At 44.8% G+C, this 288,358-nt stretch overlaps 3 protein-coding genes, 1 long non-coding RNA gene and 1 other non-coding gene across 17 annotated transcripts; 2 read left to right on the forward strand and 3 right to left on the reverse strand.

Annotated features, from left to right (window-relative positions):
• Positions 1-299: 299 nt before the first annotated feature.
• On the reverse strand, positions 300-73,468 carry ZDHHC20 (zinc finger DHHC-type palmitoyltransferase 20). Of its 5 annotated transcripts, XR_010837172.1 has the most exons (14): positions 73,214-73,468; positions 46,953-46,979; positions 42,879-42,982; positions 36,965-37,085; positions 28,012-28,081; positions 26,670-26,702; positions 25,927-26,047; positions 16,333-16,465; positions 12,842-12,968; positions 8,411-8,500; positions 7,368-7,412; positions 6,903-7,018; positions 5,449-5,526; positions 307-3,777 (listed from the first exon to the last, which is right to left on the reverse strand). XR_010837172.1 is itself a non-coding variant. In XM_059041484.2 (13 exons), the coding sequence occupies exons 1-12, from the start codon at positions 73,329-73,331 to the stop codon at positions 5,489-5,491; spliced, it is 1,098 nt and encodes a 365-aa protein (XP_058897467.1). In that variant the 5' UTR covers positions 73,332-73,468; the 3' UTR covers positions 300-3,777; positions 5,449-5,488. The 5 variants fall into 5 exon arrangements, 3 of the variants coding, with proteins under 3 accessions (XP_058897467.1, XP_058897468.1, XP_066872527.1); XR_010837173.1 differs by lacking the exon at positions 5,449-5,526 and having other exon boundaries at positions 300-3,777; XM_059041484.2 differs by lacking the exon at positions 7,368-7,412 and having other exon boundaries at positions 300-3,777.
• Positions 73,469-82,479: 9,011 nt separating this feature from the next.
• Positions 82,480-163,164, reverse strand: MICU2 (mitochondrial calcium uptake 2). Its single transcript, XM_059041481.2, has 12 exons — positions 162,868-163,164; positions 135,780-135,924; positions 115,899-115,930; positions 115,720-115,795; positions 108,451-108,498; positions 107,410-107,492; positions 96,018-96,083; positions 93,352-93,449; positions 88,027-88,198; positions 85,324-85,432; positions 84,723-84,880; positions 82,480-83,128 (listed from the first exon to the last, which is right to left on the reverse strand). The coding sequence occupies exons 1-12, from the start codon at positions 163,072-163,074 to the stop codon at positions 83,024-83,026; spliced, it is 1,299 nt and encodes a 432-aa protein (XP_058897464.1). The 5' UTR covers positions 163,075-163,164; the 3' UTR covers positions 82,480-83,023.
• A 40,777-nt stretch (positions 163,165-203,941) lies between these two features.
• LOC131743086 (uncharacterized) lies at positions 203,942-210,352 on the reverse strand. The gene is made up of 3 exons (XR_009331686.2): positions 210,068-210,352; positions 207,661-207,912; positions 203,942-204,050 (listed from the first exon to the last, which is right to left on the reverse strand). It is a non-coding gene; the product is annotated as an uncharacterized lncRNA (long non-coding RNA).
• Positions 210,353-210,589: 237 nt separating this feature from the next.
• On the forward strand, positions 210,590-237,697 carry FGF9 (fibroblast growth factor 9). Of its 9 annotated transcripts, XR_010837178.1 has the most exons (7): positions 213,293-213,498; positions 213,805-214,068; positions 214,757-214,875; positions 215,032-216,413; positions 217,277-217,383; positions 217,938-217,993; positions 219,573-219,661. XR_010837178.1 is itself a non-coding variant. In XM_059041498.2 (3 exons), the coding sequence occupies exons 1-3, from the start codon at positions 211,312-211,314 to the stop codon at positions 236,772-236,774; spliced, it is 627 nt and encodes a 208-aa protein (XP_058897481.1). In that variant the 5' UTR covers positions 210,590-211,311; the 3' UTR covers positions 236,775-237,697. The 9 variants fall into 9 exon arrangements, 1 of the variants encoding a protein (XP_058897481.1); XR_010837175.1 differs by having other exon boundaries at positions 214,757-216,413; XR_010837176.1 differs by lacking the exon at positions 214,757-214,875.
• A 9,283-nt stretch (positions 237,698-246,980) lies between these two features.
• On the forward strand, positions 246,981-247,052 carry TRNAK-UUU (transfer RNA lysine (anticodon UUU)). Its single transcript has one exon. It is a non-coding gene; the product is annotated as a tRNA-Lys (tRNA).
• Positions 247,053-288,358: the final 41,306 nt, after the last annotated feature.

Genomic DNA, 288,358 nt, shown 5'->3' on the forward strand with positions numbered 1-288,358 from the left:
GGAAGATCCCACGTGCCGCGGAGCGGCTGGGCCTGTGGGCCGTGGCCGCTGAGCCTGCGCGTCCGGAGCCTGTGCTCCGCAACGGGAGAGGCCGCAGCGGTGAGAGGCCCGCGTACCGCAAAAAACAAAACAAAAACCTTTTTGATAAAGCCGCGTGTGCTCTGGCGTAGGTAGACCACAGTGTCGCCTCACTCAGGTAGCCCCCGCGGTTGCCCGAAGGGTCAGCCCCATCGCCTTCCCAGGGCAACACTACCACACCCGCCAGGTGACCAAAGCAACAGTCATCCCCGAACACCGACAGCTGTTCAAATACAGGAGTTTATTTATTTGTTAATAATGATTATGATGATTTTTTGGAAAAACAAGTTTTAAAATGTTCAGCCTTAATGTTAATGAAGGTTAGGCCACCCAAAAGACAAAGCAAAGATAACATTAAGTCATGGTCCAGGGTTACACTTATGAAAAACAAATACAAGATTTACGAGACATGATATGTAAAAACAACCAAAGTAAACGATTTCAAATTTGTTTATATAAAAACATATTAAAGATCACTTTAAAATAGTGTCCACCTTTTCTGTAAATGGGCATAGACTAAGCTGCAATCATGTACAAATGTGATAAACTCAACAGCTTTCTGAAGCTTTTAATACAATTCCTTTATATGCAACTCAACAAAGTAATATAAAGTGAAGTCGTTAGAAAAATAGGGACCTTGCTGAATCTATCTTGCATTTTTAATTTAAGTTGGAAAATATAGTTCAGATCATAAACACATGAATTTCAGATTTACATATTAGCTGTATCTTCCAGAATATGAGATACGGTCTTTATTTTGGCTGAAATGCAAAAATACGGTTAATTTCTCTAACAGATTAGTTAAAAATACTTTCCATTGATAGCAGTGCTAGTCCTAGAACAAAATGTAAGCAAAACATTTGTAAGTCACTTGTCTTTTCAGTGCCCCAAATATGCAGATCCTAACACTAAGCCCTTAAGATGCATCTGCTTTAAAGATGACTGAAGGGAAATCTCCCGTGACTGAGAATCTGAAAATCCTACAAACAGTGAAAATCTGCTATTAATAGACATAAATTCAAGTAAACATTGCATATTTGATTTAAGTTAAATTAACTTATGACACATTGGATCATAACCACTAAATACGTAAAAGGATTCTCAAAAATCACCCATATGCAAAGATGAAACTATACTACGTAAGCGGTGCCAGTCCAGTGACCACTAAGCTGTAGCTGCTCTTTGGTTTGGCGCAGTGACAGTGGTCAGACGCCTCAGGTACCGAGTATTCAAGTAAGTCTGTACCCACGTAAAACCACGCTTCCTGTCTGATTTGTTTTTAATGGCAATGGCAAGACCTGAAATTCAGCTTTATTTTCCTTAAATATTATCACAATTGTTCACGCGTTCGAAGGAACAGAGGTGGTACTAATAAATTTTGACAGGGCTTCATTTTGACCATTTCTCTGCAAAGGGTGGCAGCACTAATCAGTCCCAGAGAAATACCAAAGAGGCAGCCTCTCCCTGATGCCCATACCCCCATCCACTTGTAGGCCCTTGCCGAAGTCATTAATGTGTACAAGTAAACGAAGCCGAGTATTTAGAACGCGGCAAATGTTGGCCATAAATTAATTAAACCAAAGGTAACTAAATTAAAAGGCTTTAGCTGAAGATTTCTGAAAAGGTGTTTACTAATGCTATTAAGATGCTGTTAACAGATACTGAAAGAAATGAAAAAGAAACACCACAAAAGCACCCGAATAGGTTAAAGGGAAAATTAAGTTTCCTCAGTTGTTAATCAGGTGCATGCAAATCCTCTGACCCGAATGTAAAAATTCCCACAAGAAGTACCAGGACATTTCTAAAAGCAGTCACTTCCGTTTAAACATTTACTACGTCCTTGTAATACTCAAACTGCCAAACTGAAGTGATGTTTCTGGTTGGTAAATCGATATCCCTTAACTCTCATAAGTTTTCTAGAATCAAGATTATTAAGACTACAGTGTTGAAATAAAGGTAGAAACTGTATTACAGTATTCCAAACTATTTTCAAAGCTAACTCATTCCTCTAGTTCAAAGGGGAAAAAATTACTTCCTTTTAACATCTAATATTAATATAGCCCATGGAATTAGACAAATCCTATAAATTATAAACCTGGAATAGTAGGCTATAAAATTTATGCTACATTAGGAGATTACAGAGCTATCCCTAGAATATTGTTTGGCGTTCAGAAGGAACTCCAAAAATATCTGTTGGACGAATGTTAAGTAAGGTATTGTGCAAAATTAGAAATTGAAGAATGTTAAAGGTCGTCCAGTCGAAATCGTTCGTAACACCCCTCTCCCCAACCCCATTTTATAGACAAGGAAACTATAACATGTTTTTACAGACGCTGGTTAAAACTCATCTCCACCCACTACTGGAAGCAGTCAGTCATTTTAGCTTGTGTGTGGCCGACTAAGCAGAGTATAAAGGAGGAGTAACATCTGTATATTGTTCCTCCGCTATAGGACACTATTTTTCTTTAGAATTAATGCAACGATCCCTGTCACTTAGATTGGATTTCAAAAGGAAAAGGGGGATAAATGTCTAGGCAGAAAGGGGTTGCTGTTAGGAAGTCAGACTTAAAATCCTGCATATAAGAGTGGAATCCACCTCTCAGAGAATGGAAATTTTGAATGACTACTCAAGTGAGAATTTCTTTCTTGAGAGCAGCGTTATGCTAAACAGTTTTACCCTAGTTCAAGCTGTATTTTATGTTGCTGTTTAAGCTATTATAGGATTACTGTAAAAAGTTGCAAAGCAAATTTCAGTCATTACCTAAATTGAAATTTGAAAGTCAACTCAGCAGCAGGCAGCACTCTGAAAACATACTTTAACAGCTTTCTGTAGCTTGTCTTTCGCTTTACTTTTCTCCTAGCCACTTCTACCCAATCCTACTGTGTCCAATATTTCTATAGCACACGTAACCTTTGTTTCCCTACCTGTATAAATACCCATGAAAGTTCAACAAATGAGTATACTGAAAGCAGAGAGAAACAAAAAATTTCTTATACTGCCAAATTTTCTTTGAACCTTGGGCACAACACTGCACATGGTTTAATTAATGCTTAGAACTAAGCCTTCAATGAATTATACAAATATGCTCCATGTTTTAAGTGATTAGGCATCTAAATCCTTCTGAGTGTTATTTTATAGCCAACAATAAAAAAAATCTTCAGTAAAAATGTTGAAAAGTATAAAACAGTAACTATAAGTTAGCAAACACCAAGTTGTTTTTAAAGCAATTATTTTCTTTTTCTTACACAGTACAAGCACTTTCAGCCACCATACTGACCTAGATGTACTTCACTTAAGACGAGTTTTTACCTTGTGTTTCTGGAGTGAAAACTTATATGGATACTAAGAAACAACTCTAATAATGTAACTTAGGTATCAAAAGAATACATATGCCATGTTAACATGTGACCTGACAGCTCATATTATAGCATATCATAATACGTTATTATGAGTAAATGTTATTTCCAAAGTAAAATTAAGTCACTTTTGTAGCTGTCAGTCAGTGTTGAACAAGTGGGTTCATTTAAGATTAAGGCATCTTCCAGCTCTGGAGTAGTGCTTCTGTGGATCCAACAATCTGTACAAAGGTTTCCTTTTTTAAAAAATATATCTTCATTTATACTTCAATTATTTAATTCCATTGATCATCTTCTTGCATATAAAACTGAAAATATTCAGTCCGTAATGTTTTTATAAACCTATAAAACCAGAAACAATTGAATTATTGATTAAAACTTGATTTTATATTTCTGAAAATAAGATGTATTAAATAGTTCTTTGGGCTAAGGTATAAAGCTGCTAATACAACACAAAAGGAAAGAAATACTTTAATATTGCTAATATTCTAGTAGTAATAGAGGTTTTTAGATGCTGTAAATAGGGGACAGATCACAGCCTTTCCCTGAAGCCATTAAGTGAGCACGTGAATAGAGGCAGATCCTTACACTTTTCCCGTAGTGTTAACTTGGGCACAATCTGAGGAGACTTCGATCAGATGTTTATGGGAATTTCAGTGAGGATTCTCAAGCGCCACGAGCATCAGCCATTATTCCGCCTACACGGAGAAGACGCCGGGAGCCCGGAGCCCGGAGCCCGGAGCCCGGAGCCGGGAGGCCTGTCTGAGGGCCAGCTCTGGGCGGGGCCGCCAATGACACGGGATCACCGCCTGCGGCTCCTGCTGCCCTCTGCCGGCCCGGAGCCCCACCGGGGGCTGTTTCTGACGCTCTCCGAGTCTTAGGCTCTGGCTGTGACTTGGACATGGCCTCCAGGTCCTCGTAAGGAACTGAATGCTAATGACAAACAGCAAGCAAGGAAGCAGATGTCCCCCAGATGAGACTACAGAGGAGAACAGAGCAACTGAGGTAACAGAGGTGTGTTGTCTTAAGCTGCTAAGTGTGTGATAATTTGTTAGGTAGCAATAGGTAACCAAGAAACACTACACGTAGGTTTTCAAAACTAAGAGCTGTGCGTGATGCTGCTGAGCCAGCGGGCTTAGCTTGTGACTGGAACGTGTACAGCCGTCGTCCCTGTTTTTAAGCAGCAGGAGAGTTCACTACATCCCTGCGGGTCCGTGTCAGTGTTAGCACTGCCCTCACTGCGCCTACTGGTCCATCGGGAAGGGCTTCTATTCCTACTTCAATCAACCTCCTCTGGCTACTGCCTCTGCGCGCACACATAAGGCATCACTGACCCATGTACTTGGCTACAGTAAACTGCTCTTCTGCTATATCTTTTGTTTTGTTTTTTTTTTTTTTGGTTTTTTTTGTGCTACGCGGGCCTCTCACTGCAGCGGCCTCCCCCGCTGCGGAGCGCAGGCACCGGACGCGCAGGCTCAGCGGCCATGGCCCACGGGCCCAGCCGCTCCGCGGCATGTGGGATCCTCCCGGACCGGGGCACGAACCCGCGCCCCCCGCATCGGCAGGCGGACCCCCAACCACCGCGCCACCAGGGAAGCCCCTGCTATATCTTTTACCAAGTAAATAACATCAGTGAACCTCTTAAGTCTTTTTTCAGTCTTTAATCTTAGTCACTCTTCTCTGGGTCAAATTTCTTCAGTAGTGGGCAAAAGTCACCTTTTTTCCTAAAACTAATTAATGTACCGTTCAGTGAAAGGGTTAGTTGTCCATATACCAATACTAACAATTTTTATTAGTTTCCTCATTAATCTACCAACAAATATCCAGTAAGATCATGGTAGGAGTGGGAACATAAAACGGGAGTTAGGCAGATGTTCCCTTCCAACCTCTCCTGAACTACCTGATTTTGCTGATATAATGGAAAGAGTAAAAAAGACTGAATTGCAAATTGTTTTGAGATTATGACATGCAAATAAACTAATTTTTGGAGAAATTACCTTTCTACTGTCTTACCGTGCTCTTATTCAACTGGTTAGCTATGAACGAGCGGCACTCAATTTTCTATGGCCACTGTTACCTGGTTCTTTGTCCCTGTAAGCACATAATTGTATATGACAGGACAAAAAAAGAAATATTAAGTTTCTGGCTAAATGGTAAAATCGATGATTACAGTAAAAGCAAGTATTATGTAAGCACTAAATAGGCTTCTGGTGCCAACCATTTGCCTTCCGTTAGAACCCAGAAGGAGGGAAAGCAGTGCTAAAATCTGAAAGTCTGATTTTATGCTTATCTTTGTAAAAATGTGCATTGGCCCTAACGTGTTCAGGAGCAATGATTTAAAGTCCACAAATGGAGTTTTCCCTTGATTTTATACTGAGGGTCTAATGACCTGAATGAAGGTCTCTTTAAAAAAAATTATTTTATTTAATTTATTTATTTATGGCTGTGTTGGGTCTTCGTTGTGGTGCACGGGCTTCTCACTGCAGTGGCCTCTCTTGTTGCAGAGCACGGGCCCCAGGCGCATGGGCTTCAGTAGTTGTGGCACGCGGGCTCAGTAGTTGTGGCTCGCGGGCTCCAGAGCACAGGCCCAGCAGCTGCAGCACATGGGCTCAGTTGCTCCGTGGCACGTGGGATCCTCCCGGACCAGGGCTCGAACCTGTGTCCCCTGCATTGGCAGGCAGATTCCTAAGCCCTGGGCTACCAGGGAAGTCCCCTGAATGAAGGTCTTAATGAAACTAATTTAAGAGAACTTAAATGCTGCTGAAAGCCAAAATGACAATAACAACAGATTAGAAATTGTGACAGCAAAGCTTTCAAGTTTTAGGGTATTTCCTAGAGTTAGTACCAAACCATTTTCCTACAGTGCAAGAAGAATGTTATTACTAGTATTATTAAGAACTACAGATATGTTTTAAGCTATAATGCTAGTGAGTGGCCAGACCGTATTATAAACCGAGGCCTGATTCAAAAGCCCACTTCTATCTCATCAACTGTTGTATAATGTACCACAATTCATGAAATGATTAAGAGTCATCATGGTTCAAATACATGCAGTGCACTCATTTTATACTAAGACAAGACAGCCAAAGAGTACAAGGCATTTCAAAATTATTTTCAAATAAGCAAAAGCTATGACCCCAAAGAATAACCTTGTTTAAGCATTATCCAGAATATTATGCTAAAAGAATTTTCTACATCTGAGGTGACAAAATACATGGCTGGGTAACAACAAGGAAAAACAAAATTATGAACAGAAAAAAACACAGCAGCAGCCACTACGCTTCCTCACTCAACCTTCGCCTCCGTGAAAGCTACCGGTAAACACTAACGGCCCACGTATAAGACATTTTATTAAAAAGTTTCAAATATTTTACAATAGCACATAATGTATATTAATTTTTCCCCATTTATTAAACCTGGTGATTTTCATTTTAACCAAAGCAATCTTTTCAGATGACGAGCATTACCTGATCTGACAACACCTTCTTCAGATCCATTCTCTAGCCACTGAGATTCACTGTCCAGCAAGCGGTTTTTTGATTCACTAAGCGGTTTGATAGGAAAGGGTGGATTTGAGCCAACACTGAAAGAGGAGCAAATAATTTAGTAAATAGTCTAACGCTCAATTAATGATACTTAATTAATAAGCAGAAAATTAGTATTCCTTCTCCTAAATAAGTGAGGGCAACTCATGAGATCTCAGCACTCTGAAAAAACTCCATCTTCAAGAGAAAACGTGCCCCCAACCCCCCGCATTAAGTGGCTCTCTAGACCCAAGAATTTGTACTCAGCACTGCCAATGAAAACAATGAGATAAAAGAAAAACAGCTTCAGAGGCCAATCTGAAACATTTTTAACATGTTAATCAAGAGCCATAAGGTAGCACAAGGACAGGTGAGGATCTATGTCTGTGGCCAGGACAAAAAGATTACCTGTCATTTCCCAAGTTTTCTGCTTTCTACCTCTGCAGTTTAGATCTAAGGGGAAAAAATGATTTAGTGATTTAGCGTAGACTTAGTTTTCTAGCTAAGAGATTCAGGGAGGGAGGGAATGGAGGAAAAAAAGGAGGAGGAAAAGGGAACTTGTATTGCTGGGGACCCACTATGGGCAGACGCTGTGCTGGGTGCTTTCTACGCACCATCGCAATCTTCACAATAACCCCCGAAGGGAGTACAAATCGTCCTCTCATAGAGCCGGCAGGTGAGGCTCAGACGGTTTAAGTAACTTCTTCGAGCTCTGAGGTCCTAGGTTCTAAGGCCTATGTTCTTCCAAAATTAATCCGCTAGCTTGGAATTTATAATCGCTCCTCCCCCACAACTTATTTCTGTAGTAAGTTTCAAGTGTTTCACTTTGACAGAAGCATCTCTATCTCCTTTAACATTTCATTTAAAATGAACTATTTCTCTGAATTTATGAATCAGTGTGCTCGCCATACAAACTCTGAGAAAATATCCTCTAAGATGAAGAAGAAAAATTTTGTATGTGTATTTTTGAATCCTCATTATTTTCACGCTGCAGTTAAAATCTGTTTATCAAAATAAAATGGTGAATAGTACAATGACTATCTTCTGTGAAAATATAACTGATGTAAACCAACATAATCAAATCTTGAAAGAGTCGTTTCTAGGAAGACGCAGTGCAGGTAGGGTAGCCGTGCTTCCTACCCTGCCAGACGCGTCCAGTGACATGAGACTGTCCTGCTTCAACTACTAACAGCAAGCGTTCACTTTCTTACTCTCAAAAGTGTTCTGGTTTGAATGATAAAAAATATGGTTATCCTGAGCATATCAGCTATATCCATATTATTTTAACCCTCAGTTGAAAAAAACGAATAGAATTTCTCTTTATCTATAGTGGCTTGCTACATTACTACTGTATTTATCTATGTATAACAGACAGACACACACACACACACACAGACACACACAGTTTGCTCTATAATGAATTCTGAAAAACTTAATGACAAGAGGCACACCTTCTGGTATTTTCACTGTGGTTTGAAACAGAAGCTTGTTCTGGATCCGTCCCCACAAGACGAGTCGGAAAACTGCAGCCATCACCCTGACTGCATAATGAAAAAGATCAGTAATAATTTAATCATGTTCAGTTAAATCAAAGTGGTCAAATGTAACACCTATTTTCCAGAGGCATGGTATAAAATTATCACAACTTGTCATTTCAGAGAATGATTTCTAAGATTTCTAATTCAGAGGCTTATTAGACTCCACTGAGGAAATAAGTGTTTTTCTTTTATTATTTACATATAGTTAAAAACAGTATCTTCCATGACTATTAAAATGAACATGTCTATTAAAGTTATGATAAACATACATATTCAAATATTTGGGTAACTGACCTGCTTATCACAATCATTTAAGATATCATAAACGCTCAAACTAAAATTCAAGATAGAAGTTCCACATATTTATTTGTTCAACAACATTTATTAAACAAAAATATACTGGATGTTCCGAGTACCATTTGAAGGGCTAGGGATACACCACTGAACAAAAGAAAAGAAAATCTCTGCCTTCAAGAAGTTCACAACTTTAAAAAAAGTACAGCTATGCCTTCTGCATTCTAAAAACATCAAAACTGTGTACCGCAGGGAATTCCACTTCAGCCAAGACGGATTAACCGGTACATTTGACCTCCTGTTGCACAGTATATACAACAACTCTTTTCAAAGCAGGCAGCACAGAACTGTGGCGTCTGAAAGAAGAGAAACCAACCACGGAGTTGCAGCTTCTGCCAGACCCTGAGCACCAACAGGGGCATGTGCAGAGCAAGGTGGTCTCACTGAATTGAGGGGACAGAGACGGGAGTTTCGAGAAGACGAGGAGGCTTGCTTCTGTCGGACAGAGCTGAGGAAGAGGGATACGTGCAGAGAAAGGGCTACAGAAATCTGCACAGGGTTTTCCTTGAGTCTTCTGATGAATACTAAGCCACACATGGGAATCTGGGGAAAGAACAACTGGGGAGTGTAAGCTGAACAATTCGGAGCCTGCACAGCCCTGAAAGCCATTTGCATTCGACCTGCCAGAGTAGAGAGACCTCACTGAACATGTGGGTATGGCAGAGACGGCCGGCAGGCTCTCACCTTTGCTGTAGGACTAAACTTGCCCTAGAGGAAATGCTACTTTACACCCAACCAAACAAAGGTTGAAACAAGTGCCAGGAGGACTAAGCTGAAACAGAAGTCTGCCAAAACAAAATTCAACACTCTTTAAAGGGAGACAAAATTTAAACACTCAGAATTCAAAATGTCCACCATCCAATCAAAAATTACTAGCATAAAAAGCAGGAAAATGTGATCACAACTGAGAGAAAAAAAGTCAATAGAAAATATTTAGAAATGACCATGAACACTTGAAACAAAGACGATAAAACAGTGATTATAAATATGTCCATGAATTAACTGGAAAAAGTGGATATAAAGAAAAAAGAAATGTAACATATAAAAAAAGAACCCAATTGAACTTCTGGAGTTGAAAAATATAGTATCTGAAATAAGAAATTCACTGGATGAGCTTAACAGTAGACATTACAGAAGAAAAGATAAGTGAACTCACAGATGTAACAACAGAAAGGATCCAATTTGAAGCAAAGAGAGAAAAAAGATGGAGAGGGAGGAGGGAGGGACCACAGCAATGACCGTGGGTCTCGACACATATTTAAGAGAAGCTGAAAAGCTAGTGGGGGAAGGGCACAGGAAGAGGGAGGCAGGCAGAAAAAACAATTGAAAATTGTTTCAAAATTATTCAGATTGGACTTCCCCGGTGGCACAGTGGTTAAGAATCCTCCTACCAATGCAGGGGACACAGGTTCGAGCCCTGGTCCAGGAAGAGCCCACATGCCGCGGAGCAACTAAGCCTGTGCGCCACAACTACTGAGCCTGCGCTCTGGAGCCCGCGAGCCACAACTACTGACCCCCAAGTGCCACAACTACTGAGCCCGCGTGCCACAACTACTGCAGCCCGTGTGCCTACAGCCTGTGCTCCGCAACCAAGAGAAGCCACTAAATGAGAAGCCCCCGCACCACAACGAAGAGTAGCCCCTGCTCGCTGCAACTAGAGAAAGCCTGCGCACAGCAACGAAGACCCAACGCAGGCAATAAATAAATGAATAAATAATTCAGATTTGATGAAAACTACAAATTCATAGATCCAAGAAGCCTAACGAATTCCAAAGAGGATAAACACAAGGCAAACATACTAAGGAACATCATCATCAGACTACTTAAAACCAGTGATAAAGATAAAATCTTAAAAGTAGCCACAGGGGAAAAAAGACATAGTAATCTACAAGCATACCTCATTTTATTGTGTTTCATTTTACTTTGCTTTGCAGATACTGTGATTTTTATAAATTAAAGGTTTGAGGCAACCCTACATTGAGCAAGTCTATCGGTGCCATTTTTCCAACGGCATTTGCTCACTTTGCATCTCTGTGTCACATTTTGCCAATTCTCACAATATTTCAAACCCTCCACCAGCAAAAAGATTACGACTTGCTGAAGGCTCAGATAATGATTAGCAGTTTTTAGCAATAAAGTATTTTTAAATCTAGGTATGTACATTTTTTTTTTTTAGACATAATGCTATTGAACACTTCACAGTCTATGATTATAGACTGTTATATGCACTGGGAAACCAAAAAATTCATATGACTCACTTTACTATGATATTTGCTTTATTGCGGTGGTCTGGAACCAAACCTGCAATAATCTCCGAGGTGTGCCTGTACAAACAGTGGAATAAAGATAAGAGAGAGGCTGATTTATTGACACAAACAACACAAGCCAGATGATAATGGAACAACATCTTCAAAGAAGGGGAAAAAAAAACAAAGACAAAAAACCCAACTGCCGGGCTTCCCTGGTGGCTGGCGCAGTGGTTGAGAATCTGCCTGCTAATGCAGGGGACACGGGTTCGAGCCCTAGTCTGGGAGGATCCCACATGCCGCGGAGCGGCTGGGCCCGTGAACCATGGCCGCTGAGCCTGCGCGTCCGGAGCCTGTGCTCCGCCATGGGAGAGGCCACGACAGTGAGAGGCCCGCGCACTGCGATGAAGCATGGCCCCCGCTCGCCGCAACTAGAGAAAGCCCTCGCACAGAGACGAAGACCCAACACAGCCAAAATAAATAAATTAATTAATAAACTCCTACCCCCCAACATGTTAAAAAAAAAAAAAACCCAACTGCCAACATTGAAATTTGTTTAGATAAAATAACCTTAAAAAATAAGAGTCTATGTTCCAACCAGTCGGAGTGGAAACACCTGAATATAAGAGACAACAGATAAAGCGCACAGAAGAGACTGGCGCACCTGAAGATGAAAGTCAGGAAAAAGACTGAACACAGAGTGAGCAGACAGACACCAGTGAGCCGTGGCGGAGCCTCTCGAGGAGCCACAGACATGTAGCTGGGGTCCCTGCAGGGACAAGGGGAGGGAGGTGACAGAAGAAGTACTTGAAGAGACAGTGGTTAAAAGTAGTTTCCAAATCTGATGAAAGTTTAAAATACAGATCCAAGAAGCTCAACAATCCTAAGCACGAGAATCATGAAGAAAACGACACCAGGCGTGTCATAATCAAATTGCAAGAAACTAGTGATAAACAAAATCTTAAAAGCAGCCAGAGAAAAATGTCATATTACACAAATAGTAATATACATAATATCCACAAACTTCTCATCAGAAAAAAATGCAAGCAGCATCTACAATTCTATACCAAACAAAATGTCTTTCAAAAATGAAGGCAATTGGGAATTCCCTGGCCGTCCAGCGGTTGGGACTCTGAACTTTCACTGCTGGGACTTGGGTTCAAACTCTGGTCAGGGAACTAAGATCCCATGTGGTGTGGCCAAAAAAAAAAAAAAAAAAATGCAAATATGTCATATTCAGACACAATAACAAGCAATACAGTTCCTTGTTAAGGGATAAAAGGAAAAACCCCCCACAACACTTACAAATATGGTACTTGAATTTCAAATACTTTTTAGATGGCCTAGGATGGCTGAGAATTTGGGAGAAAAGGAAATTATGAATCATCTTGAGCATATATTCTCATTTAAATTTAAATGCCAGTAAAAACTGCATTATGTGTTGGGTCCTCTTTGATTTAAGACACAACAGAATACCTAACCTGTACTGGAAATCACTGAAGATACGGCTCATCAAACAAAGATATGAATCATCTTTTTCTCTCATTCAAATATATGCCCAAACTCTCCTTCACCCTTATAAAAAACATGAAAAATAAAATGCTTCATGTAATCAAGATATTCTGAGTTTTCATTCTTAAGGCTCATAATGTCATAATATACTATATTCTCTGAATCATTTAATCAGAGAGACAGAGACTATCACAGGTTCCATAATTTCTGAGACGTGCATTTTATAAACTACCTTGAAAATATTGGAAGTAGCCAATATTTCTTTTCATCGCCAAAGACTTGTCTCCAATTTTTACTGCATCCAAGCGAGAAACCGTTTCCATCAGGTCCATATGAAAATGTGGGTGCACGGAATGATTCTGTTACAGATATATATTACAAAAAAGAAGAGTTAACCTATTCGAAAATTATAGGAGGGAAGGAAAGTACCAATTTTTTTTTTTTAAACTTTTTTGGGAAAAAATATAACCTCTTGAATATTTCATCACCCTTATAAAATGAAAATGTCAAAATAATTATGTGATATTAAGGAAAATCGACTGAAGAATGTTCAATACACCTTAGCCTTTTTTTTTTTTAAAAGATATTCTATCTCTTGCAACTTCACTCATTCATTATTTATCAACTTCCTATTACGTGCCTTATGGCAAAGCACCAGGTTTTGGGATCCCAAGGTAAAGTAATTAAATTCTGACCAAAGAACCCACAGTCTAACAAAAGTCTATCAGAATGACAGTGTGATAGAGATATATGCGAGTGTTGGGGGTGGTGGCCAAGGAAGGTGAAATATGCAGGAGGTGACGCCTGAGCTCGGTCCTGAGCTATGAATAAGTGAGGAAGCTGAGGGCGGCCAGAGACTAGGATCTCTGTTTAAAGACAGAATGCATTTCAGAATGTTTTAAAGCTATGGATAAGAAGGAGCCAGGGAGAGACGGATTGGGAAAGGTTGATGATACAGAAAAGTGAAGTAAAAACTGATGGAAGAAAGTTCTAGAAGAAATGGGATGGCCTTTAGAAAAGTTCTAAAGATTAACCACAGATACCAGAAAAGACATCGTGTCTGCAGAAGGTAGAGAGTGACAGTGATGGGTTTGAAAGTTGAAATGTTTGTGTGCCGTTATAAAGGTGAGACGATAAGAATTTACTTGTGACACCTTCTAATTTTTCTATGTAGCGTTCACAAAATAGGTAAGGAAATTAAGGAGAATGATGAAAGTCCGGAACACCTATCGTGGGTAATAAGGTGGCAAAGCTGATCAGAAACACGTGACATTACTGCCAAATAATGCTGAGGGCCTCGGTGAGGTCTGAGACGTTGAATCTGTAGTTGTGACCAGCTCTGTGGGAGTGAGACAGCCTTCAGCAGCCCCACTGCCCTGGGAGAAGAACGCATCACTGGAGTAACCTGGGTCAGGGACGGGCAAGAGCGTTAAGGAGAAGAGGCGCCTAGGGGCATGTGTAATGCGAGGGCGCTGCTGGGAGCCTGGGGGCATTTATTACAGGAGCTAGAATGGAAAAGGCTGAGAAACGAAACCAGAAGGGCAAGAAACGTGGGCGAAAAGCGGTGGAGTGTGGAGGACTCAGTAAGCTAAAAAGCGCACACGCTGGACCACGGCAAGGGAAGGCTGAACGGAGAAAGGCTGTGGTCAGAGAATGGAAACCTCAAGGTGAAAACGGGAGGCCTCTTCAGTTTCAAGTGATGAAAGGTCCAGTGTTTGGGTACAGGAATGACTGGCTATCAGGATCAAAGAGACCAACCGGCCGGCCTGGGGTGACAGCGGCAGTTTGAATGTATTAATAGAAACTCTGTAACAACATGAGAAATGATTCAAGGTAGGGAGGCGACAGCTAGGAGGAAGGTACAAGCGACGCCCCAAAGGACACCGGGCAGCAGCCGTGGAGAGCTGGGTAACGCCAGGGCGTGCGGGGAGTGGTGTGTTAGGGGAAGGTCGTTCAAAGTGTGCGTTTAAACATCTGAACAGGCTGTAAAGTCAATTCAGTGCTTTGAAACCAGCATTTCCTTTTAAAGAAGGAGAACAGAAAATATTAGAGTACACTGGACATAGTGGACATCAATGAAGCTTTATGAAGAGTCTGCTTATTCTAATTACATAATTTCATAAATGTGTGTGCATGCACTAGGTAGTGGTATAAAATGATGCATTTCTTCCTGTAGTCACTGGTAAAAACGTTTGAAAAATGATTGTTTTTAAGAGAACAATGTGTTTCCCAGGAAGCACTCACCTCTCAGACACGTACAGGGTTTGGGCGGGAAACAAGTGAAGCGGGGTGGGAACCGTGCCAACTAAATGCTCGTGGCCACCGGAAGCAGTCAGCCACTACTGAGCTCCTACTGAATGACGCCAGGTGGGAAAAGAGGGCCACCAGAGTCATGAGTTTTGAAAAGAAGAAATCTCCTTTTCTGTGTGAAGTCTCTGTGTGCAGCTGCTTGGGAGGTCTGAAGAGCTAGGCTTTGCATGTGGACTGCCTTCTGTGACCTCGGGTTAAAGGTGAAGAGATGACAGGATATTCTGTGACGATGATAAATTAATTGACATAACGAAGCTTATTCACATGGAAAAGGGATGAAGGCATGGGAACTGGAGGAGAGCGCAACAGCAGAGTGAGCTGGGAAAGGCGGGCCACCAAACCCTTGCTCTGGAAGCCCGTCATATTTTACAGGACTCCATAAGACACGAGATTAAAGTGATCCAAATATAAAAGTACCTAAGAGTCTCCCTACAATGTCTGCATCTTTCTATGTTAAAATGTGTCCAACTCTCCTTTAGACAGCAGGGAGTGTTTAACTTTCTTTTGAAACACTGTGACAGATCCCTATTTTGTTAGGCAATACCTCAATATTCCAGTTACGGCTGGTTTTGCTGCTTACATGCCGAAGGTTTAGTCTGAGCAATGCCACACCACTGTTGTTTAAGAAGTGTGTGTCCAATTATTGGAATACCTTACTGAATTCTTCCCCAATATTTTCATTTTAAAAAAATGAGCAGGGCTTCCCTGGTGGCGCAGTGGTTGAGAGTCCGCCTGCCGATGCAGGGGATGCGGGTTCGTGCCCCGGTCCGGGAGGATCCCACGTGCCGCGGAGCTGCTGGGCCCGTGAGCCGTGGCCGCTGCGCCTGCGCGTCCGGAGCCTGTGCTCCGCCACGGGAGAGGCCACGGCAGTGAGAGGCCCGTGTACCGCAAAAAAAAAAAAAAAAAAAAAAAAAAAAAAAATATATATATATATATATATAGTCAGTTCTCTACTTTTATATACAACACACCACTGAAAAAATATATAAAAGTCAATCGTACTTCCTCAACCTTCTCAAAATTATGAACCTTTATATTTATTAAACAGCCATTGTTCCTATCCAGTCCAAGTTAATAATTTTTTTTTTTTTTTTTTTTTTTTTTTTTTGCGGTACACGGGCCTCTCACCGTTGCGGCCCCTCCCGTTGCGGAGCACAGGCTCCGGACGCGCAGGCTCAGTGGCCATGGCTCACGGGCTTAGTTGCTCCGCAGCACGTGGGATCCTCCCGGACCGGGGCACAAACCCGCGTCCCCTGCATCGGCAGGCGGACCCTCAACCACTGCGCCACCAGGGAAGCCCTAAGATAATTTTAATACAGAATTATTTTATCTTTATCATCTTTTGTCCTTCTCTAGATTTCATGTTCATTTGTGGCCATTTTCCTAAATAATGCTTTATTTTAACGTACTTACCTATGGTGGTTCTGTTTTTTCCAACTAGCCAGCAGTGGTAGCTGAGAAGTGACAATACGCTGATGAAGAACATTGTCGACACAAAGAATAGAAAAAGTATGTGGAATTTTGCACGTGTATCTGAGAGTTCATTCTGAGGAAAGGAAAAAGACGACTTACTTTTCAGAATAGTCAACCTCCAAAATATGCTCTTACAAATTTGGTTCTTCCCGAAGATTGTTGAATTCGCCAAAAATTGCCAGATATGAGAAGTAATAAAATAAATTAGATAATATATCCAAAAGCAGAGAATTGGTATTATCAGAGGGGCTTGCTTACATAACATGTCAGAAGGAGTCACTTAAAAAACCGCTCTTAAATTTTAGCGATAGTTTCAGTAATAAAATAAAAAGATGGACACTTTTACCCAACGTTTTTCTTTTGTACTTTATACATATATTCAAGCTTTCCCCAACATCCAGGATACACGAGGGTTTTCTCCATCTACGCCGCTATTTGCTTGTTTTCATTATATAGCCAGAAACTAATTGTGATACACCTATTTTTGGACTCCCCGAGTCTCTGCCTCTGGAACACCACTGCACACAGCCGTCCCTTCAGCTGCCTCCATTCCTACCTCGTTAACTCTTGCTCCTTTCCTACAGAGCCTGCTTTGCTAATTACCGATTTGGGTATGTCAATTTGCCACAAGGCATTAGTGAACAAAAACAGCTTCTGTTACCCATTCTAATGGCTAGATTCATTTCAACAGAAGCGAAGTGTTAACCCAGAAGAAGCCAGTCTCTAGCAAGAGGATAAGAAGGAAGCCTTTAAGCATTCGCTGTCCGACAAAGCCGCACAGCCAGCCACAGCCTCACGGAGCAAGAGCTGCTCCTGCTTGATTTCAACACTGTTTACAGGCTAAGAGGAAGGTTTTTAGCATCAGGTGATTCTGACGTATATCTTCTCCTCTTCCTTCCCGAGTAACCGCAGTACCATTTAAACACAGCAAGCGATTCTTCTATCTCCCCATCTTGTGAAACAAATGAGTACTATACACACTCACTATCAATGTCACAAAAAAGATGGCGAGAATGTCACGGCAATGATGTTTTTTACCTTTGGACAACTCTCTAGATTTCCTGCGGCAAAGCTTGTACAAACAGAGACAACGCATTAAGAAACCACTTTTTATACAAACTTATCCTGCGCGCTACTGTCGTAAACCTTTCGCGTTTGGAAGGACCACTAAGACGTGGCTCTCCAAAGGTCATCAACGACGTTTTCTCAAAAGCCACAACAGACAAGAACATTCCGCCCTCCAAGCACGTTTAGGGTACACTTTACACCTTTCCACGAAGTTTTTAAGACAGAGATGTGTATCTAGGAAAGCATAAAATTGATTTTTTTAGCAAACAGCTTTTTAAAAACTTCTGATGAGTAGCTTCTAAAAACCAGGTCTCATAATTTCTCACCTGCCTCACTGCTACTGCAGCGGCCTTCCCAGGGGCGCCATCTCCTCCCCTCCAGTCTACTTCCCACACAGCAGCCAGAGGGACCTTCCTAAGGCCGACGGCGTCACGCCCGCTCCCCATCCCACGGCCCTGGCAACGCCCGCAAAGACCCCGCATCCCCGGCCGCCTCCTGGACCCGTTACCCCTGCTCATCTGCTCCAGCCTTGCCGGCTGCCTGGCATGGCACCCCTGCTTCTGGGCCTTGACTCTAAAGGCTGGATGTCTCCTCTGTTGGAAACACTCTTCTCTCAGGTACCCACTAAGTCCCGTCAAGTCTTCGCTCAGCTTTACCTTCTTACTGAGGCCTACTACGATCACTCTTAAAAAAAATTCAGGGCTTCCCTGGTGGCGCAGTGGTTGAGAGTCCGCCTGCCGATGCGGGGGACGCGGGTTCGTGCCCCGGTCTGGGAGGATCCCACGTGCCGCGGAGCGGCTGGGCCCGTGAGCCACGGCCACTGAGCCTGCGCGTCCGGAGCCTGTGCTCCGCAACAGGAGAGGCCACGGCGGTGAGAGGCCCGCGTACCGCAAAAAAAAAAAAAAAAAAAATTCAGATGTAATTGACATATAACGTTAGTTTAGTTTCAGGAGTTCAACATGATGATTGCATATATGTCTACATGGCAAAATGATCACTACAATACGTCTAGTTAACATCCATCACCACACGGAGTCACAAAAACTTTTCTCTTGTGGGGAGATCTCTCAAGACGTAGCTCTTAGACACTTTCACACATACTTATTAGCCAGAGTCACCATGTCGTACAACACAGCCCCGGCTTATTCTGCCACCTTCTCCCACTTCGCCCATCCCCCAGCCCACCTCTGACAGCCACCAAAATGTTCTTTGTATCTATGGGTTTTTTTTTTTAATTCCACGTGAAGGTTAGATAATACGGTATTTGTCTTTCTCTGTCTGACTTTATTCCCTTCTTATAATGCCCTCAAGGTCCATGTGAGTTGTCAAAAATGGCAAGATTTCCTTTTTGTTCCACGGCAGAATTTACACCATCTATGCAACGGTATAAATTCCGTTACATATTTAGGCCACAATTTCTTCATCCACCAATGTCAACTTAAGAGTGTTTTCATGTCTTGGCTGTTATAAGCAATGCTGCAATGAACCCAGGGGTGCAGATATCTTTTTGAGTTAGTGTTTTCCTTTCCTTTGGATATAGTCCCAGCAGTGGGATTTCTGGATTGTATAATAGTTCTAATTTTAATATTTTGAGGACTCTCCGCACCGTTCTCCAAAATGGCCGCGCTAATTTACTCTCCCACCAAGAGCACACAAGGGCTCCCTTTTCTCCACGTCCTTGCCAAAAACTTGTTATTTCTTGAAAGTCTTTTTGATAACAGCCACTCTGACAGGTGTGAGGTGGTATCTCGCTGTGGTTTTGGTTCGCGTTTCCGTGACGATGAGTGACGCCGAGCATCTTTTCATGTGCCTGTTGGCCGTCTGCATGTCTTCATTGCAAAAATGCCTATTCAGATCTTCTGACCATTTTTTAATCTGATTGATTGGTTTTTGCCATTAAGTTCTATGCGTTCTCTATGTATTTTAAATATTACTCCTTAGCAGATACATAATTTGCAAATATTTTCTCCCACGCAGTAGGCTGCCTTTCCATTTTGCCAATGATTTCCTTTTCTGTGCAGAAGCTTCTAGTGTGACATGGTCCCACTCGTTTAGTTTTACTTTTGTGGCTTTTTTTTTTTGTGGTATGCGGGCCTCCCACTGTTGCGGCCTCTCCCGTTGCGGAGCACAGGCTCCAGACGCGCAGACCCAGCGGCCACGGCTCACGGGCCCAGCCGCTCCGCGGCACGTGGGATCCTCCCGGACCGGGGCACGAACCCGCGTCCCCTGCGTCGGCAGGCGGACTCTCCACCACTGCACCACCAGGGAAGCCCTTACTTTTGTGGCTTTTGCATTTGATGTCAAATCCGAAAAATCATTGCCAAGGCTGATGTCAAGGAGCTTACCACCTGTATTTTCTTCTAGGAGATTTATGATGTCAGGTCTCATGTTCAAGTCTTTAATCCATTTGGAATTGGCTTTTGCCTGTGATGTAGGATTGAGGTTCAGGTTCATTCTTTTGCATGTGGCTGCCCAGGTTTCATTTACTGAGGAGACTGTCCTGTCCCCATTGTATCTTCTTGGCTCCTTGTCATAAATTAACTGACGGTACGTGCATGGGTTGATTTCTGTGCTCTCTTATTCTGTTCCACTGACCTATGTGTCTGTTTTTATGCCAATAACATACTGTCCTGATTACTACAGACGTGTAATATAATTTGAAATCAGGAAGAGAGATGCCTATAGCTTTGTTCTTGTTCTTCAAGATTGTTTTGGTTATTGGCTCTTTTGTGGTTCTATACACATTTTAGGATTGTTCTATTTCTGTGAAAAATGGCATTGGAATTTTGATGCGGATTGCACTGACTCTGTAGATTGCTCTGGGTAGTATAGATATTTTAAACAATATGAATCCTTCCCATCCATAATCACAGATTATTTGTCCATTTATTTGTGTCTTCTTCATTTGCTGTCATCAATGTCTCATACTTCCCAGTGTAGAGATCTTTTATATCCTTGTTTAGAGTTATTCCTAGGTATTTTATTCTTTTTGATGCAATTGTAAATAGGACTGTTTTCTTAACTTCCCTTTCTGACACTTTGTTATTAGTGTATAGAGATGCAACAGATTTTTGTATATTGACTTTGTAACCTGCAACTTCACTGAATTTATTAGTTCTAACAGTTTTTTTGTAGACTCTATGATTTTCTAATATGTCACTTGAAAATAGAGACAGTTTTACTTCTTCCTTTCCTATCTGGATGCATTTTATTTCTTTTACTTGCCTAACTGTCCTGCCTGGCTAAGACTTTCGATACTATGTTGAATAAAAGTGGCGAGAATGGGCTACCTTGTCTTGTTCCTGATATTACAGGAAAAGCTTTCAGCTTTTCACCACTGAGTATGATGTTAGCTGTAAGCTTGTCAATATATGGCCTTTATAAGCTGAGGTGCGTTCCCTCTATACCCATTTTGTTGACAGTTTTTATCCTAAATGGATGCTGAATTTTGACAAACGCTTTGTCTGCATCTATTGAGATGATCATATAATTTTTATCCTTCATTCTGTTAATGTGGTGTATCACGTTGACCGATATGCAGATGTTGAACCATCCTCGCATCCCTGGAATAAATCCCACTTTATCATAGTGTATGGTCCTTTTAATGTCCTTTTAATGTATTGTTGAATTTGGTTTGCTAACATTTTGTTGAGGATTTTTAAGTCTACGTTCATCAGGGATACTGGCCTGTAATTTTCTTGTGGTGACCTTGTCTAGTTTTACTATTGGGGTAACACTGACCTCATAAAATGAGTCTGGAAGTGTTCCCTCTTCCATTTTTGGGAAGTCTAAGAAGGATAGGTGTTAACTCTTCACCTGTGAAGCCACCTAGTCTGGGACTTTTGTTTGCTGGGAGATTTTTGATTACTTATTCAATCTCCTTACTATTAATCAGTCTGTTCAGATTTTCTATTTCTTTATGATTCAGTCTTGGTAGGTTGTATGTTTCTAGGATTTTATCCATTTTTTCTAGGTTATCCAATTACTTGGCATATAATTTTGTTCATAGAAATCTCTTTGATCCTTAGTATTTATCAGTTGTAATGTCTCTCTTTATTTATTTATTTATTTTGCGGTACGCAGGCCTCTCACTGTCGTGGCCTCTCCCGTTGCGGAGCACAGGCTCCGGACGCGCGAACTCAGCAGCCATAGCTCACATGCCTAGCCGCTCCGTGGCATGTGTGATCTTCCCGGATCGGGGCACAAACCCGTGTCCCCTGCATCAGCAGCCGGACTCTCAACCACTGCGCCACCTTGGAAGCCCCTTTTAAAAAATTATTTTTGCCTGTGTTGGATCTTCGTTGCTGTGCACGGGCTTTCTCCAGGTTCTCTAGCTGCACCACCAGGGAAGCGCTAAGAGCTGGTTTCTTGTAAAGATAAACAGAATAGACAAGGCCTTTCCCTTGTCTCACCAAGAAAAAACAGAGGACTCAAAATCAGAAATGAAAGAGGAGGACTTCCCTGGTGGCACAGTGGTTAAGAATCTGCCTGCCAACGCAGGGGACATGGGTTCGATCCCTGGTCCGTGAAGACCCAACCTACCGTGGAGCAATTAAGCCCGTGCACTGCAACTACTGAGCCTACGCTCTAGAGCCCAGGAGCCACAACTACTGAGCCCATGTGCCACAACTACTGAAGCCCGCACACCTAGAGTCCGTGCTCCACACGAGAAGCCACTGCAATGAGAAGCCTGCGCACCACAAGGAGGAGTAGCCCCCGCTCGCCACAACTAGAGAAAGTCCACGCACAGCAACGAAGACCCAACGCAGCCAAAAATAAACAAAACAAAAAACCAAAAAACAGCTCTTAGTTTCACTCATCTTTTTTTTTTAAAAAAAATACTTCATCAAGTAGTTGTAATTTTTCAAAATTAATTAATTTATTTATTTTTGGCTGTGTTGGGTCTTCATTTCTGTGCGAGGGCTTTCTCTAGTTGCGGCGAGCGGGGGCCACTCTTCATCGCAGTGCGTAGGCCTCTCACTGTCACGGCCTCTCTTGTTGCAGAGCACAGGCTCCAAATGCACAGGCTCAGTAGTTGTGGTTCACGGGCCCAGCCGCTCTGCAGCATGTGGGATCTTCCCAGACCAGGGCTTGAACCCATGTCCCCTGCACTGGCAGGCAGATTCTCAACCACTGCGCCACCAGGGAAGCCCCCGCATAAATATTCTCATCTCAGATATCCACTAACTTCCTTCAAGTCTGGCTCAAATTTAATCTTACAGAGGTCTGCCATGATCTCTCTCTTTAGTGCTATAACCTGCGCCCGTCACACCTCCCTCCCCACACTTGCTAAATCCCTTACTCTGCTCTACTTGTTCTTCACAGCATCTACTTTCCAATATACAGTATAATTTACTTATTTATTATGTTTATTATTTGTTTCCCCTTTCTCAAAAGTACATTCTACAAAGACAGACCTCTTTGTCTTCTGTATATTGATATATCCCAAGTGCCTAGAACGTATGTTCCTGGCACATAGTAATTGTTGAAGAATGGAGAAAAAAGTAGACTTAAGTTTATTAGTCTTTCCTTACTCATGATGAATCTCAAAAAGTTTTCTTTTAAATTTATTTTTTATTATTTTTGGCTATGTCGGGTCTCTGTTGCTGCACGCAGGCTTTGTCTAGTTGCGGCGAGCAGGGGCTACTCTTTGTTGTGGTGCGCAGGCTTCTCAATGCAGTGACTTCTCTTATTGCGGAGCATGGGCTCTAGGCGCATGGGCTTCAGCAGTTGTGGCGCTCAAGCTTCAGTAGTTGTGGCTTGGGGGCTCTAGAGCACAGGCTCAGTAGTTGTGGCACACAGGCTTAGCTGCTCCGCAGCATGTGGGATCTTCCTGGACCAGGGCTTGAACCCGTGTCCCCTGCATTGGCAGGCGGATTCTTAACCAATGCGCCCCCAGGGAAGCCCTCAAAAAGTTTTAAAATATTTATTTTTTAATTAATAAATCATGACATGCAAACATAAGTTTCTGATAAAGAAATGGGAAATTCTACAATTTGGACTTCATTCATGTGGCACAGATTCATGTTCATTTATTATTATTTATTTATTTATTTATTTATTTATTTTGCGGTACGCAGGCCTCTCACTGTTGTGGCCTCTCCCGTTGCGGAGCACAGGCTCCGGACGCGCAGGCCCAGTGGCCATGGCTCACGGGCCCAGCCGCTCCGCGGCACGTGGGATCTTCCCGGACCGGGGCATGAACCCGTGTCCCCTGCATCGGCAGGCGGATTCTCAACCACTGAGCCACCAGGGAAGCCCCATTTATTATTTTTAAAAATTTCTGGCTGGGCTGAACAGCTTGCAGGATCTTAGTTCCCAAGCCAGGGATGGAACCCGGGGCCACAGCAGTGAAAGCAGCCGTCCTAACCACTGGACCGCCAGGGAGTTCCCTCGTCTTCATTTAAATAGGGCCACTGAGTATGGTGAAGTAGGTTGTAAACTGAACAACGCTGCCCAACTAGGGGAACAACAGAGGCTACAATTCATCAGGCTGACGCCACACAAAACTGAGGTGCTCGTTTCCAATATGCACAAAGGGACTGCAAGTGCTAGCACACCCTGGTTTTAAATACCCAAACTTTAAAAGTCTAATGATGTTTCAATGAAAATCCTTCTAAAATGTATTTGACGTTTCCTGGAAAATTAATTGTTTGATGACTCAAGTATCTGGATGTTGGAAGAGAAAGATCTAAGTTAAAATTTTGGCTTCCTATACTATTAAGTATGTGACCTTGTTAGTTACCTAACTTTTCCAACCTCAGTTTCCAACTCTGAAAACTGGAATAATAATAGCTCCTTCTGCATTCATCATATTTTCTTCCTTTCTGTATTCTTGATGCTCTGGCATCTGGAGCCTTGCTGACTGGGGAGACAGTGCCTCTCCCAGGGCCATCCAATTCTTACAGAGATAGCAAGGAATGTACCTCTCATATACAAACGAATCAGTCCAGAGCCCATACTCCAAAACACCTTCTTTCTCTGGCTCTCACACGCGAGGGGGAAATACCACCGTGCCCTAATCACACCAGACAACCAGGGACAGACAGCCTGTATCCTCGGAGGCCACTGAAATTATTCACACGAGCTATAACCCTAAGTGCATTCACCCTGCCTCACCGTGCTTTCCCACGGGCCCGGTGCCTTCTGCTTCCTGAGCAACTCTGGTGCTTCCCCGTGTGGCCCTGCGTGGGGTGGCATGAACCGTCCCTTGGAACTGTGAGTAACACACTATCTTTTCAATGGTTATCATCTCCTGATCTGTCAGCTTCACCATACGTGAAGAATAATAAAACCTACATTTTAAAATACCTTCATAGGGACTTCCCTGGTGGCGCAGTGGTTACAAATCCGCCTGCCAATGCAGGGGACACGGATTCGAGCTCTGGTCCGGGAAGATCCCACATGCCGCGGAGCAACTAAGCCCGTGAGCCACAACTACACGCCTAGAGCCCATGCTGTGCAACAAAGAGAAGCCACCGCAATGAGAAGCCCGCGCACCGCAACGAAGACCCAACGCGGCCAAAAGTAAATAAATAAAATAAAATAAAATACCTTCACAGGGTTTTTAGGAAGGAAGATTAAATACAAAAGTACCTTTAACCACAATAACCTCCACCTTCAAAATCAAAGATTTAAATGGAGGGAGGAAAAAAAACCACAATAAAAATGCCAGAAGAGGGCTTCCCTGGTGGCGCAGTGGTTGAGAATCTGCCTGCCGATGCAGGGGACACGGGTTCGTGCCCGGGTCTGGGAAGATCCCACATGCCGCGGAGCGGCTGGGCCCGTGAGCCATGGCCGCTGAGCCTGAGCGTCCGGAGCCTGTGCTCCACAACGGGAGAGGCCACAACGGTGAGGCCCGCATACCACAAAAAAAAAAAAAAAAAAAAAAAAAAAAGCCAGAAGAAAAGCTGGGTAAATATCTGTATAAATTTACAGTGAACAGAATAAAGCCAGAAACCATAAGTTAAAAGTACTGCTTTAAAAATATAAATTTTTGATTTAGTAAAAACAAAAGCTAACAGGTTTACAAGACGTCGATCAAAATTGTGGAAAAACATTTGCAACTCACAACAGAAAAAGCATTACTATCTCCAGAGGCAGGAAACAGATTAGTGGTTACCCGGGGCTGGGGATTTCCCTTTTATTTATTTATTTATTACTGTAAAACTGCAGTAAGTCTCATCATCTGAAATAAAAGTAATTACTTCCCTAAAACTGATAGTATGGTTGGAAACAGTCTGGTTTACTAAAAGAAGCTCACTATATCCTGATTAATATTCATTTATTTACAAACATGTGTATATGAAGGTAAATTTTAACCCCATCTGTCTTCTGAGCCATTATAAACCCTAACCAGTAAAATTAAGTATGTCTACTTATAATAAAGAATGAAGGAATTATTTATGAAATAGCATCTTAAAAAGTCCTAAATATATGTTTTAAGATAGAAAAAAGACGACTTACCGTCCAAAATTTTATAAAGTACTGTAAAACTGTTGTAGCCACAAAAAGGCAATATAATAGAGAGTACAATAAAAATAGCAGGAAGAATTTGTAATTAGAAAATCCCACACAGTTATTCACCCTAGAAGAATAAAGAAAATCACACTGTAAAAATAAGACAAACTCAAAGAAACAAAAACTAGAATGGTGTTTGCCAGGGGCTGAGGGGAGGGGAGTGGGGAGTGTTTAATGGGTACAGAGTTTCAGCTTTGCAAGATGAAAAAGTTCTGGACACTGGTTACAAAACAATGTGAACATACTAAACACTGCTGAACTGTACACTTAAAAATGGCTAAGATGGCAAATTTAATGTTTTTTTACCATAATAATAATAGTACAGGTGAAAAAACTGAAAATCACTATAACTAGAAAATGGGTCACTTGGGAAGTAGGGAGCAGTGTCTTAATTATGGATGTGTTTTTTAAGTAAATTCTGTAAGGAATTTGGAATTTCAATGTTAATTCTTAGTAGACAATTATTGAGGTTAACAACATCAGAATATATTTTTAAAGGAAAACATGTAGCAGAAACAATATATTTTTAAAGGAAAACATGTAGCAGAAACATAAAACTAGGTCAATCTTGATATCTATGAGTAATTAAATTGACCTTCAAAATTTAGGAATGCTGAGGTAAATCACTCCAAACACTCCCCTCCCACCTCTCCACCCCCAATGCCATTTCCTCTGTGTCTTATACGTACCAAGGACAGTGATGGTCCATCTTAAGAATACACCTAAGAAACAAATGAACATAAGAAAATCCATGTAGAAAAATTTCCCTGATTCTCATTCCTGATCTTTTTTTTTTTTTTTTTTACTTAAAATTTTCCCTTTAGCAATACATGTTAGAAAAACCGACCGAGTAGACATTAGGTTAGAGACAATTTCTGTTATTTCCACAAATACTTTCGTAGGTAAGAAGTAATGATTTTTCACACTGAGAATTCAGCTGAGCATAGCCAGCTGACTTGGACCACATCAAATAACATTTTAATATACAGATATGGTGCATATAGCATTTGGTACTACGTTAGCTAGATCTAGTTTACAAAGTCAGCTGAGGAAAGTAAAATGAAAGTTATTTTAAACATGTACAAGTGATAAAACTTTAGAAGCAAATATTGTTAAAATATTAACAGTGATGGGCTTGTAGGTGGTTTTTTTCCCACAGATTTTATATAAAATTTATAGAAGTACCACTGTACTTCTATAATCAGGAAAATAAAAACCCAAATTCGCCTCTCCACCAGTATACATAATGTATATTTGCATAAAGTTAGACAATGGATCATTTCAAGTAATACAACAAATAAGTAAACTGATACCCAAAAGGTTAAATGACTTGTCTCACTCAAGTTCAGGGACTCACTGGGATTCCCAGACTAGGGGTCTTTCTTTCAACACACCACCTTCTCACAAGAGCATAAGGGATAAAATCTTCGAAATTTTTGGGGGAACAACTTCAGAGGTGGTAACTGAAAGTAATAATGGGACTTTTCTGGTGGTCCAGTGGTTAAGACTCCATGCTCCCAATGCAGGGAACCAGGGTTCAATCCCTAGTCAGGGAACTAGATCTCGAATGCCCCAACTAAAGATCCTGCGTGCTGCAACTAAGAACCGGTGCAGCCAGATAAATACATAAATAAATATTAAAAAAGGAAAGTAGTATTTTTGTGGTTTGTTAGGCTTTAATACCAACATTAATAATAAAAACAAGAAAAGTGTCATGATGGTCTTTTTAACCCAGGAATTAAAGTTATCTTTCTCAAGGTGGGGGTATTACTTACGTGGTCATCAATCTTACATTAAGCATATGCACAGGAAGTACACATACTTAAAGAAAATTCTAACAACTGGTATAGGAACTGTTATCAAAGATTACTTCAAAGTATATTCCAGCTTATATACATATTTATGTTAGCTCTGCATACAGAGCAAATAATGGGAGAGGATGCAGTGTTTCTGCTAAGCTCCTTTACTTCCTGTTCTCCCCTCTCCAGTTCCAGTACTGGGGTGAAGCGGAAGCCAAAGAGAAACACTTACACGTCACACGCTGAGCAGTGATGCGCACGGTCAGGCTTAATCAGCTGACATCTTTCGCAATATCTGACGGCTACATTTAAGAATTAAAAGGAAGTTGTTGAAGAATGTATGTTTAGAGTTGAGTTAATCTGACCATAAAATTTGCTTTCATTTCTTACAAACAACTCTAGGAAACTGACAACTAATAATTTTAAAATAATACCAAGGTTCACTGGAGAGCTTATGAAATCCAAATGTCAAGAGGCAGAAGGGAACCTCAGAAATGTGGCTGCCCCGGCAATGTTCCAATGAATAAGGAGATCCAAGGAAATAAGGAACTGGTATAAAGTCAAACATGTAGTTTAGTGGCAAAACTCAGATCCACTAAGACCCAAATCAAGTATTTTCTCCAACTGTACCCTGATGTCTGTAGCAAAATATCAAAACAAACGTTCTCAATTATCTCCCACCCCATCCCAGATAAAGAGCAAAATTGCAAACACACTATTGCGAAAGAACTCTAAACTTCTTCCCACGGAATTCTAATATATACAGTCTGTGTCTTCATTCATTCAAAACGTAATGTGAGCGCCTACTAGGGGCCAGATGACCGCTCTCGGCGTAAGTGCCCGCCTTCACGGAGCTTACGGGCTAGTGGAAAAGGCGGGGAGTAATAACAAGGCCAGGTAAGGAAGTAGGTAGTATGTTAGTGACGGGTGCTGACAGGAAAAAGAAAGCAGGCAAGGGGAGGGGAGTGTTGTGATTTTAGCGCCATCTGAGAAAACTGAAACGGAAAGAAGGGAGCTGGCCAGTCACACAGATCTGTGGGAGAAGAGGAACCTGAGGAGAGGGAAGAGGCCTCGCTCGGCTGGGACGGTGCCCAGGGTGCGGACAGAGAGGGCCCGGTGCGCCTGGAGCAGAGAGGAAAGGAGGAGGACACAAGGCAGGGTCGGAGAAGCTGGAGCGGGTAAGGCTTGCTCTCCCAGCTCGGCTCAAGTGCTCACAGAGAAAAAGCCAGCTGGAGGGGCCTTCCGGGCAGTCCGGTGGTTAGGACCGCACGCTCCCAGCGCAGGGGTGCGGGTTCAAGCCCGGGTCGGGGCACGAGGACCCCGCGTGCCGCAAAGCACAGACGAAAACGAAAAGCCAACTGAGCGAAGAACTCCACCGGGGTCTGCAGAACATTCGGAACCTGAGGTTCTGGTTTTTGAAATCTAAGTAAGTGACAAAATAGTTCTTTGAGATTCGTGAGGGAAATGTCCCAAGACTTCACAAATCAATAATTCTTTAAAACCATTATTTTGGATGAATAGAGAATAATAAAATTACAGCGATATGCTAGCCTTTTTCCATATCATGGCCTCCAAAGCAAACAAATGCCTCTCGGCAACAATACAAATTACTACGGGTCTTTGACTAGAGCTGAAACTTTCACAGATTTGGAGCATGTGACTAGCAAATACTCTACGGGATCTACTCTAAGTGCGGTGCACTTCTTTTGGGGGCATCCGCCTGGTCTACAGGCCTCTCTCTTTCCGGGAAATGACTTCAGACCCCTCTTCTACCTGGGCTGTGTGAACCCCCCCCACCTCCCCCTTCTGGTCCACGCATCAGGGCTGAGGGGCAGTGAGCTGTATGTCACGGGGTGGAACTGAGTCACACGCGATGGCCACGCTTCGCCATGTGGATGGGATAAGAAAGGGAAAATCACTTTAAGGGCAACAGTGCAGAAAGTGAGCAGATGCCAGGGAGAAGCGGGGACAGCTGCAGGAGCCCCTCCGGCCCTCACTTCTCAGCTCCAGTTCCTTCCTGCGGTCCCGCCCTCAGGGCACAGGAAATAACCGCCACTTTCTTACACCACCCCATATGTTACAGTAGTTTCCTTTGTGGGGAAGGGGGAGTTAAAAAGCGTAAGCTGTTGTCTGTTACTTGTGATCATTAGGGCTAACGAACATAGTAACAGCACAGAAAACAGGTTCAAATAAAAATTTAAATTAAACATACCCTCTAAAAAGTAGATGGACCAGGTCATGTGTTAGTGTTTTTGAAAAAGATTTTGGCCGTATCTATAAAAGCGTAAGGCACGCACACTCTCTGCCCGGGATCTCTGCTGCTAGAAAATTTCTTCTATAGACACGCTCTCACCACAACATGGTTTCAATAACAAGACACTAGGAATAACGAATTATGAAGATAGTTAAGCATTTTATGATACACTACGTAGACTTTAACAAGAATTCTCCATACAAAATAGACACGTGGGCTTCCCTGGTGGTGAAGTGGTTGAGAGTCCATGCCTCGGTCCGGGAAGATCCCACGTGCCGCGGAGCGGCTGGGCCCGTGAGCCATGGCCGCTGAGCCTGTGCATCTGAAGCCTGTGCTCCGCAACGGGAGAGGCCACAGCGGTGAGAGGCCCGCGTACCGCAAAAACAACAACAACAACAAAAATAGACGTGTAACCTAAACTGGAAAAGTGCAAACATATGAAGTGGAAAAAAGCAAATTGAGGAATAGTTTAATATGCAGCATGTTTCATATCTCTGAGAGGGAGAAGAATATATGTATTTTTCTCTTTACACATCCCAATACAATGCCTCCACCTTCAGACTTGAATTAACATATATGAGAGACACAAAGCGTTATTTTGAAGCAGTGTTAGAAGTTACACCTGCTAGAAGGCAGCTACCCAGGAAACCAAATCTGTACCGGTTAATACCTATCCACTCTCATTGTTAAAATGTTACTTGATAGTATGTAAGTTCTGCAATATTCCGTTATACATAGAAAATTTCTGCAAGGATATGCAAGAAGGGTGGCAACCTCTGGGAAGTAGTGCCAGGGTGAGGGGCCGACACTTATCATCTGGTAACCTTAAAAATATTTTTAAAATCATGTTCCTGTATTACTTTTATAATTTAAACCAAACTTCAAGATGAAGGGGATTTATACAAACATCCACTTATTAAATGAATACGCTATACCTTACTGAGGGCCTTCTGCAGTACCTTGGCTAGACTGGACACTAGGGAAGTGAAACCATACAAGGTAGAAAAAGCAGAGCAGGCATAAAGGACCTTAGAGGTCTCCTAACTCAACCTCTCTTTTTTTTAGGTTAGAAACAACCCAAAGCCTAAAGAGAAAAAAAGGAGTTTCCCCAAGATTATCTCCCCCCCCCTCTCTAAATGAGTGGTCAGATTGGGATCAGAAGCCCAGTGTCTTTCCTTCTCCGCTACATTTCCTCCACTCAAAACTCTGCCATTGCTCTGACATGAGATGAAACTAAACAGACTTTCCAAGAAGCCTTTTTAAGGGTCTTGATGAGTGAGTGGATAGAAGAGCTGAAGAAAAAGCAGCAGTCAAAGAAGACTGCGGTTTCTAGGAGGGGGGGCCAGAAGAATGAGCTGCCAATGACCGAAACAAGCTTGATGGTGGCGGGAGGAGGAAGCGGGTGAGTATGGGAGGGGGCTGAGGTTGTTTTTCTTTCTTTCATGCATTCATTCAGCAAATATTCAGGCTCTACCCTGTGACAAACACTGCTTCATGCTGAGACTATAAAGTTGACCAAGACAGACTTCCCTCCTGCCCCCACGGTGTTAGGTCTTGCTGGACTTGAACTGGGACAACAGGTCACTCAGGTACAGCTATCCTTCGGAAGGTGGAGATATGAGAACGGAGCTCTAGTGGGCCCGCACGCCAAGGGCAGTGCCGAAACCCCGACAAGGGTCTCCAAGGGCCCTGGGGGAGGGCAAGGCGGCCTCGTTCCTCTGAAGGCGCAGCTGCAGTCCACCCCTCTGCCTGACAACGAGAAAGGGTTTGGCAGCAAGTGCATGCTCGTGTGACCACATCCCTCAATCTGCTAGTTCACAGTCAGAAAAGATAACTCAGTCTGAAAACTATTAACGAAAACAAATCGTTTGAGACACAGTGAACCAACGATCACAATATCGTGGTGTCGGAATTCCATGGTTAAAAACAGCTGAAGGAACAGTACAAGAATTGGGACGAGGCAGCCTTGTGAAGTGGGGTTAAAAAAATGTAGGAGGGGCTTCCCTGGGGGCGCAGCGGTCGAGAGTCCGCCTGCCGATGCGGGGGACGCGGGTTCGTGCCCCGGTCTGGGAGGATCCCACGTGCCGCGGAGCGGCTGGGCCCGTGAGCCGTGGCCGCTGCGCCTGCGCGTCCGGAGCCTGTGCTCCGCAACGGGAGGGGCCACAGCAGTGAGAGGCCCTCGTACCGCAAAAAAAAAAAAAAAGTAGGAGAAAGAATAAACATTCAAAGATGCAAAAACAACTAGAATGGAAAAGCACAAAGAAGAAAGTTTTTCCAGCAGTTAGAATGAAAAGCCACCGAACTTGGTTAGGAAGAATGAAAGCCAGCTGCCTGGAATCTGCTGAGAAGGAAAAGAGGCCCAGGGTACAGACGACCTATGAGGGGACCCACAGTCAAAGGGAAGAGAAAATAGAATGGTAGTTGGAACACGTTAGAACCAAATTTTTGTTGTTGTTTTTAAAGAGGAGATACACTTTGAAGTATACCTGAAAGCAGAGGGAAGAAATGGGTTGGAAATTATTAAGTGAAGAAGCAAGATTTTTAGGAGCAAACGGTGGGAGAGGGAAGAAAAAGGTCAGCAAATCTTTATGCAAGTTTAATAAAGGACAAGAATGCAGAGCCCAAGAAGGAAGCGAGGTCCTGAGGGACAGCCAAGTGCGTGCAGGTGCAGGGCAGCCCCCCCCCGCCCCGAGTCTGGAAGCAGCTGGGACTCTACCGCCATGTTTCATACTCGGTCTCTCCTACTTACTAGCTTGTGACCTTGGGTCAGTAACTTGCTTTCTGAAAGCCTCAGTTTCCTCTTTTGTAAATGCAAATAATATCAAGCGCAAAGGACGATTGTGCAGATCAAAAAAATCTGGAACATATCAAATTCCCAGTAAAGCAGTTATTATCGTTACAATAATATTGTTTTTGATAAAACATAAAGTGAGACTCTAGGATGGGAAAAATTAGTGAAGGGGAGAAAACTAGGGAGATCTTTCAAGTGTATACGCAGCCATGACCAAGAACACCCAGGAACAGATTCATCCCACAAACGCCTCCTGGGGGCCTGCGGGGCGACGCACTGGCGGTGTTAGGACCGTGGACGGAGATCCCAGTGCCAGAGCCTCAGGACAGAGTCAAGGAGTGAGGAGCACGGACAAGCTGAAGACACTGACCTGCGCTCTACAAGGTGGGGGTGTGGGAAGTTCAGAGAAGATTTAAAAATCTCTTCTTGTTTAAGTGAACAGAAACGGTTGAAGAGAGTTGGACAGTGAATTAAAACTTTAAAGTAGATTTAGGGAGGAGAAAATCATCCTTCTAGGAAGAGAAAAAGACATAAAAATAAAAGGTGGGAAAGGACAGAGTTTTAGCGGAGTTGACACAGGGAAATGGAGCAGGAGAAAAAAGCTGAAGAGAAACACTGGCTGTATCCAGACGGTGGAGGGCAGGGGTCTAGAAGGACTCATTGTGTTTCCTTAATGGATGAGATGTCCACGTGGTTCAAAAAAGCACAAAAAGGAGCTCAGTGACAGTCCCCGTGCCCCTCGAGGCAGGCAGCTCCGTCACCTCCACTCATCTCTGGTCTACGGAAGATCCACTTCCTCACACGTGGTTCTGTAATTTCATTTTTTAAAGAACGCATGATATTATTTCTACAATAAGAAAAAAAGAAGAAAACCCCCTAATGTTCTTTGGGATTCTGAGCAGTAGAAATGCCGTATAAACTGGCGCTCAAGGGCAGGGACTCTGTCTGCAGTCAGAAGATAAGGCGTCAATCCCGCACCTTGCCTCTCGGGCACTCCAGGGCCCTCGCTGTGTCTCACTTCTTTGTCTCTAATGTGGGGATAAGTGCTGCACTGTCTCAGAGGGGTGTAAATAATCACCAGAAAGTGCTCAGCAAAATTCTGGTGCACTATTCAACAGATGAAGGGTATTTTTCAGAGTAGTGGAAAGCCATTAAAATTAATGAAAGGTAATAAAGCTTTAAGGGCAAAGACTTTATATTAGCAGCTTTTAACTCTTTAGGGCATAGGTACTGCTCTGAAAAATCAAAAGAATAGGCTACTTCAAAAAGTACTCAAAATTTCGGGCTTCCCCGGTGGCGCAGTGGTTGAGAGTCCGCCTGCCGATGCAGGGGACGCGGGTTCGTGCCCCAGTCTGGGAGGATCCCACGTGCCGCGGAGCGGCTGGGCCCATGAGCCGTGGCCGCTGGGCCTGCGTGTCCGGAGCCTGTGCTCCGCAACGGGAGAGGCCTGCATACCGCAGGGGAAAAAAAAAAAAAAGTACCGAAAATTTTGCGTTTAATCTCACGGTTTCATTAATTCTCTGAAATCTTGGGACTTTGGGTTAAAAACACCTAGGGAATTTCCTGGTGGTCCAGTGGTTAGGACTCCGCACTTCCACTGCAGGGCACACGGGTTCGATCGACTGTCAGGGAATTAAGATCCTGCATGCCCTGCAGCGTGGCCAAAAAAAAAAATCTCATCTACATAACTGCAGCTACTAACAACTGTTGTACACTAGACATTTTATAATTGAATATAAAAAGGGATTATTTTAAATTGGCTCTTGGACTTCCCTGGTGGCACAGAGGTTAAGAATCTGCCTGCCATTGCAGGGGACACGGGTTCGAGCCCTGGTCCAGGAAGATCCCACGTGCCGTGGGGCAACTAAGCCCGTGAGCCACAGCTACTGAGCCCACTCGCCGCAACTACTGAAGCCCACGTGCTGCAACTACTGAAGCCCGTCTGCCTAGAGCCCGTGCTCCTCAACAAGAGAAGCCACCGCAATGAGAAGCGCGTGCACCGCAACAAAGAGTAGCCCCTGCTCACCACAACTAGAGAAAGCCCGTGGGCAGCAACGAAGACCCAAAGCAGCCAAAAATAAATAAACGTTAAAAATAAATTAAAAATAAATAAATAAGCTCTCATTTACTGAAAATTTATTATTGTACACTGAGATCTATACTAAGTGCTTGTCTCATTTATGTATACTTCCAGAGATTTAGAGACTATTATTCTCATTTTAAAATGAAGAAACCAGGGCTTAGGAAGTTTAAGTGACTCTCATTGCACTAGCGATGGAAAAGCTGGGGTTTGATCTGAAGTCCATGTTTTCATTCTATACGGTAATATATTGGTTATGCAAAGGGATAGTATAGGCATACCTCATTTTATTGTGCTTCACAGATACTGCATTTTGTTGTTGTTGTTTTTTACAAACTGAAGGTCTGTGGCAACCCTGCATTGAGCAAATCTACTGGTGCCATTTTCCCAGCACCATTTGCTCACTTTGTGTCTCTGTGTCACATTTTGGTAATTCTCAAAATATTTCAAGCTTCATTATTATTTTATTTGTTATGGTGATCTGTGATCAGTGATCTTTGATATTACTGCCGTGATTTGCTGAAGGCTCAGATGATGGTGAGCGTTTTTTAGCAATAAGCTATTTTTAAATTAAGGTATGTATGTGTTTTTCTGACATAATGCTACTGCACACTCAATAGGCTACAGTACAGTGTAAACACAGCGGTTACACGCACCAGGAAACCAAAAAGTTCACGTGACTTGCTTTATTGTGATATTCCCCTTATTGCACTGGTCTGGAACCGAACCTACAATATCTCCCAGGTGTGCCTATATGAAATGCATGAAAAATGTAAATGTCAGTCAAATATCCCCTCCTAAAATCTTGCACAAATTTTAAATTTTCTTAAGTCAGAATCTATACATAATTATACAAAGGGAGAGCTCCTTTTATTTCCCCTCAGAGTTGAGAAGCGTAGGGGTTCTACAGGCAGAGCACCTTCTCACATGCTACCTGTATGACCTTCAACAGTTATTTAACCTGTCTCCGTTGCCTCGTCTGTAAAATGGAGAGAGCAGTGTCTCCCTCACAGGCTGGTGTGACGTTTAAATGAGTCTGTATGTGTAAAGAACTTAGGTCGGGGTAACTGTTAGCTATCACCATTATCTGGTATTTGCATGAATTAGTGAGATGTATACTACATAATTTAAAACAATTTCCTGTACTTTAATGGCCAGTCTGGCCGCTCACAGCTCCATCCCTATCAGTAAGGCTCTGCCCCTGAGAAAAGGAAGCTGCCGCAGTCACAAACGTCAAGGGGGCCAGTGGAACACACACAGCTTCAGAACCAGACAAACGTGACTTCAAATTCTGGCTCTCTGACACTAGCTTTATAACCTTGAACAAGCTTCTTTCCCTTGATGTCTTTTATTTCACCCCATTCTAAGTTAGCACATTCTTGATTTTTTAAAAAATTACTCAGTGATGACACAAAATATTCAAATTCAAACCAGGATTTCCAAATGATGGTTTACTAAAAATTATAAATGAAATTTTTAGCCATGAAGATTGAGCTGGGAAAAAAAAAAGAAATGCAGAAAAAAACAGATCCACATTAAAGTGAGCCCCTTAAAAAAATCTATATCAGGGGACTTCCCTGGTGGCGCAGTGTTTAAGAATCCACCTGCCAATGCAGGGGACATGGGTTCGAGCCCTGGTCCGGGAAGATCCCACATGCCGCGGAGCAGCTGAGCCCATGAGGCACAGCTACTGAGCCCACCTGCCACAGCTACTGAGCCCACGCTCCACAAGAGAAGCCACCGCAATGAGAAACCCGTGCACCACAATGAAGAGTAGCCCCCCGCTCGCTGCAACTAGAGAAAGCCCGCGTGCAGCAATGAAGACCCAACGCAGGCATAAATAGATAAATTCATTTAAAAAATCTATATCAACATATGTACATACCTATTATCTGAAATACCATGTAAGATACACAACACATGAAAATCCTGTTCCCACAGATGTGATCTGTGGCCACCACAATATCCACCGAAGTCAAATCATGCAAATATATCTTGGCAAAAATGACCATATTTTAAAAATTCTTTGGGAAGAAAAGCTTAAGATTTGGTTTTCTTACTCTTTGAAGCTGATGTGGTATAGATAGGTAAGTCCCTTGCTGCTCTTCTCAAAATTTCTTGCTGTCTTTCTTGGCCGAACTCCTTTTCATAGCGTTCCTTCTCAGAAGCAGACAAGCAGAACTGTCAAGGGAGGAATAACTGTGAATTCTTCGTGATCCCGGGATTATTAACTACCAGGCTCAGAAAAACAAAGCTTTATCCAGGACAGAAAACACAAAAATAGTTCCTTCTATGAAGGCGCAACTTGGCTTCGAATTTGTTTAGGAAGCTAAATCAAGCACGTTTTAGCAAAACCACATACCTCTGACAGCCTGAGAAATATATGCCCTCCGCACTGATGATGGCAAAGAACGTGAACTAAATACTTCTTGCATTTTTGTTTTTTACCGAGAAGATTAACTTTCCCCATCACAAAGGGCTTAATACATATTTTCTGTTAGTAAAAATTCTGGTGTTTGAAAAGTTAGTGTCGAGAGATTTGAAAGGATGTCCGAAGAGTCACTTGCTTTGCGTAACAGGCTAAATCACAGGCATGGGGCCCTACTATTCTCTGGCCAAATTTCTCAAATGAGGACAAGTCCTTCTTTGACTACTTTGTTTTTGCTTTTAAAAAGCTCATCAATCAGGGTGCTTTCTCCAGAATTATTAAGGATGGCCAAGGTAAGCACCATCTCCTTTTCTCAAGGAGAGATTCCTTTGTAGAGTGGTTTCCAGTTTCCACTTCTGAAGTTTTACTTCCCGTGTGTGGGCAGCCTCCAGCCTATTTCTTTAAATAGCATTTTCCTACAAAGGACTTGTTCAGTTGCTCTTCCTTTCATGTCATCCCAGCATCTCAAGGACCTCAGTGTTATGCCTCTATTTTATGTAACCACGAGGGTTTTTTTCAGTTTCTATTGGTCTTTATTTCACAGATTTTTTTTTAAAAAATAAAGAAATGGCCCAGAATGCTCTTGATCATAGTTCACACTGTAACAATACTGTTCCTCAATTTTTGTTTACTTACAGGGTTTTGCTTGAAGAGGTCTAAGGAGTCATGACTAAAACTTTATCTTTTAAAATGTGAGTATTTTGGTCTAGCTGCGAACTCAAGTACCAAGCCTTCCACACTCTCAATGCCTCACTGTCAATAACGGCACTGCCTTCCTGACGCAGCCTCTTCTGTTACCGACGGGGCGACAGTGCGGCAGAGGCAGGGTTAAGAGCTCTGGGGTGAGGAAACCGTGATCCCGAGCCGCTCAGGGAATTTTCTAAGGCTGCAGAATTACTGGCAGAGCTGATATAAAAACACAAGTCTCTTGAGTTCTTTGCTAGTATGTTTCCCTCTGTGTTGCTAATGTGAGATACGTGTTCTTTCTTTTCACAGACTTGTTACTTGTTTCTCTAACCTGACCAAAACACGATGGCTTAAGAAGCAGAAGAGTCCACTTAGATGACCACAACTAAATCGTGACGGCGCACAAGAAATCCCCAATTTACTTATAAAGGACAAGAAGTAACAGGGACATATAAACAGGACAGAAAAAAATCAGAAAAAAATTACACACAATCTTCAAGTTGAGACTCTGGAGGTCACTTATCTAAACTTCCAGGCAGGCTGGAATCTTCAGACATTTCTGAGATCCACCCCCTCGAATACTGTCAGGTACAAAAATACTTTCCTACTTTGTAAGACGGCCCATTCTCTTTTAAGAGAACTGTAACTTGCTAGAAAGTTCTTCCCTGACATGATGCATCTCTGAAACATTCAAAACAGAGAATAAAAATCATATGGTATAACGTTAAATATATATTTGGAAAAAAGATGCTCTAATCAAATTTTACAGTTTCCTTGTAAAATCTGAACAGAACTGTCCTGGGCTGAACTGTTTCTAGCCAGGCCTCGAAATCATTACTTTTCCGTAAGAACTATGGTTATAAATTATGAAAAGCTTACACCAAATGAAAATCTCAAGATACACCAGATTTTAGATGAGGAATGGAACAAAACAAAACTTAAAATGAACTAGATTTTTGAAATTATTCCTATTTTTCATTAAATACTACTGAACAGAATTCAAACTATGAAATGCCATTATCTTAAATTTAGTGTTCAAATGGTTCAATTTAAGTATCTGTTACACACCAATTAAGAGCTTGGCACTGTCCCAGGTACCAGGGATCCAAAGATGAATAAAAATACAGCCTTTGCCTTCAAAAACACATTCCTATAGTTCAGGAATGTAAACAAAGAATTACAAATCAGCAATTCTTTGCAAGGCGTGATCAAAGCTCCCTCGGGAGGGGTGAGGGCTGTCCATGAAAGTTTCTTGGAAGAAGTGGTACCTAAACGGGGTTTAGAAAGATAAACAGGAATCGTCCAGGAAGACAAAGCAGGAAAGAAAATTTTGGCAAAAGAAGCGCCATATGGAAAACACAATGAGGTGAAAATAGTATATTCAGGGCAACACACGACTTGAATACAGAGTTCCAGGAAGAAGCAATGGACATGAAGTAAGACCTCAGCTCGTGAAGGGTCTGTGTACCAGGCAAATGACCAGCCAGCCCACTGGCAACCTCTGCAGGAATGCCAGAGAAGCGAGGGAACCCTATTTTCTTTTTAGAAAGATGACACTTAGTGATGGAAGATGCCTACCAGCTTTTCTTATGCTGCTTCCTCCTTACCATTCATTCACTCAAGTATTTAGCAATCTATTATATACTAAGTCTGATTCTAGGCAATGAAGATACAGCAGTAAATAACCAAGAGTCTTCCTTCAGAAAGCTTACCCTTTAGTGGAAGAGATAACTTATAACGGTCTCAGCTTTAATACCACTTCTTCAGAGGTCTCTCTGATCACGCTCTCTAAAATAGCTTTTTTCCTAATAGCTTTTACAGTTATGCTCTGCCACATCATCACGTTCTTCTTCTAAATGCATCACAATTTATAACATTTTATGTTTGTCTTGTTCTTTTTATTTCCAGAGCCCACCACAATCTGACAAAGAGCAGATGCTCAGTAAATACTTGCTGCCTGAAAGAATGAAAAAAAATGCCTACCTTTATAACTTAACTTCCCTAAAAATGTAAACTTTTTGCTTTTTAGACCCAACCAATCCCCCTAGATCCAAGCCCGAAGTGTTGCTCAAGCCTCTACATTTAGAGTCCTTTTAATGCGGTCACGAACACCTATCTCACAACTATGCAATTTCTTATCAAGAGCGACTCAGGCAGCCCAGAGTAAGCTTATTCAGAAAGATAATCTTACATTCCTGTTCCTGGCTGTCACTGCAGCCTAGCTTAGCTGGCCTTTCATGATGGAATAATCAATCCATTCAATACTTACTGATGCCCACTATGTGCCGGCTAGTGGGAGAGGGATATAGTGGAGAACAAGATGGCAAAGATCCCCGCCCTTAAACAACCGACAATTTAATAAGGTGATGCACACAGGTGAGCAGGCAATTACAATACTAGATGACAAGGTCCACGCCAGGGAAGGTAGATCGAGCCATAGCAGGAGCGCTGGACACAGGCTGTCAGTTACACTTACAGATATACTTACAGGAATAGGGGGGCATGAAGGATGGAGTGGACGTAAAGGCTTAATTAAGCACTGGGCTAAATGCTAAATGGGTACAACATTGCAAATACAACAACCGAAAAAGAAAAAAATAAGTTAGATGGCACTTATGTGCTAGGCATTCTTTTAAGCACTTTCCCTGTAGCATTAATTATATGTTATTAAAAATACCATCAATCACATGTACGTATGATTAATTTACTTAACCCACACAACAATCCAATAAGGTGCATACGACTACCATCCTCACTTTACAGAGGACGTACCTGAGGTACAGACAGCTAAGGAGTGTGTCCAACGTCACGTGGCTAGAAACGCAGAGGGATGAGGCAGAGGGGGCTGGAGCTGGGGGCGGAGCTCTGAACCCCTGTCCTGTCCTGTTTCTCAAAAGTATTGCCAATTGTTTCTCATTATATTTTTTATTTCCAGTAATAAAAACTATTTACTTTCACACATGCTATGTTTCCAACAGCCATCACTACTAGTAATTGATTAGATAAAATCAGGTCCTTTTCAACTTAAGAGATTAAGATATGGATGGCGGGCTTCCCTGGTGGCGCAGTGGTTGAGAGTCCGCCTGCCGATGCAGGGGACGCGGGTTCGTGCCCCGGTCCGGGAGGATCCCACGTGCCGCGGAGCGGCTGGGCCCGTGAGCCGTGGCCGCTGAGCCTGCGCGTCCGGAGCCTGTGCTCCGCAACGGGAGGGGCCGCAGCGGTGAGAGGCCCGCGTACCGCAAAAAAAAAAAAAAAAAAAAAAAGATATGGATGGCAATTTGTAATATAACTTTAAGGGCTGACTAATTATTAGCAAATGTTTGAAGAATACAGTTGAAGAAACAGTAAGCTTGATGAGTGGTTTACATTATCCCTTGAAACAAAAGCCCCCGGTAGAAGCAATGGGCAGTGGGAGTCTGGCGTCAGCCACTACTGCTGAATGTCCGTGCAGCACGCACAGTTCTCCTCCTCGGCAGCTGCCCCTAAGGACTGTGTGTGTACGCACATGTGCTGGAATGTTGACGGCAGCCCTATGTGTAGCAGCCTGAGACTGCAAGCTGCCCAGCGGCCCACGCCCGCCCGCAGCAGGCCAGATGAGTAAACTGTGTTATATGACACAGCAGAGGAGGGAGCCACAGCTGTACACAACAACATGCACAAACCGCACACGCAGAGAACGTCAATGAAAGAAGCCAGACACACAAGCACACGTCCTGTAGGACTCCGTCCACGTGAAGTGCAGACCAGGCGAAGCCAGCTGATGCCCCTGGGTGGGCAGGGGTCGGGGGAGCAGGTCAGCGGTGCCCCGTGAGCGGTGCCCGGAGGGAGTGTGAGGGGCTCGCGGGAAACCAGCCATGTTCTGCTTCTGGAACTGGGCGCTGGTTACTCACGCGTCCAGTTCATGAAAACGCGTCAAGTGCTCATTTATGGCGTGTAGAGTTTTCTGCGGATATGTGCTATAAAAAGTTAAATGGAAGTTGATATCTTTAAACCTACGTCTATAATTTTTAATGGATTTTTGATGAATCTAGTACAAAGGGAAACCATTAAGTTATTCCCATCATCTAATATTTGAGCACTGACCATGTGACAGGTCCTACGTCAACAGCTTTACGTGAATGAAGCTCGCTTAATCCTCACAAACACCCTACAGAGATGGGCGTGGCTGTCAGCGCCACTTTCCAGATAGGAAACTAAGCCTTGGATCCATTAAATAATGCGTGGGAGCAGAAAATATCAAACTCAGGCAGTCCTAACTCTAGAGAATATATTCTTATCTATCTAGCTGTTCTCAACTTTAGGTGACGAGAATTCAGTCGGCTATATCAAGGCAAAAGAGACATAGTGGTCTTCAGCTTGACGCCACATAAATGTGTACTCATATTATTTCCAAGTGGAGCCTCCAAGTAGAAAAAACACTAGCCACACTAGGTGTAACAAGCCACAGCACAGACAACTTGTTTCCCACAATCAAAACACTTCATTTAGTTGCAGCTTATTTGTTCAGGCCTGAGAAAAAATAAATGTTGAGAGTTTCTGAAAATAAACTCTAACTCAATTCTGCCCCTTAAGATTATGCACTCCAGTGACATAAAGTACATCTTTAAGAAAACACAGCACGGCAGAAGAGTATCAGCACAGCTAAACCTCAGCGCCATCATCCATCCTTCGCCACGCTGGTCAGCGGGCTGTATCTGCGGGATGCGCTGGTGACTCACACTCACAACGCAGCTACCGAGCAATTTATGAATGAAAACAGCACAAATGCATTATGTAATCAAGTTTTAACAAAGGTAACACAGGGAAAATAATTCCATCAGTAGTGAAAGCATTTGGTAATTTACCAACATTAAATTTACCTCTTTGGAGGGGGAAGCGGGAGATGTGAAAATTGTCATCCAATAGGACCATACAAACATAACAATGAACAGATGGAAAGCCACAAGGTAAACAACGGCCTTTCCTGGTAAATAAAAACAAATAACATTTCATTGAATCCAGGCGAAAACAGGAAAAAGCATTATATATTAAAACACAATACTTAGGGTCAGGAGGCTTGGTCCAATAAAAAATTTAATTAAAATGTACTAAAAACATCAAATATATACACTCCTTTATCTGCATGACATTAACATTACAGATAATGAAAAACATTCTATTCCTGCATTTAAGGGTTACTGGCCTGGTTTATAAGTAAAGACTGTATTTTTGAGATGAGATTTGATTTCATTAATTTGCTGAAGACTTAAGCTGAAATCTTATGAGCACCTCCTTCAAAAGCACCTCCTAAAAGTTAGATTTTAAATGACTTAAAAACTATTATTTAATGTTCACTATTAACATTAAATCCAAGGAACTATGTACTGAAAATGAACAACTCAATTCCTGGACTGTCAGGAAAGGTATCCTAATTTTCATGGTCGTTTTCAACACGGGGTAATGAAAAAATTGTAGCCCCTGTGAATTTCTGCCATAGCTGTTTCCTAACTGGATTAGTTTAACATTCCAACATCTTTATCTCCAAACATTAACTCACTGATATAACCAAAAACTTTTTCTTGTGTTCTGTGGTTTTTCTATCTGTAAGAAGGGGGACTGGTTTCCATCAAGAAGCCAGAACTATTTACCAAGTGCTTAAATTCTTTTTCAGTTTGGAATGCAGCACCACAAACTCACAGAAGAAAACAAAGCACAGATGAGCATAAAAGTGTGAGATGCTACTCATTTTTAAAGTTTGGATCAAATATTACTTTTTCCAAAAGCCTCCTCCATTACTTTCAGAATTTATTATCCCTTCGTACTATTCTCCCCAAATAATTTACTCAGACTGCAGTTAAAGCACATAATGTGTTTGCTTTAAGTTAGCTGCTTAATATTGATAAGTTAATAAGTGCAGAACACTTAGGACGGTGTCTGACACATAGTAAGTCCTCAATAAATACTGGCTATTATTATCACTGCTGTCCAAGTATAGCAGTTCCTTCTCAAAAACTGGTTCTTTTTGTGCATTCCCCATTTCAGTGTTGGCCAAGGACAGAGACTGATAAAAGTTTTCACTGGTCTGCAGTTAAATGAGAAACACTAAGAACAACGTAGTGAAGTTTTTATAAAGCTAACGTGTACTCAATCTGAAGTACTGTCCTTCCTTTGGTCTGAGGTTACTTTCCCTTACGTTTTTGGTTTTTAAAAAATGTCTTCACATAAAATAATGATACAGAGTTGGCAACTCGCTGGACCGCAGCATTTGCTTCTGCAGGTATCCCGCTCCGTGCCTGGCCTAACAGAACAGAACCCCGAGACGCACAGATGACTGACTGACGCAGGAAGCCGGGGCTCGACGACCCTCAACGCGTGGCTGGCCGATGGGCACCGAGTGCGCGTACTTGAACTTCTAGCCCCTAAAATCTCTCTCAGAGGAAACTTCTCAGTCTTTCCACTGCTGGCGCAGCAGTTCTTAAATGGCTGCTCATGTCATCGGGGTCACTGCACCAGCCAGTGGGCGCCCTCGCCTTGCAGTCTCTAGCTTCCAATCCATCTCAGTGGCCAGCGTAAAATATGTGGCTCCCCGTTTCTTATCCCCATTGGCTATGAAATTCCTGGGAAACAGCTCCATCTACGCGACTAACGAATGCATTCTAAAACTCTGGAACTTCTTAGTAACCGTATTTATTTTAACTATAGCTACTCAAATCAGCCCTTCTACCTACTGGAAGTCTCCTATAAGACATACAACGTTACCTTATTTCTAGCCCTCACAATGGTCTCGTAGGTATTCTTTCAGTTTACAAATGTGAAATTGAAGGCTCAGAGAATTTAGTATTTTGCCCAGTGTTACTTACTTACTAAATGATAAAGCCAGAATTCAAACCCATATATGCTTGATAAAAAAACCAAGCTCTTTCTCACGGTGTCATATCTAAACTAATTTTCTTCCACTTTTTAAATTATTATCTTAGTGGTCACATCCTACTTCAGAGATAACATCTGGTGCCAAGATGAAGCGCTAACCACAACTTCCTTCTATTCTCAAATATGCTTTTCACTTTCGCAAAAACTGACTGTCATCCTCACTGAAAATTGTGGTTTCGCAAAATCTGCATTCTCTATCATTCCAGCTCCCTCCAGGCTAAACCCCATGGCCTAACCAATGGATTCAATAGCATCCCCTCATTTGTTTCTCCTTTGGGAAAACAGGCTGGAGGCTCAGTCTCCTGTTACACCAACACTGAAGCCATTTATCAAGTCTGCAATTTTATCTTCACCTAGCTCATTTCACTTATTTATATTATTGCCTTGCCTCCATATTCAATCAAGTTTGTCAATTCTCATCTACGTATTATTGCATAGCTTGGTTACTTTAACTTCAAACTTCTTAATCACTGAGTTACTTACAACTAAGGCTAGAATACAGAACAATATACTTTAACAGTTTTTAAACATTTAATATTTTTTAGAATATTTCTGCTCTCCGTAAGAACAAAAACACATGGTTTTTGCCTTAAAAAATCTTAACCTTCAGTTAAAGAAAGAAAAGATAAAATAAATCTCTTAGTATATTGCCTGGAATATAGTAAGCACTTAATAGATGTTAGTTATCAAATTATAATATAAATAACAGGAAATATTGTTTTTAAATAAGTTCAAATTAGTGTGATTACTAATAATCCCATATATATGCTATAAACTATTGGTTAGAAGTAATACTTAAAGTAAAAGCTTAACTCATCAAATTAAATCAAAGTTCAAAGAAAAACTGAACCTATAAATCAAAAAGTCTGACTCAAAAATCACCTGTAACTGAATTAGGAAACAAACAAATAAGCAAACAAAAAACTTTACTGAAAGACCCTCTGAAAGACATGGGGAAAACAGCCCCAAGAAATAATGATCCAAGTTAAAAGTTCTTTTATAAGAACTTCAGAAATTCTCTGCTTTCTGTGTCTGCGCTTTCAACACAAAGGAAACAGTTTTGATTTTAAGCAAGAAAAAGAAGCCTACCAAGATTGAGTCTATATTTATTCTGTTACTGAGAAATTAGATCCAAAGTCAACTTGAGATTTGCATGCTTAATGCCTTCTATTTTCAACAATAAGAATATTTATTAATAATTTCTAGGGACTTCCCTTGAGGTCCAGTGGATAGGACTCAGCGCTTCCTCGGCAGGGGGCACGGGTTCGACCCCTGGTCAGGGAACTAAGATCCTGCAAACTACGAAGCCTGGCCAAAAAAACCACCACCACAAAAAAAAAGTTTCTAACTATTCAAATGTTTTAGAAATCCTCTGGATTTTCATATCTCAAATCAAATTTTATTTTTGAAATTTGATCTCAAAGGACTTAAAATTTTCCTTTATCTCAATAAAATTTTGAGTAATGATTTTTCTCTCTAGACACTGTCTCTTTGACTAGTCATTAAAACTTTAATTCCATTTCAAAATGAACTAGTAATACAATTTACAAATTCAGAGTCTGGTTACTTAATTAAATGACTATGAGTAGCAAAGTACTATTTTAAACAAATGCATAAACAAGAGAACCACCAATAAAATTTAGACATCATGAAACAACACCTCCTCCTCAAACTTAGCTAGAACTGATATTAAAAATCTTTGAACCACTACTATAAAGAGTTCTGAAGAATATACAAGGCAAAAATATGTATATAAATAAATACATCAAAGAAGCTTGGGTACTAGATGCCTTACAAAATAACAGCAACTTCAATTTACAAAAATAACACAAATGAGAATATAATGAATGTATAAAAATAAATCTAATAACACATCTTTTAATCACTTAAGCTTTAAGAATATATATCTTCTTTCTGGAAACCAAAACACACACAGTCATCACTAAATAACAAGTATATGGGTTGTAATTAAGATAACTTAAGTAGTCTACTTAACTTGAGAGTAAAAGTTAAAAGTGCCTTACCGTTTTCTCCATTTCCAGAAAGTGTAACTAGAATAGAAGAAAACACAGTGAATATATTTTAAACACTTGTATATAAACTTTATTTCAGGTTGACTATTGACCGTAATATCATTTTCATAAACATAAAATTTAGTTGTAAAAGGTAAACAATAATGCAAATTCAGAATTGCACACTCAAAAACCATGGAAACACTAAAATTCAAATTCTTCTTCACCATAAACTTTGCAATCACATTAAAATTTTTCTTCAGACCCTTGTTAATTTTCAGTGTATCAATATGGTTATAGTTATGTTTTCTCTAGCTCTCTTCTTAATGCCACCTACAGAACGAGAACTCTCCTCTACGGCACTTAATTAAGTAGTCTGTGATGTAACTTACCAAACTTTTTGTAAAAGCTACACACAAAACACATTGTTATTTTTCTACAGAAAAAAAAAAAAAAAGAGGAACTTATCGTGTAATTTTTAGAGCACTTTTCTTCCTAGTTTGAAACCCTGGGAACTGCTCCTTATTGCTGCGCTCTGGATACTCCAATGGCCTCTGGGCCCTGTTGGTTCAACTACCTAAGTCTCTTCACATCCGCCTCCCCCTCCCATTTCTCCCATTGCCTTGTTTTAGGACCTTCTCAAACGCGACAGCTTAAAGCAGCTCTACCCGCAGTTTACCACATCCTCACCACCAGCAAATGGGAAGTCGGAATACCCTTCAACACCCACCAGCCGCGGACAGAAAAGAGCCCACGATCTCCACAGCAGCAAACACTGTAGGCCCTCTGTGACCCACCATCTGTCCACCTCTCCAGGCTCTTGTCATTTGCCCACACTCACCGTCTAATCATCCGGAAAAACACCTATAGTTTCCTAAATACATCAGGCTGTTTCACACACGGTTACTTCCCCTATTCATCCTTCAAGACCCGGGGTATACAACCCCTCCCTGACAAAGCCTCCCTAAGTCCCACTCTAGGCACAGCGGGTCATTCCTTTATTTCAACGCTGCTCAGCCCTCCATCTCTACCACACCACCTCATTTTTGGCAATTACTTGTTGACACGTCTGTCTCACCCGGCTGGACTGCATTAGTGTGGCATCGTGTCCTAGAACAATAACAACCCTATCAGTTACCATTAGTTCCCTCTTACAGACAAATAAACTAAGACTCAAAATAATTAAAGGATGTCCCTGAGGTCACAGAGCAAGTACATGCAGTGTAGATAAGATCTGAACTCAAGGGCTTCCCTGGTGGCGCAGTGGTTAAGAATCCGCCTGCCAATGCAGGGGACATGGGTTCAAGCCCTGGTCTGGGAGGATCCCACATGCCGCGAAGCAACTAAGCCCGTGAGCCACAACTATTGAGCCCTTGCATCACAACTACTGAAGCCCATGCTCCGCAACAAGGGAAGCCACCACAATGAGAAGCCTGCGCACTGCAATGAAGAGTAGCCCCCGCTCGCTGCAACTAGAGAGAGCCCGCGTGCAGCAATGAAGAGCCAACACAGCCAAAAATAAATAAATAAAATTACTTAAAAAAAAAATCTGGGGCTTCCCTGGTGGCGCAGTGGTTGAGAGTCCGCCTGCCGATGCAGGGGACACCGGTTCGTGCCCCGGTCTGGGAAGATCCCACATGCCGCAAAGCGGCTGGGCCCGTGAGCCATGGCCACTGAGCCTGCGCGTCCGGAGCCTGTGCTCCGCAACAGGAGAGGCCACAACGGTGAGAGGCCCTCGTACCAAAAAAAAAAAAATCTGAACTCAGGTCTACTTGGACTTGTATTCTTTCCTTTCCTGGAGTGTGTTTCATTTTATTCAGTATTTTAGTTCCAAAGCCTGGCATACAGCAACAATGCTTAAGAAATGTTTATTAATTCAATATCCATTTTTGACTAAAATCTCTTGATAAAATAGGAGTATCTGGATACTTCCTTAATAAACTAAAATATATCTATCTCAATCCCCAAACCAACATAATTTAATGAGAAAACACAATAGAAGTATTCCCACTAAAGTCAGGAACATAACAAGCAGGTTCATGATCATTACTTTTTTTTTTTTAAACATTGTTTCAGAGAGGCATAGCATTTTTTCCAGCCCATCTCAGGTCATTCAGGTACGGTCTGGGGTAGTTAAACCCTGGGCTGGTCCCCTCTGGCCTCACAAAGCATTTCCCCTTTATGCTAGTATACATTACTAAAAATATAATTTTCATTACGTGCCATGATATGAAATGACTGGGAAGCACTACAGTAGCCACATAATTATAAAAGAGAAATAAATTAATTGTATAGAAATTGAAGACATATGTCTCACTACTTGTAGATTATATGACTACATTCTTTTATAGTCAAAGAAAACCAACTGAAAAACTATTATAAGTAATAGGTGATAGTGTACAAAAACTGATATACAGAAATCAGTAGATTCCCAATATACATGTAATCACTATGTAGAAGTTATAATAAAAGAAAGTTCTGTTTACAAAGCCACCTAATAAAATAATGTTCCTAGGAATAAATGTAAGAATTGAGCAAGATCTATACAAAAAGCAACATTCTGATGTTTCTGAGGGACACTAATTAAAATCTGAACAAGTGGAAAGGCTTATATTCTTAGACAGAAGAGTCATCATTAAAATGACAATTCCCCTGAGGTTATTCTTATAAATTTAGTGTCATCTCAATAAAAATACTTTTATTTTTTAAGCAGTCAGATTCCAAAGTTCATTTGTAGAAAAATAAACTTACATGATGAAGTAGGAAAATTTTGAAAGAGATGAATAATGAAGTAGCACTAGTCAAGTCAAATCCTAGAGCACAGTATTTTTAAAATATTACAAATACCCCAATTATTAAAACAGTTGTATCAGCTCATGAATAAATGTATCACTAGAACAGAACAGAGAGCTCCCAAATGGAACCAAATGCATAAAAGAATGCACTATATGATAGACGTGGGATTTCAAATTAGTGTGGATAGAGCCAATAAATAGCATCAGAATAAATGGGTAGCCATGTTGAAAAAAGATACCAGTGAGATTCACAACACAGGTCAGGATAAATCCCAAATGTATCAAAGATTTAAATGTAAAAAATAAAAACAAAATCATGCATGTACTACATGAAACAAGGGAAATTTTTAAATATATACACTTTTGGAGCAGAGTAGGTATTTCAGAGTATGACACAGAACACAGAAGCCATAGGAAAATACTGATATATTTGACTGCATAAAAGTAAAAATAAACACTTAAAAAATCACTACAAGACAACAAGAAACTAGGAAAAAATATTCACAATTCTTACTATGGACTAAAAACTAATTTCTCTGTTTAAAGAGTACCTACAAATCAATAAGAGTTTTTTTTAAACAACCCACTTTTTCACAGAAAAAGTTATTGAGACAAACGTCTCCAACATAAAGATGGTCAGCCTCATTCATAACAGAAATCCAAAGTAAAACTATACGAAGATACCATTTTTAGCAATCATATGAGTAAAGATCAAAAGCTGACAACACACTGTGCGATCACACGTGTCAGAGCCGAGTTCTCATTTAAACTGCGTCTGGCTAACAGTTTCTGGTCGCTGCCTCTTCCAACTGCCCACTAAGACAGCACGCAACTACAGGAAACGACGAAATTGTTCCGTACCAAAAACAAAGCTAGACAAACCAAGAATGACCAGAACTACTTCGTCAAGAGGGCTTTCCTGACCACAGGAGTGGGGTAAATAAATCACCTTAGCATACATTCCCAACAGCACTATCTAATTCCCTTATCATAACACTCCTGACACTGGTATGTAATTACTAGTTTCTAATCTGTAGTTCCTTCCAGACTTTTCTTGGAGGCAGGGACACGACTGAGTCACCAACGCCTGGCACAGGATGGAGTGGAACCAGCCCTCAGGATCTGTTAGCTGCCCCCCGCCCCCCGCCCCACTACACAGACAAAGGATAGTTAGGAACAATGAACACTGGGCCGTCTGCAGAGCCTCTGGCTTCACAGAGGGATAGTCCATTTTCTGAGGATCCCAATATAGTTTTAAAAATTCTTTTGATGATAAAGCCAGGACTATAAAAAATATTACACATACCAATGGTTACATGTGCCTTGTAAAGATATAATGAATGTTCTTTTTTCAGTCATGTCAGTGACCATGTATAATCTCATTTGCAGATAATATTCATCTAAATTTAAGTTTCTCTGTGAACCTGAGAGCTGGCCACATGCTCTTCTCCACTTAACTGCCCCCTTTTCTCACCTACTCCCCACGAACTGAGACTGAAAAATCCCAGATACTCTCACTTTACCACCATCCTTTGCATCTACTGTGGCCATGTGATAGTTTTGGCTAATGCATACGTCTTTGGAAAAGGAAAAGTTATGGTGGAAAAAACTTTTTCTTCCTTGACAAGTGAGAAGCATGTGAGGAGAAGGCCACATTAACTGCCTTCATCCTGTTTTTGCTTTGCATACTTATAATGTAAGGATGTGCTGACAATCTGTAATTGCCAACGTTCAACCTTGAGGGAAGAACATTTGCTGGACACAGGATTCTGGGTTGATAGTTCTTTTCATTTAACGCTTGAAAAATGCCATGGCACCTCCTTTTGGCCTCCACGGTTTCTGATGAAAAACCTGCTGTTGTTCTAATTTTCCCCCATAGGTAAGGTAAACTTTTGTCACTGTTTTCAAGATTTTATCTGTTTTTAGTTTTCACAAGTTTGGTTATGATGTGTCTTGGCATGGATTTCTTTGTTTATCTTGTTTAGCATTCACTCAGCTTCTAGAACTGCAGGTTTACGTCTTTTGTCACATTTGCAAAAATTTAAGCTATTATTCCTTCAAGTACTTTTTCAGCCACACTCTCATTCTTCTCTCCTTCTGGAACTCTGATGACACATAGTTCAGATTTTTTTTTTTTTAACAGTCTCACAAGTCCCTGACGATGTATTCATTTTTCTTTCTCAGTTTAATTTCTTCTGTTGTTCACAGTGGGTACCTTTTATTCCATCTTTAAGTTCACTGATTCTTTCCTCTGCCCTCTCCATTCTTCTACTGAGCAGACTTTTACGAGTTTTTTAATTTGGCTATCGTATTTTTCAGTTCTAAAATTTCCAGTTCTAAAGAGGGGTCTTCTCTACATCTTTGCCAACCGAAGGTCACACAGACTTTCTCATATGTTCACTTCTATAAGGTTTATAAGTTTTACATTTAGGTCTGTAATAGATTTTAAATGCTAATTAAAAAAATATGGTATGAAGTGAGGATTGAGGTTAATTTTTTTGCCTAGAGATGGACAATAGTTCCAATATCATTAGCCAACAAAACTATACTTTCTCTACTGAGTTACCTTGGATTGTCTCATGAAAATTAATCAGCTATATTTGTAAGGGTTTATTTCTGAAGTCTCTATTCTGCCCCATTGATCTACAGTCCACTCCTACTCTACCATCACCCTGACTTGATTCCAAGCAGCTTTAGAAAATCCTGAAATCAGACAGTATGACTCCTCCAGCTTCTTTTTCATAAGTGTTTTGGCTATTTTAGGTCCTTTGCATATAAATTTTAAGCTCATCTTTGATTAAAGAAAAAAAGCTTGCTGGAATTTTTGGCTGGTATTGTATTGACTCTATAGATCACTGTAGAAAGAACTGATATCTTTATAATACTGTCTTCCATTCCATGATCATAGCGTATCTCTTCACTTTAGGTTTTATCTGATCAATACACAAACCTTGCACATATTTTGTTAGATTTATCCCTTTTATTTAATTTGTTGATGCAATTATAAATTAGCATTTAAAAAATTGAGGTATAGTTGATTTACAATATTTTATGTTTCAGGTGTACAACATAATGATTCACAATTTTGTTTGTTTGTTTGTTTGTTTTTTTTGTGTGTGGTATGCGGGCCTCTCACTGTTGTGGCCTCTCCCGTTGTGGAGCAGAGGCTCCGGACGCGCAGGCTCAGCGGCCATGGCTCACGGGCCCAGCCGCTCTGCGGCATGTGGGATCTTCCTGGACCGGGGCACGAACCCGTGTCCCCTGCATCGGCAGGCGGATTCTCAATCACTGCGCCACCAGGGGAGCCCTGATTCACAATTTTTAAAGACTATACTCCATTTATAGTTACTATAAAACATTGGCTATATTCCCTGTGCTGTACAGTATATCCTTGTAGCTCATTTATTTTATACAGTCATTTGTATCTCTTAATCCTCCATCAGCTGTTACCCTTCCTCCCTTCCCTCTCCCCACTGGTAACCTCTAGCTTGTTCTCCTATATCTGTGAATCCGTTTCTTTTTTGTTATACTGGCTAGTTGTTTTTTTTTTCAGATTCCCCATATAAGGGATAACATATAGTATCTTCCTCTGACTTATTTCACTAAGCATAATATCTTCCAGTTCCATCCATATCATTGCAAATGGAAAATTTTCATTATTTTTCAAGATGAAGTGGTATTTCATTGTAATATATATACCACATCTTCTTTATCCATTCATCTGTTGATGGACACTTAAGCTGCTTCCATATCTTGGCTATTGTAAGTAATACTACTATGAACACTGGGGTGCATGTATCTTTCCAAATTAGTGTTTTCATTTTCTTAGAATATATACCCAAGAGTAGAACTGCTGGATCATATGGTAGTTCTATTTTTAATTTTTGACGACCCTCCATACTGTTTTCCACAGTGTCTGCACCAATTTCCATTCCCACCAACAGTGTACAGGGGGCTCCCTTTTCTCCACATCCTTGCCGACATTTGTCATTTGTGGTCTTTTTGATGACAGACATTCTGACAAGTTTGAGGTGATATCTCACTGTGGTTTTGGTTTGCATTTCTCTAATGATTAGCAATGGTGAGAATCTTTTCATGTGCCTGTTGGCCATCTGTATGTCTTCTTTGGAAAACTGTCTATTCAGGTCTTCTGCCCATTTTATAATCAGGTTTTTTTTTGATGTTGAGTTGTATGAGCTGTTTATATATTTTGGATATTAAGCCCTTATTGGTCATATCATTTGTAAATATTTCCTGCCATGCAGTAGCTTGTCTCTTCATTTTATCGATGGTTTCCATTGCTGTGCAAAAGTTTGTAAGTTTAATTAGTCCCCCTCCTTCCTTTTTTTTGGCCATACCTCGCAGCATGCAGGATCTTGGTTCCCTGACCAGGGATCTAACCTGCGCCCATTGCAGTGGAAGCGCAGTCTTAACCACTGAACCGCCAGGAAAGTCCCCTAATTAGGTCCCATTTGTTTATGTTTGCTTTTATTTTCTTTGCCTTAGGAGATAGATCCAAAAAAATACTGACACAATTTATGTCAAAGAGTGTTCTGCCTATGTTTTCTTCTAGGAGTTTTATGGTTTGAGGTCTTACATTTAGGTCTTTCATCCATTTTGAGTTTATCTTTGTACATGATGCGAGAAAATGTTTTAATTTCATTCTTTCACATGTAGCTGTCCAATTTTTCCAGGACCACTTTTGAAGAGACTGGCTTTTCCCCATTATATATTCTTGCCCCCCTTGTCATAGGTTAATTAACAATACCTGAGTGGGTTTATTTCTGGGCTCTCTATCCTGTTCTGTTGATCTATGTGTCTGTTTTTGTGCCAGTACCATAGTTTTGATTGCCGTAGCTTTGTAGTATAGTCTGAAGTCAGGGAGCATAATTCCTCCAGCTCTGTTCTTTCTCCAGATTGTTTTGGCTATTTGGATTCTTTTGTGTCTCCACACAAATTTTAAACTTATTTGTTCTAGTCCTATGAAAAATGCCCTTGGTATTTTGATAGGGATTGCATTGAATCTGTAGATTGCCTGGGTAGTATGGTCATTTTAACAATATTAATTCTTTCAATCCATGAAAATAATACATCTTTCCATCTGTTTGTGTCATCTTCAATTGCTTTCATCAGTATCTCACAGTTTTCTGGGTACAGATCTTTAGGTTTATTCCTAGGTGGTTTTTTTTTTTGATGTGATGGTAAATACGAGTTTCCTTAATTTCTCTTTCTGTTAGTTTGTTGTTACTATATAGAAAAGCAACAGATTTCTGATATTTGTTTTGTATCCTGCAACTTTACCAAATTCATTGATGAGCTTTAGTAGTTTTTTTGCTGGGGTCTTTAGGATTTTCTATGTATAGTACCATGCAGTCTGAAAACAGTGAGTTTTACTCTTACTTTCCAATTTGAGTGCCTTTTATTTCTTTTTCTTCTCTGACTGCTGTGGCTAGAACTTCCTATACTATGTTTAATAAAAATGGTGAGAGTGGCATTCTTGTCTTGTTCCTGACCTTAGAGGAATGATTTCAGCTTTTCATTGTTGTGTATGATATTAGCTGTGGGATTATCATATATGGCCTTTATTATGTTGAGATATGTTCCCTCTATACCCACTTTCTGGAGAGTTTTTATCATAAATGGATGTTGATTTTTTTTTTTTTTTTTTTGTGGTACGCGGGCTTCTCACTGTTGTGGCCTCTCCCGTCGTGGAGCACAGGCTCCGGACATGCAGGCTCAGTGGCCATGGCTCACGGGCCCAGCCGCTCCATGGCATGTGGGATCTTCCAACAGCGGGGCACGAATCCGTGTTCCCTGCATTGGCAGGTGGATTCTCAACCACTGCGCCACCAGGGAAGCCCTGGATGTTGAATTTTGTCAAAAGCTTTTTCTGCATCTGTTGAGATGATTATATAGTTTTTATTCTTCAATTTGTTAATATCATGTATCACACTGATTGATTTGTGGATACTGATCTATCCTTGCATCACTGGAATAAATCCCACCTGATCATGGTAAATGATCCTTTTAATGCATTGTTGAATTTGACTTGCTAATATTTTGTTGAGGATTTTTGCAAATATGTCCATCAGCAATACTGGCCTGTGATTTTCCTTTTTTTGTGATATCTTTGTCTGGTTTTGGTATCAGGGTGATACTGGCCTCATAGAATGAGTTCAGAAGCACTCCATCCTCTGCAGTTTTTTAGAACAGTTTGAGAAGGACAGGTATTAAGTCTTCTCAAATTTGGTAGAATTCACCTGTGAGGCCATCTGGTCATGGATGTTGTTTGTTGGGGATTTCTTTTATTACTGATTCAATTTCATTACTGGTAATTGGCCTGTTCATATTTTCCATTTCTTCTTGGTTCAGCCTTGGGAGATTGTACACTTCTAGTAATCTGTCTACTTCTTCTAGGTTATCCACTTTATTGGCATATTGCCGTTCGTAATAATCTGCTATGATCTCTTGTATTTCTGTGGTGTCAGTTTTAACTTTGTTTAATTTCTGATTTTATTGATTCAGGCCCTCTCTTTTTTTCTTATGAGTCTGGCTAAAGGTTTATCAATTTAAAAAAATATTTTCAAAGAACCAGCTCTTTGTTTCATTGATCTGTTCTATTTTCTTAAGTCTCTAATTCATTTATTTCTGCTCTGATTTTTTACTTCTTTCTTTCTACTAACTTTGGGTTTTGTTCTTGTTTTTCTCATCCTCTCTCATAAGGTTAAGTTGCTTATTTGGGATTTTTCCTGTTTCCTGAGGTAGGCTTTTATCACTATAAACTTCTCCCTTACAACTGCTGTTGCTGCATCCCATAGATTTTGGATCGCTGTATTCTTGTTTTCATTTGTCTCCATATTTTTTTTTTTATTTCTTCAGTGATCCATTGGTTGTTTCGTAGCATATTTTCTAGCCTCCACTTGTTTGTGTTTTTGAAGTTTTTTTCTTGTAGTTGATTTCTAGTCTCATAGTACTGTGGTCAGATAAGATGCCTGATATTATTTCAATCAATGATACCATTAGTACTGCCAGTAATATGATTACTGGAAGGTTTAAATAACTTGTTGCATATGTGCTCTACGTTCTCTCATAGCTGTACCATATATACTTCATGAGAGCAAATAACCATTACAAATTATATTTTTATCTTCCTTATAACCCTCCTCACTTAGGTCTATAAGAACATACACACATATTTAATGTTCATATCATAGTTTAAGTTGCTGTCTCTGTAGTCATTTGGCTTGTCTAAAGCTCATCCTCATTCTCTAGCAAAGTGGTTTTGCTGTAGATACAATTCAAGTTGTTCTATTTATATGCAGTGATTTGGGGGAGACTCAAAACTAATAAACCGTTACCCTCATCTTCCCAGAATCCCCAAAGACAGTGACTTTTCGAAGAGAGGAGGCCAGATGTCTTGTGAAATGTGCTATATTCTGAACTTGTTTCTTTTTGGTGTCCTTCACTTCTTCATCTACCCCAACCTCCTCCTCCTCCTACCATTCCATTCAAAGTCTAATGGCTTGAGTATAATTTGAGGGAGCAGGGCGAAGAGGACGGACAAGAATACTCATCTGGGTACTGTATAGTATTTAAGGAGACACTCAGGAGACACATTATTTAAGTTTGCCACTATCAGTGATGCTACGTTTGGGCCATTTGGTAAGGTAGTGACCATCAAACGTCTCCTTTGTAAAGGTCCATTTTTCACTTTGACAATCATGAAATCTTTTGTGGAGTAAAACGTTAAGGGTACGTGAATATCTTCTTCCCCTAACGGTTTTAGCATCCACTGATATGCATTGCCTGAATCTATTATTTCGTAGAATGAGAAAATCACCATTAAAAGCCCTCTATTATTTACTTCCATAGTTTTAAGCTGGTCTTCTGTAAAGAGCTTTTTCCCTCACTGGAGATGAACTAGAGTCATTCTAAAAAGGCAGTACAAAAATATAATTATTTCCTTTTAATTACCCATTTTCAGAATAAGATTTTGGTATAATATTTATCTCCAGGACATCCCTGGTGGTGCAGTGGTTCAGGGTCCACCTGCCAATGCAGGGGACACGGGTTCAAGCACTGGTATGGAAAGATCCCACATGCCGCGGAGCAACTAAACCCATGCGCCACAACTACTAAGCCTGTGCTCTAGAGCCTGTGAGCCACAACCACTGAGCCCGTGTGCCACAACTACTGAAGCCTGTGCCTACAGCCCATGTTCTGCAACAAGAGAAGCCACCGCAATGAGAAGCCCACGCTCTGCAACGAAGAGTAGCCCCAGCTCGTCGCAACTAGAGAAAGCCTGCGCGCAGCAACGAGGACCCAACGCAGCCAAAAATAAATAAATGAATAAATTGATTAATTAATTTAAAAAATTCACCTCCATTGTTAGCAAATAAATTTAGTTTTTGTCTTCTGGAATATCAATACAGAAACGTCTGGATTTTGTTTACTCGATGTGTCATCAAGTACACTTGTTATTTTTACGTTCGAACTGTCTCACTTGGCTAATGCCGCGTCCAGCTGTGACTCCTGTAGCGTCCTGAGCATCCCATTAGTCTCTGAGCACTCCCTTGCACAGAACCAGATGTCCCAGGCTCATTTTATATTTTCCTCCCCTGGACCTGACACTAGCCACTTCTTCAAGGGTCACTGGTTCCTTGTAATGATATTTAGAAACAAAGCTTTGAATTCTCACGGTGCTCCCAGCTACTGGAGTTTCACTGCTTTTAGGCCCTTTGGTTTACAAAAGTATTATACATTGATATTTATATTCACACTGATATTTCCAATTCAAATAGAACATGACAGAGTTTTTTCCCTAATTTCTTGGCATTATATTTACTTTCACAATGAAAATCTTAGTTCCTAAGTAATTTACTTATTTATTCAGTTTAAACTAAAACATACATAAAACAGTTTAAAAACTACATACTAGTTTAAGATTTCTTTGCAGTTTTTTTGTTTTATTCTGTTTTGGCTTTAAACTACATCCAACTAAGGAGTCCTGTGTTACTTTCAAAACTCACTTGAAATAATTCTTTCCTCTGTGTAGTTATAGTACCAACTTCATAAAATTAAGTTTGTTTCATCATTTCAAATTTTACAGTTTGCTTTTACCCCTCTTTGTTTTATTTTTATTTTGGATATGTAACAAATAAAAATGTTTAAAAGTTAAAACTATGTAAAAAGGTACTCAGAAAGGCCTGGCTTTCATTCCTCACACCCTCACCCCAGATAATCATTTTTATTAGTGTTTGTTTTATCCTTCCACTATTTCTTTTAGCAAAATAAGCAAGTAGGTATGTATTTCTAATTTCTTCCTTTATATATCTTGGTCTACACCTTGCTTTTTTCACGTATACCCTAGAAATCACTACACAGAGACAACCATTGTTTCCCTTTTAAAGCACTGCATGGTATTCCACCGTGTGGGTGTCCCAGTTATACAACCAGGCCTCTATTGATAGCCATCTGGGTTGTCTCCAATCTTCTGCTGTTACAAACAGTGCAGCAATGAATAACCCTATCCATGTGTTGTTTACTTGTGCAAGTTTATCTTCAATGTAGATTTCTAGCAATGGGATTACTGGACTGAAAGTAAATCTGTCTGCTTTCCCCAAACTCAATTATAGGGGTTGTACCATTTTGATACCCCTACAAGCAATGCATGAGGCTGCGTATTTCTCTACAATAAAATATTTTCAGACTTCTGATAATACAGGGTAATTTTACTTTGCATTAAATAAATTAGGGTAAGAATCTTCTCATATGTTTATAAGCCATTTTTGTTTTTTTACCCTATGAACTGTCTACATCACATCCTTTTTTTTTTTTTCTCTGTACGCGGGCCTCTCACTGCTGTGGCCTCTCCCGTCGCAGAGCACAGGCTCCGGACGCGCAGGCTCGGCGGCCATGGGCCACGGGCCCAGCCGCTCCACAGCACGTGGGATCCTCCCGGATCGGGGCACAAACCCGTGTCCCCTGCATCGGCAGGCGGACTCTCAACCACTGCGCCACCAGGGAAGCCCCATTTTTTTTTTTTTTAATCAGGCTTTCCTCACTCCCTGGTTGTAAGATCGTCCAGCTGTGTTTTCTCCTAGTGGTGGAAGGTTCTTATTTTTTATATTCAGATTTGGTCCATTTTGAAATGGCAGATTCCAGGGGTAGGAAAAGTATCAGATAAGCCAAAAAAAAATCTCCTGGCACCTGAAGATAAGGAAGATAAGGAAGAAAAATGATGGTGACATGTCAAAAGGACACAAACCAAACTGAAAGGGTTCCTACTGGCTAAATCTGGGACAATTTGAGCAACAAAATAAACGATACAGGGATTTCCCTGGTGGCGCAGTGGTTAAGAATCGGCCTGCCAATGCAGGGGACACGGGTTCGAACCCTGGTCTGGGAAGATCCCAAATGCCGCGGAGCAACTAAGCCCGTGCACCACAACTACTGAGCCTGTGCTCTAGAGCCCGCAAGCCACAGCTACTGAGCCCATGTGCCACAACTACTGAGCCTGCGCTCTAGAGCCCGTGAGCCACAACTACTGAAGCCCGCACACCTAGAGCCCGTGCTCCTCAACAAGAGAAGCCACCTCAATGAGAAGCCCGCACACTGCAATGAAGAGTAGCCCCTGCTCGCTGTAACTAGAGAAAGCCCGCATGCAGCTACAAAGACCCAATGCAGCCAAACATAAATAAATAAATAAATAAATAATAAATTTATTAAAAATAAATATGTTATAACCCATAAAATAAGAATCCATGAGAGCACGACGATGTAAATGAATGAATAAATAAATAAATGGAGAGGAGGGAAAGCTCTTCCTTTCAGTTTAATTCTAATTATTAAATGTAGAAGAGGAGCTTCCCTGGTGGCGCAGTGGTTGAGAGTCTGCCTGCCAATGCGGGGGACGAGGGTTCGTGCCCCGGTCCGGGAAGATCCCACGTGCCGTGGAGCGGCTGGGCCCGTGAGCCATGGCCGCTGGGCGTGTGCGTCCAGAGCCTGTGCCCCGCAATGGGAGAGGCCACGGCAGTGAGAGGTCCGCGTACCGCAAAAAAAAAGTAGAAGAAATCATAGAATTTTAAAAAAATCACCATTTGGCAACCAGCACAGTAATTGTTTCAAGCAAGAGTCCTCAACAGATGCTAAAAAAGAGTAAGTGCAAGTAATCATGAACAGATTTTCCCACAAAGATACTTGTCTCAGGTTGGGTTCTCTGGAATCAGGTGCTGAGACAGTGTGGGGTGCAAGATACTCACTAGGGATCAACACATGTGAAAGGAAGTGGGGGAAGCAGAATTGGGCAGAGGTAGACATCTCACTATAGTGCAGGCCTATCCAAGCTTTGGCCACAGGCAGGGAGCTCTGAAGAAGTCCACCCCTTCTCACGCAGCACTGGAGGCCACCGCCCAGGAAGGGTGTGACCTTGGGTGAGCTGAGTCACACTGAACAGGCTGAGAGCTGACTGCTGGAAGCTGTCTGCTGACTGCACGGGCCACAACTGGGCAAGTCCTTCCTCAAAGAGGGATATGTGCGGGTTGTCTGGGTATGCCAGAATACTTATTAATTACAAGGAAAACTACCTTTACAGAATAGAGAAGCTTGGCAGATACCAGCTTACGTGGTGACCAAAGTAAACAGTTCCCAAGACAGTACAATCAATGACACAGCATTACTTTTGTGGTATTCATGCTATAAAATGTATGCATGAGGAAACATCAGACATATCTAATTTGAGGGACATTCTACACAAGAAGCCTGTACTCTTCAAAAATGTCACGGCCATGAAACACAAAACAAGACTGAGGAGCTCTTCCAGATCAAAGGACACTAGAGAGACCTGACAGCTAACTGCAATGTGTGAGCCTGGCCTGGCCTGTGGAGCAGAACAACGGTTTAGTGGGACAACTGGAGAAGCCCCAGTAAGGCTTACAGATTAGAGAGCAGCATTTTATCATGCTAATTTCCTGATCTTGATATCTGTACTCTGATTACATAAGAGAATGTTCTCTGCTAGAGACTGAATGTTTGTGTTCCCCCCAAATTCATGTTAAATCCTAAGGCCCAGTGTGATAGTATTTGAAGGTGGGGCCTTTGGGAAGTGATTACATCATGAGAGTAAGGCTCTCATGAATGGGATTAGTGCCCTAGTAAGAAAGAGATCCCTCACTCCTTCCATCAGGTGACAATACAGTGACAAGATGGCCATCTATGAACCAAGAAGTGAGCCCTCACCAGACCCCTGCTGGCACCTTGATCTTAGACTTCCAGTCTCCCTAAGTGAGAAATAAATTTCTACTGTTTATAAGCCTCCACCGTAAGTCTATGGCATTCTGTTAAAGAACCTGAACAGACTAAGACACTCTTGTTTTTAGAACAAACACTGACGTATTTACAGGTAAAGGGACATAAGGTCTGCAACTTACTCTCAAATATTTCAGAGACAGAATGAATAAATGATAAAGCATGTACCAAATGATAACCTTTAGGGAATCTGGGTGAAGGATATATGAAAATTCTTTGTACTACTTTTCACAAGTCTAAAATTATTTTAAAATAAAAAGTGTAAAATATAAGAAAGAAAATATTTTATCCATTTGTAGTTTATGTTGGAATACAGTGTGAGATATGGACCCAATTTTATCTCTTATCAAATATCTATCCAGTTGTCCCACCTTCTCCTCTGTGACTTGAGGTGCTACTTTATTCTAAATTTCTATATTTACTGTCTATTTCTGGACATTCTATTCTATTCCATTGGCCAATATGTCTGTCCACACATCATACCATACAATTGGTACACAATTTTTATAACAGATTTTATTTTTTAGAGCAGTTTTAGGATCATAGCAAAACTGAACAAAAAGTAGAGAGCATTCTTATTTACACCCCCTGCTTTCAGTTTTAATTATAGAGATTTGTGGTTTAAAATCAGGTGGGGTTCTGCACTCTTTATCATTCTTTCAGAGATTTCTTGGTTGCTCTTTCTTGTTTATTTTTCCATGTGACCTTTAGGATCAACTTGTCTAGTGCCAGAAGAAACAAAACAAAACAAAAAACCATTTACTGGGACTGGATTTATGCATTAACTTGGGGAGAACTGAAGTCTTCGTAATGCTGAGTTTTTCTATTCATGCACATGAAATACGTAATGTCTTTCCATTTGTTCAAGTCTACTTCTATGTTTTTCAGAAATGTTTTCCCCCTATAGACCTGGCATTTTTCTTGAGTTTATTAAGTATTTTATCTTTTTGATGTTATTGGAAATGGAGACTTGACTTCTACCATATTTTCAATTATTCATTATTTTCTTTATTGTGTACATATAGAAAGTATTGGGTTTTGTTTGCTAACTCTACATCCTGCCATTTTACTCAATTCCTTTTGTTTAGGTGTTCTGTTGTTATTGACTCTCTTGGCTTTTCAACATATACTATCACATCATCTGCATGTAGAAATAGCTTTCCCTCTTCCTTTCCAATGTCTTATGCTTCTAATTATTCTCTCTTGATTGAATGTGGTAAGTGGTTTTGTCAATACAATGTTATTCAATACATAGCAATGGACATAGTGATACGTATTTACTTCTGGTTTTAGTGGAAATTAAGTATTTGGTGTGTGTGCAATTTTGTCTGAAAGGTGTCCGTTTACTCGTATTTTATTATGCTTTTAATTGGGTATGGATGTTGGATTTTTCAAATATCTTTTTGGCATCTATAGAAATAATGATTTTTCTTCCTAAATGCATTAATATGATGAATTAAGTAACAAAAGTAGAAGGAATTAGTTATTACCCTTTACATCCACTGCTAACACCACTTCCTTCAGAGGCACAAGTCCCTTCAGTTCTGATCGCTTACCACCCCCAACACCACTAATGGAGATTTGTTCCCGAAGGTCAACAACTGTCTAAGTCTAAAAGGATTTAAATAGATGTTTCATGAAAAAAGAATTCTATGGCAAAAAAGAATTTAGAAAAATACTGGATTAAACAAAGTTACATACTTAGTTACAGCAGGGCTTCTTAAAATGTGTAATGTGCAAATGAGCACTGTGAAAATACCGATAGAGACTACTATGTAAAGTCCAAATGAATCTGACAATGTGCATTTATACATTTTTGAATTCACAGTGTCAAGTACAGTACCTGGAACACTGTAAACGTTCCAGGTTTGTTACATTACTAAAATAACATAGAGATTTTTTTTCCTTAAACAAAATTCACATTTTATTTAGGTTGAAATAAACATAGAGATGTTTTTAAGGTCAGGAGAGTATCTATTTTTGAAACTGTGGGTTATCTACTACGTGAATACATTCCAATTCTCCCTCTTGTACTAGGACGGGAAGTGGCAGAAACACAATTAACTCACTCATTCAATGAATCTACTGAGTACATGTTACACAGCACGTGTTTCAGGTTCTGGAAATAAAGCAGTGAACACACTTACCAGGAGAGAAACACAAACAAGTACATGTCAAGAATTAGTAAGTGCTGTGGGGAAGCACAAAGCCGGGTAAGGAGAAAGTGAAAGAGGAAGTACTGATTTTACACAGTCAGGAAAGCCTCTCTGATGGGGGAATACGTCAACAGAAACCGAGATGAAGTGAGAGAGCTAGGCTTGCGGAAATCCGGGAGGAAAGCGTTCCAGGCAGAAGCAAGAGTAAGTACAAAGGTTCCCAGGTGGGACCAAGCAAGGCCTGAGAGACGCAAGGAGGGCTGGCTGGCTGAAGCAGAAGGAGTGAAGGAAGAGGTGAGTCAGAAGCAGGGGCGGGCCGAGGCACTAAGGGCCTCACAGGCTACGGCAAGAGCTCTGGATTTCGTTAAGAGCGAAGGAGGAAGCCACGGGAGCACGCAGAGGACTGAGGACCTTGACCTGGGCTTCAGAAGATCCACTCTGGCTCTGTGGAGGGCGGGGGAAGAGCGGACTGTTAGGAGGCCGGGGCACATGCGTACGTGACGTGCGCCCCAGCCACGACGCCACACCTCCTTCCTTAATGCTCACACCAGTGACACACACTGGTAACATTTTGGTGTACTGGCATTATTTCCTTCAGGTGCTGATGATATCCTTTCCATGCAATTAGTTGAAAAGGCTTCCCTGAAGACTTCACATTTAATAAGCTCATGCTTGTTCAATTAGTATGTTAATAATAACTGTTCCTCCTACGATTCCAATGGGGTGGGCCAAAGTTCACGGTAGTGAGTATAACGCAGCACCGGGAAGAGGGAAAGAACACAGAGAATAGAAATGTTTTAAAAACAATTTAAAAAAATCTTTATCATCAAGACTTATGGATCTCTGTCTTAGAGAAATCTATTCTTCATAAAACCATAATCCCCCTTCTTTGTGACTACTGCAGTTATATTTAAGGGTAGGTGCCCATCTGCCCAAGAAGAAGTGCTGCATCTTTCAGCAGTCGGTCAAGCTGTGTAGCTTATCTGCTCCCAGCAATAGTCGCAGGCACTAATCTCCTTACAGCCCCACAGGATGATGGTGCGGCGGGCTCCCCCCTTTGACAACAGGTCTCCCACATGCACACTACTGACACTGCCACAAGCTCATAGCAAAACAGGAACCCACTTTGACAATACGATCTTCAAATGCAGCCGGGTTTTTAAAAGGTGCGAGACTGTGCTCCTTCACTCACTCAAGACCGTGTGTGGGCATGGGGGGAACGCAGCTCTAAGAACTAAAAAACAAAAACACTTCCTACCGAAAAAGGGCAGGCAAGAAAAAGCATGCTCGCGGCATTTACATTTCTCCCCACCCCCAGTAACAGTTGAAAGCCTACCCTGCTAAGAACGTTACACGATTCCGTAAGACAGGCATTACCCCGTTTTATACCATAGGGACAAATTCAGAGAGGCTAAATAAGTTATTAAGATCACTCAACAAGTAAAAGGGTACAGCAAGGAGGCCAGTGTGGCAGCTGCAGAACAACTAGAAGAGTGGAAAGGAAATCACGTCAGAGAAGGAATGAGGGGAGGAGGCCATGGTAAGGACGTGAGGAGCTCCACTGAACAAGAGGGGAGGCCAGCCGAGGTTTTCGTTAGAGGAGTGACAAATCCGGTATTAGTTTCAAAGGGATCATTCTGGCTGCTTTGTGAAAGACAGGGTACAGGTGGGAAGATCGGGGTGAAATGAGGAGGAAGAGACAAGACATAAGGGTGCTACAATAATACAAGTGATAATGTGGCGTAACAAACCACCTCAAACTCAGTGACTTCATTATGGCCTTTTCTCTGGCCGCACAGCACAGCACAGCACGCAGGATCGTAGCTCCCCCACCAGGGGCTGAACCCATACCCCCTGCGGTAGAAGTGTGGGGTCTTAACCACTGGGCCACCAGGGGAATCCCCCAACCTTAGTGACTTTAAACAACCACCATTTATTGTTTCCTACAGCCGTGTGGATCAGCAGGTCAGGCTGTGATCAGCTGGGCTGTTTTGCTACCAGCTGCGGTCAACAGGCAGCTAGACTGGGGCAGGAGCTCATCCACACATCAGGCACTCTGGTGCTTAACTCACCTTGCCTTGGCCTCTCTCTCCATATGGTCTAGCCTGAACGGCGACCAGAACGTTCCAGAAGAGTTAACATGAAAGAGGCATACGCTGTTTTGAACCTAGGCTCCAGATCCCACACATCACTCCCACCACGTTCTATTAGTCAAAACAAGTACAAGGCCAGCCCAGATTCACTGGGTGGGTAAACAGACTCCACCTCTTGGGAGGAAGTACAAATTATTGTGGCCATGTTTTTCAATCTACTACACACGACAGAGATCACGGTGGCTTGAAGAAATATAGCTGCAATGGCGGTGGTGAGAAGCAACTGGATTTGGGTACACATTAAATGACAGGATTTGCTGATTGATGGGATGTTAAATGACTTTTCAACCAGGGAACTGAAAGGATGAAACTGCCATTTACTGAGCTAGGATAGGAGGAGCAGTTCAGCAGAGAGAAAATAAACTCAAAAGAGTTTTGTTTTGGACAATAAGTCTGAGATGCCTCTAAGATATATGAGCAGAGATGTAAAGTAAACAGACACTAGAGGCTGGAGTTTAGCATGCGACGTCTTCTTTGCCACAAAGTGTAAGTGACCAGCAGAGAAAAAAAGTTTTATCTATGTGACTAGGGCATAATGTTGTTCTTCCAAATAGTCTAACCTGTTTCTAAGGTGTCCAGCACCTCTTCCATAGTCCTTGACTTATAAGAAACCAGTAAAGGCCTAAAGAAGGTTCAGTTTATATGGAAGAAAATATAAAAGCTCTTTTTGTTTGTTTGGGCTTGGGTTTTTTGGGGTATTATCTATAGACTTCTCTCAGACCAGTCTGCTTTCTAGTATCAACAGAAAATGCTACCAGGACAGATTAAATCACTAGCAGTCATAAGGAAAAAAAAATTGTTCTTCAGAAAAAGAAAAGAAGGCGGCCAGGATAATGAAGAATGCAAATAATGAAGTTTGCAGAACACTATAGCTTTCTTTTTTTTTTTTAACAATAGCTTTCAAAAGGCAAGTTATATAGAAAAGTATTACACTCCAGCTCTAAAAACAGAAATGAAATAACAAAATTAAAACGTTTTAAAAAATACTCTAATTCATGTCATTCCTATGTCCTCTATTGAGGATGAGATTTAGGGAGCCAGATTTTTTCAAAACAGTATCATCATAATTTCAAAGAATCATTGTTTCAAAATCCAAAACAGAGACTGCAGAACCAATAAACGATATCATGTAGCCTTTAACCCCAAAGAATGTTGAAATATATGTTGGTAATTCTAATTGAATTGTTATTGTGGATGTTTGTTCAACATATTCAAAAATGATTCAAGTGAGTTTATAGGAGTATGATTCCATTTGATTCAACACATATTTATTGAAAGTCTACTAGTAACTAGATTCTCTAGTGGATACAAAGATGAACAGGACCCATCCATACTATAAATCTTAAAAGCAGGCTTTTTAAAATACTTAAACGTAATAAAGTGTATGGTTTTTATTTATATTCTAATTCAATGCACAAGTGATCTGTGGAGGCTTACTAGAAATATATTCTTAAATAAAACTGCATTTTAGAAACAGAAAAATACACATTAGAATGTGAAGTAGAGAATAAAGGGAGAAATACTGATATATGCTACAATACAGATGAACCTCAAAAACAAGTGAAAGACACCAGGCACAAAAGACCACTTACTGTTTGACTTCATTTGTATGAGCTGTCCAGAAAAGGCGTGCAGAGACAGCGCGTTGATTAGCGCTGCCTGCGACTGGGGATGGGAACAGGAATTACCCACAAATGGTCACAAGGGATCTGACTGGGGGGATAAAAAATGTTCTAAAAATGGATGGTCCTAATGACTGCATAACTTGGCTAGGTTTTCTAAAAATCACTACAGATGAATAAATTTTATGGTATGTAAATTATCTCGATAAAGTTGCTTTTTGAAAAAAAAGGGCAAAATAAAAACTTTTACAGACATACACAAGCAGAAATAATTTATCACCAACTGACCTGCATTACAATAAATGTTAAATAAAGCCCTCAGGCAGAAGAAAATGACACCAGTTGGAAATACGGATTTATAAAAAAGAATGAAGAAAAATGAAGAAATGATAACAACATAGGTAAACATATAAGATTTGTTTACTTATTTAAATATTGTTAAAAGATAATAAACTGTCTAAACAAAATAATAGCAATATAGTGTTAGTTTCATAGCATATAAAATGCTGACAACAACAGCATAAAGGTTATGAGGGAAGAAATGGAACAATGGTTTTATAGGGTACTGTATGTGAACTGGTATATCAATGGAAGATAGATTATGATAAATTAAATATGTATGCTATAAACCTTAAAGCAACCACTAAAAGAATAGAGTTACAGCTAACAAGCTAACAAAGGAGAGAAAACAGAATCATACAAAATAATTTAAAATCTTTTGAAAATGGATTAATTCAAAAGAAGGCAGGACGAGGAGGAAAAGGGAAAAAAGGACAGGACAGATTTTTTAAAAAGCAAATGATAAGACTTAAAGTTACCCACATCAACAATCACGTTAAATGCAAACGGTCAAAACAGGTCAATTAAAAGGCAGAGATGGTACAGCACGGTGACTCTCGATGTATTTGAGAGTTGCTACGAGAGTAAATTTTAAAAGTTTGCATCACAAGGAAAGAACTTTGTAACTATGTGTGGTGATGGATGCTAACTTATCTTGGGTGATCACTTTGCAGTACATACATATATTGACTCATTATGCTGGACACCTGAAATGAATGTTACATGTAAATTAAAGCTCAATTTAAAAAAAGAGGGCTTCTCTGGTGGCGCAGTGGTTGAGAGTCCGCCTGCCGATGCGGGGGACGCGGGTTCGTGCTCCGGTCCGGGAAGATCCCACGTGCCGCGGAGCGGCTGGGCCCGTGAGCCACGGCCGCTGAGCCTGCGCGTCCGGAGCCTGTGCTCCGCACCGGGAGAGGCCACAACAGTGAGAGGCCCTAGTACCGCAAAAAAAAAAAAAAAAAAAAAAAAAAGAAAGGGCAGATATTTTCAGACTGGATTAAAAAAGCAAGACCCAACTATATGCTGCTTACAAGAAATGTATTTTAAATATAAAGATTAAACAGGTGAAAGTAAAATGACATACCATGCTAATACTAATCAAAAGAAAGATTAGTGGACATGTTAATATCTGCCAAAGTAGATTTCAGAGCAAACAATATCACCAGGGATAAGAAAGTCACTTCATAATGATAAAGGGTCAATTCATGAAGAGGACACAACAATCCTAAACATTTTATGTACCTAATTACAGAGCTGCAAAATACATGAAGCAAAAGCTGAGAGATCTACTAGGAGAAAGAGACAAATCCAATTATTGTTATACTTCTCTAAGTAATTAATTGATAAAACAAATAGAAAATCAGCAAGAACACAGAAGATTCGAACGCTATCAACCAACCTGCCTTAACTGACATTTATGGAGCATTATGACGTAACAGAATACCCAACAACTAACAACAAAATACACCGCTGAATACAGAATACATTTTTCTCAAATGCACATGGAAGGCTTCAAAGACAGACCACATTCTGGGCCATAAAACAAGCCTGAATACATTTTAAAGGACAAGTCATAAAGGTATGTTCTCTGACCACACGGAATTACATTTGAAATCAGTAACAAAAAGAGATCTGAAAAATCCCCTAGTAACTGCAAACTAAATAGCATACTTATAAAATAACCTATGGGTCAAAGGTGAAATGAAAAATGAAATTAGAAAATAATTTTAATTGAATTTAAATGAAAATACAATACATCAACATTCATGGGATGTGAATAAAGCAGTATTTGGGGTAGATATATAGGAGGAAACACTTAAAAAAGGGCTCAAATCAATCAGTTCAATTTGCATATTGAGAAACTAGAAAAAGAGCAAGTTAATCCCAAAGTAAAAGAGAAAGGGAAATAATATCAGACAAGAAATCAGTGAAATAGAAAACAGAAAAACAAGAGAAAAATAAGTGAAATCAAAAGCTGGTTCCTTTTTAAATCAATAAAATACATTGGAGTCAACTGTGTCAAGACAGTGTGCTCAATGTTGATGTTTAAGCTATTTATCTTGTCTCTTTCTAAATCTGAAAAAACTATGCAGGAGACATAGGAATTATTAGATACACAGATTCAGAGGTTACCGTTCTATCCTATCCTACTATATATAAAATAGATAATCAACGAGGACCTACTGTATAGCACAGGGAACTCTATTCAGTATCTTTTTTTTCTTTTTTTTTTTTTTTTTTTTTGCGGTACGCGGGCCTCTCACTGTTGTGGCCTCTCCCGTTGCGGAGCACAGGCTCCGGACGCGCAGGCTCAGCGGCCACGGCTCACGGGCCCGGCCGCTCCACGGCATGCGGGGTCTTCCTGGACCGGGGCACGAACCCATGTCCCCTGCATCGGCAGGCGGACTCTCAACCACTGCGCCACCAGGGAAGCCCAAGGATAGTTTTAATGTGAGAGTGAATGAGCTTTTATGCTCCACCATGTAGGCCAGTGACACTGCAGAGCTCCCAAACGCTCCCTAGTTAAAGTCTAGTAACTTAGAAGCAGTAAACACAGTCCCTATGTAAGACCTGTCACCACTGAGTATTTTAAAATTCTTCCAAGCATTTGGGCCTTAACCGTTGCAGAATGTTTTAACTTAATGAAATCCTGGGGGTGTGATCTCTAAATGACGGGCCTAAAGCCTAAATGATCTCCTAAGAGGGCAACCACTTAGCTCCACCCCAATTCCCCACTATGGACGGAACAATGATAGTTCCAGTGACCCTCTTGGCTCACGAAAAGTTATATGCAGAGTGGAACGATGTGGGTCTCAACCCTGTAGCCACTCAACAGCTATGTGACCAACCAAAGGACCAGTCTCATGCCCTTCATCTGTAGAGACACCTATGCTCAGAGGCATGAAAGGCGTAAAGGGGAGAACGATGGAATGTTCCCCCCTCTACTAGCACGTGCACGCTCCTTTCCCTTCATGTTTTCTTCTTTATTCTTTAAGCTTTTTTTTTATGTGGACCATTTTTTTTAAATGAATTTACTTATTTTAAATTTATTTTTGGCTCTGTTGGGTCTTTGTTGCTGCACACGGGCTTTCTCTACTTGTGGCGAGCAGGGCTACTCTTCGTTGCGGTGCGCGGGCTTCTCATTGTGGTGGCTTCTCCTGTTGCGGAGCACGGGCTCTAGGTGCACAGGCTTCAGTAGTTGTGGCACATGGGCTCAGTAGTTGTGGCTCGCGGGCTCTAGAGCACAGGCTCAGCAGTTGTGGGCACAGGCTTAGCTGCTCTGCAGCATGTGGGATCTTTCTGGACCAGGGCTCGAACCTGTGTCTCCTGCATTGGCAGGCAGATTCCCAACCACTGCGCCACCAGGGTGGACCATTTTTAAAGTCTTTATTGAATTTGTTACGATACTGCTTCTGTTTCGGTTTTTTGGCTGCAAGGCATGTGGGATCCCAATCCCAGGTACCTGACCAGGGATGGAACCCGCAACCCCTGTATTGGAAGGCGAAGTCTTAACCACTGGACTGCCAGGGAAGTCCCTCCCTTCGTGTTTGATGTCACCTCTTGATATGTATGATAACCATCTATATGTTAAATGTGCAGTTTCAACATAAACGCACATTTTCAAGTAAAGCTTCAGAACCTTTACTTTAAAACCACTATGGAATTAGAAGAGGGAGGGCATAATCTTCTGAGAGAATTAAATAAGACTGGTGGAATAAATCTTATTCCCTTCGGAGTAAATAAGGTATGGGACTTCCCTGGCAGTCCAGTGGTTAGGACTCCGGGCTTCCTCTTCAGGGGGCACGGCTTCCATCCCTGGTGGTGGAACTAAGATCCCGCAAGCCAGAGGGGTGTGGTCAAAAAAAGAAGGTAAAGTATCATCACAAGCTGTTCAGAGTCCCATGATCATGATCACTTTCTGGAAGTAGCTTTAAGAAATACCTAAATCTGGTCAATTTTAATTGATGCAAACATTTTCGGCAAACGTTTTGGTATCCAAAAGGATGAAACTAAACAGTCATATGCAACAGATGAACTCCATTATTATTTGGAAACGTATTCCACAACTAATTTATTCTGGACCTACTTGCAGGGATAGTTTCCCTGAAAATTAAATGTTTTATAGGTACAAAATAACTTTCTCAAAGGTGGATATTTTCATTTAAAAACATACCCTCAAAACTTCTGAGCCAAAGCAGTCTCCTTCACGTGCAGAACTCGGTTTTAACCAAGTACTTATTCGCGAGCTGCACCAGCGCAGGGCCCTGACCCGAGGGTCCCGATTCTGCCCTTCCAAGTAGAGTGGGTGGTGCCACTTCTTCCCATTCAGACAATTAGCATCTACCTCCTGTGCCTTTTCTCCGCTTAAGGTATACACTGCTGGGCCCTTCAGAAAACTGCGGACTCGGCGTAGACCCAGACGAGATCATTCTGGGGGACCAAGGGACCGGTTTACCGACAGCACCGAGCCTCTTGGTCCTGAGCTCCCAGCACCGACCGACACTAGCGACAGACACGCCGAGCGACGCGGAGGAGGCCGGCGGGTCCGGCGAGCGGCGGCTGGACCATGGTCCCCGCGTGGGCGCTCCGCGGCGACCCTCCGCCCGCGCTCAGGGCCCAGGGCCGAGGAGAACGCCCTCGGAACCCAGGCGGAGGGAACGTCAACTCCGCAAACAGCCGGGACACAGAGGCCGGGCCCGGCGGCCGCCGCTCCCTCGCCTCAGAAGCACATTGTGTCTAAGAGGTTGGAAGCCGACCCGAAACACACGGGCTGAACCGGGCCCCGCGGCCGGGCTCGGGCGTACACACGCGGGCGCGGGGGAGCGCCCTGCCCACCGAGCGCGCCTGCCCGGCGCCGGAGGCCGCGCCGAGGGGCCTCCTCCCGCCCCGCCCGGTACTCACACACGCACAGCTCCACCACGTACGCGTAGTAGGACCACACGACCACGAAGGTGATGAAGAGCACCGGCACCCAGCCCACCGTGCGCTGGCAGCAGCGCCAGAACGTGCAGGGCGCCATGTTCCGCCGGCGGCCTCGGCACCCAGCTGCCTGGGGTGGCGGGGCACGCCAGACCCCCGGCGGCGGCGACGGCGGCGGCAGCTACAGCGGCGTCTACTCGGGCACTCCCCGCGGGTCGGCGCCCCGCCCCCGCCTCCGCCTCCGCCCCGACACCTCCCGGCCCCACGTCGCGCCCGGCCCCGCCCCCGCCCCGCATTGCGTCCGCGTCGCCCGCCGCCGGGGGCGGGATCTCCGCGCCGTGAGGGCGGGGCACGAACGGGCGTGGCACGAACGGGCGTGGCCTGCTGGGCGGGCGGTGGAAGGGGCGGGGTAGCGGGCGGTGGAAGTGAGCGGAGGGAGCGGGCAGGCGCGGTGCGCAGCGCCTCCTGGCGGCCGGCGAGGGCGTGGCGCGGCTCTGGCGGACTGAGGCTTCCGGGGGGAGGCTTCCTGCGGAGCGACCGCGCCCACCCTAGCTGTGGCCTCAGGGGCCCACGTGCCTCTCCTCTTGGGACCCCCGCGCTTTGAAATAATTTGCTCGTGTTTCGGGCGGAAGCCCTCCGTTTTCGGAGATGGAAACCGTAGGTGCGTGTGATTTAGGATGGAAGCCGTGTAGTGTGTCAGTTTGATTTGAAACTCAGATTAAAGGTTGAATTGTGAACGGGTAAGAACCCTCTCCGTGCCCGGCAAAACCTACTGACATTTCCAGAAGTTTTTTATACTTGGCGAATGTAAACAACGGCTGTAACAACGGCTGTAGTCATTAACGCCTGTGAGCATTAAAGAACCTTCAAGTTTCGATGCTTGCAGATTTCAAGGGAGACATGACCCTGTCGAGTGAGTCCGTGACCTTGGCCTCTGGGATGGGCCTTACCGCGGAGGGAGCACAGGAAGGGCAGGCACTCATCCCTGCCCAGGGCGTGGACGTTCACCTCCCCGTACCGCGTTCTCCTCTTTAGTGAGGAAAGCAGGGGGACAACGCCTGTTGGCCAGGCCCTAAGCCAGGTGTTCTAGTTCCCGTAAAGGGGACAAATCGTGTCCCAGCCAAGGCGGCTCCCGCATACCGCCTTGTAGGACAGCTTCTTCCTTCAGGACCGTGGCTTTCAACAGAGCCTGGAGAGCACAGGGCGGCTCCCCGTCCCGGAAGCGCGCAGCTGCCCTGAGGACGCGCCTGCACAGTCCCCACTCTGTCACCGCCACCCGGGAACTCCAAAACGCCATTTTAAGTTCCAGCTCCGAGCTGAGGTCTGGGGAGGAATAAGGGCAACTCGAGGTAGCTGTGAAACCATTAGACACGGTTTACGGAAGCCATGTCGCTATGAATACGGAGAGTGAAGAAGAAAAAAACCCACAAACTCATAAATTTAGAATTAAACCACAATTCCAACACACACACACAAATCTGATAGTAAGAGAGAACGCAGAAAATATATATATATAACAATAAGAACTTGAATTTGGGACTTCCCTGGTGGTCCAGAGGTTAAGACTATGCACTTCCGATGCAGGAGGGCTGGTCAGGGAACTAAGATCCCACATGCCCACGTGGTGTGGCCAAAAGAACTTGAATTCACTGAAAATAATTTTATAAAGCAGTCTTACAAAGGCTTTTAGAAACAGTATATGGCACGAGTTCCCTAGTGGTCCAGTGATTAGGATCCAGCACTTTTCACTGCCATAGCCTGGGTGTGTGGTGTGGCCAGAAAGTAAATAAAATAAAATAAAATAATAAAAATAATATATGGCATGCCCAAAGGGGTAAATGAAAACATAATTTCCATCTGAAAAGAACAAACATTTTTGAAACAAAATAATAAAACTTGGGAAAAGAACAGGTGGATAAAAAAGTAACCATTTAGAAATCTTCAGAATATTAACATATTGCCAAATTTAAAACTCTGAATAAACAGATTCTAATCTGGACACTAGAGAAGAGGGACTTAGCAAGTTGGAAGAGGGTTCTAATTCATCCAGAACACAACACAGAGAATAATTTTTAAATATGAAAAGCATGGAAAATATACTGGCAGACTTAAACGTACATTTATGATAAGCGTTCCAGAAGAAGAGGATGAGAGGAATGTCAAAGAAATGAGTTTTGAAAAGATTAAGTATGAGAATATTCCAGAACTGAAGAAAGACATAAGTCCTTAAAACCTAGACACAGAGTAGTGAAATTATAAACATTTAGAGTAAACAGAAAAATCTTTAGGATTTTTCAGATTCCAGAGATAGACATCAAATTTCCTTTGGTAACCAAAGGAACAGGAACTAGACTGGCAGCTGACTTCCTCTCAGCGATAACAGATGCCAGAAGACAGCAAAGAGGTGTTCTCAGTGCTGAGAGAAAGTAATTAGTATCCCTACATTTTATAGCCAGAGAAATGATCACTTAAGAGCAAAGGCAAAGTGAAAAGGCAACCAATGGAATGGGAGAAACATTTGCAAATCATATATCTGGTAAGGGATTGCTCTGCAGAAAATGTAAAGAACTGGCCCTTCCCCTCACCCTGGCATCTCCCACCCCTCCGTCTGACCTGGCCCATCCCTGCCTCGGGGGAGCCTTCCCTCAATCCCTGTCCTTGCCTGGTTGCTAAGGAATTGGTCCCAATCTCACAGGACCAACTTATCCCCAGACCTTGACTTTACTGAATGTAAAAGTAACATTTCCACTACCCACCCCTTAAACATCAGAAACGCTCCATCCATCTGCAGAGATGGGTTCCAGTTTATGGTGCCTTTTCTGCGCTTTTCTTTTTAAATCTTTTTGTTTTGAAACAATTTTAAGTTTGCAGAAGAGTTTTTAAGATAGTAGAGTTCCTATATAGCCTTCACTCAGCCTCCCTAACGCTAACATCTTATAAAACCATGATGTATTTATCAAAACTAAGAAATTAACATGGATACAACACTTTAAACTACAGGCTTATTTTTACCGGTTTTCCCACGAATATCCTTCTCTGCCGCAGAATCCCACTTTTCATTTAGTCGCCACATCTTCTGAGTCTCTTCCAGTCTGTCTTCCTTGCTTTGCATGGAAAAACACTTTCAAAAAGTACTGGTCAGGTATTTTTCAGAATGTCCTTCAATCTGGGTTTGTCTGATGTTTTCCCATGACTAGACTGCGGTTATGGATTTGGGGAAGAAAAGCAAAGAGATGTGTGCCTTTCTCATCATGGCCGGTGGATGTGATGTTGACAAGCCTACTGACATTAGCCTTCATCACTTGCTTAAGGTACTGTTTCCACTGTAAAGTCACAATTTCCCTTTCCCTGTGCTATGCATTAGAAAACAGTCGTCAAGTCCAGCCACATTCAAAGGGAAACGAATTAAATTCTACCCCCTGCAGGGAGGAATGTCAAGGACTTTGTGGCCATCTGTTCAATTTGGGGGGAGGTACTTTGAGGCTATGCAAATATCCTGCTTCCCTGCAAAGTTTCTCCCACTAATTTGAGCATCCATTGGTGGACCTTGGCTGCACCAGGCCTTTTTCTTTTTCTTTGCTGTGTAGTTGACTAATGATCTGTTTGTTGACTAATGAAATGCAGCCAGAAAGTGTGTCCAGAGACTCAGCTGTCACTGTGGAATGACAAATAGATTCCTGACTCTGATGACTGCGAGAGTTTCTGGTCTGGTTAGATCTGTGTTTGCTCATCTGGAATCTGTCCCCAGAAAGCTTCCGGGCCACTGGTTCACTGATTGGTCCAGGCACGTGTTACTGACTGCATTTGGGCTACAGGGAAAGCCTGGGCTTGGCTGCTGCCTCAGGAAACACTGACTCCCTACTAGAAAAGAGCAGGTTTTTAGGAAACATTACGCAGCTCTACTGTCTGCATTGCCGTGATCTCTCTATGATTGCTCTGGATTGAGAACTGACCAGTTTCTGGCAAACAAAGGCAGAGGACACGCCATTCCAGACAGGAGAGGGGCACAGGCCAAGCTCTTGAGTGTGTGTGCGTGAGTCTGTGTGTATGTAGGTGTGTGTGTGTGTGAGAGAGGTGTCAGTATTTGGAACTGCCCTGTAGTCATTCAGCCTCTCTATGTTAAACCCCTGTGTGATACACTCAGGTACCTCTCCTATGTATGATTATTCGATTAAAGATAGTTTCCCCAGACTGTGAGCTTTCTGAAAGAGGGACTAAGTCTGTTTTGCTTCCATGGTAAGCCCAGCGCTGTCAGGCACAGAAGAGGCACTGAATCATATGAATTGACATAACCTGGAATTAGGGGTGTCCATGCTTTCCCCACAGCTTTCTCAAACTCCCCGTAACTTGGATCACAGAAGCAGTCTTGTATATGGTGGTGATGTTCTTAGTATTATTAGAATACCGTTAAAGCTTATTTATATTATGAGATGGAGAAACATTTGTGGACCAGCCTAGGGATGGAACCATGATGTGGAACCCTAGTAAGGATAAACTGACTTGGGCATAGTGGAAAAAAGATGGGTTGTGGTGTCAGCGGTATTTGGATTCAAGCCCCAGCTACCTCACTCGTTAGCTATATAATATCATGGGATTTATCTAAGTTCCCTGAGATTCAGTTTCTTCTGTCTATCAGGGATAATAGCATCAATCTCATGGTGGGAGGGCTAGATGAAATTTTATATACAATGTATGTATATACAGGTATATATGTAGTATATGTAAAAATATGTATATATGAAACTATACATCTACTGTGTGTATATATACACCAGTGTGAATATACGTATGCTCGTCTACCTGTCTATCTTGTGTATCTATAGCTCCTGACATATGGTAATTTTATCAGTCAGGATTCACATTAAGTATCTCGACAGAGAAACTTTACTACAAGGACGTGGACATTCAAGCTAGTTCAAATGAATACAAATTAAATTTGTATTAATTGAAATGATGCTGCAAGGAAAATTCCTTCAATTCGCTTTGGATTGTAATATTTTGTCACTGGGGAGAGCTTGTATGACATGCTGTAAACCATAAAGGAGTTATTAATTAATACTATTTTCTCCCAAGACTGAATGTCTAAATATTATGTAAATCCAGGTGTTACAAGTGTTAAAAGCAAAATATTTTCTCCTGTTTCATCCTCTTGGAAAGAAAGCTTCCATACAAGGAAGACTAGCACCTCGCAAAGTGCACTGGATAGAGCGGGTTCAACAGAGATTTGATACTAATGCTGCTGAAGAAATACTACCCCAAATACAATGCGTCACCTAGCGATTCCAAAGATTAATTTCCTTCCTCACCGAACATAACCAAACACAAGTTTCATGTGAACGGGCACCATGGTAGTGCCCTGTGTTCACTTCTCTACGAGCTGGTGGATATTTAACCAAGGCTCGTCCGGCCAAGTTCTCCTATGGGGCTCGTTCAATAAGTAAGTCATGTTTGAAATACTCTGATTTTCTGGGTATTTGCTTGGTTTTTCTGTTAAAGGTCACGCTTGGTGCGCAAGGAAGATTTTGGAAAAGCAAGAGTGCCATCTTGTGGAACATTTGTGTTGCAGTTCTTTTATTTTAAAGGAGCTGCCGGGGCTACGTCACCGGACGGGCAGGGTTCGCCTCATTTTCTCCCTGAATCCCATCTTTCTGTCTCATTTATTCTACGGCACTGGGATGCTGTTGGTGTCAGTTTGCCCCCAGCTTTTGAGGACGTGCCGTTTCCCTTAAACACGCCTTAGCTCCTCGTCTGCCCTGCGCTGCCGGTATCTACTTCTCTGTTTCCTCCTTGGCGTCAAACTCTGGTTTTGCTGTTTGCTTCGTACCTCCCCAGGGAAGATCGGGGAAATTTCTTTAAAAATCCACGTAATCGTTACCATTTAGAGGGAAATACCTACCGCTTAGGAGGAGAGCGGGGAGACGGTGGAGTGGGACAGCGCTCCAGAGGTCAGGAACGCTGCGCTGAGCTCCAGCCTCTGCCCCGGGCTGACTGGAGGTCGGCTCAGCTGCTCACCTTGTGCTTTCCTTCGGTACAACGTCGGCAGTGAGGGCGGCGTCTGGAGAAAGGCCTCGCGGGTCACCGAGGGGAGGTTCAGGCGCCCGTGCTTCAGGGCAGGAGCTGCCTTTTCTCCCTTCTCCTTCCCCTGCTCATCACCGCGCGGGCGGAGGTGACCGGGGTGGCGGGATACGGGACACTCGGAGGCGTAGAAAAGAGACCCGGGGCTACAGGGTCTGGCCGGCTCCTCTCTGCTTACTCAAGTCTCACCGAAAGTCTAAAAAGTGCCCCAGTAAGAGGAGGAGAAAATAAAATATACAAATCAAATGAGAATCTTTTCCATAGCTGTTAATTTAGGGAACACTTTCAAATATACTGGTGACGAAGGGTTACATATGGAGAATTCTTGGAGCAAAAGCCCTCAGTGGGCAGCCGACTTCTTGAAATCGCCCCTGATCTCTGGCGCTGAGTCATAGACCTGCGGGGCCCCGGGGACCCCCAGACTGGTCTCAGCCGTTAGACTCTCCACGCGGGGAGGAAGCACCCACGCTCGCCCCGCTCTGGGAGCAGCAACTCCCTTTCGATAAGCCTCCTCCTCTGCCCCCTCCAGCCCTGGGGGGTCAAGGAAGCCGCGCGTTCCGTACAGACGCCACCCTTCGGGGTACACGTGGTTGGCCAGGGGTGGACGCTGGCCCCGGCGGCAGCCAGGCAGCACTTCCCTGGTCCTGCGCTGGGCCTGGCGCAGCCAGAGGGTGGAAGTGCCGCACCGAGCAAACGGTGGTGCGGCCCCCGGTGGGTCTTTTAGTATAGTAGTGTCTGAACGTGTGCATATTGATTATATGCTATTTTATACATTAAAAATATAGGTTAGTGCTTTATGTTATTAAAAATATGTAAGGTTATGTTACGTATAAATTTCATTTCAGGATAGTATAAGGGTATTACAGAAACAAATTTAAAAAAAAAAAATCGTGGTGGTGGGGAAAGTATATTAAGTCTCACTTGGTGGAGAACCAAGATGTAGAAATGAATCCCTTCTGGGCTTTTCACATTTCCAAATACTTTTTCTCAACTGTTCACCCACTGGTTAACCGTGTCCATATCATACTTTTTTTTTTTTTTTTTTTTTTTTTTTTTTGCGGTACGCGGGCCTCTCACTGCTGTGGCCTCTCCCGTTGTGGAGCACAGGCACCGGACGCGCAGGCTCAGCGGCCACGGCTCACGGGCCCAGCCGCTCCGTGCCACGTGGGATCTTCCCGTACCAGGGCACGAACCCGCGTCCCCTGCATCGGCAGGCGGACTCCCAACCACTGCGCCACCAGGGAAGCCCATACATTGTTTTTTAAAAATAGCTTCTTGGGCTTCCCTGGTGGCGCAGTGGTTGAGAATCCGCCTGCCGATGCAGGGGTCACGGGTTCGTGCCCTGGTCCGGGAAGATCCCACGTGCCGCGGAGCAACTAAGCCCGTGAGCCATGGCCGCTAGGCCTGCGCGTCCGGAGCCTGTGCTCCGCAACGGGAGAGGCCACAGCAGTGAGAGGCCCGCATACCGCAAAAAAAAAAAAAAAAAAAAAAAAAGTAGAAAAAAAAAATAAAAAAATAAATAAATAAATAAAAATAGCTTCTTTAAGGGGCTTCCCTGGTGGCGCAGTGGTTAAGAATCCGCCTGCCGATGCAGGGGGACATGGGTTCGAGCCCTGGTCCGGGAAGATCCCACATGCCATGGAGCAACTAAGCCCGTGTGCCACAGCTAGTGAGCCTGCACTCTAGAGCCCGTGTGCCACAACTACTGAGCCCACAAGCCACAACCACTGAGCCTGCATGCTGCAACTACTGGGCCTGTACTCTAGGGCCTGTGCTCCGCAACAAGAGAAGCCACCGCAATGAGAAGCCCACGCACTGCCATGAAGAGTAGCCCCTGCTCACCTGAACTAGAGAAAGCCCGCGCGCAGCAATGAAGACCCAACGCAGCCAAAAATAAATAAATTTATTTTTTAAAAAAGACTTCCTTAAGATATAATTCACATACCATATAGTTTACCCACATAAACAATTCAGCATCTATTGGTGAATTACAATACTGATTTTAAAAAATTACGTTTAAAAAAATTACGTTTAAAAGGATATATATATGTATATACACACGAAACATAAAGACTGCCATTTTAAGTGCACAATTAATTCAGTGGCATTAATTAACTGTGCAAACATCACCGTTATGCATTTCCATAATTTTCCATCACCTTAAACCAAAATTCTGTAACCATTAAGCAGCAACCTCCCATCCCCCATCCCCATCCTTCCCAGCCCCTGGCAACGTCTAGTCCACTTTCTGTCTCTATGAAGTTGCCTATTCTAGGGACCTACATAAGTGGAATCATACAATACTAGTCCTTTTGTGTTTGGCTTATTTTACTTAGCATAATGTTTCCAAGGTTTGCCTGCACCTGTCTTGGAATCAGCTATTTATCCAGAAAGTGGAACGTTTTAAATATCTGCACCATTCTTGAGAAGCATATTTAAAAAAAAATATATATATATATATATATATTTTTTTTTTTTCCAGTACGCGGGCCTCTCACTGTTGTGGCCTCTCCCGTTGCGGAGCACAGGCTCCGGACGCGCAGGCTCTGCTGCCATGTCTCACGGGCCCAGCCGCTCCACGGCACGTGCGATCCTCCCGGACCGGGGCACGAACCCGCGTCCCCTGCATCGGCAGGCGGACTCCCAACCATTGCGCCACCAGGGAAGCCCTAAAAAATAATTTTTATTTGCCATATTTAAAATATTTATATTTAATGCCAATTAAATTCTAGTACCATTTTAAACATTCACCCATAAACCGCTATATCCCAAGAGACCCTTATCATGTGATCAAGTTTCTCCTGATCACACTTTTTTAAAAAAAATTTTGTCTTATTTATTTTTGGCCGCAATGGATCTTTGGTGCGGTGCATGGGCTTCTCATTGCGGTGGCTTCTCTTGTTGCGGAGCATGGGCTCTAGGCACTCGGGCTTCAGTAGTTGTGGCACGCGGGCTCAGCAGTTGTGGCTCATGGGCTCTAGAGCGCAGGCTCAGTAGTTGTGGCGCAAGGGCTTAGTTGCTCCGCGGCATGTGGGATCTTCCCGGACCAGGACTCAAACCCATGTCTCCTGCATTGGAAGGCGGATTCTTAACCACTGTGCCACCAGGGAAGCCCCCCAAAATGTAGTTTTAAACAGTACATATAAAGCAAAATGCACCTCAGTAATTTTTTTATCTTTATACTTTATTCTGTTTCCAGAATATTCCAGAATACTGAAATTTACATATTTTAAAGACAACTAATATACAGCTCACTGAAATAAAATGTACAAGAAGTCTACGAGATGCAAGGTACAGATAAGAAAACCTGAAATGTTTCCACTTAATTTGCCCTACTAGGAGCATCAGGGCTGCAGAATTGATTGTGGCCTCAGTCAGTGACTCTTCCTGTGCACCTGTTGGCTGCTCCAGAGAACGTGCTGTGCTGCTGTGTTGACACCAGGGAATGACCAGGTTTTCCATCTTATCCAAGTCAAGGCGTTACTTCAATCCTAGGCTTTGGACAGAGTCCACTGTCTGTTTTCGTAAAAGAATACTTGCTTTTTACGAAGTTCTGTAATGAAATCTTACTAAGAAATTATTGAATCAGAGAGCAAATACAAGGCATCTTTATATTACACAGGAAATCGATGCAGACTTTAGCAGATAACCATCTAGTACTTTAAGAAATCCCCAGTTCCGACACTTGTAGCAATGTAATTCCCACATGATGTTTTCCTATAAAAGACCTCTTCCTGCTTGTTTCCAGACTTCTTTCACTCCTTTAATGCTTTCCTTTTTCACACATTTCCAGTATTCTTGTATACTGAGCTGCTGCGGCACCTGTTAACCAAAAAGGAAAACTAAGGGTCACGGTCTGCGAGTTAAACCCGGTCCACACGTGCTCGTCACTGCGCAGTCCCACATTCCCCCCTAAAGGACTGGCGGTGATGACGCTGTGAAGGTGACTGCAGCGGACTGGCAACTAAAGGTAAAGGACGAGCCGTGAATGTGAGCACGAGTGTCCCAGGGTGCTGCGAGCACGGAGGCTCCTCCCCAGCAAGGTAACAAAGACTTCGCGTGGCTTGCTTTCATACGTCGGTTTTAAAATGTAATTATTTCATAATGTCTTCCTTTTACGATATTTTATACTGTGTCTGGTTTTCTAGTGAACTTCAGTTAGCTATGTGGAACAAAAATTATAAGCCTAAAACTTTGACCTAACCTTGGCTAAAATTAAAAAGAGAGAAATCATAGGTCACACTATACTTGATGAGAAGCCTCAAGAAGAAACAGTGGGTTGGCCAAAGAGTTCGTTTGGGGAAACACGAATGAACTCTTTGGCCAACCCAATAACAGAGTGATATATAATAGCATATACTGCACACAAGTACTGTGTGGCTATTATGTCTCTCAGTGAAAGGAGAAAGCAAAGGTTAGAAAACTTTTGGCTCCTGGTGACCACATGCACAGCGTTGCTGGAAAGCCACCAAGGGGAAGCAAAAGGCGATTTCAGATTATATTTATGTCCTTTTCCTATCATTGATTTAAGCTCTTCTCTTCAATATGTTTTTGAGAAGCGGCAAAGAGGCTGCTGGGTATGTTAAACTGCTAACTGGGAAGGCTGGTTTACCTTCCAGGAATGTGACCGTTAACGACGAGGCGCTGGACAACCACGCCTGCCAGTGGGAAGCATACTTGCTCGTTTTCCGTAAATACTGTTTTGCAGCAGGAAAACGAATGTGCTCGTCTAAGTTGTAAATGAACAGCTCTGTTTACATGAACCCACCGCAGTCTCTCTCCTGTTCTCCCTCCTGCCTTTCTTCTGGACTCATTACCTACTTAACATCTCCTGGAACCTTGTTTTCAACCTGCGGACGGCTTTCGTGAGTGTTTCTAGCAGATTCTAATCTAAACAGAATTTGGAGTCTGATTTGTCCCTCAGTTATAGACCAGTATGTGAATTTGAGTGAATAATGATAAGAGCTAACATCTACTTCAAGTGTCTCAGCCACTACATTAAATATTTTACGCTTAACTGTCATAATAATTCTTTCTGGTAGATTCTGTTTCTCCCTGTCACAGATGAGGAATCTGAGGCTCAGAAAAATTAAGTGACTTTGCAAGATTTCGCAATTAATACGGGATAGGGCTGGGGTTTGAGTCTCGGTGTCTAACTACAAAGCCCAAAGTAAAATGCTACGCTATGACTTCTGAGTAGCGCTTCCTGATTCAGACTATTTTTAAAAAAAGCAAAGAAAAATGGTGGATCCCAGCTGTAGGAGATACTTCAGTGTTGTAACTGTAGCTTATAATCTCTTTAAAAATGATAAAAACTCCATTTAAGACTTTATACATTTGCTCCAATTCTAGGTTTACTTCCATCCATTTAACTACATATAAACATGTAACTATTTAAAAACTCAAAATCTGTTACCCATAAACCTCGATGCATCCTGCTTTTTAACACCCCAAGAAACTCTTCGTGACTAAGACACTCATCACCATCCAAATCAAAGATCTTGAAGACGGTGTCCAAAATATTGTTGGAGAGTTCTTGTCCCGTTGCTACCTTCACAGCTCTCTTAAACTCCGCTAGAAGGAGAAAATATAAAAACGCATCAACAATGTAAAATAGTCTAAGTCTAAATGTTTACTATTTGAGAAGTAAAAACAAATCTATATATTCATCATTTGGGAAGTAAAACAAGAACAAAAATACTCATCAAGAATGTGTTCAAATAATGAACTTGGCTGAGAAATGTCAGCAGGCTATTTTAATGTAATCAGTGTTTTGAACACAGATATTTAAATATTTCCTTCTACTTCTCAGGGGAAAGGTAAAGTAAAAGCAAAAAAGTGATTGTTAATAAATTGTTAAATAAATTGTTGTAAATCTGCAATAACCACACTGAATTTATTGAAAGGCCAATCAACTGTTTTTTCTGGTAAGTGGTCCCTTGATTGGAATCAACCAGGTGAAAAACAGAGTGATACTGTTTACAGATGAGAAAAATTAAGTGATTCATGTAACTTACCTAGTCTGATGGGGCGATGAGCTAAACTAAACATCTGCATGGCAATAGCGAAGTCTTCCAAGTGGGTCGCAAAATGACAAAATGACTTGAACTCATCCAAACTAATGCTCTAGTAAAATAACAAAGTGAGTTTTTATTACAATCTTGTAAACACATTAAATAATTTTATGAATACAACTGTGAGTCCTCTTTTCTGTCATAAAGCCTGTGCACTTACATCTTTCTAAGCAAGTCTACTGAAGAATCGGAGATGCCGAATAACAATAGAACTATAGATTCTAGAGATTAGGAGGAACCCCAAGAGATTCAGTGCAGACTGAGCACGGTGTGGGCGCGAGGGCACGGCAGTGGGCCCCGGGGCCGTGAGCGTGGGGCTGGGGGGCGTGTGTCACAGCCCCGCTGTATCTCCTCAAAGGTCCGACGTGAAGCCTTAACCCCCAGCGTGGCCATGCGTGGAGGGGGCCTTGACAGGGGTCGTTAGGGCTGAGTCAGGTCTCAGGGGTGGGCCCTGTTCTGAGAGGACTGGGGTCCCGAAGAGAAGAGGGAGAGACACCAGGGCCTCTGGTCTGAGCGCCAGCAGAGGAAAGGCTGCGTCTGCAGCAAACCAGACACTGACCATGCTGGCACCCAACCATCTCGAACTGCTGTTTAAGCCCCCGGTCTGCGGCAGCCCGAGGAGACGAACACATCCCGTCACGTGGCCGCCTCCTCGCTCTTCCACCCTGGGAGCTCGGGGCTCTGGAGTGAGAGGGACCTGCCCCTTCCTCTGTGCACAGTCTAGGCCTGCTAAGCCTCCAGGGGCCTCTCAGGGGTGAAGTTCATCCTCTAAGGCTACTGAACAGAACGGTTAGGACTTGACCCTTGGCCCATCTGATTTTAAAACCTATGCACTTAAACAAAAAATAAGTTAAAGAACCTATTTTTTCCACTGGAAAAAAAAAAAGTATGAAAATTCTTATTTTGAAAGTGGATTCTTCCCTGTCTGAAAAACTTTCTCTTTGTGGAGACCTTCGGGACCATGCCCTCTGCACATGGGAGGCTGATTCAGGTCTCACTGCTTTCAGATTTTGTGAATTTATTGAATTTTTATTTTTTTTATTTAAATTTTTGAAGAGGTAATATGTATACATGATTAAAAAAAAAAGTCCAACAATTCCATCAGTAAAAAACGAAAAGTCATCTTTCTTCTTTCACCCCTGTGACACACCCCTTCTGTGTCCTTCCAGAAACGCGCCCCTCGTGTCCGAGCAGCACAGGTGCCTGTTGTCCGCGGCGGGCACGCCCCACTCCACGTCCCGCCCGCCGCGCTCTGTCATCAGCACACGTCAGAGGGTGGCTGTTTCTCTACGCTGTGGTCTCAAAGCAGGCACCGGGGCCACCTTTCTGATTTTGGCTTTGCCGCTGGTGAGCGATGGCCTGCCGTCAGTGCTGCAGCCTGCACGTCTGTAATTGCGAGCGAAGGCAGGCACTTCGCACGTCTAATTTAACTGCTGGAGTGTGACTCACTCCTTTCCTTTCCTGCCTCGGGGGCTGCTGTTCCCAGCAGATGGGGGAGCTCCGGAGGGGCGGAGCCTCGGAGAGTGTGGGCCCCCCAGCAACTGCGCGGGCGGGGCCTGCCTCCAGCCCACAGCGGGTGCGCAGCATGGCCGAGAGGGACGCTCTCCCACGCCAGCCTCGGGCTTCCAGGGCTAACGTGCAAGTGCAGCCAACCGAGGCTGTTCAGACTGTTGTTCGTTACATTTACAGACTGACTTACGGGACAACCGCTAGGTTTGTAACACTGAGACGTTCTCGTCAACACCAGGGGATATCTCTACAGTTAGATAAGTTTTCTTTTCCGTCTGTCAAGGCTTTAAAGCTTTTTCTATATATTTGTTAAATTTACTTCTAATTGTTATATATCTCTATTGCAATTATAAATGAGATCTTCATTATATTTTATTATCTTTTTCCTCATTATCGAGATAGCTTTAAAAAAATTATATAAAAATGCATGCCCACTAAGAGGTAAAATGAGGTCTGGGTTTTTGTTTTTTTTTAAATTTATTTATTTATTTATTTATTTTTGGCTGTGTTGGGTCTTCCTCGCTGCGCGCGGGTTTTCTCTAGTTGTGGTGAGTGGGGGCTACTCTTGGTTGCGGTGCGCGGGCTTCTCGTTGTGGTGGCTTCTCTTGTTGCGGATCATGGGCTCCAGGCGAGCGGGCTTCAGTAGTTGTGGCACGTGGGCTCAGGAGTTGTGGCTCGCGGGCTCTAGAGCGCAGGCTCAGTAGTTGTGGTGCACAGGCTTAGCTGCTCCGCGGCACGTGGGATCTTCCCTGCCCAGGGCTCAAACCCATGTCCCTTGCATTGGCAGGTGGATTCTTAACCACTGCGCCACCAGAGAAGTCCCGAGGTCTGGGTTTTAATTTGGGGTAGTGGGACACATAATGAGGGAAATTAAAAAACCAAAACAACCACAAAAACCACATGCCCATTTGAAAAAAAAAATTTTTGGAACAATAAAGTAAGAAGTCACTCAAAATCTTATCACTGTCCATTAATCATTACTGACAGCTTGGCAATCATCATTTCATGCATCACATAATTATACAATAGATAGTAGCTTAGTCTCCATTAATTTGGAAGTTACTTTATTGAATTATATAAACATGTCTAAGTTACTGTTTCATTTTCATCATGAGCATAATAAAAAGGCACACCAACCTCTCCTGCGGACAGCTTCTCTCTCACATTTTTCCAATAAATGTCTTTATTTTCAGTGTTGGTGAAAAAAAGGAGCCATTCTGCAAAGTCTTCTTTTCTCATGAAACACAAACCTTTAGAGAACTGAAGGAACTCCATTTCTTGGACCTCCGTCTGTAAGTTTTCCATAAATCTAAATGTTAAAATATGAGATGGATGTCAGTAACTCATGGCTTCGCCTTAGTGCTATAAATGGATTGCAGGCACCTTAAGCAGCACCTCTGTGAGTTTCAATACGTTGCAGATCCTCTTGTACCTTCCACATGTGAAAAGATCTGTACTACATGTCATGTCACAATTTAACAGAAATATACATGGGGAGCAAAAGAGGTATATTCTCATTCAACGGGAGAAGAACTGTCACTGTTAAAAATTTACTTGCTTTAGAGCCTGCATTTATTCCGCAGACCTTAAAAGTATGAAGGGGGAGTTTGATTTCAGGCTTCTACCTATGTGATCGGTAAGAGTCGGTTTCCTACAACATTTTCTTTTTTTTTTTTTTTTTTTTTTTTTTTTTTTTTTTTTGCGGTACGCAGGCCTCTCACCGCCGTGGCCTCTCCCGCTGCGGACCACAGGCTCCGGGCGCGCAGGCTCAGCAGCCATGGCTCACGGGCCCAGCCGCTGCGCGGCATGTGGGATCCTCCCGGACCGGGGCACGAACCCGTGTCCCCCGCATCGGCAGGCGGACTCTCAACCACTGCGCCATCAGGGAAGCCCTCTACAACATTTTCTGAATGTACTGGATACATGAATTTATTTATCAATGCCGTGTGTCTTTGGGTCAAAGCAGAATTTTATCTAAAATTTGAAGCACTTCAAGTTTGGGCTGATCAACTAACTCTTTTACTGATACGCTTTGTCCTCCATTTTACTGAGTTTTACTGTACTGGGTAGTGTGATGGCATCAATTGATTCTTATAAGGATTGTTAAAAGGGCGTTTTACTTGCAAATGAATGTACAGTGATAAGGGAAGTAGAAAATATGGTATAAAAACATTACTGTTCCTTTCCTTTTTCTTTTTCTTTGGGCTCTACCTGAGGCTGAAATATTATAAACTTAATTGTTGTTAAACTATCCATTGTCTGGTTTAAGCTCTTTCATATTAACTAATTATACTACTTTTGAAGAACATTACATATGCTTAATGGTAAAATCTTGTCTCAAATTATATGTCTTGTCAAGACATGAAAGTCTGGGACATGATACTGGATATAAATACCTGAATTGAAGAATTTACAGTACAAAAGGCCAGCAGATGCATCCTGAACAAATTAAATAGTTTATAAATTAGTGTCTTAATTGGAAGACAGTGTCATAATTGCAAACAACGTGAGAAGTCTGTTTTGCTTATCTGGGGTTTTTAGGCCGCGGTGTCTTGTAGAGTATTTAATACTAATTTGCAAGTTTACCAACCAAAGCCGTTCTTCCTGAGAGCTGATCGCGGAATATATTTACCAGCACAGCAATGCTTAGAGACATCTCTGAATTTATAAAAGCTCTTCATGAATTTAGAACATCCTCAACTAATAATTGGCATTTAAGAATTAAAAAAAAATCCCAGTCCTAAAAAGTACATCTGCATCAATATCCTCCTAATTTTTCCTGATGAGAAAACTTGAGACCAATTTTCTTCCCTTTCCAACCACTTCCCTATCTTCAGTCACAAAGTTATTTTAAGCTTTAACTATTTATTGGAATAAAAAATGAGGTCAATCATACCACACAGGAAATAAACACAGGGGTTATTTCTGGTCTCTAGTTTTAGGGCTAACCGTTGAGTTTAGAAGAAGAGAGAAAGAAATGCAGAAGACAAGTCCCCAGTAAAGTAAGAGGACAGGGAGGAAGAGACAGGAAAAGCAAACAAGACAAACAGGCACTGGCACAGAGCAGGTAAACACCATTGCCAGCTGCCTGCATAGTCTGAGCGTCAGTATGTCTTCCCCTGGACTATATATACGCTGATAAAGAACTGAATTTTCACAATTAAATCACCTGTTGATTTCATAACAATGAATAGACACCAAAATTCCAGGAGACAGAACTTAAATTATACTTTAGCTTTTACTGAAATGGCTAGGTGGTATTTCAGCTGGAGAATCTGACTAGTTGTAGAAGTAAAAATAAATAAATTAATTAAAAAACCCCCAAACAAGCCACCAATTTATCCACATGTTCCCTCAGTCACTGGTAAGTTTCTCTTGACACCTGATGGCATCTACTAAGTCTGTCTGTCCCTCTGGTCACCTGGGGGGACTACTTCCTTGAAAGCCCACCCAATGCCCCCAACCACCTAGCCGGCAACCGCAGGACCACCTCTTTCAGAAACTCTGTGACTGGTCGAAACTGAAGACAAACCCGTCCTGAATTTCACCTCTCCAATTTCTAGCTACATGATCTGTTTGCGTCACACAGAAGCTCGTGAGCAGCCTCGCGGAGCGGGTCTCGTCGTCACCCTCTCACTGGTGAAGGGGCAGAGCCGATACTCGGGTCCAATCGCTTGTCCATCAAATCACACTTCGCAAACTGTTGAGTTTCGCACGGGAACCCAGGTCTGTCTAAATCATAAATATGTGGTTTTTTTTTTTTTTTTTTTCGGTACGCGGGCCTCTCACTGTTGTGGCCTCTCCCGTTGCGGAGCACAGGCTCCGGACGCTCAGGCGCAGCGGCCACGGCTCACGGGCCCAGCCGCTCCGCGGCACGTGGGATCCTCCCGGACCGGGGCACGAACCCGCGTCCCCTGCATCGGCAGGCGGATTCTCAACCACTGCGCTACCAGGGAAGCCCAATATGTGTTTTTTTCAAAATATAATATTGTTTCTCTAAGTGAGAAAACTGTTACCTCTAGGCAAATACCATAATTAGCTACCACAACACTAACCCTGTGTCACCTTCCCTGCCTTTCCTTGAGACTTAAAAGCTGTACTTTATAAAACAATATCCTTTATCAGACAAGCTGTAAAGAGGATGCTAAGACAAAGGTCAGAAGAGAAAAGGCAAACATCTTTTTATAAGGAAGGATTATACGTTATACTGCCATAAAAACAAAACTATAAGCTCCACATAACACATACTGAAAGAACTTCTGGTGCAATAATTTCAATGAGTCATTTGGCCGCTATAATGGTGACTGGTTAAAAATTATAGATATAATTTTATATTATATTATATATACATAATATAATATAATATATGGAAGCTATTTTCTGTTACTTGACAGCTTACGCAAAATGTTAATGACATGTTTTGATTACCGAATTCTAGCCCAGTACACCTGTAACGTTAACTTTAGGGGTGGCCTCCTCCACCCAAGAGCCAAGTCCCTGAACAACTTCATTTAAAGCATTCTTTGTTAATTGGATCTTTTTTAAAAATTGCATAATGGTATTACAAAATTCACAGGGCCCATTAATTACAGAAACTTTAAGAAAGAGTTTAAAGTAAGAATTCTAAATGAAATTATTCCCTTTAAGGAGAATTAAAGTTAGAAGCAACTTTAAACAATCACTGAGCCCGACAATTTTATCTCGTAAATGTGTCTTGAAAACTCTCGGTCCAAAGTCTTTATCGCCACCCCACTGGTTCAGGGCTCCTGCGTGTCCTCATCTGCGGTAGCCCAGCGGCCTCGTGTCGCACTGGACACCCCTGCTGTCGCCTGCCATCCTTCCAGAGCGACGCCCATCTGACCAGGCACCGAGCGTGGGACCCCTGCGGGGCCTCCCTCACGGCGTCACCCAAGCTGGACGTGCTGGTCCGTGCGCCCCCACACAGGAAGCATACGCCTCCAGGGCCTCCACCCTCACCTCTGCCTACCCCGACGCTTGTTTACTTCTCTACCGAGCCTGCCCTCTCTGATCCCTGGACAAGCCATACGCTCTCCCGCGTGTCCTTCCTCGTGCTGTTCTCCGTCCCTCCCTCCCCGACCATTTCTCCCACGCTAATTCCTGCTCATCTGTCAAGATCGGCGTAGGGATATTTCCTCCAGAAAGCTTCCCGATCGCCCCCTCCAGAAGTGATCTTCTGTGCTGCCCCAAATCCTATCCACCCGTGATAGCACCGACCGAATGCGTTTAAATGTTCTCTGCACATTTACTAGATGGTTCCCAGGAGGGACCAGCCCTGCGTCTGAGGCACAGCCCGGCATACAGCAGCACATGGAACACACTCAGTCAGGCTTTAGTTAGCTGCACTGAGTTGACAAAAGGCGTCTCCTTCCTCCCAAATCAGTGCCTTTTCCACCATTCTGAGCTACTTTCTGGTATTTGTTCTAAGACTCTGGTTAGCGGGGAGGCCGGAGAGCACAGGGTCTGGTTCCGCAGGGGGTTGTTCTTGCCGGGGAGGAGGTAAACAGGACACGACACTGCGGTGCTTACAATGCCACAGACTGTAAGTGCGATTCCCTCCCTGCAGATGAAGACGTGAGTGCAGCGGGGTCCGCAGGCTGGCCTGGACCACAGACGCGTCCACCACGTACCAACGCATCGACACGCCCGTACTGTTCACAGCCGCTTTCACGCCGTGACGGCTGAGCTGCGCAGCCAGGACAGAGACCGGACTCACTGCCTGGCCCTTTACAAAGAAGGGCTGCCGACCCCCGGGCTGGGGGCGGGGCAGCGGGCGCAGAGCCGGGCTGTCCCACTGTGCCGTCTCAGCAGAGCCGGCCCCAGCTCCAGACGGCCATCAGCAGACGGCAGCAGCCGGGGGCTGTCCAGTCTAGAAGGCCCGATCCGGAGCCCCCCGGAGAAGCGCCCGGCCGACCCAGACACTCATGGCATCAGCAGACGGCAAGTGCAGGGGGCTGTCCAGTCTAGAAGGCCCGATTCGGAGCCCCCCAGAGAAGCGCCCGGCCGACCCAGACACTCATGGCATCAGCAGACGGCAAGAGCAGGGGGCTGTCCAGTCTAGAAGGCCCGATCCGGAGCCCCCCCGGAGAAGCACCCGGCCGACCCAGACACTCATGGCAATAACGAATGGCCACCGTTCCAAGCTGGGCTGGTTCGTGGTGAATTAAGAACTAACTGATACGAGGGGCATCTCTCTCTTCTAGCTGCAAACAGTAAGTTACTAAGAATAATTATTGTAGTCTGTAAAATGAATACTACTTGTCATAATAGGTTAGAGGTATTTTTGAGCATAGTAACTTTAGTTTACATTTCATAGGTTTTGCTCTCAGAGATACTGTATCTGGTTTTATGGCCTGCAATTCTGGGACAAATAAATGTATTCAGTTGTTTCTTTACCTCTTACCTATAAAATTTCCCTAAATGAATATAAATATTTGCATTTACCTTCGAAATTCTTTATAGTGAAGTTTTCTTTCTCCTCTTTTTCCAAAGAAACGTATCTGAAGGGTTGTGTTAATTGCAGGTTCTTTCACTGTTGGTTCCTATAAAAAAATGATACAATAATTTCAAGTAATTGCATAACCAAGAACAAAGAATGGATCCTGTAGCCTGGAATTCTTAGGACAATACCCACAAAAGATTCCTGTAACAACAACAAGAGGGTGAGAACAGATGTAGCCATTCTGTCTGTCACTCCGCATAACACGATTCTTCTGTATCATGGCTCAAGCAGGAGGAAAACAACAGCGCTAAAATACTCAAAGGGCCCAGCTGGACTTCGGCAGTGAACGACATTTTGGATCAGGCCAAAAAGAGAGCTTAGAATAGTGAGATGAGTTATTTTAAAATGTGACCCTTAGGCATTTTCTAATAAAGCAGGACTGAGAGAATTAAAGCAAGGAAGTCTTGGACCTTTTGTTGAATGCTAGAAATTTGAGAAGCACTAGCTTTTGCTAATTATAAAGTTACCAGGTGAGGATTCCATTCAAGGCTACGAGAGAAGCAGGTTCATAGACTCTTCCTCCTTCAAATCTCCAATAAAATAAACACAAATAATAACAAAACAGAGCTGCTGAAAAGATTATCCGCAGCAACTACACAACAAATGGGGGTGCAAACTTAAACCGAATAATCTGAAAAAGAGCATCTGGAGAAAGAAATTCAGGCCCTGGACGGCCCAGCCTGCTCCCCAGTCCTGCCCCCACCCCCAGACACCGCAGCAGGTGGGGTGGCCGCCGCACGGTGAACACTCGTGAAAGCCTGGGTGTGGTGGGCGAGGTGGCGGCTGGGACCGGTGAGGCTCCGAGACAGCGCGTGGGCTCAGGCAGAGAGCGGGCCGGCTTCTGGACTTAGAACCTTCTGGGCACTGTTCAACTGAAGGATGATGGGGAGCCCAGAGAGAGGGATGCCCCTTGGAGGGTGGAGTGGGCTGTGGTCTAGGGCCTCTACGGGAGCACAGGAAAGTGAGCACAGTTTAGTCCTCCAGCAAGGGCTGCAGGGCAGGGCCTCAAAACGTGAGCACCTGCAGCTCAGAACCAGAGCTGGCCCAGGGAAGGCAGCGACGGGCTTGGAAAGAGCCTGAGGTGGGACGGGGGCCCAGCCTCCCAGCCTGTGAGCAGGGCTGCGTCTGCAAGCGGACTCCCTGCTCAGTCTCTGCTCGCCACCGGCCGTGCGGACACACGGACAGCTCCCGGGAGGCCAGGCAGAGACGAGTGCAGCCTCAGGTTCTGGAGGGGACGGACTGCAGAGACTCGGCACAGGCAAGTCACCCACACATCCAGCAACCAGCCGGCCACGGCCCCGGAGCCGCAGGGGGCTCGCCTGCACCTCACTGCCCCCCGCCATGGGGTCGGCTCATGGGGAGGAAGCGGTGGTCCCAGCGGGGCTGACTGACAAAAGAGCCTTCCACAGTACTGACTCTTAAACACTTGACTTTTTTTTTGCGGTACGCGGGCCTCTCACTGTTGCGGCCTCTCCCATCGCGGAACACAGGCTCCGGACGCGCAGGCGCAGCGGCCACGGCTCACGGGCCCAGCCGCTCCGCGGCACGTGGGATCTTCCCGGACCGGGGCACGAACCCGCGTCCCCTGCATCGGCAGGCGGATTCTCGACCACTGCGCCACCAGGGAAGCCCAACACTTGACTTTGTGTCTAATAATTTTATAAAATAGCCACTATAAATACAAATGTGGATTTTAACTGGACTTCCACACAAGTGTGGGCAGGACGTCATGCCTGGAGCTTTTTCTTAATTCCCACATAAATGCCCAGGAGATACACTAAAATACAAAACCGTATGTATTCTTGTTAAGGTTAGAATATGATCAGGATGTCTACCAAGAACACTATTACTAAACATTTTTGGGGGTAATTTTGTCCAATACATAAAGGAATAAACTAAGATTAATATTATTTAGAGATAATTTTATACTTAAAACAACCAGGAAAATCAACAGAAAAAATAAGAAAATTCAGTAAGACAGACTGGTACAAAAACATTAAAAATTAAATAAGGGCTTAACTTTTGACCCAGCAAGTGAATTTCTGGGAAGCTACCCCTGGATATATTCACATATATATAAAGTGATATGATTACAGGATTATTAACTGCATTATCTGCCATATCAAAAGACTGGATACATGTTAAATATCTTTCAAATGGGGAATGGTTACATCAACTGGCACATCCATCCATACAGCAAAGTACTACAGAGCCATTAAAAAGAATGAGATATTCGGATATGGTAAGAAGAAATGGGAGGGTATGGAACAGGGTACAGTACGCTACTGCCTGTATAGAAATGGTAAAAAGAACACATGGAAATGTTTAGGTGCTTATTTACATACATGTTTATAGACACATGCAATGTCTCTGGAAGAAGACCCAGGACCTGGGTCATGGGAGGAAAGTCCTGCCCTGCATACATCCTCCTGTGAGTCTCTTGAGGTCTGGGGGTCATGTGAATGTAGAAAACCTATTTAAAATATTTAGAAAAATTAAGTTACTGTTAATTTCCCCAACTAATTGGGAATACTTATTTGAGCAAACAGAATAGAGAATCTACTGTAAATAACATCTGCTTGCAAATATTTAGTTTATGTGCACATACCTGGCATTCTGTTTCATGAGTTACTGTTGTCTTCAAGTCATCCTGTTTACTTATGATCTTCTGCAGCTAGAAAGAACGCAAACATGAATTTAGATGCATGTCTACTGGATTTTAAAAAACAACCTAAAAAACAGATGCTAAGTTTTTATTACAAAATGTTTACTAGTTATTTGTTAAGTATTATTTTTGCATTATAACTCCTAATATTAGTTTTTACCCCTTAGATCATATAAGAATCAAAGGAGAAAACAGATACGCAAGTATTAACATTATTATGATTTGGATCATTTGTTCTCCTAAGAAAGCTGGCTTACTTTATGTGTGTATCTATCTATCTATCTATAAAATATATATACACACACATATATATATTCTAAAGGCATCACTGTATAAAAACTTCATGATTACCCTCATTCTTCAAGAGAATATTTATTCCCTTCTTTTTTTTCTCTATCTCTTCTCTTCTTTTTCTATCTCTGGTGCTTTATGGCCACATTTCACGTATTTAGCTCTTAAAAAGCTATTCGTATCATATAAATGCTCTTCCCTTTTCTCCTTATGAATTTACAAAGCATTAAAATAATTTTAAGGGCTACATTTCTACTAATTATAAACTGTCAATAGTACCTCCAAAAAAAAAGCCCCCAAAACAAAAAAACAGTACCTTCAGGCTGAATATATTAAAAAACCTACCTACCTTTCAGAGTCATTTGTACCAATCCTCACATGGAAAGCAAATTAAAAAAAAAGTTTTTAAAAAAAATTAAATGTAGACAAAATCTCAAACTATGGATTCAAATCAATTAGGAGACAAACCTTAACCCATTTTTTCGAGGCGACTTCTTTCTTAACAGTTTGAAAACTGCTGCCACTAAATTCCAAATTAATAAAGTAGCTGCTTCTATTTTATTTGTTTTAGGCATATGGTTTATCTCTAGTTCTCTAAAGCCCTCAAACTTTTCAACATTCTCCCACCCCCACTTATTTTAGGGAATAAAGTTAAAAAGCTTTCATTTGTTTTATCCTTTATTTTTATTTTTTATTTATTTATTTTTTTTGCGGTACGCGGGCCTCTCACTGTTGTGGCCTCTTCCGTTGCGGAGCACAGGCTCCGGACGCGCAGGCTCAGCGGCCGTGGCTCACGGGCCCAGCCGCTCCGCGGCACGTGGGATCTTCCCGGACCGGGGCAGGAACCCGCGTCCCCTGCATCGGCAGGTGGACTCTCAACCACTGCACCAGCAGGCAAGTCCCAGGTCCTCTGCTTTATAAATATACACTTTAGGGGCTTCCCTGGTGGTGCAGTGGTTGAGAATCCACCTGCCAATGCAGGGGACACGGGTTCGAGCCCTGGTCCGGGAAGATCCCACGTGCCGCGGAGCGGCTAAGCCCGTGTGCCACAACTACTGAAGCCTGCGTACCTAGAGCCCATGATCCGCAACAAGAGAAGCCACTGCAAGAAGCCCGCGCACTGCAACGAAGAGTAGCCCCTGCTCGCCTCAACCAGAGAAAGCCTGCGCACAGAAACGAAGACCCAATGCAGCCAAAAATTAATTAACAAACACTTTAAAATCGGCTTGTCAACTTCTATAAAAAAAGACTGCTGGGATTTTGCTTGGCAAAGTTGAACCTCTAGACCAGTTTGGGAAGAACTAAATCTTCTAATCCACTAACATGGTATATTCCTCCATTTACTGAGGCCTCCTTGAATTTCTACCAGCGATGTCTGAAGTTTTTGGTGTATGTTTTTTGTGAAATTTATTTCTACTTATTTTACACCATCCAAAAAAGAACTGATCTTAATTTCATTTTCCAAATGTTTGCTACTAATCATATGGAAATACAATTGATTTTTCCATACTGATTTTCTACGCTTTGATTTTGTTGTTGGTTCCTTAGTCATATTATCTGTGAATAAAGTCAAATTTACTTCTTCCTTTCTAATATTTTTCTCTATCTTCTTTTCCTGTATTGCTTTTATCTCTAGAATCTCCAGTAAACTGTTAAACAGCAGAGGTACGAAAAGACATCCTTTGCCTTGTTCCTGATTAAGGGGAAAGCATTCAGAATTTTATGTTGCAGCATGACGATATTTACAAAAAAATTTTTGTAAATGCCCTTCTCAGTTTGAAGAAGTTCTCTCCTATTCCTACTCTGAATTTTACCACAAAAATGCGTATTTTGTTAGATGCTCTGTCTGCATGTTCTGATACGATCATGTTGCTTTCTCCTTTATTCTGTCACTATGATGGACTGCACTGACTGATTTTCAACCATGAAATGAATTTTGTATTCCTTGGATAAATCTCACTTGGTTGTGATGCATTATTTTGTATGGTGCTGGACGTGTTGTGTTCTATCTGGTTAAGCATTTTCATACCTCTGTTCATGAGGAAAGTTGGTCTATAATTTACTTCTCCTGTTAGGTTTTTGCCAAGTTTTAGTTATCAGGGATATGCTGGCCTCATAACATGAGGGAAATGTTCCTTTTTCTTGTATTTTCTGAAAGAAACTGTGCAAACTGCGCACAGTTTAGACAGATTTCACCAGTGAAACCATCTGAGCCTGGACATTTTTTGTGGAAAAGTTTCTGATAATAAACCCAATTCTTTGATACAGGACTATTTAGATTTCTATCCCACCTCTTCTTTTGGTAAGTTTTGCTTTTTTAAGGCACTTTTCCAGTCATCTGAGTTATCAGGTTAATAGTCACATATGAATCAGTTGTTCACAATATTCCATTTTTATCCTTCTGATTCCTCTAGGATCTCTGGTGCTTTCTCTCTTTTCATTGCTAATACTGGTCATATGGATGTCTTTTTTTTTTTTTTTTTTTTTTTCGGTACGCGGGCCTCTCACTGTTGTGGCCTCTCCCGTTGCGGAGCACAGGCTCCGGACGCACAGGCCCAGCGGCCACGGCTCACGGGCCCAGCCGCTCTGCGGCATGTGGGATCTTCCCGGACCGGGGCACGAACCCGTGTCCCCTGCATCGGCAGGCGGACTCTCAACCGCTGCACCACCAGGGAAGCCCTGGATCTCCTTTTGTTGTTTGTTTTTGCCAGATCAAGTACTGAAAATTAGTCAAAATTTATCATATAGTTAAAAAAAAACAGATGTTAGTCATAAAATGATAAATTTTAATAGAAAATTCAAAACGCCTTTTTAAAATTATAAGACACTTAATATTGTTATAATAATCTTCACAGTTACTATAAATAGTTAAAAACAAACAAACAAAACAAAAAAGCAAATAGGATTAGTTCACTGAAATAAGAATTTTTTAGGAGGCTTATTACAGTACTGGCTTATTCCAATTTCGTGGAATTTAGAACAAGGCTCTGTCCTGAAGTCTAACCCGTGTGGGTTTAGTGCCACATAAAGCTTGTCCTGTCAGAACTGTATCTAGAACATTTTGGTCTGGACTCAGGGAGAGTGTTACCCAGGTTCTGGTGCATGTTGAAATTACAGTGCTGTATATTTAGTTCTATAATAGCCCCATTTGAAACTATTTTGTATCCAGGTATCCTCTTAGGCCAAAAAGTCCCTCTGGCCTACCAAGATACTTTCTAAGATGGCTTGTGCATGATGCTGATTCATGACAGCAACCGACTAAGTGCCTGTCCTGCGACCATTCTAAGTGCTGGGATATAGTGGTTATGGAAAGATAACATCCTTGCTGTCGTTAACTTACATTCTAATGGGCCAGAGGTAACAAACAAGTGAACAAATAAATAAGAGAATTTCAGATGGTGTCAAGTTATGACTAGAAAAAATAAAGTAGGGTGACAGGATTCAGAGCCTGCTGGGGAGGGGTTTCTGTTAGATAGACTTATTCTGGGTAGTTCTCTTTGAGGATGTGACATTTGGGTGGAGATCTGAATAACTAAAAGCTACCAAAGGAATGGGGAAAGGGCATTCTAGGTGGAGGTAAGAGCAAAGTCTGGCAGAAACGGGTGCTTTCTTAGAGAAAGCTTTTATATGTAAGTGGTAAAAGAAGCAGGAAGACACATTCAAATACAAATTCTGAATGTCAAAAAAACTACCAACAAATTGACTAACTTTAAATTGATCTATATTTTCAATTTCAGGCTGAAAATGAAGAAAAGTACATAGGGTCAATTTAACTTATTTTTGCTTTCAGGATGGATCGTAATAGTTTAAATTCTGGAATAAGAACACTGTTCCAAAATCAAGAAGGATAAATTCTACTGAAGGCCTTTATATTTAATAATAACTCTAGCAGGTGTATTTAGCATGATAAAATTATAACCTGACTGCATTAAGAGCAGTCCTTCCTACCAGTATGGAAATAATGTGAAACCAGAGCACCACCTAAGGAGAAATTTATACTAGTAAACAGACTTGTCAGTCTACCTATTTATTGTTTAAAGAAGTTGCACTAAAACCGTGGCACTTATCCCAATAAGCAGATGTACTATCTATCAAGGTAAAAATTAAATGGATTTACTATTACTGGCTTTGAAAACTGCTGGTATTGTTTGTTATTATCTGACAGAGAATGGCTTATACACTTAGCTGCTATTTTACCTGTTCTTGAGATAAAGAAGTAAGCAATACACTTACCAACACTGTAGATCTGGATATTAATGAGAGGAATGTACCACAAAACACAAAAGTAATAAACTAAGGCAATTTATATTTTAGGACATTTTTACAAGACTTTACATTAATACATTTCTTTATTACTTTTGCATTTGCTGTTCAAGTCACTTTGTTATATCTATGTCTTGGGTATTAAAGTAACTCTCATTACTTTTCTAGCAACAAATAAAATGCACAGGGGAAACATTCAGATAAGCTGAAAAAAAGAACAAACCCACAAAACCCTGCCTTTTAAATATGCTTTTCTGATCTGAAAAGAACTGTTTGATGCTTTCAATAAACTTTCAAATAGAAGATGCTACAAACTTAGGTTTCCTAACAGAATGACCATGGAAATGAAACAATTATTTAAATAATTAATGTAAGCATAGTTTTTTCTCCTCTATGCTGTTATTTTTTATTTTTTAAAAAATTATTTATTTATTTATTTTTGGCTGTGTTGGGTCTTCGTTGCTGTGCGCAGGCTTTCTCTAGTTGCGGCGAGCGGGGGCTACTCTTCGTTGCAGTGCGCGGGCTTCTCATCGCGGTGACTTCTCCTGTTGTGGAGCATGGCCTCTAGGCACGTGGGCTGTAGAGCGCAGGCTCAGTAGTTGTGGCGCACGGGCTTAGTTGCTCCGCGGCATGTGGGAACTTCCCGGACCAGGGATCGAAACCGTGTCCCCTGCATTGGCAGGCGGATTGTTAACCACTGCGCCACCAGGGAAGCCCCCTATGCTGTTATTTTAAATCGACAAACTGCATCATGCTCATGGGTTATCAAGTTTAGTGTTTTATTCCTAAGATCAGCACAAAGGACCGTTTACAGGCTTAGAAGGTTAGCTTTATAAACTTTAACTTAAAAAAAAAATCAGTGATGTATGCTAACATTCTTTTTCTTGTTTCCTTAATTCATGGCTTGGTCATCTAAGAATTTCCCAAACATTTAAGGAAAAAACTGTGGTATTTAGAAAGTGTTCTGTAAATTCAGAGTGTTCAACGATTACGTTAAAACAAGTACTTGAAAAGCTTTTGAGGCAGGTTTGCTCAACAGTTCCAGGAGCAGAGGCTGCCCACAGAGAAAGGAGACTGCTGGGTGGCCGTGAGTCTCCCCGAGAAGAGGCCTGAAGAAGGAAAGGGGACGAGGACGTTCAGCGTCGGTCGGGGCCACCACGTGACCGCGCTGCAGAGTATCTGAGCCTTGGTGCTGCACGTGTGACAGTGAGGTCACCAGGGGCCCCACTGTGTCCACTTCATGACGCTACCTTAGCTTTCCCGTTCTGGTGTGTGTGTGTGGGGGGCGGACAGTGGGGACAGCGCTTCTAAAACCTGGCCTCCTCTTGTGACTCCCAGCAAGGAACAGAGCAGAAAGTTCACCCAGGGCTGAGGGGTTATGGTTTGCGTGAACTCACACCCTTACCTAGCCCAGCCTTTCACGATTCTTAACCTCTACTTGAATGATAACGACCATCTCAACCACATCCTTCTCCCGGACCTGAGGCAGGCTGAGGCCCTGGAATGTGAGGGGCTCCGTGACTTACGACACTGGTATTTCAGGTCCTACTCGTGCAGACAGACGCATTTTCACCCTCAAGCTAACCTCAAACCAATTTCCTTCCTTAATCACCGGACATCCCAGAAGAGCAATTTTTCTCTGCTGCCACCAACTCTGCATTTCCCATTCACACCTTCTGTTCCGCGGCCGGGGTCCCCAGTGACCTGCAAGTTTAAGGGGCTCCCCGCGGCCTCTGTGCCACCTGAAGACGCCTCAAAGAGACGGATGCTGAGCGCTCTGCCCTGAGCCCACTGCCCGCACTCAGCCGCGCTTCTCCTCCTTTCAGTCCCTGGCTTCTCACCCTCAGCTCGGTCCCGAGCTGTTCTCTAGACTCCGGCTTAAGCACGTCACGCCGCATTCTCCCCTGAGGCCCCACGCGCCCAGGACTGAGCGGTCCCCTCTTCCAGGACGCTTCCTAGTCCCAGCCCTGCTTCTGGTCTGCAGACAGCTGCCCGCGTGGATGTCCTACCAGTTTACCCGGCTCACATGTCCGAGCTCAGAGTTAAGACCTTTCTCGGCCCAGTCCTCCTCTGAATTCCCCCACATATGGGGCAGGGTAACACTGAAGGAAGAGCGAGCTCCAGAGCTGGACAGACTTAGCATCAAATCCTGTGCTGCTCATCAATTTCCCCATCTCTACGGTGCGGATACTACTACTGATTTTGTCGGCCGCTGTAAAGATCTAATAACATAGCCCAGATGTCATAACCAATCCTCAAGAGAATGAGTCCTCTGGGCCCTTTGATCAGTGAGCAGTATCATGACTCCGGGTCAGGCTGGCCAGAAAAAGCGGTGACCGCCGCCGATTTCTTCCTCATGCTGGAAGCCGCGCCCCACGGAGCCCGAGCGCAGCCCCTCTCGGGGGATTTCCCGCTTCTCACCCCCAGCTGAACACTGGACGATGACGACAGCCTAAGGGCCTCCTGGCCCCCAGTCTCTCCACTTCTGGTTTGCCTTTCCCACTGCAGCCAGAGAGGAATCCGGAGCACTGACCAGCCGGCTGCTCTCCCCGACACAGTGTGCAACTCACATCCCACGTGTCTGCACGGTTCAGCTGCACAGCTTCCACCACAGTTTCAGACAGCGGCCTACAGGTATTATTTCCCCAAGGGAACACTGATGACAGTCACTTAATCCCTGTTCGTGCCAAACAGAGCAACGTTATTTCTGCTTTCCTTCACCTGAATGGAACTGATTTCAAAGATCAATTTATGATGACTATCTCGTATTTCCCTTCTTTCGTGCTTTTCGAGCATTTTTAACCCAAGGTCCTGTCTGAGTAAGAGCTATGTATGATATCTGGAAATTCTTGGTTCTCTCCATTTTGTCTGTTTACAAGTGCCTTCAACTTCTTGGTGGAATTCCAGGCTGCTTTCATAAACTAGTTGGTAACTGGTTAACAGTGATAAACTTTACCCATACTGCTTCCTCGGAAACAAAAAGATTTGGTAACGTTTGTTCACAATGACCTAATACAACACTTTTTTTTTTTTCAAATCCGTATCTCTTACATATAACATATTTTGAATACATGAAACATTCCACAGATTCTTTAAGCAGTTAAATGGTATGGTTTTCTCTATAGCTTTTCTATTACATTTAAAAAAAATTATTATTATTATTTATTTATTTTTGGCTGCGTTGGGTCTTCGTTGCTGTGCGCAGGCTTTCTCTAGTTGCGGCGAGCGGGGGCTACTCTTCGTTGTGGTGCGTGGGCTTCTCATTGCGGTGGCTTCTCTTGTTGCAGAGCACGGGCTCTAGGCGCCGAGCTTCAGTAGTTGTGGCTCGCGGGCTCTAGAGCGCCAGCCTAGTAGTTGTGGCGCACGGGCTTAGTTGCTCCGCAGCATGTGGGATCTTCCAGGACCAGGGCTCGAACCTGTGTCCCCTGCATTGGCAGGCGGATTGTTAAACTACTGCGCCACCAGGGAAGCCCCTCTACTACTTTTAACTTCTCCCACTTTGAGAAAATGAATTCCACAAGATTACGACCGGTTTCTCTGAACAGTACAGGGAAACCTCATGTATCTAGAGGAACACTTCAGGCAACTCCAATCCTTGGTAATCCTCCAGCTTTCTTACTTAAACTGAAAACCCAGAAGTAAGAAAAACCTTTTCAGCATTTGAGACAACTGTCATAAAGAGCATGTAATAAAATATACTAAAAAGTTTCTAAAAATCTATAGCCTTGTATGTTCTAAAGCAGTGCTGACCAACAGTAATATAACGGAGCCCCACAGTGATGTTAAATTTTTTAGTAAAAAGACAAATCTGTATCACGGTACTTAGCACATACTAACTACTTAGACAAATCACTGATGAATTAATGAGTGCTCACATAAATGACTAATCTGTGACTTTTTCAAAAAGCCTTTGAGATATGAAACAAATGGAACTCTCTTACATTGCTGGTGGGGATGTAAAATGGAACACAGATTTCGGAAAACAAAATTGGCAACTTCTTACTTTATACTTAGCATATGACCCAGAAACTCCACTCCCACATATTTAGTCAAAGAAAACATATGTTCACCCAAGACCTGTGTATGAATATTCACAGCGGCTTTATTTATAGCAGCCCCAACCTGAAAACAACCAAAATGTTCATCAAGTGACTAGATAAACAGATCATATCCACACAATAAAATACTACTCAGCAATAAAAAGGAGGGAACTACTGAGAAACGCAACACACAGATGAATCTGAGTGAAACAAAGAGTACATATCAATACTTTCTGATTCCATTTAGACGAAACTCCAGGAAAGGAACACATCTATGCTGGAAGAAAGCAGACCACTGGCTGGTCTCCTGGGGCCAGGAGAGGGGAGACACTGGGTGTAAGGATATAGGAGGCCTTTGGGGAGTGCGGAAATGTTTTAGGTCTTGCCTGGGATGGTGGTGACATGAGCAAGTGGCCTCTTTAAACAGGTACCTGATTGTATATGAAGGGGCCCTCAGATCCCTTTGATAAGGATCCATCCACAGGCTTTGCAAATTTAATTACTAAAATATTTGGTTTTATATGTAGGAAACTATCTCAAAGATTAGAAACAATATAGCAAAAAAGGTCTTAAGTAGGGAATACATTTATAATTCAGTGGGATCCTACAAAAATTAGGTTTATAAATATTTAACATCTTTAGAAGTTATCTGGAAGAGGGTGTACAGTGTATAAATCTAAGCATAAAGTAAATGACAAGAACACATATGTGAGTGGGCAGTAAAGCAGCAGGTGAAATTCTCAGTGTTTCAGCTTGAAGTGTAGCAGAAACCATTCACTGCAGCCAGTGTTGGTAGTTGTTCAATTATTTTAAAAAGCTTGTTAGGGACTCCCCTGGTGGCGCAGTGGTTAAGAATCCACCAGCCAATGCAGGGGACACGGGTTCGAGTCCTGGTACGGGAAGATCCCACATGCCGCGGAGCAACTAAGCCTGTGAGCCACAACTACTGAGCCTGTCCCTAGAGCCCGCGAGCCACAACTACTGAGCCCACGTGCCACAACTACTGAAGCCCGTGCGCCTAGAGCCCGTGCTCTGCAACAAGAGAAGCCACTGCAATGACAAGTCCACGCACCACAATGAAGAGTAGCCCCCGCTCACTGCAACTAGAGAAAGCTTGTGTGCAGCAACGAAGACCCAATGCAGGCAAAAAAAAAAAAAAAAAAAAAAGGCTGTTAATCTGGGGAGTCATTTGAAAAAATAAAGATACCTACATAACAAACATTTAAATTAACTTAAAGAAGTAACATCCATTTTAGAACTAAAGCATTTTTTCTTTGGAGTGGAGCCACTGATTGAAAGTACTGGTTATTTTTCTTGCCTAAGTATATAAAAGATAATTTATCATCTGTAGTTTCCAGTTTCATTTTTGTTAAAAGTGCAGCAAAAAATATAAAGAAACAGGTGAAATTAATATCTCAAAATTTTGACTTTATCACGTACTCAATACAAAAATCAAGATATTTTACATTCCTTTCTTTTTTCTTCAAAATCCAGTGCGTATTTTACATTACAAGACATTCAGATAATGTATTTCATTGGAAACACAGGCACACATCGTTTTACTGTGCTCTGCAGATTTTGTGTTTTTTACAAACTGAAGGTTTGTGGCAACCCTGCATTGTCAGATGACGGTTGGCATTTGTTAGCAATAAAATATTTTTACATTAAGGCATAGACATTGTTTTTTAAAGATATAATGCTATTCCACACTTAACAGACTACAGGATAGTAAAAACATAACTTTTATCTGCCCTGAGAAAGTAAAACATTTGTGTGACTTGCTTTATTGTGGTGGTCTGGAACCAAACCCACAATTTCTCCAAGGTGTACCTGTACTTCATCCATATTTAGATTTTGTAAAATTTACAAAAGTAAATAAAAAGTAAATAAAAGTAAAAATTAAAAAGTAGATTCACATACTCAAGTTGTTTCAAATATACTTGAAAATCTGCCAATACCTGAAGTGAATGTCAGTTTTTAAATTTAAATTTAATTAAAAATTGGAAACTCAAGTTTCTTAGTCACAAGTTATATTTAACAGCCACATGTGGCTACCGGCTAGTTGACCGAACAGTCCAAGTACGACTCATTTTAAATATAATTTCAACAAGCCTTGTGGTCTGTCTTCCCAGTACACTGGGAACTGGGAGAGAGACACAGAGGACAGAACTGACTTATCTTCTCCGTGAAGCGCTCCTCTAGATGGGGAACAGTGAGCTCTGCCCGGAATACTCCCTGCTGTTTACATGCACTGACGTACTTTTAACAGTACCATCGACTTCCTTGGGACGGAGTAAAATGTACTGCTGGCGTGTTACAGAGTTATGTCTTGGGAAATATCATTTAAACATATTTCACCTTTTCAATTATGAGCCTTCACAAATTCCTAGAGAATTTGAACCAATTTATACTTTTTGTGGCTTCTTCATTTTCCCTCCCTAGTCTTCCTGAAAGCTTAAGGTTTTATTTTCCTTATTCTTTTTTTGGTGGGGGTGTATCAATAATTTTTAACCCATCTGCAAAACGCTTTCTGTTATATTATCGCTTGCTGAAATCATAAAAACAAAACTCTAAAACATGCAGATGTTTAAGCTCATTTCTCCTTTTGGAATCTCATGCTCTGTTCTTGACATTTCATATGTAAGCAGTAGATATAATTTTCATTTTAATGGAAATGTAAAATAGTCACACACACATCCAGGTGTTTTATAATAAACCAAAAATAACTAGAATCTACGTACCTTAAAAAATTCCTTTTGCTCAACCATCTCATCACCATCCGCGTCCAACATTTTAAATGCGACATGAAACCCGGTATGGGGTTCTGCAAGTGAAAATGAATAATTACGTAAATGTTGGTGGGATGCAAGTTACCTGAAGATCTACAGGTCTTCAGAGTTGATATAAGCCACCAGCAACAACACAGGTAGGTGCCTAGAGTAGAGGAGAAACAGTCTCCTCTCAGGACAACGACTTGCGAAGGCGACACGTCCCCATGGTGCGCTGTTCCGCTACCAAGTGTTCTGCCCTGCAAAGCAAACTTCATTTGAGAACTCAACGTATTTCTTCCGCTCTCCTAGGGGCTTTCCTACACTCTTACAGCACGTTCTCTATTTCCACATGGATTACTACTCTTTATTTCCCTTTCCCAAGAGTAGGGTTTTGTAATGATTATTTTGAAATAATTTCAGGCTTACAGAAATACTGCAAAGCTGGTACAGTGAGTTCCCACAGGCCCTTCACCCAGCCTTCTCTCATGGCAGCATCTCATGTAACCACAGTGCCTTTACAAAAACTAAGAAATTAGCACCTTTAACTAAACTACAGACTTTATTTGGATTCCATGGTCTTTCTATTCTAGGGTCAAACACAAGGAAGCCTGTTGCGTTTAATTGCCATGTCTTCCTTATCTCCTCAGAGCTGTGAAAGTTTCTGTCTTTCCATGATTCTCGTGACCCGGACAGTCTGCAGAGAGTTACTGGTCAGGAATTTTGCAGAACGTCACGTGAGGGATTTTTAATATTCCTAAGTGAAGGCTGTGTCTGACTCTTCAGTTCAATAAGCCTTCAATTAAGGAGACAAAGTTGTGGGGAGTCCGAGTGCAGGGGAGGTGGTGAGACTTCAGGGATCATCTCACCCAACAGAATCATTCTGTAGGTACAGAAAGCAAGGCACCAATAACATTCTTCATGATAAAGATATAAAAACCAAACTTCCAACACCCTGTCTGGTAAGACGAGAGAATTCCACATGATCGATGAGAAAAACTGTGGAATACTTACTAGTGAGGATTGTAAGCAAGAAAAGATACTCGGTATATGAAATCAGCCCTGAAAGAGATAAAGGCATCAGAAAGTAAGTTTTAGATGGTTTAGAAGTAATCATATACATACTATATGGAACCTTCACCTAATTAAAAACACACACATTTTTACTTTAAATTACCTCTCTGGTATAGCGGAAAATTTTCATAAGAGAGTTAAGTACAGTACTAATAATTCAAAAAAAAGGAGACTTTTATTAGGTCACTATTACTAGGAAGGAAGGGGAATGGTCATTGGTCAGCAAGTACAAGTGTCCACTAGAGGCTTTATCTGCATGGCATTTTGTGTAATTTCACCTCAAATTTTACTATTCATAACATCTCAAGTGAAGCAAACTTATAAATTCAGTAGAGTGACAGAGATTTGGATATACCAAAGGTCAAACCATGTTATTTAAAATGAAGGAATTAAATTTCTGTAGCAGTGACTTGATTTTAATCTACAGGTTCTCTCTGGTCTTTCTTCCCCTCAGTTTCAACTTAATTGTTGAAGAAGCCTGGTCATTTGTCCGGTAACGTTTAAGAGTGTAGAAGACTTTGCTAACTCTGCATCTTTTTCATGTCATTTCACATGTTCCTCTAACGTCTATATTTTCTACAGACTGGTATTTACTTAGATCCAGAGCTGTGCTCAGATTCAAGTTTAGTTTTTGGCAAGAATTCTTTTTTGTTTTGGCCGCGCCATGCGGCATGTGGGATCTTAGTTCTCCAACCAGGGATCAAACCTGTGCCCCCTGCATTGAGAGCGCAGAGTCTTAACCACTGGACCACCAGGGAAGTCCCAAGAATTCTTAATAGATGGTGCTGCATACTTTCACCAGGAGGTCAAAATGTAAATGTTTACAGAAAATGCTAAATACCAGAGAGATACTGATAGTAAGAGTTCCAGGACTTAAAAAAAGTGAAGTCTTCCAGAGTTTAGACGACCGAAGATGTCTCAGAGGAAGTAGTTCTAAAAATGGTCTTTGGGCTTCCCTGGTGGCGCAGTGGTTGAGAATCCACCTGCCGATGCAGGGGATGTGGGTTCGTGCCCCGGTCCGGGAAGATCCCACATGCCGTGAAGCAGCTGGGCCCGTGAGCCGTGGCCGCTGCGCCTGCGCGTCCGGAGCCTGTGCTCCCCAACAGGAGAGGCCACAACAGTGAGAGGCCCGCGAACCACAAAAAAAAAAAAAAAAGGTCTTTCTTCCTTTTTATGGTTGAGTAACTATACTCCAACAAAAATTAATAAAAAAAAGGTCTTTGAATGATGGGTGAAAACTGCAGTGAAGCAGGGGTGGTATAAGTGGGGAGGCCACATGTATAGGAGGATGAAGCTGCATTTGAACACTGAAAAGCGAGCGTTTGTCTGCAAGGATGTTCCTGTGGAAGAGTCAGTGGGAAGCACCGCTCCTTGGTGGCTCAGAGATGAGGAAGGAAGCCTGGCAGAGGGTGACGGCAGCGGGCCTGCACCACCCTGCTGTGAAGGAGGACCAGTCCCTATGGGCCCCCGGTCAGATACAGCAGAGACGCACGGCCGAAAGCAGTGCAGAGCAAACAAGGCAGGTAAGGGTTTGACACCCAGGTAGTTCAGAGCTTCAGCTAACAGGCAACTTCAAGTATGTATTTTAATGCTCTTAATGACTTACAGTTTTTTACATCAGCAAGTTTTCTGTCATTTTTATTTTGGAGCAGCTGTGCTTCCCTTTAAGAAAAAGCCTAGAGTAAGTCTTCAGGTATTTTTTCCCTAGAAATATTCAGTGTTTATATGAAGGGAGAATAAATTAAATGTGTTTTGTCATATCTCATACCTGAGAGAAATGCTCTAACGTTAGTTGAAGGATCAAAGTATTTCATATCTTGGCAGCCTCAAAAAAGTGAACAGTTTTTTACTAATTTTCAAAGGGATACAACAATGTGAAAAAATGGCCAAACTGCTGGACTGAACTGGGCTTGGTGCCAAAAGGAGACCTCTCTTTTCTTTTCTCGAGACATAGGTACATGTCCTGTGCACAGGGGAACTTTCTGAAAAAGAAAATTCTTTGAAATACTGACTTAAATAAAATGCTTGAATAAACACAGTTGAGACAGTGTAAAAACAGCACCCTACACTCTCAAGATAGATTATAGACAATACAGCTCTCCAACAGCATTCTAGGCACCTGCCTCTGAAAATGCTTTTAAAGGAAACTGACACTTCCGAATATTTATAGGAGAAACAGTTTAATACATATTTGTTGCACTGAATTGTAAAATAAATGATGTTAAATGTCAGTGTTTCAGAACTGCATGTCAAACAGGAAAGTATTTTAAATAATTTATATTAAAAAAAATTTTTTTTTGGCTACACCGCACGGCATGCAGAACTTTCCCGACCAGGGACTGAACTCCCTGCAGTGGAAGTGTGGCATCTTAACCACTGGACCACCAGAAAAGTCCCTATATTTAAAACTTTATTAAAGAATCCTTAAGGGTCACTAGAAGAGATGATTAAATTCTGTTAGTTACTATGCTTCTCTAGAAGTATTTTAAATTTGGAACCGCTGAAAAATATGACTTGCTACTAAATGCAATTTTGAGAACTCTGTTCTCCAAAGAGAAATGACTACATGTATCATAAGAACATATTTATATCTTACAATATATGTTATAATTTATATTCACTATATCCTTGAGGATGGTATTATGTTGAGAATTTTGCTCAGTTTCAAAAAATACATAATTATAACTTATAATTTACTTTTCTTTATAATAATGCATGGAGGTGGATTATTTTCTTATTTCAAGAGTATACTACCCTTTTGTTAGTTATGATATAATATACATTTTGATAGCTCTTTTAGGTGGTAAAATGGAATATTTTAAATTGTTCCAGATGTAGCTAAATTTTACATTCTTTTTTTTTCCAAATGACTTCATTAATATCAACAAAGGAGTATATCTGGAAAAAAGTGTATCTTGAATCTTTCCTATAAAATATTCAGTGTTTTTTCTTTAAGCTGGAATGTACATTTCAACTCACATATTTCAGAGAAAAACTAAAAAAATAAGTCCCGTTAAGTCCTTTCTCAATATTTTTTCTTGTCCTGTAAGTTCTCTAGGGGTGGGAGAAGAGAGGATGAATTCAATCAATATTTAGGAGGCAAAGTTAGAAAGATCGGTGTTTGGCTGCATATGAAGGATGGAGGGGCGAAGAGAAAGGGTTCAAAGCTATTTCCGGGTTTCAATGGGCGGGGTGAAAAGCACCACCGCCGGGTAAGACACGCACGGAGCCCGGCTTAGGGGCAGCTGGCGTCTGGGGAAGCGGCTGCGCCTGGGGAGGCCACAGTCGTTCCTACGTGGCCTTTTCACTCCCTCTCCTGGTCGCTCACCACCACCGGGCTCTGCTGTTCTCCTGCATTTCCCTGTCAGTGGCTTAACTTCCTTGTCACCAGTAAGTTCTTCCGTTAGGTCCCGACTTCCTTACCAGTCCTAACTAGTGACGGCTGTCTTTAATTCGCCCCGTGTGAACGGCAGGAAGGCAGGTCGAATTCTCCCCCTGCCGCTGCCCAGCGCACGTTTCCATTTGCCCTCTCTGCCTCTGAACTGAATGCTATCACGGTCTCTTCTCCCTGCAGCCACTTCTTCCTTCTAGTTCCCCTTAAAGTCTCCCTTTCCTCTACTTCTCCTACTAATTTCCTTATAGATTTGCCTAAAGGGGGAAAAATAAATCAACTTTCTGCTGTGGACGTCCATCTTCTGTTTATTTTGCGAACAGTCCGTCACTAAGGGCCTTCTCCCCCGTCATCCAGAAGTACTGACTTTTTATTCTTTCAGAAGTCTGTGTGATGCCCCTGTTCATTTGGAGAATATAAACAGTCCTGCAGTTACGTAAAGAACAGGGGACGAGAACTATCGAGGGAGAAGAGCGTGAGTAGCTGACGGATCTGTCTCCTTCTGGTTAGAAAGCGGTGCGTACAGATGGAGAGACAGAGACGTATATGTGTCTGTTACTGAAAGTTAAGGACGGTAAATAGAGAAGAAGTTACGAACCGTCTTTCTCAGTACCCTCTGTATCTCCTACGGCATGGAAGCAGCGCAGCTGGTAATGACACAGATTCACAACCCTCCTTCGCGAGACCGGGCAGTGACCACGGACATGGCCCCGGCGCAGCAGAACCTCTAACTGAGCAGCTCCAGGGACAAGCCCGCCCCCGCCCCCCAGCCGTCTGAAGCGCTACGACTGTAACTAACACAGTTCTGCGAGCTGCACTAAGTGTCTTCGTCCCGTCTGGTCGAACTGCCGCATTCGGGGCTCCACGAACCCGGAGCCCGGAAGCCTGGCCACTCCACGCTGTCGTCTCCGCGCCGAGAACACGACGGCCCGCTCGCTGCTCTGAAACCTCCACTCCCGCGTCGCGCAGGAGGCCTCAGAAACACGGCCCTTCGCTTGCCAGGGAGCCCCCCACTTCCTTCAGAGAGTGTTACATCTTGCTGCTAAACCTCGGTGTCTCCGGCGTCTCAGGGCCGACGAGTGGCTTGGCGCTCTGCCTCTGTCCGCCGCGCCGCGCGTGGCCCCCGCAGTCACTGCGGAACCTGCCGCCGTCTCCTCTTCGGCGCCCTCCTCAGGCGCCAAGGCGCCCCCTGCCCACATGAGGGGTTTCTCTCTTCTGACCGGCCGCCGTCTTACAGCTCTCCCGCGGCCGCCCGCCGCCCCCGGCACAGGGCCCACGCTCCCGGACACCCGTCCCACGCTGCGTACGGCCGCCTGAGGCTGCGCTCGCCTCTCCGCCTTAGGGCCACCCGCCCTCGGCGGCCACAGCCCGCGTTCCAAGGGGCCTCTGTCCTCTTCGTCGACGCGCCCGCAGCTGGTCTGCACTTCACCCCTCTGGAGCCAACCGACCTCCGCGCCTCTGCCTCTCCGCGGACGCTCTGCGACGCTCTCCGGAATCATCCCCTTCCTCGGGCAGCACCTGTAACCGATTGCCATGCGCCGAGCCCTGCCGCACCTGCAGGCGGCGTCTCCCCTCGGGACGCCGGCCCCTTGCGGACGGCCCGGTGGTGACTCCCCTCCCCACTGCCACGCTCATCTCAGACCCTCTGCTCTTGCAACCGCTCGTAGAACCCCGTCCCCCCGAGGCTGATGCCGTCGAGCTGGTCACCTCCGACTTTCTTCCTGGTCACCTGCGCAGCTCCCTCCCTGTGGCCTTCCGTCGCTGGAGGCTGAGCGCCCGCTCCATCGTCCGGCGCGCAGGACACACTCCACTCGCAGACCCGGGGGCGCCTCTGTCACATTCACGCTGCCGCCCACTCTGCTGCGGCCGGCCGACTCCACGACCGCACCCGAGGCTGAGCGCCCCTGAGCGGCTTCCGCTCCGAGCCGGGGCGCAGACCCCGGCGCTGGGCGCACGGTGGGCCCCGCTCCTGCGTTCTCAGCTCACCGGCCGCTCTCTCCTGACTTCCCACTTTCTTTCCATCGCTCTTCCTGTCTTACTTTCTTCTCTGCAAGGCTTGTTACTTCAAGCTTCTCGTGCTTTTACGTAAAACTGCCGCCCTCGACGCCGTTAACTCCCAAGCCCACGGCTTTTCTTCCCTGCGTTTGCCTAGTAGCACCCTGACCGCGCGCTTCTGTGCGCTTCCCGGCCGCTGGTGGCTGTTCCCTCAGCACCCACGTTCCCGTCTGAGCTCTGGCCTTCCCGGAAAGCTTCCCACGTTTCTCTGTCAGCTCTCTTTACTGGTCACGGACGCCACTTCAAACCTCCTCCTTTCTCCACACCCTCCACTTTACGAAGGAATCAGGGCCACCCCCCGAACCCGCCTCAACTCCTCAGCCCTGCTCTGCAAACACGCGCGGTCAACAGCCGCACATCACCCCTCCCCACGCGGTCCCACGCAAAGCCCCCCGCTGGGGGGCGCGCCCCCCGCCCCCTCACACCCAGACGCGCGCTCAAAGCCCTTCGTGCAACACAGACCGCCAGGACCGGCCTCCAGCTCACACCCGCCCCGCCCCGCACCACTGTCCTCCACGCTCTGCAATCGGCCCCCGGAACCCGTCCCAGCACCGCACCTGCCCTTGCTGAGGCGGGGGACACGTTCTGACCCCTTGCTTCACGGCCCCGCACGCTGATGCTCCCTCCCTTCCAGGGTCCCGCGACTCCCTCTCCTCCTCGGGTGCCTCAGCCTCCTCTCCTCCACGGGCACCCACCCCCCACTGCTCCCGTGAATGCTGGTGTCCTCTGCGTTATCTCTGAGGCTTTGTCTTCTTACTTTAGAATAATCACTTCACTTACTTACTTACTTAGCTGCACCCCAGCATGCAGAGCTTCCCTGAGCAGGGATCAAACCCGCGCCCCCTGCAGTGGAAGCAGAGTCTTAGCCACCGGACCACCAGGGAAGTCCTTTCTCTTCTTCTTCTTCTTCTTCTTTTTTTAAAAAAATATTTATTTATTTGGCTGCATCGGGTCTTAGCTGCGGCACTCGGGATCTTTTGTTGCAGCGTGCAGGCTCTTAGTTGCAGTGCGTGGGCTTAGCTGCCCTGCAGCATGTGGAATCTTAGTTCCACAACCAGGCATCGAACCCGAGTCCCTTGCATTGGAAGGCGGATTCTTAACCACTGGACCACCAGGGAAGTCCCAAGTCCTTTCTCTTCTCTTTTTTTTTTCTTTTATAAATAAATAAATAAATTTATTTATTTATGGCTGCATTGGGTCTTCGTTCCTACGCGTGGGCTTTCTCTAGTTGTGGCGAGCGGGGACTACTCTTTGTTGTGGTGTGCGGGCTTCTCACTGTGGTGGCTTCTTTTGTTGCAGAGCACGGGCTCTAGGTGCACAGGCTTCAGTAGTTGCGGCACGTGGGCTCAGTAGTTGTGGCACACAGGCTTAGTTGCTCCACAGCATGTGGGATCTTATTTCCCGGAGCAGGGATCGAACCCGTGCCCCCTGCACTGGCAGGCAGATTCCCAACCATTGCAGCACCAAGGAAGCCCATCTCTTCTTATTCTAGATGCTCTGCCTCACCCTTCTCTCCAAGCTTACTGAAATCAATGTTTAAATAATTTTTCTGTGATTGCTCAAAGAGTTTAAGAAAAAGTAGCTTAAAATGTAATGAGTATTTTATTATGATTTTAAAACATCTATTAAATAACACACTGTTGTAACATTCTCTCTGTCGATTCTCTAATGTACGTTCTTCAATATGCAGTGCAAACCTCATAACTTAATTCCTCGATAATACTTTGGTTAAATAAAACACAAGTAAAACAAACAAAAATTACCTTTATCGCCAAGGTCTCTAAAAAAAGTTGATCCACAACCAGCTCTTTTGATTCCTGTCAGTACGTCCTCAATATCCTTTGAATACACATATTAAAATCTTTCAATTTAACTTATAATAGTTGCTTTTCTATCTTTAAAAAAAAGAAAAAGAAAAAAGACCTTCACCTCCAGTGCTTACCTTATTTGTCAGCCTCTTGACTGAAGTTTTACCTACAGCAAAGAAGAAATATTATTTAGTACCTTGGTAAAATTCAACTTCCATTAAGAAGAAAATCACTTAAAAGACAAAACAAATAACTAAATATTTATAAAAAATAGAAGTCTGGCAATTTCAGCTAATATCTTGAAACAAAAGTTATGAGCCAGAGAGTTCTAAGTGTAAACCCAAACACTGTAGTTCTTTGTAAGACCTATGTTCACTTTCACTCACTCCCTTCCAGAAATATGGAACCTTCTAACCATCTCTGACTCATCGTAGCTGTCTAAGAGAAATAAATTTGTGCCAAACATTATTTCTTTCTTTACATGATTATTAAAATCTGTCTCTTTTTGCTTTCACTGACTAAAAAAATACACATTCATGTTTCAGAAAGCTACCTTTTTAACCCTGAAAAGTTCTTAAGATCACAGCTCTGCAGTCAGATCTAAAAGGCTGGTCAGGGGCTTCCCGGGTGGCGCAGTGGTTAAGAATCCGCCTGCCAATGCAGGGGATACAGGTTCAAGCACTGGTACGGGAAGATCCCACGTGCTGCGGAGCAACTAAGCCCGCGAGCCACAATTACTGAGCCTGCGAGCCACAACTACTGAGCTCGTGTGCCACAACTACTGAAGCCTGGGCACCTAGACGCCATGCTCCCCAACAAGAGAAGCCACCGCAACAAGAAGCCCACGCACCGCAACAAAGAGTAGCCCCCACTCGCCGCAACTAGAGAAAGCCCGCGCGCAGCAACGAAGACCCAATGCAGCCAAAAATAAATAAATAAAACAAACAAACAAACAAAAATAAATAAAAGTAAAGGCTGGCCAAGATGGCTGTTCATTCTAAAGTGATGTTACTCTTAACAGTTTCCTACTGGATAACAGATTAAAATTCTTTCAGGCTTTCCGCCATCTTCTTTAGGCTGACCTCATTTTCCTCTTATCCACTGTAATTCTAAAACAATCACCTTGCTTCTTTTGTTGAGACTTTTTCTGAAGACAGCCTCAAGCCATTTACACATCTAGAACACTGAAAAATATTTTGTTAATTTTATTTCTTATGTAAGCCATATGCATCACAAACTTCCCTTCTTGCTCTCAAAATTATCCATAAAGTTCGTTCAGTGCAATTACATGGTGTGTGAAAATTCAGGTGACAGGTTGAAAAAAAAGAATACTTTTAGATGTGGCTTTTTGCAGTTTGGGATGCTTAAATTTTGATTATAAATCTACTGGGGACAAATTCTATTATTTACTGTTAACAAATTATCAAGACTTTATTTTTGCTTTAATAATTAAAACATTAATTGTGAACACGACTATATAATTTTCTGAAACATCTATGACCATGTTTGTAAGCTTAAGAGTTACTATTCTGGAAAAACTGTTTGTCACTGATAAACTATTACGTGTTACCCAATGACAAATAACTCAATTCTAATGTTAGGTGCTATTATAACATGAGATCATCAAATAGATAGAAGTTACCCGGTTATTTCATGTTGACTACAAGTTCTGCCTGGTACCTGTATATGTATGATTATCAAAAATGGAGAAACCATGTACTAAATAAACGAACTTGTCTTGCAAAAAAAATTTTTTTCAAAATGCAATCAATAATTAGAAAATGATAAAGAAACTACCTTTGCTGATAAAAAGTCTGGGGTACCTCTGTTACAGAAAATTCATTTTTAGGTTTTTAAAAAAAGACAAGGCAGAGCTCCTAAGAGAACACCGTGTCTTTCTTACTTCCTTTCTCCTAAGTCAATAAACATTTCTCTACGAGAGGGGATTGTGGTGTTTCCAACCCAGAACGCTCAGCTGGGGTTTCTCAGTGCCTCTCACCCAGGCTGCCTGCTTTTAGACCACTCGTTTATGGGCTCCCCAAGGAGAGAGACCAAGTATCAGATTTAAGAGGGGTGCGGTCTGGTCGGCTACACAAGGGGCATGACCTCTGTCCACCCGACAACAGTAACAACACAAAGACACATTAAATATACTTAAATATATGTATTCATTGTTTGCCAGTTCTCTCCCCCCCTTTTTAAAAAACTGAGGTAGAGTTGATGTACAATATTAGTCTCAGATATAAAACACAGTGATTAATAATCTTGATAGGTCATACTCCATTTATAGTTATTATAAGATACTGGTTCTATTCCCCGTGCTGTAGCAGGGCTCCCCAAACCCCGGGCTGCGGACCGGCCTCGGCCCCGGGGCCTGTTAGGAACCAGGCCACACGGCAGGACGTGAGCAGCGGGTGAGGGAGCGAAGCTTCATCTGCCGTCCCCCATCGCCCCCCATCGCCCGCATCACCGCCTGAACCATAACCTCACCCCCACCCCGGTCCGCGGAAAAACTGTGTTCCACGAAACCGGTCCCTGGTGCCAAAAGGGCTGCGGACCGCTGCTGTCGAGTGTATCCTTGTAGCTTATTTTACACAGAGTAGTTTGTATCTCTTAATCCCCTATCCCTATATTGCCCCTCCCCTTCTTCTCTTTCCCCACTGGTAACCACTAGCTTTTTCTCTGTATCTGTGAGTCTGTCCCTTTTTTGTTATATTCATTTGTTGTATTGTTTAGATTCCACATACATGTGATAAAATAGTGTTTGTCTTTCTCTGACTTACTTCACTTAGCATAATGCCCTCTGGGTCCATCTATATTGCTGCAAATGGCAAAAATTCATTCTCTCTTATGGCCGAGTACTATGCCACTGTATGTATACACCACATCTTCTTTATCCATTCATCTACTGATGGACACCTGGGTTGCTTCCATGTCCTGGCAACTGTAAATAGTGCTGCTATGAACATCTGGATGCATGTATCTTTTCAAATGTTTTCTCTGGATACATACCCAGGAGTGGAATTGCTGGATCATATATGGTAGTTCTATTTTTATTTTTTGAGGAACCTCTATACTGTCTTGCACAGTGTCTGCATCAATTTACATTCCCACCAAGAGTGCAGGAGGGCTCCCTTTTCTCCACATCCTCGCCAACGTTTGTTATTTGTGCTCTTTTTGAGCATGGCCACTCTGATTGGTGTGAGGTGATACCTCATTGTCGTTTTGGTTTGCATTTCTCTGGTGATTAGTGATGTTGAGAATCTTTTCATGTGCCTGTTGGCCATCTGTATGTCTTCTCTGGAAAAATGTCTATTCAGGTCTCCTGCCCATCTTTTAATTGTGTCTTTTGTTTTCTTGAGATTGAGTTGAATGAGCTGTTTATATATTTTGGATATTAACCCCTAATCAGCCTTATTATTTGTAAACATTTTCACGCACATAAGAAATGCATTCTTATTGTTTTCATAGCTATTTCATATACATTCATGCTGTCATATAAAAATAACAGAATGGGAAAAACTTAACAGCAAAAAAGGCAGATCTAGAGTCCAGGCTGCCTTGCTTCATTGTGCGAGTATGAAAGGATGGAAAATACATTGTAGCTTTTCTCCGTAGGGGAAGGGATAAATCTTCAACACTATGATGGAATTTTGGCTCAAGAAGTAGAGTGTTTTAAAAGGTCTCCACCTACTCTGGAGATTCCACCACGTGGTTTTCACTGTTTACAGAGGATTTCTTAAGTTAAAAACCAGGAACAAGCACATCTTGTTACAGGCAAACAGCCATTTTAATACTTAAAGTAAGTAAAACTGCAACAATACATATTAAGTGTTGTTACAGGTCAAATAAATCTTTGCCTGTAGCCAAAATAAAGTTATTTGATAACCATAACTATAAAAACATTGCTAATAGTATCTAATTCAAATTCATTTTGCTAGAGATAAATGGACTTTTGACACATAAAAATTAGACAATAGAGACATTTACATCATTTCACATCTTGCATAAATATATGGAACAACTTAGCATCAATATTAGAATTGGTATAAGAGCTGATTATACACTTGCTTGAATTCAGTGTCAGCTATGATGGAAGTCAAGGCAGAAAATAGCACATTAGCAAAGCAACTAAGCTCCCGAATATCACTAATAAAAGTGATAACTGGAGGAAAAAAAGGAAGGCAAATTCAGTGGTGCTATTTTCTTTCAACAAAGCATATGGCTTGTTTATTTTGCTGGAATATTTAAATAGTGAGAGCCAGAGATGACCTCTGGTTGGCATTTCTTCTAGAGGAAGACAAATGTGATGTCCTAAAATGCCTAAAACTGGCCTCCTCGCCAACTTTGCTAAGTCGCTTCTCGAAATACATTTACACCATTTTTGAATGGAAAAACGAGAAATGTGACTTTCTTTTTTGCAACCTCAAGCACTGTGAAATAATTAGTAAGCACATTATACATCACAAATTATTTAATTACAGCTTGGAAACTGATATAAAGGGGGAAATAAAAAGCTAAGAAACTAAACAATGGGGAGCGGGGAAGGTGAGGAAAATCTTCTCCAAGTGAGAGCTGCTTAAGTTAAGACCTGACAGATTAGCAGGAATTAGCCCAGAAAAGTGGGGCTGAAAGCATTCAGGGACTAGCAGGTGAATCGGGCCTGAGATGGAAGGGCTGGAACCCTCTGCCAACACAGCAGGCCCTGCGGTGCCCCCCCTCCACCCCCGCCACGAGGAGGAGGAAGAGCGCAATGGTTGTTATGGGGGTATTACTATCTCACGACCTCTACTTTCTCTTTGAGCGGCGATCCGGTCCTTTGCTGGAGTGTGTAGGACAAAGTGTAAGGCCACGACACAGCAGAGATGCTGGTGTACAACTGATTTTCATACAGAGGTGCTGCGTCCTATGACCTTGACAACTCCCTTACTAGTTTAGTAGTCTTATTATTTGTGGATGCTTCGGGATTTTCTACATAATCATGTCTCTGAACAAAGACAACTTCCCTTTCCCTTTTAAATCTGTAGGTCTCATTTCTTTTTCTTGCCTTTTTGCACTGGCCGCTGCTTCCGGTATGGTGAATACAAGCCGTGAGAGCGGACAGCCTTGCCTACTCCCTGATCTCAGAGGCAAAGCGTCTAATCTCTTACTATTAAGAACGATACTAGCAACTGGCTGTAGGTCCACGTGGCCTTTTAGGACCTAGACTTCAAAGTGCCACACTGTCAAATCCATGCATCTCTAGGAGCGGTAGTCACGAAGGTCGTGGAGAGGGGATACAGGCCCCGCCTCTTGATGGGGGCTGACAAAGTTCTGGAAGAGCGTATGGGACCAGAAATACCATTGCAGCCATTTTTGGAAATACAACCTGTTGCAGCAGCATCTTAACAGATTTATCCCCTCGTAGGGAATGGTCTCCCTTTTGTTTTTTGCTTAAGGAAATGTATCCGTTTTTCTCACACCCTTTGTGAAGTCATGGTTCCTCCAGCCCTCCCTGACCTCTCTCATGAAACTACCACATTAGACAGTCTATTACCCCAACTCTACACTAGATTGTGAATGCCATTAATATGTTTTATTTACCACTATATCCCCAAGGCCTAACACAGTGCCTCTTACATGAGGTGTAGCCAATAAAATTTTTAATAAAGGTGTGGATTATAACTCATCATTTCATTATATAATAATTGTTGATACATTTACTTATCAATCTATTTAATAAATATTTGTGCCAGGCGCTGTGCCAGTGAGGGAACATGGTCGAACGAGAGACTGTGATGGTGCTGTTTGTTCATCAGCAGAGGGGCGGCGGGTGGGGCGGGCTCGGGAGGGTGTGCGGGGAGGAGCAGAGCATCTGCAGCGCGTTTTCAGTTGCTGACTTGAGATGCCTCTGGCACTTCCTAGAGGAGAAGCTGGTCAGGTGAGAGGTCTGGTCTGGAGACACACACATGGAAGTCAGTGTTCAGGGAACAGCTAAGTCACTGATGGGGGCAAGGTCCTCGAGGAAGAAGGCGAGGAGGAGAGAAGAGGACTTGAAGACAGAGGCTCAAGAAGAACTCCTAAGGGGGGGCATCAGCTTTGTCCCCATGACTAGACCGGAGACTCTCTGAGGGTGCATGTCACTTTCATTGTTTACATCCTCCAGGATTTTCATCTCGGCGTGAAACTACACACCAGACTGATCTGATCTGGGCTGCTCCGTGCGTCAGGTGCCCCATGTCCCCAAACACCATGGAAACCAGCTGTCCTTACGGGGGATCAAGGTTGTTCCTCGTGCCACGGGATGAAGCTGCGAGCGGAGCTCAGCGCTTCCGTGTGGGCCGCGAGTCGGGCACTGCGGAGTAAACCTTTCAGGCCACTGCTTCTTGGTGCCACATCCCAAGCGTACAAACTGTTGATAAATGACCTCTGAAATACGTACAGTGAACAGTTCTTCCAGTTTCTTATGACAACAATCACAAAAATAAGCCAGAAAACAGAATCCAAGTTTTAATTTTTTTCTCAGGATGTTGAATGAAAAGTTGAATCATTTTAGAATTAAATGTCTTAATTTATCTTGTTTTACTTTTTGTTTGTATACAAGCCCCGTAAAGTAGGCTTACATTGGATGTAATTCCAAAGAATCTCATATTTAGAATGATTTTATAGAGGCTATCAGAAGAGTAATAATGTGCTTGAGGCTTGGATTATGAAAAGAACCATGTTTTAATCATTTCATTTCATTATCTTATTTCATTTGTAACTCATCCTTTTTTTTTAATGATTCCTTTTTATACCATTCAGAGAATAACAATAAGCAAGCTGATTAAAAGCATAGGAATGTCTAAAGAATACAAGGGTAGAGGGAAACTGACCCTCCTGAATATCCTTCCGAGGAGGAGAAATCTGTCTTTAAGAAATAAAAGCATGGCCCGCGGGCTTTAAACCTGTTCTTCTCACACAGGAAGACGCATCCTCTCCAGTCAGGCTGCGGGGTCATGAGCTGGGGGACAGACAAAGTATCTGCCACCCTGCACTCTGCCGACTACGGAAGCGCTCGCCACGCCCCATCTCAGGTACGCGTGCGCAAGGGTGTGTTTACAAGGAGGCCCGGAGAGGAGAAAGTATTTGCCTGTGGATACGGGTCAGCACTCAGACGCTGCAGGGCAGAGTGTGCTCGCGGCCCACTCCTACCCACGCACTGATTTTCTGTTTCACTGCAGGGATGGGAAGGAGACTGCTTAGTGAGTCCTTGGAAGCCTAAGCAGCTAAGTTTTTTGGCAAATGAATTTATCAGCAACCTGTGCTTTTAAAACTTCTGAGATGGCTTCTACAAATCAGTTCACTTTTCTGTTAGAACTGACCTAGATGAAAATGTTTCGGTTTAGACCCACAATGAGTTCTCTGATATTGGAAATGCATATAAAGAGTCATGTTTTTATTATTTTAGCGTCTCCATTTACTTTTTGTAAAGTGTAGTAATTTTATTTATTTTTTTACTGTATTCTTTTTCACACACAGAGTATTTTATTTTTACAAGAGACAAGTAAACCGACACCAAGCACTGTCAATGGATGAGCACAACAAAAGCAACAGTGACTGCAATTACCAAACGGGACACGCACTCACACTACGTCATGATATTGACCTTCAGTCCAGTCATTCTCCACTGTCACAGCTCCTTTACTTTGCAGTGAAAATTGATTTGTATATTTTTTGCCTCTGAGTCCTTGTGGGATTTTTTTTTATTCAAACAGAAAAGTCACAAAAATTATAATCATCCTCATCAGTTCACTCAGTCCCATGTAATTCATTTTTTTAATCTTGATCTTTTGTTAGCACTTTTATGAACTCGTCAGTTTTCCATTAGAGTTCTGAAAATGCTTATTCATTCAGTTCAGCAGGATAGTCAGTGACCAGAAACCTGTACTTGTCAGTCTTTTCCATGAAAATAATTTTAAAATTAATATTTTCAACTGGGAACAGGGACTGGTATTTTTACACGTCTTTATAGCTTTATTGTGATACACTTCATATATCACAAAATCCGCCCATTGAAGCTGTGCGGTTCAATGGTTTTTAGGATATTCAGAGCGGTGCAGCCATCACCACCATCTACTTTCAGGACGTTTTCATCTCCCGCCCAAAGCGCGGAAAACCCATTAGCGTCACTCCTCTTCCGTACTTGTGGGCAACCACGAATCTACTTGCTGTCTCTACGGACCCGCCTCTGACGGACGCCTCACGTAACTGGAACGGCACTGGCTTGTGGCTTCTCCCACCTGCCCTCCCCGCCTGTAAATGCTGGTCACCCCAGAGCTCTTCCTTGCACCCGGCTTTCCCATTTAAACTCGCTCTTGCAACCTCATGAAGTCTCAGCTCTCGTGGAGCCACTGAAGAGTCTTCAACCTACATTTCAGTTCTGTTCTCTCTCCTACTTGTACATCTGACTGCTTACTCAACACCTCCTCTCGGACGCCCGACAGAAACTCCTGTGAACGAGCGAATACCTGCTATGTGCCGAGCGCTATGCAGGGTATTCGGTTTATGTCACTGAGCACGAGGGACACAAATTCCTGCCACGGAGCAGGCGCTCTAGGGGGAGAAACAGATAATAAACAGGAAAGTTCAAAACTAAGGAAATTGTACATACATATGAGAGTAAACGTTAGGGTGCAACAAGTGCTACGGAAAATAAGTGAACAGGTAAGAGGGATGAAAAGGGCAGCAGAGCTGGAGTAAGATGGGCTGGGGTACGAGCACAGCACTGTGCTTGTGACAACAGCCTCTGGAAAGGGGGGCAGGCATTTATCTTGCGGCTCCTGGGGAGCTGGACAGTCTGGTCACCGCTGTTTGCGCTGGCGGGTCAGCAGTCGGTCTGTCCCGCGTTTCCCACCGCAGTGCCTGCAAATGAGGTAAAAGAACCCTGACGCATCCTTCGCTGACATCTGTGTATCCTGCCTTGCTTTGGTTGGCTGGATAAGAATGCAGCTCCGTCTGACTAAACAAATGGAAATAAGGTGTCCTTAACAAAAGTTACTAAGGTAGAAAGACGCAGTATAAATGCTCTCTCTATGCTGCTACAACAGCATTAGTTCTAAGGTAGAACTGTACACATTTAATAGTAACAGAACATTACATTTAAGCATGCAGGCCATTAAGGCAAGAAGGAAAATTATGCTTGACCACAAAATTTTCATTTTCTAATATGATAGTTTTCTAATAATATAAAGCCTCATTATGGTACCCTTAAATACATTTTCAGCGAACTTTTAATTCTGAAGATGATAAGATTAATCCAATAAAATTGCAACGTAGAAGGAATACAATAAACATCATATTCTACTAAGACGAGCTGCATGCTAAAATTACTGTGAGAAAAAGTCCTAAGAAATTTGACTTTCAATAACGTTCCTCCAAGTAAAATTTAAGTGCTTTCCTCATGACAATGACATATTGTTGCTATCTTACATAAAGAGCTTTAGGTGGAAGAGTGGGTTTTTAAGTTGCTCTGTATGACGGAACCGAAGGGTACCAGCCGGAGGACAGACACAGGCGCAAGTCAGAGCAAGAGGGCTCCGAGTAGCAAGTTAAGAGCTACGGGAACCACTAAAGGCGTTTACGGAGAGTAAAAAGACCAGTGTGTTGTTCAGAAGAAGGAGGTCCAGCCTGAAGGAAAGGAGTCCATCGCATTAATCCGGGCAGAAGTGCTGAGGGCCTACCCTGAGCAAAAGACACAGAAGACACAGAGAAGGACGGAGAAGAGACGTGGAGGAGGGAGAATAAGCCGCTCTTGGTGACGGAGCAGAGAGAAAACACGCCCACGGAAACCCCCCCGCAGCCTGAGTGAGCTGGAGGAGCTGCCGCAGGGAAAGGGCGCGACGGGGAGGAGGCGGCCTTCCGTTTCGGGTGCGCTGAGTTCCAGATGCCTGTGCGCGTAAGTGCCTGAGGCACAGCGAGACCAGGGCTTCTAGGCGCCAGCAGGGAGCTTGAGACAGTGTGAAACGACCCTGCAGTGACAAGCACCCCTGGGGGCTGTGTCTAACGGGAGCAGCGCTGAAGGGAGGGAGCATTTCGGCGCGGGTAGGAAGAGGAAGCACGAAGGAAACAGACGGCAGGAACACACCGCTGAGAACAGAACCACGGGCGCCCAGGGAGAGACGCCCACAGCAGCAAGTGCAGCTAGAGGGTCAGTCCAGAGTCAGAAGAACAGCAGCCGCCCGTCTTGGCCTTTTGGGGGCCACTGCTGACGTTCAAGAGAGAATAGTCAGCAGACGGGGGAGGCAGGAAGCCAGACTGCGGTGCACCTGAGAGCAGCACGTGGGCTGCGAGCGCAGGGGCCGCTCGCTGGAAAGCGAGTGGCTGGAGGGGCTGACTGTGCCGGGGTCGTCGAGGCAGTGAAGACACGAGAGGATCCGTAAGCTTCAGAGACTGAGACAGTAGAGGCGGAGAGCACGACGGAAGGAGATGCAGAGGAGGTGGTGGGGGCACGAGTCTTGGCGGGCAGGGAGCAGCCCTGGCAGAAGGCCAGGCCGCGGGCGTAAACGCCTTGGAGAGCCTAGGCCCAGCTGGAGAATGTGAATTTAGTGGCTCCGATCTGCATAATCACGGATTTTCTCCAACAGTTCATAGCAGTCTAGGTTCAACAAAGACAAAGGGGAAAGATACGGGAAAGCAATGATTAAAGAGTGACAAAATGACAAACCGTGTGGCTACAGGGAAGGAAGAAGGTCCAGAAGGAGCTGAGAACTTGTGAAAAATGGGCTAACTGAGAGCAGAAGCTTTTACGAGGTCAAGAATAGGTATGCCGGGTATGAGAAAGTGGGTAAAGTGGAAAGATAATTCAACTGTTGCCAGAGAGAGGGATTCTGTAATTTGGGATTTCAAAACTGGAGCAATTCTAGGTAATGGACATGGGAGGTGAATGATGAGAACGAAGGCCACTAAAATTGAGAACTAAGTACTGTAAGGTTAATGACATTTAGTAGAAATCAGCATCAAAGCTTGGAATTCAATAGAAAAGAACTTAAATAAGGGAAGATGGTGTTTCAGCTAGATAAGCTAATTCTGAAAGGAGCACGTTTTTATGGTTCTCTGAGTGGGCAATAAGCAATTAGGATGACACTGATCTCCCCCAAGCCGAACAAATAATGAGGGAGAACAAACGGGCAGCATCCACCTGAAAGAGGCATGGGGAGGTGGTTCAAATAAGCCCCATCAATTACTGTTAATAAAGTATATTATTTGTAAAAAGTCCAGGAAGATAAGTACCAGGTAAAAATGAGTTTAGGAGCTAATACATTTCAGACTGCTGATTTCTTTCTGTTTACACATGAGGATCACGGGTCACTGGGTTGGCTCCGTTTTTCCTTGTTGTGCTGTTCATCGTGATCCGCAGGAATGCAACCACGATTCTTCTTTTTCTTATCCACGATGAAAAATGAAGATGAAGGACATCATATGCATAAAGGATGTATTATTCAGCCTTCAAAATTACTCATTCTTCATTTAGCTAAATGCCTTCTGATAGAGTTCAGCTGCATTCCAATGAATAATAAAGTGGAAACATTGTAAGAACCTAAATTGGTTGAATCAAGGGTTGCATAAAAACAACAACAATGAAACGAAGAAAAAGCCATGTAAACTTTGAACTTCATTAGAAGAACCTGGGCCTATGGCTAAAACAAAGTAGAGCGAAGTAAACTTAGATTCAATTGAAAGAACATAAAATGGGAGAAAATTCTTTTTGTGTGTGGGGGTGGGCTGTGCTGCACAGCTTGTGGGATCTCAGTTCCCCAATCAGGGATTGAACCTGGGCCATGGCAGTGAAAGCCCGGAATCCTAACCACTAGGTCACCAGGGAACTCCCGGGAAAATTCTTTGATAACACTGAGCACAAGAGTAAACAGCTCACGTTACATGAGGAAGAAAATACAAATGTTTGTGAGAGAACGTCAAAGGAGTGAACCACTGAGTCGGGTAAAGAGAAAACAGACATTAACACATACTGTTTACAAATATACGATATGTTAATATTCTGCTAATCAAGCTTTTACAACCTCCACTTGAAACCCTAAATGAAAAAATTAGAATAAATTACAATACAGGTCACAGCACAGACATTTCTGATAAACAAGGACTGTCTGGCTATTAAGTATTTCTAAAAAATTCTTTCATTATCCTTTGTTTTCCTTCATAATAGCATCCTCTCTGTTTTGTACCTTTCAGATAAAAATTTTTAGAAAAAGCAATCTATACCTGTCATTTTCAGTTCTAATTCTTTCTTTAACTGCCCACCACTCTCTTGACACTGATCTACCAAAGGTCCTGGTGACCCATGCTGATGACCAAATCCAACAGCCTCTCCCCAATTCCCATCCTACTGGATCTTTCTGGAAACCCACACTACTGACCAAACACTTCCTGCTCCCATGACACTGCATTCTCATCCGTGGCCAATGGTCTTATTTTAAAAAAATCTCTGTAACTGGCTCTTCTTGCTTCACTCACCTTCTAAATGTAGATTTCTTTAAGACGTATTTTTAACTTTTTCTTTTTAATGCAAATAATAAATATTTGTTGCTGATGAATTAGAAAATTACAAGACAAAAAGAAAATACAAAAACTGATAATTCCAAAAGTAAGAGTGAACTATTAGCAACATGGCAAATATCCTTGCAGACTGTATTTTACTTATACATATATATAAACAAGGAAGAAATGGGATCTCACTCTTTACATGCTTTTAAAAAGTTGCCTAACTGACAGCCTTGAAGGGAAAAAAGACAGTTCGACAATAATAGATTTCAATACTCTACTTTCAACAATGGACAGAACCACCACAGAGAAGATCATTAAAGAACTAGAGAATGAGAACAACACTGTAAACCAACATGCTGAAACTTATGGAACACAGTAAAAAATAGGAAATGTGAATGTATCCAAACAAGTATGGAGTGTGAATCAGTAATCAAAAACTTCCCAACAAAGAAAAGCCCAGGGCCAATGGTCTCACTAGTGAATCCTACCAAACATTTAAAGAATTAACACCAATCCTCCTCAAACTCTTCCAAAATCTGAAGAGGAGGTAACGTGTGTGAACTCATTCTAAGAGACCGGCACTACTCTGATACCAAAGTTAGACACAAACAAGGAAAGAAAACTACTACAGGCTACTATCTCTTATTAATAGTGGTGTAAAATTTCTCAAAAAAATACTAGAAAACAGAATCCAACAGCCCATTGAAAGCATTATACACCATGAGCAAATGGGATTTATCACTGGAATGCAAGGGTGGTTCAAGATATGAAAATCAATCCATGCAACAGGCCACATTAATAGAATGAAAGAAAAACCCCACAAGATAATCTCAATGGATGCAAGAGAAGCATCTGACAGGGTTTCCCTGGTGGCGCAGTGGTTGACAGTCTGCCTGCCAATGCAGGGGACACGGGTTCGAGCCCTGGTCTGGGAAGTTCCCACATGCCGCGTAGCAATTGGGACCGCGAGCCACAATTACTGAGCCTGCACGTCTGGAGCTCAACAAGAGAGGCCACGATAGTGAGAGGCCCGTGCACCACGATGAAGAGTGGCCTCCGCTTGCCGCAACTAGAGAAAGCCTCTCACAGAAACGAAGACCCAATACAGCCATAAATAATAAAATAAATAAAAATGTTAAGTGGAAAAACAGTATAAAAATTGGTCTAAAAAAAAAAAAAGAAGCATCTGACAAAATCTAACACCCTTTCATGGTAAAAACACCCAATAAACTAGGAATAGAAGAGATCTTCCTTAACATTATAAAGGGCACACATATGTAATATGAGAGCTAACATCATACTCAATGATGAAGACTGAAAACTTTAACAGAAACATTAGGAACAAGAAAAGGATGCTGCTTTCGCCACTTCTATTTAACATGTGACTAGAACTTCTAGCCAGAGTAATTAGGCAGGAAAAAGAAATAAAAAGCTTCCAAATAGGAAAGGAACAAGTCCAGTTAAATCTGCTCACAGAAAACATGATCTCATTATGCAGGAAATCTTAAGAAATTCACACAAAAATGTTAGAGCTAATGAATGAATTTATTAAAGTTATAGCATACAAAATCAACACACATAAATCAGCTGTATTTCTATATACTAGCAATGAGTAATCCCAAAATGAAATTAAAAAAACAATTCCATTTGCAATAGCATCACAAAGAATTAAATATTGGGGAATAAATTTAACCAAAGAGGTATAAAACTTGCACAGTGAAAACTATAAAACTTGATGGAAGAATTAAAGATTTAGATACATGGAAAGACATCTTGTGTTAATGGAGTGGAAGACCTAAATTGTTAGGATGACAATACTACAAAAAGCAATCTTTCTATTCATTGCAATCCCTATCACAATTCCAATGGTGCTTTTTGAAGAAACAGAAAAGGCCATCCTAAAATTCATATGGAATTTCAAGAGACCTTGAATAGCCAAAAGAATCTTGAAAAAGAAGAACGAAGTTGGAGGATTCAGACTTCCTGATTTCAAACCCTAATACAAAGCTACAGTAATCAGGCCTGTGTGGTACTAGCAAAGGATACACATACAGAACAACAAAACAGAATTGAGAGTTTGGAAATAAACCTATACATTTATACTCAGTTGGATACTGACAAGGAAGCCAGGACAATTCAATGGGGGAAACAACACTCTTTTCAACAAGTGAATAATTAGATCATTAGATAGGTAATTAGATAATAGATAAAAATAATTAAATAAATAATAAACAGAGAGCCACATGCAAAAGAATGAAGTTGCACACTTTCACTTTACACCATTTACAAAAATTAACTTAAAATGGATCCGTGTCTTGGCTGTTGTATATAGTGCTGCTATGAACATTGGAGTGCATGTAGCTTTTCGAATTAGAGTTTTCTCCAGATGTATGCCCAGTAGTGGAATTGCTGGATCATGTGGTAACTCTATTTTCAGTTTTCTGAGGAACCTCCCTACTGTTCTCCACAGTGGCTGCACCAATTTACATTCCCACCAACAGGGCAAGAGGGTTCCCTTTTCTCCACACCCTCTCCAGCATTTATTGTCTGTAGATTTTTTGATGATGGCCATTCTGACTGGTGTGAGGTGATACCTCATTGTAGTTTTGATTTGCGTTTCTCTAATGATGTTGAGCATCTTTTCATGTGTTTGTTGGCAATCTGTATATCTTTTTTGGAGAAATGTCTATTTAGATCTTCTGCCCATTTTTTGATTGGGTTGTTTGTTTTTTTGATATCAAGCTGCATGAGCTGCTTGTATATTTTGGAGATTAATTCCTTGTCGGTCATCTTGTTTGCAAATATTTTATCTCATTCCGTAGGTTGCCTTTTTGTTTTGTTTATGGTTTCCTTTGCTGTGCAAAAGCTATTAAGTTTAATTACGTCCCATTTGTTTATTTTTGTTTTTATTTCCATTACTCTAGGAGACAAATCCAAAAAGATATTGCTGTGATTTATGTCAAAGAGTGTTCTGCCTACATTTTCCTCTAGGAATTTCATAGTATCAACCCCACATTTAGGTTTTTTGAGTTTATTTTTGTATTCATCCTGCTTGGTATCCATTTTGAGTTTATTTTTGTATTAAACCTGCTTGGTATTTTGTGAGTTTCTTGAATCTGTAGTTTGGTCTTTGTTAATAATTTTGGAAAATTCTCAGCTGTTAATACTACCAATCTTTCTTCTGTTCTTCCTTCTCTTTCTGGTATTGCCATTATGGGTATGTTACACTTTTTGAATTATCCTACAGTTTCTGAATATTGTTTTTTCCAGTCTTTTTTCTTTTCAATTTGGGAAGTTTTGACTGACATATCTTCAAGATCACCAATTATTTCCTGGGCCCAGAGGATTATTCTGATGAGACCATCAAAGGCATTCTTCATCTCTGTTACAGAGTTTTTTATTTCTAACATTTCCTTTTGACTCTAAGAGTCTCCCTATCTCAGTTTACATTACCCATCTGTTATTATATGTTGTGAACTCTTTCTTTTAGAGTCCTCAGTATATTAATTATGGTTATTCAGAATTCTTGGTCTGACAATTCCAAAATATCTGCTATATTTGAATCAGGTTCTGATGTTTGCTTTTGCCTCTTCAGATGACGCTTTTTGCCGTTTAGTACGCCACTTGATTTTACCGTTGAGAGCCAGATATGATGTGCTAGGTAAACATTACTACAGTAAATAGGCCTTTGGTGTGAGGTTCTGTTTACTTGGCTAGCATTAGGCTGTGTTCACTGTTTGCTCTAGTTGTAGATGTCAGCAGCTAAAACTTCCTAATGTCCTGGTTTGTCTCCTCTGCTGTGTTTTTGTCTCCCTAGAGCCTTCTTAAGTAAGGTCTGAGAGGCATAGTTCTTTCAGCTGTGTCTGCGTGCTATATAGGAGCCCTACTGATGGTGTGTGGTGACCTGTGGGGAGATCCTATGATGGGTCTCAGTCTGTTAGTGAGCCCGTGTCCCTAGGCTATGATCTTCACAAGTGCTTTCAGTTTTCTGTTTTTCCCCCTTAAGTGAGCCAGGAAAGGTAACCGGGGCTGGAGTTGGGTTCTTCCATTTCCCCAGGTTGGTTAGGCTGTGGGTTAGACTTGGGTAACATAGTTTCCTTTTTGTGCAGGCCTTTGTTAAGGAGAACAGAATGCTCTGGGAAATTCAAAATGGTTACTTTTCTCCTCCCCTTGCCGGGGAAGCAGGAGAAGATTTTTCTCAGACCTTCACTGTGAGGACTGGTGGGGCCCTCAGGGTGGATTTTCACAAATTTTTATCTCTGAAGGTAGCCCATGCTCAGGCTCTAGCAACTCCTGAAACACTCCTGCCAGACGGTGGCTCCAGTGGGTGGCTTCTCTCTGTGTCTACCTTCTCCAGTTTTCGCTCTGTGTGCCCTGTGGTCTCAATTCTCTCATGTATCTGAGAAGAGCTGTTGATTTTCAATCTTCCAGCTTCTTTTGTGCTGTGAGAACAGGAGTGACAATATCCAAGCTCTTTACATGTTGAAGAAGCTAAACTACTTTTTTAAAAAAAATAAGTTTATTTATTTATTTGTTTTTATTTTTGGCTGGGTCTTTGTTGGGTCTTTGTTGCTGCGTGCGGGCTTTCTCTAGTTGCTGAGAGTGGGGACTACTCTTCGTCGTGGCTTCTCTTGTTGCAGAGCACGGGCTCTAGGCACGTGGGCTCAGTAGTTGTGGCTCGTGGGCTCTAGCACGCAGGCTCAGTAGTTGCAGTGCATCGGTTTATTAGCTGCTCCACGGCATGTGGGATCTTCCTAGGCCAGGGATCGAACCCATATCCCCTGCATTGGCAGGCAGATTCATAACCACTGCATCATCAGGGAAGCCCTAAACTATTTTTTAAAAGAAAATTTTTTGTATCTCTCCAATTATTTACTTAGACTAATTTTCTAGGACGGAACTTATTGCATCAAAATAAGTAAATATTTTCAAGATTTCTGATATATACTGTTAAGCTTCCCTCCAAAACAGTGTGAAAGCTAATAAAGGGAGACGTTACTGCAAGGGAGTCAGGAGGCCAGGAGAGAAGGGCTCGTGCACACACCTCCAGTGCTCAATGCGACCCCCAGGGAGACACACTCTGCACCTCCAGCAAGAGGGAGAAACATGTGCTCCTTGCCGGGCAATGAAAAGCCACTACTTCAAACTCCCACTTCCCTCCAGTGCACTTTTCATTTATAACAGCCCCTCCCAATTTCCCCTTCTCTTCTATGAAAGAGTTTTCTCTCCTTTGCTTTAAGGGACTTGCACATGGTTTGTCACTGATGCACGTTGTGAACTGCAGTTCTTTGCTCCTCCCAAATAAACCATTTTGCTGGTAAAATAACTGGTTGTTTTAGCGTTTCAGATTAACAGAAGCCGTACCAAAATAATCTAAATATATTTTTACCACAGTATTTTCCTTCTCATAAACCTTCACCGATCCCTCACTGGTTCAAGATGACGTCCCCTTATCTCGACCAAATACACATTTCTCTGGTGGTTGCAGAGGGTCACTGAAATCCTCAGTACACTTGGCCCTTTACTGTTTTTCACTACCCCCCATGCCATGCTTTGGTGCTAGTGATTGGTGAACTTACTGTCCCTAGAACACATCATGATCATTCGTTTTGGCTCAAGCCACCCCTCAGTGTCAATGACGTCTTCCCACATTCAATCTATACTTCTTCCGGCTCACCTTGCCCTGCCCCATCCCACCTGTTCCATATGCAGCTATCCACAGGGCAAGACTGTCGGCACACTTCGCAAGGTGTCAGGAAGCCAAGAACTTTTCAAAGAACACTTCTGCAATATAGGGCACAAAGGACGAGGCTATATCTACTCTCTGCAAAGTGAAAGGGACTGATTTAGATAAATAAAACGAAGAATTTCTGATAATTTGGGATAACTGGGAGTAGACAGTTTATGAAATAAAATTATTTAATTATAGTTTTTGGATTTTTGCTTCTCATTCTATTTTTTCAGGGTTTTTTTAAACCAGTGGCATCATGACTCCATTGTATGACCCTCCTTTTTTTTAGTTCTGAGCAAAACTTTAATATTGAGAAAACTAGGTTTTTCAAGTAATCAAAGACCTGGTGATAAAGATAACACGAAGCACAGGAAATTATTTTGATAAAACACAAAATTGTTACTTTCTAGGCAGATTACTTAAAAATGGAAACCTTTCACAATAGCTTATATCAAGAGCAGACCATTAGTCCAATGAAGCTTTCTCTTTTTAGCAGATGAAAGAAAATTAAGTTTTAGTTTTATATAAGTACAGTATAGGTATTAAAGCTTATTTTTAAAACTGTTATAATAATAATTCAATTTTTAGCCAATGTGACCACACAAGATTCCTGTTCTCTCTCCTTCTTTGTCTGTCTCCCTCTCTCTCTCCTCAACCAATTTTTTTTTTTGGGGGGTATTTCAAGCATTGCTCCTTATAGTATTTCAACTTTTTGCACTGATTAAAATACAATCTGAGACAGAGTAAAACTGTGTTCAACAATTTCCAGAAATACATATAGTATCCATACATATGAAAAGACCCACCTCAATAAAACAAAATAATATTTAATATTTCAAACATTCAGAAGCATATGAATGCATTAGAAAAGGTCTTTAAAAGTTACATAATAAACCTGTAGTTAACTCAGGAGAGGGATCTAGGTTTGAGTAAGGTCGAAGGTGAATTTTTAATTTCTGTTGATTTTTTTTCAAAGATCAAATATATATATATTTTTAGACAGTAAATATGGTCTATTTTTGCTTCTTTCCAATAGAATATATTTGATCACATTTTTTTATACAGCAGGTTCTTATTAGTCATCCATTTTATCCACATCAGTGTATACATGTCAATCCCAATTGTCCAGTTCATCCCACCACCACCCCACCCCCTGTGTGACCCTCTTAATTGCTCTAACCTAGTTTCCTTTTTTTGCCCAATTTAAAACATCAACACCACCAAAATGTAACATCTTCGATGAATCAGTTACCCTATTAAGAACTTATTTAGTGACATTTAAAAACTTACCTATTTTTCCTCTCTTCAGAAAAACCCAAGTACAAAGCAACTATTTCTTTTTCTTTTTCTTTTTTTTTTTTTTTTTTTTTTTCGGTATGCAGGCCTCTCACTGTTGTGGCCTCTCCTGTTGTGGAGCACAGGCTGCGGACGTGCAGGCTCAGCGGCCATGGCTCACGGGCCTAGCCGCCCCATGGCACGTGGGATCTTCCCGGACCGGGGCACAAACCTGTGTCCCCTGCATCGGCAGGCGGACCCTCAACCACTGCACCACCAGGGAAGCCCCAAAGCAACTATTTCTTAAACAAATAAATAAATACAAGTTTAGTGTCACAAGGGTTGAAAGTCTAAATAATTAAGTAAACGCATAGTACAAAGAATGATGGTAATTAAAATGAAGAAAAGCTGTTACCAATTCTAAAAAACAGAGGTTTTTCAGCCCTAATATTTGATTTTTTTTAACTTAAAAAACAAAAACACAACTTACGTTCGATTTGGTCAAACATTACTGAGAAGAGGAAGTCCCGTGGTGTCATGTAATACTCTCCCCCGTGTTCCAGTGAGGAAAACTGCATGAAGCGCTGTTTACGAGGAGATGGTTTCCCTTTCATCTCTCCAGAGTCCACACTTTTCTAAAGAAAAAGAAATTGCAATTTCAGATTTTTTTCAGTATCATTCCCCAACTTAGCTCGTTCTACAATCATCTTTAAAGAGTAATTTTAGTGTTTAGGTATAAGTCATTTACTGAACAGATATTTACTGACTGCCCAGGCACTGAAGACAGAGCAGTGATGAGGCTGACCTGACGAACCTGCATTCCCAAACAGGAGGATGACAACTGATGAATAAATGTATAAAATAATGTAAGACACTAAGAAGTGCCATGAAGAGATATAAAGCAGGAGAAGAAAGTGATTACTAACATTTTGGGGCTTCCCTGGTGGCGCAGTGGTTGAGAGTCCGCCTGCCAATGCAGGGGACATGGGTTCGAGCCCTGGTCCGGGAAGATCCCACATGCCGCGGAGCAACTAAGCCCTCGAGCCACAACTACTGAGCCCGTGTGCCACAACTACTGAAGCCCGCATGCCTAGAGCCCGTGTTCCGCAACAAGAGAAGCCACCGCAGTGAGAAGCCCGCTCACGGCAACAAAGAGTAGCCCCCGCTCGCCACAACTAGAGAAAAGCCCGCGCGCAGCAATGAAGACCCAATGCAGCCAAAAATAAATAAATAAATAAACTTTTTTAAAAAGTAATATTTCAATGGGATGGACAAGGAGAGCCTTTCCGAACAGGCGACATGCAACGAGACTAAGTGAGGCACGCCTTGTGGGCTTGGGCTCTGGAGGGCGAGCATTCCAAGGAGGAGGTAAAGAAAGAATACAGACCAGGGGATGGTAAGAAGCGTGGTGGGCTCAAGGGTGGTACGGCGGAAGAGAAGCTCAGGGAGACAGGACGGCAGCAGATCATCCATTCTGATCAGTGGCCCTGATTTTAGGAACATATTGACATCATGGGTGCACAGTGCTAAGAGAACAAGAACGGCCAAGACATTGTTACTGTCGGAGTCTGTACCTTAGACAATGGGACCTGGGCCTTGACCCAAATGCTGATAGAGACGATCCTGAAATATTTATCGCTAACCTTTCACAGAGCACTTACTGTGTGCTAGGCATGGTACTAGCTAAGTACCCTCCATGGACTATTTAGCTAATCCTCACAATAACTGAACAGTAGATACTACAGTAGATAGGAAAACCGTGAAGTAAATGGCAGAGCCAGGATAAAAAACCAGGTGTGTCTGACTCAAAAGTGTTTCAAGCTCTTAACTACCACAACTATCCTCCTACCCATGGCTAGGCACCGTGCCCTACACAGACTGGAAGAAGACGACATACCAGTCAGCACACATGCCAAGGTCAAAATAGGAACCTTGACTCAGAACGTGTCATCTGTGAAAGCCAAGAGCACACTGGCACTAGGGATCACTGTCCTGAAGGTAACGCGCTAACTCAGACCACGACATCCTTCCTGGACACATCGCTTCCTTTCCATGCGGACACACAAGTCACGTTCAGTAAGTGCTGAGTGGAACTGAAATGGGGAAATACAACAATTCCAGTTGCTTAAACCTCCAAATTCAAAGCCGTCAACAGCTCCTTTTAGCTGATCCCAGTCCTCTAACCAGTATTAATTCTCTCTCCCCAGTTTGACAACCGGCTTCCTTGAGCGCCTACCAGAATACTGGCCGAATACAGAACACTCAATAATACTGCACTGATGGTGCCCTGTCTTCTCCAGATCTTGCCTGCTCATGTCTTTCCTTTTCTTTCCCCTTAAATTACTACTATAAAAATAACTCAAGGGGCATGTCTTAATTATATGAGTCCATACTCTTATCTCAGTCATCAGAAAATTGAATTTTATTAATATTTTCTGAACATTTTATACATGAAGTAGATACATTATCATTTGATATATTATCAAATAGTGCGTATTTGTAGGAAAACAGTGGTAAACAAGAAAAACAGTAATTCCTACTAGAATGTACTAAGTGCCTTGGCAGTGAATTTACAGAAAGTATACAGATGGGATAGGGAAGGGAGAGGGGTAAGAGTCTTCTCAGTAAACGTCACAGCACTGGCAAAGTCCTAGATACAAGAGTAATACAGTGTATTGAAGAGCTAAAAAAGTTAAACACAGATATATACATTATTACCTTAAAGAATATTTATGTTTATTATACTAATGTTAATATATAGTCTATTAGATTTTTTTTTTTTTTTCTGGTACGCGGGCCTCTCACTGTTGTGGCCTCTCCCGTTGCGGAGCACAGGCTCCGGACGCGCAGGCTCAGCGGCCATGGCTCACGGGCCCAGCTGCTCCACGGCATGTGGGATCTTCCCGGACCGGGTTACGAACCCATGTCCCCTGCATTAGCAGGCGGACTCTTAACCACTGCACCACCAGGGAAGCCCAAAACAATTTTCTTTAAGTCCCCTTTGTCATACAGTAGTTGAATTTTAAAGGACCACAAACTGATGTGTATTATATATTTATGCTTACTTCACAGAATCTGGAAGATCAGTTTGGCATTCTGCATCTTTTGTTTATCTATAAAGTTTATTCTTGCCATACCTCACAAGTACGACCACTATGATCAAAGCTCCGATGGATGGATTTAACATCAAGAATGAACTATGTCTCTCTGCCCTCAACCCTTCCATCCCCTCCCCTGGTGCTCTCCTGCTCACGTGAGCATATGCTCTCTCTGCCCACATCCTCCTGTCTCTCCCCTCCTTCCCACGCACGTTTCAGGTGGCTTTTTTCTGTCGCTGCTGTTTGCGTATTTCTTGAACTGACCACATGGTTTCAGGCACTCATTCTTCTCTCTCGTTTCTCCTGTCTCTCTCTCACAGATACATGTACATGTGGCGTATCTGTGGTCAGTTGTGCTTGGTACCCTGAGTCTGGGCGAAGGCGCCGGCTTTTTGAGTTCGGTGAAGTGCAGTCAGAGGATCAGTTTGGACGAAGAGGATGCGGAGGAATAATGAAGGTCAAGGCACTAAAATTCTGTCTGAGACACAACACAAGGGCAGATGGCCAGCTTAGTGCCGTTAACGTTAGCACTGCTCCGTATCAGGCGGTGAAAAAGTTCACAAATTCATCTTCAAACATTTAAGAACCTGTTATGTGCCACTGTTCTGCAGATACACAGATGGACACTGTGAGGTCTCGGCCTTTAAGGAGCTCACAAAAGGGAGTGCTGGAGAGCAAAACAATTCAGAGCACTGGCTCCAAGGTCAAACTACCCAGGATGCAAATTCCAGTTCTGTCACTCACTCGGTATGTGACCTTGGACCAGTTATCAGCTGACTCACGAACAGTGAGGAAACAGGAATCAAGCTGCCTGGACTTAAATCCCAGCTCTGCCACTTGGCCAAGTTCCTACTGTGACTTCTCCCTAACTAATCTGTAAAATGAAGAACACAGTAGTATCTATTTAAAGGGTCTTTTATAAACCGTGTGTTCAATGAGATAATACACATACTCTGTGCTCTGGAAGGTCAGCCATTACTATCATGATCATCTTAAACAAATGCTCTAACAGCAATCTGTAAAAAATGGTAGGAGAAGGCAGAGAGAGGACCAAGTAACTGCCTTGTTAATTGGAAGACTTAGCAAAGGCATCCCAGGCCAGGAGAAATGGGACCCGGGCTGCAAACGGTGAGGAGTTGCCAAGACCGGGAGCAAGAGTAGATCAAAGCACGCTCCAGCCAGTCCTGAGGTCTGGGCAGCAGGTCCAGGGGGCAGAGGGTCTCTGGGGGACGCGACAAAAATGGACAGAAGGGGAGAAGGGCAGACACAGTGCACCAGGAAGACCGTCTTGGGTGTGGGCATTTAAATTCACACAAGAGCCAGCGCAGATGGAAGACACCGGAATGTACACGGCTGATGCTGCAGGATATCTCATACGAAGATTCAGCACTTAGTCTATACATCCATCCAATACACTTGGCTTTTCAGTCTCAAAATCCCAGCATATTAGAAACATTACATTGCAAATGCCAGAGTCAAGTATACTAATGGCAGAAGGGAGCTCTTACAGCCTGAGAGTGAGACAGGAGAGAAAAATTAAACAAGCCAGACCTGGCCACGACAGTCTGGATCAATCAGTGTTATGACGACCAATAAATAACCACTAGTTCTATTTATGTGATGATGATCTTCAGTCACTTTGAAATTGCTAATTATGTAGGGAACATTTTGTCCAAAATGTAGGAAAATGTGTAATGTAGCTTAACTGTTTTTAATGTAAACCTTGCATTAAAAAAAGATGTTTTATTACTTACAAGGGTGATTTAGTTGTCTGGAAGATTCTCTTACAGGGCGTAACTCACACCCCACTGATGCTGTATAAACGCAGCATTACTCTAATCTATAGTATATATCCAAAGCACTTTGTAGAATGTATGTTATATAAAAGTACCAGGGCCATGTTTACATAAACCGAAAATGATCAGAACTGTGAGTAAAAGCACAGTGTCCTTCAGAAAAATACAAGTAGACATGGTTCGGGCTCATCATAAATACTATCACATGTCAAATGAAAGTAGAGCACAGGATACAAATCTTTTCATCTTTCCAACACTGTTAACACTTTAAAAAAACTTTGTTTACTACTAGTGTATTCTTAGTCATGATGAGCTCTCACTTACAGGAAAAGCATCTATACAAATAGCAACTGAGTATGCTGACACCTAGGCTTCAGGATGTCAAGAGAAATCTGAATGTCATCTCCCAGGGCTAAATCAATTCCTTTCAAAGATAAGAGGTATCATAAGGCAAACCATAATTGTAAGTAATTTATATAGGATATAAACGTTGCTATTCACGTCTAAAAATCTGTTAAGTTCCAGGGGCCGTTTCAAGGGTATGGTGAGAATACCAGCACTGGAGGAACTCGGAACCTCCAGCTTTTATGTTTTTTTAATTTTTAAATTTATTTATTTATTTATTTAGGCCGCATCGGGTCTTCGTTGTGGCATGTGGGATTTTGTTTAAATTGCAGAATGCGGACTCTTGGTTGCGGCACACGTGTGGGATCTTGTTCCCCGACCAGGAACTGAACCCGGGCCCCAGCACTGGGAGCGCGGAGCCTTACCCACTGGACCACCAGAGAAGTCCGGGAACCTCCAGCTATTACAGGCTCTGCTACAAAATACAAGTTTTCTTTTCCCCTTTGGATTTTTGGTTTTCACTCTCAATCTATATGGTAATCCACTTGCAAATAAAATTTGGGAAGGTCCTTTCTCTATGCTAAAAAAATAAAAGTATCATGTACCTTCCTGAGTTAACTCTTAATAAAATCAAAGGGTCATTAAAAAAAAAACAAAACCAAAAAAACACAAAAACCATAAATTGATGAGAAAGCAGTAAGTAAAACTTCTTAAAATCTCTGTCCCCAAACCTGACAAAGAACCAGAATGAAAAACAGAAAGTAAGGACAGCCATGCTGATGCTAGCTCCTAACCTCCCACTCTAAACTTGTTCTAGAAAGATCTTCTATTGAAAGGTACTGATAACGCTGACCCACCTGCACGACAATACTAGGAATGAAAACTAGTTTCCTCCCACAGAGTGTGATGGAACGAGAGGAGGAGATTGTGGACTCCCTTGCGGATGGGGCAGCCGGGCCTGGGCGTGTGCACTGCACGCCTCCGGGGGCCCCTCACACTGGGACCGTCAGACAGCTGTGCAGCAGATGGCAGGAAGGCGCACTGTGGAAGGTGACCTCCTCCAACCTGCAGGGCTAACGCCGTCACTGAGAGCTCCCAGGTGCAGGCCAGCGAGGACCGCGGGGAGTGCCCCCGGAAAGCCCCGTCACGTGCTGCCGCCGCTAGAGGCCCAGCACGTGCCTCTTTCCACGCCGGCGCCCTGTCCAAGGGGGACTGGCGTCAGCAGAGGGTGCCGGGCACGGCTGCGCAGAGGAAAACACTGCATCCACAATCACGCTGAGCAAAAAGCCAGCAACTGTGTCCGAGGGCGTTTCTCTAAAGGGGCAGGCACCCCACACAGGGGGACGGGGTGAATCGCAAAGGCCACCGCTGGGGATGCGCTAACCCCCAGCGCGGCAGGAAGGCAGGACGCCCAGAGGAGAGCCAGGACACAGCCTCGCTCCTCCTCCAGCCCCGCAGGCAGCAGACTGACCGACGGTCCATGGAAACTACGAACAGCCCGCTCTGCAGCTCATGTCCTGACGTGAAGGTGAAGAGTGCTCAGCTCAAGACGGAAAGGGGTCAAGCTTACACATTCACACTGTCCTTGGCAAATAACCTATCTGGCTAGACCATCTGTTTAAAAGCTGATGTTGGGCCTCTCCAGATTCTCTGGGAAAATGAAGAGCAATGGGGAACAACAATGAAAATCAAATTCTGCAAGAAAGCAGAAAAAAATCACAGAAAACAAGACGTGATCGATGCACTTGAAACGTCCGAGAACAAAGGTAAGAGGCAAGGTGACACAGGCATCGGAAAGGGAGCCAGCCCAGCGGCACAAGGGGAGCGGAGACGAGAGATGCCGGTACGAAACGAGAAGCTTTAAGAAACAGGAAAGACTAGAACCAACATTGCAGAAAATACACAAACCACTGACGGGAAAAAAAATCACACAGAAGGCAGAAGAAAAGCACAGAGGAAAGCATTTAGGGACAAGAATATCCACATGTGTGACAGACACCAAGGGTTCAACATGAAAACTGCTGTACTTCAGGAAGACAGAGAACAAATCAGCAACCATTTCAAAAACAGAGTGGGAAGACCTCACTGAAGCCCTCAAAGACCTGAATTTACTACCCTACCTGCCACTGCCCTGTGTGCATATACTCAGGTTTGAATAACCCTAGAAGACCTCGGGGGAGACTGGTCCGTTTTAGTTCTTTCAGAAAACCTACATAAGGCAGACGTTAGAAAATCTAAGTAAGGTTAGAACTCTGGTGCCCTTATTGCTGGATTCAACCTCTTAAAAGCTGTTCTCAGAGAAGATAATACAAAAAAAATGACACAGTAAATGATTAAGCAAGATGCAGGTCTAAGATAATTCTTAAGAGACACACATCACCCTCGTATACTGAGTGAGGAAATGAAAGCAGCGCGAGGGGGTAACATACCCCAGCTACTCAACCCGAAAGGCTGGGGAGAATTTTTCTTGCCCCTCTTCACTCCAACTTATTTATTGCCGTGCAGGAGGGCTATTCCAGGAGGAATGGGCTAAACGCTACCAATGTTAATGTTTCTCTGAACGAGCTACCCTAAGTTACCTGAACTCCACCCTGTCGGCCTCAGGAAGAAGAGGAGCCTACGGAATGTGCTTGTGGAGCCCGAAGCCCTGCTGACGGCCCGCTGGGGGCTCTGCCCCTAAACCTACCGGGACTGGTGCAAAGTGATGGGAGCGAGGACCCTCCCAGTACCGCTCGACTTGCTTCGCAAACCTGCATCTACAGCTAAATGCTGGGAAAGGAGGGCAGAATAAAAGCTGGGGTTGCAGCTATCCTCAACGTGTGGGAACCGTCCACATGGTTCTGGTTAAATGTAAAATGCTCCATGGCTTTCAAGGATTACTTGTAATGCAGTAAAAAATGTGACAAAGGAATTAAGAGCAATGAGTGATATGAACTGGATAAAAGAGATCTTTGAAAGCTGATGACTTCTGTTAAAACATTTCACTAGTGTGTTGCCTTTAAAGCAACAGGTGCTTCACCATTCTGTCTCTACTTTTTATCCATGAAGTGACAAATTGGAAAAAGTGTTCTGTTCTTTGTTGAACATTCTTTGGTCTCTACATTTCTCATGAAAAAAGTGGGAAAAGATAAGGCGTTCCTTGCAATGCTTTCAGTATGTCCAACATATACATTGCATCAGGCAAAATGTAGTAAAACCTATTCATTTGGGGTTTTTATTTTGGAATTTGCAGTAACCTGGATAAAATGTAATTGTCTTGTTGTCTTTGAACTTTCTGTGGTGTAACTGAAGAATATCTTTTCTTCTTAAAGAAAACTTTACAACTGGAAATTTTCAGTCATTAGACAGAACATTTCCATTTCACTCTGAATCAGGGAGTTTTTACTGTACATGAAACAAAATACTACCAGAGTAAATTAGAACTATTCACTGCATAAGCTATGCTTCACGATAAATTCTACAAAATGACAGAGTATTAGTGAGGGAGACAAAAGTCATTCCTGGGAAAACTGGGAGCTCTGGAAACTATTCTCTGTGGCTTCTGGATATAATTTCATCTAGTGATGCCCTAGCCTAGACTTCCTTCCAGAGACGGGAAGAAAGCTAGTGTGGCTTTTCTTAGATGAGCACAGTAAAACGAAATGACATATGCCTCTCTCTGTATATATGAATTTAAAAATAGCCCCTAGGACCACAGTAATCTGTCTGAAGAGGGGTGGCCACTGTTAGGGATGCTGATGAGTAAAGAAAGAAGTGTCTTCTCTTCTGGTAACAGCTTTCTCTCTCCAGATGAGATCTCTGAGCAGAATGCTCACTTCGCTTCCTCCGTAACTACTTTTCAGGAGGTACATCATAACTACATACATTTGTGTTTATGTCCTAACCAGAACATTAAAATTAGGTTTCAAGTGATTAAAAAAAAGACTAGAGCCCTAACGTAAAATCTCAATACCTTTTTAAAGCTTCATCAGTATCACTCACTGCAATCACAACTAAGTAAAGCTTTTCCTGAGAAATGACGGAGTTGCTTTCGCCTACTGCCCTACTCGCAAGGGGAATACTACTCTGTGAACTCCTCCTACAACCATTCAACATCAACTTATTTAATAAATATTACATGTCTCCTAGAACCAAGCACTGTATAAAGTGACACATGGACAGACACCCCCTTTCTGGGGGGGGGGAGGCATAACATAAGTGGGTGAATGCTAGACAGAAGTATGAAAGGATCACTAAGCATTTAGCAAACGTGACAGTCCCACAACGATACATTCCAATCTCTGATAGTTACTTTTCCAATGTTACTTATCAACCACGATATTCTGACTTCTTTCTTTTCAAAATGAGAGATATGTACACATACCCCAATGTTCACAGAAGCACTATTCACAACAGTCAAGACATGGGTGCAACCCAAGCGTCCATCGACAGATGAATGGATAAAGAAGATGTGGTACATATACACAATGGAATATTATTCAGCCATAAAAAAGAATGAAATAATGCCATTTTCAGCAACATGGATGGACCTAGAGATTATCATACTAGGTGAAGTAAGCCAGACAGAGACAGACAAATATCATGACACCATTTATATGTGGAATCGTAAAAAAATGACACAAATGAACTTGTTTACAAAACAGAAACAGGGACTTCCCTGGTGGTGCAGTGGTTAGGAATCCACCTGTCAATGTGGGGGACACGGATTTGAGCCCTGGTCCGGGAAGATCCCATATGCCGCAGAGCAACTAAGCCCGTATGCCACAACTGCTGAGCCCGCGTGCCACAACTACTGAAGCCTGTGCACCTAGAGCCCGTGCTCCGCAACAAGAGAAGTCACTGTAATGAGAAGCCCGCGCACTGCAAGGAAGAGTAGCCCCCGCTCGCCGCAACTAGAGAAAGCCCGTGTGCAGCAACGAAGACCCAATGCAGCCATAAAAAAAAAAAAAAGAAAAAACAACAACAACAACAAAACAGACTCACAGACATAGAAAACGAACTTATGGTTACAAAAGTGGAAAGAGGGCAGGGATAAATTAGGAGTATGGGATTAACAGATACACACCATTATATATAAAATAATTAAACAAGGGTTTACTGTATAGCACAGGGAACTAAAAAAACAAAGAGACAGAGATGCACCAAACTAATATTTTTCATTATTATATAATTAAATTTAAATAGAAGACTCCTAACAGGTCTGGTATCAGCAAATTTATCTCGGTTATGATCTCTCTTCTTCAGGCAACTGAGAAGTACAGCAGAGCATAAAAGGAGCCTTTTGTGATATATTGTGATATAAGCTATGCTGTAATTTCAGGACCCTTACAAACCCATGCAAAAAACGTCTCCGCAAACAAGTATGCCTGGGGAAAGTGCTGCTATCAAAGGGCTGAGTCATAAACAGAGGCTACCATGAGGGTTAAAAACATTTAGGATATTATATCCTACAACACACACAGTGTGGAGAGGAGAGGGGATGGATTAAAGGATCCCTTCTCGCCTTTCTCCTATCCCTCCACAGGCGACAGCTGCAGTCTGTAGCTGTATGTATTTTATAGTTTAGGATTCCAGAAGGAAAGTGATTCATCCATACAGTATTTTGCCCTGCGTTCCCCCCATGCTCCCACATTCTTCATGATCCGCTCAGGCCTCCATACCCCCAGCCCCCAGCAAAAGACTGTCCCCGCGACATGCTTCCTTGGCTTACAGGAAGCACACAACGAGGACGGCTTTTTGAAGCTTGTGGCTGAATGCTGATGGCAGTTTGCCTACCACCAAGTCCCTTAAGCCCTACACCCTAACTCTACACAAAATTTGGTCAAAGACTGGAATTCGTTAAAAAACAACAAGAACAAAAAAACCCAAACAGCGACATGTTGCTTGCATACAAATTTTATCCCAAAAATAGAACAAATTTTTTGAAAACCTTCAGATAAATGGAAAAATAATGAAAGCTTGAAGGAAGGGGCAGCTATGCAATTTCCTATTAAAAACAAAAATTACATTTCTATTTTAAAATTCCACTGATATTATTATTTTTATGATCGGTCTTGTAGGAAACAAATACGGTACTAATTTTAAATGTCAACCTTAGTTTTGGTCTTTGCTAACATAATTTTCCTAAAACCGACTGGGTTTGCTGGTGCGTCCTTAGCTTCAGTTTTCACCTTGCTACCTCTGATGAGCTTTAATAAACCTCTGCTGTACATCTTTCCAGAAGACAGATTAAATAACCACTTACCGCTTCTGATGGTAATTAAACCTCATGGAGCTAAGCATGGGAGAGTTAGCTGCTTCTGGCCCTTTCATTTGTCAGGCCTCTGGTACTCCCTCCTCTAAGAGCCCTCCCCCAGCGCCCACTCTGGGTTAGGGTGTCCTAGAGTGAGTGTACAGACTCAGTAAACGCTTATCAAAGCCCTGGTGACTCTGCACTGCATCTGTCTGCCCCCGGCATGCCTTCCTTTGGTTAATATGTTAAATGGTTAAAAAAGTTTGCCAGGAATGAGTGAATCTTTATGAATGGGAACCAATTCCAAACTTGAAGTGTGATATTAAAAAAATAACAATTTAAAAATAGATTTCAGTCCTTGAACCAATGTGCGAAAGGGTTTTGTGCTTACGTATTTTAAACCCTATTAATAATTTATTAAAATATCTTTAGGTAGCTAGGTATGTACAAGTGCACCCAAGTGTGCACACAATTATTTCCTCTTATTACAACCATAAATTACTGCATACTGTTAATTACTTTAGATTTTTAAAATGCCTTCATAACAGGAGCACAGAGGCAAAGCTGTGGACAGGGGGTGGCAGTGTTAACTGTACCAAAAGGATATTGCTTATTTTGCACCTATTGCACAAGCTATGGAATCTCAGAACCAGATGCTCTGAAACTGCGCTGCACCAGCTGCTGTGCACTTTCTGTCCGTAAATCTGAATGATCTAATGGATTTCAGGCCTTGTATCATGTTTGGTTTGGGTTGTAATGGATTTTTTCAGCTTCCACTTGGAGTTCGTGGACATAACAATACAATATGTCTAAGATAAAGTTTTGATTAAAATGTATTTGTAGCAAATGAGCAGGGGATGAGCTGAACATTTTACCAAGCATTGACAAAACACATAAAGATACTACTTTTACAAAAAAGGTACTAAGATGCATGTCACTTCTCTTGATGTTTATAAATTAAATCACCAGTAAATAAAGTAATACATAGATTACATGATACAAAAAGGAAAGTAATACACATATATGATTACACATTTTGGCAAATTAATTTATTGTACAATAAAGCTCTGCTTTGTATCTGTAAAACATGAACATAGAACAAATCATTTAAGACCTGGCAAGGACTTGCCAAAGTCTCCCTTTTTGCTTTTACCTGATTCTTTGGACATATTTCATGCTCGTAAGACATCCATGCTCTCATTTAGTAATTTCTGAAGATACTTTAACAGTGAAGATTTTAAAAGATTCTATAATAGAATCTGCTATATAATGGCTGAAAAACCAAACAGACTGTGTTTGCTTGTTTGTTTGCTTTAAGGTAGCGCCTAAAATAACTAAACAACAGCTAAATAAACAAGCTGAAGAGAATCTCCACTTTCCCACTTCTACTGCCAGCACTGCTAGTGTTCAGCCTCTTTTCCCTTCAGCTTCACCACCCTTCTCTGCCTTTAACGACAGGTGGCATCCAATGAGGATAAACGAGTTTCCACATCTAGCCTTAAGCAGGATAAAACCGTGCCAGTGAATCATATACTAAGTGAGCAGAATTGTTAGCATTTGCCCAGGCAAGAGTGAGGCCTGTACCAAATATGAAGTTTTTGGGTGCATGTTTCAGAAAAATCCTTATCTTGACCCCTGAGAATTTTAGAATCTTATATGAGAAACAAAACCAGTGAAAACTTATAGTTTATGATAAGTTGTTATATACATATTTAAGCGTTGGCATGGACAGAACAAGCACTTGGGTAATCTTTCCCTTTTAACATTTATTTGGTGGTGAATTTACTCCTGTGCTCTTTATAATCAAGAGAATAATCCTAGTTAAATCTTAACTAGGATTAGGGAAGAAAGTAGTAAAAATGAAGGAACAGATATTTGTAGGCTAAAACAGAGCCTGAAGTTCTGAAATGATTCAGGCAACCCTAATCTCCAAACTTGAATTGCTAGTGAAGTCCCAAAGAGTTACTCTGAATATTTAAAGACTTGGATGAATTTTGTCACTTTGTTTAGTATAAAATTAGTTTCTAAATATTCATGGCTTTGTTTAGATACTCTTAACTTATAATAAAAACTTATACAGTTATATTATTACCAATATTAAAAATGTTACTATGGTGGGCTTCCCTGGTGGCGCAGTGGTTGAGAATCCGCCTGCCGATGCAGGAGACACGGGTTCGTGCCCTGGTCCGGGAAGATCCCACATGCCGCGGAGCAACTAAGCCCGTGAGCCATGGCCGCTAGGCCTGCGCGTCCGGAGCCTGTGCTCCGCAATGGGAGAGGCCACAACAGTGAGAGGCCCGCATACTGCAAAAAAAAAAAAAAAAAAACTCCCCCCCCCAAAAAAAAAAACAAAACAAAACAAAAAAAATGTTACTATGAATCATAGTTTAGGCTCTGAGTTCTTGAATGACCCACCTCACTCGCATGCTAGAGGGTAAAGAGAATAAACCTGAAGACACTTTCTTGGATAATGGATCTTTATGATTTAAAGGAGAGGGATATGGTAATAGACCAAGGCATCTGTGACATTTTAAAGGTGTAAACAGGATAAGCTAGTACAACAGGGCTAACAGAAGGCACGCTGGGCTAGAAAAGAGAATGTACAGTCAGACAGAAGTGAAGTACTGGTAAAAGGGAAGAGTAAATACCATAAAGTAAAGGTAAATATTGTAAATTGTCTGATCTGAGGGTAATACCCAAAACCAAAGAGTAACGCAGTGACAGGATCAAAACAGTTTACTTGAAAATAATTTTAGATATAACACCTGAAACATTTTGTAATGTAAAGAAGGACAAATATTAAGAACCTAGAAGGGACAAGAATATAACCTAAAAATTTAGAGCAGAGCCTCATAACCCCACACTACAATGCTTCCTGGTGCTTGTGACTCCTGGAAACTATAGGTGAAAACACTGTATGAGCTTTTTGAGAGAGAATACATAACTTTTATCATATTCTCAACCTATTCAAAGAATAAATGACAGGAGACTTCCCTGGCGGTCCAGTGGTTAGGAATCTGCCTTCCAATGCAGAGGACGTGGGTTCGATCCCTGGTCGGGGAAGTAAGATCTCACATGCTGTGGGGCAACTAAGCCCACGCACTGCAAACTATAGAGCCCTCACACTCTGGAACCCGTGCGCCACAACTAGAGAGAAGCCCACACGCTGCAATGAAGAGCCTGCACGCCACAACAAAAAGATCCCACATGCCACAACTAAGACACAATGCAGCCAAAAATAAAATAAAATAAATATAAAAAAAGAATAAATGACAAAGATGAATTAGCAAACGTAATAATATGGTAAAATACAATAACAATTAGTTTAAAAAAAAGCTCCAATTCTAAGCACTGCTCATGTTAGAACAGCATAGAGTTAATTAACCCTAAATAACTGAGATGATCCATTCTCAACACATGGCTGTAGAGGACTCTTAAAATTGAACAGAAAAAGTTTCCTCCAGCAGGACTAAATATAAAAGGAGAAAATAATTAATTCCAAGTCCTTTAAAAATGTCTTACATTTTCCACCAGCTAAAGCATATTAATTTTTCATTAATATTAATAAAAAAGACACAACTGCTATATAGCCAGAATAAAGCAAAGTACTAAAGGACATCATCGTTGTATAAAAAATTAGAATAAAAGCCTGGTCTTAATAAAGTCTTATATGTGTATCTGCACAATTCTGATTTTCACATCACTTTCTCTTTTTGCTGATATGGGCTAAAGCCATGTAGGCTGCCTTCCCCAAACCAGGCACTGCCCTCTATAAGCAAGCATAATAAGTACTCACAGCCTCTAACAAAGAAACAACTAAAGAGCAACACAGACGAAAAGAGCCTGGAGAGCGAGGAGACAGGGGCAAGAGGTGGTCTCCAAGAGGGCAGCGACAGCTCACTGTCACTAGAACGACCTCTGTGGAACCACACTTCTTTCTTTCTTTTTAAAAAATTTATTTATTTAATTTATTTTTTGGCTGCATTGGTGCAGCCAATGGTGCATTCAGTGCTGTGCGTAGGCTTTCTCTAGTTGCAGCGAGCAGGGGCTACTCTTCGTTGCAGTGCGCGGGCTTCTCATTGCGGTGGCTTCTCTTGTTGCAGAGCACGGGCTCTAGGCACGTGGGCTTCAGTAGTTGCAGCACACGTGCTCAGCAGTTGTGGCTCGTGGGCTCTAGAGTGCAGGCTCAGTAGTTGTGGCGCACAGGCTTAGTTGCTCCACGGCGTGTGGGATCTTCCCGGACCAGGACTCACATCTGTGTCCTCTGCATTGGCAGGCGGATTCTTTTTTTTTTTTTTAACATCTTTATTGGAGTATAACTGCTTTACAATGGTGTGTTAGTTTCTGCTTTATAACGAAGTGAATCAGTTATACATATACATATATCCCCATATCTCTTCCCTCTTGGGTCTCCCTCCCACCCTCCCTATCTCACCCATCTAGGTGGTCACAAAGCACCGAGCTAATCTCCCTGTGCTATGTCATAGGCTGCTTCTCACTAGCTATCTATTTTACGTTTGGTAGTGTGTATATGTCCCTGCCACTCTCTCACTTTGTCACAGCTCACCCTTCCCCATCCCCATATCCTCAAGTCCACGCTCTAGTAGGTCTGTGTCTTTATTCCCGTCTTGGCAGGCAGATTCTTAACCACTGCACCACCAGGGAAGTCCCCACACTTATTTCTTAACTTCATAGCCATTGGCTTCATTTCTATAACAGGAGAGAACGAGAGTTGTTAACACCTTAACACTGCCTGCAAAGTTTTAAATAAGATTTAATAAAAACATCACTCAAGATACAACACCCAAAACTTTAACAATGACCAGTCTCTTCAAGTCATGAAGAGGCAAAATGGTTCTTATGTGTTTCTTTTTGCCACTTTTCCTAAATTTTCTATAATATACACATATCTCAACAAGAAAAAAGCCAACATAAATAAGTAATCTTTAAGAATTAAGAAAGAGCCAACAGCTGGAACTCCCTTCCTAATATATTTCAAGAAATTTCAATAACCATAAAAAACAGCATTTCTTTCGTGTTTTAAGGAGCAATCTTTTCATGACTGTAATTGAAGACGGATTTAATCACTGCCTAATGGCAGTACTAATAAAATACAAAGTTCTAATTTAAAAACAAAACACTTGCAGTATTAAATAAAGTCAAGCTTCAATTACAAATAAAATATGGTTAGTATTAAGTTTTTAAGAAAGGAAAGTGTGCCTGGCTCACAGGATAACCCTCACTGTCGTCTTTCTACCGCAGCAGCTCCTGGTTAAACCGCAATGTTCCCTTATCACCACTCCCTCCCGCTGCACACTAAAGTAGCTCACTTGGGGAGTCAGAGAGTGAGACCTACGAGAGGAGCTGAGCCTTTCACATCATACTTCAGCGCAAGCGGGACTGTCACTGGAGGAGCATTAGGAGGTGTTCAGCTGTTCACTGTCTCTCCTCGGCAGCTGCCAAAGCCACGCACTCAGAGCAGGATGTACCACAAGAGCAGGCTCCTGACCCTGACTTCGGCCCTGGAGCAAATGCAAGCATTCCAGAACTCCCCACCAATGTGGGTCTGAACAGAGGCAGAAGCCCTACTAGGGATCTGCTTCTGATCTGAGCTGGCTCTTAATTGGTCAACTGTGACCAAATTTAAACTAAAAAAGATTTTGTCTTTAAAACACCTAATAATGTGATTTAATCTCTTGGTACTTATATACTGCACACACTCAAAAACATAGAAACTAACCCATTTATAATTTCTTATTATGTATAATCTTCTAATTGTGCATATTAGCAAATGAGAAAAGTGACCGATATTCCCAAATAGCACATAGACTAGGCCAATCATATTTTGCTTTGGAATATCTACTGATAAAACAATTTGTGGAAAAAACACTGTGCTTTCCTATTTAAGGTTCATTTTGTCTAATTTTAAAAATGGTTTGCACGTCTAGGGCACACAGCAGCCAAGGGATGAGGACAGAGGAGGGAGCCGCTGGACTGTGCTTGTGTAGCAAGAAACACTGAAGCTGCACAACTGCTAGCATAGGCACAGCAATCATACAATACACATGCGGATAAACGCAAGATTTTATAAGGCTGCCTTTCTTAATGGAGGGTAATCACAACTTTTATTATGCATACCACACATTCATGAAACTTTCACAGATGTCAGTGAAACGTTTCTATATAGACCAGGCTGTGCTTAAATATAGGATCCATTAAATATTATTTCTATATTGAAATTGTTTATAATCTGAAACATTTAACAATCTTTTTTTATGGAGAGCATATTAAGAGAAGATATCTGCTATGGCTTACTTTACCAAATATTTACCACTTTTTAAACTGTAAATTTTAAGTTCATATACTGCTACTATCGATGGCTTAGGATATGTTTATGCACTGTTATAATTCATAAAACTCCAAAACTCACAGTAACAAAAGCATTCATTTGAATGCATTATCTACCAGAACATATGCTTTATAGAATAAGAGTAAATAGTAATTTTTTACTCAGGTTCAGCTAAATAAATATAATTGCAAAAGGACAGATTAAAAAATGCTTCTGCTTTTACGTTACAATTTGTTTTTCTTCCCTTCTTGGCCCCTCTCCCCAAAAAGCACCTCCAAAGATTTGCAGTAAGATACAGAAAAAGTGTCCTATCACACAAGGAAGGAAAGTAAGACAACCTCTCATTCATGCAGGACAAATAGCTATGCCAAAAGCACAAATTACATCTAATTAGAGGGTATAACTTTGTCATCTTTTTTTTCATAATCTGGCCATTTACACACTTTGATTTTTGACTTCCATTTGGGTTTATTAACATCAAAGCTTTGTCATCACTTATGTGTTTCTAGAGACATTTTTGCCTGAGGCAATAAAGTATAAAAACGTCTTTGCATTCTTGCTGTACTGCTGCAAGAAAGCTTTAGTCTTCATTAGGCTTACAATGTTTCACGGTTATTAAACTTCTGTATGTTGCTATAAAGTTCATTGCCCTTGGCATACCAATTTTAAATGTACTATCATTAAACCCAATGCACTGCACACAAATACACTCCAACCAAGCAAACTCCAATATATATTGTTTTACTCCTGCTAATGTCTTACTAACGCCCTTTCCTCCCCTTTTCACAAAAATAATGACCACAAATATACTCAGACAACTCGAAATAAAAGAAGCAATGCCAACTTAATTTTATGAATTGTTTAGGGCTCTTATAGCAAATTAAAATAGTTCCATCTCATTAAATCCATTATTTGAGCTTTTAAAATACTCATTGATATGCAACAGAAAAAGAGAGTCCTGCATCTAATGACACTTGCAAAATCGCTTTCCCAGTTAACATATTTCTGTTTGACTATTTAAACATGATGATCCACGTTCCTTGCTTTTATTTATTTAAAATTTGTGACCACCATTTTTTTAGTCAGGTTGTACTCACAAAATATGAGTTCAAAATGCGAATGTAAATAATATCCAAGAAACACATATTTTATGTTCTCTTACTATTTTAGAATTTTAAAATTTAATGCCACAATGCAATATATTCTTCTCATTAAACTCATAATACCAAAGCTTCTTTTATTTTAGACATTTAAATTAATTAATTATTAATTAATCTTTGGCTGCATTGGGTCTTCGTTGCTGTGAGCGGGCTTTCTCTAGTTGCGGTGAGCAGGGGCTTCTCTTCATTGCGGTGTGCGGGCTTCTCATTGCGGTGGCTTCTCTTGTTGCAGAGCACGGGCTCTAGGTGCGTGGGCTTCAGTAGTTGCAGCACGTGGGCTCAGTAGTTGTGCACTCAGTAGTTGTGGCTCGCGGGTTCTAGAGCACAGGCTCAGTAGTTGTGGCGCATGGGCTTAGTTACTCCGCGGCGTGTGGGATCTTCCCGGACCAGGGCTCGAACCCATGTCCGCTGCATTGGCAGGCCTATTCTTAACCACTGCGCCACCAGGGAAGCCCAAGGCTTCTTAAAAATAATTCGTTAGGTAATATTTTTTAGCTACATTGGAAAAACTCACCAAAAGCAAGCCATCAGAAGTCTGTGGCCAGTGGTCCTATATTCATCCTAACTAGTGTCTCGAAGCTCTCATTCTTCATGAACGCGTTAACCCGTCGTCCCCTCCCTCTCTGGGTTTTCTCTCCGGCAGCAGTCATTACTGTTCTGACCCTTCTGACCCTCCCCCTCGTTTCCCTGATTCTACCTCCTAGTTTTCCAGAGCAGCTCACCATCAGGGTCTCCTGTCTACAGCCAGCTGCTAGGGTTAACCATGTCCTCTGCTGTCACTCCTGTCAGGATGAAGGAGGAAAACTTGTTAGTCTCAAAGCCCAACCTTCTACCTGGGGTCTGACTCCCGGTAACCTCCTTCCTCAAAGACTTCCACCTATAATCACCCCCACAGAGCTGGACCAATTTTTGCCTCCTTATTATATCATTCTCCCAGCCAGTATCTCTTTTAATACCCTTTACAGCAACACTTCTAGAAAGAACCATCTCTATTCGCTTTCTTTGCTTCCTCACTTCAGTCTCTCCTCAACACATTCCAATTAAATTTGCCCCCAGTATTTCACTGAAATGCCTTTTGTCAAGGTTACCATCAACTCCCCTACTGCCACACTCAAAGCTCAACTGTCTGTCCTCACCCTCTCAGTAGCAACAGACTTAAGTGAGTTACAGATTCGAAGCAATCCCTATCAAAATCTCAATGACATTTTTTATGGAAATAGAAAAAAAATCCTAAAATTCATATGGAACCACAAAAGACCCTGAAGAGTCAAAGCAATCTTGAGTGAGAAGAACAAATCCGGAGGCATCACACCTCCTGATTTCAAAATCTATTACAAACCTACAGTAATAAAACCAGAAGTAGCAGGTGCTGAAAAGTGTGGTACTGGCATAAAAACAGATAATACGGACCAATGGGACAGAAAAAGAGACCAGAAGTAAATTCATGCATTTACAGTCAACTGATCTTCAATAAAGGTGCCTAGAACACGCAATGGGTAAAGGACAGTCTCTTCAAAACATGGTGTTGGGAAAACTGGACAGCCACATGTAGTAGAATGAACTGGACCCTCATCTCACACCTTACACAAAAATTAACTCAAAATGGGTTAAAGACTTCAATGTAAGAACCAAAACAGTAAAACTATGAGAGAAAATATAGGGAAAGCTTCTTGACATTGGTCTGGTCAATGATCTTTTTTGGATGTGACACCAAAAGGGAACAAAAGCAAAAATTCTCAAGACTACATCAAACTAAAAAGCTTCTGCACAGCAAAGGAAACAACAGAGTGAAAGACAACCTATGGAATGGGAGAAAATATTTACAAACCATACATCTGATAAGAGATTAATATCCAAAATGTATAGGGAACTCAAGTCGATGGCAAAAAAACAAAACAAAAAAACCCTGATTAAAAAATGAGTAGGGCTTCCCTGGTGGCGCAGTGGTTGAGAGTCCGCCTGCCGATGCAGGGGACGCAGGTTCGTGCCCCGGTCTGGGAAGATCCCACATGCCGCAGAGCGGCTGGGCCCGTGAGCCGTGGCCGCTGAGCCTGCGCGTCCGGAGCCTGTGCCCCGCAACGGGAGAGGCCACAGCAGCAAAAAAAAAAAAAAAAAAAAAAAAATGAGTAAAGGATCTGATTAGCATTTTTAAAAAGAAGACATACAAAAGACCAACAGATATATGAAATAGTGCTGACAATCATGAATCATCAGGGAAATGCAAATCAGAACCACAATGAGGTATCACCTCCCACCTGTCAGAGTGGCTATTATCAAAGAGACAAGAGATAAGTGCTGGTGAGGATGTGGAGAAACAGCAACCCTCGTGCACTGTTGGTGGGAGTGGAAATTGGTGAAGCCACTGTGGAAAATCCCTCAAAAAATTAACACTACAACTACCATATGATCCAGCAGTCCTGCTTCTGGGTATGTATCTAAAGGAAGTGAGATCGCTGTCTCTTAAGAGACATCTGCACTCCCAGGGCCACTGCAGCTTTATTCACAAGAGCCAAGCTATGGAAAGAACCTGTTTGCATCAGCAGATAATGGATAAAGACAACATCGAGACACACCCTTACCCACAAGATGGAACACTATTCAGCCTTGAAAAAGGAAATCCTGCCATTTGTAACAACATGGATGGACCTGGAGGACATTGTGCTCAGTGAAATGAGCCAGATACAGACAGACAGATACTACGTGGCTCACTCATCTGTGAAATCTGCAGAGTCAAGCTCACAGAAGAATGAAGTGGAGTGGTGGTTGCCAGAGGCTGGGGCATGGGGAGATGCTGATCAAAGGGTAGAAGAGTCAGTTATGCAGGATGAATAAGTCCTGGAGATCGAATGGACAGCACGGAGACTACACATATACACCATGCACACAATACTATATCACATGCTTGAGGGCTACTAGGAGGGTAGATCTCAAGTGTGCTCACCGACCACCCGCCCACCACACACACCCCACAATGGTAACTTCATGAGGTGATGGATGCTAATTAGCTTGACTGTGTTGACGAGCTCTGTTACACAAAGAAAACATCAAGTTGTACACCTTGAATATATACAGTACACCTCTATAAAACTGAAGGATAAACAAAACAAACCCCCCTTCCAGGAGTGCTGCTGAACACCTGGGAATGGGAGGGACCGCATTCTCCAGCCGCCTCTCTTGGGCATCACTCCATCCGATGCCGCCTCTGCTTAAACCACAGGAGCCGCGTGTAACTCTGCCCAAGCCCTGAGAATATACCAGACTTCAGACTCGGTAGGAGGTGGGGAGATCAACAGGTTGTAAGAGAACACACCCTTTCCAGTCCTGCGCCCCTCTCTCCCTTCCGTTTCTACGCCCGGACTTGCCTGCGCGCTCCAAATTCTCCTGCCCTCAGGCAAGCAGCCCGCCCTCTCCCCCGTGGAGGCTGAGTGGAGCCTCAGCCACACTCACGTCCTTAGGGGGCTTACTCTTCACGGGAAACACTGGCCATGCAAACCCAAACCGTTCTCCCCCAAGAGGAATGCAGCCGGTTGTTAACAGACAGACCTTGGTGTATTTAAATCTTTAGTCAGTGTAACCAATATTACACAAAGTGTGTGTCATGCATTTAACTACAATATCAAAATATAGTGTCTATTAATACAGTTGGTTTTAGCCATGTGTCAGGATTATTTTCCAGATTTAAAAATAATTTAATTGGCTTGAGGTTTACAAGTTGAAGCATCTCAATGATTGGAATGAAAATGCAATTTATTTTATTCTAAAATTTATTCTGATATTTTAATGTGATAGCTCAGGACAAAAGCTTGCTGCATAGTGACAGATATAAACATTAACAATATGAATTAAAAATTAAATATCATACACAGTAATAGGTGAAATGGACCCACCTTTAAACTTTTGAGACGAAGGTATACCAATTATTGTTTCATTATAGATTTCATCAATTTATTTACACATTCAATAAATACTTAGCACACCTACTGTGCACAAGACTCTTTTCTAGGCTCTTGGGATATAGCAGAAAAGAACAAGGTTTCTTACTTACTTAGGTTTCCTACTGGGAAAATGGCATATGTCTCTATGACTCTAAGTGTGTAATTGAGTATACATAGGACATTTAGTAACTGAGCTGATTCTGAACATTTCTAGAAACTGCCTGCCTATTCTACAAACACTAATCAAACCAAAGTTAGACAAGGTCACTTCATTACACAGTGCAGTTCATTTATTTACTCTTTGGATAAACATTTATTATGTGCCATTGTGTGACTGTGAATGTTTCAGGCACCAAGAATATAGAGATGAAAAAGATAAGAGGCTATTCTTCCGGGGGAGACAAAATAAACAAGTAGATAAAATAATTGCAGGGAGTGATAAGTTCTACAAAAAAAAAGAAAAATGAATTAAATGTTAAGAAACGCTTCCAAGGATTTATAAATACAAATATAATAAACATATCAAAGGGAACCTGATACTTATGAATCTACAGAATAAAAAATTTGGATTTATTTAGAATAAAAAACATTTATACAGTATTATAGACTAGGTTATACAAAACTATTTCACCTTAAACATGGTGGACAAATTTTTCATTAAAAAGCAAACCAAAAAATCCTATTACGAAGTCAGGGAAACATATATTCAATATCACATATAATTTGAAAATTAAGGTAAGGCCAAAAATTATAAAAATTTAGAGAATAAATGAAATACACATTCAACAAATAAGAACAAATAAAATATTATCACTGCTGTCACCTGCAAACTGTAATGCATTTAACTTTGGCTTTATGGTTTTCTCTTTACTTCCCCCCCCTCAGTTTTAGGCCTTATTTACAAGGATTTATAATATCAAAATGATTCAGAAAAGCTTTACTTTTAAGTCTGATCTTACATGCCATTGAGGATTTACTTAGTAATGTGGAGATGTTTGTTTTCATCAGTTTTTGCATTACCAATATATTATTTCTAGCTTGCAATAACAAAATACAGTAATAGCAAAAAACCTTTTACATAGTATTGAAATTCCTGCAGGAAGAAAATTATTTTGCCATTGCAACTTGAAAACTCTAGAGCTCCTGTTTCTCCATGAAATAACTTTCTATATTTTTAAAATATATCAAGGTTTATTAAGAATGCAGCTATCTTTTTAAAGCAGAATGGACTGGAATAATAGAATCTATCATTTCTTATCTGATTTTACTATGCCAGAATCAAATATAATAACACTTAAAGAGAGTAATACTAAAATCTAGAACAGTTTTCAAATATACTGAAGTGTTTTAGAGGAAGCAGCTTACATACAAGGAACTGACAGGCTGACGTGCTCTAAAGCAAGTCACGCCCTAAAGGATATCTGTAGGAGCAATATGTTGTTGCCCAGATGTAATCACCTGTTCAGGACTCCCGTAGGGATCCCCCGCTTCAGGCCACTTGGCTGTCACCAAATTCACCAAAGACCTACACAGTACCTGCTTCCGCTGACCCGAAGAAACCTGAAGAAGATTTTCACTTTTGCGAAAAAAGGCAAAAATCGAAAAAGTGCTCAGCCTTTGTTTTTCAGCGAGCCGTGAAAGGGGCGGCGCACAGCCGAGGCAGCGAGAGCAGCCCTGTGGACGACACTCAGCGTCTCAGCGTCAGGTACCAGCGCTCTGAACTGTGTCTGTGAGCGTCTGTGCTTCTCTCCATTTATTTTGTGCTCCCCTTAGCGAGACGTGTCCTAACTGCTCCTTCACTTTATGCCATTTCGGCTTACAAAAGGTTTCACAGGAACCCTCTACTTTTGGATAGTGGGGGAGAACCTGTATATTTTCTGAAACAATACAATTACATTTTACACAAGACTCCTGCAACTTAGACTCTGCAAATTTATCTTCTAAACTTCTTTCAAATTCATCCACTAATTTAGCCATCACCAACTCTCTCCTGAATTATTTCAACAGCTCCTGACCTCACTTTCAATCCATTCCCTTCACTAAAGTCTCCAGACTCTTTCCAAAGGTCCAAGTCAAATCTGCAATATAGTAATATGTGCAATTCTTGATTTATGCTTTAAATAACATGATATGGTGGCATGTTTAATAAGCACTGTAATTTCAAAGAAGTGATACTTTGAGATATCTGTAACAACTGTATCAGAACAGGAGAAGATCTGAGGTTGAGGTTGTTATACTGTCGTTTACTGTTAATACTTCTGTAGCTAGTTGCCTACATTCACAACTGAAGAAAATGTTAAGTTATAGGTCAATGAAAACAAAAACGTAATCTTTTTCTATTTAAATTCAAAGACTCCCTGAATTCTATGCCTGTATTCTTGGGGCACCATGAAGGTTAAGAAGCCCTTTGATGGCTCCCTGCTGTCCTCAGGATAAAAATTTCTTCATGACCTGATTCCCTGCCACCCCTACCCGTTCTGAACCTCATCTCGTACAGCTCTCAGCCTCCTGAGTCCAACTCCTCCCTCCAGACCTTTGCGACACTGTTCCCTTGCTGCAGTATTCCTCTCCTTCTCTTTGCCCAGCAAACTCCATTCACCCAACAGGCGTCAGTTTACAGGTCATTGCTCAGGAACCCAAGCATGTGGGAGGGGCTCTTCCAGGCGCCCCCAGAGCACGCAGCACTTACCAGTCCGATCGCCCTGTATTAAAATTGCCCCCGCACTACACTAAGCGCTTGAACCGTGTCTTGAACTCCCCACCCCTTGCATACCGCCTGGCACAGAGGTAGCACTTCAATAATTGTGGAAAGAAGAAAGAAAGAAAGAAGGGAAATGCCAACATATCTGCTGTTTCATGAGCTTGAATTCTACCCTTAAGTCCTGACTGACCCTCACAAATGCAAGCACCGGTCACAATGGAAATGTGAGAAGTGTATGAGTCAGTGAGTATAAATTCACTATTTTTATTGGAAAAATCACTTACTGTGATGACTGAAAATGAAGGACATTATCACTATTATTAAGTCCATGTCAGGAAGACTGTACCACCTTGCAATGCTAAGTAAAATAACTATATAATACATAAAAGTGTATCAAGAGCACATCTATCTCAGTAGTTCTCGACCACGCACACATGACTCCAAAGCAGCGGTGGTGCTGACGGCGGGGGCGGTGGCGGGATTGACAGGCCCCCTCTTAGGGAAATGTTACCCCAGTCAGTGAGGTGGAGGGGGTTTTCAAACTACAGGCCCCTCAATTCCTGCTGTATTCAGCCACTGCTGCTGAGAGGAAGGTGAGGTCATCTTCAAGTCCACTGGGGTGGCAAAAGGACAAAACCCACTGTTTTAATAAAAGTGGTCCAACAGCAGATCAAGCAAATGCTGTGTCAACAGACCTTGTAAACCTATTGATAATACAATGGTTTCTGTGTTACTTTAGCTGCGCTGAAAGTACAGAAGGTTGCAGAGAGGGAAGGGAGCTGGGGAGAATTCAAAACGTCACCACACTGGTGTAAAGTTTTAGTGCCCTGTCAGGAACTGAAAACACAAACAGGCTAGCAGTGGGCCACAAAGACACAGTGACACAGATGGACTGACCCCGGAAGCTACAAATTGCTGAGGGGGTAAAACTGAAGCCTTTTCTGAGCACACGGAGTGAACCCCTTTGATAGGTGTGCCTGAGTAGCGCTAGGTCAGTGTGTGACTACAGATGGCTCTGCATGACAAAATTTAAAAATGTGGATTTTATCCTAGGAGCAAGAGGCACTAATGGTTTCTGAAGAAGTGTACGTTATGTGGTTAAAGTGATACTCTTGAGAAGATTAACTAAACAGGATGAATTAAGTGGTTGAGAACAGAGGCAGAGAAACCAAAGATGGATAATAAACTGAATTGCTTGACACAAGATGAACAAAAATACTATAAAACACCGTTAGATTGATCCCTCCACCTGTAATCAGAAATGGTATGAGGATGGGGGGAGAGAGTTATTGCCCGTTTTAACTTTGTGGCATCTTAATTTAATACAAGTAAAAATACTGTATGTCAATACTTTAATTCACAAAGCCTGCTTTCCTCTCTTTTGTTGTATCTGACCCTTGAGTTTTTCAGAACTCAAGGCACTTAGAAAGGCATAATGTAAATCTAACCAACAGAAAAAGAATACTGCTTTTAATTTTCAAAAATATTTCACACAAACTTAAAAGAATTAAAATGTGCTTTAAATATTTAAGAAGTAGTACTCTTTTTCAAATGTTCAAATGTTTTGCGTGACAATTTGATACTGAACCAGGGAACATGACCTTTACTTTCATACATGGTAGTTTAAAAAGAAACGTCTTTTGCGTGGTACTCAGAGTCCGCGGAAGCATGAAGGTTTACGACATGTGAAACTGTTCCTGACAGTTGATCATCAAACCTGGCAAACATCGATCAGCCGACTGCCTCTTATATTATTAAAAAGGTCACCTGTCAGGACAGCTGGACCACGGGGCGCAGCTGCGGGCCCGGGCGCACGGGACACGCCCCCACCGCCCCGCAGGTCCGCGGCGCAGGCTGCCGGGGGCCGCCCCAGCCCCCCAATCCTCACCCGCACCCTCCACCCGCCGGGCGTCCGAGGACTGAGGGGCGCGGCGGGGCTGCCGGACGGGGCCCGTCCCGTACCTGGGCTACCACGGTGAGGCCGCCCTGGGACGCTGCCATATTCACGCGGCCGTGGTACCACGCTGCTCCTGCTCCCGCCAGGGCCACGCCGACCACTGCCGCCGCCACGGGCCCGGAGCTTGGCCAGGCCCGCCGGCCTGCAGCCAGCAGGCGCCGCAGCCTTCCGCCCCAGGCCACCAGCCGCGCGCCGCCCGCCGCCGCCGCCATTTTTGCGGAAGCGCCCAGTCGCCGCGTCCGCGTCGCTTCCCACAGCGGCCCGAGAACTCGCGCGCGGCCGCGGTGTCGCGAGACCCGGGCGGTCTCCGCCCCGCCCCCGAGCCCGCTCGCCGTGCTGCGGGGGAAGGGGCGGGGCCTCGGGGCGGGGCGGGGCGGGGCCTGGTGGGGGCGGGGCGCAGGGGCGGGGCGCAGGGGCCGGGAGAGAGTGGGCACGCCGCCGACGGTGGCACGAGGATCAACGTGCCGTGTGAGGGCGGGCGTGTCCCGTGGGGCCAGGGCAGGGCGGGGGTCGAGGGCCTGGGGCCGGGGTCCCGCAAGGCGGCTGGCTGGCTGGCTGGCGCCGGGCGGCGGTCGCGGTGAGCCGGGAGCCGTTTTCCCGGGGGGCATGATCAAGGCGATGCGACCGGGTCCCTGGTGTTGGGCGCTGACGGACACGCCCTGCGGGTCCTGGGAACCGGGTCGGCTAGGCATCCTACGGGCTGCGTTCCGAATTACTTACGTGAGTCAGAAAGCTGCTCAAGCTCTGCAGGCTTCCGCACAGGCCTCGAGGACACAACCTGGTTTAAAAAAATTGTACTCTGTTGTCTCACTGTGGCAGCTAAGCAAACTTTTTTTTAAATGTATTTTTCAATTGTGGTGAAATATACATAATACTATCATCTTAACCATTTTTTAGAACACAGTTCGTTGGCATCAAGTACATTCACGTTGTTGTGCAACTATCACCACCATCACCTCCAGGACGTTTTTTGTCTTGCAAAACTGGCGAACTTAAAAAAAAAAAAAAGCGTCTTTGGTGTCTTTTAAATCCTTCCTGTCCTTACATTCTCGTCTGCTCTTTGGTTTTTGCTAAATCATGTTCTTTGCCAGCCGTCTAACTTTGACGAAGTAGTATTTTTTTAAAATAAAATTTTCTGTTTTTTAAAAACTTATTCTATTTATTTTAAAAAATTTTGGCTGCATTGGGTCCTCGTTGCTGTGCACGGGCTTTCTCTAGTTGCAGCGAGCGGGGGCTACTCTTCGTTGCAGTGCGTGGGCTTCTCACTGCGGTGGCTTCTCTTGTTGCGGAGCACGGGCTCTTGGCGCGCGGGCTTCAGTAGTTGTGGCACCTGGGCTCAGTAGTTGTGGCTCGTGGGCTCTAGGGCACAGGCTCAGTAGTTGTGGTGCATGGGCTTAGTTGCTCTATGGCATGTGAGATCTTCCAGGACCAGGGATTGAACCTGTGAAGTCGTTTTTAATGAACTCGCAGAGTCAGTCTCTTTACTTCAGGCAATCACTATTTGCTGAGTGTTGGTTTTAAACTCTTCTAATAAAGTGTTTGATGGTGTCTATTATCCCACCTGGCCCCGAGTCAGATGCAGCAGCACACCTTCCCATGTCTCTAGCATCAGGGACCCAGGTGTTTTCCCCAGCGCAGGCTTGGGCAGCACCGCAGTCCTGGCCGTTCCACTGATGATAAGAAATGATTTCGCTGAGGCAGATGGCTTGGCTTTGTTTTGTAGTCTCTGATCCTCCATTCACTGGTCTTTACTTTGCAGAGTAAATTTACATAGTAAACTTGGTTCCGCCTCTGAAATGTCCCTAAGCCATCAGCAACTTTACTGGGGCTTCAGTAAGTTACAGCCCATGTCAAAGGTGCCAAGAGACCTCATCACATAATCACTGCCATCTTGAAGTGATGCAAAACAAACTAAAAACAAAGAACAAGTGCCACACTACATCTACTTTGACCGCTTAATCCCTTGGATCCTCTTGTCATGATCCGCCCTTCGTTCTTGCTCCCTTTCCTTAGCCAGCTTGTCTAAACGGATCTGCAGTTGGAGCTTCCTCACTTTTCCCAGCTGCTGGAACCACTTTCTGTGTCCTTCCCAGGCAGGAAGTAGAGGGACTCAGTGCACAGCTGTCTGATCCAGACCACAGGGTTTGCATCCTGCCTCTACCGGGATGATCACCGTGATTAGGGGCAAATTACTTAAACTCTCCGAGTCTGAATTTTCTCAACTGTAAACAATGTCTCAGGGTTGGGGGTTGGGGGACTACATGACATGTCCCACAGGAAGCGACTAGTCAAGTGCCCTGTAGACTCACCGCAGATGTCAGCTTACCCTCTTCAAGATTTGGCTCACTGCTGCCTTCTGATCACACGTGAGCTTGAGCGAATGCCAGTAAGTCCAGAGGGCTGGCCTGTCCTACCTGAGAGCTTCCTGCTCTTTCCTACGTTTTCCACCTCTGCTGACTCTGGTAGCTCTCAGCATATGTGCTGCTTTTCTGGGTTATTGACATCTAGCTTGTTTCTGTCCCTGGGGATTATAGGGTTTCAAGGGCATGTTTGTACATCCTGGATGTCTTACCTTAAAGCTTATTCTTTTTTTTTTTTTTTTGGCATGCGGGATCTTGGTTCCCCAACCAGGGATCGAACCCATGCTCCCTGCATTAGGAGCACAGAGTCTTAGCCACTGGACCACCTGGAAAGTCCCAAAGCTTATTCTTAATTTCCAGGAACCACAGTTACAAAATGTAGTTGTGTGGTTGTGTGTATGCATGCCGCCTAATTTACAGTTCCTCTACGCATTTAATCAAAGCTGGCATCTATCACGTAGTCATGGTTCCAAGCCCCAAATAGGGGCATATTCCTATTAGAGCATTTGGTGTCTTTAAAAGCATTGTATTTCTCCCACAGTTTGACATCCTCATGGGAGAGGATATCTCCTTTTTCTGAGCACAATGCCCCACACATATTAGACATGCAGTGAAGGAGTGAATATGTCACCAAGTGAGGAAGCACTTGGTGTGCTGATTTGCATTCTTTGGGCATCAAACATACAGAAATATGACTATTGTGTAATTTATTTTCCAAGACAAAAGCCTCGTTTTTAATTATTTTCTTTTGCTGAAAATCTTTGAACCTACTTGAAAAACTGTGCTTTGTAATTATTATTATTATTATTTTTTGTGTTATGTGCCCAGGCCTCTAGAACTCTCATTAAGACTTAATGCATTCCAACTTTTCTTTTGCAGAGGAAACACATTCTTATAATAGAGCCAAATCTCTAGCCGACTAACCATTCTAAGTATGAAATCTTCCCCGGCAGCTGCTGACATTTGTCTGAACACATTGAATGTATTGGTCTTTTTAGGCTCCGGCTTTGTTCATTTCTTCCTCACCAGCTGTAGAGAAAGTCCCTGGCTGGGATGTATTTTCAACCATGTAGTTTATAAACCAATCCCCAAATAAGGAACGGCTCCTAAAGCTATCAGATTTATGCTGTTTTAAATGGTGATTGGAAAAAGACAGATATAAACACCGATCGTTTCAGAGTATCATTCTTAATTCATGTGCTCTGTGCTCCTTTTCTGTAGGAGGGACAAAAGTTATATGGAAGAAAAACTGCTCTCTCTCACTGGAGAGACCAAGCCTGAATTTCAAAACAATGCAGGATGGCATTGAACTATTGTACTGAACAGAGGAGGGAGAGTGTGGTGAGCTTGAATAGAGAGGAAGGCATCTAGGGAAGCGGGGAGACTTGATCTAGCACTTGGGAAGCCAGAAGGGTTTGTACAGGCAGAATCCTCCAAGACTGGAGGAACACCAGGGTTGATAGCCTGGGCGCGAGGTAGATATGGTGGGTGTTTCCATGGCTTGGAGCAGAGAGGCTGGTTCAGGACTGCCCTGGAGTAGCTTGAGGGCCACTAGGGGGTCATGCAATAATCTCCACCAATATATGCACGGATTGTCAGCTCGCTTGACCCCTCTACACGTTTGTCTTTGGGGTACTCACGCCTCCTTTCTGGCATCCCCACCCACCTCGTGCCTGGTCTTCTTTGCAGCTCAGACCCTCTCTGCCTGGTCTTCTACCTGTCCAGATTTTATCCTGGCCTTTCTCACCCACTGTCCCATGGGCTTCTCTAAATTATCTTCCTTCCTGCCTACAACCTGACTTTGATTTTCTCTGGGTTGCTGGTCTTGAACAAAAGAGATCACCTAGCTTTTCTTATTGAAGGCATTTATTCTAGTGTATCTCCATTTAAAAAGATGAAGTTATTAACTCAAATGCATCTTTAATCCTAGCATGTGTGGGGAAGATAAAAAAAAATGCTATCCTGATTCTGAAAGATTGTTTACTGTTATATTACAGAATAATGGGGGTTAAGATTGATTATCTTAGGTGGAGGAGAAAAAACTATGGAGGGTCTCAACAGATAAATTAAAGATGTTGGACTCAGTCCTGTAGTAACAAACAGTATTTGAATGGACATTATAAAGAACTATTGCTTGGAATAGACAGAGGTTAATCTATATTTATGGTGGATGATTGTGTAGCAGAGGGTATGAATCATCCTCAGAGGCCCTAGATGAGTCAAAAGAATTGCTAATTATGTCTTTTTTGTGCAGCTTGGGGCCATGGGTAAAAATATCTGGGTATCGTGATTGATACCAGCATGTGTAGAAATAGGTCAAGATGAAATCTTCCTGACAGTGAAAAAGCAGTGCCAAGAGTTGCATTTTCAACGTCTTTCAGATCCTCCTCTGCTTCTCTTTCCCTCCCCATCACCCAGCTCACGCTCTCGTCACTGCAGGCTTTGATGATCGCCGGCGTCTCGTACCACGGACCGTTGCTTCTACTTTTTTTCTCCTCTGAAGCAGTCCATAGATCTATGTCAGATCAATCTTCCTAAAACATTTCTTTCACCATACTTCCATTAGCTGTGCGACTTAACCTTCCTAAACCTCCGTCTCCTGGTTGGAAAATGAGGAGATTGCTTTCAGTTTATTTTTCCAGTTCTAAAATTCTCACCCTGTGCCACTCCGGAGTGGCTTTTTTTTTTCGTTTGGCCAATAATACTGAGTGTGGAATCCACGCACAGAGTGCCACCCCTTAGAGATGCAGACAGAGCCCCCCGCCACGGTGCCCTGTCACGGGCAGGGGTCTCCACACATTGGATCGTGCCCCTACGCTTAGAACGTGTGAAAGGGTGTTACCCCCATTTGTGTATGTTTTTTCCCAAATCTACACATTTACAACGAAATGTTAAAAATCGCATAATAAAAACTTCAATGGTGAGATAAAAGATGAAATATATTTATCAAATTTAAATTTTATTATTTAAGGTGCAATTAATGTTTTGCTCACTCTAAAACTGTTGATATTATTTTAGTGAGATCGATGTGATTAAATTGGCTTCATTAACTTAGAAAATCTTTTTTAAAAATAATTTTTAGGTCTTCCCTGGTGGCGCAGTGGTTGAGAGTCCGCCTGCCGATGCAGGGGGTACGGGTTCGTGCCCCGGTCCGGGAAGATCCCACGTGCCGCGGAGCGGCTGGGCCCGTGAGCCGTGGCCGCTGGGCCTGCGCGTCCGGAGCCTGCGCTCCGCAACGGGAGAGGCCACAACAGTGAGAGGCCCGCGTACTGCAAAATAATAATAATAATAATAATTTTTAAAAATTTATTTTATTTATTTTTTGGCTGCGTTGGGTCTTTGTTGCTGCACGCAGGCTTTCTCTAGTTGCAGCGAGTGGGGACTACTCTTCGTTGTGGTGCACGGGCTTCTCATCGCGGTGGCTTCTCTCGTTGTGGAGCACAGGCTCTAGGCATGCAGGCTTCAGTAGTTGTGGCACGCAGGCTCAGTAGTTGTGGCTCGTGGGCTCTAGAGCGCAGGCTCAGTAGTTGTGGTGCACGGGCTTAGTTGCTCCGTGGCATGTGGGATCTTCCCGGACCAGGGCTCAAACCTGTGTCCCCTGCATTGGCAGGTGGATTCTTAACCACTGCGCTACCAGGGAACTCCCTGTTTTGTATTTCTTAATAATGTTTGTAATCCAATTATCACAAAAAACTTCACTGAGAAAAAAATGCTAGGAAGTTAGGGGACACCAAGGAGTGGAGAGAAGAAGAGTAAGTGAAAAGTCTCGTTGTACAAGCGTGTGTCACACTTCCACATCCCTGGGAGAGCTGTCTGTGTGTGATGAAGTGCACTAACGAAGCGTCATAGCACAACATTTGAAGTTGCAAGCAGGATCATCTCCAGAGAGCACATTTATGAAACAGACTGTGCATGTCCGGGATATTTGATTGTTTTCAAATCACTTATAATGTCTCCAAAGTTCTGTATATTCCACCAAGAAAGAAAATCAACACTTTTTTTTCCTCTGCCCTTTTTCAACTGTAAACCATACATCTCAAGCAAATCGAAGATGGTGACTGAAGAAGAGTTAAGGAAGATGGCACGTCTGTCCAGATGAGCAAGGGAAGACAGGGACAGGAATGAAAAACCTAGTGAGATGTTCTTTGATCGCAAGATTTCACCAGAAATTTCCAAGTCCATGATATGTGTTTATGTGATCAAGACACCCAGAATACCATAAATGTCTTCAACTGTGTAAAAAACTAAGGCGTTAAGTTAGTGCCAAAGCTTTGCTACTTTCATTGATTCACAGTAAAAAAAAAGTTTCAGTTTCATTATGCTTTCCCTTCTCCCAAGGATAGATCTGTTCTTTTTCTGTCTTCAGGCTACCACGCTATGTGACCACGTGGCCTAAGGTGACTTCTCCAGTGGAGGCCGGCAGGGTGCAGGACGGTCATCTGACAGCAGAATCTCAGGTCCCTCCAGAAGCTTCTCTCTCTGTCTTGGTTTCCCGAGTTTCTTTTGTGCTCCAGGGACTCAGAAAAACACACGGAGATGGTCACCATTCAGTGGTTCCCCCGAGATGATGCTAATCCCAAGGTGCTGAGACTTGTTGCGGATCTGGCAGGGAGGGTGGGGTCTGGGGGATAGGTGACCCTCCAGTAAATCACCGTGAGACAGCAGACTGCTGGCTGGGCATGTCGGGGACCTGCTTGGTAGGCAGGGAGGTGACGCCGGTGACCTTGAGGGATTCGGTCTGGCTATGTCCTCCTGGCCGTGACCACAGTGACCCCTGCCAGTTGTGAGGCCTTCAGCTGCAACCTTTGGGTGCTGGGGGGACGTAGGGCCAGGACGCTGTTGACAGAGGCTAAGAGGAGCTGGGCGGAAGCCGGGTGGCTCTCGAGAGCCAGCAGCCCTGGCCACGCCAGGGGGACAGCTTCAGAATTGGAGCCAATAACCCGAGTCTGTGGAGAGGAGTGCAGAGCAGCATCCCGTTTGGGGGTGGGCTTCAGGACGGGGACGTTGGTTTGTAAAAGAGCTGGCACAGGGGGAGGATGGGGCTGCTTCTGGGCTCCTTGGGGGGAAGGGGTGACCGTGGAGGCCTGTCTTCAGGGAGACAGCCACGGGGTGGAGGGCAGGCCTGCCGGTTCCCCCGGGCCCTCTGACCTTGCACACCAGCTCAAGTGGCTGATTTGCCGTTACTCTTTGGGGGGGTCCCCTGGGCCTCCTGGGGTGCCTGAGATGTTTTGCAGGGCTGGGCTGGCAGGGCCACTTGCCTTCAGTAGGGGGGCTGGGGTGGGAGACCCGTCCAGAGCCAGAGGGGCAAAGGAAGCAGAGGCAGCAGGAAACAGAGGGTGCGAATGCCGAGCCCGGCGGGGAAGGCTCGGAGGCTGCCGTGTTTGTCCTGACTGCTGGGGTGACGTCGAGGATGGCGGGCTCTCGGCAGGGCTGCTGGCCGCTGGCGTCTCCGTGGGCCGGCGGCTGCCCTCAGCTGCTTACACGCCGTCCCGCGTGCATGAGCTGTGAGCCCACGGCCGGGGGCCTGGACCCTGACACTTACGTATAGAGCCCCACCTGGCACCGAGCCAGCCCGGTCTGCGCCCCCGTGCGCAGAGAGCCAGCCCAGCGCCGCCGGGGGACGGGAAGGGCAGCTTCGAGCGCGGAGCCGAGCGGGAGCCCGGGGGACACGGAGCCGCGTTCGCAGGGGCTGTGGGACTTCCCACCTTTTTGCCGGACTGAAAGCAAACGACGCGCGGGAGCTCTGACATCTCGCTCGTGCGTCACCCGTGGTGTACACCCTCTCCTTTGGGAACAGCAGGTCTGGCGCATCTCGGAGCAAGTCCAGCCTCCCAGCTCGGCGATCCCAGCGCTGGGAAAGACAGCCTCATAGATGGGCCCGACCCCGGTGCTTCCCTCCGCGGGGGGCGCGCAGGCGGCCGCGGGGAGACGGCGCCGGGCCACCGGGTCCGGCCGCGCTACATCAGGGGAGCCGGTTGGCGTCCGCTCTGAGCTGAGGTGTTGGGAGCCGGCGAGCCATGCTTTCTTGCTAAAAAAAATAAAAATAAATCACTCTTTGAATGTTTCTTTAAATACTTCATATACTTGTTGGTAAAGAAGTGGATGTGAACACATTAAGAAATATGGAGACTTCTACTTTTTTTTTTTTTTTTGCGGTACGCGGGCCTCTCGCTGTTGCGGCCTCTCCGGTTGCGGAGCACAGGCTCCGGACGCGCAGGCGCAGCGGCCACGGCTCACGGGCCCAGCCGCTCTGCGGCACGTGGGATCCTCCCGGACCGGGGCACGAACCCGCGTCCCCCGCATCGGCAGGCGGACTCTCAACCAGACTCTCAACCCCTGCGCCCCCAGGGAAGACCGAGACTTTTACTTTTATCTGTCCTATTTTTCAGTTAGAATATAGACTAGTTTGTGACAGGTTTTCTAGGTTTTTGGTAGCTTTCCCAATAACATATAATAAATATTTCTTGGTTGATTGATTAATAAAGATGTTAGTATACGTGTTGATTTAAAAATGTTAAATTGAAAATGGAATCAGATGGGATAAATGGAACAGAAGTTAGGAAAAGGGGTATTATAATATTAAATGATTAAAGATCAGACAAATTGTAGGTATATTTATATGGTGCACATGTATTTTGTGACATATATGCTTTTCTATATTTCAGTTCAAATGATCTCAGCGTGTACTGCAATCTTTTTGTAAGAAACATTTTGTTTCTCACTCAGATGTAGATATTGAGAAGCATAATAAAGTATTCAGGCAGAAATGTAGTGTTTACAAATTTCATTAAATATCTTTTTAGGAAGTAAAAGGAGAAAAGTAGTGAGATAGTACGTGGGACATTTTTTATTAATGTAAGAATTGTTTAAGTATATTTTCCCCTGGTGCAAATATCCAGAGCACAACGGCTGCAGAGAAACAGATGCTGAAACGCTGCATTGTGATTTTTTTTTCAAAAAAGATGACAGCAATGATGAGTTTCATAGTGAGTGAAGAAGAGGTCTGACAATAGCTGTATCTACCTGCCAATGTCAGGCGGAACAGCAGCTACGCTCAGCTAGAGTAACGGCCGCCAGGACACAAAGGAGGTGCTGCAGACACTTCCTTCATTCCTTGGACGGCCGTGATGTCCCCTGGGGTAGGCACTGAAAAATCGCCAAGGCTCTGGGTCCCTGTTAACGGTAACTCCTTAAAGAGCTGCCTGCAGCATCAGAAAGATACGCGATGTCTGAAAGCATGGTTTTCATGGGTGAATTGCCAGAAGACAAATATATATGACTATGTAGTGTGTGTGTGTGTGTGCGCCCGTGTGTGTTACATTTGCGTATTTGTAAACAAATGTTTGTTTGAATTTGTGTGAAGTATCTTTTTGTAGATGATAATATAATGCATCCAGAGGGTGTCACATTCAGGAATGAAGAATTACTTATCCATATATAATACAGTATATAAAGTAGTAAACTGTATAGTATAGATCTGAAGCATTCTTGGTAAAATAAAAAAGGTGCCCTTTGTTAAAATTTCACAGTGCTTCTTTCTTTGTGAAGCCTTATCAAAGTTCTGAGTCCTTTTTCCAGCATGTGTGAGATTCTTCAAAAATACTTTCCTCAGAGATCAAAATTCTAAATTTCAGATTGGGTTAAATACATTTTATAATTCATCCTGCAGCTGTCGGAGCTATAATGGGGTAAAATGAGAATTGCTTTTTAGGGCGTATTTCTCAACAGAGCAGTTTTGAAAATGAAACCAAATCTTCACGCTCCACTTGACATTGGAATTTAAAGTTATTTTTACAGGCTCCACTGCAGTCACTATGTGAAACATTTAAAAAGTTATTAGAATATAGTAAGTTAATAGTTAAAACAATTGTCTTCCAGCATCTTATTCGGTAAATAAAAAACAGCAATACAAATTATATCTTGCTATCACCTTTAAGGGGTTTTTGTATTTATGCTTTAACCAAATAACACATTTTCTTGTGTTAAATGTTTCCTCCCTTTTAATTATAGCCAGATTCGCTGCCTCGGCAGGTAGAGCTTTTATTAACTTGAAAGTATGTTTGTTTTAAGTAAGGGCTGTGTGACAGACCCTTCCAGGGAAACCACATTTTCTCTGAAATGCAGTGTGGTGTCTAAATATAGCCCCAAGTCCCTAGAACATTGAGGGACTGGAACATTTTCAGGTATCCCTACTGGGGACAGATCTGCTTTCGATTTTACAAAGTAGTGACTGTATGAAATCACTGAAGCTGGACCAAAAAAAAAAAAAAGGCTTCCAATTCATGGTAAATCCCAGGGAAGACAGACAAGCCACAGAGCAGGAGTGAGAAGACCAGGGTCCAGCCTCCTTTTTGTCTTTGATTTGGAAGGCCTCTGACCTTGGGCCCCCCCGTGAAGTGGGGCACCACGTTTTTGTCTTATTCTCCGTCCTCCTTCCGTGACCTCCCACCCCCCGCAAGCGCCTGTCCCCGAGGGCTTGGCCCCCTGATGGCCAGCTAATCCGGGTAAGGGATCTGTGAAGGGCCCCGTTCAGAGAAGGGGGCTTGCTGACCCTAATCCCCATGACTCTGAGAAATCAGGCTCAAACTACAGCTTAAGGATGGAAGGATTTAGCTTCTTTTACAGTGGAGACTGTTAAATATCACCCCCGTAGTAATTCCGGAAGGCTTATAAAATGAGAGAATTTCTCCTGTGTCTGAGACAGCTTAACTCTTGACATTAACCTGGGAGGCCATGAAGATGTCGTGGCGAAGAGTAAATTCTGAGTGACCCTACTGGGCTTAGATGTGTGACTTCAGTGTCAAGCGCTTTAGATACAAGACACCATTTGAGGTCTGATCACTACTCTTGTGAACTTCCAAAGAGACTGTGGGTCCCAGTTTGAGAGCAACAAGTAGGAAACCCTGGTTTCGTATATTTAGATGAAGAGTAATGAAACAACAAAAACAAAATAACTGAAACCTAACAAAAGGAATGGCTTGCCCAAAGTTCTGGCACAACATAAGGATGGCATCAAGAATAAAAAATTCAGGTTTTCTAGTCTCAGTGGAGCACTCTTCACAACAATATACTACTTCTCAAATTTAAATTATGACAAATGAACTTATTTACAAAACAGAAACACTCACAGACATAGAAAACAAACTTATGGTTACCAAAGTGGGAAGGGGCTGCGAGAGTGGATAAATTAGGAGTTTGAGATTAACATACACTCTACTATATATAAAATAGATAATCAACAAGGACCTACTGTAGAGCACAGGGAACTCTATTCAGTATCTTTTTTTTTTTTTTTTTTTTTTTTGCGGTACGCGGGCCTCTCACTGTTGTGGCCTCTCCCGTTGCGGAGCACAGGCTCCGGACGCGCAGGCTCAGCGGCCACGGCTCACGGGCCCAGCCGCTCCGCCACATGTGGGATCCTCCCGGACCGGGGCACGAACCCGCGTCCCCCGCATCGGCAGGCGGATTCTCAACCACGGTGCCACCAGGGAAGACCTATTCAATATCTTTTGATAACCTACATGGGAAAAGAATCTGAAAAAGAATACATATATATGTATAGCTGAATCACTTTGCTGTATACCTGAAACTAACACAACATTGTAAATCAACTATATGTCAACAAGAAAATAAAATAAAATTATGATTAATTAGTCAATTGATGAGCTTTTCACGAATGATTTAAATATCCCCCCCAATATAATACTGGCTGAAGACCAGCCGATTATCAGTTTTCTAATAAGCACAAATATTGACTGGCATCAGTGTGGACAATTCTGAATAGTTGAGATCAGTGCTTTTCGACTGTAATGTGTAAACAAATGACTGGGATGTCTTGTTAAAATGCAGGTCAAATTCTGCAGGAATGAGGTGGAGCTTGCATTTCCAACAAGCTCCCTAGAGATTCTGATGCAGCCTGACCAGCAGGGTTAAGACTGAGCACGGAAGACCTTACCACCCTCGGAAAGTTTCCTGCCTTCAGAGAACTCCCACTTACGGCAGTAGATGAGACAAATGAACAGAAGTAAGACAACAATAAATATAACTGGAATTCATCTGATTTTTAAAAAATGTATATTATTTCTTTCTGAATGATAGATTTTCCCCAATTCTCTGAACGTCCCTCCTGGCCAGCTCCTTTTTTTTACTTTTTATAGAGTGTCTAGAAAATCACTCTGTACATAGTAGCTGTTAAGAAATGCCAACTACCTGTCATCACAGGTCATTGCAAATACCAGATGGAAATTCCAAGAGGAACCGGATCATTCAGTCTCGTGATAAAATTCCTTTCAGTAATGGATTATCCGAATGGCTGGATGGTGGGTTTCTTTGCAACTTTGCATCAACTCCCCCCAAACTCGCCCCTTCACAGGCAGAGCAGGGGCAGGCCGCCTCTTCCCTGCCTGGGGACATTCTGCAGATCGCGAGGCCGGTAGGCAGAGTGTGTGTAGATGGATGGCTATTCGCTGTCTCCTGGTTAGACTGGAGCTTCAGGGTGAGGAAGCAGGAGATGAAAGCCATGAAAAAGCCTGGGATTCTCTCAAAAATAGTCCAGAGCTGTGCTGTCCCGTGCAGGAGACACTGGCCACTTGCGGCCGTTTAATTAGCATTAAATGAAACATGTAAATGCAGTTCTGCGGTTGCTCTGGGTACATTTCAGGCGCACACATGGTTAGTGCCTACTGAGTGGGACAGCAGTGCAGATATAGGACATTTTCATCATCCCAGAAAGTTCTGTGGGACACAAGTGGCAAAAAGGGAATGAAAAGCTTGATTCGTGTGGTGGCTGGAAGTTATCAAAGAAACATTCAGCTAGACAGAGATTGCTCAATGATAGCATTTCAGCTGGAGAGCAGGGTAGTGGAATGGGGCAGGTTTAGTTTGGGGGGAAGGGAGAAGGATAAAATTAGTTGCTCACTTCATAACCAATTATTTTGACTTTTTACATTTTTTTCCTGAGCAGTGGGTACACACTACAGAACCCATCCACTTAGAAAACATTTTCTTTCCCTGACCACATAGTGCTTTCTGCAGTGCTGTCGTGTATTGCTTTACACGTAGTTTATGCTGTGTAAACTGCTCTTGGCTTTGGGGGTCCCCCACGCCCAATCGTAAGCCCACGTTCTTGTGTAACTCCGATTAACTTGTGAAAGCTCTTTATGCTGGTGGATCAGAGGTTCTGCCTTAATGTCTTACGACATTTTCTGATAATTCTCTTTCCATTCACTTCATTCATTCATTTAACGAGTGTTTATTAAATAACTCCTAGGTGCCAGGCATCTGTTAATTCTTCTTCTTTCTTCTCTTCTCCAAAGACAGCTTCTTTCTTCTGGTTGAGATTTTCAACAGTAATAAAATGAAATTTCCCAGCCAGAAGTTAATATTACAAAATCTGTTCTAAGTGGAGCAAACCACACTCTTTAGCAATCTGGGCAAATGGATTAACTTTCATCTTAGGAGGAGAAATTTTTAGCACTCTTTTCACAACAATATACTACTTCTCTAGCCAGCTGGGGGGCTAGAGAAAGCCTGAGTGCAGCAACGAAGAAATTTTCTTTTCTTTTCTCTAGCCCCCGGCGAGCGGGGGCTGGTCTTTGTTGTGGTGCGCGGGCTTCTCATTGCGGTGGCTTCTCCTGTTGCAGAGCACGGGCTCTAGGTGCACGGGTTTCAGTAGTTGTGGCGCACGGGCTCAGTAGTTGTGGCTCGTGGGCTCTAGAGCGCAGGCTCAGTAGTTGTGGCTGCTCCGCGGCATGTGGGATCTTCCTGGATGAGGGCTCGAACCCGTGTCCCCTGCATTGGCAGGTGGATTCTTAACCACTGGGTTACCAGGGAAGTCTTGCAGTAGTCTTTTTGTAATAGATTAAAGATTAGATTATGGTCTGTCACTTGGTAATCTTAAAGCCAAGATGAATCCAATTTCTAGGCTCACCAGCAAAGGTCATTTTCACGTGTATTTTTTTTTAAACATCTTTATTGGAGTATAACTGCTTTACAATGGTGTGTTAGTTTCTGCTTTACAACAAAGTGAATCAGCTATACATATACACATGTTCCCATATCTCTTCCCTCTTGCATCTCCCTCCCTCCCACCCTCCCTATCCCACCCCCCTAGGGGGTCACAAAGCACTGAGCTGATCTCCCTGTGCTATGCGGCTGCTTCCCACTAGCTAGCTATTTTACATTTGGTAGTGTGTCTATGTCCCTGCCACTCTCTCATTTTGTCCCAGCTTACCACTTCCCACTCCCCGTATCCTCAAGTCCATTCTCTACGTCTGTGTCTTTATTCCTATCCTGCCACTAGGTTCATCAGTACCGTTTTTTTTAGATTCCATATATGTCTGTTAGCATACAATATTTGTTTTTCTCTTTCTGACTTACTTCACTCTGTATGACAGACTCCAGGTCCATCCACCTCACTACAAATAACTCAATTTTGTTCTTTTTTATGGCTGAGTAATATTCCATTGTATATATGTGCCACATCTTTTTATCCATTCATCTGTCGATGGACATTTAATATTTGCTTTTAAAATTTTGAGCCATATACGTTTGTAAAATTGTAGTAATTTGTTGGTACACTGAAACTTTTTATCATTATGAAGTGATGTATCCTTAACAAGGCTTGTGGTCAGAGAGCTCTTCTGTCTGTAATGAATACAGCTACTCCACCTATCTTTTGTTTATTAGTTTCCTGGAAGTCTTTTTCAGTATTCAAGGGTAAACTAACATGTCCATATGTTTTGATTTTTGTGAACGGCATTTGGCTGGGTTTTGCCTGTCTTTTATCTGGCAAGTTTAGTCTACTAAGTTTTATTGTACTTATGGACATATTTCAATTTGTTTCAATAATCTTGGTGCTATTTATTTGTCTAGATTTTCCTATGCTGTTTTTCTTCTTTCTTTCCTTTTAAATATTAATTTAAATTTTTAAAATTTAAAACTTTTAATAAGTTTATTTATTTATTTATTTATTTTCGGCTGTGTTGGGTCTTCGTTGCTACACGTCCTCTTTCTCTAGTTGTGGCGAGCGGGGGCTACTCTTTGTTGTGGTGCATGGGCTTCTCACTACGGTGGCTTCTCTCGTTGCAGAGCACGGACTCTAGGTGCGTGGGCTTCAGTAGTTGCAGCACACGGGCTCAGCAGTTGTGGCTCGCAGGCTCTAGAGCACAGGCTCAGTAGTTGTGGCCCACGGGCTTAGTTGCTCCACGGCATGTGGGAATCGTCCAGGATCAGGGCTCGAACCTGTGTCCCCTGCATTGGTAGGCGGATTCGTAACCACTGCACCACCAGGGGAGGCCTTAAGTATTAATTTTTAAAAAAGATTTGTCATTTAATTTACTTTTTCTCTGTCTACTGGCTGGAAATTACACATTCTATTTACACATTTGAAATCTTACTATGCATACTTTATCAACATTTAAAGTTAATATTTTATCCCCTTGTGAAAAATTCAGGTCCTCAGAACACTTTAGCTTTGATCATTTTCTCCTAGTTTCCATGTTATGTTCATCATCCTATCCTTTTCTTTACAAACCAGAACATTATTATTGATTCAAAAAGCAAATATTTACTTAGATTTTCCTGCATTTTAAAGAAGTTATTTGCACACACTTCCTTCCTGCGCCTCAGTCTCTCCTGAGACAATTTTCATTTTCCCTGAATACATCTTTCAGAAGTTCCTCTAGTGTATGTAATTTATTACTGGTTAGCACTTATTTTTTAATTTATCAGAACATGTCTTAATTTTGAACTTTTTCTTGAAATTTAATTTTTCTGGGCATACAATTCAATACATTTGAAGATATTTTGCTGCTTTCCCACTTCGGTTATTGCTTCTGAGGCGTCCACTCACAATCCAATTGTGGGTTCTTGGTGATGTGTCATTATGTTCTGAAGATACTCATTATCTGTTGTGAACAGTAGTTTACTAAAATGTGTGTAGCTGTGGATTAAAATTTTTTTTTCTTGTTCAATACATGTTGTACTTCTAATACCTGTGAATTCATGTCTTTCTTTAGTTCTGGAAATTTCTCAGTCATTATCTTTCCAACTACTGTCTCTTCTCCATTCTGACTAGTTTCTCCTTCTGTGAGACTTTTACTTTCCATTCTCCTATATCTATTAGTGTCTTCTTTCAGATTTTCTACTTTCCTGTCCCTCTATGCTGCCTCCAAGTAGTTTTTTCAGATCAATCTTCCAGTTCATGATTTTCTCTTCAGTTATATTTTCTGCTATTTAATCCATCGAGGTGTAAACATTTCAACCATTATTATTTATTCATTAAATTTAAAACAATTGTGGTCAAATACATTTCAATAAAATTTACCACCTTCACCATTTTTAAGTGTACAGTTCAGTGGTATTAAACACAGTCACAGTGTTGTACAGCCAACACCACCACCTGATACCAAAACCAGACAAAGACATAATCAAAAAAGAAAAACTACAGACCAATATACCTTATGAACATTAATGCAAAAATCCTCAACAAAATACCAGCAAACAGAATTCAGCAGCATATTAAAAGAATTACACATCAAGGTCAAGTAGGATTTATTCGTGAAATGCAAGGATGGTTCAACATATGAAAGCTAATCAATGTAGTCTGCCACATCAACAGAATGAAAGGGAAAAAAAACACATTATGATCTCGATGCGAAAAAAATCATATGACAAAATTCAACACTAAAGAAACTAGGAATAGAAGGAAACTATCTCAACATAATTAAAGCCATATATGAAAATCCCATAGCAAACCTCATACTCAACAGTAAAAGATGGAAAGTGTTTCCTGTAAGATTAGGAACAAGGCAAGGATGTCACCTCACCCTTTCTACTCAGCAAAGTACTGGAAGTTCTAGCCAGAACAATTAGGTAAGAAAAAGAAAGAAAATGCATCCAAATGAGAAAGGAAGAAGTAAAACTAAGTCCATTTGCAGATGATATTATCTTATATGTAGAAAACCCTAAAGATTTTACAGAAACCTGTTAGAACTGACAAATGAATTCAGTCCCAAGATATAAAGTCAACACACAAAAATCAGTTGCATTTCTGTGCATTAACAGTGAACAGGAACACCTAAAGAATAAAATACTTGGGAATTAACCTAAGCAAAGAGGTGAAAGGCTATCTCCATGGGAGGCCTCTGCCTTTATGATGTAAAGGGAAGAGTGAGCATAGAGAATTATACACAAAACTCTGCTCCGTAAACTCTCCAGTGACACTTGTCATCCAGCTCGCATTTATTGGGGGAGAGACCTGGGCATACAGTCTGCCATACGCCCAGGGAGGGGGAGGAAGGAGGACCGGAGACTAGTTAGCCTTAGTGATGACGAACCATACCTCAGTCCCGTAAACCCGGCACTGAAGCCAAAGTGGTGTTTCAGGCAAAATTAATTTGTTCCGCAGTGAGTTGTCCTTTCAGACTCTCCAGCCTGTGATTCCACCGGACTGGGAGGCCCCAGCACATTCTCAAGTGCGCTAAGACTTGAGAGCCACGCGATGTCACAAATCCTACTTTGAGTTTCCAAAAACTCAATTGGCTAATTTTGATGAGGTGTATGGAATATGAGATAGCTCCTAATGTTATTTACTCAAGAGCAAATGCTTGAATTATTTAAATTTAATGAAATAGATTATAGTGGATATCACTTTGGGTAGAGAAAGCACAGAGTAGTATATGTAAATATAAAGGAAGATATTGGGAAAAATACAGGTCAGACAGGACTGAGAAAGGTAAATGATTTTTGGAAAAAATTATAAGGCACACATGCTGTCACTGACACTGCTCCTTTGAAGCAATTGAATAGTCCAGATTCCTCTCTGATAAGTATTGATAATGGTACTTGGGTGAAATGATTATTTCTAGAAAGTTTAGGATGTGTAACAGTAGTGGAATTAGTTCTTGTTAATTCTTATTAGAATTATTAATTTTGTTACTTCTTTTATTGACAGTTTCCTTTGTAACATGTGTTATAATATGAAATTTTATATATATGTAAATCATATATATGTATATATATATTTGTCTCTAGGCTCTAAAATATATTTTACTCCAAACTCCAGTAAGATTTATTAGGGTCTCTGTATCTAAGTCTAATGCGAATTACAGAGCTTTGGATAATTGCTATTAAGTAGAAGAAACAATTTAAGTAGGAAAGAAATCTATTAGGTCACAACACTATTAAGGACACAAGTATAGAATTACTAGTGTTTAAATCTATTTTCAGTATTTCAAAATTATATGTTGCATGAAAATGCTAAACTCGGAAAAGATTATTGAGTCTCTAGTTTCTCCGTGTGAGCAGCTGCCAAAGGCTAATGATTATAATTAATATGATTATTGTTAATAATAATAATCAATAGTAAAGTCTATCTTAAAATGTGATGCTTTAAAAAATAATATTGGAGAGAACAAGTGTGTGTAATTTTTTCCTCAATAAAGTTTAAGACTGTAAAACTACATCACAATGATCGTTTCCTATAAAACACATTGTATTTTAACTGGGATTATTTCCTGTGGTCAAGAGATTTAAAGAAAATACTTCTGAAAAACACATGAAACTCCTTGGGAGAAGAGATGCCATCTGAATAGAGGAAAAGGTATTATTATTCTAATATTTGTACTAATGACAAGGGAAAAAGACCCATTTGACCTTTGTATGTAATGACAGGAATGTTTGAATTCTCTGGAAGTTAATTTTACTGTTGAATGACTATTTAATTGAGCAGAAAATTAAAAACACTCTTTTTTCATGATAAATTTTGTTATGGGATTCTGCAGATTTCTTATATACTAACAACAAGAAAAGTTTTTTCTTAGAACTTAAGTGTGGTTAGTAACGGCCACAGGGCTGGCAGGACACTCCGGGTGTGAGGCCGTTCACTCTTCGCAGCAGCCGGAAGGGTAAGTCACCAAACCGGGTGCAAAGGGACCGAGGATCCGAGCTTGGGGGAGTCCGATTTCCAGTCATCCTCCCCGACTCTGGGGCTATGCTCCCCCGCAGCGAGGAAGTCGTGGAGCCACCCTGCGGATTTACTGCTCTTTTTAGAGCTGACCCTCCTGCAACTGAGTAATTTTCAGTGGGGTCATAGCTGACTCGCTACAATAAAAACAAGGCAAAATATTGGATACAGAAATCTAGAGTTAAGAAAAGAAAAAGGTGACATTTCTTGTTCAATTGTTAAAGGCATTATGTAATTTTAGATTTGGGAGAAACATTTGAAATGTTTTATTAACTCTCTAATTTTACAAAGGAAGTAAATGAACCCAGAGACTGGACGGTTTGGGGGCTGATCTTGCAATAACTCAGGCCTACCGACTCCTAGTTAGCGACTTTCCTCTAGATAAAGATTTTACTTTTTTTTTTTGCGGTACGCGGGCCTCTCACTGTCGTGGCCTCTCCCGTTGCGGAGCACAGGCTCCGGACGCGCAGGCGCAGCGGCCACGGCTCACGGGCCCAGCCGCTCCGCGGCACGTGGGATCCTCCCGGACCGGGGCACGAACCCGCGTCCCTTGCATCGGCAGGCGGACTCCCGACCACTGCGCCACCAGGGAAGCCCTGGAGTTGACTTTTTAAAAGACCAGTCGTCCGAGTCAAGTCCAAGAGCTGCCACTTATAACCTGACTGCTCTTCTCTCGAGTTGAGTTAAAACTTTGCCTTCTTTGTAGCTAACACATATACATGGAATCTAAGAAAAAAAAATGTCATGAAGAGCCTGAGGGTAGGACGGGAATAAAACACAGACCTACTAGAGCATGGACTTGAGGATATGGGGAGGGGGAAGGGTAAGCTGTGACGACGTGAGAGAGTGGCAGGGACATATACACGCTACCAAATGTAAATTAGATAGCTAGTGGGAAGCAGCCTATGACATAGCACAGGGAGAGCAGCTCGGTGCTTTGTGACCACCTAGAGGGGTGGGATAGGGAGGGTGGGAGGGAGGGAGACGCAAGAGGGAGGAGATATGGGAACATACGTATACGTATAGCTGATTCACTTTGTTGTAAAGCAGAAACTAACACACCATTGTAAAGCAGTTATACTCCAATAAAGATGTTTAAAAAAACCCCCAAAACAAAACCAAAACTTTTCCTTCCTTTCTCCCGGGATTGTCTGTGGCTCCAGTGAGATGTCAGGGGAGCCTTTGTAGTAAAGAGACGCATTGTTATTGTGTGTTTCTGTCATCAAAACCGATAGCGTATCTGGGCTTGAGCCCCTGGCACAGAGATTCCGATTTCAGTTGTCCTGGGGGTGCTCTGGGCACCACATTTTCAGAAGTTTCCAGGAGGTTCTAACAGTGAGACTCACACTTCATTTCCCACCAGTGTTTCTCCAAATGCGGTCCTCAGACCAATAGCATCACCTGGAAACTTGTTAGAGGGGCACATTCTCTGGCCCCAGCCAGACCTGCTCCCTGGGGCTCTGGAGAGTCTGCCGCCCTCTCAAAGGGGCGGGAAGGGGGTGGACGCTGCCCGGCCTCCACTCCTTCCCCCCCTGCTCCCCTGTGGCTGGAGGAGGGGAGCTTTTCCCTCGCAGGCCTGCCCAGTCCCACCTTCTAGCAGGCCAAATTCGGACATCGGAATGGGGTTTATCTGTGTGACACCCAGTTTCCCAGTCAAAAGGGGAGAAGGCCGCTGCCACCACGGCACTGACGGGCTGAGGACAGAGCACCCCACGGTTAATGCTCCCAAACAGCTCTGGCCCTGCTGGGCCCTCCAAACATAAGGACAGCACTGTTACGTCTCTGAGGACAAGGAGTACAAGATTTACTCAGGTCAGGTTTTCTTTTCCACAATAAGGAAGGTTCTGTGAATGCAGTGTTCGACAGGGGGGCCCTGTTTCTTCGATGTGCAGCAATAAGGCCAGGGGGGGCTTCGGGGTGTCCCAGAAGGGTGGGCGCCTCTCCCAGCACAGGGGCCGCCGGCCCCTGGGGCTCTGGAGATGCACAGGGGGTCTGCTAAGGAGACTTTGGGAGGCAAGGCCCCTGATTACACGGCACATGAAGCTCCGATGTCCTTGCTTAGCAGGACGCGTGTTCATCTGAGCAGTAATTAGGAAGGTGAACGTTTTGGAAAACTTACCTGTGCTTTGGGCCGTAGTCTGAGGTGGACGAGCCATCCTGACGTGCAGTGTCGGCTCCGTCCACAAGGGGGCGCCTATATTCTTTGGTTTTATTTTCCACTGGAAACCACCATTTATATTTTCACCCCGGCACAGGATAAACAGAAGAGTGACTTAGTTTTTGCTGTTTGCACAGCTGATGGCGTGTCCCTTTTGACAGTTCTGTTACATTCCAAACAGTTGCGATTTTTTCCCATCGGGACTTTGGGATGTTAGTTTAGGACATCAGGAAATATGCATCCCTATAAACAAACAGTATCCCTATAAAATATGAGCTCTGCGCTATTTGGATTATCTGTGAAAATATCTCCTTCATTAGTGCCCATGAACAAGATCTGTCAGTAAAATGATAGTCTCCAAATTGTGCTGCTGCATATTGGAAAGAATATTGTCATAACAGAGAAAGCAAGTTGATTCATTTAAGATAGTGAAACAATGGAATGATACATTTCCTCATGATCAGACAGTTACAGCTCTGGAGACGGTCCATTAATAGGGTCAGATGTGAGTCACATGACACTTTTCAGATGGCAACCAGGTATAAGGAAGGGGCTGCAGGTGAGGACACGGGTGGACAAACACACACTCCTTGAGGTGGCCAGAAAGCTGGAAATTCAAAATTGTGGCTTTCGAACTCAGTGTGAAATTGCAACACAGATAGAGAACTAAGCAGCTCAGAGAGGGAGGAAACAAGTTAAACTTGATGACACCGGACAAAAGCATGTGGACAGCAGTGCCTGAGGCCCAGGGGTCTCTGTCCAGTGGTCCAACACACGGTACCTGGTGAAGATGCTGTTTTTAGAGCAGATTCATGCCATTTTCTGCTTTCCTGGGAAGTGTTTCCCTCTCTCCCTCTTGGCTTCCCTGCCTCACCTTTTACTCCTAAATTAATATGACACAGGAAGGGGTTCAGGTTGGCTTTTTGTTTTGTACAGTTTTCTGCAAAGAGAAGAGACTTTAAAAGCTCTGCGACTCATGGTTTGCACCCCCCCTTGCTCTGAAGATGAGGAGCTGGGGAAAACTTTCTACGTTCCTCTGCATGTCCCGCACTTTCCCTGCAAGTGCTGGATGGGGACCAGGGCTCTGGGCCCCCGTTCCCAGCTGGTTAGGAGGAGGCCGGGGTCCTGGGCTGAGCTCTGAGGATGTGCTGACGAGATCGTGGGTGAGGGGAGAGCTGCGTGGCTCTGGGTGTCTGCAGCGGGACCCAGTCCATCATTATCTGGGGCTAATTGGAGTTGAGAGGGTAGGACCTCTAATGAGCTGCTTCGCTCCCTAATGGCTGGGTGCCTGGGAATGAGCGCGGCCGCTCTTCCACATGAGTGAGCCCCGGCCCCCGGCCACCAGCGAGCCCCTCTGGGAAGTTCTCAGCAACCGTCTGATGGCAGCCCCGCTGATGGCGACAATGACCTCGGGCCTTTGCAATGAGGCCGTGGGCACCAGTTAGAGACGAGCCTCATGGAGTGACGGTGGCCTTTCAGCGACGAGTGCCCCAGCGCCAGTGACTGGGGGCCCAGGGGTGCATTTCCAGCCCCCGAGAGAGCCCAGACAGACAGACGGACTCTAGCCTGTCTGCCCCCTGGTGCACTGACAGACCCCCGAGCTCTGCCCGCGGAGCCCTGCCCCCTCCCCCAAAGGCATCGCTGCATCCCCGGAAGCACAGAGTCTGTGTCGGGGGCCTACTCCTCCATTTCCCTGCAACATTTCGTCAGGCGCAGTGGAGACAGGAGACGGAGATCCCGCTTAAAGGACCTGCCCAGCTCAGCATCACGGGTTTAACGCCACAAGGGGACCGGACGGGGGCTCCCAGGCCTGGCAGTGAGGGCCACTGTCCTTTAAGGGACTGTTAGAGAGACCAGCCCCACCTGCTCCCATCGTCCTTGCCGACCCCAGCGTGACCTAGACTCGGGGAAGGGAGGAAGCAGGCCTCGCGCTCGGGGCCCCTCCAGGGCAGGGTCAGCTCGCCAAAGCCTCCTAAACCTGGCATCCTGGGCGACTCACTTGCCCACCCAGGCCCCTCCCGGGAAGAGACCTTCAGTTCTAGTGACTCTTTCTCGAAGTGAATTCACTCATTTATCTTTACTGCACTTAACACCTTGATAAATTTGCTGTAACATGGACACATACTACTTCCTCTGTGTAGAAAGACAGGAGTTGCATGAATTGCAAACTGTTTTTAAATACAGCAACTAAGAAAAAAAAATGAGGACGGTAGTTTTACTGGGTGGATTTGGAGATAAGCTGGGGGTTTTTTGTTATAGGAATTTTTCTTGAGCAAACTATTGACTCAAATCCAGACATTTTGTGTGTGGGGGGGGAATGAAACATGTGAAGCTTTGAATTTATTTTAGTGTTTTTGAATTAGCATGTGTGTGACAGGTGTTGATCTATCATCTTAGAAAAGCCAGGAGGAGAGCGAATGACAAATACTCTTCGTGTACTACTAAGTTTTAAAGAGAGTGTTTGCTGTCATCTTTAGAGTGGTTGGTTTCAGCCGTAACACACAGACACAAAAATTGCCCGTAAAATGTAATTTCACTAGAAGATGATTCCCGTTCAGTGGGAAGGAGGAGCCAGTGCTGCATTCAGCTCACAAGTGATCAATTTAACTTCTACTATTTGTGCCTGAAAACAGTTGCAGGTGCAAAAAGGGAGGGGACCTTTTAAGAACTGGCCTTCGGTGTGCTGGGTGCAGACGCCCAGTCCAGCTGGGTCCTGCAATGGTCCTTCTCTGCTTTGGCTGAGTCATTTTGGTGACTTGCAGCTTTAAGGGAGGGGAGGTACAGAGAACAACAGACTTCACCTGATTTACAGCAAGAGTTTTCTATTGACTGGTTTTATTCTTTTCACTGCAGAATTTAGAGAAAGCAAGCAGTTCACAAAGCACCTATTTCTGGTTTGAAAGCAACTTGTGGTTTCCCCACTTGTTAAACATTTGCTGTATTTTAAGACACTTTGCCTAAGAGTTGATAAAGTACTTGTAAAGCAATGGTTGTTGGGGGAAATTCCCCGAGGAACTAATTTCTTGTTGTTGTTATTCTCCAAACAGAATGGGAGTTCGCCTGAGGGGGCAGTGATTTCCTGCCGAGATTTCTAAATCAGAAGCGGATTCAGGATATGAAGTTGCTTGTGTGCGTGTGTGTGTGTGTGTGTGTGTGTGTGTGTGATCTCTGGGTGAAGAAGCAAATTCCTCACTTTGAAAGCTCAAACAAATGCTTTCCTCTGGAGAAAGAGAAAAAAACAAATCCAATGGGCTGGGTAAAATATCCTTGACTCCATAGAATGGAACTCGACCCACAATTAAGTGGCCCTGACGCGAGGTGACGGTCAGGTGCGGCCCTTGGCCCACAGAAAAACCCCAGCACGTGAGCAGAATGGTGGCCATGGGCAGTCATCAGGCCGAGAAAGCAAGATGCAGGTCCTCGGGAAAATAAAGAGCCAGCGGTTTCTGCACACCCATCAGGAGGTTTGAATAACAGAGCGCATACATTTTAAAATGTAGCGCATTTTTGCTGCTCAATAAATGTATAATAGTAATCATCATCACATTTTTACTAGACAGTGTGCACTTAGGAGCAAGCTTGGTGGTCTCCTTGGGTGTCTGCCAAGGTCTAATGGAGCCTTGAGGGTTGTTCAGACCCCTCATTTAGGGTTTTCTCTCCTTTCTGCAGGGTCTAAGGAACACCAGCAAACGTCCCTACAGTGGAAGGGAAAGGCAGGGGGAGCACGTATTTCACCTGAGGGTCAATCTGCCCCAAAAGGTGAAGAGGAGATAATCACTCACAAAGGACGAGGAAGACGTTAGCATCAGCCTCCTGCTCAAAAATTGCTTTCTGATCCGGTGTCAACGTTTGCTGACCTATCGCGCCAGAGGGTATGTTTACTTAGCAAGGATGGCAAGGCTGGAGCTTGGCAGGAAAACATCGCCTTCAAAGTCAGTGCTGTAACATCAAGGCCGACGCGTATAAAATACCTTGAGCGGACGAGGAACGTTTTGGAAAGCAGCCGCAGGTTCTATCTTATAGAACGCAAAAGCGTCTCCTCTATGTGAAAGTGTAGTCAGGCAGCCTGCCGACCAGCGCGGTGGTGTTGGGAGAGGGGAACTGAAGGCCTGGAAGGTAACAGGTTCTCCTGAGGAGGAGCAGCCCCTTCTAGGGACTTGGACGTGTGGGTGACAAAGCCTGACTTGCAGGGCTCAGCCCCGGTGGTGTTGGGAGCATGTCCTACTGCATGGGACGTGCAGAGAAAATCCAAGACACAGTGTAAGGTCGGAAATTAAGGACAATGAAAAGGGGACGAGGAAATCGGTAGAAATGAGACTTATTGATGGCATTCAGATTACGAAGAACTGCTATCCGAAGAGGACAGTGACTATCTCTGCTGAGGACGGAACGGAAGGAACAAGTCAACTAGGAAAGAAATCTAAACTTGAGGGAGTGGAGGGATGGAGTGTGATGCCAGCGGGGGGAAAACGGGAGATCAATCGCACGTCGTACCTGGAACAACCCTGACATATTGAACATAAATGAACAACGAATCGCCTTAGAGAGATAAACACAGAACGTGAACCACACACAGCTCTGCACGTTAGAGAGCGAATGCGTTTTGCGTCTGGCCTGCAGATGGAAATTCCCGGAAGGAACGCGAGGCATGACATCCACGTGCGGGGCTGGGTCTCACTTCCAGGTGTGTTGTCTGCACCCACCCCCCAACGCAGGTGTGTGTAATGTATGTTTATACGCTTGTTTATTTACTTACTTATTGCAAGGTGTACGGCCAGCATCTCCCAGAGGAGAACTGTGTGGGATGCTCTTGGGTGATCTCATCTCCGGAAAGGCGGCCAGGTACTGAGAGCGGCCGGGTTCATGGGGAGGGCATAGTTAGTGGAGGTTTTCAGGGGGTGACAGCGGGGCCTGGGGAGGCCGTCGCCCCTACCTCTGTTCTCCCTCTACTCTTGTTTCCATCACCAGTTTGCACCTGACAGCGTGATGGCGAGGCCCCTGAGGGCGGGGACGTGCAGCCTTGAATTCCCAGCACGTCGCGTGGGGCCGTGCACTTAGCAGGACCTCAACCCATGTTGATCGGCTAGAGCTGAATATTACGAACAGGTTAGCCAAGCCTCCTGGGGAGAAGGGTGACACCACGAACGGTGCTAACGGGTCAGGTGCTTTGGGCCGCGCGACCCCGGGCGCACCTCTCACCTCTGAGCATCGTGTCCTGCGGTCCTGCGAGGACGGGTTCTGACTTCAGGTCAACGGATATTGCCTAGCATCGTCCATAGAGGGAAAAACTGTTGGCAGCCCAAACACTAATCAATAGGAGAAATCGTTGAATTACAGTGCATCGATTCTACAGAAAATGAAGTGGCTGTGAAAAAAGAACGAGGTAGGGCTTCCCTGGTGGCGCAGTGGTTGAGAGTCCGCCTGCCGATGCGGGGGACGCGGGTTCGAGCCCCGGTCCGGGAGGATCCCACATGCCGCGGAGCGGCTGGGCCCGTGAGCCGTGGCCGATGCGCCTGCGCCCGTGAGCCGTGCCGCTGCGCCTGCGCGTCCGGAGCCTGTGCTCCGCAACGGGAGAGGCCACAGCAGTGAGAGGCTCGCGTACCGCAAAAAAAAACCCCCAAAGAACAAAAAAAGTTACCTGTGTGGGCTTCCCTGGTGGCGCAGTGGTTGAGAGTCCGCCTGCCGATGCAGGGGACACGGTTTCGTGCCCCGGTCCGGGAGGATCCCACGTGCCGGGGAGCGGCTGGGCCCGTGAGCCACGCCTGCTGGGCCTGCGCTCTAGAGCCCGTGAGACATAGCGACTGAAGCCCGTGTGCCTGGAGCCCCTGCTCCGCAGCAGGAGAGGCCACCGCGGTGGGAGGCCCGCGCGCCGCGGCGAGGAGTGGCTCCCCCTCGCGGCAAATGGAGAAAAGCCCACGCACAGCAACGAAGACCCAATGCAGCCAGTAAATAAATCATTTTTAAAAAAACCAAAAAACGAGGTAAGTCTGCAGGTTCTGAAGAGGAGGATGTCCATGGCACAGCATTGATTTTTAAAAAGCAAAAGCTGCATATCATCTGTGTAATTTGTTCCCATTTAAAGGCAACCTTAAACATATAGGTCGGTACTTAGAAAAGGCCTCGAAGGATACACATCAAGGACTAGAGTGCCCATGAGAGGAGGGGAGGGATTTTTACATTACGCGGGCCTCTCACTGTTGCGGCCCCTCCCGTTGCGGAGCACAGGCTCCGGACGCGCAGGCGCAGCGGCCACGGCTCACGGGCTCAGCTGGCTCCGCGGCACGTGGGATCCTCCCGGACCGGGGCATGAACCCGCGTCCTCTGCCTCGGCAGGCGGACTCTCAACCACTGCGCCACCAGGGAAGCCGGGGAGGGATTTTTAAATTTAAAAATTTTTACTTCGTATGCTTTTGGATTGTCTGGATGTTTTACAGCAAGCCTGTATTACTTCTGCAGTAATATTTATATTAGGTATATACACCTAGAAAAGGAGGGTCCCTCTCCTTCATGAGAACGGTTGTGTTTTAGTAGCCAAGAATAAATATATAACTAAGTATACGTATGAAATCTTTACCATTTATTAATTTATTAACTATTTATTGATTGATTTATCCTTAGCTATCCACCCAGAGTCCCTTGGCTATGCTTTAAAAATGTGGATGTTTTGAGGGCTTCTCTGGTGGTGCAGTGGCTAAGAATCCACCTGCCAATGAGGGGGACACGGGTTCGAGCCCTGGTCCGGGAAGATACCACATGCCAGGGAGCAGCTAAGGCCGTGTACCAAAACTGAGCCTGTGCTCTAGAGCCCGAGAGCCACAACTGCTAAAGCCCTCGAGCCTTAGAGCCGGTGCTCTGCAACAAGAGAAGCCACTGCAATTAGAAGCCCACGAAACCCAACGAAGACCCAATGCAGCCAAAAGTAAATAAATAAGTAAATTTTAAAAAATATGGATGTTTTGGTCCCACTCCAGACATACTGAATTGGAATCTCTATGGGTTGATCTCAGGAATGTACATTTTAAACAAAGATCCCAGGTAACTTCTAGGTAAAGTTCTGGAACCCCTGGTACACAGACCTGGTTCAGTAGCATCATCTTTATTTGGTGGCCACTTAGAGGAAGCTGTCTGCTGTGGGAAGGAAGGTCTTTTAATAAATTATTGAACTTGGTTTAAGAAAAATTAATTCATTAACCTCAATAGAGGTAATATATTTCAGTAACTGGTTTTGCAAAACTAAAGAAAAATTTTCTGATTATGTTGACTACTGTAGCTATAATAATGCTATAGCTTCAGAGTTTGGGGCTAGTAGTACCTTTTTGTCTAAGGATCTTAACATATTTTATAGACATTGTTCTTTGTTAGCAGATAGATGTATTATAAATTTATAACTGAATTCTGAAAGGCTGGTCCCTGACACTAATGAAATTAAAATTGATAATCTTTTTCCTTTTTTGTGATTAACTTCAGAAATGACTTCAGTAAGACTCTCTCTGATTAAAAAAAAAAATCCTCTGTTTTAGACGTGGGAAAATGTAGTTGTGAAAACACTGTTTCTGAAATTGTAGGACTGTTTTTTTGTATCGCAGTTTGCATGGCCAACACCCTTCTTTGCTTTTTGCTTTGGGCATGTCTGAAAAAAGCAAGTCAAAAGTTTAAGTAAAAATCTAGACCAGCATTCTCACCAGATGGGGAGGGAAATCCTAGCAGTTCGTCTGAGATGAGTCCCAGGCAACTATATTTTTTTGTCACCCGACACAGAATCCTCACGCGTCATCAGCAGGACCCAGACCAATGCCTAGGGTTTCCTTTGATGGTAACAATACCCTACAGAGCACAAACCAGTCCCTCCCGTGTAACAAAAAAATAGGAATTTTTTTGTGTGCCTTAATAAAAAATAGGAATAGTGAAGCATTATTTTGCCATGATAGGTTTGTACTTTTCCCATGCTTTTTAGTGGTCAGCATCAAATCTTAGTCTGATATTTAAACGCTTATTATTTTAAAGTGTCTGAAATCAAGGTTTCATCAATAATTTAAGGTAAACTGAAATCACCGCCTTACTGTTCTTTATCACTCTTAGCGGGTATTTGGACGAGATCATCACAAACTTTCCTTCCAATTACGTGATTCCATTTTACTGCTCTGAGAAGTGAGTACCTGCGAGCATGAAATAGATTTAAATTTCTACACCTGGATGAGTACAATAAGGTACTCATCAAGGTACAATAAGAATTCATGTCTATAATGGTAGAGCCTGTGCAGTGGTATTTAAGAAACTTTTCCATGATACTAAGCAATCTTCTACTACACTAAAAAAATAATGCTTTATGTATATCAGTTTGTGGCTGAATTAGTCTATTTAACTGATTCCTTATTATTGGACATTTAAGTTATTTCTGTTTTTTCTTCCCTTTTCCTGGTATCATTTTCTCCCTCAGTGGGCGTGATCGTTAATTTTATGTGCCAGAAATCTGGTCAAACGTTATTCGGGGTGTTTCCATGAAGGTGCTTCTGGATGAGGCTGACATTTATATCAGTAGCCCGAGTAAAGCCGATTGCCCTCCAAGATGAGTGTGGGCCTCGTTCAATCCGTTGAAGGCCTGACTAGAACAACAGGCTGACAGCCCGCTCCTGAGTAAGAGAGAATGTTCCCACCTGACGGCCTTCAGACTAGGACGTGGGCTCTTCCTGGTTCTACGGCAGCTTCGAGAGCCTTTGGACAGCCCTGCAGATTTTGGACTTGCCAGCCTTCCTATCGCAGGGGCCAGTTCCCTACAATAAATCTCCCTCTGTGTATGTCTATTTTTTTTTTTTTTTTTTTTTTTTTTGCGGTATGCGGGCCTCTCACTGCTGTGGCCTCTCCCATTGCGGAGCACAGGCTCCGGACGCGCAGGCTCAGCGGCCATGGCTCACGGGCTTAGTTGCTCCGCGGCACGTGGGATCTTCCCGGACCGGGGCACGAACCCGTGTCTCCTGCATCGGCAGGCGGATTCTCAACCACTGCGCCACCAGGGAAGCCCCAGTGTGTGTATGTCTTTAAATATATAATGCAATACTATTACATGTAATCAATCTCTCTTTCTCTCTCTCTCTCTCTCTATGAAGACACATATATCATATTGATTATATTTCTTTAGAGAATCCTCATGAATACAATGGGGAATGAAAAATCCACAGTTTTCAGTGTATTTTTAGCCTTTATTTTTTCCTCAATGACAAAGATATTGGCTTGTGAGCAGAAAATGTATTACACGTAAATTAGAGTCACTGGGCGTGAGGATGCTACAGCTATGATCTAGAAAACTTCCTCTCCGTCCACATTTGAGGTGAAGTGGATTTTGAAAGGAGCGCGTGATATTTAATGTAGGTTCTGTTAAAGAATAAGTGAAAATTGAATAAATCACTTGAAATATGTTACTTAAAAAAATCAATACCATAAGTTATGTTTCATGATAAACTAACAGCACTGTGGTGGACATCTCATACATGTGATCATATCGAAAGATTTAAGACTACAATCAATAACAGTAACTTCCACTCAGAACATGTGTGTTTCAGCTAGTTTCAAAGCAGACATATTTTCTTCATCTTACTCTTTGAAAATCACTAAAAACTCGAATATGATTTTGAAGGGACATGTCAGCAATGTCTGGAAACTAGAAGTTAAGAAAATGTAGCAAGTTTATTTTCTCTGTAGCCTTGGTTTTTGAGGAACTTGATTGGAATTTGTGGCAGGACCCATGCTGGACCCAGGGTTTCTTAACTTTGGCACTGGTGGAATTTGGGCGAGATAACCCTTCATCGTGGGGTCCTGTCCTGTCCACTGCAGATGCACCTCACCTGTAGATGCCAGCAGCACCCCTCCGCCTGCAGTGCTGGCCACCAAACAGGTCTCCAGCTGTCGCCTAGCGTCGCCCGGGGCAGAATGGCTGCAGCGTAGACACGTGTGACGTGAGCAAGGCTGGTTATGTGAATAAGTAAGGGACCACAGCCTCAAGGAAGCTCAAACAGGAGACTGCCCAGTGAAAACGTAGAAATAAAGGTTAATGAATCACAGAACCTTTGGAGCCTGCAGTGTTGGCTCCTGGCACGTGATGTGTGGTTAGTAGGAAGTGGCTTTTGCCAGTTCATTCTTGAACTTTTCTGGTTCCTCTCTACCTTGGTTCCGCCAGGATCAAAGCAATGGCCTTTGTTTTTACCCAGAATGAGAACACCGTCCAGTGACAGAGCTTTTATACCTGTGTAGTAACAACACCGTGTTTGATGAATGATGGTTCAGCTACGTGGAAAGCTCCCGAACCACCAAGCGTTGTGTCCAGCTGGCCTTGGGAGGGAAGACAGGGGTTTAGCAAGGACCTTGCTTCCCGAGAGCCCTGCTTCTGGTGGGGTTCGAAATGAGCTGAGACACCTGCGGCTTTAAGTAGATGAGGAAGTAGGAGAAGATAAAGGAGCGCAAAGTTGGGTGCCTGCGGGGGGTGGGGGGTGTCAGTGTCAGTGTCCACCTGGAGAGGCTGCAGACCCCAGTTATCCAATCAACAGTCCTGCAGGCTTGCTCTCAGGTATTTGTAGGTGGTGTTAACATCTGCATCAGATGGCTTTAAGTAGATGAGATTATCCTAGGTGATCGGGTGGGCCTGATCCAATCAATTTCACCTTAGAAGCAGAAGTAAGGTTTCCCTGAAGTAGTAGAAATTCCTCCTGCCCCAGAGTTTCCAGCCTGGAGGCCTGCCCTGCAGTTTGAATTTGCAAAGCCAGCCTCCACAATGCCTTGAGATCAACCTCCCGGGCCCTCTCCTCCCCTCCCCCTCCCTTCCGCTCCTCTCCCCTCCCCCTCCCTCCCCCTCCCCTCCCCTCTCCCTCCCCCTCCCCTCCCCATCCCCTCCCACTCTCTCTCTTTCTCTGTTTCCCTGGAAGCCTAATGAACACGCTGATTTACAATAAGAGAACCACCACCATTGTTATTGTCAAGGGACATATTGAGGACAGAACCCTATCTCATTTATTTTGTTTCCTTCTGGACTCTGGCCCACAGGCTCTCAGTAAATGATGAATTGAATGAAATTATTATTAGCAATTACACAAACAGCTCTGGAGTATATAAAACAATATTTTGAATGTCTCTGCTAGGAAGTTGGTAATTCTTATGAGAAAGGGCATCATTTAGCTTTCAAAATTCAAAAACAAATTTTTTCATTATGTAAGTAACATCAAGCACACGATTGAAAGCCTGTGAACTAGAACACAAACACTCGGCAAGTTCACGATTGTAACAAGCAGGGCCTGGCATTCCGTTTGTCCGCCAGCCTTCCCTCCCGAGCCCCTACCCCATTCAAACGTGGGTGTGTATGGTGGGATCATACTGTATTAAAAGGTTTTTTGTTTTTTTGCTTTTCCCTTTGTTATTCCTTAGTCTTCATAAATATCATTTCCTCTTTATTTTTCCTTTGTTGAAAATAGCTTTACCGTTTATGTAAAATTAATTTCTGCTCATTAAGACGTACTTTTATTGAGCCTCTTTTAGGTATCAGGCATTTTACATGGTCTCTCTGTTTTTATTCTCAAAACAAGTACGGGGCAAATATTATTCTCATCCTCACTGTACAGATGAGGAATTTGGTCTTAGGACCATTAAAGAGCTTGTCTCATCTGCCAGGTGGCAGGGTTCTGAACTGTCCTCTTTCTACTTTGCTATAGTGTCTTGTTTTGCTTATTTTACTTTATCTTTCCTTCTGTGGATTACAGGGGTTTATGAACTGTGGGGGGGCATCCCTTTGCATATTGTTCTGTGGAAAAGAGTATGTCAGAGATTCAGGATCTGATTCCATAGTTTGTCATATAGTGTAAGTGGTTTTCTACAACTTAGCAAAGGGGAGCACACCTTTCTTTAGGTGCGTGAATATTGATGTTTTACTTCAATTTATGTTTTCAAATTTAGTTCACATTCCAATAATTTTTACAGAGGAAACAGCCATAATTTTTAGGTTTTGGGTTAGTCACTGGTAACTATCCCGTTCGAAATCCACATAATCACATACGTACTTGAAACCTACAGAAAAAGTGCTACATGAGCATCCAACCCAATTGGAAAGATAGAAAGTAAAATAAATAAGTAAAATTCAGCTATCGTTAAAGAAATGTTCAAAGATTAAGAATGGGCACTGTCAGATGGATCTCCTTGTAGTTGTTCACATGAGAACTGATTCAAAATATAGCATTCTCTCCATATTAGGGTATACTTAGAAATACTGAGAACTTTTTATTGTCCTTTCCCTGTGTGTATTAATGTATTGAAGTAAATGATGCCATGCTAAACGAAACACCCCAAATATGGGTGGCTGATTAAAATACGTACATGAACAAATTACAGCACTGTGGAGAAGGAAACATCACCACTGCTAGTGTTTAAAACATGCTTTCAGAGAAGAAACAAATACCGTATGCTAACGCACATATATGGAATCTAAAAACACGGTACCAGTGAACCTACTGACAGGGCAGGAATAAAGACGCAGGCATAGAGAATGGCCTTGAGGACACAGGGTGGGAAGGGGAAGCTGGGGCGAAGTGAGAGAGCAGCACTGACATATATGCACTACCAAATGTAAAATAGATAGCTAGTGGGAAGCAGCCGCATAGCACAGGGAGATCAGCTCGGTGCTCTGTGACCCCCTAGAGGGGTGGGATAGGGAGGGTGGGAGGGAGACGCAAGAGGGAGGGGCTGTGGGGATATATGTATATGTATAGCTGATTCACTTTGTTACACAGCAGAAACTAACACACCATTGTAAAGCAATTATGCTCCAAAAAGATATATTTAAAAAAATGACTACAGAAAGAAAAAAACCACTTTCACTTCCTTTGCCCTCAAGTTGCTCCTGTATATTGCACATAAGAACGCCTTACCAACATTAACTGTCTACCGTGGTGTAGTGTTCTGGGTGTCTCTGTGTTTTCTTACTTTTCTTTAAGCACATGCTATTTAATTATTCTTTTTTTTTTTTTTTTTTTTGCGGTACGCGGGCCTCTCACTGTTGTGGCCTCTCCCGTTGCGGAGCACAGGCTCCGGACGCGCAGGCCTAGCGGCCATGGCTCACGGGCTTAGTTGCTCCGCGGTATGTGGGATCTTCCCGGACCGGGGCACGAACCCGCGTCCCCTGCATCGGCAGGCGGACTCTCAACCACTGCGCCACCAGGGAAGCCCTATTTAATTATTCTTGATAAATGCTCACACACCACTTGATACTGACGGTGTCTTCTGGGTCTGGCTAGTTCATGAATAAGACTCCCTCTCTTTTCCCCTCTGATTTTGGTGTTGCTGTTGTTTGGTTTTAATCGCATTAGTGTGAGGGGAGAAGTTTGGGGCAGAGAGACTTTCTGGATTTCGTTCAGAGGCTACTGCAGAAATCCTGCTCACCACCGTGCTGAGGGCCAGCTCGGCCAAAGAGCAGCGGCTCCTTTCCCCCAGGGAAAGGGCTTTGTTGAATCGGCCAAGGTATCTACAAGAAGATGCCGGTACGCGGGCCTCTCACTGTCGTGGCCTCTCCCGTTGCGGAGCGCAGGCTCCGGACACGCAGGCGCAGCGGCCACGGCTCACGGGCCCAGCCGCTCCGCGGCACGTGGGATCTTCCCGGACCGGGGCACGAACCCGCGTTCCCTGCATCGGCAGGCGGACTCGCAACCACTGCGCCACCAGGGAAGCCCATCGGCTTTCTTGCGAGGTTAGCTTGGTAACGTTCTCTAGAGAGATTGTAAGGAGAAACAATATTCCCTCTGTTTTATAATATTGAGAAGACAGCATAGTTACCTAGAGGTGAGTTTACACACCAACATAATTAATAAAATTAATGTGCCAGGAGGTTCATACAGGGTACAATTTTACTGCCATATATATATCCTTAGACAAATGTGGAATGTAATTTTTGATTTTGTGTTTTCCCTGTTCAGTAACCCAGTGGAAAATGCTGGTTGAAGTGATTGTTTCATGAATGTTGCAAAGCCGCCTTTATGAAGACCTCAGAAGGTAATTCACTGATGACCTTAACCCTCACCTTGAACCTGTCTGCATTCATGCAGTCTTATAAGCGAAGGCTGGCAAGTCTAAGTTAGTTGTTGAAGGCTATGCTTTTAGCCTGGTGAATAACCTCTCGTTTAATTTTATGTCCTTATATTAGCGTCAGTGCAGACGAGCTGGGTCTCGGAAGAACTTGGACGAGCCCTCTTGGCTTCTCTCATGGATAGTCATACCCAGGGGGTAGGACTTCAGTGACCCCTCTGAGGCAGGGGCCCAGGTGATTGACAGCTGTGGTTGGCCCTGGAGTACTCATTGATTTTGGACACAGGTTGAGGCTCAGACTTGGCTCAGGCAGAGGGTCCTTGAGAAGGAAAGAGAAACTGGCAAAGCTTTAACCCCCATGGGGCTAGTGGGACAAACTGGAAACTTGAGGGGCTTCAGACTCGAAACTTTCTGGGGCCAGGAGGCTGGAGAGCTGGTTTTAATACCTCTGAAGGGTAGAGAGAGAGTTCCCATAATCTTTCATGGTTGAGGAAACGGATACCCACGAGCCTCCCCTTCAGAAGCATGGGGCCAGGGGGCTACACCAAGGAGCAGGGGTGAACCCCGGGTCCAGAGTCTGCCTAAAAGTGCAGCCCAGCACCAACCCAACTCAATTCCTGGTTGGATTCAGGTGATCAGCCCCTCGCGCAGTCTTTGTAAAAGAGTGGAATTCAGCATCGTCCGGGTCCTCCCATTGTTTTATATGTAACATCTGGCCTGCAATCAACGGCATCTAGACATGCAAAGAAGCAAGAAAATGTAAATGATGATAAAGAGATAAAAACCAGACAGCAGAAGCAGACCACATGCCAAAACGAATGGAGTTAATAGAGAAGAACTTTAAAATAATATTCAAGAATATATATATATATACACACACACAAGTATATAGGGGGATGGAAATAACAGATGAAAGTGTGGAAAATTTCACCAGAGAATGGGAATCTATTTAAAAAAAAAATTCAAACGGACATTTTAGAACTGACAAAACCATTACCTGAAATTAAGCACTCAGTGAGTGGTCTAATGGCAGAATGGACTCAGTAGAAAATGGGATTAGTGAATTGGAAGAGAGACAATTAGAAAATACTGAAACTGAAGTACAAAGAGAAAAGGAATGCGTAACAAAACAAAAATGTCTAATGTACACATACCTGTAGTCCCAGAAAAGAGAGAATAGGGAAGGAGCAATATTCAAAAACATGACCAAGAGTTTTCCAAAACCGGAGGCCATCAATTAGAGATTTAAGAAGCTCCATGAGTCCCAAGCAGAGTAAACACACAAAAAATTGTGTCTAAGCACAGCATATTAATGCTTCTGAAAAGCCAAAGACAAAAAGAAAAATATTAAAAACATCTCGAGGTAGAAGACACATTACCTGCAAAGTATTGACAATAAGACTTACAGATGACTTCTCCACTGAAACTACAGAAGCTATAAGACAATAAAATAAAAGACCTGTGAATCAGGAGTTCTATACCCAATGAAAATATCTGAAAAGGTGAGAGTGCAATGAGCACATTTTCCAACAAACAAAAACTGAAGGAATCTGTGGCCTATAGGCTTCACTGAAAGAAAAACCACAGAGAGTTATTCAGGCAGAAGGAGAACGTTCCCAGATGAAAGCAGGGAAATGCAGGAGAAAAATAAAGGAAAAGAAAAATGTAAATGAATATAGACTGTTTAAAAATAAAAGACAGGAAGAATCCTGTCTTTTCTGTATGCATGTCCCAAACAAACTCTAGTACAATGTCTTGTACAAAATAGGTACTCACTAATATTTTGCTGGATATTTTCTCCTACACTAAAAAATGCTGATTTAATTGGAAAAGCAATTCTTTAATGAAGTATGAAGTTTTTGCTGGCAGATAGATAGTAGAAGTTAGATGCCCTTACCTTCTTTGTTAATAGTTTTCTCTTTACCCTTCTTTGCTTTTTCACTCATCCTTCACCACGTTTGATACATGGCTTCTAGAAATTTAAGTCACACCTCTAATACTATTTTCTTCTTAATATAATCCATGCTTTTATAGTTTTTCTATGCTTCCTATGTCTTATGTTCTTAGGTACTTGTTATAAAAATGGTGACTTGGTAATTACCGGTCGAATCACGAAGAAGCACAGGACAGTGAGGCAGATAGATGTGCCATTAAGCTCAGCATCCTATTAGAGAGCCAAGGTGGAAAAAATGGAGCAGAGAATATGGACAGATGACTCAGTGGGTTCCTGGTTACAAATTAAGCTTAAGTTGGGGACAAGTGGGAGTTGAGAAACCAGGGGGAAAATATAATCTTGGGAAAGAATAAGGAGTTACAGGAAGTATTGGGAAAGATGAAGACTGATTATAATGAGAGTTAATAAAATTCCAGAGGACTTCCATTGTGTTTTAAAACACCCCTCTGTGTTTGTTATGTTTGAAAAGTGAAGTAACTGCACTGTGTTGTCCATTGTGTGGACCCTTTCGAGGGAATCATCAGTCACAATGGTCGTTCATCACACCTGGAATCACGCCCAACTCCTCAGCAAGGTTTCCCAGGTTCTGTAGGATCTGGCCCACCTCTCCTTCGTCTGACCCAACTCCGGCCTGCACTTGCGCTGCTGCTGCCATTGACCTTCGGTTCCTCAGTCATTTCATTCTCATTCTTGCTGTGGGCTCCGTACAGCTGGAATTCTCCTCACTAAGGTCTTAGCAAGGTCAGCTCCTTTTTTTGTCATTTCCTTAGAAAGAAGAGCTTCCGGGCACCTCTGCAGGACTCTTATTTTCCGATAGCACACGATACTCTCTAGAATTACTTTCTTTACTTGTTCGTTGTCTCCTTCTCTGCATGGAATGTCAGCTTCACGACAGCAAGGGCCTTGTCTATTTTGCTTATCGTAAACATATTGGCCAATAATAATTATTGTGACGAAAACTAACGGTAGTGAGTGACAGGAGCGCTGTTTTAGGTAGAGTGACCAAGGAACTTCTCCCTAAGAGGATGGCAATTCCGTGGAGGCCTCCACAAAGCCATGGGCTGTTTGAGAAAAGTGTTCCGAGCAGAATGTCAGTCAGATGATGGGAACGTACTTGGCATCATAGGGAAACTCAAGGAGCCAGCTTTACGGGAAGCAGGGGGGACCAGGTGGGAAGTAGGAGATGATGTCGGGAAGAAGTCGGGGCTCAGGCGCTCACAGGTGTTGCGGGTAGTCAGGTGTAAGGGCGACGGGGGAGGGACAGGATCTGACGTGTTGATGTGGCCTGGATGACACGCTGAAGCAGAGGAGCCAGAGGGCCAGGCGTTGCAGCATGTGGGGGAGGCGCTGGTGTGAAGCCAAAGCGGCATCAGTGAAGACGGTGACAGGTGGCTGGGTTTGGGATGTGTCTTGAAAGTAGGACTGTTAGGGTTTGGATGAAGAGTGACTCGCATTTGGGGTCTGAGCCGCTGAGGGAATGCCAGGGCCTCGGCCTGAGACGGGAGATGCCTGGGTGCCCAGATTTCTGGGAGGAGGGGTAGTGTTGGAGGCCCCCTGGACAGTCGGGCGGAGGTGGCAGGGAGGGGGCTGGTTACACATTATTGTTTAGGGGAGAGGGGGGTCCAGAGAGGTAATTCGGGGCGTCTCAGGTACTGGACTGTATTTAGAGATTTGGGAGGAGATGAAATCGTCTAGGAAGGGAGCATGGAGAACGGCTCGGCGACTGAGCCTCTGGATGCTCCAAGCCTTGGACGCTGAGAAGCAGAGGGGGATGCGGCAAAGGAAACCGGGAAGCGGAGAAAGCGCTGCTGAAGGAGGAGGAAACCGAGGACGGCCATAGTCGCGGAAGATGCGAGACAAGTGTATGCGAGCCAAGCGCCATGAGCTCTGTCAGGTCCAGCAGGGTCAGTGCAGAAGGCTGAGAGCCTCATTCATTTCAGGAGAATTGGGGTGGCACCGATGAGACCAATGAGTACTGATTTGCTACTTGTTTCTAACCATCCTTAGAGAATACTAGGAACGTTCCATCAGCTATAAAGGAAGAAGCAAATATTGAAGACGCCTTTAGAGAAAAAGGGAAGCTTTTTTTTTTTTTTGCGGTACGCGGGCCTCTCGCTGCTGTGGCCTCTCCCGTTGCGGAGCACAGGCTCCGGACGCGCAGGCTCAGCGGCCACGGCTCACGGGCCCAGCCGCTCCGCGGCACGTGGGATCTTCCCGGACCGGGGCGTGAACCCGCGTCCCCCGCATCGGCAGGCGGACTCGCAACCACTGCGCCACCAGGGAAGCCCGGGAAGCTTTTCTTTCACCTAATTGGTCGAATGGAAGACTCCCTAAGTTAGCTATTTAACAGAACCCCCCCCCCGCCCCAGTTTTAAGTTATTGTTAAATTTCATGAGCTATTAAAGGAGAAGAAAACTCAAGATTTGGTGTTGGAAGGTCTACGTTAGAATCCTGCTCCCTCACTTAGCTGTGTGACTTCAGTCAGGTGTCTTAACCTCTCTAAGCCTCAGTTTCCTCCACCTTAACAGACAGATAATAATGTCTGAGTCACAATGTAATGAAGTGTAAATGAAATCATGTATGTGAAATTCTTTCTGTAAATATATATCTCTATAAATATTAACTTTCTATAACTATATTTGATACATATTATTGTTTTGTTGCTGTTACTGTTGGACCTCCATCTGTGTTCTGAAAGCTAGGGAAATAGGCAAGAAAAGTTAGAATGGGCTACACTGGAGTGACCAAAAGGAAAGTGAAGAAAAATGGAGTTAAAGAGGCAAAGAAGAAGGGGAGACCACATGAGGAAGCTGGCAGCTCGCTGGCCACCAGGATGCACTCGGAGTGGGAGGTGGGCAGCAAAGCGATGTAACGCTGGGGCAGTTGTAAGTGAAGAAAGTCCCGGGCTTTGTCAGCTACGTGTTGAGACAGGACAAATAGGGACAGGCAGGAAGGGAGGAGCTGGGCACGGCTAAGGAAAGACAGGCGCTGCAGTGGAAGACACAGGGAGGAGAAGCAACCCACAGAGCTGCCCTGGAGCCTGAGGGATTAGACGTTGTCACGTTTTCAGAGATGTGTCAGTTCATGCTCCCGGGGTCGTGTGTGGGAACGTGGTCCCTAATCACGGCATCTTCTGCGGCTGCTCCCAAGATCTTTGCATCAGGCACTGTGCTTCCACTCCTCTGAAGGAGGGAAATGTAATTATTAAAAAAATTAAACCGGGCTGATGCCTTTGTAAATAGATACTACATTCACGTGGTTCAAAAAGGTAAGACATGTATATAGTGAGAATTCTCCCTCCTACCTCTTATCCCTCAGCTATACAATTTCTTTTCCTGGAGGCAACCAAAGAGATTGCATGTATTTATAGAGATATTACTTACATGTATAAATAGAAAAGCTTTCTTTTTAGGACACAAATGATGGCATAACATATACACTGTTCTGCACTGTATTTTTTTCCTTAACAATATTCTTTGGAGATTAGTTCATAGCAGTATACAAAAAGCTCCCCCCCCTTTTTTTTTCCATTTAAAAAACTGCTCAAGATTTTACCTTATGGATTTATTATAATTCATATGATCAGTCATTCATGATGGACATTCTTGATGGGCTGTTTCCAATCTTTTGCTACCACGAGTAGTGCTTCAGTGAGGAATCTTCTACACACACGATTCTGCGCATGTGCCCATAGATATCTAAGATAAATTTCCAGAAGAGATATTGTTGAGTCAAAGGATCTGGGTATTTGTAATTTTAGTAAATATTACTGAAGTGCCCTTCATAAACGCTGTCTCAATTTCATCTCCACAGGAATGTATGAAAGTGCCTGAATCCCCCAGACTCTAACACCAGTTCATATTATTTTTAATATTTGTCAAATTTATAGGTAAGAAATGGTATATCAGCACAGTTTTATTTTTTGTTACTTTTTGTTATGAATGGAGTTGAGCATATTTACTAATGTTTAAGAACCATTTGCATTTCTTTTTCTGTAAACTGACTATCCTGTTGTTAGTATTTTTCTTTTTTCTTTCAACACTTTAAATATTTCATTCCACTCTTTTCTTGCTTGCATGGTTTCTGAAGACAAGTCTGATGTAATTCTTACCCTTGTTCCTCTATAGATAGGGTATTTTTTTCCCTCTCTGGCCCTTTTCAAGATTTTCTCTTTGTCTTTGGTTGTCTACATCGTAGACATGGAATATGATATGTTGAATATGATATACAGCATAGATTTTGGGGGTATTTTTCCTACTTAGTATCTCTGAGCTTCCTAGATCTGTGGCTTAGAGTCTGTCATCAATTATGGAGATGTCTTAACTGTTATCAATTCAAATATTTCTTCTGTTTTTATTCTTTTTCTTCTTCTTCTGATCTTCCCATTATGTGTATGTTACACCTTTTGTAATTGTCCCACAGTTATTGGCTCTTCTGTTCCACTGTTCCTTTCTTTCTTTTAATCTTTGCATTTCAGCTTGAGAAATTTCTGTTAACATATATTCAGACCCCCTGGTTGTTTACTTGGCTGTGTCCAGTCTACAGATGAGTCCATCAAAGGCATTCTTCATTCAGTTAGAGTGTTTTGATGTCTAGTATTTCCTTTAGAGTCTTTCCTTTAGTCTTGATATCTCTGCTTACATTACCCATCTATTCTTGCATGCTCTCCACTTTTTCCAGTAGAGCCCTTAGCATACGGATCATGGTTATTTCAAATTCCTGGTGCGATAATTCCAAAAATCTCCGTCATATATGTATCTGTCTTAAGTCTGGTTCTGGTGCTTGCTTGTCTCTTCATACTCTGGTTTATTTGTTTTTTTAAGCTTTTAGCATGCCTTGTAATTTTTTGTTGAAAGCTAGTTTGATGTATTGGGTAAAAATTACTGAGGTAGATAGTCCTTTAGTGTGAGGTTTTATGTTTATCTGGCTAGGAGCTAGTCTGTTTTTACTGTTTGCAGTAGCTATGGTGTCAAGGGCTAAAATTTCTTCTGGTGTTCTTGTTTCTGTCTCCCCTGTTGTCTTTGGGTTTCCCTGGAGACTCCTTAAATAGGGTCTGCATCTTGCAGTTCTTTTAGCTCTAATCCCTGTTATTACACAGAAGCCCTGTGGATGTGGTGGTGAGGTGGGGACACGGAAATGTTCTGTGGTCCTATGACTAGGTCTCCGCCTTTCAGTGAGCCTGGGTCTGGTGTCTCCCTTCCCCACATTGAAGGCTGGAGTGGGCTGGAGTTGGATATTCCCCTCCCCCCAGGTGGGTTGGGTCCTGGTAAAATAGCTCCCCTTGAAGGCAGGCTTTGTTTAGGAGAACAGAGAACTCTGGGCATGTTTCAAAATGATTACTTCCTCCCTCTTCCTGAAGGAAGCAGGAATGGATTTTTTCTCAGATCTCCTCAGTGAGAACCTGATGGGGCTTCTGGAGGTAAATCTCAGGAGAGTGTGAGGACCCGTCTAAGACTGGGCCTCTTCTGGGTGTTTCAGCTTGTCCACACTGAGCTCCCAGCAATTCATCAGTTACAGTGTAAAGTATTCCTGCTGATACTGGTTCCAGCTGTGGGCTTCTGCTCCAGTAAGAATTCTCTGTATCTGTCTGTCTTATCTCTCCAGTTTCCAGACCAGCAGTTTGTCCTGTGACCTCAATTCTTTGATGGATCTAAGAAGTGTTGTTGACTTTCAGTCTGTTCAACTTTTTTCTTTTTGTGAGGAGAGGGGACCTCCAAGTTCTGCATGTCAGGCTGGAAACCAGAAGTCATATTTTTCTTACTGATTTGTAGGAGCTCTTAATATATTAGGGAAATTAGTCCTTTATCTTGATATGAGATGACCATGTTTTTCTATTCTGTCATTTATCTCTTCAATTTGTGTTTTCCCCCCCGCAGTTAAACAAGTGTTTTGTGTGTGGTTGAATTTATCATTACTCTCTTTTAGATGTTTTGATTCTGTGATACAATTACTAAGGCCTTCACAACTCAGATTGTGAAGGAATTCCGTTATTTCTTTTAGTACTTGTTATGGCTTTATTTTTTTTTTATTTAAATATTTGTTCCATTCAGGTTTTACCCTCATGTAGAGTGTGAAGAATAGGTACTACTGCTTTTTTTCTAGTTGTCTATTCAGTTGTTTCAAAACCATTTACTCAGTAGTTCATTTTTGCCCCCATTGATTATCATGTATTAAATTCCAATATGTATTTGACTCTATTTCTATAATTCCTATTCTGTGTTATTGCTTTATCTCTTTATTCATATGCTAATAGGAATAAGTCACAGGATACTACTACTCTGTTTTAATTAATACAGCTTTAAAATATTTAAAATATTGTATGGCTAGTTACCCTTTTATTTTTCTTGTCAATTTCAAACATTTTTTTTCTCAATTTAAATTTAATTTTGTATATTAACTTTAGCAATCTGTTCTTCTAATAAAAAAACACTTATTAGTGTTTTTATTATGATGATGTTAAGTGTTTTTTAGATTAATTTAGGAATGGTTGCATATTTATGAAATTGAGTTTTTCTATCTAAGAACATTGTGTGGCTTTCCATTTGTTCTTGTTTTCTTTTGTGTCCCTAGAGAGCTTTAAACACATTTATTCATATAAATCTTGCACATTTTTGTTCATTTTTTTCCCTAGCAATCTTATCTTTCTTTTCCTATTGTAAGTGTGGTCTTTATTTCTTAATTATGCATTTTAACTGGTTGTTTTATTCCTATATGTTTATTTTATGGAAACACGCTGTTTCTGAATGTTTAGAAGCATATGCGCAGTATAACAGAGAGCAGCTGGGGGTCCACACCGTGGGGCTCTGAGGTCTATGCACTGCGCCTCTTACTCAACCTTTATAAGCCAGTTTCCTCATGTGTAAAATGGGACAATAGCAGTACCTACCTTGTAAGGTAGTTTTGAGGATTAAAAAGATAAAGCACGAAAGCACTTAGTCGAACCTCTGGAGCACAGTAATCCATAGATTAATGTTGGCTACAGTGGTTCTGTCGTCTTAACCACTGAAGCTCAAACCTAGTCAGACATGGGGGTCAGACTGGGAACAGACCTGAACCTCCCAACCAGTGCTCTCAGCTACCATTCCTCAGAGCTCCCACACCAAAGCCCGCCAGTAGACGAAAGGCTGTGGGGTGGGAGGATGGGGGAAGTGGACACAGAAGGACCCTCACCTGATTGTTGTAGGAAATGAATGAAAGGGTTCTGTGGGGGTCTGCATTTGCCGGGGGGGGGGTCCAGGGAAATGAAAGGAGGAGACACAGGCTAATGAAGTAGTGGAGGTGGACAGGGCACTTTTCCCAAATGGTCACCTTGGATCTGTAGAGACTCGATAGCTTCCAGGCCGTTTCATGCCTCCTAGACCCGTCTTTGCGTCCGCTCAGCAGTTCCGCGAGGGGGGAACGGGAAATCACGGGGAGTGGGTGGGGTGGGGAAAGCCGGGTCCAGACGTGCAGACCCCTATCCAAGTGCGCGTTCCCCTCCGGATCTCTCTTCACTTCCCTTGTTACTTCTCCTATTTGGGTCTCAGTCCCAAATTATCAGCAGGAAAGACAGGTGACAAACTGGAAAAAGGAGAAACAAGAGGGATTAGTATGCTGGGAAGAGGTAGCCTAAGGGACCGTTGGGGTTCAAATCAATGATACCATTTGCGAAATACCCCCTGGGCAGCCGAAGAACCCACGGAGCTGTATTAGGAGTAGTGTTCGAATAGCTACCGGGTCTTGAGTGTCTATTGTGTGCTGCCTGTTTCATGGGCCTCTTTTCTTTTATTCCTCACGACAGTCTTCCAAGGCGGTGTCATTAAGCCAATTACACCACCTGTCTCTAGGAAGCGAGGCCTCAGTCCTCTTGGAGCTTAGCGTCTGTGTACTAACCGAAGAGTATTTGTGAGCCACGGCGGGGCTGGGCGAGACCTTGAGGGAGTCAGCCCTGGGCAGTGGGTGAGGTCCGGAGAAACGGGGTGTGCTCGGTGAAAGGAAGGATACCGTGCCTGTTACTGGAAGAGGAAAGCTCGACCCAGGGGAAGCAGGGGGGAGAAGCCCGATGGGCAAGTTCACGGGGCCAGGGAACACCACAGGCTTCCTGCAGCTGGAGTTGGAGCCGCGAGGAAACGCGGGCTAAGCAACTGCAGTGGGCGAGAGGCGCCCGAGGAGGCGGCTTCCAGCCACCAGCACCCAGCCCGCTCGCCCACGGCCGCATCGCTTTTAAAGGGACAGTCACCGGGCTGCCGAGGCTTCGGAAGCGGAAATGGTCTCTGCTCACTGGCTGACGGTCTAAATTCAGACCGAAAGAATGTGCTTGGAGACAGCTGGTGGAAACTGTCCCAGGCCTGTCTTCAGTGGACATGTCCACGAGCTGCTCGTCTGGCCCTGTCAAGCGTCTCCCTGTCTCCATCGCTCCCTCGGTCTGCCTGCCTGTCTTTCTTCATTAGGCTCTACCAAAAAGTAACCAACCCCGCGCCTTGTACCCAAGCAGTCCAGTAACGCCTGGGTGATGAATGCGAGCTACTCGGGTGCTTTATGGGAAGTGACACTTTCTCCCCAGCTTCGTGTATCTGCCACTGAGCAGTTAAGGTTAAGGCCCACCGCCGACGTGACTGCTGTGAATACCACGGGGCAGGCAGGGCTCTGGAGCTCACTAAACGCGTAGGCGAGACGCACGAGGCAGCCCCGGACGCCCCATGACCCGGGACTGCGGCAAAGGGTGTGGGAACGGAGAGGGAGGACACTGCGCCCCCTCCTTCCTCGCGGCGGGCCAAGCACACCTTCCCGCCCGGGGGGCAGGGGCAGGTCGCTCCAGGTCGCCGGCACCTCCGGCGCCCGAGAAATCTGCAAATTCATTGCTCCCTTTCATCTTCCGGCGAAAGCCTTCCGTCCCGAGTAGGGCCAGCCCCGTCCTTCGCCGCCAGCCTCGAGCTGACCGCCGAGGCGGGTCCGGCTTCTCCCCATAAAAAGGCTGCGGTTCCCTTTCCCCGCGCAGGGGTCCTAGGCTGCTTTCGACTTTGCTTCTCACTCGCACGTCCCGCGGTCTGGAGCGGTGCTCAGTCTCGGCAACTTTCACCGGCTCGCCCCGAGAGTCGGGCCCTTGCTAAGACAATGTGAACAAAGAGGAGCAGGGGCGAGCGGGGCGCGCGGGCAGGCTGGGGGCGAGCGTCGGGGCGCCGCGCTCCAGCCGGCCCCGCGGGGGTCGGGCGCAGAGAGCGCCGCGCGGCTCCCGGGCGGCTCGGGCGGCGGGTTTCTTTGTCCCGGCCCCGGGCTGGGCGCGAAGGCCGCCGGCCGCGAGCAGAACCGCGACCCGGGCTCGGGGCTCGGGCTTCCACATGCGCCCCGCGGGGCCAGAGCAGGAAGCGGCGGCCGCGACCCCGGGCGCGCCCCGCGCCGGGCTCCTCCGGTTCAGCGGCGGCTTCGGGCCGTGGGGGACTCTGGGACCTCGCCTCTCGCGTCCCCGAGGGCAGGCCCTGCTCGCCCTCGGAGCGCGGTTCGGGGTAGGGAGCCCCCGGCGCGCGCTCCTGCACCCGGACTCTCCGCAGACGCGCGCCAGGCGAGCTCGGGGACAGAGGCGGTGCTCTGGCGCCCCCCAGCCGGCCGCACCGCGGGGCGGGACCTAAACGCAGCGCCGGCCCGAGATGCCCAGGAAGCCCCGAGCCAGACCGGGAGCGCGGCCACAGCGGCCTGTGTGTGCGCGTGGGAGGGGGCTGGGCGCACACCCCCGTCTCACCTGCCGCACAGCTTGCGCCTGTGTGTCTGCAGGAGGAAGGAGAGAGGAACTGCGGTGTCCGTTCAAGCTCATTAGACCAACCCCCTTCCCTCCAACTCTCAGCTAAGTTTTATTTCATAACGCAAAGTAGCATCAGAGCCCAAGTGAAAACTAGTCTCCCGATTTCAGTCTGCACCTCCGCCACCGCATCGGGCGAGGGTTCGGTTCCCGGCTTCGACTCCGCAGGAGAGCGGCCGCCCAGGAGGCCCGAGGCTCCGGCCTCCCGCTCCCTTTGTGAGGCCCGGGCTCGGGGCGCCCCCGGTCCCGCGCTCGGGCACGCGGCGCGGGGCCTGCCGCAGCGCGGCGGGCGCGGCGGGCGCTAGGACCGCGGGGAGCGCGGGCGGCGCGGCGCTACCTTAAACCCAGCCCAATGCCGCTGCCTGCGCCACTCTGCGCGCCGCGGGGCTGCGCAGGAGGAGCGCTCGCCGGCCACCTCGCCCCGCGCCCGCGGCGACACCTGTTCGCGGCCGCCGGCGGCACGCGGGTCCCGCCGCGGCGCCCCTCGGTCCCGCCGCCGCCCGCCGCCCGCGCTAAGCCAATGGACGCCTGCCGAGCCCCTGGAGAATTCTGGATACCAGCTTTGGACGCCTAAAGTTTTTCCTTCTTTTTGTTTTATTACCATTATTCTCATTTTTGGAGGGAGGACGGGGGCAGATTTGTCGCCGCCACCAACGTGAGATTTTTTTTTTTCCCCTTGAAGGATTCCTGCTGATATCTGCAGAGTCGGTTAGAGTGAAAACGGCGCATGCCTTCCTGGATCCGTAAATTCTGACGTAGCCCGTGCATCTTAAAACCCCCTATAATAACGCCTAGGCATTTAAGTTGCTATGGTCATTCTGATCTCAAACCAAATGGAGAAACTACGGATTTTTTTTCCTTATTACGGTCGGATGGGATGAAGACCTTCCTGCCTGCTGAGAGCCGCGGAATCTATCTGTAGAGATACATAGATACGTTTATCAATATGTCAGTGTGTGAGTATAAAGTGGTGGCTTCTTAGACTATCCGTGGTTTGACCTTGAACCTGTGCCAGTGAAACAGCAGATGACTTTTATTTATCCATTTAATGGATTGAAGAAAAGGACCTTTTTTTCTCTCTCTGCAACTGCAGTAAGGGAGGGGAGTTGGATATACCTCGCCTAATAGCTCCTGGGTTGGCACCATCATTATTGTTTATCGCTGTGCTCCGAAAGCCGAGTCTTCTGATGGCTCCCCTAGGTGAAGTTGGGAACTATTTCGGTGTGCAGGATGCGGCACCGTTTGGGAATGTGCCCGTGTTGCCGGCGGACAGCCCGGTTTTGTTAAGTGACCACCTGGGTCAGTCCGAAGCAGGGGGGCTTCCCAGGGGACCTGCAGTCACGGACTTGGATCATTTAAAGGGGATTCTCAGGCGGAGGCAGCTCTACTGCAGGACTGGATTTCACTTAGAAATCTTCCCCAATGGTACTATCCAGGGAACCAGGAAAGACCACAGCCGATTTGGTAGGTACACCATTAACCCTTTACGGTCCGTGCTGGCATGTTCCGATTGTAACTGCCGAGAAGGTGGCTGGGCGGGGGATGCAGGAAGGGGTCTCTTCCTCTCTCTGTCTCGGTCTGTCTCTGTGTAGCTAGCTCAAGGGGGTGGGGGTGGGGGGAGGGAAGCCTCCGGAATTGCAGATCTGCCGCTGGCACTGATGCGGGTCTACATTGAAAGGCTTTTTTTTTTTTTTCTTTGTAAAGGAGGGCATGGTTTATAAATATAACACAAGCCCCTAGTTCTTTTGCATCACATACACGGGAAGATCGGGTTTAGGAAGTTTCTTTTGAATGGACTGATTCCACGAGTTTAAAGCTTTAATGATTAACTACTGAGAACTTAAAATGCATTTTCCTGAAGGCAGTGGTTCTCTCATCTTGTGTCAAATGAAGTTTTTGCCCCTTCCCTTTTTTCCTCCAATAAGTATCCTGCCTGAATTTTAAATTAGGCGTATTGCTTATTCCCACCGTGAGGGTCTGGAACCCTTTAGGCGAAGGTAGGTGGCTGATTGTTCTGTTGGGGAGAGGACTAAAGTCGTATTTTAGACTCTGGGCTGCAGGGGCAGAGGCACTGGGGGAAGATGACTCGGGAAGGGGCAGGGCGCTCACCAGGGGCGTTCGTCCTTCCAGCCACGAGTTATTCCCTGTGCTTTGTAATTTCCGTGGCGTGCAGCCCTGGGAGGCTCTGGTGTGAGTGTGTGCGCCCGTGCAAAAGCTGCGAGCTAATTTTAAAGGGCATCCCGAGGATCTCATTTCCCGAGGAGGGTATTTGTGACTCAGCATGGACGGCTGCAGACCCGAGGGCTGGTCGCTGCCCCCTTGAATGGGTGCACACACGTGCCTGCTGGGCCACCCTGAGCCCGACAGCGGCGACTCGGCGAGCACAGCCCCGGGGTGGGGGGAACTGATGGTGGAGGGGCGACTCGGGTTTTTTCCTTACTTACCAAAAAATAAAAAAGTAAAAAAAAAAGAAATAAAAAAGGAGGGAGGGGGGGCGTTTGGGCAACAGGACTGTTGCAAGGAGTTAACTTATCGAGTAAACCTACCTGACAACCCTTACACCAGGTCGTAAAAGCAAAGTCCTGTGGTGATTTCTCTTCCTCAAGCTTTAACGCCAGATGTTGAACACGATCTAAACTATCTGTGTAGGTTCGTGGGCCGCAGACGATGCTGGAGGTGAGGACGGGTCGGGCCTGAGACGGGGCTGGTCCCGGATGCACGAGCCCCGGGATTTTCTACCTCGGCTCACCCCGCACTGAACCTACCGGCGTGAACTGCGGGCGGGCTGCCTCCCTTCTCTGCTTTGCAGCTTTCAGTTACGGAAACGTAGCCCCGAGAAGCGGAGGCGGCTCTGGCCGCCGCGGAGCGGGGACGAAACTTTCCTAAAGTGCTCTCTGCGGCCGCTCCCGGGGCTGCTGCAGGACCCGGGGCGGCCGTGGGCGGGGGCGCCGAGCCCAGACGGGTCCCCGGCGCGCCGGCCGGCAGGTGCCACTCGGCGGCCGCCGGCCAACTCCGCGCGGTCCTAGAGGCGCTCGGGTTCGGCGGCTTGCCCCCGCCCCGCGCGCCCTCGGCTGCGGGGACCGCTGTGTCCCGGGCGCCCGGCCGGCTGGCGCGCTCCGGCCGCGCTTAGGGGTCGGGCTCCTTTTGCCCGAGCCGCGTCCCTCTGCGCTCGCCGCATGTGAGCGCGGGTCCAGCGGATCCAGCCGCCGCCCGGGCAGCGCGGCGGCGCGCGGGGTGGGAGCTGCCGGAGGCGTGCGCGGCGGGGGACTCGGTGGCGGGGCCGAGGCCCCTGAGCCCCGTCCCGTCTCGGACCCTTCTCCCTCCTTCGACGCTCACAGCCGGGTCTCGGGAGCGGTGGGCTCGCGGCGCCGGAGGTGGGTCGGCCGGCCGGCAGGGCGGGAGCCGCGGGGAAGGGAGGGGGACAAAGGGCGGCGCAGGCGGCGGGGGCCGCGTGCCATTGTTACCGCTCCCGAGCGGGGCCCCGCGCCCCTCTCCGCGCCCTGCGTGGCCAGGCCCCGGCCCGGGGAGCCCGCGGTGGGCGCCTGAGTGCGGCCGGCGGCCTGGAGTGCAGTCGAGGGCGGGCCGGGAGCGCCCGGGACCCGCGCAGAGAGGCGGGGAGGCTCTGGTTGGGGCTCCTCCACCCCGCCCCCACCGTGGGTTTTTTTTTTTTTTAAACGCAGTCACCTTTCGTGTAGGACGTTCGCTACACGCAGCCGAGTCATTAGGAATCCGGTGACTCCGCCACGGGGACAGAGAGGGACCAGGGTGGATGGAGGGGACCGGAAAGCGGGGAGCCGAGAGGCGCGCTCTAGGGTCAGCCGGCAAGGACGCTGGCACGGTGGCTGAACAGAGACCGTAAAACAAAAACCCGGCCTCGGAACCCCACTTCCGACCCCGGAGGTGACACGTCCACTCCTTGTCCGCCCAGCGCTGCCGGCGGGCTGGTAGGCGCAGTGCTGGGTGGGAGGCCGGGCAGCGGAAGCCCGGCCGGGGGTGGGGTGGGGTGGGGTGGGGGCCCGGCCCGAGCTCGGGGGTCGGCCGGGAGCTGGCGGCGGGGGAGGGGCGCGCCCGGCGCTCGCCGCGCCCTCACCCGGGTTTGGATGCGGCTGAGTGGGTGGTGTGCGCAGTGGGGGCGGGGAAAGAGGGCGAGGCGGGAGGCTTATTTCAGCTTCCATCCGGTGGCAGGGAGGAGCGCCCCCGGGGTGACAGCAGTGCCGCGGTCTCCCGCTGCGGCAGGTCCCAATATTAGCAACCTCTGCAGCGCGGTGCGGCCGAGCCTCCCACCCTGGCTCCCGGCCCCGCCCGGGGCGCCGAAGGCGGAGGGCGGGCGCTAGGACCTGGGGCGGGGCTGCGGCCGTCGCACCTGGAGCTCCCGCCCCCGCCCCCGCCCCCGCCCCCCCCCGCCTCACCTTGGGCCCTCCCCCTCCCCCGCGTGCGCACCCCCCCCTCGCCCGCTGCTCTCTGGGGACTTCGAATGCACCCCCGGTTTCTCTTCCGAGTCCAAAGGAAAGAGTAGCTGTGGGTAGGGGCGAGGGGGGTTTGCACCCTGATTGAAACAGAAGGTGCCTTTTCTACCTGAAACGGAAAGGCAGGAGGAAGTGTGCGGGGAAAATGACGTGCTACCCCCCGTAGCCGCAGGTGACCGCAGCTCCTGGCAAGCGTGGCGGCGGCACTGCGGCGGCGGTGCGGGTCGTGGCGGGGGGGGGGAACCTGACTGCTGTCCCAGCAGGAGCCGCGCGGTGACAACTTAGGTAGGACCTAGAGGGAGCTCTTTGTTTTCCTTTGGGGGGTGCTGGCGTGGAGCTGACGCCCAGCCTGGAGAAAGGGACCCGGGACTCGTATCTCTGGGTGATATAGGCCAAGGGAGCCAGACGGGTCGTTTACTTTTTTTTTTTTTTTCTCTTTAGAGCACTTGCTAGACGGAAAAAGTGAGCAGAAAATCAATTGAGGAAATGGTAATGTGGAATAATAAAGAAGTGAGCGTCGGGCCTGATCCGTTATTTGGCTTGGCTCGAGGAGCCTGAGCGGGGTGACCCCGGCCTGGTGCGGAGATGCCTGCTTCCCTGCCGGGCGTCTTCCGGCCCGAGTGCAGCTCCGCCAGGCCGCCTGCATCAGGACCGCCGGGTCCAGGGCTCAGGTGAAGTTGTACCAGAGCGGAGAAACATGATAACAGCATGCTTTAAAAAGAAAGAGATTCAAAAAAATCTTACTTCCAGGGTTTTGCACTTGAAACAATGCCGTTCTGGGTATCTGGCTCTTCAATATCTCAGTAAGGGAAAGGCTGCCTATTTAAGGAGCTGTTTTCAGGATAGGTTCAGATTCTCGAAAAATCGGTGGGGTTATGGCTCCCATTCAGCTAGTCATTTCCCACATGAACTCTGGGATTTGCTCAAGTTGCTGCAGACTGGGGCTTGCTGGGATTGGGGCTGTGAGCTGATTGATTTGGCAACCCTGGTGCGGGATTCTCCCGGCCAGCAGGGAGCTCTGTGGGGGGTGGGGGTGTGTTAATCTATTTTCGAAAGCCTCGTGTCAGGCCTCTCTCCACAGTCTGCACACATTCTTGTCCTCTGAAGAATGCAGCTCTGTTAAGTGTTGGGGGCTTTTAGGCTGGAGGGTTGTTTAACACGGGCCAGAGTGGAGCTGCCTGGGCTGGCCCCCCCACTTCCCATGGCCAGCGTGGAGGTGAGGCCCATGCAGAGGGGCTCTTGGGAGCTGGGCCAGCTTTGGGGTCATGGTCCACGTGAACAGAGCTTGGGGGCTGAGAACTACTACCTAGTGAGTCCGGGGCAAGGATGATGCTCTGCTGAGGTCATCTTCCTGAAGTGGTCCCAGGAACTGACCTGGCCTCTCGCAGACCACAGGTGACCGTGGACCCCGCCAGGCTTCCTGGGCCCAGTGAGTGCGTCCTCCCTGGAACTGTTGCCTGCCGTGAAAGGGAGTCGACAGATGTCCCTCGTCACTGACCTCATGCTTCCCAGGCCACTGCATCACGGCCCATTGCTGTGGCCCTTCTGAACTGCCTAAGAGAGATGGGCCGCCGTGGGACACATGTGGGGGCCACATTTTAATTTCAGGCCCAGAGCCACCATTCCCTCCCTCCCTTTCCTCCTTCTCGTCTTCCTAGCTCTCTCCTTCATTCCGTGCCTCTCCTGTCGATGGTGAAGCACGTCACCGTTTCTACACGGACGCCTTCTCCTGGGCTTTTCCTGAACAGACCCGGGGGGAGCAGCCCCACTCAACCCAGTGTGGTTGGGACACTTGCTCGGCAGTGGCTCGGGCCCAGGGAGAGGTGAGCTGACCCGGCCGAGGTTCTAGAGTTCATGGTGGACACGACAGTAGCTGGAATGATAAGCATTGTAGTCTGCGGGGGCGGGAGCTGCTTACCAGGTGGCCGGGTCTTTCTGGCCTTGCAGCTTCGGCCCTCTCTGCACGTGAGGGCACGGCTGTGACCCAGACGTTCTGCGTTCTGCTTGTCCTCGGATCATGAGGTGGCCCCATAAAAAGCTGGGCTGCTCTTTCGAGGTCTCTGCTTCTCAAGGAGCTGCAGAGGTAGGGGTGCTGGTTTGCCATGATGAAACCTTTTCCGCCTGGGGTCCCCGACATGTAGTTCCTTCTCATGTGGAGCACCCCTAGGAGGCTCGTCTCGGCCCGATTCCTTTCAGGAAGCCCCCCTGACTCTCCTTGTCCAGCCTGAGTCAGCCACCACCCTTGGACACGGAGCGTGCCCTGAACACCTGCCTCTCACCGCACTTCCCACATTGTTATTACATTTATCTGGCTATTTCTCCTGCCTCCCACTAGACGAGAAGCTCTCTGAGGGTGTAGGCTAGACCTTGTCTATCTTCATACCCTCAGCAAAGGGCGTGGTGCTTGGCTTACAGCAGAGTCACTCCTTAGTTTGCTGATCGAGTGAGCACATGTCTTGCTGATGCCAGAAAGAGATAACAAGATAGATACCTGACTATCTTCATTTCCAAAATGTATAATAATCATTTTGGACCTTAAGTCCTTTTAAAAAAAAAAAAACCCTATGTGCACAAAGAACAAAGTGTGAGTAGTCTGCACACACAGGAGGTGCCCACCTTCTCGAGTTCTGTGTGCTGAGAGCACGGCCCCAGGAGCTCACGTGGCCCTCGTTTCCTTTGCTTCTAGTCCCGCGTGCCGGGCCTGCAGAGCCTCACCTCGGTAACGTCTTCCAGTCACTAGTGAGGGAATAAGTCTATAAAAGTGGTACCGAAATCATGGATCCGTGGGAAAAGGTAAAAGTGATGGGAAGGTGTACTTAGTCAGTAAGGACCTAGGCTTTGGAGTCTGACTGCGTGGGGCCAAGTTATCCTTGAACCTAGTGTCCCCACGTGTCACCTGGAGATTAGCATATGGTAATGCCTAGGGCTGTTCTGAGGGCTGAATGGCATCAGGCCTCTCACTGGGCACAGACTAGATGCTCCAGGAGTCCAGTGGTTAGGAGTGTCGCTGTTGATACGATTAGTCCTGATGTTCTGCTGACTAGCCAGTTAACGTGGTTTTGTGAGATCACTTGCACTTATTTTTTCTGAGGTCTGATGGGCAGTGTCAGTTAATAGTCCTACAGCTGCCTCCTGTTTAGGGCAAAGAGAAAGATCATCAGATACCCTCTTAGAAGTTTGCAAGTATTGTTTATTTTAGTTTTATGACTTTCAGTTTTATTGACATGGTGTATTAAATCGGTCAGATGCAAAGGGGCCAAATGTTTTCATTTTACAATGAAAATTGGACATTAATGAATTCCTTATACTATTTCAGGATAACTATGACTTATATTGTATGTTTTCAGGTAGCTAAGAAGAGATTCACATGTGTGTGACTCCTATAGTAATAAAACGCTACAGTGTAAGTTATTTTTAATCATAAGAGTTAGACGTAGTGTAATGAAATAAAATGATTCATCAATAAGGGCGTGCATCTCACAGGAAATGACTCTCATGGAACTACTGCCTTATTTGTCTTTCCATTTGGTTTGTGAGGTAGGGATGGCTGGTAATGAACTTATTTCAGATGTATTTTTCACTAGAGAGTCACAGGTTATCAGATCCAGAACGCAATTTGTATCTTCTCTTTATATTTATCCACACACTATTTCACATTCTGTTAAAATACATAGTTTTGCAGGTCCAGATAGACATTCTGTAAACCGTAAGCTCAAAATATTTGTTGCATTTTGTGCTTGTAACAGAATTAGGAATACCTCTTTATAAGAAATCTCTTTCCCTTTGTCCATCACCTTGGAACCTTTGCTTTATTAGATTTATGTAGTTCACCTCTTCTTGTGATTGTGACACAGTCTATTTTGTGAGAGTTGCAAAATTAATTGTTTAAAAATACATGTAAGTGCTTTTCTGTGAGTCACATGAGACTGACTCTAGCCCAGGGTTACCCTTAGTTCCTTTCTAAACTCTTAAATGTAAGTAAATTTTTAAATATTTGGAGATATTTTTAAAACGACTCAATATTTGGTATGTGTTAATACAAGGTTTACACAAAGTGTAGCACTTTAAGACAAAATGGAAAAAATGGCTGAGCATGAGTGATATTAGCATTGTCCCAATATACCATTGGGTAATCATGTTAAAACAACAATGTGGTTATAGAACCTGGAACTGCTGTCGTATGACCACAAAATTCTGGGTTCGTGCCCAGCTTAGGTATTGTTATTCTTAGTGAGGTAAGCAAGGTGAAAGAAGGAAATGAAAGAAGATCGTTATGTTGATTTGATTTTGGGATATAGTATTCCATGCCTATTTTAAATCAAGAGCATTTTTGGAATCATCATTGTTTTCCCCCAGAATATTGTTATCTTAATTGCTTAGCTATCTCTTTGGGGCTTAGATAAGCATAGTGAAAATCAGTACTTTGTCTAAGCAGAAATATTTGGGATATGTGTGGGCTTTTTAGTTTTCCAGATGGAGCTCAATACAGTTATACAATAGAGAGCTGTGGATAACTTTCGGTGTAAACCAAACAAGTCTTTGGTTGGCATCTCCTAGTCTTATTGTGAGGGGCATAGACCCTTCTCTGAACAGAACTTGTTTTTCCCAATCCATGGCCATACACAGATACTTAATTTCACATTGTTCAAGTGGAGGTAAGTTTTCTCGTACATTATACTCTTTTAAGTTAATTAGAACATGTGCATTGGTTTCCTGACATGCCACTTCTCGCCATACCTATGTAAATGCTAGCTTTTTTACTTAAAAAATATTTTGTTATGTGTCGTGTTGATAAGTATTTTTGTCTCGTTACTGTAAGATGAAATTCAGTTGAAAAATCAATTCTTTGGGGCAGTGGTTTCAAGAGAAGACACTTCTCGAGTGAAGGTGCCGCCCTCCTCTTAGATGCTCCCAGGGATGTGGACGCTCCAGGGGAGATGGTCTGTGCTCTGACCTGTTTCCCTCTGCTGTTGGTCTCACAGGCATCCTGGAGTTTATCAGTATAGCGGTGGGCCTGGTCAGCATTCGAGGCGTGGACAGCGGACTCTACCTCGGCATGAATGAGAAGGGAGAGCTGTACGGATCGGTAAGTACCGAGAGAGACCTTGCCAGCCTTCCTGACTCACGTTTGCTGGGAGATGCTCTTTCTCTAGCTTATAAATAGAAATGAAACAGTGGTGGGAAGGGGAGTGTAGGTTTTCACTTTTTGAAGAAAACCACTTCATTTTTATTAATAGATATCAGCCCTGGATCTTCACAAGACCAAAGTTTCTAAGCAAATGCTTTATTTATATGCCAAGCCATTTTCATTGTCAAGGAAATAAAAAATTCACAACTGTGAAAAATCCCATCTTCTTGTATTGAATGGGAGTTATTTTTGAAACGAATTGAAATGATCTTCCAAGCTTTGCCAAGCATTGTAATTAAAACTAGAAATAGACCGTGCAGTGAGTATAAACCCTTTCTCTGAGCTACATAAAGTTTTCATTATGTAGAGAGAGAAGGGAGATGGAAATTATTGTCAGATATTCTTGTATGTGAATAAGAATATAAAAATATAATAATTATTTGCAAGTGTTATGAGTTTCTTTCTTCCCCTGTCTTACTTCCCATCTCCACGGGGCCGTAAGCTCCTTGGGTGAGGCAAAGAAGAGCACTCACTGTAGCCCGCCAGGCACGGTTCTAGGTGCCAGGGTTGGGGGGGGGCAGAAATGAACGAGAGCCCCCCCGCTTCTGCTTTGAGAGGAGGGCAGACTGTGTATGTCTTTACTGCACAGCAGGAACTTGATACATTTTTGCTAAAGGTATGAGTGTAAATGCTAGGTTCTCAGTTACCGTATATAACTTGCGTTTTCAACAAAAGATTTGTAGTGAAGTCAGCCTTTAGTTTCTTGTTGCCATTATAGGTGGTCAAATGGGGATTTAATCCATATTATCTGCAATATGAGAACTGTGGCTACAATCTACAAAAATTTGAAAATTAAAAGACGCTCAGAATGGGAGAAGTTCTGGAGTTCTCTGTTGGCAGAAATGAAGGGCATTTTTATGTAGAATCAGGAGAAATTTTTTCTAGATATCCTTTTTTTTAAAATCCATATACTAGTAAATACACATACACATACATGCACACACACACACACACAAGGGTTGGGAGTAGTATCCAACTTTTACTCAGAAACTCTAGGAGACAATAAATGGTGTAGTCTGAATATAACACCCACCATTTTTCATGACACAAGGATGGTTTTTCTGCTTTGGTAAAATTTGAATGTAGATTGATTGACTTTGTTAGACATTTGTCTTTTTAAAAAAGCGCTTCCTCGAGAGAATGGATTATGTTAAAATAGGTTTTTAAGCATAGGATTGAGTTTAGTTTTTTAAACACAGTTCTTGGTCTAGATGAAGTTATTTACTTCCTAAATTATCTTCGTCAGTGCTTTTAAGTGCAAAGATTCAAGATGTAAGGAAGCTTTTAGATTTTTAAAACATGAAGTGATGGTCTCCTTTTGTCACCCCTCACTTTTCCCTTCACTTTTAGGTCCTTAACGAGGATTCAATTCAGTCAGTCCTAGTTGGGCTCAGTAGAAGGCTTTCTGTGTTGGGTCGCAGTCTGACCTTTCATGGGTGGGTGGAAGGGACTGTAGTTTAATCACCGTGGTCTCCAGATTTTTTGAGTGTGGATCTCAACACTGCATCTTAAATGATTTGAAAATTGCATATGTAACGCGCAGTTCATATATGTTACGTTATTTTATAAAACGCGCCTTAAGGCAAAGTGGTTTTTTTTTTTTTTTTTTTTTTGCGGTACGCGGGCCTCTCACTGTCGCGGCCCCTCCCGTCGCGGAGCACAGGCTCCGGACGCGCAGGCGCAGCGGCCACGGCTCACGGGCCCAGCCGCTCCGCTGCACGTGGGATCTTCCCGGACCGGGGCGCGAACCCGCGTCCCCCGCGTCGGCAGGCGGACTCCCGACCACCGCGCCACCAGGCAAGGGAAGCCCCAGGGCAAAGTGTTTTGAAGGCCGCGGTGAGTGTGAGTAGACAGAGGCCGGGCCGCTCGTCCTCAGCCCTCGGGCCACGCGGACAGCCGCCGGCCTTGCGTCCGCGAGGCCTCGGCCTGGCGCAGGGCCGCTTGCGGGGGCCGCCTGCCCGCTCCCTGCCGCCGGCCTCCTCGCTGTGGCCCCGTGGGAGCCCCGCTGGGACGAGAGCCGCTGAGAACGGGGCGGCAGCCAGGCTGGAGGCCCCGCGGCCTCTGCTTTGGCGCCTCTCGGGCTCCGTCTGCCCCGCCCCCAGCAGAGCGCGACCGCCCCCCTCCCTCGCCGCCCCTTCTCACCTGCGGGCCCCGCCGCCCCAGCCTGTCCCGCGTCCGCGCCCGCCCCCCTCCCCACCCCGGTGGGAGCGTCCCTTCAGACCCGGGCCCGGGCCACCTGCCGCTCGGGGCCCTCAGGCCTCTGCAGGCCGAGCCGCCCGTCCTGCCGTGTCCCCTCCGCGAACCGCGCTGCTGGCCCGCCTTGCTGTGTCGTCCGCGTCCGTGTCCGTGACCCTGTGTGGGCCGCGTCCACCTCGTTGCGCTTCTGCGGACACTTTCGGTCTGCTGGGCCGCGCCGCCGTCAGGTCCCCCCTCGCCCCTGCCGTCCCTTCCCCCCCCCCCCCCCCCCCCCCGTGCCCGCGGAGGCAGCCTTCTGCCTTTCAGATTCCGTGAAGATGCTGCCTTTTCTGCAGAACCTCCCCTGCAGCCCTAACTCCGACCCTAGCGTCTGGTCAGCGTTTCTTGTGTTGTCCTCTGGGCCCCGGGGATGCTCTGTTTGTGTTTCCGTCATCGCGCGAGGAATGTACACTTCCGCTGTGGCCGTGTGGCCGTGTCCCCAGCGTGTCGAGGGCCTGGGCTGCAGCTTTCTTTTGAATGTCGCCCCCCCCGCCCCGCCCCCCCCTGCCAGAGCCCGGGCCCCGCACATGGTGGGTTGAAGCTGATCGAACGTCGTGGTTCATTCGTGGCTTCACTGGCCCTGGAGGTGCGGCCCTTGAGGTCAGCGTGTCCCTAGGGCCCTGCTGGAGGGAGGGGTCCCTCCCTGCCACCCCCGTGCTGAGCTGGGCTGTAATGCGTCGTCCGAACGTCCAGCCCCAGGGGGAGTGGCTGAGGCATGAGGACCTCAGTGGGTGCCCTGCCTGCTCCTCCCACCCGCGAAACCAAGGGCTGGACTTAGGAGGCCCCAGTGGCTCCTGCTCTGGATCTCGGGATTCTGCAGGCTTCGCTCCCGAGTCTTGCCTGCCTGGTCCACAGGGTGCTCTGCGCGCAGCAGGACCGTCTGTTCCCAGCGGCCGGCCTGCTTTGCCCGTGGTCCGTACCGCATGCAGGTGTGCGCAGGCGCGGCGGAGACCATCTCCTCGGTGCTCAGGAGTCACTTTGCACTGCGTTTGTGGTTGTGAGAATGGGGGGGGGGACACACTCACACGTCCCCTTTTCATCCTGATGAGATGCAGAGAAGGAAAGTGAGAAACAGGCAACGATACTGTCGTTAAATACGCTGGAAACTAGCCCGAGGAGTTTGCTTGTATGAAGTTGTGTGAAGCTCTGTAAAGTGGAAAAGGTGTATTTCTAAACATTGGGGAAAACTTGAAAAGACTGACTCTCATTGGGAAAGAAGGTAAATAGATTTGGGGAAATAGCCATCACTTTTATAAAGTAAGTGAATGTGTAAATGTAGCAAAAATTAATGTAAAATGTATTTTGGGATTATTTTTCTCTTTTCATCTATGTAGATCTTTTGTTTCCAAGTTTACATTAGGATTAGATCTAAAAGGCCAGAGGTGAATGGGGTAATATTTCTTCAGAAAAATATGTGGGATTGTGACATCCCATTAGATTGTGGAAATAGGAAAAACTCTATTGCTGATGTGTATCATTATATGATTTAAGGAAAACCTGAGTCGTTTTACTTCTGGGATGGAGTTTGATTATTGTATTCATGTGTTCATATCCATGCCTCCATTCATTTGCTCATTTGTTTACAAACATTTATACCTACTATGTGCCCAGCATTGTGCTAAGTACATGACAGTGCAACAAATATCTCAAAATCTGGTAGGAGAAATACAAATAATTCAGTGCGATGTGAAATGCACTGTATTAGAGGAATCACAAGTATCTTGGGAGTCCAGAAGAGTGTTTAAACAACTGCTTGGGGAAATTGGATGGTAGTGCTTAATTGGGTCTTGTGGGATGAATAGGAGTCTCAGAAAAGGGAGGGCAGACAAGGAAGGGCACGTAATGTTTCAAATGTAAAGATTAGAATATCCTGCCTGGGTGAGATTTAGGGAGTGTATTAGATCTCTCACATACACACTCATTTGGGTGCACACTTGGGCAGAGGATTAAAGTATTAGAGTATTAGTTTACATTTGTCACTTTTGTTCTTATCAAAGAGACTAGAAGTAAGGCTCACTTTTAGGGTCTTAATCTTAATTATCTGAGTATCATCAAGATACTTCAGTGTGTCAAGGATAATTGGCTGTAACAAATATCTCTTTAAAAAGGAATGCCTTGGGGCTTCCCTGGTGGCGCAGTGGTCGGGAGTCCGCCTGCCGATGCAGGGGACGCGGGTTCGTGCCCCGGTCCGGGAGGATCCCACGTGCTGCGGAGCGGCTGGGCCCGTGAGCCGTGGCCGCTGCGCCTGCGCGTCCGGAGCCTGTGCTCCGCGACGGGAGAGGCCGCAGCAGTGAGAGGCCCGCGTACCGCCAAAAAAAAAAAAAAAAAAGGAATGCCTTGGAAAAAAATTAATCTGTTTCAAGGAGCCTGCGTTTAATGAGAGATAGATATTGACCTTTTCATTAAAAAAAGGTATTACAATCACTAAAAATGTAATGATACAGGAAAGCAGAGCATGGGATCTGTAAACGTGGTGAAAGGGATGACATGGATTTCTGGTTTGTGTCCCTTTTAGCACTTACTGTATTCTGTCCGGAGTTTTCATTCCCCGTCGGTCTTTCCCGCTGGGTTAAGTCCTCAGGAGCCAGACTCTGTCTTTCCAGTCTGTCTGTTTCCTGAAGGTCCGCCCTGCATGAGCAGTTGGGACAGAGGGTTTGTCACCCCAGCTCTGCAGCTGGTCCTGCGCTCGCGGACAGCACTCCCCAGCATGTCGCTGCCCACCGGACCGTCCCGGACCTCCGCAGGCGGGACCCTGCTTAACTGTGCCGGCTGAAGGGCAGGGGGTGGGGTGACTTGCTCCAGGGCGGGAGCTCGGGGGCCGGTGGGCCAGAGCAAGGACTCAGACCAGCTCTACGGGGCCTGGCCGCCGCGCTGACAGAGGTGCTGCTGTTTGTGGTTCTGCTTCCAGAGACGCAGCTGGGCCCGATTGCGTTTATGTGAGTCCATGTCCTCAGTAACCAAGGTGTGATGGATTTGGACTGTGTTTCCAGTGCACAGGAACTTAAGAGAGCCCAAAACACTGGGGCAGTTGTCTCTACTGGGTGGACGTGTGTGAGCCAGAGCTTTCCACGTGTGCGGCGTTTCCACGTGTGCGGTGTTTCCACAGTGGGGGCGGCAGCAGGGGGCCTGAAGGACCACCCGTCCCAGGATGAAGGAATATGTCTACCTCTGTAAGAGGAAAACGGTGAAGTATCTCAGATCCTCAGAACCCCATTTGCCTTAGATTATTTTTATTATCTTATTTGAATATGTACAAACACGAACCCCTTATGCCTCTTTGGCAAGTGCAATTCAAAACATATTTGTATTAAAATTCACACTGGACTATAAGACCAGTAGACGCTGAAGCAGCAGGGTGGGTCTGATGTGATGGCTGAGATGCTGCTTCAGTGTCCGGGCTTTGAGCTCGGCACACCTGCCCCCCGGGGCTCCTGGGGGAGGGGGTCCTCCCCCCATGTCTTCCGGTGCGAATTACTGGGAAGCCAGGCGTCACCTGGCCTTCACCGATGTTCCAAGGATGTCGTTTCTCTTCCCAGTAGCCCTGATGGTGAGAGGAGTACTGCTTAGCGCTGAAGGTAACTTTAGACACACGCACAGTCTTGGGCTGCAGTGCGTGGTTATGCGTGGTCATCTGGAGGGTCTAGAGTGGCCTTAAAATGATCCCTTTACTTTTTCATGAAATGACGGGTCAGAGAAAACGCTCTTCCAGGAAGCTTGTTGCCCCCAGATTTGGTCCTTTATCCTCCTGGGACCCGTAGGTGCCAGTTGTGGAAACGCCTGGGGCTGGGAGGCCCTGGCAGCGAGGGTCCCTGTTGTTTGCATCAGGTGCTGCGGTGCCCTCGTGAGGGGCTTTGGAACAAGCAGAGTGAACGTGTGTGTTACGGAACAGGACACCGTACCCGATGGCCTGTCCACACTGGACTTAGCAGTTTGTCATTGTGCTGTGTCAGTTCAGGTGACTTTGATGGTGGACAGTCAGGCGTGTCCTGTACGTCGAGTCCCCAAGGAATGTCATTCCTGTGAAGGAAATGAAAAGGGTCGTTTGTGCAGGAATCTCCTTGATGGCAGGCATGCTCTGGAAGTGGGCGGTTTTAAGTAGATACTTCGGGTGATAGAGCAAGGCCTTCAATTGCTAGTGTACGTTGCCAGCGTTCAGAGGATCAGGTGGTGACTTTGAAGACAGGAGGGCAGCGCCTCAGAAGAGCGTCTTTTGCTGTGTGAGCTGATTTCGTTCGTAGAGTGTCCTTGTTCTAGAGGTGATGGGAATGAGAGTTTAGTGGCTTAGCGACTGCGTCAAGGTAAGGGCTTACTATTTGAACACAGGTGAATTAGTAACTCCTGCCTGATACATATGCATGAGTGGCCACCCGTTTTCATGAATAAAAGATATATATATATATATTTGTTTTTCTTTTTGTTGTTGTTGTTGCCAGAAATAACCCGGTATTAGAGCACGATTGTGGTCTCCTTCACAGGCAGGTCTTTGAAACAGTTGTTTCTTTCTAGTAGCCTAGTTTCTATTTAGTGGTTCATTTGTTTCCTTAGCATCTATACTCCTGGCCGTTAATGAGTGGAAAATCATCTTTTAAAAAACGTATCTACTTATTTATTGAAGTTTACTTAGTTTCAAGGTGTTAAGCACGGGAGCTGCCTCCCCTGACGGTCTGAGGTGCGCAGAAACCTCGCAAGTTAGTGGCGGCTGGAGTCACTCGGCACAGGTCTTCGCGGGCTTCGGGAAGGACCCGGCGTAATGGTCGAAGCTCACGGGCGGGGCCCAGTAGACCCGTGTGGCAGGAGAGGCGGGCCGGTCATGGTTCCAGGACCCGGGGCTGTGCTCGGTGCGCAGGGAGAGTCTTCCTTTAGGGTCCGGGGTCTCTGGTCCGCCCCTCCGTGCACCGCGCGCACGTGGCGCCTCTCTGCAGAGGGTCGCCTGTCGGGCACGCAGAGCCAGGCCGCTGCCTGGATGCTGGGGGCGCGGGGCTTCCGCTCCTCCTTCCCGCCTCCCCCGCACGCCCCCCGCACACTCGGCTCCCCTCGCTTGCACGCTCGTTTGCTGCCGCGGAGCCAGGGGACGTGACCGTGTCCCTGCCCACACGGGCCGGCCCTGCTGTCGGTGCCAAGAGCACAGTGGCCCTCGTGACTGCAGGCTGCGTGCGCGCACGCTTGTCTGCTGGCTGCAGGTGCTGCGTGAGCCTGCGGCCGTGTCGCTCGCAGGCCCGCGCAGAGGGCCGGAAGCCGCGTCTCGAGGGGGCAGCTCCCGGCCGAGGCCCCGTGAGGGCAGCTCCCACTGAGCAAGCGCCCCCTCCGCCACGGGTCTCGCGTTTTTGTGCTTTTGGTGCTGCTTTTGCTGGTTAGAATATGCCCCCGGGGCCAAGTACTGAGATGCTGTTCGGTGTCCCAAGTGCAGGAGGCTGGGCGAGCCTCACGGAGGATACACGCACCTCAGAGGAGCCTCCGTCGGCCCGAGTCGCTGCCCGCGTCCACGGCTAATGAACCAACACTATTGACCTGAAACAAACAGGCGTAAAACAAGGTTATGTATTGATCGGTTGACAAAAATGTCATGAGCAGAGGCTCTCGGGACCCTGGCCCTGTGTTTCCCCGGGAGCCGTGGTTCAGGGCCCCGATCCACACGCAGCACCCCGCGCAGGTAAGTGCTGTTTTCTCCTGGGGTGGCCTTGCAGCTTTGGGGGGCAGTCAGACGTGCAAACCAAGGCTTATAATTTGGTGTGATTGGTGTCGTGACAGAATTGTATATAGAAGGGCCTTGGGGAACCTGGGGGAGGGAGCTTCTTCCCTGGCCTGGGAGGGTTGCTCACAGAGGAGATGGAGAAAAGTAGGCAGGTGGTCTCGGGGAGGGAGAGGCTGGCGTGAAAGCGGCTTCAGGGCTGCCGGCTTTGGAGCCTGATTCTCTGCCATCTTTACTCCCCCTCCAGCCCCGGCGGCCCTGGCTCTGCTTCTGTTTATCTCAGCTGCTGCCAGAGGCCATGCCACTGACATTTGGAGGGTCTTCCACTGTCATCATCATTGCCATCCGGGGGTGCTGCAGCCTTGCTGCTTCGTGTCCTGGCCCGGGGGGACACCCCCTCCCGGAGAAAGCCCCACCCGCTTGCCCCCGGGGCCACCCCCCTCCTGCCCCCTGCCAGGGCTGGCTTGTCTGCTGCGGGTCTGTCGACATGGGCACCCCGCAGCATCCTTGCAGGCGGCTGAGAAGAGTGTCTGCCTTCCCAGGACCCCGCCGCCGAGGCTCCCCAGGGACGGAGAGGTTCTGGCTTGGAGTGGAGCCCCACAAAGGGCTCCAGGAATGCTTACAACCCTGACATAAATGCGTCCCTTCCTTCCTCGATCTTTTGTTGTTGTGATTTTTCAGAGAGCTCTCTGCTGCAGTCTGCTTTTCCTTTGTGGGGAGCCGCCCACGGCTCAGTGCAGTGTTCTGAGCTCGGACTTGCCAAGGTCATGCCAAGGGCACCCTCCCCGGTGCTGTGCGCGCTGGGCCGGCTCTGCTGTGGCCGGGAGTGGCTTTGTCCGTGTAGCTGCCACACTGCCCTGAACGTGTGCACGCGCTTGCCGTCCGCTCCCAGCCGGGGGCTCCTCTCAGCCCTCCCGCCCTCCCTCCCTCTCTTCCATTTTCCCTGTGAATCGCCGTGTGGCAGGTCGTTTTCTCTGGACCCTCTGGGATGGCTTGTATTCCTTTTCTTTCTCTGCCTGTCTTTTGAGTAGATTTTCAGTTTACTGTGTTTCGATGGAAGGTTCAAGCCTGTACTTGCATCCTGAAGAGTTTGCACTTGGAGATGCAGTGTGGAGTGGGGGCAGCGCAGGGCCTGGGATGCTTAGCTCCGTGGCTTGTGGGGCTGTGCAGCCTTGGGCGTCCTCCTCAGGCCGGCTGGGCTGGGACTAGGAACCGGGGTAATGAGACAGCGGAGACGGGACCCAGGATGCGGCCAGCGCTGTCCTGGCACCCGGGGCTGTGCAGCTGCTCCTTCGCCTCCTTCGGGGATAAGCGTGGCCCCAGAAGGAGACGCCTGCGTGGAGGCGCGCGGAACCCGTGCTTCTTGTGAGTCTGAAGTCAGAAGTTAAGATTTAGGACACAGTCTGTGAAAGTAAATCAACATTTCCCTTCAGATCGAACTATGGCGCCCCTTGCATCATACTTGAAAACGTTAACCATAAAGCTTTGTTTGTTAAGGTCAATTTTATACACCTTCTTCTCCAATGCAGCACACTACAATTTTACCCTCTTAATTAAATGAAGAAGTTGCACTGCTTACTAAGGGCTCAGTTCCCATCGTGGTGACTTCTCATGCCCGCGTGTGGGGGAAGTCGCTAGGCTGTGGCAACACTGCAGCGGCCACCCTGGGGCTCGGCGTTTCAGGGTGAAGGTGCTGTTTTGGAAGCGGCCCGCGCTGGCGTGTGGCTCTGGTGCCTCGGAGGGGCAGGCCGACTGGCCGATGGTATTAGCTCAGCTTCGTCCTGGAAGCGGGCCGTTAGCAGAGGGGCCCCGAGAGAATGGGACGGCCCCCCACGTGTGAGGAAGGGAGAGCAGCACCGGTCACTCGGCGCGAGCGTGGGGCCGTTTCTCTAGCGCGAGGCAGGGGCCGGGAGGGAGAGTTTGGTTCCGGAGAAATCTGGGCTGGCGCGAGGCCAGCTGGAGCTGGTGGCGGGCAGTGGGGGGCCCCGGGGAGTCGAGAGGTGCCAGAGACACACATGTGCTCGTGAGCCCCCTCGGGGTCTCTCTCTGCACCCCGGAGGGGGGTGTGACTGGGTGTCTGAGAACTTCTGGAGCCCTGGTGCCGCTTCTCTTCAGCATTGCCCTTTATCTGCCCTGGGCACATGCCCAGCTCTGCCGCCAGCTCTGGGGGCTCTATGACTTTGGTAACTGCTTGTTTTCCTACAGGATTTGGTTCTTCTTCCCAGCAGGTCCTCTTCGGGCAGCTGACGACGTAGGGTTTGTTGGTCAGGCAGACGTTCATTTGTGAGCCGTGTTTTTTGAGGCCAACACCGGGGGACATCCTTTCGGTCTCCCAGGGAGGGAAGGAGGGGCCCCTTGTGCCGAAGCCGTGTCTTCTTCCCCGTCCTTTCTTCCCCGAAACAGCAGCCTCCCCGCTTGGCTGCTTCTGGAAGCATTACTTAGCTCTCGGTCTCTGCAGAGGTAACGGAGGCGGCACATTTGGGCGTGTTTCTTCCCCTATTTTCCAGCGACGCTGCAGCCTCTTTTCCATGTCCTGGTCAGTGCGTCCTTCCCGAGTCATTGAGGGTGGCTAGGCCTCCACACTGGATGCTCCAGGGCCGGATCATTCGGCCTTAGACTCAGAGAGACCCTGGACATCCCTGAGTCCAGTCCCCTCTCTTCACAGAGAAGGAGGTTGAGGCCCAGGGTGGCTAATCAAGCCCATTGTGTGTGTGTCTGTAGGAGGTTGACAGGTCTTTACCACAGAAATTACGTGACTCTTTTAGTTCTTCAGAAATTGCCTTTGCGCTGACTTTGCCATCATCTTTGTTAATCTTTCAGTTTGTCTATTTTATTTCTGCACTCAAGGCCTGAACTCGGCCTGCTTTGCCTACCGTAGAAGATCTCTGGTACGTGTTTCTGTTTCGATTCTCCCTCCTGCCGTGCGCCTGCTGATTACCCTGCAGACAAGGTGGTTGGGTTCCAATGTCTCTGCCTGGTGTCCTTAACAATAGGAATTATTTCCTTCATTCCACCTCCCGGCCTTGAAGCTGTCCACTTCTCCTCCATGGTCTGTCCTTCTACTTTCAGTTTTTACAAAGAGTAATATTTAGCTTGAAGTTTTTTCAGCTTTTGCAAATCTCTGATGGGCATTTTAAGTGGTCACTGAATGACTTACTTCTCTTATCAGATGATCATCTATGATAAGAAATGGTACCTGTGCTCTGAGACCCTAAGAGAAACTTCACAAACTTTTCCTGTAGGGCTCTCGGCAGAAGCACCAAATGTGCATAGTCTACCCATTAGCAGAAGCAAAAATATTTCATAGAGTGAATATTAAACTTATCCGCTTGAATTCTGTTCAACCTTGGGCAGGATTTTCTTTCCCCTGTGGGGCTTCACCTATGAACATATATTGCAAGTTTATGAGCTCACTTGATTTGCTAAACAGATGTCCGTTTCTAGGGTGGCTGCTAAGGACAGCCTCTAGGTTGTCTGGTCTGCCCTGTGGTACCCGCGGCGGGCTCTGTCCTTGGCTGTGTGGTGGGTACCACGTGGCTGGTGAGCCCACGCCACAGGAGACGTCCAAGGCCAGATCGGATTCAGACTGGGCCCTACCTTCGAGTCCACAGGTACAACTAAGTACACAGCTTCTGGAGCGAAACTGGATTCTGTCTTGTTTTGTCTGGTTTGGTGGGGGAGGAGTGGAGAGAACTAGGAATTCTTACCCTTTTGTGTCTTTGATGAGACAGACATTGCCCGCCCACTTGCTTCGTTGGTGTACGTTGACCAGACGCAACTGATTCAACTGTTCCCGCAATTCCAGCGGCAGTTTTGATGGCCAGGGTCATGGGTGTAAAAGCAGACCCGTGGGACTGGTAGGGATTTTAAAGAGGTTTTGGAAAATGCGCCTTGATTGAGGCGTGTTAAGGGCTTAAGGGGGCTGGATCTGCATGGAGCTTCTAATAAAATGAGAAATAGTGCTTTCCTGCCTGTTCTGTGTGTTTGTTGCTTTCTGTGTGGGGACTTCTCCCAGGAGAGAAGCATTAAAATACCTAGCTTCTTATTAGTGATCCTGTCATCATTATATTTAATCACCCCGATGCTCGCAACGGTTCCCATTAAGATTTTACTGCTAGATTATTAATGAGGAAGGTGCATCTCCACGAGTAATTGTAGTTAAGGGAGGTTTAAATACCGTGACTGGGGTAAACGGTAGGCGGAGAATGAGCGATTACATCAAATCAGTAATTTACAAAAGGTTCGGGGACTCTATCAAGGCAGTTTCTGACCTTGGGATTTCTGTGTTGTGAGTTTATGCAGGGAGGTCAAAACAACCCATTGAGTTGAACACAAGCAACCTTTTGGATGGTATGGTTAAAGCTACGCCATATGTTTATGTGTGTAAAGATGGAAATCATGTTTTAAAATAGCAGCATAAGTCTATACATTTTCCATGAGGACTCTTGAATCTCAAATTTTGAAAACGTGTGATTTCAGTTTGTAAGTGGGTACAGATAGGAATCAGGCATGGTAACGCCCATGTGGATTACACATTTTCCAATTGTCAAATAGTTAAGAGTAGTGTCCATATGAGTTTATGTCATATAACATTCCTAAACGTTCTCTGGGGTATACTATAATTTTCACGTTATTGTCTCATACTTTGGTTTTAATAGGATTGGTAAAAGTTCTGAAGTTTTAATTTCAGTTTTTCCCACTGCTCAGAATTTGATGATATAAAATGAAAAGGGGTTTGCATACTCGCTGACATTCACCAGATTTTGTTCCAAAGCATGGGCTTTAGGAGACTTTTGAATTAAGTCCACATTCTCCACCCAAGCTGAGTGACATAATCCAGCAGTTCAAAGATAGGTATGCCATAAACAGCTATAGTGAAATAATCCCCCCCAAAATATTAAAACATGGAAATACAATAAAAGCAGAATTGATCACTTTATAGTGGAATACTCTATAAACTGTCTGCATTGGAAACACGTGGTGAGTTTCAAAACATCTGAGTTCTATAATCCTAAAGTGTATAGTTTATTTGAAGGCAGAAACTGTTTTTTCTCCTCTGTGTATATATAAGAATACAGCTTACTATATTTTTTTGCTGTCCCAATTTGCATTCACTTTCTTATTTTTAATTTAGAGAAATCACTTTGGAGTACAAAGATGTAACATAAATATATTCACCTCAACTAAATGTTTTATCGCTAAGTACTAAAGTCTAATCGTAAAGAGATTAATTCTGGAAATCTGGCTGCTTTGTCTACCTTTGTCTGAAACGAAAATCACACATTAACATAAACCTAAGTAGCAAGAAGAAATTATTTGAAAGCATATACATGGTATAGAAAGGTATCAGGGTCTTTAATTTTTAAGATCATTTAAATTAAAAATTTTTTTTAAGGTCTGCAGGTTTATCTGAGTGGCATTATACCCCTTGTGTAATAATTACGGGAGCTGAACTGGATCAGGGGTTTTGCAGTGTAATGTCTGCACGGCCTCATTTAACTAGTTAACTGAGGTTATCCAACCCTCCCGTGAAGGAGAGGACTGAACTCTTAACCATCACAAAAGCTTCTGTTTGTAGATGACACTGTTCTATGCGGAACGGTTCACTTCATTTTCCACGTTGCCTAGAGCATTATATTGTGTGTGTAAACGGTGTTACAGCAGCCTCATAAGGGGAACAGAGCCGTGTTTGCTGAGCAGTGAAAGGGTTAGTTCAGTTTCTTACCTCGTTCAACTTTTTTAAAAAGGTTTTTTTTTTTTTTTTTTTTTTTGCAAACTGACAGTACCCCCAAAACATGTGAATTGAGGCTCATCTTCAATACTGGACTCATTAGTGTTTCAGTCTTAGCGTGCAGCGTCCTTCCCACTGCAGAATTCTGTGCATACGCTCTGTTTTCTCTCCACCTCCACCCGTTCCTCCTGCAAAATGAATAGTGTTTTTTAAAAATTGCATTTTGAGGTAAAGAAGAAAGGCAGCATGTGTGATTGTCAGAATCAGAGGGGCTGCACCGAGTTCCGGAACGTGGTCCGTGGAGCCCCCCGGCCCAGCCCTTTGGAAGGGGCCTCGGAAGTCCCTGCATGGACGGGGTGTCTGGAGGAACCGTCCATTAGCGAGAAGTGCAAGGTGCGGGGTCTGTGGCAGGTGACCTCCCTTCTAGGCCCCCCTGTCCCGGGCATTTTCCGGGGAAAGTTGCAATACCTGTTGGCTGAGGTTGGCTCCAGTTCTGAGAGGTTCTGAGCCCATGGCTCTGACATGCCCCCACGGTGATGTCCTGGGCTCCGGGGGCCCATCCCCGGCCACGCACCTGTGATGCCCTCGCCTCAGGTGCTGACACTGACCTGCTCCAGCTGAGGCTGCCGGAGCAGGGGCTGTGGCTCCAAAGCCAGGCCCCTTATGGTGTGCAGACCCTGAGGTGGCCACGTCTCCTCCTGAGCCCTGAAAGGCCATCGCCCTGCAGGTGTGACTTGTATACAAGGCAGGTAGAAGCTGGGGCATACCTTGGGGTCCAGAAGGAGGCGGGAGAGCCTTAGTTTTTAAACAAAGTATCTGTCAGGTAAAGTGATTTCCTGCTGAGAAAAAGAAAGCTTAATTTGAATTCTTTTTTCATCTTCTTGGTAGAACTGAAGGCTCTACAATTCCCTACTTCGGTCCACCTTTATTAAGTAGAAAATAAATGAACATCGCTTGTTTAGACAATTTACTTAATCACCGCAAACTCAAACCGGACATTTTAAGCCAGGAATAATCTTGTCTGTGGGGACAATATTTATTGTACAGATAGAAGTAAAGTCTGAAATAGCTGTTAAAGTCTTTAACGCACTATTTTTACTTTGTCCGCTTTATTGGAGATGATACAGAAATCACGTTCGGCCTCATCTCCCCAGCATGGGGGGTTTCCTCTAGGTTTGCTCGTGGAGGGAGGTGAGGGGCTCCTCTGCCCGCACCCCGGTGAGGGGAGCTGCAGGTGCCACTTGCCCCCTGCAACGCACCTTGTCCCTGTAGACCCAGCATCAGCTGTCCAGAGTTTCCCCATCATCCTGTCCTGCTCGATGCTTTCGGTTGCTGTTGTTGCTTTCCCTCGTTTCAGCTCACTTAGCAGAGACCGGTCCAAGGAGACGAGATTTTGTTAGCAACCTGCTCAGTACATTTTGATCACCTAGAGCGGCGGTCCGCAACCTTTTTGGCACCAGGGACCGGTTTCGTGGAAGACGGTTTTTCCACGGATTGGGCGGGGCGATGGTCCGGGAGGTGATGCGAGCGACGGGGGGGGGGGGGGATGGGGAGCTGCAGATGAAGCTTCGCTCGCCGCCCCCCCCCCCGCCCCCCGGCTTGCCTCCTGCTGTGCAGCCGGGTTCCTCACAGGCCGCGGACCAGTACCGGTATGGGTCGGTGGCCGGGGGTGGGGGACCCCTGACCTAGAAGAGCAGCTCCCAGGAGGTGCAGGTCCCCTGTGTTTCCGGGTGGCTTGAGCCTTCCGTGAACGGAGCTGCGATGCTGGGAAAGCTAGCTCACGCCGGCCGCTGGGTTTCAGCATCCTCAGCTTGACACGCCCCCCCGTCCCCACCCTCGCTCTCCCGACGCGCGACCGCGGCAGCTGGAGACGATGCCTTCCGGCCCGGCCGGCGGTGAATCAGTGCACTAAGCTGTGTCCTCAAGTGTGTAACCGTGCGTGGACATGTGTTCGTAGGTTTTCTTATTTACGTAAGGGGCCAGGTGGGCAAGAGCAAGGCGGACGTTTTCAGAAGTCATTTTAGCGTTTATTTTTAACACTGCCATCTGGGGCCATCTGGGAAGGTGCTGATCTTAAAGTTTCAAGGCGGGGAGAAGAAGGACCGGAAGCCGGGCCCCCCACTGCCTCACTTCTCCAGGCGCAGCTAGAAGCACGTGTTTGTGCCCGGAATGAGTGCACGGTTTGGGGTGTGACGTGTGCATCGCTTCTGGTCCTTACTGCCCTCGAGACACGCGGCTGCAGGGGCCCTAGGTTACGGGGTTCCAGGGAACCCAGGCTTTCACAAAGCTCTGGCGGAGGGTGAAGTGTAACACATTTGTGAAAATGTGGAACCTTTCTGCTTTTAAACTGGGGGGAGTGAGTGGGGGTTCTTCTAGGTTCAAGGAAACAGGAGAGCCAGGATGTTTGTCTTTACTTCTTTGTACTCAGGAAGACCCAGTCCCGATAGAAAGCATCGTATCTCAGAATGTGGACCAAAGAGTGGCTGCATCAGAATCCCACAAGGCCTGTTCAAAATGTGTATTTCCAGACTTTCTGGATCAGAATTTTTAAAAGGTTGGGGATTGGAATTTTACACTTAAGAAAAGCATTCCAGAGTGATTCTTCTGCGCACTGAAGTTTGAAAACCACTCTTCTAGTGTAATGAGTAACCTCCACTGCTTCAAAGGGCAGAAAATCTCTGACGTCACTGGTGATGTTGGTCTGTGTGGCGAGGACTTTATGAAAAACAGGCTGAAGATGAAGCAGCACTCTGAGACTCTTCCTTCGACAAGGCCCTGCCCCCGGGATGGCCACCATCCTAATTGCTCTGGTGAAAATGGGAACAGCTCATGGCGTTCGCTGCCTTTGCCTACTGACTCATTCAGATAATTGGCATGTGGAAAAGTTTAACTAGAAAAAATTAGACTCTTTTGTGCTTTAATCGTTATGAAAAAGCATTAGGAGGTAGTTACATTTATAGAGGTAAGCAGTTTTTGCAAAGTGCACTTAAAGTGGGTTAAAATTGGTATTTTGTCACCAGTTATGTTATGTAGCAATTGCTTTCATACGGAAAGTAGCTAATTTTTGCAAAATATTTGCTTTTGTTTTTTAACAGGAAAAACTAACCCAAGAGTGTGTATTCAGAGAACAGTTTGAAGAAAACTGGTATAACACGTACTCCTCGAATCTGTATAAACACGTGGACACTGGAAGGCGGTTCTATGTCGCGTTAAATAAGGACGGGACCCCCAGAGAAGGAACGAGGACTAAACGACACCAGAAATTCACACATTTTTTACCCAGACCAGTGGACCCCGACAAAGTACCCGAACTCTATAAGGGTATCTTAAGCCAAAGTTGACAAAGACCGTTTCTTCACTTGAGCCCTTAAAAAAGTAACCACTATAAAGGTTTCACGCGGTGGGTTCTTATTGATTTGCTGTGTCATCACATCAGCTCCACTGTTGCCAAACTTTGTCGCATGCGTAGTCTGACGGAGGCGTGGAGGGGACACGCTGATTTTGTTCTCCAGGCTCGTCCTCCCTCGGGACCCCCCTGCCCACTGCCGCGGGTGGGTGGTGAGCAGAGGACAGGAGGCCCCGGGGGTGAGGGGGTGAGCGGGGCCGCGGAGAGGAGGGAGCAGAGAGGACCAGCCGATGCATGTGGGGGTAGATGCGCTTTCCCGTCCGATCTCTTGTCTTTCATCCTCGTCAGCAGAGCTGCCGCACCTGGACGCATCCGGATCTGGCTGGCGGCCCGAGGGGGCCCCCCCCCCCGCCCCCGCTGCGTTTTCACAGGCAGGAGGGTGCGGTCTGACCGACGACGAGACTTTCTCGGTTCGTTGTCACGGGTGTCATCCCAGTGAATTTAAAGCAAAGACCTCTTAGTTAAAAAAAAGAAAAAAAAGAAAACAAGAAAAAAAGTTAAATTTATTTATAGAAATTCCAAAGGCAACATTTTATTTATTTTATATATTTATTTATTCTATAGAGTTTATTTTTAATGAAATATGTACAGGCCAGATAGGCACTTTGGAAGCTTTAGGCTCTGTAGGCATTAAATGGCAACGTCCGCTACAAACCTGTGGCGCATATTCATGCAGCGAACGTGGCGTGCGTGGATGCGAGACACTCAGGTGGCCCTAGTGTCCTAAAGGCGACAATCGCTTTTGTGCCCGTGTTATTGTAAAAGCGACGCAAACCGTTCACGACACTGAGTGTGCACTCTTCACACTGCTCGTTCCATAGCTTATCCCAGAGGATTAAAGATAAACTGGGTCTCAAACTTTTATTCTGTGTCCGTAATATTTTCTCTCTCATAAGTGACTTCCTCCCTCACTGTAACTTCACGGTTGGAAAATATAAGGGTTGGTATATATTCTACTTGTCTAAATGTATCGCAGAGTATACCAAAGCTAAACAATAACTGTGCTTTTATTTTAGTCGATCTCCAGAACAACAGGACTCATACTGTACTGGTTTAGAATTCTCAAAAAGTAAAAAAAAAAAAAAAAAAAAGCTTACTTGGCACAGATTTTTCTTTTTTTTTTTTAGGGGACAAGAATCAGAGTCAGAACAACAGGGTAATTCTTATAAACTTTTTATTTGTGCACTTGGCTCTCAAATATGAAATTACACAAGTACCATAGAGGTTATTATAACGTCTTTTATAGAAAATTGCTTTTGGTGTGACCTGTCATAATACCTGGTAAAAGCACCCTTCAAGTAAAACTTGCAAAATGAAACTAATAAATCTCCATCAATCATGACAATGAGGGGGAAAGTATATATTTGTTGACTGTGTTTTGTTTTTTAAAATGGTCTTCACAAGCACTCGATTTTTTTAGAAGGGAGGTTACTCTATAGATTATCTTTTACAAGGCTTTTATAACATTTTATGCTGAAAAGCATAAGAATACATATTTCTTTAGTAGCAATAATTTTGAAACTTGCCCTCGGGCAAGGGAGACTATTTCTTACTATATACTAAGGAGAAAAGAGCCAAATTCTTAAAGCAATATTTAAGAAAAAGAAATTTATAACAAATTCTCATACCACATATAACAATTGCTAGCCATTTGTGCGGGAAATTGAAAGTGACAGTTAAAAAATGTGTTGGGATTTATGTAACTCATTTTAAAATTTAATATTCCAACTTTGTTTTGCTCTGATGCACATTCTCTCTGAAAAATAAAAGTGTGCCACTGGTGAGTCAAAGCTGTTTCGAAGTAGAAGCACATGGCGGATTGTCGTGAGCACGGAGGGCCCATCTCTAGTCCAAAGGGCAGAGTGGACAGGGCTTCCTGTTGATGTGCATTAAAGAAAAACTAAGTCCAACATTTGGAATTAAGAAATATGCTGGGGGGGGAGGGGACAGAAGCAATGTAAAATGGCTGATTTGTGGTAAAAGTCAGAATGTCCTCTTCATTTATTTTCTTGTCTCTTTTTAAAAAACTTTCTTAACGGAAACTGCATTTAATTCCAAGAGGTAGTATTCTTATTTATTATTTAACCCTTTGCTGCTGCTAAAATGTGCACATATTCAGGCTTTAGTTTTTCCAAAAGGCATTGAATATTGTTGGTTGAAAAACATTAAACATCTGATCACAGGGGAGAATCAAGTTTCTAGGATGTCATAGGTACAATATTTAGCACCGAAGAAACTGATTTTAGGAAATAGCCAAAAGTAATCTTAAAGTAGCATGAGATGCTAGATTAATCAGCCTAAAAGAAAGAAAACGATTTGTGAAAAAGACTAAACTCTCCGTGCATTCCTAGAAAATGCTACTTTAATGTCGACTTTTGGAGTTATTTTGTTTTGGTTACTCTTTTTTTTTTAAAAAAAGAAAAACAAAATGTTATATGCTTTTGGCAATTGATATGATAAACTGTAATGGTCTGTAAATAAATAAATACTGACTTATGCAATTTCTGTACATAACTGTTCTGGGAAAGTAGATGGCTCAGGGTTCTGGTGCGGGCGATGTCCTGCTGGGCCGCAGAGCGAGTCGCCCCAGCTCCTGGCTTTGCAACTGGTTCTTGTCATAAGGGACCCAAGGCCGCGGGTGGCTGCTCAAGCCTCTGTGGAATGACGGGTCCAGTTTTCACAAACACAAGCCCGGCCGGCCAAACCGCTATGTCGCTTGTGCCAACACGGCACCTTGGTCACAGACTTAACAGGTGTGGACTGACCACCCCCCCCCATCTGTCATGCGAACGTCCCCAGGTGGTGCCCACGTGCCAGGTCACCTTGGGGCCTCTGTCCCTGCCAGGTCGTGTTCTGTGGATAAGTGGACGCTTCCGTTTATGGTTTTCACTCGATTTCATCTCATTAACACAACATTGTGTTATTTACTTGATAATCTGTAATTGTATGTAAATACATACAGGATTATGTAATTTGTGTAAATACATAATTACAGACTTTGGAAAACTGGTATTTTTTACTTGATGTCCATGTTGGAGCTGCTTCTGATTCTGTGCCTACGTGAACCGATGGAATTTTAAAAACACGATCTCCTTGCTCTTACAGCTGTTGCGTGTGTGTTGAGGGACGAGCGAGGGGGGTGTGGCGATGATGGGGGGAACAGACGCATCCGGATGTCCTGTCTTTTCTGTAAGCGTTAGATGAGGGAGCGCAGAAGCTTCTGGGATAAAGATTTATGAACTTGCATCAGGCAAAACGCAGTGTGTACGCACGTTGCCGTGGATGGTGAGTGGACAGAGGCGTATTGTCCGAGGTCAAATTCTGTTTGCTGCATCGTTTGACCTCGAAATGTGCCGGATTTAGATCCACTGTTTGTGGGCACTTGCGTGAAAGAGCGATGGAGCGGCGGGGGTCAGGGAACACGCCAGATGGAGTCAAAAGATGCGTTCGCCAAGCCCCTGTGTGTGCGTGCGTGCGCGTGCGCGCGTGCGTGCGTGTGTGTGCGCGTGTGCGTGCGCGTGTGTGCGTGAGAGATACACGCGACGTAATACCCACGTGCATCCATAGACATTTCACATTTGAAAATTGATACTTTACTGTTGCAGGCGGGGCGGGAGGAATGACGTGTCTGTCAGTAAGTGGCCCCGCGTTGCGGGCCTCGGGTGCGGAGGGCGGGCCTGGCTGCGGGCGAGAGCCGCGCCCCACGTGGCTCCCGCTCCACCTGCCCCGCGCCTTGGCAGCCGCCTCCCTTAGGTCTTCAGAAGGATTGTCCTTGTAGCGTCTTCTTCGCCGGGGGGAGCATGCAGAAGCGAGAAACGGCCTCCTCTGTAATTTTCTCTGGAAAGAAACGAGGACGTGTTCTTCACGTGTGTGTGTGCTCTCCGTCTCGGCTCCGCAGCAGCTCGTACGCGGCAGGTCGGCGGACGCCGGCTCTAAGGCCGCACGGTGTTGAGACGGCCGCCAGGGAGGCCAGGGGAACACCGAGCAGAGGCCTCTTTGCTCCTTTGGTTGGTCGCCAAAGAGAAAATTCACACCTAGGTCGCTCCTTTCTCTCCAACTGTATATTCCGGCACACGTCTTGGAAAACATTTTTAAAACAACTTAACAAATTGTAGCCATCCCCGACATCTCAGTCCCTCTTGGCCACGTGTGCCGGTAACGGGCTCTTGTTTTCTCCCATCCCCTTCTGAAGACCCTTCTGTCTGTGGTTTTGGTGATGATTCCTGTTGTTATTAGTGGACTTAGCTGGGAACACTTGATCCTGGGAGCGAAGGAGTTAAAAGACACTGTGGAGAGGGGACATTCAGAGCTGAGCAGCTGAGTCTGCCCTCCTCACGCAGTTGGAAGCACAAGCGTTACCGGCAACGTTCATGGCCCGGCTTGGAGAAACTTCTCGTGAACACTCACGCGGGCTTTTCCGCCAGCATTTTGTGGGGCGTGGCAAAGCATTCTGTAAACACCTGGCTGTTGCCTCTCGCTTCTAGTGTCTGCGGGTGTACAGGGCTGGCCCGTGACAGCTTTGGGGGATTTCTGTTTCTGATTCATAAAAAGAGGGCTTCTCCTAGTCCGTGAAGATGTTAGAATTATAGCTGCTCTTTCGGAAGGAAGCGGTACTCCGAACATCTCTTCGCTCCATGGCTGACCAAATCCTGCCCCCTCCCTCCCTTCCTGTTTTTCTTTCCCTCACTCCTTCCCTCCTTCCTTTGTCGTATCGTGGAGCTGGCATCAGCAATAAAAGGACAGGCACGGTCTCTGATGGTACGCAGAACTTAAACCACAGGCATCCTGAGGTGTTGTGATGGACCCTGGGATGGGGTCCGTGGGACATCCGTGCATCCCATGTGGACTTTTGAGGGCCTGAGGTCGTCGTGTCTGAGCTGAGATGCAAAAGAGCAGGAGGTACAAGAGAGAGAGCTTATAGTCACTGCCTTTCTAACCATGTCAAGATTAAGTGCTTTGTTCTTGGAGAATCTGGGCTCATTGGATCTTTTACTGATGTTTCCTGGATGCCCGTGATGGACCTCGAGGATGTGAAAAGAGCTCGCTGATTGGCCAGTATGGGTCGTGCTTTGGCTCCTGGAGATGAAGGGGACCAGTCTTTAGTCAGACCATCTCTGCTGCCCTGTGCCTACTGGGGCCACGCTCAGAATGCTCTTTGGCTACTTTTGGTTGCCTTTCAGAGGGAAGGGGACTCTATTAGCTTTTGTTAATATTTTACTCACTTTAATTTTCCCCCTCCACATTTACCTCATGTCACGGGCAACATTCACAACAGAATAGCAATGCAAATATAGGGTAACACAAGAGGTGAAAATATAATCTTTAAAATATCCACTTCATTCTTTCAATAAATATGTATTGAGCAGCTGCTATATGACATGGAACAGTGCTAAGGATATTGTGGAGGAAACAAAGACAATATGTTGATCTTGCGACTTAATACCAGGCTGGGTTCTATGTCAGTTGTTATAGCAACGTGCAGTTTAAGATACTGTAGGACTGGGACGCCCACGTTCTAAGGCAGTTAGGATAATGTTGACAATTCTCCACGGACTTCACCTGTCTTCAGCTATGTATTCAATTTACATGAGTATATAAGAACCCAGTTGGATGCTGACCCATTCAAGTCCTATTGTTTTAAGTAGGACAGCGTTTTTTGTTTGTTTGTTTGTTTACTTCTTAAAATATTCTTTTCCATTATGGTTTATCACAGGATACTGAATATAGTTCTCTGTGCTCTACAGTAGGACCTTGTTGTTTATCCATCCTATAGATACTAGTTTGCATCTGCTGACCCCAACCTCCCACGCCATCCCTCCCCCACCCCCGGGACAGCGTTTTAAAAATGTGTCCTCAAATTTCACGATACAGATTCTTTCGGTAGATGATCTCCTCCTTGGCAGTGAATGAGTTTCTTTTAAAATAGAGGCCGCCCCATTTTTCCTTCCTTGGGAAAATCCAAAGGAGAAGGCACCGGAATTCCCAAAGTTTATCAATTGCACATTTGGCTGTCTTTTAAGGATACCAGGAATCTGAAGCTACAAGAACCAATGAAGCTTTGGAAAATACCTCATCTCCCTTACAACCCACCTCACTGAAATATAAATGGGCGTGTAACAGTAGCTTTTACACCATAGAGATGCAATTATACATCTCGGTTAGAGGGATAAAACTTTTCATTTTGTCTTCACCAGAATTAAAACTCTGTAGTTCATCAGCTTCTGGCTTCCCCTGTGGCTTTGGTGTCCTCTTCTAGTTGTAGGGGTGCCCTGGCTTCCCACTCTCTTGGGTCTTCCCCTCTTTGTCCTACATTTGAAGAGTAGAGATGCTTCGGTGCCTGTTACAGAATAAGTAGAACAGGTGGGATGTGATGGGTGGTCTTCAGAATTTCTCCAGAAGAGTTTTATGATGTTGAGTTTGGTTTAGGGAACGAGGGCTAATTGCATTAGAGCAGCACTCAAAGAAGGACATATTGGCAAGAAAAGAAACTCTCTGTCCTTCAGGAGACATGCCGTGACTGTCCCTGGATGGAGAAAACCTAAGGGCAGAACATTTCCCTGACGCAGCCGTCCACCCGGTGTCGTGCCATCAAGAGATCAATTTGAGTTATGAATGCTACTTGGGTAGGTGGGTGCAAAGTTTGAAATCAGACTATTTCTTCTGATGATCTGCTTCAAATAAGCAATTTAAAATTGTGTGGTGGCTCTAATGTGCCTATACCCATGCTTCCTGTTTCTTCCTCTGGCATATTTCCTGTTCAAGAAGGCTGGATTCTCCTATTCTCATCTCAGAGCTTTCATTTGGTTCCAGATGCAAAGTGCTATTTCTTTTTAAAATGTAGATTATTAACAATGCTTCCTGCTGAAGTACATGAATTAACTTGCCTGAAAATACAGTCTAGTCACATCGAGGCCTTTTCCGTGAGCCATAGCCCCCTTCTGCATTCCACGAGGTCCTAAACGTGTTCCCAAATGCATCAGTTCCTTGAGATGACCAGACTGCTCTCAGACGAGCTGTTCTGGTTCCTAATTAGTTGGTTGCTATAGACACTTGGGTCATGTTTTTTTGTTTTTTGTTTTTTTTCAAATAGTAGGAGCGCAAATTATAGGAAAACTAAAAATAAAATAGAAAGAATAAATAGTATTATTGCAGTTGGGATAAATAAAAGTTATTTTTTTGTAGCCATGGGTCACATTTGATTCTTCAAATTTTTTAAACCGTTTAAAATTGGTCAACTATTGAGTTTTATTCTTAGGGAAACCCATGATCTTTCAACATGTCTATATAACACCCAGTGGATTATTTAGAACCTGACCAAAATTTAAGTGAAGGGAACTTTTCCCTGAAGCTCATTAATTTATTAAGCAAGCACATATTGATATATACCATATTCTGGGGATTATAAAGTAAAACAGAATTGTTAAAATTTGTTTTCATATGCAATGTGAACATGTATTGACTCACTTAGCTTGTGCCTACCTCTTGTGAAAGTGTCATGATTTTATTGTCATAATTTTCTTCTTGTCTCCTTTATATAAAATATCACTTCTCCCTGGAGAAGACGACTGGGATGTGGTTTAAAGCAGAGTGTCATCTCTTTAAAGCAGGTACTTTATCCTGTAATGGACTTGTGCCATCTGGAGATCTTCTTTTGGTTCCCATTCAACTGGATGCTTATAATTGTTCTCAAAGGAATTCCCTCTTGGTTTGACCTTGAACTGAAAAATGTCTCTGCAAAATAAAACATGCATAAAGTCAATAGGATGTAATTTAGCATGCTTTTTGGTCATGTTTTATAATGATCAGTCTCTATTTGTAGTTCAGAAGGGTAGTTAAGTTTCCAAATTCCCGTGTGACTGTTTTTATCTCAGAAACATGTGATGGCTTGTCATGAGGCTATCGTATTGGGAACCACACCCGATGGTTCTGAGAACACTCAAGGAATATACGAAGTAGCATGTGACAAACGTGTGCACAATTTATAAATACATTTGATTAGTAATTGCTCTCTAGAAAGGGGCTATGTAGTGATTAGTACATGAATATAAGAAGGTTACCTGAGGACAGGAAAGAACCACCCTAAGGATGAGAGGTAACAGTACTGGGTGCTCCCAGAGGGTGAGGAACAGTGCCTCTTGCTACCAGACAGACTAGAAAACCTCAGGATTCATAGAGCATTATTAGGTAGAGAACACGGAAGGGTCTTTTAACTCAATTGTGGAGAATAATTCGCCTTAGGCTAAACACTGTTCCAGTTCTACCCCACATATTTTAGAAGAAACACCAAAACGGATCAAACTATTTTCAAGTGAACTTAGTTTTATCCCAGAACAAAACTCCATAATATTTATGGGAATAAAGAATACCAAGCAACCAGCAAGATAAAATACACAATGTCTGGCATCCAGTCAAAAATCACCAGACATGCAAAGAGGCAGGAAAATACAACCCAAAATGAGGATAAAAAAGCATTCAATTCAACCTGACCCAGAACTGACAGAGATGTTAGAATGAGCAGAAAAATACATTGAAACAGTTATTATAACTGTATTCTGTGTTTTTAAAATAGTGTGAGACAAGAAAAGATATAAGAAAAAATTCAAATTTGACTTCTAGAGATGAAAAGTACAATGTGTGAGATGAAAAATACATTGGATAAGATCAATGGCAGTTTAGACATCGCAGAAGAAAAGAGGCATAAACTCAAAATTACAGTAATAGAAACTGTCTAAAATGGAAGACAGAGAGAAAATGGAATTAAGAAAAATTGAACGGAGCAGTAGTGAGTTGTGGGAAAACTTCAAGAAGCTTAATATCCATGTAACTGAAGTCCCCAAAAAAGGAGAGAGGAGACAAAAATATTCACATAAATAATGACCAGAAAGTTTCTAAACTTGATAAAAACTCTAAATACAAAAACTCAAGATGCTCACTGCACCTAAAACATAAGAAACATGAAAAAAATAACCTATACCAATGCACATCATACTCAGATTGCTGGCAAACAGTGGTAAGAGAAAATCTTAAAGGCAGCCAGTTTAAAAAAACAAGCACACATATATTACATACAGAGGAACAAAGTTAAGAATGACAGAAGATTTCTTGTCGGAAATGATATGAACAAGAAGGCAATGAAATAATACCTTTAAAGTACTGAAAACACAAATCTGTCAAACTGGAATTACATACCCACCAATGATATATTTTATTTATTTATTTTTAAAATTTTATTTATTCATTTATTTAATTTTTGGCTGCATTGGGTCTTCACTGCTGCACGTGAGTTTTCTCTAGTTGCCGAGAGCGGGGGCTACTCTTTGTTGTGGTGCGTAGGCTTCTCATCGTGGTGGCTTCTCGCTGTGGAGCACAGTTTCTAGGCGTGTGGGCTTCAGCAGTTGTGGCGCATGGGCTCAGTAGTTGTGGCTCGCGAGCTCTAGAGCACAGGCTCAGTAGCTGTGGCGCACGGGCTTAGTTGCTCCGCGGCATGTGGGATCTTCCCGGACCAGGGCTCGAACCTGTGTCCCCTGCCTCGGCAGGCGGATTCTTAACCACTGCGCCACCAGGGAAGCCCCAATGACATATTTTAAAAACAAGGGTGAAGTGAAGACTTTTTTCTGGCATACACAGGCTGTAAGAATTCATCATCAGCTGGCTCATACTGTAAGAAATGTTAAAATTATAAGTATTAATTGTTAATGTTAAAACCTTAAAATCCTTCAGGCAGGAGGAAACAGATACCACATGGAAATAGGAATGCATACAAAAGAAGGAAGAGCACCAGAAATGATAACTACATGAGTAAATGTGAGATTGTTTCTTACTTAAATCTCTTTAAAAGACGATGGATGTTAAACAAGAACAATAACAATGCATTGTGAGATTTATCACATTTGTAATAGTTAAAACATATGACAATAATAACACAGACTTGGAAGCGAAGAAGTGGAAGTACATTATTGTAAGGTTCTTATACTATAGGTGGAGAGGTATAACAGCACAGTAAGTTGAAGATGTGTGCTATAAACTCTAAACCACACATCTTATTATCACTAAGATAATAAAAGGAAGAGTTATAACAAGATGATAGATTTAAACCTGTCTATACTAAAAGTCACATTAAAAAGTAAATTGTCTAGGGAATTCCCTGGTGGTCCAGTGGTTAGGGCTCAGTGCTTTTATTGTTGGGGCCCAGGTTCAATCCCTGGTCAGGGAACTGAGATCCCACACGCTGTGCAGTGTGCCCCCCCCCCAAAAAAAGCAAATGTTCTATAAACACCACAAGACAGGGATAGATTGGATTAAAAAAGCATGATTCAACTGTATACGCTCTACAAGAAACACACTTTAAATATAAAAACACAAATAGGTTAAAAGTAAAAAGATGAGAAAATATATACTTTGATAATATTCTACAAAAAAATAGCTGGAGAGGCTATATTAATATCAGGCAAACTTAATTTCACAGCAAAAAATATTTCCAGAGATAAAGAAGGTAATTTCTTAATGATAAAAGGGTCAATTCATTTAAAGAACAGAAAAATCCAAACCATGTGCCTAATAAACAGAGCTTCAATATACATGAAGTGAAATGTGATAAAACTGCAAGGAGAAATAGTCAACTTCACAATTATAATTTAAGATTTCAAGAACCTTCTTTCAATAATTGATAAAACAAGTAGACAGAAAACAATTAAGAATGTAGAATGTTTAAACAATACTTCCGACCAGTTTGACTTAATTGACGTTTTAATATTATTTTAAAATTTAATTTAAGTTTTTTTTTTTTAATGTGGACCATTTGAAAATCTCCATGGAATTTGTTACAATATTGCTTCCATTTCATACCTTGGTTTCTCAGCTGCCAGGCATGTGGGATCCTAGCTCCCCGACCAGGGATCGAACCCACACGCCCCACATTGGAATGTGATGTCCCACCACTGGACCCCCTGGGAAGTCCCCCTAATTGACATTTTTTTAGAACACTCCACCTAACAATAGCAGAATATATATTCTTTTCAAGTGCACAAGGGACATTTACCAAGATATTCTGAGTCATATAATTAATAGAGTTAAAAGGATTCAAGTCATACAAAGTATGTTTTCTAACCAAAATAGAAACCAACTAGCAGAAAGTTCTCTGGATAATCCACAAATACTGAAAACTAAACAACATACTTCTAAATGTTCTAACTTTGAACCCGTGGTTCAAAGAAGAAGTCAGGTGAAATTATAAAGTAGTTTGAACTAAATAAAAATTAAAATACAACAGATCAAAAACTGTGGAACACTGCTAAGTTAATACTTAGGGAGAAATTGATATTTACTAAATTCTTTTATTAGAAAAGAAGCAAGTTCTCAAATCAATGATCTGAACTTCTATTTTAAGAAACTAGAAAAAGGAGAAAATTTAGCCTAAAGTGGGAAGAACAAAAGACATATAAAGATCATAGTAGAAATTAATGAAATTGAAAATATAAAAACAGTAGGAAAAAATTAATGAAACAACAAAAAAACCTGTTTTTTTTTTTTTTCCCGGTACGCGGGCCTCTCACCGCTGCGGCTTCTTCCGTTGCGGAGCACAGGCTCCGGACGCGCAGGCTCAGCGGCCACGGCTCACGGGCCCAGCCGCTCCGCGGCACGTGGGATCCTCCCGGACCGGGGCACGAACACGCGTCCCCTGCATCGGCAGGCGGACTCGCAACCCCTGCGCCACCAGGGAAGCCCAAAAACCTGGTTTTTTGACAAGATCAATGAAATTGATAAACCTTTAGGCAAACTGATCAGGAAAAAAGTAAGAAGACACAAGTTATAGATATAAAAATGGAGAGGTTACAGTACTACAGATTCTACAGATGTTAAAATAAAATAAGGGGATACTAGGAACAATTGATGCTACGGTTTAATATTGAGTAAATTAAAACATTTATATTAAATGGACAAATTACTTGAAAAACATAAACTGCCAAACACCAAAGTTTACTCAAAAAGCAGTAGATAATAACATGAATAGCCCTATTTCTGCTAATAGGGTTAACATTATTGCTATTAATATTTAAATGTTAAATATTAACATTAATATAGTGAGATCTAGGTATTAATACTAATTACAAAATTAATAAATGAATTTGCAGTTAAAAACCTTCCCACAAATAAAAACTCTAGACTCAGAAGCATCACTGGTAAATTCTACCAAATGTTTAAGGAAAAAAATATATCATTTTAAGATAAACTCAGAACATTGAAGAGAAGGGAATATTGTAAAATTCATCTTATAAATTAAGCCAGAGAAAGACTTCACAAGAAGAGAAATGACCAATCAATACCCATCATGAACATGGATTTAAAAATTCTAAATATAATTTTAGCAAACTGAATCCAACTATATGTAAAAAAAGGATAATATGCCATGTCCAAGGGGATTTATTCCAAGAATGCAAGATTGACTTGCCAATTGAAAATCAATTAATGTACCCTTTGACCAACATTTCCCCAGTTCCCCCACCCCCCCCTTTTCTGGTAACTACGATTCTACTCTCTGTTTTTATGAAGTCAGCTTTTTTGGATTCTACACATAAGTGATATCATACAGTATTTGTCTTTCTTTGTCTGCCTTATCGCATTTAACATAATGCCCTCAAGGTTCATCTGTGTTGTCGAAAATAGCAAGATGTCCTTTTTCATGGCTGAATAATATTCCACTGTGTGTGTGTGTGTGTGTGTGTGTGTGTGTGTGTGTGTGTGTGTGTGTGTGTGTATGTATCACATCTTCTTTATCCATTCATCCATTGACGGATGTTTGGGTTGTTTTTATATCCTGGCTTTTGTGAATAATGCTGCAATGAACATGGGAGTGCAAATACCTTTTTGATATCCTGTTTTCATTTCCTTTGGACATATACTAGAAGTGGGATTGCTGGATCATATGGTAGTTATATTTTTAATTTTTTGAGGAACCTCCATACTGTTCTCTATAGTGGCTGAACAAATTTACATTCCCACCAACACTGCACTAGTGTTCCCTTTTCTCCACATTTTTGGGCAACACTTGTTATCTCTCATCTTTTTGATAACAGCCATTCTAACAGGTGTGAGGTGATATCTCATTGTGGCTTAGATTTGCATCTCCCCGATGATGAGTGATGTTGAGCATCCTGCCATCTGTTTGTTTGCCATTTGTATGTCTTCTTTGGAAAAATGTCTATTCAATTCCTCTGCCCATTTTTTAACCAGATTGTTTGTCTTGTTGTTATTGAGTGGTATGAGTTCTTTGTATATTTTGGAAATTAACCTCTTAGCAGAAATGTTGGTCAAGGGGTACAAACTTGAAGTTAGAAGATGAATAAGTTCTGGATGGTTAATTCACGGCATTGTGATTATAGTTAACACTACTGTATTTCATATTTTGAAGTTGCTAAGAGACTTGATCTTAAATATTCTCACCATGAAAAAAGAGAAATGATAATTACGTGATGGCTGGAGGTGTCAGCTAACACTACGGAGGTAATCATATTGCAATATATAAATGTATCTGATCAGCACATTGTACACCTTAAATTTACAATGTTATAAGTCAATTATATCTCAATTTAAAAAGCATCTTTGCAGTTTGGGCAATGAGCCAAATAAAACAAGATGAAATTTAAAAGGGTAAATAAAACAATATGAACTTAGAACTAAAAAACTGTGAAAGACTGGAATGGGGGAAACATGGCTTACTAGGAGCATATCTATGTAATTTACTGGACAATAAATTCAGTATTAATCAACAGTATAATGTAAACAAAATAGTTAGAATGCATTAATAAAAGCATGTTTTCTAAAACAAAAAAAAAATCAATTAATGTAATTCATCTATTACCAAGCAAAAAAGAAAAGCCAATTATCATCTCAATAAACTCAGAAAAAGCATTTGATAAAATTAAAATAATCCCTGGCAAAACCCTCAGCAAATTAGTAATAGAAAGATACTTCCTCAATCTGATAAAAGGTGTCGACAAAATAACTACGTGAACATCTTACTTATGAAACACTGAGTGCTTTGGTCCAAACTCAGGAACAAGGCAAGGCTGTTGGAAAGAAAGAACTGTCTTTTTTTTTTTTTTTTTTTTGCAGATGACATGATCATTTATACAAAAAAGCCACTAGAATTTAAAAATGAGTTTAAGCTGCAGGGTGGAAGAGCGAGATACAAAAATCGGTTGTATTTTTCTACATATTCTTAATGAACAATCAGACAGTGAAATAAAAATAACATTTAATAGGATACAGATGTTTAGGGATAAATATGACAAAGTATATTCAAGGTCAATTCACTGCAAACTACAAAACATGGCTGAGGTAAATAAAGGAAGTCCTAAATAGATGGAGAAATACACCATGTTTATGTATTGTTAAGATGTAAATTTCCTGTGTATTGATCTATTGATCAAAGTTAATCCCAATAAAAATTTCTCAGTTTTTGTTTTAGAAATTAACAAACTGATTCTAAAACTCACATGGAAATGGAGAGGAGCTAGAATCTCCAGAACCACTCTGACAAGGAACACGGTTGGAGGACTGACGCCATTTGAATTCACGGTGTATAAAGCTACAGTGATTAAGACTGTGCAGTTGGCATAAAGATAGACAAATCCATCACCGGAACAGAATACAGAGTCCGTAAATGGACCCATACCTCAGTAGACACCCAATTAAAAATTATATTTATTACTCTCTATTTTATCTTAAAAAGCGAATACTCATAAAGAAAATGTAATATAGCAGCAGCATCACTGAAAAAGAGATCTGACATGCTGCATTCATTATTTTAATCTTTATACTTCTAAAAAAACGGACTTTATTTTTTTAGAGCAGGTTTAGGTTCAGAGCTTTCCCATACACCCCCCCGTCCACATAACGGCCTAACACCCCAAGTCTGTAATTTCCATGACAGCTTATTCTTGGTGTTGTCCATTTTATGAGTTTGGACAAATGTATGATGACATGCAGTCATCATTACGGTGTAATATAGGGTCTTTTCATTGCTGTAAAAATCTTCTGTCCTCCACCCCTCAAACCTGTAGCAACCACTGATCTTTTTACTGTCTCCATAGTTTCGTTTTCCTAGAAGTTGAAATCATACAATATGTAGCCCTTTCAGATTGACTTCTTTCACCCAGTAATATACATTCAGGAGTCTTCCAAGTCTTTTCATGGCTTGATAGCTCATTTCTTTTTAGTGCTAAAATTCCATTGCCTGGATGGGCGACAGCTTATTTATCCATTGACCCTCTGAAGGACAGCTTGGTTGCTTCCAGGTTTTGGCAATTATGAATAAAACTGCTATAAACATCCCCATGCAGGTTTTTGGGTGGACGTCGGTTTTCATCTCTTTTGGGTAAATATCGAGGAGTAAGATTTGTAGAGCACATGGTAAGAGTATGTTTAGTTTTGTAAGAAACTGTCAAACTGTCAAACTGCACCATTTTGCATTCCCACCAGCAATGAACGAGAGTTACAGTTGCTCCATTTCCTCACCAACGTGGACAACTAATTTCTGGCAACAATACAAAGGGAATTCAGTGGGAAAAGGACAGCATTTCAACAAATGGTATGAACAATTGGATATATCCATATGCAAAAAATTGAAGTCCATACCTTGTACCACATATGAAAATTAACTCAAAATGGATTATAGACCTAAAAATCAACCCCAAAACTATAAAACTGGGACTTCCCTGGTGGCACAGTGGTTAGGAATCGCCTGCCAATGCAGGGGACACGGGTTCGAGCCCTGGTCCAGGAGGATCCCACATGCCGCAGAGCAGCTAAGTCTGTGCTCCACAACTACTGAGTCTGCGCTCTAGAGCCCACGAGCCACAGCTACTGAGCCAGTGAGCCACAACTACTGAAGCCCGCGTGCCTAGGGCCCGTGCTCCACAACAAGAGAAGCCACTGCAATGAGAAGCCCGTGCACCGCAACGAAGAGTAGCCCCCGCTTGCCACAACTAGAGAAGGCCTGTGTGCAGCAACGAAGACCCAACACAGCCCCCCCCAAAAAGAATTAATTAATTAATTAAATAAAATTAAAAAATAAAATAAAAAATTTAATTAAAATAAAATTAATTAAATAAAAACTATAAAACTTCTAGAATCAAACAGAGGAGAAAATATTTGTGAACTTGGGTAAAGATTTCTCAGTTACAACACAGAAAGAACACAATCTCTTTCAAAGACAGCATTAAGAGAATGGAAAGGAAAGCCACAGACTGACAGAACATATTTGCAAATTATGTCCAGAATTTTCTGTCCAAGGACCTAGATTCAGAATGTATCCAGAACTCTCGAATCTCAAGAAAACGGGCAAGATATTTGAACAGACAATGCACCAAGGAATATGCAAATGGCAAATAAGTTAAAAGATACTAAAAAGATAAAAGATACTAAAAAGTAAAAAGATACGAAAAAGATACTCAACAACATTGCCCACCAGGGAGATGGGAAATAAAACCACAATGAGATACCATTACATACCTCTTAAAATGGCTAAAATTTAAAAAAAATGGACCCTTCTAAATGTTGGTGAGGATTTGGAGGAACTGGAACGCTCACGCACAGGTGGTGGGGTGCAAAGTTGTAAACCCTCTTTGGAAAACATTTTGTCAGTTTCTTACAAAGTTACACACGTGTCAACTTTAGGATCCAGCCATTCCGCTCCTATGTATGTGCCCAGTAGAGATACAAAGGCATATGCAGCTTTTAAAATAATAGCCAAACACTGGGAAAAACCCAAATGTACCCTCCAGGTGAATGAATGAACTCTGATATGCCCGGACAATGGAATACCTCTCGACTATAAAGGCGAATGAATTACTGAAACTCTCAGCAGCACGGTTGAATCTCAGAATAATCGCGCTGAATGAAAGAAGCTATAGACAAAAGAGTACGTACTGTATGTTTCCATCTGAATAAAATGCTAGAAAATTAGATCCAACACACAGCTACAGAAAGTAGATCAGAGGTTTCCCGGAGGTGAGCAGGACAGGCAGGGGTGTCTGTAGGGCCGACCAAGGGCCACGAGGAGACCTTTGGGTGATGGATTTGTTAACGATCTTGATTTACTGAGTGTGCAGATATGTCAGACTTATCACAGTCTACGTTTCTGTGCAGTTTATGGCATGGCAATTAGACCACAGTGAAAAAATTTAGAAGCATTATATAAAAGACTTAATCTCTTTATATAAAGAGCTCTCCCGTGGCTGAGATGAGATGACGGGGGTAGTGTGATCCTGGCACATCAGTCTGCTGCCCTCGCAGCCACAGCCTGACGCCTTTCCGTCAGGGAAGAGGGCCTCACGTCTGCTAAACAGCAGGGAGAAGAACACCCAGAGGAAGGGAAGCGCTATGAAGATATTTGTCCCTGATCACCATTTTCTAAAACTCAGTTTCTGGACTGGGGTGATCTTCCAGAAAGAGGCAGATGAATCTGGGGGCAGGGGAGAGCAGCTCTTGCTGGGTGATGGCCCAGAGAGCCCTCCCCCGCAATTCCAAACTAAACCTCCGTGTGGGGGCCGCATACCGTCGGCAGGAGAGGGTGGCTCGACCTACAACATGTAATGAAGGAGGCGTGCAAACGAAACGACAGAACGACAGCAAGACAATCGAGACATATATGTAGTGTCAGATAGGATACCTTTCTGGGCTTGCTTTGTCATGATTCATTCTGTGTTTTTAGTTCGGAACCAAAGGAGTTAAGTTTCAAAATTCCTGTTTAGCTCTTTTTATCTGGCGGCTTGTCACGGGGCTAAATTGGGAACCCCACCTGATGGCCCGGAGCACACTCGGGGAGCTCTGCTAAGGGCTGTGTGACAAACGTATGTACAGACCCCTTCGGTTCGCTACTGCTCTCTGGAAGGGCTGAGCATTTGAAGCAAGCGCCAGAATGCCTGCTGTGCTGTGAAGTTCACGAGAGATTAGAGGGTCATCCAGTGACTGAATCACCCATTCTTGGGACCGCAGGACTTTATATTGAAGATAGATACAAAGGTCAAGACCGTAGGGTTTCAGGTTAACGGGCTGAAAACAAGTCACATATAAAGGAGAGGAGGTCCAGTCAAAGCTTGTTTCTACAACTGCAGTGAGAACTTTGCTTCTGGAGGGCGGCAAAGAAGCCAGCTATGGTTTGTCTCAACAGAAATTAGGCCAGTGTGTGCCCACACTGAAGGGGAATGCACTGGACTTAAAAATTACACATTCCAGGGGCTTCCCTGGTGGCGCAGTGGTTGAGAATCCGCCTGCCGATGCAGGGGACGCGGGTTCGTGCCCCGGTCCGGGAGGATCCCACGTGCCGCGGAGCAACTGAGCCCGTGAGCCGTGGCCGCTGAGCCTGCGTGTCTGGAGCCTGTGCTCCGCAGCGGGAGGGGCCACAACAGTGAGAGACCCGCGTACCGCAAAAAAAAAAAAACCACACATTCCCACTGTGCTGCTTAACCGTTGGAAGAGGTATTGAGCCCACGGAAATAGTCATTGTTTATACCGCTGTTAATTCACATCGGGGAGGTGCCAGCTTATAAAGAATATTTATTTGCATCTTCACATGGGATGGAAGATCAATGAGGCTGATGGACATTTTCGAAAGAGTGCAAGTTACATAAGTGTCGTTTGTCTGCATTTGCTAAATACCCGTTCTCCACCGAGCCGTTTAGCACAGGTTTACAGGCATATGCTTTGCAGTCCGGTGGCCTGAATTTGAACCCTGGGGGGACACGACCGCTGTGCCCGCTGTGCCTTTGCTTTTGGTCCTCTAGCCCTGCCTCCGTAAGCGTTGTCGTCAGGATGAGATAAGTGACGTTTGTAAAGCGTTTTGAAGGGAGCCTGGCGCACAGGAAGCGCGCAGCGGGCTATGGCTGTCCTTCCACACCTTACATTGGAATCCTTAAAGTAACGTGGGGAGGAACTAATTACCTCTGTTTCACAGAAAACAAACTAGCTAGTTCACGCTAGTCCTGTGAGTGAACCTAGGCTCTCCGACCTTGGCCTCAGCGTTCCTCCTCGTACTGTTATTGCAGCACGGGAGCCGTGCTGCCCGCCGCGAGTTCCACTTGTTGGAAACGCCCACCTAGCATCTTCCTGCAGTCGCGGTGGATTTCCGTGTGCACCTCCCGCCTCTGCTTGGGCAGCGCGAACAGGAAATCTCTGGTCCCTTCAAGCTGCAGGGCGTCCCGGACAGCAAAGCAGAGGGCGAGTGTGACCTCGCCTGCTTTTGCCACATTCCAGGGAGGTGAAGCCATGGCCCAGAAACTAGCTGCTGCCACTTCTGCTTCTACATCTTCTCCTCCTCCTCCTCCTTCTTCTTTGGATGTGGAAACAAAGGGGAGCTAGAGAAATGAAGCGACTTGATTTGGTTCAGTTTCCACTGGGAGAGAGGAGCAGGCTGCCTTAGACCAGCGATCTCATTTTTGCTTTGTTTACCCCAAAACATGGCTTCTTTTTCGGTGTATTTTGTCTCATGCAGGGGAGACCTGGCAGGTAGGGGTCCGGGAGCCCCGAGACGTACCTGCCTGGGCTGCCCCTGTCACTGGGCTCGATGGGGGAAGGCCATGGCCCATGACTCCTGGCCAACACGTTCCATAGCGGGTTTCCCTCCCGCCAGCTACCTCAACCTCCCTTGTAGCCGGGCTGGAGCACCCAATTGATTTCTAGCCATGCAACAAGAGCAGAAGAGATTTATGGCATTTTCAGACCTGGCCTCAAACATCACACATCCCTCCCCCATCTCTCTCCTTCCCACACGACCTTGGGACTCAACTTTGACCATGTAGACAAGCCCAGTGTCTGAGGGGCCGGTGGGACAGCTCCTTAAACATCCTGCTCTGGGCTGTTCAGGAGAAGCAAGTGCATCAGTGACCCTCTGTCGTTCGGCCTCTTTGCCTCACCTCCACATCCCCTATCAGGGCAGGGCCGTAGCTGTCCACCTTCCGCAGCTTTCTGCTGGGTATTTTAAGCGAGTAACAAATCCTAAAGGCAAAACCAGAAAATAACTCAGAAGTTGTGCTACCATCTACGTTCACGGAGTGAGACGAATTTGTCTCGTGGAAAATGGCTTTGCAATCTTTCGTAAATTCCACCGTGTATTTTCCACTCCCGAACTACCCGTCTGAGCAAAGCCACCTTGTGGGTGACTGTTGGCTATTAGGTACCTGGCTAGGCTTTCCCCCTGGTTGGGAATTCGGTGGTTTATCGCTAGAGGCCACACCTGCATTTCAGAAATGACTTTTGAAACCATTTCAGAGATTACCCAGAGAAGACGAAAAATACGTATAAGGAATCCAGCACTAGGAAAAGTGTGCTGGAGGGTGTATGGGATTGTCTTAGTCTTATATCTGCCAAACATAATAACAGCTCAGCTCAGAGGGCTCTGTAGCCCCTCATGACACCAATTTCAGAAGATGCACAACCCACATCCTCCCGCCTCTGCAACTCAACAGCGGGCTTCTGTTTCACTGCTGTATGGCGGTGCTTGAACTGCGACCGCAAGGTTCCCCTAATAACTGGTCTGTCTGGAGTTAGCGAGAGGGGACGTGGCTGGAGACAACCCCTGGGCAGGAGGGGAGGCTGTATAAGGAGACCGGGCCCAAGGGGAGCTGCAGCTTCGGGGACCAAGTCAGCTCAGGGCAGCAGGAGGAACCGACACCAGGGCAACCGGGAAGCCTTTTCTGTGCTTTCCCGCACCTGCCTCAACTGTGCGACCGACCTTAGTGAGGGGGTTTCTGGAGAGCACGGCCAGGTGTTCCCTGCCCTTCCCTCCTTGCTGGGCGGGAGATCATGTGAATGGCCTCCGCTCCGGTTCACTCTCTGAAATTGTAATTTACCACCACGCGATACCAAGCGCCTCCCCGGGGCCGGCAGCTCGTGTTTCCAACTCCCGGTTGGATGCCTCTGTCTGATGGCTCGCTGTGACTTCAAGCTCAGCGCAGGGGTTCCCGGGGAACCTATTGTTTTACCCCGAATCCTGCCCTGCTCCCTGTGAGCGCCGACGCGGAGGTGACACCACCGCCCACGCCGGCGTCCTTGTTCCCGCCCTGCCCCAACCCTACCGCTCACCGTCAGCAAATCCTGCTGATTTATCCCTACACCATTTCCTTCCCTCTGTTCCTGCCAGCACGCCGCAGTGCAGACCCCCCCTCACCGTCTGCAGAGCTGGTCTGGTTCCTCGCCTCCATCACGGCCCCTCCCAGCCATCCTCCCGGAGCTGCCGCAATGGGGAGCCCTGCGGCTCCATGGCCCTGGGCCTGCTGTGTTCTGGAATGTTCTGGAGTTCGGGAAGGGGATACGGTACACGTACCCTGTATTAGGTGACACCCCAGCGGGGTCTGACGTAGCACCTCGAGTTCTAAAACATTAGTATTTCTGTTCAGAAGAACTGATCACAGTAAGTGGTTAAAGTCTGTACATAGCTTCAGACCCGTGGAGGTCAGGCTTTGTGGCCTTAAGTTCAGACTCTGTCACCCGAAGTGTTGAACTTGCGCGCCGAACGTCTTGGGCTCCAGGGGCGAGCTCTCTGCTACGTTTCTCTGTCTTGCTCTCGCCACTTTGGGAACTGTTAGGGCCCCCGTGGCCCTTGGGACAGATTCGAGTAGAATTTCCCAGCTCCGTGGGGAGCACCTCCCCTCCCCCCCCAACGCCCCCACGCACCCAGCTGTCTCCCGTTCCTCCTGCCTGGGGTCCCCCAAGCTGTGCACGCGCTCAGACCCACTTCAGACCTCCTCCTTCAGGGTACCCCGCCAGGCACTGGCCGGCTGCGTGAGCCGCGGGCTCCTGAGCGGTGCTGGGCTCTATCCACGGTGCCCCCCTCGCGCCCCCCATGTGCCCGGAGCCCGGGCGCAGCAGCAGCTCCGTGGAGTCAGTCGAGAAATGGGTTCCCTCTACTTGCTTTCTCCCTGAAATGTATTTACTGTTTTATTTTGGGTGTTAATGGGGGAATTGGGATTCCACAGACGGACTTTGGGCTTTGAAGTTGACTTTTCCAGAAACAAATTCATGCATCAAGGGCTGTCTGGACTTTGCCTCCAAATTTCATCACTACGGCTCATCAACATTGGCTAAATTGACAGAGAAAATCCTGCCCTCAGCACACATCTTGGCAGACGGGTGCCTGTAGCTTCGTCGGCTGAGGTGCTGCAGAGAAATCTGGGGCGTGGCTGGGTTACCCCCAGGAGGCGGCCCAGAGCGGTGGGCTGCTCGGCAGGCGGCCTGTGTGGTTTCCATCTTGAGTTATTTAAGTCTCTGCCTTTGTAAATTACAAAACAGCCCCTGGGAAGCTCAGTAAAACCCCGGGCAGCTTCGGCTGAACCATGAACTGGGTGACCCGGGGCAGGTCACTCTACCTAATCAGCAAACGAGGTGCTGAGTTACACACAGGTTACAGCCAGCTGCGAGCAGTGGAGCAGATACTTTTAAGTTCAAAATGTAAAAACTCAGAGAGTGTTCGTGTGCATGTGGGTCTGTGCTGGGCCCCGTGTGGATCTCAGGAAGGGCCTCTCAGGACGGTCGAGGGTTATTCACTTTTCTGTTACAGTAGATCAGAGTGACTTCGAGGTTTTCCGTGTGAGAATGTCCTTCTCATGCAGCTGCTTTCTGATAGGCATTTTCACGGTGGAGAGACAGGGATGGACATACACTAGCGTGCTGGAAACTGCAAAAACACAGGCGCACACGGGAGCTGGTTTGGGGAAAAAATTGAGAATCATTGAAATGTAAGATTTTTCGAAGAAAACTTTAGTGACGTATAATTGGTTTACAATGTTGTGTTAATTTCTGCTGCACAGCAAAGTGACTCAGTTATTCATATATATATTCTTTTTCATATTCTTTTCCATTATGGTTTATCACAGGATATGAATATCTTTCCCGTGCTATACAGTAGGACCCTTGTTGTTTATCCATCCTATAGGAAATATAAGTTTTTTTTGTTGTTGTTGTTGTTTTTTTGCGGTACGCAGGCCTCTCTCTGCTGCGGCCTCTCCCGTTGCGGAGCACAGGCTCCGGACGCGCAGGCGCAGCGGCCACGGCTCACGGTCCCAGCCGCTCCGCGGCATGTGGGATCCTCCCGGACCGGGGCACGAACCCGCGTCCGCTGCATCGGCCGGCGGACTCTCAACCACTGCGCCACCAGGGAAGCCCCTTAATTTTTTTTTTTTTTTTTTTGAAATATAAGATTTTTAATGGCCCTTTTAATCTTAAAATTCTATATCTTACAATCCATAGCGATGATCCTGCTAGGCCTTTGGTGCCTCTTAACATTATTGTTACTACATGTCATTTTTGGTAATAAATGCTTTTTTTCATGTATTTCTTTGCAAACTGGTCATTCACCCCGCTTTCATTTGGCCGATAGTTATGGGACGATGTCTATGAGGTGGGCATTGCCTCAGGTGCTGGCAGACACCAGTGAGCGAACCCGGTGCGTTTCCACTCTGCTAAGCTTGCCGTCTGTTGGGACAGAGGGTGACAGCCTAGGGCTATAGCAGTTGGGGTAGGAGTCGTGCAGGGTGAACTGGAAACCAGTAGGACTTAGAGAAGTAGGACCTCCTCCTGCCGGATTGGAACATTACTTCATGGTATCTTTAATTTCTCTGTCTCCGTCTCTCTGCCTTTAAAAAAAAAATGCCCACACAGCTTTCTGTACGTTCTTCATAAACTGTCCTTTCCTCTGTGCTACCCTCCTTTCTGGCTGTGCCTCCTGGTACCAGCTGAAGAGGGTTTCTGCGGCTGTTTGCATGCCTCCATTATTTATAGGCTGCTATGTTTTCCCTGGGCTCACCAGTCACCACCCAGACGTGCTGTCCATAGTTAGTTATTTTAATCTTTCCCAGTAAATCAATTCTCCCTACCTCCCCATCATTTTTATTACTCGGCTCTGAACTCCCTTCAGCTTTTCTGCATCTTTATGGTATTGAAGTGCCCGGAATTTAATGTAATTTTCCAGGTGGGGTTTGGGAAAGGCTATTAAAGAGGGACTCTCACCTCTGTTCTCTGCTGATGAAACCATTGGGAACAAAGCCCAAAACTGCATTAGCCGTTTAGCTGCTGTATCAGCTTTACTAACTCATATCTCATTTTCTTTTCACCATCACCCAGCCTCGGCAGCTGCTGACTGGACAGAATGGGCTTTGGTGTTCTAACGACGCTCTCACTAACTTCTAGCTTTTAGTCAGGCATCAGCACCAAAAATGGGGGGAAGAAAGAGAGAGCGCAGAGCCTCGGGGAGCAGGTGTCGTCGTGTGATGAACGACAGCGCCAGGACCTGCCACGGGGAGGGGGACGGTGTGCGGGCCGGGCCTGCAGGACTCGTGCGTCTCGCGTCCGAGCTCACGTCACACATTCTTGCTGACGTCATTCTGGCGAGGAGGCCGGGGAACAGGCCCAGCAACGCTGGGCGTGTAGCGGGGAGTCACCCAGCACAGCTGGCTTTGGGTTGGGGCAGCTGGACCCCAAAGCCTTTGCTCTGGGGAATCGGCGCCTCTCACGAGGGGACGCGGGGCAGGTGGGGGGACGGTGCCGCCTGGAGCCCGAGGCACCGGGGCTGGACGCAAGCCCCGTCTCTGCGTTACTCACCGAGGAGTCCGTGCCCGGGCCTCTTCCACATCCGCCTCAAGCGTGGGGGAGAGAGGACCACAGATAGTTCAGCAAGTGAGTGGAGGTGAGGTTCCTGGCTGTAGTGGACACTCAGAAAGCATCACCCCCCCACCCACCCCCCGCTCCACTCCATCACCTGGAGAGCAGCTTCTGGACCAGAGTCAGGACAAGGAGCACAGCCAGGTGGACCCCGCAGGGCAGGCCTTTCAGAACCGTCACCTGAAGGCGGGAACCAGCCAACTGCTGAGGACGTTTCTAAAGGGAACTTGACCGGCAGCGTCTTAATGGCCCATTGCTGACCTCAGCAGCGGTACTGCTTCTCGACACCTCACTTCTGTTTCCTCCTCCCTTCTAGGTCAAAGTTGAAATGGAGTAATCCGACTTTATTTCTCCTGATGCTTATGTAAACCTTGATCAGGGGTCAATGAAACATGGAGTTGGTGGGGGAAATGTGGGTGCAAATGGCATACGTAGTGTGCAGAAATATGGTGTTTTTTGAGAAAAGACGAGTCCGTGCTCTGAAACCACGGCTGTGTTGGAAGAGTGTCGCTGGGCTGCCCCTGCCTCTACCCATTAGTCCTCGAAGGCTCACTTGCAGGGCAGCCTGGCGTCGTGGAAAAGGCCTGGCAGTTGGGCTTATGCAGATCTGGGTCCCAGGCACCGTCATTACTTAGTTTTATAAAATCGGGCGAGTCATTTAATTTATTTGAGCCTAATTTGTCTCATCTTTAAGTTAGGATTTCTACCAGTGAGTTGTTGCAAGGTATGAAAGAGATAACAGTCGTGCTTGGCGGGCTCCGTGTCCCGCAGCTGCTTCCCAGGTGTTGGCTTTCACTTCTTCTCGTCTCTACCTCTTGTTCCCCCTGAGAGCCCCTGAGCAAGGGGTTTGCCAGGTGACTCACATGACAGTGAATACTTCTAAGTTATCTGCTGTGTGTTCAGAATGGTAGGATGTATACTGTCCTCCCCACCAGCAGCAGCACCACCACCGTCACCACCATCACCACCACCGTCACCACCGTCACCACCACCACCACCACCATCACCGGCAACAACAGCACCAGCAAAATCACCACCATCAACACTACTGTTACCATCACCACCATCACCACCATCACCACCATCACCACCATCAACATCACCATCACCACCATCACCACCATCAACACCACCATCACCACCATCACCACCGTCACCACCGTCACCACCGTCACCACCGTCACCACCATCACCACCACCAACACCACCATCACCACCATCACCACCACCGTCACCACCATCACCACCGTCACCACCATCACCACCACCGTCACCACCATCACCACCACCATCACCACCGTCACCACCATCACCACCATCACCACCATCACCACCACCGTCACCACCGTCACCACCGTCACCACCATCACCACCACCGTCACCACCGTCACCACCACCACCACCACCATCACCACCATCACCACCATCACCGGCAACAACAGCACCAGCAAAATCACCACCATCAACACTACTGTTACCATCACCACCATCACCACCATCACCACCATCACCACCATCACCACCATCACCACCATCAACATCACCATCACCACCATCACCACCATCAACACCACCATCACCACCACCATCACCACCATCACCACCGTCACCACCGTCACCACCGTCACCACCATCACCACCACCATCACCACCATCAACACCATCACCACCACCATCACCACCATCAACACCATCACCACCACCGTCACCACCACCATCACCACCATCACCACCGTCACCACCATCACCACCATCACCACCACCATCACCACCGTCACCACCGTCACCACCATCACCACCACTGTCACCACCGTCACCACCATCACCACCACCATCACCACCGTCACCACCACCATCACCACCATCACCACCATCACCACCATCACCATCATCACCATCACCATCACCACCACCATCACCACCATCACCACCACCATCACCACCGTCAACACCACCATCACCACCATCACCACCGTCACCACCATCATCACCACTGTCACCACCATCACCACCACCATCACCACCATCACCACCATCACCACCATCACCATCATCACCATCACCATCACCACCATTACTATTATCACCACCACCACCAGAATCACCTCCACCACCATCATCACTATCAACATCGCTACTGACACCACCACCACCGCCATCACCACCAGCGTCACCAGCACTGCCATCACCACCTCCAGCAGTGCTTACTGACCACTCACAGCGTACCAGGCACCGTGCTAAGCGCTTTGCAGATGTGTTCTCATTGATTCTTCAAAACTACCCTTAAAGTAGGTGCTGTGGTTATTCCAGATTTAAAAACAAGAATACTGATGCTTAGAGAGGTGAAATAGCTTAGTCAAGGTCGTACAGGACACGAGAGAGAAAAGAGACACATGAGCCCTGAGCCCTGCCCCGAGGAAGTGTATGGTCAGTGGGAAGCACAATTAAAGCAAGTGCAAAACTAGTGACCTTCAGAGACATCCTGCAATAAGTGCCAGATTGCATGGTTCAGGCTGGAGACGCTGCAGATGTTCAGGGAACAGGGGCTGGGGAAGCTCACTGTGTGTGTATGGTTCTTTTGTTTTATGGGATTAACACTTACTCAGATTCCCTTCAGTACTGTACGGATACACGTGGGAAACAGGAGTCTCTGTCACTCAGACTTCATACGGATCCAGGAAACGCTCAGCACACTGGGTTCTTAGGGAAAGCAGAAATTGAGTTAGGCCTGGCCCCGTAGAAACTGGGCTCGGGAAGCTGCCCTGGACCCAAGTCTGCTCTGGTAACAGGGCTGCCTCATGGCCTGGCAGCTGCAGGACTTCTGGCTCCTTCTGTAGGGCTCTACCGTTAAGGAAACTTGCCCACTTGCTGACGTGCGCGCCCCTGCTCCTCCTGTAAGTACTCTCTCTCTCTCCCGTCCAGATTTCGAAGAGCGGGGCTCTCACGGCTCTGCCTGCCCCCCCCATCCTTCTCTAAGCAGAGCTTCTGCACCTGCCCCTGTCCAGCTCAGCGGCCACCGGCCAGCCTGTGGCTGTCGGCCTATGTCAGGGGCCCATTCTCATCCAATCAGCTGTGTCCGGAGCGTGTCAGTCATACAGAACCTGGTCACCTAGGGGGCAGCAGGAGCCCCCCCAGGGGGGCTGCGTCACCAGGACTGGGTCACACAGGTGTCTGTCACAGGAGCTCTGGCGTGGCCGTCCCCTTCCCTGGCCTGTTGACTGCAGCCCAGGAAGCCTCCATGGAGGGGTGGGAGCTGGTGGGCAGGACCTTTAGGAGAGGCACGGAGGGTGCACTGAGCTTCGGGCAGCAGAGGACACAGGAGGGGGCCAGCCATGTCCGCCCGCTCAGAAACATTCGGGCAAGTGGGGAGGCCCTAGGGCGCCATCTGGGGTGTGGGAGACGGTGTTGAAGGACCAGAGTCGGGGGTTCCCGTCAGGAGGTGTTTACCCTCTTCCGGAAGTGTGGCCAGAGACAGGAAAACCGAAACTCCTCTCCAGGGAGACTCTGTTTTTTTATGCTTAGGCACCTTTTAGGATTTCTAGCCCTTTCCCAGACTCAGGCAATTAACATGTTCACATGACACTCTGTTTGTAAGGTAACTCACACAGTCCGGTTTGAACAACAGCCAAAGACCTAAATGAACTCAAATCATAGAGTAGGGTTCCTAATGAGTCACAAGTTGTTTTAAAAATAGCTATTTTGTTTACTGAATCCACCTGCTTGCTAGATTCCCGAGCCAAACTTCCATACCTCTTGCTCTCATATTTTCTCTCCTATATTTTCTGTTCTCAGACTTTTTAAGAACTCCCCTCTCAGTTTCTACAGAGGCCCCCTCGATTTTTATTCTTTAATTTTTAGGCCTTCTTATGAGCTGCTGCCAGAACACACCCAGCTCTCGGCCTGCTCCCCTGGGGTCCCTCCAGGAAACACACTGCAAGTGCAGAAGAGAGCTTGATTAACTTTTACTCAAGAAAATCCTTCTGGGTCTAAAAGCTTCCTTAGTAGACAAGATTTAGCAACGAGACTGACAGACAACACACCACGATGCTTGTGCTTCCTCTGAAGTAACATGAGCCATTTGATTTTCCATTGCGTTTTTTTTTTTTTTTCTATTTTTTTTTTTTTTTTTTTTTTTTTTTTTTTTGCGGTACGCGGGCCTCTCACTGCTGTGGCCTCTCCCGTTGGGGAGCGCAGGCTCCGGACGCGCCGGCTCAGCGGCCATGGCTCACGGGCCCAGCCGCTCCGCGGCACGTGGGACCCTCCCGGGCCGGGGCACGAACCCGCGTCCCCTGCATCGGCAGGCGGGCTCCCAACCACTGCGCCACCAGGGAAGCCCTCCATTGCGTTTTGAACACATTCGGCATATTGCAAAAGACTGCGAGAACCTTCGTAAGATACTTCCTAGATTTAGAGAGGTGAGAAATAAATGTGTAAAAAATAGATGTGAAATAAATGTGAAAAGAATGTGTCTGAGACTCGGTGAGTTACAGTGGGTCACGGGAACGTTCAGGTGGGAAGGAAACCGGTGGGAGCCTTAATTCTAGGCCAGACCCTAACCTTAATCCTAACCTGAACGCTACCTAACCCCACGGCTAACCTAATCTTACCCCCAGCTTATCCTCTTCCTCTTTACACTCAGCTGATTTCTCAAGTCTTTTAATATCATAGTAGAAACGATTCATGTTTGAGGTCACTTCCTAGTTGCCTTGTTTTGGGGCTGCCATTAACGAAATACCGCGGACTGGGTGGTCTGAACAACAAGCGTTTATTTCTCACAGTTCTGAAGGCTGAGAGTCCAAGATCAAGGTGCCGGCAGACTGGCGTCTGGGGAGCAGACGGCTGATCTCTGATCCTCACCGCGTCCTCACGCGGCAGAGAGAGCAGAGGGGCAGCAAGCCCTCCGCCGCCTCTTCTTCTAGGGGTATCAGTCCCCTCGCGAGGGCCCCGCCCTCATGACCTCATCACCTCCTTGGACCCACCTCCTGAGCCCGCCACACTGGGAGGTGAGATGTCAGCACGTGAGTTTGGGGAGGGCGCAAAAACACAGTCCACGATGCCAGCTGCTGCCCTGCCCCCCCAGGGGCCTCATCCCCGTCAGCCTGGCCTCTTAGGCCAGGCTTGTGTCTCTGCCTCTGGTCCCACCCGCCTCCGTCCTTCCCCGTTGAAGCTGTTTGTCTTTCTAAGATGAAAATCTCATGCCGGTTTTCTGTTGAGCAGTTTCTCTCCTCTACCCGGGACGTGCTTTTTTTTTCCTTCTTTGCCTGGCAAAGACCTAGCTCATATGTCACCTTTGTGACTTCTTTTGTGACGCCACCAATGATTTTTGTTGCCGTGTCCTCGTAGACTCCTGTTAGCACTTTGTCCAGGAATGAGACTGTGGTCTGGCGTTGGGAGGAGAGAAAACTAGGGCATGTGAGGGCCAGTGCTGGTAACAGGCGAGAAGGAAATGTCCCACCTGTGGTCTCCCAGTAGGGCTCTGGGAGATGATTATCTCAGGAGCTATGGCTCCTGAGAGATTCAGGTGAGAGCCAGGAGGTCCCACGGGTGCTGGGAGGCTGGGGCAAGGACCATGTGCCTGGCTAAAGGGCTGATAAGATCGGTTCCCTCCCTGGGCTCTTTTCTTGGGTTCTCTGTCTGGATCAGCTCTGGATCTGAGGCCACAGGTCAAATCTGCTTGCCGACGATTTTCGTAAATAAAGTTTTATTGGGGGACAGCCATGCTCATTTGTTTGTGTGTTGCCCACTGCCGCTTTCACACTCCAACAACAGCAGCAAGTCGCTGTGACAGAGACCACGTGGCCTGCAAAGCCCGAGCACATTTACTCCCTGGCCCTTGGCAGAGAAAGTCTGCTCGTCTCAGACCCCAGGCCCGAGACATCTCAGAGCCGCAGCCCTGCGGTGCAGGCTCTTTAAGCAGTCACTTCTTGTTCCCACCAGGAAAAAAAGGAAATAAAAGATGACACGCATGTTAATAAAAATAAAGACGAAGTTAAAAGTAACACATAAAAGGAAAGAAAAACAGCAGTAAAAACAAAGGACTGGTTAAAAAACAACAGACGCGAGGTCCAAGCCAAGGTCTTTGTCTGAATGAGTTCCTCTGAAAGTGCCCGGAAAATGCTCTGTGTCTGCAGTGAGAGCGCAGTCGCCGGGGACCAGAGGCCTTGGGGGGTGAGAGTGCCACGGGCAGGCTGGCCTTCGGGCCGTGCGGGGGACTTGTCTCGTAACTTAGGGAGAAGGAGCCCTCTCCACGCCCCCGTCCCTTGCCTTTCCTCCCTGCTCAGCCCTGTCCTCAGAGGGCAGGGATCTCTGGCACCCGACCTGTGACTCGGACACTCTGCTGCCTTCCTGTCTGTGGTCCCCTGGGTGCTAACCTGGGTGCTTCAGAAATCCAGGCTGTACAGTGGGGAGGACAGAGGCCGGGCCAAGAAGGCCCTCTTTTCAGAGGTGGTGCAGATCAGCCGAAGGGCCGCGTACTTCCTCACGGAACGTATGTCGCCCAGGAGAGAGGCGAACGTGGGCTCATTGGAAGGGAGCCTCTGGTCCCTGGCGGGCGCAGTCTCAGAAGCCGGGGGTCGGGGAGAGAGGGCATTCCTGTCTCCTTTCCCAGCTCCCTTCTTTCCTGTTTGTGGTCAAACGTCCTCCTTTGTCAAAGGTCTCTGGTGACAAGGGGTAAAGGGGGGGGTCTCAGGTGAGCAGCTCAGAGGCGCACAGCCCGGCCCCCGGATAAGCTGGTGTGTGGCTTGCATCCAACAGGGCCGTATGTCACCTAACCCTAACCTGGCCCTCTGCCAAGCCAAGCGATTCCTGCTGTCATTCAGAGGCGGGTTCCAGAAGAAAAATCCAGGGCTCGTGGACCTTAGGTGCAGCGGAGGCTACGCCCAAGTCAGAAGGCGCAAAATGCGCTCCCGGTCCAATAGAAAGGCGATGTCCCGCTGGTCGGTGGTGACTTCGGGACCATCCTCGGGAAGGAGCCATGTAGAGGGAGAGCCAGCGGCAAAGTGCGGCGACTCGATGCGAGTCCTCGGTCCCTAGACGTGGGGGTGGCGTGGCTCTGAGGGGTGACGTGGAGATGACCCTGTCTGCTGGGGCCTCAAGCAGCCCGTCGAGCTCACGCAGACAGGGCCTCCCCACGGCCCCGCCGTTGTCCCCAGCATCCCGAGGCCCGGGAGGGGACCCCCCTCTGCCCACACCTTTAGCCCATTTGTTGTTCTCTTGCTGGCGACTCTCTTCCTCAAGCCAATGAAGCACACGTGTCCCAGGCCCACTGCTCCACAGGCGTCGGGCAGCGGCTTTGGGCACACAGCTGGCTGTGTGTGCAGGCGCGCGCGTGTGCTGCTTTAGGGTAAGTGTGATGCGAGAGGGAGGGAGAGAGGAATAAGTGAGAAGCTGATGGGATTTAGAGAGAGAAATCATGTGCTATTTGGGGGAGGAAGAATGATTTGATGGAAGTGAAAGATGAGATTTGAGAGGGTCTTGGGAGAGAGATAGAATTGCGTCAAGAGAAAAGCCGTCCAGATGAAGCACGAGAAAGGGCAGAGGTAGGAGAGCAGATGCATTTCGGGGAACGGCACGTAGCTTAGTTTGGATGATGGCTGCGATATGGTTTGGGGAGGGGGAAGAGGTGTGTCAGGTGGGGTGGGCGTTAGCAAGGATGCGGTCTGGCTGAGAGTGACAGGAAACCAAGGGGAGTGATGGCGTAAACACAATAAACACGCGTGGAGCCCAGTGGTCCCCGGGCTGGCACAGGGCCACACTGTGTCCCAGACCCACCTTCCTCATGTGCGTCCACAGCGTAGGCCCTTAGCTGATGGTCCCAGATTGCAGCATCGTGTTCTAGAGTCAGGATGCAGAAAGGGACAAAGAGGAAGGGGTGAGGGGCGTGTGTTCATCTCTTAGAGGAGGTTCCCAGAGACAACTACCAGGACTTCACACTCATTCTGTTCTTGAGAACTTGTCATGTGTCCACGCCTAGCTGCAAGGGATGCTGGGAAATATACTCTGGTTTAGGGGCCCATGTTGCTGGCAAACTACCAGGGGTCCTGCTGCCACAGGAGGAGGAGAGAACAGCTGTTAAAGGACAACTGGTTGTACCCGCCCCAGGTCACTGGGGACCTCAGATGCCGGGCTGAGAAGCGCATATGGAACTTCGGAGACTATCGGAGGCTGTGAAGCTTGGAGGAGGGGAGTTACCTGAAAAGGAGCGTTTTAAGGAAGATTAACCAGCCCGTAGTGCATAGATGGATTAAGATGGAGATGAAGAGAAGCTGGGAGGCCAGTGAGTCTACAGCAATGTCGCAGCAGAGAATTCATGGTGACAGGGGGATAAAAGGAGGATTTAGATTCAAGACCCGCTGCAAAGGTAACAGAGCAGAGCTGACCAGCTGAGAGAAAAGGGACAAAACATTGACGCAGATGTGGAGGCTTGACACCTGGGTGCTCGGGAGAGTGGGGTTGGTGATATCTGAATTACAGACCAGTGAGAGGAGCTGGCTTGGGGGCGGTTACGGTGGGTCCGAATATGTTACTTTTGAGGGTCCAGAGAGGCTTTCAAATGAGGCTTAAAACAAGCAGGTGGACTTGTGGGTCTGGAATTTTGCCTAAATAGCTGCTCACAGGTCACGTCAGGCTTCCAGGTGTGGCTTGTTTGCCCTGTATGGGTTTCATCTGCACCATTAAAAAATGAATTAGGGCTTCCCTGGTGGCGCAGTGGTTGAGAGCCCGCCTGCGGATGCAGGGGACGTGAGTTTGGGCCCCGGTCCGGGAAGATCCCACGTGCCGCGGAGCGGCTGGGCCCGTGAGCCGTGGCCGCTGAGCCTGTGTGTCCGGAGCCTGTGCTCCGCAACGGGAGAGGCCACGACGGTGAGAGGCCCGCGTACCGCAAAAAAAAAAAAGAATTCGTTGTTCATTAATTGCTTATAAAAATCTGCACTTCTGACTTCTTTTGAAAAATCTTAAGATTTGGAGCACCAAGTGCTCATTCTCCCAAGACAAGTCAGCTGCAGTTGGGCGGGAGTGTGTGCTCCCACTTTGCTGCGGTCCCCACGGCTCCCTGCCGCCCCCCTGCCCAGCCTGTCAGCGTTATTTACACCACCCACCTGGCCCCTGTAGGTACTGGGGCGTTCAGCCCCTATCCTGGGGTTTGGAGAAGATGTCAGGGCCACAGATGCGGATGTGGGAGCTGTGATTTGAGAGCGATGAGTCGAGGCGCGGACAGGAGTGAGACTTACGGGGTGGGAGGGGGAGAGTCCAAGGAGAAGCAGCAGGGGGTGGAGGAGCCCACGTGTGTGAATCAGGAGGACGAGGGGCGCATGACGGAGGCCGGGGGTTCGAAGGTCTGCGGGTTTCTGTGCAGCGGGAGGGCCCAAGTCACGTGCAAGTGGTGCTTGACGTTTATAGTAACTTGAGTTCATCTGCACAAAGAGACATTGGGGTGCGGAGGACGACGGGCGCACCTGGGACTGGCCTTGCTCTAAATTTCTCCCTCGCCTGGTGAGAGCCCAGGTCGGGGCTAGGCAGGAGGCGAGCAGGCCGTCCTCCAGGGAGGAGGGGGTGTCTTGAGTTCCACACCTACTCAGGGCCAGGTGCCCATTTAATCCTCACGACAGCCTTGGCGGTGGGCCTTGTTACTTGCATTTCTGCAGACGGAGAAACTAAAGCTTACAGAGGTTTGAGGTGTGCTCAGGTGACTCAAAGAGTGACAGAGCTTAGAGTGAGGATGTGAACGTGGCCTCGCTCACCCCGTTCTCCTCACACACCAGCCACTTACCCGCCTGCGGTGGTTCTCGGGCACTTAATCCCCTCCTGGGTCCCCCCTCCGGTGGGCGGGAGACCTTTCTCACTGTTTCTCAGCACTGTTCTGGCCAGCAGTCACGTCTTGCTCTGAAATGGCTAAAGGACATTAAGTTTTAAAGAGGAAATAACTTGTTTTGAAATCTTGTCATATTGCTCAATACATGAAAGGCCTTTGCTTTGTCCCCATTACACTAACCTCTCCTAGGGCTCAGTTTGTTTCTGAAAATTGTGCGTCATGAATAACATCCACATTATCACCATGAAAAACGAACATGATCTGTGTCCCGTGACCAGTCGATCAGCCGTCTGGACTTAGTTCATCATCTTCTTCCAGTCTGACCCAAACCCATTTCACGAGAGGGGGACAGAGTCACAATACCTCCTCATAAGACATGAGGCCCTCCAAACACATCTGAATGAATGAAGGTGCTCTGGTGGAAAATCACAGCTCTGCACTTGTCCATCTACCCTGCATCCTCTGGCTTCGGGGAGATGAAGACAGAGTTCAGAGTCAACGTTCTCAAAATCCCCCCATTTCCCTAACCTTTGTCCCTCTGGGGGATCATCTACCTCTAGCATAGTGAGACCTAATATTTCTTGAGCACTTACTACGTGCCAGATACCACAGTAGGTGCCTTGACCGACATTTCCTTGTTTTATTTTCACAACAACCCCTCCTGGTAGGCATGCTTATTATTTACACTTTCCCGATGAAGAAACAGAGAGGCCGAGAGGATTCTGCCCAAGGCCACACCGTCAGCCGCCGAGCTGGAATTAGATGGACTCGTCCCCGTGTCACCGTGTGCCCCACGCAGGGTCAGCTGGCCCAGGAGGGACCATGGAGGGACCAGAATCGACTAGTGTGATTATCCCCCCGTCTTCCCTCCAAGGCAGGACGGCACCCTGGAGAGATCCGCTTCTCACCTGCGCGGGCTTGTTCTCCGCGGGAAGATGTCCCTTCACCTCCATTTGCCAAATGGGGGACTTCACACCAACGATGGATCCTAATTTCTGACCCCAGAACCAGGCTTCCTGGCCTGACAAATGACTGTCCTCTGACTTGTGCCACGACTTATATGGAAAATTTTGCCAGGAGCGAACGTGGAAATCTACTTGCTTCCATGTTTAATGACTTGGCGATGAAAAAGAACAAAATGAAAAAAAAATTGAGATCGTCCTGGAAAATCTGGGGAGCCTGCCTGCTCAGAGAGCTCTTCCATCTCTGTCATTCTAGGAAGGGTTTTGTCAGGCTGGACTGGGCCCAGATTGCTGCACAATCCTAAATGCAGATGGCTTCTCCTTGGGGAAGTGGCAACCTCAGTAATGGACCCCTCGTGTTAACAAGGAACATAAGGTGGGGATAGGCAGGGGGCTTAACAAGGGGTTTCTCACAGTGATTGCTTCATACATTTTAGTAATCTTTCCTCCTCTGATTTATATGGCTTTTCTAAAGGGCATTGTTCGCCAGCGCATTAACGCGATGCTACATTTAGCTGGAAAGCACCCAATCTCTGATGCTCGGGTGCCCAGTGGAAGGCAGGTCTCTGATGCTCCGGGGCCCCGGTCAATAACCTACTTTTGTTCCAGTCTTCCTTGCTCGAATAGATCACGCCGTAGAGGCTATTTATATCTGGGAAACATGCTGAAAGTTGTCAGAAACCCTTCCTGCTGCAGCGAGCCGGCCCTCCCCGGAGCCGCCGAGGGTAAGTGTGTGGCCAGGCGTTCTTCCCAGCAGCCGGCACCGAGTGACCTTGACGCGCGCCATCCTTCCTTTGAAAACAAAAACACCAACTTGGAATTTTAATGAAAAGGCACCGAGTGGGCTATCAGGCTGGCAGCATTGGCTGAACCGCTGTTGATCGCAGTGTGGGTTGGAGGTCACTGTTGTGAGCGCCTTAGGAAGGTAATTTATCAGGGAAAACATGGCCGCCGAATGCATCTCCTGGTTCACCAGGAAGCGGAGGCTCTCAGAGGGAGAACTTGTTTTTGGTTCATAATAGAGACGCGCGTAAGGGTGAAGGGAAACCTAGGAGGACAGCGCCAGCCGAAGGGAGGGAGTAAGGCACCCGGCAGACAGCATCCCTCGCTGGGTACCACGTGGAGCCCGTGCCTCGAACCCGCAGTGCTGGGCACCGACTGGTGGCGGATGAAACTGCTCCGGTTCAGGGCTCAGCGCGGCTCTTGGAGCGCCGATGGTTCAGCTGGCCCATAAAATGACTTACGTCTGCTTGAGTGGGTTGTTTTGCATTGAGGAAGTTATTTAAAGCCTTTTAAGAAATGGCATTCTTGGAGCCTGTTATTGGTTTACATTACTTTGTAAGGAGGCACACGTTGTTTATTGCCATAAAGCTGTCCCGATTCTAAGATTAAAAAACCCTCTCAATGATGGGATCAGCCTCATCCGGGATCTCCAGACGCCGAACACCTGAGTGGGGGGGGGGCACGCACCTGGGGGCCCACAGGTGGGCGGGGCTCCCCAGCCTGGGTGGCGGAGGGCTTCCAGAGCATCTGATACAGGCTCGACCCGGGCTTGCCAGGGCACTCTTCTTCAGTGAGTCTGACTCTGTGCCGGAAGGCGTTTCCCAGAAGATTCCCATGACCGAGATAGTCGGGGAGCTCTTGGTTAGGAACTTCTGGAAATCCAGTCCAGTCGTGGGAACACATGCCTGGGATTTTCAGAGGCGGGGAAGCAAGCCTCTGATGAGTCCACGTTACCTCTCTCCTGCTTCTCCTGTGAAGAAGATATCGGGAACGTCCAAGGACAAGACGGCAGGCTGAGCGGGGCTTGCTCTGTGCTTTTGCTCTGTTGCGATGCTCCAGGCGCCGCGTCCCTTAGGCAGACGTTAGCACCTCCACTTTATAAACGGGGAGCTAGGCATGGAGCTGTGAGGCCTGTGCCCAGGGCACACAGCCGCGTCCTGGAAGGAGGGAGGGGCCCCGGCTGGCTCCTCCTTCCCCCGCCTCGGTTTCCTCTTTGGCTGGTCGCGCAGCCAAAGGCCACCAAAGCTGGTGACCTCTTACTCACCATCTGTAGGCACGGAGCTGAATCCCCTGCTCCACCCCCCCCCCCACTTCTGTGGCTGGGACCCCCACATCCCATCCTCTGCGGTTCACAGCATCAAGGTCCAATTCCAAGACGAGGTTCAGCACAAGGTTTGCCAGACTCCGTGGTGATGTGGGCTGGTGTCCTACACTCCCTGATGGACTCCAGAGCTGGAGGGGAGAAGGGGGCAGCACCGCGGAGCTACCACTGCAGTTGTCAAGGAGACGGCGGGGTGATGGGATGCGGGAGGCCTGTTTTATAGGGTTTGCTGATTTCCATGGTGTACCTTGTCTCCTCATGGCTGATCTCAAACTACCCTGAGCTTGACAGCTGCCTTTGAAAGTTCCTGGATATTTGGCCACTGAAAATTGCATACCAGCCCTTCAGAGTGTGCCGCTGTCCGCGGGCCGGCGTCCGTGCCACGCTGGCCCCTGCCCGGGGGTCTCGCCCTGCGTTGTCTCGCACCCCTTCGTGGCGGCCTTGGCCCCACCCCTGCAGACGGCCTGATGCGCCTCGGCGTGTCTTGCAGACGCGGTGCCGGCTGACGACCCGCGCACAGGAGGTCTTCAGTAGCTGCTGCCCGAGGGGATGGGCCTGAGAGTCAGGCCCCGCTCCATCTGGGCCAACGGCGGAAGCTACACGCTTGGGCAGGGCGCAAGGCTGTGAGCCGGAGAGCACTGGGAGTCGCCGCTGAAGCCACGGTTCCGGGGGTCGTGGGGCTGAAGATGGGGGCGGGGTGGAGACAGGGCCGGCGGAGCGAGCGGAGACAGAGGGGCCTCTTGGAGCCCAGGCTCTGCCCGCGCGGGTCTGGGTGGCTGACGAGCGGATCCGGGCGCAGGACAGGGCAGCTGCGGCCTCACGGCAGGGACAGCGTTTGCAGGCTGCGTGGGAGGACCGAGACCCGCGCACTGGAATGCTTAGCCTCTTCTGCCTCGGGCGCACGGTGTCCACAAGCTTCCTCGAGCAGGACGCTGGTCACGCAGACGTGGCGTCCCGTGTTTAACTGTGATCTAGTGACGTTTAAACCTCCCGTGCTCAGCGTGGTGCTGCTCCCCCCCACCCCCCGCTGGCTGGTCCCTAGGAGCCTGGGCACCCCCAGAGTTCAGCTCCATCCCTCCAGCCGGAGCCTCTCGGTCCTGGGCTCCGCGGGGAGTAGCTGTCCGTGGCGTCTTCCTGCCCCTGATTTCAGCTCCTCCCATGTGCCTTTCACCCTGAACGATGTTTCCTCTGATGAAAATCTGATCATCGCCTTGAATCGCATCTCCCCTGTCTTCAGGTTGGAGTGTGGACTCTGTGAGGCATCTGAGTTCCCTGACCTGAACCTGGAGTCGTCTCTAGGTTGGTCTCCATCCCCGTGCACTGCCCCCCCCCCCGCCCCCCCCCCCGAGCTCCAGCCCTGCCCACGACCCCTGCTCCGCTTCCCTGGAGGCAGCCGGGCTCCACCAGCCCCGCCTCGGTTCTGCTCCGGGACACGCCCCCTTGACCCCCTTCCCAGCTCCCCTGGGCTCCGAAGCCCCTCCTGCCCGCCTCTGAGCACCCAGCGCAGCAGCTCCGCGGCGGACGTGCCTCGTCCACTCGGACGCCAACGACTCCACAGAACGCCCAACGCGCAGCAGACACACAAATACGCGTTTTAAGGGAATTGACTCAGATGGATTATTCACCTTTTGCACGTTGGCTTTAATCACAGCAAACCAGAACCCAGGCTCAACAGCTCTCCTCGAGGGTCATGGAGTGGGTGTGACGGCCACGGAGGACGCTCACGGCACCTCTGCCCCGCCTTCCTGCCCGCCGGGACCAAAGCACCGAAAAGGGGCTGCGGGCGTGAGAGCGCGCTCGGCGCCCTGCTGTCGGCTCTGAACGGCAGGCAGACCGCACAGGTGCCGAGCCAGTCGGCTCTGCCCGCAGCCTGGCCCGGGCCGTGGACAGGCAGGATCGTGACCAGCCCCCGACGCCTCCCGGAGCCCACGTGTGTCTGGTGCACCGTGGCATCGAGTACGCGTGTCTGGTTGTAGAGCGCGGTTCCTGACAGCCTCGTCCCGTGAGGGGCAGGACCCCCGCGCAGCATCAACCGGGGAGACCAACATCTGTGCTGTTGCGTAACCGGCTTTCATCTTGCCCCCAACAGACGGTGGGTCGTTGACATGCGGGCGGAGCACAGCCTGCGTGATGCCTGTGCCTGGAAAGGACATGATTTAAGTCCTTCCGTGGTGGCAGTGTGAGAAGGACAAGCGGCAGCCTTCTGGGAGAACTTGGCCCTTCGCCTGACGTGTCGGTGTTGATGTCTATGATCGAAGATGCAATGATTCCACAACAGTGCCCACGGCAGCCTCCGTGGAAGCCGGGCGGAGGGGCCGTCTGCTCTCATCCTCCACCAATTTCACAAACACTGACCCCTGTGCATTTAGATGAGCAAACTGACCGAGGGCCTGTGCAACTCGGGGTTTCTTGGTCACAACTGGCGACTTCCTGTTTGGGGCCAGCTTCTTTTTCACCTGGCAACGTGCTCCTTGGATTCTACCGAGTTTGGGGAGAAAGTTGCTATTTTACTTTTATATGTGTGAGTAAATCATAGTACATTTCATGAGGCATTTAATAAAACTTTTCAATAAATAGCAATTTTAAGTAGGCTACTGGGAATATAATGAATATATATTTCAAGACCTAGCCCTTCCTCTGTAATCGCCAAGGAGATGTATTAGTGCTTTGGTTTATCAAGAAGTCTTGAACAAAACGCACTTCATAGCCTCAAGACTTTTTGCCTTCATTCATTGATATCGGAGGAAATCACTGGCTCATGAACTCATTAGGGTTCAAGTTACACGATCATATGGAGGAGTGATGCTAAGTACTGGAACGACAGAAGTCAGCTCCATCAGATATCAGCTTGTCACCAGTGACCGTGGTGGTGTTGCTCTAGAGGAATAACTCGTATGTCTTAAACTCGGATTATGTGACAAGAGCTTCCATGTATTATCTCATTTAATCCTACCAGGTCCTTCTGGTTATCACGTCCGTTTTACAGATGAGGAAACTGAGGCTTCTGTACGTTGTGTAAGATCACTGGGTGAGTGACAGAGCCAGGGTTTGAACCAAGTCATTTCACTCCAGAGCCTGAGAAAACACTCATCACAAGCACAGGCAGAGCTACAGACTCAGGTCCACAGTCTAGACAAACTGCACCTCGACGGGAAAGGCCTCTGTTCTGGGTTCGATCTTCAGGTAAAATGAAATGTCTTTATTTGTTCCGTGGGTTCTTCGTGACCCTGTGTCCATCCTGGAAAGTGCGCTGTGCTGCCGGCAAGCTGGGCAGGCCGGCCTGTGTGTGGCTCCACAGTGTGGAGCCTGCGGCCTGCGTGCGTCCCACAGGGAGAGTTCTCTGCACCTTACCGCCTGCCCACACCCACTTCTTCCCCCTCCTGCACCCTCCGATCAAACCAGGTGTGCAGGAACCCAGCCTGTCGGGGCGCCTCGTGGCCATGGTGGCCTAGTGCCTTAATGGGCCATTAATGAATCTGTTATCCAAGGTCCTGGATGCTCTGATATTCATGAGCTATGAAACTCAGAGGAACAATTATGGGTTGAGTGGTGTCCCCCCAAAATGTGTTGAAATCCTAATCCCTGGCGCTGATGGATGTGACCTTGTTTGGAAATGGGGTCTCTGCAGAGGCAATCTAGCTAAAACAAGGTTATACTGGATGAGGCGGGCCCTGATCCAATGACTGGTGTCCTTTAACAAGAGGGAAATTTGGACGCAGCCCCACGGAGACAGAGGCGGAGACTGGAGTGCTGTGTCTAAAAGCTGAGGAACAACCTCTCACCAGAAGCCAGGAGCGAGGCCGTGAGGGGCCTTCTCTAGCACCTTCAGGGGAGCAGCCCCTGCCCACACATTATGTCCCGGCTTCCAGACCCCAGAACCACGAGGTAAGTACCCTTGCTGTGTTAAGGCGCTCAGTTTGTGGCACTTTGTCATGGTGGCTGGAGCAAACTACAGTAATATGGGGACCTTGGTTAAAATCCATATTCCTTCCCCACCCCCCGCCCCGTCCCCAGTTTCTGAGGGCATTTACGGGGGTTTTTAATAAAGAGCCAGTTGATGCTGATGTGGAGGGTCACGGGGAGTAACCCCAGCCCAGAGGGTGCACTGGACTGACTTACATCCATCACCTTCACCGTCAAGACTACAGTGTTTTGTAAGTTTATTTCATAGAACAAAAAGATGCTTGTTTGTCACTGTAAATGATAAATAAAGAAAAAGAAAAAAAAAAGCCTGCCGCTGATTTTGTAAGAGAGGGTGTAAAAGGAAAGTGTCTTGAGACGTGTTCTGGATAAGGCCTTGCTATCTGCACACCTGTCTGGGCTCTGAGGCCAGCATTCGGGTTCACACCTGTCTTATCTTTATTACTTTCTTTATCTTTAACATTAGAATGTTGACCCAATATGGGGCGGGGCGGGGGTGGGCGGGGGTGGGCGGTGGGTGGACGTTGTTTTGAACCCAGTGGCGTTGGAAATATTTTTATATAACTTCAAGCTTGCCTTCTGGCCTTCTGCCCCCCGAATCCACCAGAGCCAGAGGGAGCTCCCTGAGCCCGAGCCCGATGCTGCCTGCTCTGCTTAGCCCCCTGCCTCAGCACCGGCTCTTCAAGACCAAGTTCAAGCTTTTTAACTGGGCGGGGGGCTGTTTGCAACTCGGGCCCATTTTTCTCTGCAGCCAGTGTCCCCAACTTCCTCACTTGATCTTCTATACCCCTCCCTCCCCACCCCCTACCCTGGCCAATTTACTGCCTTACTCTTCCTCTGGTGTCCTCAGTTTAGAAGGCGTTTCCTGTGGAAAGCTTCTTAACCTTCCAAGGCTGGGTTAGGGCCCCCGCGATGTGCTTCTGTAGAGTCCCTGTAGCACGTGTCATGCTGGATGGACACTGTAGGCTTACTCCTGTCACTTCCTCTCCAAGTTCATATGTTGAGATCCTAGCGCCCACCACAGTGCTGTTAGGAGGTGGGCCTTTGGGAGGTGATGAGGTTGTGGGAGAGTGGAGCCCTTGTGAATCGGATTAGTGTCCTTATGAAAGAGACCCCATAGACGTCCCTCGCTTTTCCACCATGTGAGGACGCGGCCAGAAGTCTGTGACCTTCTTTTTCTAGTTCCTTGAGGTATGAAGTTAGGTGGTTTATTTGAGATCTTTCTTATTTCCTAATGTATATGTTTATCCTTATAACCATCCCTCTTAGAACTTCTTATTGCATCCATAAGTTTTGGTACGTTGTATTTCTGTTTTCATTTGTCTCAAAATATTTTGAAATTTATATTTTAAAATATTTTTTCTATTAAAAATAATAAAATTTGTATTTTGATTTCTTCCTTAACCATTGGTTGTTCAATAGCATGTTCTTTAATCTCCACATATTTTAAAATTTTTGTTTTTTTCTTATAATTGATTTCTAATTTCATATCATTATGGTTGGAAATGATGCTTGATAAGATTTCAGTCTTCTTAAATTTATTATGACTTGTATTGTGGCCTAACATATGATCTATCTTGGAGTATATTCAACATGCACTTAAGAAGAATGTGTATTCTGCTGTTTTTTTAAAGGAATGTTCTATAAATGTCTGTTAAGTCCATCTAATCTCATGGTTGTTTAAGCCCAATATTTCCATATTGATTTTCTGTCTCAATGATTTATCTACTGATGAAAGTGGGATATTAAAGTCTCCTACTATTATTGTATTGTTGTCTATTTCCTCCCTTAGGTCTGTTACTATTTGCTTTATATATTTGAGTGCTCCTATGTTGGGTGCATAAATATTTATAAATGTTATATCCTCTTGTTGGATTGACCCCTTTATCATTATATAGTGCCCTTCCTTGTCTCTTATTATAATCTTTGTCTTAACGTCTATTTTATCTGATATAAATATAGCCAACCCTGCTTTCTTTTGCTTTCCATCTGCATGGAATATGTTTTTACATCCCTTCACTTTCAGTCTGTATGTGTCCCTAAAGCTGAAGTGAGTCTCTTGTAGGCAGCTTATAGTTGAGTCTCCTGACTGCACACTTGACAGCCCAATTCAGACTCTCTTGGGGCCAGCAGGGAATCATACCTCTGACAATGGAAAATTTCAAATTTGCTTTGATGCTACTAAAGTACACATATGATATTGACTAATTTTTCCAGTTGAGTTCCAGACGTTATTTGCGATAAATCATGATGAGGCACCTATCTCCTTGATATGCCTGTGTGCTCCTGTTCCCTGGGACAGTCAGAGCATGGGACTGGTGCCTGCATACACCTCGTCACTCTGAGAAGCAGAGCTGCCATTGATTTTGCCTTGATATGCCTTGAAGTGTTGGATCTGCCTCACTCCTCTGCTTGAAATGTCTTCCCCACAGGCCTATACTTTCATCATTGAGTATTCATTTGTTTGTGTCTTGGAAAGCTTATTGTGTCTTCACACAGTATGTTAAGTCATCTCAAGCTAGGATGGAAAACATTTGGGCCATGTCTCCCAAGTTTCATGTGGCTCTTTTAAGGGCAGCCTACACCTCCCTCATCTCTGTGTTTCTGAGGTGGTGAAACATGACAGGAAGAGCACAGGAATATGGTTGAGAGAACTGGATTCTAATTCTTGGGCTACTGGGAATACACTGTGTGACCCTCAGGAGTTATTTAGCTTTTTTGGGCTTCTATTTTCTTATTTTAAGTGAAAATGAATGACGAGAAGTCTTGAGAGCTTTCATTGTTGAACGCTCACTGTACCAGACTCTATATTACATGTTTTCCCTGCATTTTTCCTTTGATTTTCACAGAAACTCTTTTTGAAGACTAGTTGTTTTTATTCCTATTTTATGGCTGAAGAAGTTGAAGCTCAGAGAATTAAGTTATATGCTGGTAAGTGACAGAGCTGGGTCAAAACCCAGCCTTATCCATTAAGTTGTATCATTAGGTCACCGCTAAGGTTCTTTCCATTTATAATATTCTATGAATACAGATGTAGAAGATCTACAGCAATCTCTGTGCTCTTGTGGTTAATAGTATTTGAGCTTCAGAGTTACATAAATATAAGGACTAAAGACAAAATCATTAATATTTATTGTTAGGCACCTTATGTACCTCATTTTTAGACAATGTCTCTTTTAATACCAGTCTCCATTTCTTCTGGAATTCCAGCTAGATATTGGACATTTTCATTTTACCTCCATTTATTTAAATCTCTTTTCTCTTTCTCTGTTGCATTCTGTATAATATCCTCAGGTTTATCTTTGGTTTGCTAATTCTTTCTTCAACTTTGTCTAATAGTGTGTTAAACTCATCCACTGAGATATTTTAATTTCATTGACTATAGTTTTTATTACTATAAGCTCTATTTGCTTTTTAAGTCTGTCTCCCGTTTTAAGTGTCTTATTTCTTACATTTTTATTATTTTTTCTTAAATCATTAATTTTTTGTTTTAGTTGCTAAACAATAGTTCTATTATCAGAAGTTCTTAAGAATTGAATTCTGCTGTTTATTTCATCTGCCGACTCTCATTGCTGGTGGTTTCTTGCTTCTTGTGCTGTACATGAACCCGAGTTTGAGAATTACGTCCCTCCAGAGAGGTTCTGCATGGTTTTCTAGGTGATCCAGGATCTCCCCGAACTTATTTGAGATGTGGCCTGAGGTTTTGAATTCTCAGAGGGGGAAAACTATCAGAGATAGAAAGGCTTTCTCTTTCTCTGCCTGTGCTGGGGGTGAATTTTCCCTAGTTCACTGTTTCCTTGATTCTTCAAGAGTTGTGTCTTTATGTGGGAGATTCCATTCCATCTCCTGGTCCCTCTGGGGAACTAAGATTGTTACCCCCTTCTCTCTGGAGTTGTCAGTGTGGGCTCACACAGTTCTCACTCTGGTTTTCAGTTTCTTTTCTGGTCTTTGGGGAGTTCCAATTTTTTTTTTTGGTTTTGTTTTCTTTTTTTGAGAACCCAGCTAGGCATTTAAAAGGAATCTCATGGTTTATGTAGTATCTTAAATTGTGTTACAGTGGGAAAGTTTCCAGGTTATTAAATATTTAATATTGTTGGAAATGGAAGTTCTCCATGTATTAACTATAAACATAATAATAGTTCTTCAAGGCAAGCATGGCTATTTCCAGTTTGCAAATAATAAAGTGCTTAAGAGAGGTTTAATGACTTGCCCAGCATCACATGGCTGGTAAACAAAGGAGTTCAGACCTGTCTTTCTCCAGCCAGTGCTCTTCCCAATACATACGGGCTGGGAGCCTGGGGTGGGGAGCCAGCCTTGGGTGGGAGGAAACTGGCCACAAAGAAGGCTGGGATCTTGCTAGCGCCCAGTGTCCCTGCTTCCCGCGTTTCCTAGCACCAGTTCTGAAGCCCTAATCATTTCAGGAGTGTAGGGTTGGGGTACCAAAAATGTGTCCTCAAGTGATAAACACAATATAATCGGGAGGTAGAGGCAGAGAGAAATGGTTCTTCCTTAGCTTTGTGTTTGATTTCCTTGTCTCTCGAGAAGAAGGTGCCAGGATAATCTGAGCAGGACAGCACAGGGAAGTCTGCCTGAGGGTCACCTGAGGAGACATGTGGTGGCTGAGGCAGAGAGGCCAGGCCGTGCTGTGTGGGCGGCGGTGCCCACATCTCCTCCCTCAGGCTGAGGCTCACCTCCATCAGCCCTGCAGGTCACTCTGCAGCACAGCTCAGGAAATCCAACACTGGGCGCTGAAAGTGAATCCCTCAGCTCCATTTTCAGTGACTTCTTCTGCTCCTTGTGTTTCAGTTTCCCAAGGGCACTAACCCCAATTAAGCCATCAGCTGGTGAAGGTATTAGGTTCAAGCGGCACTAAGTGATTCTGGGCACCAGGTGAGCAGGGCAGAGTGAACATCGCCATGGCCCCTCCTCTCTCTGGTGGCGATGCTAAACGGACAACAACGTGGCGATATTAAAAAGGCATAAACCCACCAGGTCAAAAGAAAAAGGAGAGCAGGTAGCACACGTTTGCATTTGAATGTACCGTGAGGAGGTTTACAGAACTAGAGGAGAATTTGGAACTGAGTTAATAAGAACACAGAAATGAAAGAAAATGAAAAACAGATAAGCAAATTATTGTGTCAGCTAGGAAAAGAAACGATTGTATTACATGAATAATCTGTGAGTAGGATTTACAGAGATATAATAATGTAATCCCTGAATATTGGTTAAACTAAATTGGAAACTTTTGGAAAGATAATGTATGTGTATGTAGGGCTGGGGCGAGAGTCAACAGATAATCCCTAAATTGGAAGTAGCAATATATGCAAGTTATTTAGAGACATGGATGCAAATGTGAAAATAATCAGCTAGAAGATTTGAAAGTGGTTGCCTCTGGGGAGCGAAAAATGGAGCAGGAGCTTTTATGGTTTTTTTTCTTCACAAGACTTGTAGAACAATTTGACATTGAACTAAAGCACATGTCTAATTTTGATAAAAATCAAACAAAATAAAAATCAGTATGCGATTTCATCATAGAATGTATTTCATTTTTAAAAAGTAGATTAAAAAAATTAAGTGACTCTGAGCCTTATCTGAAATCAGAATATCTGATGGAAATCTTGGTGTGAAGCCCCAAGGGGAACTCTCCTGCCCCAAGCACAGTCTGTTGGGCCCCTTGCCTATTTTCACATGTGGGCCTCAGGCTGCAGTGGCTTCTGACCAGGCCTGGCTCTTGGTCCTGTCCTTATGCTGCTCTGTTTTCTCTGCTGTGCCCTTGCTTCTGGGATCTTCCAGGTTCTGGACCTGATGCCTGGTCATTTTTAAAAAACTAATTAATTAATTATTTTACATTGAAGTAGAGTTGATTTACAATATTAGTTTCAGGTGCACAGCATAGTGATTCAGTATTTTTATAGATTATACTCCATTTAAACTTATTGCAAAATAATGGCTATAATTCCCTGAGCTCTACAATATATCCTTTTTGGTTTTCTTATACATAGCAGTTTATACTTTTTGATACCGTATCCCATCTTGCCCCTCGCCTCTTCCCTCTCCACACTGGTAACTACTAGTTCGTTTTCTATATCGTGAGCCTATTCCTGTTTTGTGTGTGTATATATGTGTGTGTGTGTGTGTGTGTGTGTGTACATATTCCTTTATTTTTTTGGATTACACATATAAGTGATATCTTACAGTATTTGTCTTTGTCTGACTTATTTCACTAAGCATAGTGTTTTCTAGTTCACCCACATTGCTTCAAATGGCAGAATTTCATTGTTTTTTTATGGCTAATATTCCATTGTCTATATATACCACATCTTCTTTATCCAATTGTCTGTTGATGGACACTTGGGTTACTTCCACATGTTGGCTATTATAAATTATGCTGCTATGAACACTGGGGTGCATGTATCTTTTCGAATTAGTCTTTTCATTTATTTTGGATATGTACCCAGGAGTGGAATTGCTAGATCACATGGTATTTCTATTTTTCATGTTTTGAGGAATCTCCATACTCTTTTTCGCAGTGACTGTATCAATTTACATTCCCACCAACATTGTATGAGGGTTCCCTTTTCTCTGCATCCTCTCCAACATTTGTCATTTGTGTTCTTTTTGATGATAGCCATTCTGACAGATGTGAGGTGACATCTCATTGTAGTTTTGATTTGCATTTCTCTAATAATTAGCAATGTTGAATATCTTTTCAATGTGTCTATTGGCCATCTGTATGTCTTCTCTGGAAAAATGTCTATTCAGGTCTTCTGCCTATTTTTTAATTGGTTTGTTTGTTTTTTTGATGTTGAGTTGTATGAACTGTTTATATATTTTGTATATTAACCCCTTGTTGATCATATCATTTGCAAATATTTTCTCCCATTCATTAGATTGGCTTCATTTTGTTGATGGTTTCCTTTGCTGTGCAAAAGCTTTTAAGTTTAATTAGGTCCCATTTATTTATTTTTGCTTTTATTTCTTTTGCCTTAGGCAACAGATCCAAAAACACATTGCTATGATTTATGTCAAAGAGTGTTCTGTGTATGTTCTCTTCCAGCAGTTTTATGGTGTTACGTCTTACATTTAGGTCTTTAAACCATGTTGAGTTTATTTTTGTACATGGTGTGAGGAAATGTCCTAATCTCATTCTTTTACATGTAGCTGTCCAGTTTTCCCAGCACCACTTGTTGAAGAGACTGTCTTTTCTCCATTGTATATTCTTAACCTCCTTTGTTGTAGATTAATTGACCATAGGTGTGTGGGACATTTTCTGGGTTCTCTCTTCTAGTCCATTGATCTATGTGTGTTTTTGCGCCAGTACCATGCTGTTCTGATGACTTTAGTTTTGTAGTATAAAGTCTGGGAGCCTGCTTCTGCCAGCTTTTGGCTCATCTCTGAATTTCCTGGTCCTAGCTTTCCATCCTGTTTATTTTATTTCATTGTCCAAGGCTATTGCTCAAAAGCAAATACAAACGACTTCCTCATTTTCGTTATCAAAAAACATGTATCAACTCTCCAAAATCTGAATATTAATCTTTATTTTCATCAGGTAAATCACACACAAAGTGACAGTTAGATTTACCTTTACTGAAATGTCATCCTTATAGTGTGAGATAATGGGAATGCCCTAAACTGCCTCTGATGGATGGTCTCATCTCAGTGAAGTCTGCTCCCGGTTTACAGCACTACGGCATTTATTACAATTCCTTACTTAACCATTAAGTTAATTTCAAAGGCATTTTGTATGTACACATTTTGTGTGTCTCTACCTGAAACTCGACCTTCCGGAGACCTGGTGTAAGGCTCTTCTCCATAGTAAAGACCCTCCCCACCTGGTACTTCCTTACATACAATCCTGATATTATTCTCTGGTGGTCTCAAGAATATCAGCGTGTTTTGTTTTTCTGGGGCGATTGCAAAGTCCTCTAGAACAGATTTCTTTTCATTGAGTCCTTTTTTATTTGTGGAATATAGCCCTATTTCAGGGACATAGTGGGCTCTGGGGAAAAATGGATACCTTAAAATAGACTTTCACTTTCACTTAAAAACTTAAGAAAATAAAGATGTAAACAACTTTTAGCTTGATGAATCTCCAAACCTGACACTTATTTAAAGGTTCAAGGTGAGAAAACTGTTATATATCACCCTCATCACCATTTAGCATTTAATGACACTATAGCCTAAGTTGGAATTTGTTTCTCGCAGGCCAGAAACACAGAGGGAATTTCACATTCTTAACTTTATCTGGTGAAAAAAATGCAGCAGTAAAAATACTGGCCCAGATTTGCAATCCAGAATTAAAATTTCCAAGATGACGATTTCCCCTTTTACGATAGTTTTAAACCTAACCATTGTCATGAATAAAATGACTTTAGTTTTTATGACTGATAATAGAAATATTACATCACCTTATCAATTCAAAGGACTTCATGGACTATTGTCTATTTTTAGGCAAATATTCCAGTCATTTTCACTCATAGTCACTATCAAAAGCCAATACTTATGTCATAATTGTTACGTTTCTTTGTACCTATGTTTACCTTTGTCTTATGTTCTGAACTAGTTGTTGATTTCCTTAAAGGCTAGAGTTGATGTGTGACTGGTGGTGGCACTTAGTTTTTTCTTTTTTCTCTATTTAGCAAACACTTTTCTGGGCCTTTTAAAAAAGCTCTACAAATGTTAATTTATTTAATCTCCATAGCTTCCTATGAGGTAGGTATCCTGTAATATCCCCATTTTACAGATGAGGAAACTGAAGCAGAGATATTAAGTAATCCGCACAAGCCATAAGTGATACGGCTGGGATTGTAACCCAGGTCTGGCTTTAGAACCTGTGCTCTTAACCGATACGCTGTGTTGCACCTCAAAAAGTTTTGCTGTTGATGATTTAAATTGAATAGAATTTTAACACTATGGGGGAAGGGGGAGGAAGAAAATGTTCTTCCCATTCTCAAAAGAGGGCTGGAATATAGGTATAGGATTATACAATGTTTAGTTGTGGCACTCATGGAATTTAGCTCACAGTAAACATGTATTTGATTTCCAGCTCTTTGCAAAATGCAAACAAGCTTTGTACTTGTTTGTCTTAGGGTTATGTCTTGGCGTACTCTCCCAGATGGTCAGATGAGGACTTGGAAGTTGCAGAAGTAATAGTTTAATTGAAAGGCTGTACAATTAATAGAGTCTTTCTTCAGTGCCTTCTATCTGTCTATCTCCCTCTGGTTGAGTGGGGATTAGAAGTTGGACTAATATGAGAAAAATAGGAGTCTGTGAAGTGTCATATCTTCATATCTGATGCTGGCAGCATCCTGCTCTGAATGGGGTTACAGAGATTGCATAACTAACAGAGAAAGGGTTTAGGGTAGGAAAAGGAGGATTAAAAAGAAATGCCAAGTTGTGTTTTTATGTGGAGGGTAGAGTTCATTTTAAATTTAGAACTATTCGTGGAGATCTGTAAATTTTTGTTGTCCTCCAGCACCCAAGAACCAGAATTACAATTATCAAAACGTAAGTGAAACAACCGTGATTTTTTTTTCAGTAAAATGGACCCTGACAATATATATAATTTTTCTTGCATGTGTCTGACTATTCAGTTGCAGAGACAGTAAACGTGATAAAACGCTAAATAGAAGGGGGTGGTTTTTGAAAGAACTAATTGTTAACAGGTTGTTTAATTATGAAGATTATATCCTTGAAAAAAGAAAAACTACTCACATTTCTAACTCCAGATCCTCTTCTTTACTGTTGTCATATAAGCAGCTGCTTATTATTCTGTCTGGTTAAGGCGTCGGAACTACAGAACTAGAGACAGCTTTACTGTGGACCCAATCAACGCTTTGTGAAAAATCTAAATTTGTTTTAGTTCAGACTTTTGGATGTGGGACGAGATTCTAACCACCAGGGTAGAACGTGGCCCAAGCATCTGGCCCAAGTGTCCTGCAGAAGCGAGAGGGCAGGAGCAGTGAGACTTTCATCTAGATCTCATCAAAGAGGTAGGTTTTAAATTAACTGGAGTCCTCTTTCTGATTGGGCATCAGGGAGATGGGGCTGATGTGAGTCGCAGAGGCTCA

Source organism: Kogia breviceps, chromosome 16 (assembly GCF_026419965.1).
Source record: "Kogia breviceps isolate mKogBre1 chromosome 16, mKogBre1 haplotype 1, whole genome shotgun sequence".
Taxonomy (NCBI): Eukaryota; Metazoa; Chordata; class Mammalia; order Artiodactyla; family Physeteridae; genus Kogia; species Kogia breviceps.

Coding starts and splice junctions, on each gene's coding strand:
- MICU2 (XM_059041481.2), bottom strand. CDS start 163,074: ATGGCGGCGGCGGCGGGCGGCGCGCGGCTGGTGGCCTGGGGCGGAAGG. Junction 108,499..115,719: donor TAGAGACCTTGGCGATAAAG/GTAATTTTTGTT, acceptor TATCTCTTTCAG/GGCTGATTTCATATACCGAG. Junction 83,129..84,722: donor GGATGCATCGAGGTTTATGG/GTAACAGATTTT, acceptor TTTGGTTAACAG/GTGCCGCAGCAGCTCAGTAT.
- FGF9 (XM_059041498.2), top strand. CDS start 211,312: ATGGCTCCCCTAGGTGAAGTTGGGAACTATTTCGGTGTGCAGGATGCG. Junction 211,589..219,572: donor GAAAGACCACAGCCGATTTG/GTAGGTACACCA, acceptor TTGGTCTCACAG/GCATCCTGGAGTTTATCAGT. Junction 219,677..236,528: donor AGGGAGAGCTGTACGGATCG/GTAAGTACCGAG, acceptor GTTTTTTAACAG/GAAAAACTAACCCAAGAGTG.
- ZDHHC20 (XM_059041484.2), bottom strand. CDS start 73,331: ATGGCGCCCTGCACGTTCTGGCGCTGCTGCCAGCGCACGGTGGGCTGG. Junction 46,980..73,213: donor CGTGGTGGAGCTGTGCGTGT/GTGAGTACCGGG, acceptor CTTCTATTCTAG/TTACACTTTCTGGAAATGGA. Junction 26,048..26,669: donor ATGGACCATCACTGTCCTTG/GTACGTATAAGA, acceptor TTATTCTTCTAG/GGTGAATAACTGTGTGGGAT.